This window comes from Chelonia mydas, chromosome 1 (genome assembly GCF_015237465.2).
Source record: "Chelonia mydas isolate rCheMyd1 chromosome 1, rCheMyd1.pri.v2, whole genome shotgun sequence".
Classification (NCBI taxonomy): domain Eukaryota; kingdom Metazoa; phylum Chordata; order Testudines; family Cheloniidae; genus Chelonia; species Chelonia mydas.
In genome coordinates, this window is record NC_057849.1 from 46,902,699 (window position 1) to 47,169,432 (window position 266,734).

The following is a 266,734-nucleotide window of genomic DNA, read 5'->3' on the forward strand; positions in this document are numbered from 1 at the left end:
TCTGGGGCAGCTGAGGAGGCAGTATGTGCTATTCAGCTTCCCGAGTTCATCAGTAATGTCCCTGGACTCCAGAGAGATTATTGATGAACCCTGGAAGTTGAGTAGCAAATACCACCTCCTCAGCTGCCCCAGAACCTGCATGGGGCACAGCAAAAGCTTCTTCTGGAGAAAGCCCAAGATGCTTTTCCCCGTGGTGGGTTTGGGGTCTGGGGAGGGGTCTGTTTGAGGGTGTGGAGGGCGGTGCTCAGTCCTTTGGCCAGCCCAAAGCTCCTCTAGCCGAGGGGGGGGGCACTCTGGCCAGGCCCGGGGGGGGGGGCGCACCCGCAGCTCCTCTGGGCCGGGGGGCTCATGGCTTTCTGACCGCAGGGGGTGGAAGAGACGGAGCAGTGGGCTAGCCTCCCTGAAGGGGGGTTCCACCTGCCACCTATGGGTAGGAGTTGTACCACTTTTACTATATTCATATAGATAAAGCGAAACAATTGTGGGTTGACAAGCCCTAGCTAAAACATTCCCCCAATATCTCCTTATAACACACAGTAATGTGTGTGATCCCCTGCTAACTTAAAGCCCAATCCTGCAAGCTTTCACTACCAGACTAAGTTAGGTCGACACAGGTTGCCTTGCATTGACCAATTTGTGAATGTGTCTACACTAAAATTTGTTGCCAAGCAACTGTAAGCGCTTCATTACAGTGATGCAGTAAAACCAACTCCCCAAACAGTGTTGAGCCAGGGTCAATCTAAGGTCGATGTAGTAGCGCAAGTGTAGACACTGTGTGACCTGTGTCAACCCTAACAGTCCTAGTCCAGCAATTGTCCTGATTTTTAAGCTGACAGTGCCTCCTTAACAAAGCCTACTGTATGTTAAAGAGATAAGGTGGGTGAGGTAATATCTTTTATTGGACCAACTTCTGTTGGTAGGAGAGACAAGCTTTTGAGTTTACACAGAGCAACGGGTATGTCTACACTGGAAACTTCAAAGTCCTGCTGCGGGAATGCTCCCACGGTGGTGCTCTGAAGTGCTAGTGTGGTCGCATGCAAGCGCTGAGAGAGAGCTCTCCCAGCACTCCTGATAATCCACCTCCACGAGGGGACTAGCTCCGAGCGCTGGGAGCGTGGCTCCGAGCACTCGGAGGCTGTCTACACTAGCTCTTTAAAGCGCTCAGACTTGCTGCGCTCAGGGGGGTGATTTTTCACTCCCCTGAGCCAGCAAGTTAGAGCGCTATAAAATGTAAGTGTAGACATACACTTACATACATTTAGCTGTGACACTCCGAGTAAGCTTCCCACACCTGAAGAGCTCTGTATGGCTCGAAAGCTTGTCTCTCTCTCACCAACAGAAGTTGGTCCAATAAAAGATATTACCTTCACCCACCTTGTCTCTCTAACATTCTGGATTGACAAGGCTACACCACTGCATACTGTATGTTAAATATATTAATGTCACCTTTTATATTTTAAGGTTTACCAATTTAGTGTTTAAAGGAACTCCCCCAACCCCCAACCCATGTAGTCCCGTTAATAGATTGAAGGTTCTCCCGCTCTCCCCTTGTGTTTTGGCATGACAAACAGGGTTCCCTGCTGTGAACTTTAGTGTGACATGATAGAAAGGGCCAAATGTCAACAAATCAAGGGTTGGTGCAAGCTGCCCTGAGCCTTTCCCTGTGTACACACGCACAGTACTTAAATATAGCAAAGTCCCTTTCCCTCTCTAAATCTGCACTGGATCCTTACAAAATCTACCAGAACCCTTTTTTGAATAACATCTGATTGACAATGAGAAGATAATGTTATACTGAGGCACTGGTGACTGCATTGATCACAAACCTCTCTGAGATTGGATAGGAACACACCCTTCACTTAACATACCTCTCAGGATGAGTTAATCAGAAGCCTCCCCCGCCCACCTAAAACAAAAGCAGGTTGTAAACTGAGTGGATGAAGGGCTTTTGCTGAGTGAGTGTGTGTGCGCTCACGTACTTGTCTGTCTATGAAGGCAGAACACAAACAAAAACTGAGAACAGACAAGAACAGAGAGAGAGGCAGAGCAGAGGCAAAAGCCAAGACAGCCAAACAGAAGCCTGTGAGCACAGTGTGACCCTTGAAAAAGGGAGAGAGAGGGCTTTGGGGGCTGTAAGCTAAGAAACTGCTCCTCTTGATCAGCCTATTGGATGAAGAAAAGTTATAAAGTTTGCAGAGAGTCCGTAGTGACTTTCCATTATCCACTTGACAACAACAACAATGACAACATCAAAAGCCATTACAGAATCTTTGTATTTTTCAGCTGTTCAGATTTTTTTTTTTTTCAGTTATCCATCAGGGTAAGATGATAACCTTCACTCAGTGCTGCTGTCACGAGTAATTGAGTAACAACAAATGTCATCAGAAGGCTATTGAACATTGATTTGTTGACCTCCCAATATGATTAGTAATGTGAAATTTATTAGGAGTCCTTGTTTGGGACAGCACCAAAGCTTCTCAGAGGCTCACCATCTGGACTTGGGTATTTGAATATTGTTAATCACCTCTCTTGCCATACAAAAGAAGAAGTGCCTTGCATGGTGTCAAGTATCAGGGGGTAGCCGTGTTAGTCTGTATCTGATCACTCCAAGCATCTGAAGAAGTGTTTTTTTACCCACGAAAGCTTATGCCCAAATAAATCTGTTAGTCTTTAAGGTGCCACCGGACTTCTTGTTGTTTTTACAAAAGAAGAAGTTTTCTACCCACGGTAGTTCAATACTATTGTTATTGTTTACTGTTTCCAATACTATAGACCATAGAAACCTTACGAAGGATTGGGATCTTTGAATGTAAGTAAGATCTCAAAGCATTTCCTTGAACCCTAATGCAATGCAATATATTTGGAGTTCTCAGATCAACCCAACTTTGAATTTTGAGTTATGCAATGGTAAAAAAATTTATCAGACTCTTCCAAAAAGGGATATTTGTCACATTTTGGAAGTTGCATAGTTCATAAATAGCTGATCCAAATATTCAAACACTTGGTAAAAATGTTCTCTGACAGGAGAACACATATGCAAAGTGTTTCTTAGAAAAGATTGTGTGTGTGTGTGTAAACTATATAGTGGAGGGATCATATTTTGCTCTTCTATATTAATTTGATTGGAGCATATCAAAGTGCTTTACAAACATCAGTGAATTAGGCCTCTAACTCTGTGGTGAGATAGATAAGTAGTATTATCCCCATTTTATAGCTGAGGAAACTGAAACCTGAAAACAGACAGGTAATTAACTCACAGCTTGTAATGGCAGAGATGGGAATGGAACCCATTCGTCTTGATTTCCAGTTCTCAGGACACAATGCTCCTTCATTATGGATTCAGCGAGGCTTTAGCTGATGAACCATAGAATCGCAAGATAGGAAGGGACCTCAAGAGGTCATCTAGTCCAGTCGCCTGCACTCATAGAAGGACTAAGTATTATCTAGACCAGTGGTTCTCAAACTTTTGTACTGGTGACCCTTTTCACATTGCAAGCCTCTGAATGTGACCCACCCTATAAATTAAAAAAACTTTTAAATATATTTAACACCATTATAAATGCTGGAGGCAAAGCAGGGTTTGGGGTGGAGGCTGACAGCTCACAACCCCCCATGTAATAACCTTGAGACCCCCCTGAGGGGTCCCAACCCCGTTTGAGAACCCCTGATCTAGACCATCCCTGACAGGTTTTTGTCTAACCTGCTCTTAAAAATCTCCAATGTCAGAGATTCCACAATCTCCCTAGGCAATTTATTCCAGTGCTTAACCACCCTGGCAGGAAGTTTATCCCAATGTCCAGTCTAACCTGTCCTTGCTGCAATTTAAGCCCATTGCTTCTTGTTCTATCCTCCCTCCTCCTTGTAACAACCTCTTATTTGAAAACTGTTATCATGTCCCCTCTCAGTCTTCTTTTCTCCCAATTTTTTCAATCTTCCCTCAAAGGTCATGTTTTCTAGGCCTTTAATCATTTTTGTTGCTCTTCTCTGGACTCTCTCAAATTTGTCCACATCTTTCCTGAAATGTGAACACAATATTCCAGATGAGGCCTAATCAGTGCGGAGTAGAGCAGAAGAATTACCTCTCGTGTCTTGCTTACAACACACCTGCTAATACATCCTGGAATTATGTTTGCTTTTTTTTGCAACAGTGTTACACTGTTGACTCATATTTACCTTGTGGTCCACTATGACCCCCAGACAGCGATGAGCTGCCAAAATCTTAACAACCGGTTCCCTCCTCACCCCACGAGGGGGTTGTGGCCCACCCCCACCCCCCAGGACTCCTGCCCCATCCAACCCTCCGCATTCCTTGATGCCCCCCGCAGGACCCTGCCCCATCCACCCCCCTCCCCTGTCTCCTGACTGCCCCCAGAACCGGGCAGGAGGGTCTCGTGGGCCACCGTAGTGGGTGCCCACCCCGCCCCACCCCTAAGAGCCAGAGGACCTGCCGGGGGGCGATGTGGGGAGTCCCAGCAGTGCTTACCTGGGGCGGCTACCAGGAAGCATCCGGCAGGTCCCTCTGGCTCCTAGGGGCGGGGTAGCGTAGCTAGGGGGGGAGCAGGGGGAGTGGCCGCTCCCCCCACTGATCACATCAGAAGTGGTGCCTTAGGTGCCGACTCCCTGGGGGCTCTGGGGCTGGAGCCCCCATGGGGAGAATTTGGTGGGTGCAGAGCCCCCACTGGCAGCTCCCTGCCCCGTGCCCGGCCCCAGCTCCCCTCCGCTCCGCCTCCTCCCCTGAACGCACTACCCCGCTCTGCTTCTCCACGCCCCCTCCCCAGCTTCCCGTGAATCAGCTGTTCATGCGGGAAGCCAGGGTGGGGCTGAGAAGCAAGCAGTGGCTTCGTGCTCAGGCCCAGGGAGGTGGAGGCGGAGTGGAGGGGAGCTGGGGTGGGGTGGCGTGTGGAGGGTAGCCCGCGCTGCGGCAGATAACCCGGGGGTGGGCACAGGGGAACCGCTCCCCGCCCCAACTTACCTCCGCCTCCCTGGGCCTGAGCACGAAGCCACCGCCTGCTTCTCAGCCCTCCGAGGCTTCCCACACGAACAGCTGATTCGCGGGAAGCCGGGGGGGGAGCGGAGAAGCAGAGCGGGGCGGCGCGTTCAGGGGAGGAGGAGGAGATGGAGGCGGAGCGGAGAGGAGCTGGGGCTGGGCGGGGAGCTGCCACCAAATTTTCCCCGTGGGTGCTCCAGCCCCCATGGACTCCGTGCCAAAGGCGCCACTTTTGGCCGGTAGTTAAATTTAAAAGCCCTTTTAGAACCGGTTGTTCTGCGAGGGACAACCGGTTCTAAAAGGACTTCTAAATTTAACAACCAGTTTCAGCGAACCAGTGCTAACTGGCTCCAGCTCACCACTGCCCCCAGATCCTTTTCTACAGTACCTCTTCCTCGGCAGTCATTTCCCATTTTGTATATGTGTGACTGATTGTTCCTTCCTAAGTGGAATACTTTGCATTTGGCCTTACTGAATTTCAGACTATTTACTTCAGACCATTTCTCCAGTTTGTCCAGATCATTTTGAATTTTAATCCTATCCTCCAAAGCACTTGCAACCCCTCCCAACTTGGTGTCATCCGCAAACTTTATAAGTGTACTCTCTATGTCATTATCTAAATAATTGATGCAGATATTGAACAGAATCAGATCCATAACTGATCTCTGTGAGACCCCACTCAATATGCCCTTCCAGCTTGACTGTGAACCTCTGATAACTAGTCTCTGGGAATGGTTTTCCAACCAGTTATGCACCCACCTTATAGTATCTCCATCTAGGTTGTATTTCCCTAGTTTGTTTATGAGAAGGTATGGGAGACAGTATCAAAAGCTTTACTAAAGTCAAGATATGCCACGTCTATCATTTGCCCCCATCCACAAGGCTTGTTACCCTGTCAAAGAAAGCTATTAGGTTGGTTTGACATGATTTGTTCTTGGCAAATCCATGCTGACTGTTACTTATCATCTTATTATTGTCTAGATAGTCACAAACTGGTTGCTTAATTATTTGCTGCATTATCGCTCCTGGTACTGAAGTTAAGCTGACTGGTCTGTAATTCCCCCGGTTGTCTTTATTTCCCTTTTTATAGGTCAGCACTATATTTGCCCTTCTCCAGTTCTCTGGAATGTCTCCCATCTTCCATGATTTTTCAAATCGGTAATGGCTCAGATATCTCCTCAGTCAGCTCCTTGAGTGTTCTAGGATGTATTTCATCAGGCCCCAGTGACTTGAAGACATCTAACTTGTCTAAGTAATTTTTAACTTGTTCTTTCCCTATTTTAGCCTCTAATCCTACCTCATTTTCACTGGCATTCACTATGTTAGATGTCCAATCACCACCGACCTTTTCAGTGAAAATTGAAACAAAAAAGTCATTTAGCACTTCTGCCATTTCCACATTTTATGTTATTGTCTTCCCCGCTCCCAATGAGTAACGGGCCTACCCTGTCCTTGGTCTTCCTCTTTCTTCTAATTTATTTGTAGAATGTTTTCTTGTTACCCTTTATGTCTCTAGCTAGTTTGATCTCGTTTTGTGCCTTGGCCTTTCTAATTTTGTCCCTACATACTTGTGTTTGTTTATATTTATCCTTTGTCATTTGACCTAGTTTCCACTTTTTGTAGGACTCTTTTTTGAATTTCAGATGACTGAAGATCTGAAAGATAAAGTGAGGGGATCAGACAGCACAACAAAACCTCTAAGCCTAATTCTCCTCTCATGCCATTGACTGCACTGGAGATACTTCTGATTCATACACCAGTGTAAGGGACAGGAGAATCAAGCCGTGTACATTTTGGGCAAGGAATTCTGTGGGGAAAAAAAGATACAGATCAAAACTGAATTGCAGCTGGAGGACTAAGGGCCTGATGCTGATCTCCCTTATGCCCGTTTTACACCGGTGTAAATCCATTGATTTTCATAAACGGAGTTACTCTTAATGTATTACTAAGCTTTTTTTATTGTCTGGACCCCTTGTGCCTCGAGACCCCAGCCAAGATCAGGGCTGTGTTGTGTTGGATGCTGTACAAACACACAGTGAGAAAAAGTCAGATTGGAAAGGGAAATAGCAGTCCAGAGAGCTGAGGTGACCTAAAGTCACAGTACATCAGTGGCAGAGCACAGAATGGAACCCAGGTGTCCTGACTTCCAGGCCATTGCCCGACTTACTAGACTGCCTTTCTGCTTACCTCTATCCCAAGTGAGTGAAAACAGAACCAGTCTTTAGGACTAGATAAGGGATCAGATGACAAATACATCAAAATGAGGCGTTTTCTAGACTAAGAGAAACCCTGTATGAGGATACTCAGGTACCTAGGGGGAGATGGGAAATTGCTTTTTCTGCCACTTGATTCCATTGTTAGAACAATCTTTCAGCCCACTATTCTTCTTGGTATGTCCCCCCTTTCCCAGTGCTCCTAGCCTTCCAGCTCCCCCATTTTAGAGAGAGGACAGATTAGATATGCATTCTGGAAAACAGACTGTTCTTTGGTACAATGTACTCTGAACCCACTACTGAGAAAAAGAGAATTACTCCCAGAAGGACTGGAATAGCTACTTACCCACAGTGAGGAACTGGTATTTTGGGGCAAAAGGGAAGCTGTAATGTTTCCTTGGTACTGTAGTTGGCAGTATTTCTCTATATCCAACACTTCTTTTTTAATGGGCTCTTTACTCATTTCTGTAACTGTAATAGAGGGAGACAATTACACAAACCACTGTTGGGATTAAAAGAAAATACAATTAAAATAAGAATGTTTTAAACCCTTGAATTTCAAGCCCTCCAGCAATGGAGCGAGATAGGGACAGAATGAGTCCCCCAAATCAGGGCGGTTGATCAGAGTGGGAGGCAGTGGCTAAGTAGTGGGAAATATTTGTATTTGTATTTAGCATTTTTCAAAGGGCAGGCTGTTTGGAATCGTAACAATGGGGACATTAGCTTGTATCTCTTTCTGGGTTCAGTGAGTGCTCAGCTCAATAAAGTGGAGTGACTGCATGGATGTTGAACAAGCTGGGGAAGTTAGTTGAGGTAATTGCATTGATTGGGCCCATCAAGACAGCTGAGGGTGTGGAGAGGACTTGAGCGATTTATTGCATGTACTTAATAAAGCCAGACAGTGATCAGCCTCTCTTAAAGTGTGATTTTAGGTCCCAGTGCCACAGATCACCTCTTAACCCTGAACTCGCCAATTATCAATTTGTCTCTAATCGTCCTTTTTTCATGGGAGGTTATTGAGAAGGTTGTGTTGAGTTAGCTCTGGCAGTACCTGCCATCACATGTAGCTTGATTTTATGGTGGCTGGGTTAACCAGACATCGGCCACAAATGAATTCTTCATGAAATAAATTAACAGTCCTATACCACAAGAAAAATCACAGAAGGATGGTTGAGTAAGTGATTTAAGTCATCTAGACTTGGCAGAACCTTTCTTCTCTAAAAAGTCAATAGCCCAACTTGTGACATCAGACTGATACAAAGAGAGTACAAACAGCTCTTCCTTTTGAAGATATAGCATCATACAAAGATATGGTAAGTGCTAGAATTAATACATATTTTGCAATGAACACATTTCCAGTGTGGTAACAGAAAGACATAGTGCATTTTGCTTGTTTGATAAGATATTAAAAATCTTTGGCCTAAGTGCTATGTAAAAAAACAGCTCACTTAAATGCATCAGGTCTGTTTGCCCTGTAGCATCATTCCCAAGCAGATGGTTGTCAAACACCCCTAACTGTATTTTCAAAGGGACTAAGGGAGTTCCTGGATAATTACCCAGGGCAAGTTTCCACCCTAAGTGCCAGCAGTTATGCTGGAGGGGGAAGCAACAGCCAGGTGTATCTGGAGCTCACTCAGTCAAAATTGCCCTTGGTTGGTGGCTCCCCAGGAATGATTTAAAGACAAATAAAGTCTGAGACAAATGAAGAAGACACCATAGTGACAGCTCCCCCACCCGTTGAGAGAGTCCAGCATGCTCTGTGCCTGCCATTAGTGAACAGGCATCAGGCAGTGTCCTTTTACATTTAAGTAGCAGCCCTCAATGTCTACTATATTTCCAAAGTCACAAGAACAGCAGTGTGTATATGTAGCCAGGCCTTGCATATTATACGCAGTTATCTAGACCCCAGCATGCCCATGTCTTTCCTTTGTATTATGGATGTTGTGTACACAGCAGAAGACACAACATGGACCACTTCCACAGGACAATGGGGATATGGAAAGGGGACCATGATCCTGCCCCCCTTTCAGGCAGCTAACACCCACTGGGGCACTAGCTGAGCGCAAGCAGCATACGCCCCAAAGAGACTCCTGCCTGCCCCTGTGCAAGGGAGGGGTGGCTCCTGGCACTATCCCTGTCTCTTGTGAATATATGCAGGGAATGGCCTGAAATAAAGTCTGCAAATGACTCAAAAATTGTTCTTCTTTTTATCCCGGAGCATCTTTGCAGACACGAGGAGTAGTACAGCATCACCATTCATTCCTGTTTATGGCTTGTTCCTCCATTAAGCGCAGCCTTGTTATATCCCCACATAAGATGTCCATGTTCCACCATCTAGCTGGTGGTCAGCTTCTAGGTCAGACTGACTTTGGTTGTATTCGCATTATCTTGTTTGCCATCATATCATCTGCTTGTCTTCTACAGTGTCCCCAACATCAGAATATTCCTGATTGCAGCCAATCTCATACCTACTGTCCTTCTAACTTCTTCCTTTGTCTTAAAATCATTCCATTTTACACCTGCCATCTTTTGAAGAAAGAAAAGGAGTACTTGTGGCACCTTAGAGACTAACCAGTTTATTTGAGCATGAGCTTTCGTGAGCTACAGCTCACTGCATCGGATGCATAGCATATGCATCCGATGCAGTGAGCTGTAGCTCACGAAAGCTCATGCTCAAATAAACTGGTTAGTCTCTAAGGTGCCACAAGTACTCCTTTTCTTTTTACGAATACAGACTAACACGGCTGTTACTCTGAAACCTGTCATCTTTTGAAGAACTTTCATCTCTACTGCCGCCAACTTTCTGCTCTCTGTTTCATTTAATGCAGTTGCTTCCAGACCATAGAACAATACTTTTAGTACACTGGTTTGATACATTTTCACTTTGATACCAGACGTAATGTTTTTACCAGTCCATAATTTCATCAATTTCTGCACAGCACTTGTAGCTACGCATATCTTTTAAGCTCATCCTTAATGGACCATCAGTACTGATCACATTTCCTAGGTACACATAAGATTCTACTTGTTCTACAATCTTCACTGCTGCTACATTTCAACACTGACCCTTTTCAAAATGCAACCATTTTGTCTTCTTGGCATTTACAAGTGGACTACACCAGTTTTCCAAAGCAGAGAAAAGTATCATCATTAATATCAAGCACATCTGCCAACAAAGATTGAGAGAGTGGTAAATAATTAAAGGGGAAAGTCACTAATACAGAGTGATTTGGGTCACTTGGTAAGCTGGGCGCAAGCCATGTGTTTTCATATGGCCAGTGTAAAGTCATACATCTAGGAACAAAGAATGGAGGATACACTTGTAGGATGGGGGACTCTGTCCAAGGAAGCAGTGACTCTAAAAAAGACTTGGGGGTCATGGTGGATAATCAGCTGAACATGAGCTCCCAGTGCGATGCTGTGGCCAAAATGGCGAATGTGATCCATGGATGCGTATAGGGGAATCTCAAGAAGGAGTTAGGAAGCTATATTACCTCTGTATGTGGCACTGGTGTGACTGCTGCTGCTGGAACAGTGTATGAGTTCTGGTGCCCACACTCGAGAAGGATGTTGATATATTAGAGAGGTTTCAAACTTCAGAGAAGAGTCATGAGGAAGATTAAGGGACTGGAAAACATTCTTTCTAGCAATAAACTCAAGGAGTTCAATCTATTTAGCTGACCAAAGAGAAGGTTAAAGGGTGACTTGATCACAGTTTCTAAGTGCCTACATGGGGAACAAATATTTAATAATAGGCTCTTCAACCTAGCAGAGAAAGGTATTACACAATCCAATGGCTGGAAGTTGAAGCTAGGCAAACTCATCCTGGAAATAAGGTGTAAATCTTTACCTGTAACAATAATTAACCACTGGAACAACTTACCACGGCTTGTGGCAGATTCTCCATCACTGATCATTTTTAAGTCAAGATTGGATGTTTTTTTCCAAAAATATGCTCTAATTCAAACAGGTGCTGTTTGAGGGAAGTTGTCTGGCCTGTGTTACACAGGAGGTCAGACTAGATGATCACAGTGGTCCCTTCTGATGTTGGAATCTATGCATCTATGAAAATTTAGGCCTGTGTCTTCATGTTGTTAACGTATGTTACAGCAACGCAGAAACTTCAGACCAAATTCAGCCTAACTATAGCTTTCACTTTTTAACTTTCCACTACAATTCATAGTTGTGTGCCACCTACTGATACAACCAAGAATTGCAGTTCACTTATTAAGCTTACAGCAAGCAGCAAACAGAAGAACAAAAGCTTACAATACTGGAGTAGAAGGTGGGTTATTTTTCACATTTCCCAGTGCAAGAGGCTGGCACAAACTTGTGCAAGCTGAGGCACTTGTCTGGGGCACAGTGATTTGATAGAAACCTTTGAAGCAAGCAAGATCTTAGGAAAGAAATTGCTTAGCACGACAAGAAAGGGATACTGAAAACCTCAGAAGTGCTTGTAACGGAGAAAGTAAACATTTTCCTTAAAGGTAGCTATGGTTAGAAAGCAGTGTTGCCAACTCTCATGATTTTGTCATGAGTCTCATGATCATTATAGTTTTCTTAAAGCCCCAGCTCCTGGAGTCAAGTGGATATGTGATGATTTCAGCCTTCATTCTTAAAGAAAAAGTAAGTTTCCAGCCCTCATGGCTGTGGAGAAAGCTTCAAAATGTGACCCCGTGCACCCTAAAGGCTCAAAAAGCACAAGGCAAATAAAAAGAACTCCAAATCTATTAGTTTTACACGAACAAATGTAAAAGGCAGCTCTGTAACCAGCTTTGTCTTATTCCATACTAATTCTCCATCAATGACTTCCAGAACAGAACTGCAAACTTTACAAGTCAAAACTGGATTTCTCTTAACTGACAGCAGTACAATCGCCACTTGGCAGCTGAAAAAGATCCATCTAAATTTCTCCTGTTCTGGTGTACACCATCTGCTCTGTACACGAGCTGAGGATTGTGTTGCTACTGTGGGAGGTACAATTGAATACAGGTTCAGTGCCCTCTTCCTATACTTCATTGACCTTGCCATATTGACAGTAGTAAACCCGTCTCTTTGTCAGTGAACTAAGCAGACAGCATAAGACTCAAAAGACTTATAGGTATAGAACCTCAATGTTCTGTGTTTGGTTTTACCCTCACTCAACTCCTATTTACTTTAATAGGAGTCATGCAGCTAATACTCTGTGCAATGCTTTGAAAATTTACCCCATGGGGAGTGGATAATATGTGAAGTAACAAGGTGCCATTTTCCACAGAATGAGTTTTCTAACCATAACCACCCTGTAATGGTACAATTTAGGGCTGCACTGGATTGATGTATCTATTTACCAATTACGCTAACACTAAATCAGTTAAACTATTCAATCAAGCTATCCCAAAGGGTTCAGTTTGCAGTGGTGCTGCTGTAACCTATTGACCCAAGATGCCTGTTGTTGTATGGTTTGGATATTTCCAGTAATTATGCCACTTTCTTCTGTTTTCATCTCTGCCAAAAAGTCATTTATTCTTTTTATGCACTTTTATTAGCCACTAGTATGTCTGATTAGGTTCTTTCATTATGTTCTAAAATCATTTCCTTGCCGTACCCCTGGTGAGACTCATTTCAAGGAAGAGAAGGAATGTCTAAAAAGGCACATTCTGTTTCTAAATCAAATGGCTCGAGGATGTGCATTCCAAACTAGAAGGTTCAAGTGTGATCTTGCTTAAAAACATCTCCAAAAACACTAGCCACTTGGTAAATGGAGATGATATCTTTAAAATCAAAAGTCAAAGTACACATCAGATTTATTTTTCAGATAGAAAAAGAGAGAGGTATGATACGAAAGTGACAGTGTTATAGTGTGATTTTCCTTTCTGTCCAAAACAAGGACAGAATTTTATGCTGGTGGTGCCAGACTCAAAGGTCCAGTAGATTTATTTTACCAGTTGAATGGTGTTCCGTATAATTAGCTACTGCCATGGGACAAGATAGCTCCAGAGACCACATTATCCATGACATGGCAGAAATCCTGTCTTCTGTGTTGTAGGGAGCTGCATAATGCTATCTAGTCCCCTTTCCTCCCCAGAGTTTTGCCCATTCTGGCATTTGTGTCAGAGGATTGAAATCTAGCCTTTATAACTTCAGGGTGGAACATCAGGAATGGCAGGAGCTAAGTTTTGCCCCAATACCATCTACTCTTTGCTCAACTCCCAAAATGGAAATAGAATGGAAAAATATCACATTAAAAAACCTCCGAACAAGACACACAAGCAACATAGCAAAGCAATTCTCTTGATACATCTCCCTGGAATCCTTGCCATTCCCTTCCCCAGTGGCAGCTACCACTCCACCAACTCTGCTGATGATAGTCACTGTATTGGGGCTGATTCTTCACTGCCTTGCAAATTGGGTAATGTTTTACACCTGTGCAAAGCAAGTGCAAAATGCTACCATCCACTGGCAGTTTGCACCCCTAGTGCACAGGTGTAAATGACTAAGCAGGTAAAAGGAAGTGGAGAATCAAATCCACTCTGTCTGACTCAGGGCCTGAGCCTGCTTTCATTCAAATAAATGGCACCTCTCACCCCCTTGATTTAATAAAACAGGATCAGGCCTTTCACACTGTAGTTCCTCAGGGCAGGGGACTATGTAATGTTTATACAAAGTGCAATGCACAGCTGTGTGACCACATGGATAATAACTGTAATGGAGTCCTTCAGACTCAATGCAGAACTTTAGTGGAGAATCTGCGACAGCATCCATCTAAAGGAAGCAGTTCATTCAGATCATAAATTGGCCTTACACTCAACTTGCCAGCGTTTCTCTGTCTGTCTGTATGCACGTAACAGGATAACTTTTGAACACCACAGCGGATCGATTCCAAAATCTCAGGGAATGTTCTAGGCATCCATGAGCAGAATTCTATTGATCTGGGGGAAAATTAGAATATTGAGGAAAATAAATGGAGGACACATGGATGTTCTGCAGAGACACAGCTTCAATCCCCACCCCCCCAACCCCATGCAATTGTCTGGAGATCAAAGCATCAGTTGATGGCACCCATTAAACGCCTTCATGCATAACAATTACCCCCATTTCAGCTCTGCCCATCCTCCCACTAGTGTTTAACATGTCCACACCCTGAATGATTTATCTTCCAGATGGAAAACAAATAATTATGTTGGGGGAAGGGCAGAATGGAGCTGTACACACATACCCTGGCTTGGGGGGGTGGGGGTGAGGGGAGAGGAAGAAGGGGAGGCTCTGGTACGGAGGGAGATTGGGGGACCCTAATGTGATGAATTGGGGGCACTGGCCATACCACTCCTGAATCGAGAATTATTTTATGATCTTGTATCATGAAATTACTGTGGCATGGACAGCCTATATGGATGTGGCACCACCATGAATTAACAGGGTTGTGTCATGTGTCTGCCAGGTCGGAGACAATGGTGAGTGAAAAAGCAGCAGGTGACCCTATCAGCAGTCTAGAAAGGGACTCAGGGCTGTGGGGGGACAGGGGGAGGAAACACTACAATGTGCGGGGGGGCAGGAGGAGGGAAGAGCCATTTTGAAGCAGATTAAGATGCGGGAGGCTGCTGCAGCAGGGTTGGCAATGGGGCAGAGGGCCTTGCCTGCCTGACAGAACACAGAGGCCGCAAGGGAAGGGTGAGCTAGTGAGGGACATAGCGCTTAGAGTGTTCCATTGTTTTGTGTGATCTGTGCGTTATCTGTTAAGTGTGTATACTGTCAGCTTCACAACTGCTGCATGCCCCTGAGAGAATTAGGCTGGAAACCAGATGCTTCACAAATCACACCTCTGGGAGAAGGGTGTGTTTAGGTGGGTGTGTTGTGGCCAGCGGGTTCTGAAACTCAGCTGGGGGCGCTAGAGAGAAAGTCTGCAGCATCCTGAGAGTGCCTGGGGACCCCAAGATTGGGGCAAGGGCTGGGCCCTGTTCAGCCTCCAGCAGCATAACACACCCCAGCAATCCAGTTTAGATTCCCCTCAAAGCAGTCCTGGGCGGGGGGGGGGGGGGCAGGAAGGGGTGCTCTCTAGGACCTGAGACTGTGTGTGGCGGTAAGGGGCAGACAGAGCCCCTAGTATGGAGGAAGGGAGGAATGGCGGGGGGGCCAGACAGAACCCCTGGCAGGTGGAGATCAGGGGATCCCAGAATGGAGGGCAGGGGGAAATAGGGCACACACAGCCCCTAATGGGAGGGAAATGGTGGTACACAGCACTCCTGCCATGGGGGAGAAGGAATAGGGAATGTGAGGGGGAAGGGAGCTGTACACAGAGCCACTGGCTCGCGGGAGAAGATAGGGGACCTGGCATGTGGTGGAAGGGGTTAGGGGTACACAGAGCCCCTGCCATGGGTGGGGAGGGAGGCATCGGGGACACACAGAGCCCCTGGCATGAAGGAGTTGCTAAGCAGAGTTGCAGAGAGTCTCTGAAACAGAACAGGATGGGAGGTTGGAACACAGGGAGCCTGGGGGGGTGGGGGAAATGAAGGCTGCAAGGGGCCGGCAGTGGATGCAATGAGCTGAGCCCACTGATGCTATGAAGTGCATGGCTCCTCAACAGTGTCCTCAAACCACTAGAGATAATCTCATAGGTTTAGAAAAGTTAATTTTCATGTGGTGCAGCAGGTACCATCCAGGTAAAGGTCTTTATATAGAGCTGAGTGGGTTGTCATCTTTCACCCATTTTGTATCCTCTCTCATCCATTTTGTGGCTGCCAACACAGCAGCAGAAACCTCTCGCTGATGCAACAGCTGAACAGCTGCAGTAAACAGTTGTTGGTTTAGAGGAAGGAATTCTCTCACTTTGAAACCCTCCTGTACAAATATGACAGTGCAGAGGCTCAAAGTGCAGCTTGAGGGAGCTGACAGCACAGACACATCACTTCTTCAGGAACCCAGACCTCTTTCTGTGTACCACAGGGAAGGAGCGGGTTTGGGTTCTTCCACTCAGACATGGCCCCAGAGTTACCACTAAAAACAGATGTCCCTGTAAAAAGGCTTCACACCTGCCAAACCGCCAGCCTCAAGCTTCCTTCCTTGTTTCTTCAGGCCTCAGAATAACGAGAGCATTTGAGCAACGTGCAGCATGCTCTGTGGTTTTCCCTGAACATGCTATCTAATCTGCTCAGAGCAAGAAATCCTACTACAAGCCTTCTAAGATAGGAGAAAAGAGGTCAATTATGCAGCAATGTGCACTTTGTTCAGAGGGTTTCACTTTTCAACGCGAAATGCTTAGAACAAGAGAAGTGTAGGTCAGTGTTACAAATCTTGCAGGAGTGGAACTCAAATTCTACAAAATCAAAATGGTTCTCCTCCTCAGTCTTTTTCTATGAAGTGACCTGCAAACCACAAAGACAGAACAACTGTGCTAACTAAAAGTTGTCAAGAATCAGAATGTTTTAACCGTGATTCTTTTTAAAAACAACGGCATGAATTTTGAATTATAGTGCTGGTTTGCTTTTAGTTCCTGTTTTTGTTAACATTGAGAAATGAGGGGCTGCAGAAAGCCAAGTAATGTGCAACATACAGAATACAAAAGAAGGAAAATGGTATAGCAGGACCGTATTGAGAAAAGATCTTATTTGTACAGTTGTGAGTTGAAGAAAAGCAATCCAGAACAGACTAGAGAGCCAGAGAGAAATGAAAGGAAACAGAATAAAGGAAATAAAACCCAAACTATAGCAAACACTGATTGTGCACAAAAGTCTAATGGGTCACAGTGAAACCTTGTAAAAATATTGCTCATTTTTCTCTTTCTTTATTTCATCTTGATTAACTGGAAAAAAACCACCTTTGGTACTTCTTTGCTTCTGTATAAATGCCCAGTCCTGTAACTGTTGGAAATCTCCCAGTAATTCCAGTGGCAGTTATGTCTGCACTAGACTGACAGACCAGAAACAAAGTTTTTCAAGAATGATTCCTGACTACTTTTTATCCCAAAGACACGGACTTTCAGGGCCTTATTCTAGAAAACCTAGAATTTACAGCTGTGATTATTATTGCAGATATGAAAAAAGCCTTCTTTTATCTTATTTTTCATAGAATAATTACATTTTCAGGAGCTTCAGTTCTTGATTTATATTTGGCCTTTTCCAAAGGTTGCTAAGCTTCATCTCTAATACAGTGAAACTCTTTGCCTGATATATTTGCGCATTCCAGATTATGTACCATTATGTTGGCCTATTTCAAAATGAGTCCATTTTAAATCATCACACACTCTAACCATCTCTAGAATACAATTTTAGTTAAACACAAAAGTTCAGTGTCATATAAAACAACCTTGCAATGAAGTGTCTTGTCTCTGCAATGGGAAAATCATGTACTGCATAATCTGCATGATGTTGCAGAATGGTTGCTTCAGAATTGATTCAAGCGGTTTATGTGCAAATTTAGCGACTATACATATACAGAGGAAGATGCTTGCTGCCAAATACAGGTGCATACAGTTCCTTTTTATTTGTGCATAATGTTCCTCGGTGGGTGTGAGTGAGTGACTGATGTGTAATATCACGACCTGCCTTCCTGGAGCAGTACATCACCAAGTCCCTTCTTAACTGCATTGGTTATTAGACTCAACTATTTATTCGAGTCAAAGAAGGCATGTAATACATGCAGTTCCTTTGTATTCTGGAGTGTAGTATCATGGTGATTATCCCAGATTAATTCGTTAGCTTGCTTCTGCAACTGCTCCAGTGGCCCATTGATTTTAAACAAGTTTGGCGCAAACTTGGACAGGGAGGTAAACATGCCAAGGATTGTATTTAGCAACAGTTTATGGGGTAGTTCCATGTTCTTCACCTGAGTGACTTTAGATGAGCCCATCTACAGCAAGGCATTGTGCAACATATCTTCCCTCTGGACTTATTATTTGTATTATAGTAGCACCCAGAGGTCCCAGCTGAGATCAGAGCCCCATTATGCTAGCCTTTGTGTACATATATGGTAAGAGACAATCCCTGACCCAAAGGATTTCTGATCTAAGTAGACAACACTGACAGGGAAACAGATGCAGTGAAGTGAAGTGACTTTCAGATGATGCCATTCTCTGGTTTCAAACATACCTGTTTTATCATGTGACTTCTGGAGGACAGTAAGAACATTTGCATCATGTTTTTCCTTTGAATAGTCAGAGACAAGGAGATCATCAGCAATGGCTGCAACTCCATTGAGTGCCATATGAAGCACCTACTACCATGGTGATTGGTGCAATATGAACAAATGATAGATATATGTTGGCGCAGTTTCAGAGTAACTCCAGCTGCATCCCACCCATGTGGTCCACTCCTGGTGTGCCCAGTCATGTCTCAGGTCTCCATCTGTCACCTGTCTCGGGGCGAGGACAGTTGTCCCACCCTTGCTCGGACTGGGGGTGTTAATGCTGCACAGGCCCCTGCCATCCACTGTGATAGCCCTAGCAAGCCAGTTTGCCTAAATGTGTCACCCATCAGTTTTATGGGGCCCTACCAGGCCAAAGTCTTTCCAACCCTTCCTCAAGGATGGGGGCCCCCTAGGACCGGAGGTCCCGTCCTTTTGCTGGATTAGAAAGAAGACTCTGTGTCCATCCCAATTCATCCTTTTATACCAAAAGCCCTGATCTCTGGAGAACCCAGCATGATCTATGGTATATGTAAACCTCTCCAGGGGATGGTACCTCTGCAGTTGTTTAGTCTCAGTGAGTCACCTTAATCATCTACTGTTTTGAGTTCCTGAAGAAGCCATTGTGACCCTTCCATGGAGCAGAACACAATCACACATAAACAATCCATCATTCTAATACACAGGTCCCCAAAGATACTGCATGGGGTTGCAATATCTGCCATAGATGTGTCTCATGAATCTGGCGTTGGAATTTCCCTGGTGCTGAGATGTTGCGTTAAAGATGGGCAGGAAGCTGTATCAGCCAAAATCTGTGATGAAAGTTCAAAGGGCTTGTCTACACACAAATCGCTACAGCAGCACTGCTGCAGGGCTTCAGTGAAGAAGCTACCTACATGCATGGTGTCAGCATAGGCAATCAACCTCCTTGAGAGGTGGAATTCTCCCATTGACCTAGTGCTGTCTATACCAGAGGCTAGTTGGGTTTAACTGCATTGCTCAGGGGTGTGTGGATTTTTCACACCCCTGAATGACATAGTTATGATAACCTAATTTCCTAGTATAGACCAGGCCTAAGTTATGATGATATTTCCCACCCCTGAGCAATGTATTTATACAGACATAGGTCTGTAGTATAGACCTGGCCTTACATTCTAATAGGACAAGGAGCCACCTGCAACTGAAAGCCTGCAAAGCACTCTTAACATTAGCAGTATCATCATCCATTAATGGGGTGTGGTTTTCTGGCAAACACTGCCAGCCTGTGATATTTCCTTGCAAGGTTGTTAAGGAATAATAATAAAATGAAATGAGTATGAATGTGTGTTATTGATATGTAGCGGATATGAGATTTGCCAGAACCAAAGTCGCAGATCTGAAGATCCCCAACCTTTGAGAAAATTCAGGTGTGACTCTGAATTTTGCAGTTCAGGCCAATCTGTAAAAAAGACAGCTAGACCTATGAAATACATGAACATGTACATTGCTTCCAAGTATCATTTCAAATGTGGATTCCTAGAGGTTCTTTAGACGTCTCTGTAGTTTTACTCTATGTCTGTTGTATGTTCGTGCTGTCATAGGCGCTGACTTTTACTTTTCCCCAGGAAAAAGGACTTTTACTCCACCCCTGCTCTGCCCAGAGGCCCCACCCTGACTCCAACCCTTCCCCCAAGGCTCCCCCTTCACTCCGCCTTTTCCCACCCCACTCTGCCCCTTCCCCAAGGCCCCCGCTCACCCGCTGCTCTCCGCCCTCCCCCAAGCCACCCAACAGCTGATCAGCAGAGCCAATGAATAGCTGTGGCTAGTGGGTGCTGAGCACCCCTGGAGTCAGCACCAATAAGGGCTATTGTCTCTTGCCCTGTCACTTTGACATATGTATAAAATAGGACATTTTTCTAGGACGTTAATTTTAGATTCAGTGGCAGGGATGTTCCCTGTTTCCCCTTGATAATTAGAGTGATTGGGGAGCTGGGTGAGTGTTCCCCAGAACATGGTGAGAATGAGGGGACAGAGGGATGCTGATATTCAGATCACTCCATAGACCTATGGAGAGAGCAGGCATATCTATCCCACTGGCAGATGGAGAGGGATGGAAAAAACAGGAGCTTCATGTGGCTCTGCTACTGGACCTGTTGCTGTTACGGTAATTCTGTCCTAGCAGCAGGAGAGTTACAGCACTAGAATGGGACTACGGACAACAGAATCTCAATTCATCATTTATATCCCGATGCTCCAGGCTGACCTCTCTTTCCCCAGTATCCTCTGCTGTAATATGGGCCGTTGCATTTCACAGTCTTCAGAAGCTCTCTCTAGCTGATTGGCTGAACCAAGCAACTACATTTAACTTTTATCCTTGTTTAACTTCAAAAACTTTGGATTCAATCAGCTTTTCACATCTGAATCCCATTTCTTGGTGCCAATTCCTCTTGCTCACTCTTTATTTCAATTATGTGGAATTCTCAAGACCTTTTTGAACCTGGTTTATCATTTCCTGCTGTTTTATTGCAAAGTCATATAGGATTCACTGGGCTGACATTTCCAAATCGTGTACACCTTTGATTGTATCAGTGACCAAAATATGCTTTCACATATGCCTTGGCTAGATCATTATAACCGAAGTCCTGTGCACTTTGCAGTTTCACAGCTCCAGGCACCTGTCCTCTGACCCAGCAAGTCTCCCTTCAAATTTGTTAATTATTTATGTTTTTTTCAAAAACATTACCTTTCTGTACTCACAAAACTTGCTCTGAGCAAATGTTCCCTCTTGTAAAATCATATTCATGCTCCCTCCATATGTTTCCTTTTTCCTCTCTCCTTGTCACTTGGCACGTCCACTTCACATGCTGTTTCTCATTTGCTCCTGAAGGGTGGAACAGTTTCATTGAGGCCATCTGTAAAGGTGAGTTTCTCTGCTCAAAACGTGTAAGCTCACAACATGTTTCTATTTTAATTAACGTTAGAGTTTTACTTGTTTTGTAAGGCCAAATCTTCAAAAGTGGGGGGAGGTGCACATTTGCTCACCCCCACTATACACGTATCATTGAGGTATTTGTGCTTCTAAACTGGGTCTGCATAAACGGGCATATATATTTTTTGCACACACTTTTGAAAATCTGGCTCTGAATGTTTTATTGTGCCTCATGTTTAAAGCAATTTTTATGTGTAATGATTTTGTTTATTGCCACATTAGTAGAATATAGTATGACTAAAATTGCGTGATTGAATCCTTAGTGGCAACTTTTTGTGATCTACAATAACTTTCTGATCCCACAAACCTGGGGCTGAACCAGCTCCTGGCATAATTTACAGCAGCTTAAGGACTGCTCTAAATTGTGCCAGGTGGAGTGGTCCCTGGTCTCATAGGTAGGGCCCTACCAAATTCACAGTCTATTTTGGTCAATTTCATGGTCACAGGATTTTAAAAATTGTAAATTTCATGATTTCAGCTATTTAAATCTGTAATTTCCTGGTGACGTAACTGTAGGGGTCCTGACCCAAAAAGGAGTTGTAGGGGGCGGGGGTCACAAGATTATTGTAGGAGGGGGGTGTTACTGCTACCCTTACTTCTGCACTGTTGCTGGTGGCGGCACTGCCTTCAGTGCTGAGAAGCTGGAGAGCGGCAGCTGCTGGCCAGGAGCCCAGCTTTGAAGGCAGAGCTACTGCCAGCAGCAGCGCAGAAGTAAGGAAGGCCTGGTATGGTGTTGCCACCCTTACTTCTGTACTGCTGCCTGCAGAGCTGGGCCCTCAGCGAGCAGCCACTGCTCTCCGGTTGCTCAGCTCTGAAGGCAGCAGCGCAGAAGTAAGGAGGGCATGGTCTGGTATTGCCGCCCTTACTTCTGCACTGCTGCTGGCAGGGCGCTGCCTTCAGAGCTGGACACCTGGCCAACAGTTGCCACTCTCTGGCCGACCAGCTCTGAAGGCAGTGCAGAAGTAAGGGTGGCAATACCGTGACCCCCTAAAATAAGCTTGTGACCCCTTGCAACTCCCTTTTGGGTCAGGACCCCCAATTTGAGAAACGCTGGTCTCCCCTGTGAAATCTGTATAGTATAGGGTAAAAAAACACAAAAGACCAGATTTCACAGTGGGAGACCAGATATTATGGTCCATGACACATTTTTCACAGCCGTGAATTTGGTAGGGCCCTACCCATAGGGATTGCTCCATCCATGGAGGATTGGCTGGAGCACTGTGCACCCTGTGGTCTGGCCTCCAAGACACCCCCAGCATGTAGAAGGTGAATAGAATAGCCAAATCTGAATTCTGCAGCTGGGGCTAAACTTTCCCCCCAGTATCTGGGCTCAGCCCTGGAGACTTCCATGAGATCCCCTCTCCCAGGATGCAGCAGTATCAGAGCTGTCCCACAGTCACTACTTCAGGCTTAGAGCTAGATAGCCAGCAGAGGCTGAACACTCCCAGTCAGTGTAGGGTTATGGCAGGTGGATTTGTCCAGAGGCACATTCAGTGGAGCCATTTCAGAGCTTTCCGAGCAACCCCTGCTGAACCTCTGCAGGGAGACAGTAGTATGCCATGGTAAGTTGTATCAAATGCTGCAACAGGCCTACGAGGACTAGGATCAATGTCCCTCGCATGCACCACCAGTGTTAAACTCTATACCATGACCTGGCCTGAACCCCAGCTGGGAGAAGGGCAGTTGATATGTGTTCTTGGACGTGGTTCTTCACTAGCTTCTCAAGTAACTTGTTCAAAAATTGGAGGCTTGAGACAGGGAGGTGGTTTATGAGGTCTGCTGAGACCACAGAGGTAAAATTGGCTGGGCTATGGCTTCCTTCAGGGGGGATGGTAGGTTTCCCTCTTTAAAGCTGGAGCCAGAGCCCCAGATTCTGCAGAAGTCTGCTCAGTGCACTTCCCTAATCCTGGAGCCATCCATCAGTGCAACTTAGAGGAGCCTCAGGGTTTCTCAGAATTACACTGTGAGTAATGGCCTTTAAGGGATTGTTACACCAACTGAGGAATGTGGGGGGAACACCCAAGATGGTTCCTACACTAAGGTATCTGTGGAGGGGGTCGTGTAGAGCAGTTACACTAGCTTTATGCTACACAGAGATTCCTCTATATCAGAGGAAATCTGCAGCTGGCCTGATACCCTGGCTTTCCAGATGCAGGGGCCAAGGATCTGGCCCATGGTGTTGGTAATCTCTGTCAGTAGGGATACTAAGGGCCCCTGAGTGCCAGGCATGAAGGACATAGGCCCAGTTTCTTTCAGAAGTTCATTAGGATGAAGGTTATTCCCTCTCCAAGGAAAGTGCTTACTCCTCAACAGCTGCTAATTTTAGCATTACATAGTCAACCCTTCCCTGGTCCCATGCCCAGAGCCAAAATCCCCATGCAGCCCAACTGGCATACTCACTATGCAACCAAACTCAGTCTCAACGGAACGAATCAGGACTCCTATAGCTAACTGACAGGCAAGAAACTCTGAAGGTGCTGCATAGCCCTAAGGAAACATCTCCCAGGCTGAAACTTCATTCTGGAGCTCAGCCAGGAGCCCATAAAGCCAAAAATCCCCCCCCCTCCCCCAAATCACATCCTCTTAAGATTGGAGGCAAAGCTCAAGGAGCAAGAGGACCCCATCTGACCCCACCCTCCCCCCTTCCCCCATTCTCCTCCAACACACTGTTCTTCCTAGACACTGGTGGGGGGAACCAGGGTTTCTCCTTTCCCAGAAACAGCAGGGAGGAGAGACCAGGTTTTACTTTACAATGCTTTTACTTGCATTGAAGAATGTGTCATTCTTGGATACTGATGCACTAAGTCCAGCTGCTGACACCATGTATTCAAACTCCCAACCTATTAATTATTTGCTGAATGCCAACAGTGTGCTCACTGTCATGCAATGCATGGGCCGGGCCCAAAGAGTTTCCATTTTAAGAGGGCACATGTAGGCAACAATTAAAGTGTTCAGAGCACAACTGGCTTTGGATTTCGGTTTGGGTTCATACTTTGTGAACCATTCCATCTCTAAGGGTGAGGCCACTGGCAGGCCCCAGGGGAGAAGGGAGGCTTGGGGCGGGATTTGAGAGAGAAGAGGGTAGGGAAGAGCATGTTGTGAAGTAAACTATTCCAGATAAAAATTGGGGTATGGTGGGAACAGATGTGACAATCTTGCTCTAAACAGTTACCCAGGAAAGACCGAGCCTTAGGGGATGTCTGCACTGGAGCTGGTGGTGCCATTTCCAGCTCAGGTAGATGGACATACTCTAGCTTTGATTGAGCCTGCGTGCTAAAAATAGCAGCTTAGCCAGGGCTGCACAGGCAGCAGGAAGAACTAGCCACTTTATGTACATGGGGTTTCAGATGGGGTCCCACCACCTGTGCAGCTGCCCTGAAACTGATATTTTCAGCATGCTCGCTCACTCAGATGTAGCATCCACCCCAGCTGGAAATTACGCCTCCAGCTCCAGCGTAGATATACCCTTAAAGTGACCCATCAGCACAGGACCTCAGGATCCATGCCTTCCCCAGCTGTTGTTTAGATCGATAAAAGCACTGGTGGTTTCTGGAGTCTGAACAGTCACTTGGGGCTGCTCTCTGTCAGATTGTTCAGTGAATGCACGAGAGACTATCTATTCATGCAGGCTGCAGGTCCACTGGCAAAAGAGGTCTTATTTTTATGGACCTTGACCTTTGTTGAAAGTCGCACTGCACTGGCTTTGGATGCACAGTTTAGTACATTATGCCTGGGACTCAATATATTTAGGTTCGATTCCCTGTTCTCCCACAGACTTCCTGTGTGCCTTCAGGCAAGTCACTTGATCCTCTCTGGACCTCATTTCCTCATCTGTCAAAAGGGGATAATAGTTCCTCCCTCCCTACCTCACAGAAGTGTTGTGAGAATCACTACAGTAAGGTTGTGGGGTGCTTAGATACTACCATGAGAGGGGGCCACATAAGTAACTAAAAGATAGAAAAAGAGACATCTTAGATATCTCTAAACGAGCACCCAAATCAGTAGCAAATTTTTAAATTTAACATCTTGTGTTACGTTTTCACAAATTCTGCCCTACACTTTTCTGACTCAAGCCATTCCTCTAAACTGCACCTCTTAAAAGAAAAATTAATCATTACCCATGGGTGATCAGCTGTAGAGGGCCAGTCCCTTCTGCAAGGGGCTCAGCACCTCACAGAATCAAGCCCTAGAAGTCCTGCATCTGAGCTTCCGTCATGTAATTTTATACCCCATACAAATCTTGTTTGAAAAAAAAAAAAAACACACAAGGAAATAATATAGGGGGGAAAAGTGTGCGTGAGATTAAATTTTTTTTCTTTTGTTCAAACAAATATAAATGCTTTAAAGTGTGAAATTTCTCTTGCTTGGTTGGGTTGTTTTTTTCTGTGCTCTGGTTAATCACGAAAGGAAAACGGGACTTAAATGGAGAGATCATACAGTAAACGTCCCCGCAGGGTAGGCAGGAAAGCTACTGTAACTCTCTGAAATAAAGCACAGGGATGCCCTTAGGAAAAGGTTCAGAAAGCGACAGGAATCTGAATGTTTATGAATAAATAAATCTCAACTACTATTTTAAAGGTTGACATTGCCAACTTTTCAAAACCCTCTCTAGGGACGCATCCCAGTTGGGAAGAGACCAAGAACAATTTCAATGGGAAATAAATTGGCAAAGATATTTTCTATGCAAAGCCAGAAGTGGATTAATTCTGATAGGATGACCCCCTTCTCTATCTTCTCTCCCTCCTTTTGCATACCATTGGTCTTCCTTGGGGTATTCCTTCTCCTCTGGGGGATGTTACATGGGATTCACTTTACAGTAGAACCTCAGAGTTAAGAACACCAGAGTTACAAACTGACTGGTCAATTACACACCTCATTTGGAACTGGAAGTACACAATCAGGCGGCAGCAGACACACACAAATACAGTACAGGATTGTGTTAAACTACTAAAAAACCAAAGGGAAAGTTTAAAAAATATATATATGAAAAGGTAAGGAAACTGTTTCTGTGCTTGTTTCATTTAAATTAAGATAGTTAAAAGCGTCCTTTTTCTTCTGCATAGTAAAGTTTCAAAGCTGAATTAAGTCTATGTTCAGTTGTAAACTTTTGAAAGAAAAACCTTAAGTTTTGTTCAGAGTTACGAACAATCTCCATTCCTGAGGTGGTGTTAACTCTGAGGTTCTACTGTACTTTGTTCACTTGGAAGGGCCTTGCGTTCACACACAACTTTTTAAAAAAGAGCATTATTTGGCATGGTGGGTCACAGCTATTGCTGGGCAATTTTTTTTTGTCCAGTGTACAGTCCACTCATCACTCTGTGTCCCCCTTGTGGCCAGGCATGGTGCTGCAGCTCTCTGATGGGGCTAGTGCCCTCTCTTAATGGTAGCTCTAGCAGTGTGGCGGTTTCTCTGCCTGGTAACTCATCCAGTGATTGCTCCTCAGGCCAGGTCACAATTTTTAGTCCACCCCTTTCCAGGCCACAGTTCCAAACTAAAAATCTCCAAAATGTATAACACAAAACAAATCCTTCCATCCTCTGGCTCTTCCTCAGTCAGTCCTCAGTTCAGCCTGCTGTCCCCTTGCTGGGCCCGACAACCATTGGGGAAGACTTATATGCCACCTCTTTGGGGCCAGCAGGGGAACCCAGTCCCACCTTCTACTCTGGGTTCCGTCCCAGGGCCCTTTACCCATAGTGCAGTTTACCCTGGGCCACATCCTACCTAGTCTTTTAACTTCCCCTCTGGATCTCCCAACCTCCTTCCTGTTTGATCAGGGTCTTCCTCAGGTCTTCCTGCTTTGAGAGTTTTTCCTAGTGTCTTCCCTGCTTGATATTTCTACCTGGCTCTCTCTCCAGCTGCGTTTCACCACCACTTAAGCCTGGCTTTTCATGGGGAATAGCCTGATTTCCCCTCAGGTGGAGCTCACTCTGCAAACTGGTTGGCTTAAGCCCTGGCTCTCCAGCCCACTGGGCAACCACCCTGTTATATCCAGCAAATACTGAAGTCACTGAAAAATGTATTTTGGGGGGCACTGAAACTATTCACAAATTCAGATCAAATTCTGTAAATAGTTTTGGCTGAAAAAAACTAAAACCAAAACTTCTGGAAATGTCTAAATGATTCATTCTGAATCTGCTCTCCAAAACAAAATGCCAGTTTGAACAGACATTCCCAAGTAGTTTGCTCAAAGTGAACAAAATATTTTTGGGTTCTCATTTCATCAAGAAAAAAAAGTTTCAGTTCTAAACAAACTGAATTTTCAGTTCGGCTACTGAACCAAAAAAATCAATGATTCATTCAGCTCTAGTGGCAGCAAGTAATGCTCTTTTGAACAGAAGTAACTCCACTTCACAGAGAGTTTGCTTCAAGGTTTGCGTGGATACATACCTAACTAATCTGCTTCTGATAGTCCTCCCAGTACTATTCCACAGTGCATTGCTTCACACCTGAATCAGCCTGTCTGTGTACCCTTCATCACTCCAGGATCATCTTGACCAGATGTCATCTCTTCGCTTAAATGCAAGTAGGAAGCCAGGAGTGTCCCTTTTTGATACCAGCTAACAAGTGAGTTCACACACCCAGAGTCACATACCTCTGCTCATGCTCTCCATTACCTGCCCATACTATCAGAAACTGAACTGTATTTTTGAGAGTGATGCCACCACCGCACCCAACAACAATATAGGGGACAGTTATCCACAAAGCACACCAGACAACGTGGCAAGCACCCAAGAATGCACTGAAAACTCCCTGGACCCTATAACGGGAGGTCTGACCAGGAGATTTTTGTATATGACATGGCAGATCTGAACACGACATAAGAATCTCATGTGGACAGTCAGCTTGAAAATGCTGTGGAGGAGAGTTCTACCAGTAAGTATTAAAAGCTATATTACAATATTACTGTAAGGGGAATTTACACTACTTTTTCTGGGTCGTGGTTGTCCACCGCCATATTGGGTGAAGGTAGGAGCCTCATTCTAGCTGCTCACCTTTTAACTTTCCACCCCCGCATAGCATGCTCAAAATGGCACCTGTGCCAGAGATTTAAAACTATAAAGGTTAGTTTCCCTGCAATATCAAATCCCACAACCACCAGTCTTGTTTGCTGACTCCATACCCTCCCTTCCCAAGCTGCTTCCTCCCTCCTTCTCCATCCACCACAGCCACACTCCTCTCCTACTCAAAATGGCCACACTCCCTAGGTTAAAAAGAAGTCAAACACACTGCAGGCAGGTTTATTGAAGAGGCAGATGCAGAAAGAGAAAAAGCAATAGAAAAAAGTACTTTAGTTCAGATACATTACTGCACTCAGCTTTTAGCTGAGGTGAGACTTTTGTCAAATAAATAGCCCAAATCAGGCTACTGAGATATTTCAAAATGCACAAAGATTTTACAGTGCTATAAGGCATTCATTGACATCTGAACAGCAAAATTCTATTAATTTTGCAGTGTGCTTTATGCTCCTTTGTGGGTATCAGAAGACAACATAAGGCAAAGTCGGTGCACTGTGTAACCTTTCTGCCTGCTGGAGTCAGCAGGAACCAGGGCCAGGTTCAATATCTAGGGGTTCCTTTTCAACAATACAACACAAGCTCGAGCCCCCAGCCCGTAACCTTGCAAAATTGCACACAACGCCTGGGGTGTCTCTGAGAGGCAATACTTCCCCACTTGCAAGCACAGAGTCTGAGTGTAGAAAAGAAACTTTTAATGAAAGGAGGGAAGTCACCCGACATTAATTAGGGAAATGCCATAAGTGGGATTCTTAATCATAAAACTGTGAGTAGGTCACCCACCCCAGAGTGCGTGGGGCAGTGTCTTCTGCCTCATGTTCTTGAGTTTTACAACCAAAAGTTCCTTTTCTGTGGCCTCTCTGCTCCCTCACCATACCCCACTCACAGTGGTTGTCCTGTGTCCCTGAGGACCCAGGGTTCAGAGGTGCATCTGTGTGAGTTCACCTCCCACCCGGGGAAGAAGCCACCTTGCTTGCTCCGCCATCTGAGCACTTGCTCTGGCTGCCCACCTTGCCAGCCATGGTTCCCCTCAGTTGGCTGCCCCGCCAGCCACTCATCCCAGTCCCGCCAAGCAACTGTCAGTTACCTTCTGCTGCCACCTGCCTCTCTGCTGTGACCTCTGCAGGTCAGTCGCATAGTGATTATCAGCTTTTAGTGATTTTCAGCTTTTGGTAGGCTGGGCAGAAACGCTGTCCCACCACAAGTGATTTCAGCACTCATTTAAGCATTTAAAATAACAAAGGCTCCTAATGGAGCCTATTTAGCTCTATCTTTGAACAGTGGGGAGAAACAGGCTAAACCAGACTGGGGACCTATAGGAAGAGTCCACATCTCCTGGCTGGGATACCTGTCCCCACTCCTCTTACTTTCACAGAGGTGTGACATTCAAACCCCTGGGTTAACAAGGTCCTTTCAGCTGAGGGTGATCCCCCTCATTTGGGACAGGTTAAGCACAGTTCTATTCATACAATAAAGACAACAACAACTATAACAACATGTCACTACCCCTGCATTCAGTACTAAAGTGATTTGTAACCCAATACCAGCCAAAGTTGATGACTTTGAACAACACAGCTTCTATCTGCTGGATATCTTGGCAGAGTAGGTGTGTTCAGTGCATGTAAATACAATGTGCTCCTGAAGTCATTCGCCCTCCCAGCTAGCTGTCGGAGGAGAACTCATTCAGACCCTGCTTACATCTATTTTGGTGCACACATTGCAAGGCCATGCAGCTCTCTTGGGACTGTCAATACACTTAGTGGTTCCCTTCCACTCCAGCACCAACTGGGGAGACACCATGCTGGTAAATAGCAGTGCTGTGTATCTTCCTGGTTTGCCCACTGTCTTTGTCACAAGACCTTTCTCTGTCTCCTGGGGGGCCTCAACAAAGGGTAAGATCCTCCAATGTAAAGACAGCCAGCAGAGGTGCACATCAAATTATTAACTTGCCTCTGATGACCTAACCACCTAAAACCAAGTGTCCAGGGAAAGACTTCATAAGCCCAGGAAGCAGAAAGGAAGCTGCGTCTCCCAGAATGAATGGAGGAATTCTCACTTCATTAATGCTCACAGTGGTCTGAGGAATAAAAGTTCCCTTGCTCATTCCACCAAACAGGCCTGAGTTTCTAAAGATCCTGGCACCATGAACCTTTCCAGACCACCCCACATGAATACTGGTGAACATTCCACAGGGATGAGCCAGGCCTTGCAGCAACATGGAGAAATAGTCCTTCCTGTTGATAAAGTCTTTGGCTTGGTGTGGAGGGGAAGAATAGGCATGTGCATCTCACCCACAGCACTTATACAGTTCGGGAACCCCATCCATGCAAAGCCATCAAACTCCTGTGCATTGCCAAGCTTTAGGACACAGCACAGCAGCACCTTCCTTGGAGCATTGCAAACCTGCAGGACAACAGCCCCAACAATGGATCTACCAACACCAAAGCAGTTAGCTACTGCCTGGTAGCCATTGCGGGCAGTTACCTTCCAAGTGGTGATAGCAACATGCGCCTGCACATTGAGGGGAGCTCTCATGTTGGTGTTCTGACGCTGCAGCTCCAGAGTGAGTTCTGCACGGATTTCCAGGAAAGCTGCTTTTGTCGTTTTAAAGTTCTGCCACCATTGCTGGTTGTCTCAATGTTACATTGCTACCGTGTCCCACCAATCCCGGCTAGCTGGCCAAGCTTTGGAAGTGGTGCTTCACTGAGTAACGCTGCTCCAGACACACGCACCAACTTTTCAAAGTGCCGGGGGAGGAAGGAGGTGCTCCAGCCCTGGCTCTGCCCCTGGCCTCGCCCCGCTCCTTCCCCCAAGTCCCCACCCCACCTCTTCCCACCCCATCTCATCCCATCCCATCCCCAAAGCATGCTGCATCCTTGCTCTTCCCCCCTCCCTCCCAGCCTCCTGCATGCCGTGAAACAGCTGATTGCAGCAGGCAAGAGGCACGGGGAAGAAGAGGGAGGCGCTGACCTGGGGGCCCACCAGCGGCGGGAGGCGCTGGGGGAAAGCTGATGGGGGGGCTGATGGTGGGTGCTCAGCACCCTCTGTTTTTTCCCCATGGGTGCTCCAGTCCCAGAGTACCCATAGAGTCAGCACCTATGGCTCCAGATAAATGCTTTGCAGAAGTAATTTCTCAATTTCATCCTCCTGCTCCTCCTCCATTAGCCGTATGACTGTGGGATTCAAAGCCCTACAAAGCCACAGATCCAAATCCATCCACCCACATGACTGCCAATGCACGTGCATTAGCCTGCTCATATTAATAGCTCAGCAGAGGTCCTCCAAGTTGCCAGATAGCAGTTCGAACATGGCTCTGGCAAAATTAATGGATGATAGAAGAGGAATCAAAGGAGACTGCTAGTTCGACCTCCACCCCCACAATTTCTGAAATTCTGAGAAAAGCCACAGACCATAGAACTGGGCAGCAGAATACAGCCCCATGGGATATCTGCCCGAATGCTCAGCAGTTGATTCAAACAAGCGCAGAGCTGTGAGTGCACAGTGATTAACAAGTACCTTAATCTGGTTTAAATGGTGCGGATGCACATCAGTTTGATATTGTTAAATTGGTGCACTTGGAGTGAACTGCTTAATGAGATGTAACATCCCTGTGTAGACAAGCCCCTCAACTGTAAGCGTGTTGGTAGACAAGGGCCCCAATCCTGTGGGGCCTCTGCGCACTACTGGAATATAAGTGTTTACTAACTATAATTAAATCCTGTGAGCACAAGTGTGCCTTTAAATTAGTAGAGAGTGCTCCAGTGGGCCCTTCAGGAGGCACCTGATCTGATTCTCCTCTCATTTCACCAGTGGAGTTACACAAACACAAAAGAGAGGAGGATCAGATCTATTGTGCCTCAAACAGGCAGAATGCCTCCAAGAGCACAGGGGGAGCATGGGTGATGTGCCACCCTTTGATAAGTAAGAGATTCTTCCCAAAGCCCAGTCCAAATCGTGCCTTTGACTCAGTTTCCCTCTCGCCAATAGTCAGTCACCATCTTCCAGTGCTTTTTAAGTTGCTGAGGTGACTAACTCAAGAAAGTCCACCTCTTCCAGAGTAATCAAAGTCCCAAACAAAAACACAAGCACCCCCCCCCCACCCAATCTTCTGTCCACAACTTCATGCAAGACACAACCCTTTCACTTCCCCTCTGTTCCAACAGACCTCTGCCCTTCTCCTGGGCCCAGCTTCTAGCCTCCTGGGCCTCAATCATTCTCTTTGCCTTTTCCATCATTGGTAGAGATGACTGCACTGCCTCACAAGCTGGCAGCATAGCAGGAGCCCGCACCCACCCTCTACTATGAGGATCCTAGGATTCCTAAAGAAGTGGACTGTCTACCCCCATTACCTAACTGCCCTCTCTCTCCTTCCCAGGGCCTCTTCCCTACCTTCCCAGCCTAGGCCTCTTCACTGGTCCTTTCCTGGCTGGTCTTCCACTCTTTCACAGTGCACAGACTCCCAGTCCTGCTCTTCCTGGAGTTTCTCTCGGATTAAGTCACAGGTTGACCCCAGTAAAGTGCCAGTGTAACCCATGTGCCTAGTAGGGAGATCTCTCTCTAAGAGACCCCTGCAGGGAGGTAGGAGTGAGTTGTGTCTGGGTCATTGTTGCTAGGCAGATTAAGCACTCCACAGCCAGAAGCTTCTGGAGTTGGGTGTGGTAGGTTTGGGTCTGCTCCAATAGGTTCCCTATTGCTGGAGTCGGACTCCATGAGGTAAGCAGACAGGGCAGCTGTGTTGCAGAAGGCCATGTGCCCTGTGTGAGTTGGGAGAAGCTGAGCCCAGGAGCAGAAAGCAGGTTGTTGTCCCTAACTCCGAAGCATTTTACAGCAGGGTTTTCTTTTAATCTATACACTTAACTGCATGGTTGGTTAATCAGTCAGTTGACAGGCTAGCAGTGATTTCAGCAGAGGAACAGTCTGCATGGATTCCAACTGAAGATTCCCAGTGGAGGGAAGTTGTTTTAGACTCAGCAGACAGTATAGATTTGGTGATCAAAGTGATCTAACTAAGACTCAGGTGAACAAAAGCTATGCTTCTGGGAACTTTCAGTTTCTTCTCACTGTATTTCTGTGGGGACTGAACTGTTCAGATTTTAATTTGTCTTCTTTATTTATGTTTATGTATAACTGTGAAAGTAATGTCTGTGGATTATAAAATAGCCATATCATGCTGTAAAAATTAGATTTGTTTCTTTATCATAAGATTTTATAAAGTCATTTAATTAAATTCATTTCTTTAGTTCCTTTTGGGACTTGAATGTGGGGAGGTTGACCCTGTGCAATCCTTGCTGAAAATCCTTAGAGGCTGAACTCGGAGTCCAGCTAGTTTCTATGGGAGTTGGGTTTTTGTAAGGCACTGGAGATGGGAAATTAAGTGAACTGTAGGGCACCCAAAGCTTACACCAGCTCATCCTATGACAATACATCTTGCACTCCTACTGTGTGGGGCCAGCTCTGCCATGGCATCTTATTGTAATGGCCAAGGCAGAGACAGGCCAGTAGTGTCCTCTGGGCCAAGGTCAAAGGCAGGAGTCAGGAGCAAGACAGGGCAAAAGACAAGGCCTGTAGCAGTAGCAAGCCAGAGTCTACGTTGTTACTTAGATGGCTCCCTCGGGCAAATTCCTGCTTTAAATAGTTGGTTTGGACCAATCAAATGGCCTCAGGGTTCCATCGGTCTGGCCTCTTTGGGTGGTACTTTCTGTGGTGCCTAACCATCCAGAGATTGGTCAGGTGCTGCTTTGCCTTGCACCTAGTGGTGACATGGAGGCATTGGTCACACAGGACCCCACAACCCCATATAGGGCCATGAATCTAACAGTCCTTATCCACTCTCAGAGTACGCACCAGCACAGGTGCTAGACTTGTGTTCCCTGAAACCAAGAAGTGCATTTGGACCCCACTTGTGCACAAGTGTCATCACAGGGCTGCACAGTAGTAAGCCCTATGTAATGTATGGCATCTCTCTCACCTGTTTTATGATAGAGGGGAAGAGGAAGGAGCTGTATAGAGAAACTTGAGCTGTTCTGTGTTTGTGTGTATGTCTGCTTCAGTCTCATCCTATAAAATATTACCGAACACAGTGCCAGAAAACATAACAGATCTCAGCTAACCGGGCTCTCACAGAATAAATACAAGATTTTCCTGGCAGAAGTAGTAGCTGTGAAGAAACCAGAAATAATAGTGTTGCTCGAAGGCTTTGCCAGGCCCCAGGCAAGAATTCTAAAGCAAACTCTCCATTCAAATAAAAAGAAAAATCAATAAATAGACCGTGGCACGATGGATGGCAGAAGGTTGGGTGTGAAATTCAGAACTGTGTGTGGTTCTTGCAATTGCCATCTTTCAAATGAAATGGAATGTAAAGAATTGTTTTGCCCTGGCCACGTACCGTAAGGCTCCTCCCAGCCCCCAATCATCCCAGGTGGGAAATACTGAAAGCTGTGAATGTGTACACAGCGCGTGGCTCTGAAAAACAAAGACATGAGAGTGAAGACAAGCTGGGGAAATGAACGTGGGTCCCATATTGACCAAATTAGAGGTCAAAGCATGTGAATTCCATGGTGACTGGTGCTGTAGAAAGCCCTGAGAAGTAGGAAGCTAAGAACAGGAAGAGGAATGGTGTTGGCAGGTATACGCACCCAACTAGGCACAGAAGATGTACTGCCTAGATACCACAGGGATGGGCACCCTAGAAATAGAGAGAGTTCAAAGACATTAGGAAAAATGGAAATTCTCTGAATAGTACTCATGTCACAGTCGACTAGATCAATTGTGATAGAGTAGGTACAAGTTTTGTAAACCGGACCTAGGAGACTTTTTGGTAAGACAAGGAAGCCCTTAATTCTAAAAGCTGGGCTCTCTCAGTTCATGTCCAATCCTATTGCCCTGGATCCACTGTGACCACCAATATCAGGAGTAAACAATGGGCTGGCAATCAAGAGGGGAAAAATATATGAACCCTTCCAGAATCAGCCCTCTTTGCATTTTCCAAGCTACAGCTGTGTACATGGTGGGTTTCAGTTCAACAGTCCCCAAATTCAGGATGACAGTGTCATAACCAAGGGCATTCATGTCTCTACACAACATGACAAGGTCTGTCATGACCCTGTCCCAGGAGACTCGATGTTCTGGGATGGAATCCCATGCCTGTATGGGTGTTTTATAGGTCCTGCCCCCTGGGATCCTCCTCAACCTCTGCTGCAAAAGTTGCGCTCTCCACAAGGAAAAAAAAGACACTTCTTTTTAAAAGGAAAACCTAGATTCTCCTTTCCAGTCCGATTCTGCCAAGCTGCGGGGCTTAGGGACATGAACTTTGCATGACCCAAAGGCTACCACCCTGCTACCAGAGATAATACTGGTATAATAACTGTGTCGAGACCAGGCAGCATAACTATTTTAGTTGGAGTTTTCCTTTAACCACTGAGGACAGAACAAGTAGTAACAGGCTTAAATTGCAGCAAGGGAAATTTAGGTTAGACATTAGGAAAAACTTCCTCACTGTCAGGGTAGTTAAGCACTGGAACAAGTTACCTAGGGAGGTTGTAGAATCTCCGTCATTATCTAACCGTTCTTCAAAACCTCCAAATACCTCTCAGGGATGATCCAGATAATATTTAGTCCTGCCACAGTGCAGGGGCCTGAACTAGATGGCCTGTCTAGGTCCTTTCCAGTCCTACATTTCTGTGATTGCTATAACTGTACCAGTAATATGCTTTTTGTGTAGACATGGCCTGAGTGTAACTTGCTAATTTCAGACCACAATGATAAAGGCTACTAAATGGTGGGGTGGGGTGGCATTTTTACACCATTAACCACCACTATTATCTGCTCCTATGAAGGCTAAGTGTTTCCAAAATGAACATCTATAGTTAGACAACTAAATAAGTAGGAGTGACACAATATACCCCTGTATTAACACCCTACACACTATTATAATAATCTTTGTACAAAGTATGCCTTATTTGTTATCATTTGAAAACTCATAATTTGCTGGTCATTATTGTCCTAATAAAATTTATGTGACGGCATTGTATGTGAAGGTATAAGTTCCCCTGTATGTTGTTATAAACACATGTTCCAAAACCCACAGTCCTGCCAAAACTGAGGTCGGCAAACAGGTCTGTTCTAAATAACGGAATGTGTGCTCTGCTTAATTTGCACTTAAGCAGTAAACAGTCATCAAGCAGGAAGGGAAACGAAGCTCAAACAGGTGAGAAAAAGCAATAGAGAGCATCCTTCCCCATAGACTTTTTAATCTCCTGGTGCTCAGCTGGAAATGTTTTTCAAGAGGGGGACTGAAACTATAAAAAGAAGGGACAAACACCCCAAGGCACCCCTCTCTCTCTCTCTCTCTCTGCCCATCACAATCACTGCACCTGAAGCGACATAGGAAGCCTCCACTGGACTCTGGGAGAAAGGGTCCTGACCTACAGGATTTGGTCCATAAGACTGCTGAAAGCATGTGGTGAGAAAACTTTGCTTGGAATTTAACATAGTTTGTTAAGTTAGGCAGCGGTAAGCGTTTTATCTTCATTTTTCTTCTAACCATTTCCGGCTTGTATGGCTCATTACTTGTACTCACTTAAAATCTCTCTTTGTAGTTAGTAAACTTGTTTTATTAATTCAGTGTGTTTAAGTTGAAGTCTGGAAAACTTCATTTGGGGTGACAAGTTGTGTGCATATTATTTTTTAAAGAAATAACAGACTTGATATAACTTGTATTCTCCAAGAGAGAGCTGGGCAGTACAGGACATAAATTTCGGGGGGGGGGAATAAGACTAGGGGTGTGTTTGGGGTCATCCTGCAGTATAACCAAGGCTGGTCAGAGGCAGAGTGTCACCCAAGTGTGGCTGGCAGGCTGCAGTTACATACGGACACTCAGGGTGTAGCTTTCATGTTTGAAGGCTGTCTGTGAATACTCCAGGTGGGAGCTGCTCCAGCAAGGCATTGTAAAGGGCAGCCGAGGTTGCGGGGATTCAGCTGCTCATCAGTCTGGATTATACCCTAGTATGTCATAGTAGGGCTTTTAGAAAAATAGTAAGAATTTCCCATAACAAATATTGAAAGCAACAACACATTTGTTGGTTTTGGTTCCCCCTGCAACTTTCTGACTTTCCACTGGGAAAATGGAGAGAAGGTGAGGAGAGAAGAACCAAAAATTGAAATGAAACATTTCAATTCAAATGGAAACAAAATTCTTCATTCACAAAAAAGGTAAGGTAATAAGATTTTGAAAAGCCATTTTCCTTTGAAAAAGCTTTGACCAAAGAAATGGTGACCACCTGAATGAATACATTACTTATTTTTCCTAGAATTGCTGAGCACCCAGCAGTCTATATCACCTTGGAGGGGGACTGGCTCAGTACTCACAGAGGGAAGAAAGTCAACTAGCAAATCATAAATATCACATCTTGCAGCACCTAGGTATTGGTGGGAGGCCTTTCGTCCAAGCACCAACTCCTCAAGTCTATATTCACAGATGCATTACGGTTAAATTGGACCGTGGTCCCAAAAATTCTGCCTAGGCCAAAAAATCACCTGGTGGCTCTTCTACCTGAACAGACTCTTCCTTCCAACATTCACTCCCAAGATGGACTCTTGCCATCTTCCACTCCTGAGACCTTAATCTTCCTGCCACATAAGGCAGTGTAACGCGCTCCGGCAGGTAGCTGGCTAGCAGCAATCAATTATGTCGTGCACTGCTGCCCACTGTCGTGTCAGGCAATGATCTTGCCTTAATCTTCCCCAGTCCAGCTCAGCTGGTGAAGTCTGACAAGATTATAACCAAAGGAGTTGTAGCTCCAGAGTAACCTCAGGCTTTGTAGGTCCTGAAATGCAGCAGCTCTAATAGAGTTTGAGAAGTCTCAGTGTGCTTCAGAGAAAACGAGAGGAACGCTTATGAAGATGTTATTTTCCCTTCTGGCAAGCAGCAAAGGGCCTCACCCTAAACTCACTCAGTTGTCATCGCTCCCAACTCATATGAAAAAAAACCACTAACATTTGCTACTGTATGTTGTCATTTGTGCCATGTGACCTGAGCTTGGGATTATGATGTTGTTATTTTAGAAGAGAAGGATCAAATTCAGTACGGCTTTAAAAGCTTGTGTAACTTGTCAGTGCAATTCACCGCCCTGACAAGTTACACAATGGGTTGGAGAGCCTGTCACTGCCCCAGGGCATCCTATGTGTATGTACCTTCTCTCTTGCCAACTTTTACAATAGGTTTTAAAAAGCAGTGACTAGGCTCATTTTTCTAAACATGGGGGCAATTCTTTTTAGACACGTAAGATGCACTGCAAGGAGCCTGTGTTAATAAAGTAGCATCTTCTGGCCTTTACTCAGTTTGGCCCTTGTTGCTGCAGTGTACATTGTACAAAAATGACTGGGGACCAAGTTTCAATCCAGTAGTTTCCCCAGCATGGTTAAAAAAAAACTTGGTTTGGTCGTGCAGTGTGCACAGAGCTGAGCCCTGTTTAAATTCTGAATCACATTACATGATTGGGCTTTGCAGGGCTGTATGGTTCGGAGACACTGTTCATTCCCAACTACCCAGAAAGACCATGTTGGCAGCCTGCTGTATTGTAACTGGGTCCCCCCCCCCAGCCCATAATGGCATTTTGTACAGCGTGGATGGGACCTACAGAAGGGTGCCATGGAGCCCTTTTGCAAGAGGACAAAAAAAAAAAAAAAAAAAAACCAACCCAGAATTCTGTTTTACTGGAGATTTAGGTGCCTGCTTTAGATGGTGTCTTGCAATGGTCAGAGTGATCAGAAATGGGCCAGATACGATCCTGACGCTCTCCTCAGGTCCCTTCAGTTCCTCTCAAATTGAAACTTACATTGGACTAGCTTCCTGGGTCCAGCCAATGTGCATTTTATACAAGACCTGGGCAGGAGGGAAAGGTGCCTTTAAACTAATTTTATGATCCTCTAGTCCTGGAGCTGGTCTGGGACTGGTCCAGAATCTGATGTAAGTTAGAGCATTAGGTGGCTTACCCACAGCTGTCCATGGTCCCAAGGGGTTTTTCCAGCAGCTCCGGATCATCCAGGTGTAGCTGCATTCTATGCCTGTTTTGCTTTGGCCTCGTGGTACAGGGATGGGGATGGAAATAGGAACTGCTCTGTCAGCCCTACTACAGGTGAGGATTTCTATACACAAAGGGAATTCTCAGGCAAACAAGCTTTCCAGCTGCTTTAACAACATAAGAAAGGCCATAGTGGGTCAGACCAAAGGTCCATCCAGCCCAGTATCCTGTCTACTGACAATGGCCAATACCAGGTGCCCCTGAGGGAGTGAACCTAACATGTAATGATCAAGTGATCTCTCTGCTGCCATCCATCTCCACCCTCTGACAAACAGAGGCTAGGGACACCATTCCTTACTCATCCTGGCTAATAGCCATTAATGGACTTAAATTCATGGAGGTTATCCAGTTCTCTTTTAAACCCTGTTATAGTCCTAGCCTTCCAAACCTCCTCAGGCAAGGAGTTCCACAGGTTGATTGTGTGCTGAGTGAAGAAGAACTTCCTTTTATTTGTTTTAAACCTGCTACCCATTAATTTCATTTGGTGGCCCCTAGTTCTTGTATTATGGGAACAAGTAAATAACTTTTCCTTATTCACGGTCTCCACACCACTCATGATTTTATATACCTCGATCATATCCCCCCTTAGTCTCCTCTTTTCCAAGCTGAAAAGTCCTAGCCTCTTTAATCTCTCCTCATATGGGACCCATTCCAAACCCCTAAACATTTTAGTTGCCCTTTTCTGAACCTTTTCTAATGCCAGTATATCTTTTTTGAGATGAGGGGACCACATCTGTACGCAGTATTCAAGATGTGGGCTTACCATAAATTTATATAACGGCAATAAGATATTCTCCGTCTTATTCTCTATCCCTTTTTTAAATGATTCCTGACATTCCATTTGCTTTTTTGACTGCCGCTGCACACTGCGTGGACGTCTTCAGAGAACTATCCATGATGACTCCAAGATCTTTCTCCTGATTAGTTGTAGCTAAATTAGCCCCCATCATATTGTATGTAGTTGGGGTTACTTTTTCCAATGTGCATTACTTTACATTTATCCACATTAAATTTCATTTGCCATTTTGTTGCCCAATCACTTAGTCTTGTGAGATCTTTTTGAAGTTCTTCACAGTCTGCTTTGGTCTTAACTATCTTGAGCAGTTTAGTATCATCTGCAAACTTTGCCATTTAACTGTTTACCCCTTTCTCCAGATCATTTATGGTGATCCTGGCAATTACAGACCGGTAAGTCTAACATCAGTACCGGGCAAATTAGTTGAAAGTAAAGAATAAAATTGTCAGACACATAGAAGAACATAAATTGTTGTGCAAAAGTCAACATGGTTTCTGTAAAGGGAGATCGTGTCTAATAGATTAGTAAGAGTTCTTTGAGGGGGTCAAACAAACACGTGGACAAGGGGGATCCAGTGGACATAGTGTACTTAGATTTCCAGAAAGCCTTTGACAAGGTCCCTCACCAAAGGCTCTTAACGGAAATTAAGTTGTCATGGGATAAGAGGGAAGATCCTTTCATGGACTGAGAACTGGTTAAAAGACAGTGAACAAAAGGTAGGAATAAATGGTAAATTTTCGGAATGGAGAGGGGTAACTAGTGGTGTTCCCCAAGGCTCAGTCCTAGGACCAATCCTATTCAACTTATTCATAAATGATCTGGAGAAAGGGGTAAACAGTGAGGTGGCAAAGTTTGCAGATGATACGAAACTGCTCAAGATAGTTAAGACCAAAGCAGACTGTGAAGAACTTCAAAAAGATCTCACAAGACTAAGTGATTGGGCAACAAAATGGCAAATGAAATTTAAAGTGGATAAATGTAAAGCAGGGGTCGGCAACCTGCGGCATGCATGCCAAAGGCAGCACGCGAGCTGAGTTTTACTGGCACGCTGCTGCCAGCCAGGGTCCCAGCCGCTGCCCCCGCTCAGCCCGCTGCAGGCCTGTGTGAATGGAAGCCCAGGCCGGCAGCGGGCTGAGTTGGGCCGGCAGCTGGGACCTCGACTGGCAGGAGCCAGCGGACGGAACCCCAGGCCAGCAGTGGGCTGAGCCGCTCCATACAAATTTCTCCCCGTAGGAATATGTTACTTGCAGAGCACCAGGCCTGGCAGCCGTAAGTAGTACACCGTAAGTAGCACATTCCTACGGGGAGAAATTTAATACACTACACCAGGGTAGGGAAGGCTGTGCCTCCCCAAACAGCCGGCCCTCTTCCTGCCCCTCACTGCCCCCCTCAGAACCCCTGACCCATCCACCTCTGACCACCCCCTCCTGGGACCCCCTGCCCCCTGACTTCCCTGCTCAGAACCCTCCACCCATCCAACCCCCACTGCTCCTTGTCTCCTGACCACCCTCTTCCGGGACCCCCCACCCTATCTGCCCCCCTGGAACCCCACTCCCCCATTCAAGCCCCCCTGCTCCCTGTCGCCTGACAGGCTCCCCAGGACTCCCACACCTATTCAACCACCCCTGTTCCCTATCCCCTTACTCTGCCGCTCAGAGCATCAGGGCTGGCAGCCGTAAGAAGTACATCATAAGTAGCACATTCCTGTGGGGAGCAATTTAATACACTCCACCTGGCCCCGCTCAGCCCGCCGACGGTCTGGAGTTCTCAAAATATGTTCTCTCACCCCTTATCAAAAATTACACTACAATTAGCTTAAAAATTTGTTTATACATTTTTTTAACGATTACTGTAATATACAATGTTAACAAATACATAGGTTTGATGAAACAAAATAGTTGTACTTATGTGCCTGTGCTTAATTTGTGTTTTTGTTGATTTACCTTCTAAAAAATCTCCCATGTCTCGCACCCCCAGAAAGGGCATCTTGCTCCCCAACGGGATGCGTGCACCCCAGGTTAAGAACCACTGCACTAAACTGATAAGATCTTCATTTTAATTTAATTTTAAATGAAGCTTCTTAAACATTTTAAAAACCTTGTTTACTTTACATACAACAATAGTTAAGTTATATAATATAGACTTATAGAGAGAGACCTTCTAAAAATGTACTACTGGCACGCAAAACCTTAAATTAGAGTGAATAAATGAAGACTCGGCACACCACTTCTCAAAGGTTGCTGACCCCTGATGTAAAGTAATGCACACTGGAAAAAATAACCCCAACTATACATACAATATCATGGGGGCTAATTTAGCTACAACTAATCAGGAGAAAGATCTTGGAATCATTGTGGATAGTTCTCTGAAGATGTCCACACAGTGTGCAGCGGCAGTCAAAAAAGCAAATGGGATGTTAGGAATCATTTAAAAAGGGATAGAGAATATCTTATTGCCCTTATATAAAAATCTATGGTATGCCCACATCTTGAATACTGTGTACAGATGTGGTCCCCTCATCTCAAAAAAGATATACTGGCATTAGAAAAGGTTCAGAAAAGGGCAACTAAAAATGATTAGGGGTTTGGAACAGATCCCATATGAGGAGAGATTAAAGAGGCTAGGACTTTTCAGCTTGGAAAAGAGGAGACTAAGGGGGGATATGATAGAAGTATATAAAATCATGAGTGGTGTGGAGACCGTGAGTAAGGAAAAATTATTTACTTGTTCCCATAATATAAGAACTAGTGAAATTAATGGGTAGCACATTTAAAACAAATAAAAGGAAGTTCTTCTTCACTCAGCGCACAGTCAACCTGTGGAACTCCTTGCCTGAGGAGGTTTGGAAGGCTAGGACTATAATAGGGTTTAAAAGAGAACTGGATAAATCCATGGAGGTTAAGTCCATTAATGGCTATTAGCCAGGATGGGTAAGGAATGGTGTCCCTAGCCTCTGTCTGTCAGAGGGTGGAGATGGATGGCAGGAGAGAGATCACTAGAACATTACCTGTTAGGTTCACTCCCTCTGAGGCACCTGACATTGGCCACTGTCGGTAGACAGGATGCTAGGATACTGGGCTGGATGGACCTTTGGTCTGACGCACCAGTCTTATGTTCTTATCCCTGTCTAGCCCTGTCCTACTGACCCATTAGCCCATACTGTCCACAGACTTGTGCAGAATGACTGAAGTCTATAACCTTTTGTAATCCCAGCTCCATGTCACATGACTTTGGCTGGTAAACCAAGATCAGTATTTCTGACTAGAAATATGCTAACATCTTAGGACATTCTGTTTTGTTTCTTTCAAACAAAGCCCTGAGGCAAATAGTTGAGAAAGAGCTTGTGCAGTCATCAGTATGTTTCCAGCTCTCTTACTTTGCTATATGTGCACCTCTATTTCAGATGGTGACTGCTTGACAAGGATATTTATAAACAGGCCAGCATTTAGAGGGGAGCAACTTTTTATTGGTACCAGTGGGATACTCAGGCCACTTATTTATGTACCTAAATACAATTTTAGGTGCCTAACTTTGTGGCCAAAATTTTCAAACTTGTGCCTCAAACGTATACGGTAGAATTGTGAAGTATTACTTCTGCATTCCCCTAGTGTTTAGTTTACTGTATTCCTGCCTCACCTTTTAGTTATGTTCTACGCAAGGAAGAGTCTGCTTCTCTGGGAGAGGGAGGGGGGAAAGGTGGCAAAGTCACACAAAACAATCTATAAATGCTCCTCTGCCTTACACCTGTGCGCTGGAGGTTTGGATCTAGGGGTCTGAAATGCTGTGTACCATGTAAGAGATTAAATTATCTGCAGCCACTAAGCATAATCTTCCTTGGCAGGTCACTCATCTACTTACATCCTCCTACTGGCTCAGCCTTTTACACTGCAGTCACTTGAAACTTCCTGCCTTCACCTTCAAGAGCAGAGCCATACAGAGCCTTTCGTACATCCATGTATCTTATCTCCTTCATCCTACTCCCTCACTAGCTATATTAGTGCCCACACCACACTTGTTTCCAAGTATGGAAACCCCATGTACCCAATTCACCAAGCCACTGACACAAGAGTGCTACATATATATGTAAATAGTTAATAGTAGTCCCTGCTCAAGAATGTGTAGTATAGTTCCTGAGTTTTCTGCAAAGGACTTCCTCTGGCAACTCGGCATATCAGCTTTTAATACCTATCACCCTCTCATTCAAAACTAATGGTACGTTTTTTGGATGAGATTATAAGTTTGGTTGTGTAACAAAGCTCTGTCCTTGCCTCCGTGGGTCCCTCATTTCCTGGCGGATTTTGCTAGCCTTAGAGGCTCACTGTGACCCTCCATGTAACCCTTCTCTCTCTAGAGACAAGGGTCACAGTCTACTGAGCCATTTTCATCATTAGCCAGCAAGGGAGGTGAGGAGAAGTTATCCTTCCTTGCACAGTCTCTGTTGTCTCCCAGTCTCAGTGATTAATCAGGGGGCAAAGGTGTGGGGGGGGGGAGCCCAGGCCCACCCTCTACTCCGGGCTCCAGCCCAGGGACCCTAATAGTATCAGCTATGGTAGCTGACCTTTTAGAAACATGACATGTACAATTCCCTGGGCTACTTCCCCCACAGCAGCCCTCACTTCCTCAAGCTCCACTTCACCCTTACCTCAGGGCCTCCTTTCTTGTGCCTGATATGGTGTGTACTGCTCAGTCTCTCCAACAGCACAACTTCCTCCCACAGCTCCTGACATGCACACCCACCTGACTAACTGGGAGACTTTTAACTAGTTTCAGCCAGCCCCTGATTGGCTTCAGGTGTCCCAATCAACCTAGCATTCTCGCTGCCTTCTGGAAAGTTCTTAATTGGCCCCAGGTGTCTTAATTGACCTGGAGCAGCTGCCATTTCACTTATCCTGGTACCAGGGATTTGTTTAGCCTGGAGCTAATATATCTATCTCCCAGTACTTTTCTATAGCCATCTGGCCTTGCCCCATCACAGTTGATAAAAGGTAATAATGTTGATGTATATTTAGACTGCTGTAAGGCATTTAACTTGGTACCACATGACATTTTGATTAAAAATAACTAGGAAGACATAACACTACCATGGCACATATTAGATGGACTCAAAGCTGGCTAACTGATGGGTCTCAAAATGCATTTGTAAACAGGGAACCATCATTGAGTAGGTGTGTTTCTAGTAGAGTCCTACTGGGATCCGTTCTTGGCCCTATACTATAACATTTTTATCAATAACCTGGAAAAAAAATCACTGACAAAGCACGCAAGTGACTCAAAAATTGGTGAAGTTGTAAATAATGAAGAGAACAGGTCACTCAAATGAAGTTATCTGGATCACTTGGTAAAATGAGCACAAACAAATAATGTACATTTTAATATGGCTAAATAGAAATATATACATCTAGAAACAAGAATGTAGGCCGTACTTACAGGACAGGGGATTCTATCTGGGAAAGCAGCAACTATGAAAAAAAGATTTGGAATCTTGGTGGATAATCAGCTGAACACATGCTCCCAGAGCAACACTGAGGAAGGTCTACACTGCCATAAGACCTCTGCAGCTGGACCACGCCAGCTGACTTGGGCTCACGGTTCTCGGCCTAAAGGGCTATTTGACTCTGGTGTAGACATTTGGGCCAGGGCTGGAGCCCAAACTCTAGGACCCTTTGAGGGGAGGAGTGTCTCAGAGCTCAGGTTCCAGCCCTTGCCCGAACATCTACACCACAATTAAACAGCCCCTTAGCCTGAGCCCAAGTCAACTGGCATAGGCCAGCAATGGGTGTCTAATTGCAGTGTAGACATACCCTAAGTGGCCAAAAGGGCTAATGCAATCCTTGGATGCATAACCAGGGGAATCTAAATCGGAGCAGAGAGGTTATTTTACTTCTATATTTTGCACTGGTATAACTTCTGCTGACATACTGCATTGAGCTGTGATGTCCACAATTCAAGGAGGATGTTGATAAATTGGAGCAAGTTCAGAGAAGATCCACAAGAATGATTAAAGGATTAAAAAACATGCTTTAGAGTGATAGATGCAAGGAGCTCAATCTATTTAGTTTAACAAAGAGAATGTTAATGAGTGAGTTGATTACTGTCTGTAAGAACTTCCATAGGGAACAAATATTTAATAATGGGCTCTTCGATCTAGCAGAGAAAGGAATAACAGTCCAAGGCTAGAAGTTGAAGCTAAACTGGACTGGAAATTAGGTGTAAGTTTTTAACAGTGAGAGTTTGTTCCAGTGATTAATCTTACCCAAGGTAGTGGTGGATTCTCCATCACTGACAAATTTTAAATCACTATTGGATGCTTATCTAAAAGATGTGCTCTAGGAATTACTTTGGGGGAGTTTTGTGTTACACAGGTCAGACTAGAGGATTGCAATAGTCCCTTCTGGCAGTGGAATCTATTAAATCCCTGCTAAGATGCCCTTCCTCTGAGGTGTCCATGACATAGGAGTTTATAATAAGGATAAGCAACAAATATTTACAATAGAGCTGGTTGTCAACATTACAAATTTGTCAACATTACAGATTTCAACACAAAATGATTTGTGAAATCATTTGTGAAACACCTTTTCAACCTTCGCATTCACTCTGTTTCTTAATAGTAGGTTATGCAAACTTCAAAGCAAATGGCGAGACAAAGAATCCAAATCCTTCAAAAGCTGTCCTCTCATGCCTAACTTAAAACGGTTACCAAAGGTTACATTTTCACTATCCCAGAGCCTCACTATGCAGCAGTATCTAGCAATGCTGAGAGGTGCCCATTTAGAACCAAGCATCCAGAGTCTAAATTGCAGTTCTGTTGCTATAGCACAGTTGATCAAATAAAAATTCTGTTAACAGAGCAGAGCCAAAAACACATTTTTGATTACAGCCTCAAGGGGTTTTTCTTGGCTCAGATTTCTGGATGTTTTAAGCAATATACAGCTCTATAAGTCTTTAACAACATTTGAAATATCTCATTTCTTATTATCGGAGGATATGTGGGATGGAGACTGTTTGCCTTCCCTTCATAGCTAATTAGGATTATTAAACCACAGGAATGAAGACATGTACATGAGAATTTAATATATCAAAGCTCTTTGCTTTAACATTATTTCCAAAAGAGCAAAGTATATTTAAACATCTGATTAAGCCCACTTTTTAATCTGTCTTCTCATATAATTGTATTTATGTGCAAAGGTTTCACATAATTTGTGTAATAATTTACTATTCATTAGTCGTAATATAAAGGTTCTCATTGCAATATTATCTGGACACTTAAACAAATCCCTTCACTAGTCTAATTGTCTTAGCTTCAACTTCACTTCCTCACCTTTACATACCTCTGACCCTGCCTGCAGCTCAGCTATCCTCTCTTCCTAAGCTCTTTGCTTTTGTTTCTTCCACCCTCATCTTCTCACTGCCTTCATGCATGGAAACCCCACCCCCTCCCACCCACTTACTTACAGTGCCTTCATCACAGTATTATTTTAGCACCTCACAGTCACTAGTGGAGTTTTAGTTTTACAACATCCCTGTGACGGAGGGAAGGGCAAAACCCATTTTACATATAGGGAACCAATGCCCAGAGTAGATTAAATGATTTGCCCCAGGGCACTAATGAAACTTCTTTCTGAATCAGGAATTGAATCCAGATCCATTGAATCACAGCCAGCACCCAATCCACTGGACCATCATTCCCACATCTATGGGTGCCAAATGAAAACCTCTTAATTCAGCAGTTTCCTCCTCAAAACCTACCAATATTAATCCAACAAAGGCAGCATGTTCACCAGAGCAAAAGGTGTAATTTCCATCTTGGGTAGACATGCACACTAGCTTGGATTGATCTAACACACTAAAAACAGGAGTGTAGTCACAGTAGCTTGGGCAGCAGGATGGGTTAGCTCCCCAACTACATACCTAGGGCCTCGGAGAGGATTGTACACGGGGCAGGTATCCCATTCCACTATCTGTGCTGCTGTGGTTTTTCCTGTTATTTTTAGTGTGCTAGTTCGATCCAAACTAGAAGTAAAAGTGGTGTCTCGCAGGGAACTTGATGACACAGGGGATTGAAAATGAACTGTGGAGTCTTTCATCTCTAGCTCACTGGATTCAGTCTATCCTATGCTGATAATGATTGCTATTGTTTTTCCAACTAAGAGGAAGGGTAATCTCAGGATTCAGTTTCTGGGCCAGGAATCAGGAGGTGTAGGAGCTATTCCTGGCTCTGCCACAGACTGTGTGTGATTTAAGACCAAACACAGTTTCTCCATCTCTGAAATGAGAATACTACTTCCCTACCTCACAGGAGCATTATGCAGCTATTGTTGTTAATGTTCAGATATTAAAGTGATCAGCCTATAAGTATCTACATAACATAAATAAGGGTAAAATTTTCAAGTGTGTATAAGTGATTTAGGCACTGAAAATTTTCAATGAGATTAAGGCTCCAAAGTCCAAGTTTCTTTTGAAAATGAGATTTAGGAACCTAACTCACTTAGGCACTTTTGAAAATTTTACCCAAAGTCTGATGGATTCTACAAGTGCATTGGCTACATCCATCCAATACTTGGAGGACAGGAACCCCACCATCCAGTTGGCACCCCCTGAACGCAGTCTCAGCAGAGATGCCAAAGACGGAATGAGCAGAGATGGCACTACCTTCCACTCCTGCAGGTGGCCCCCTGAATATTAGGTTTGTGAGGTCACCCTGGAGAAACTTGACCTACTGCTGTACTTGTTCTGTAGCTGAAGAGAGGACTTCATTAGCCTAACAGCCTAGGTAATCTCCTTTCATCAGCACTACATTTAAATGCAGTCAAGATGAGATACGCCTTTGCTCCATGTGATATTTTAAATCTTCATTTTCCTACTGAGTGATAAACCAGTGCATGTGGTCACTGCCCACTCTGAAAATGTGCTTATTTGTCTGCTATCCTGCCCTTCCACCAGCTGTGTGCCTATCTTATACACTTAGTGCCTTGTCATAAGTCTACAGTGAGAGCTCTCTGGGCCGGAGACCGCCTTATTACTTATGCATATAGGGCCCAGCAAAGTGGGGCCCTGATCCTTGATTAGGGCCCCAGGTGCTCAATGGTAATATATAATAAAAACTAGTAATCTGGGACCCCTGATCACTGCTGTAATAACCCATTACAGGTGGTATGAAAGCTAGAATACACTCTGGCTCCTAACTCAGTTTAATTCTAAGATAAACATATCCTTCTCCTGGCTGCCAAAAGCACACAATAAAATGTTATATGTAAGGAATAATGCCAGTGGCATAATTAAACTTCAGAAGCATCTCAGTGGCAATCTCTAGGGCGAGACTCAAGAATTTTTCCTTCCCTACAGATGTTTTGTGTTGTTTATATAACGTTGTTGGGTGTTGCGTCACATAGAGGCGAAAGATTTCGCCTCTCTTCATGGCAGTTCAGACATTTTATTTAAAGGACAAAACCTGACTGCCTATTAAGAATGACATTTACATTATTTCCTCTAAAGCCCTTAACAGCAGACTATCAGCACTATTTAGTTACATCATGCTAATAAAAAGTCAGCATGATTAATTAATTGTTATTTGTATTATGGTGGTGCCCGGGAGCCCAAGTCACACACCAGGACCTCACTGTGCAAGGTGCTGTACAATCCCAGAACAAAAAGATGGTGCCTGCCCCAAAGAGCTTTCAATGTAAGAACACAAGAAACAGGAAGAGACAGACAGAGACTGGCATGTAGAGCCAAGTGTAAAACACACCTCCTCACTCTGGCTTTCCCCTAATAGTACCCTCATTCACATACATTAATTCATTAAATGTGCCCTGGGCCTGCTTCCCAGGGGACAGCAAGGAAGAATGAGAGAATGTACATCTTTTAAGTAATAGGAGGTGTTCAGATACTAAGGTATTGCGGACCATTTAAGTGCCTGCCTGCCTGCACTGAGAAAGGAAAAGAAATACTAGTGTGTGATGCTGGCCAAGGCTGTAGGCATTGGCTAAGAACTGACAGACTCATAGCTGGAAACCAAACCAGCTCACCTGTATGTTATTTTGTTCAAAATAGGTATTAGTCTTATAAGAATGTATTTAGTGTTTAGACTCTATGAAATGCTTGTAAGTTGCTGCAGGCATTAATCTTGCTTGTAATGCCTATATCCATGCTATAAGGAAATATGTAAGTTTTGCTTTATAATTTTGAAAATGTTTGCTCTAAATTTCAGAGCCCAGGCATGGGAATCGCCCTACCACCACCATCCAGGTAGGTGGCCTATCAAGATTAAACAGGCCGTTAAGGAACATCACAATACAAAAGGATTAGTGAATGGCGCACCTTGGAAGTGCTACATGCAAGGGAGCTTGTCTCATGGACTGAAAGGCCAAATGTAAAAGATAAAACAGGGTCAAAATAAAATTTTTCATTTCTTTAGTGTCTCTGGCCCTGTGAGAGTTCAAACAAACAAACTAAAGCAGAGATCCCCAGGGTCAACCTGAGTCCGCCCTGAATGGACAGATTACTACATCTCTGTCACCTTTAGGAACCACAGATATCTCATTTGTGTGTATGTTTTTGCTTGCTTTAACCTGCAAATAACTCATTTCTTTTTCCTAGTTAATAAACCTTTGATAGTTTTTTACAGGATTGGCTACAGGTGTTGTCTTTAGTGTAAGATCCAAGTACCAATTGATCTGGGTAAGTGACTGGTCTCTTGGGACTGGAAGCAACCTGAATCTTATGATTTTTGGTGTAAGTGACCATTTATCACTGCGTTCAGCTTGCCTTGGTGGCAAGATAGACAGTCATCTTGGGCTCTCCAATCTATGACTAATACAATGAGCCAGGAGTCCATGTGTGTTACTGGGTTGGTGAAATCTAATTATAGAACATACAACGGTTAGGGATGTCTGCCCTGGTTTTGATGGTTTGGCCTGAGGTAGGCACTCACAGTCATGAGGCATTCCAGACAGTGTGACATAGTGAAAGAAGTTCTCCAGAATGACGACTTGTCTAAAATGTCATGCCTCCAAATGTTGTGTTTCTGTAACATCAGGGGTTTCAGATTATAGGGTCATATCCTCAGCTGGTGTAAAGGGACACAGCTTCATTGAAGTAACCACTGCTGGATTCCTTCTCCCACCATCAGTGTAACAATGCAGGTCAATGTATGTCTTATTTTACATATTAGAATTACTACACTTAGTAAAAAGTTTCAGAATTCAATTTCATAGATGCACAGATTACATTAATCTTTTGTAACAGCTAAACAATTCATTCTGAAGATAAGAACAAGGCACAGGATATTCTCTGGTGGTTCAAAATTACCTAAATCAGACTTAAAATCCTAACTACTGAGCTCCTAGCAATGGAATTGATTGTATCTCTTCAAACAGTAACTCTGAAAAACTTAAGTGAGCTCCTCCTTTTAGAATATCATGTAGTTGTCTGGGCTTGTCTGTTAGGAAGCAAGCACAGACTGACTTTGCCTTCAAACAAATATTTTTAAGAAAGGGAAAAAAGTGATCCGGGTAATTATAGGCCTGTTAGTTTGACATCTGTAGTATGCAAGGTCTTGGAAAAAATTTTGAAGGAGAAGGTAGTTAAGGACATTGAAGTCAATGGTAAATGGGACAAAATACAACATGGTTTTACAAAAGGTAGATCATGCCAAACCAACCTGATCTCCTTCTTTGAGAAAGTAACAGATTTTGTAGACAAAGGAAACGCAGTGGATCTAATTTACCTAGATTTCAGTAAGGCATTTGATACTGTGCCACATGGGGAATTATTAGTTAAATTGGATAAGATGGGGATCAATAGGAAAATTGAAAGGTGGATAAGGACTTGGTTAAAGGGGAGACTACAACGGGTCCTACTGAAAGGTGAACTATCAGGCTGGAGGGAGGTTACCAGTGGAGTTCCTCAAGGATCGGTTTTGGGACCACTCTTATTTAATCTTTTTAGTACTGACCTTGGCACAAAAAGTGGGAGTGTGCTAATAAAGTTTGCGGATGATACAAAGCTGGGAGGTATTGCCAATTTAGAGAAGGACAGGGATATCCTACAGGAGGATCTGGATGACCTTGTAAACTGGAGTAATAGTAATAGGCTGAAATTTAATAGTGAAAAGTGTAAGGTCATGCATTTAGGGATTAATAACAAGAATTTTAGTTATAAGCTAGGGACGCATCAATTAGAAGTAACGGAGGAGGAAAAGGACCTCGGAGTATTGGTTGATCATAGGATGACTATGAGCCGCCAATGTGATATGGCCGTGAAAAAAGCTAATGCGTCTTGGGATGCATCAGGAGAGGTATTTCCAGTAGGGATAAGGAGGTTTTAGTACCGTTATACAAGGCACTGGTGAGACCTTACCTGGAATAGTGTGTGCAGTTCTGGTCTCCCATGTTTAAGAAGGATGAATTCAAACTGGAACAGGTACAGAGAAGAGCTACTAGGATGATCCGAGGAATGGAAAACTTGTCTTATGAAAGGAGACTCAAGAAGCTTGGCTTGTTTAGCCTAACTAAAAGAAGGTTGAGGGGAGATATGATTGCTCTCTATAAATATATCAGAGGGATAAATACCGGAGAGGGAGAGGAATTATTTAAGCTCAGTACCAATGTGGACACAAGAACAAATGGATATAAACTGGCCACCAGGAAATTTAGACTAGAAATTAGACGAAGGTTTCTAACCATCAGAGGAGTGAAGTTTTGGAATAGCCTTCCAAGGGAAGCAGTGGGGGCAAAAGATCTATCTGGCTTTAAGATTAAACTCGATAAGTTTATGGAGGAGATGGTATGATGGGATAACATGGTTTTGGTAATTAAATATTCATGGTAAACTAGGCCCAATGGCCTGTGATGGGATATTAGATGGGGTGGGATCCGAGTTACCCAGGAAAGAATTTTCTGTAGTATCTGGCTGATGAATCTTGCCCATATGCTCAGGGTTTAGCTGATCGCCATATTTGGGGTCGGGAAGGAATTTTCCTCCAGGGCAGATTGGCAGAGGCCCTGGAGGTTTTTCGCCTGCCCCTGTAGCATGAGTCACGGGTCACTTGCTGGAGGATTCTCTGCTCCTTGAAGTCTTTAAACTACGATTTGAGGACTTCAATAGCACAGATATAGGTGTGAGGTTTTTTGCAGGAGTGGTGGGTGAAATTCTGTGGCCTGCGTTGTGCAGGAGGTCAGACTAGATGATCATAATGGTCCCTTCTGACCTAAATATCTATGAATCTAAGAAAAAATACTCCCACATCTCACAAACTGATTTTTGTGGCTTGGGGAACAACAACTCAGGTTATCAAAAACAACTGCAGACTGGCTTCTAGTTTGAAAGCCTCCTTGTATATGGGCCCTTTGCCTTAAGATGGCTGCTGTCTTTGGCCATGTCTTGATGGGTGGAAAGAGTGTGGTTTTTCATTCATGTCCACTCCATTGAGTTAGCATCACGTGATTGAAAAGCCCTCTCAACACTTAAGTCAAGTCTCTGGCTAAGGCCAGTTTGACACTGGAAATTTTTGCAGCAAAATTAACATCAGTTGGGATGGGTGTTATTTGGTGACATTTCTATACCTGCAAAAACCCAGGTGTAGACACAGGTATAGCAACATAAAAGTGGTGTTGCCAATATAACTCATTTCAGTCAATGAACCTATCTGAACTATACCCACATAACCACTTTTACTGGTATAATCCATGTCTACATTAGGAGGGCTTGCCAGCATACCTATACTAGCATAGCTAGCCTGGAAAACCTTTTAAATACAAACTAGACCTAACAAGTTTGAAGTTGTTACTGGCTGTGTTGCAGGTTAGCCTTTCCCCTAGGCTACATGGTCAGCTAATAGGATTTCAAATGTATGAGGAAATCACCCCTCAGATTCCCCCAAGGAATATCATACTGGAGTAGGAGGCCTCCCCAACAGGAACAGAGCCAGCATAGCTGGTGCTATGTCCCCCCTATAAGAGCTTCTGGTATGTGGGCATCAGAAGTGACTAACACGTGGGAGGCATGCCTCAGCCCCTCAAGCCCCTAATCTTGAGTGGTAAGGACCATTGCATGTTGGGTATGTAAGCAGGGTCAGGATGAGCTCCACCCTGACATCTGGTGGTGAGGTGTGGCAAGTTGTGGAAAAGAACATCAGGGGCCGATCTCATTTGCATAGGCACACCCACCCCGCCTAGAATGAGGCCATAGCTGCCCAAATGGTCACTTTGGCTGCTGTGGGATCCCCAGTGTCTCTGTTATTGGGGCAGGAAGAATAAATTGTTATTACCCTGATTATGGGAACTGTGCTTGGAACTGTACTTGGCCTTTTGCTATGATGGAGGGACTCACCATCAACTAAGTAGCACTCGCTAGGCAAGGGTCATGGGTTCCAAAACTCTGTGAATTGAGAGAGGCTGGGGACAAGTATTAATACTTGGTGGCATGGGCCCCTTAGTGAGGGCCTTACATGCTAATTGCACTTCCTCCTCTCTCCACTGTGGAATATCAGAGCTAATTTTGATTTCATTAGAAATCTAGTTACAGGCTGCTGAGCTCACTTTGGGCTAATAGTGCACCAGCACTGAGGCTCCCCTACTACAAGCTGAATTCACCAAAGAGCTGAACTGACTAAGAGCTGAAATCACTGAGCATTGTGTTAAGTAGTGGGGGAGCCTGAAGATATATTATGGAGCAGTTTGCGGGATGGCTAGAGTGCCTTGTGGACAGGCTGGTGGAGCAGTTCATAGGCCAGCGGGAGCTGCTTGTAGGACGCGACGCAGAGCAGTTTGTGGGATGGCGGGAGCTGCGTGTGGGCTTCAGAGCGGAGCTGAGCAAAGCAGTTCGTGGGGCGTCTGGCGGAGCGGAGTGAAGGCCTATGGAGCTGTGGGGCGGTCAGCTTCAGATCATGTAAGGTGCCTCTTACCTCTGCCCCATCTCCACCCAGGTTGGGAGGTAAAGCTCTGTAGATAAACTTTTGAACTCTGGGGCTGCCCTGACCAGGGACAGAGACTTTTGGGTCATTGGACTTTTGGGACTTTGGGTGATTTGGGATTGCTGGACTCAAGAACCAAAGGGAAAGGGCATGCCCCAATTTGCTTGGGGTGGGTTTTTTTGCTCATGGGTTGTGTTAGGAATCCTGTTGGTGGTGTTTCCCCAACATAATGCCACATTGTTTCTCTCTGTTATTAAAAGGCTTTTTGCTACACTCAGACTATGTGCTTGCGAGAGGGGAAGTATTGCCTCTTGGAGGCGCCCAGTGGAGGTGGTATATATTTGTCCCAGGTCACTGGGTGGGGGCTCGAGCCGGTTTGCATTGTGTTATTGGAATGGATCCCCTAGATATTGAACCCGGCCCTTGTTGCTGCCAACTCTGACGGGCAGAAGGGTTACAGGTACAAATTAGGGCAGCCCAAGGAACTGCTCTAACCTGTGACAAGGTCCCCGGGGTAGAAGAGGCACAAACTACACTCCATGGTCTCTGGGCTCAGCGCTGATACAGGGCTGAATCGGCAGCTCTTGATTTCAGTGGAAACAGGACTGGACCTTAAATATACAACCAAAAAGAATAAACCTCGCCTATAAAATTTTCCAGACTATCCTGTTCATATTTAAGATGCTGTTTAATACCTTTTAGAATTCACTTTCGCCTCAGAGCTATAGACAAGTATGTGCTGCTCTGTGCTAAATACTTGCGCAGTAAGTACAAACAGATGTTTGAAGATACGCTTTGCAGCAAAACTTTACCCCCCAGATTCTCTCCCAGGAATTTTTAGAAACAATATACATGAATGTACCCAGGCTAAAAGACTTGAAGAGCTGAAGACCAGCAAAGTCGGTGGAAGGGGATGTGCAGGAGCAGCAACTGATGGAGCAGGAGCACAGGCTCATATCTCCACCACATAAAACTCTTCATAGCAGCGTTTAGGCATCTTGCCATCACTAGTTAATTGGCTTGGCCCATTTCTAAAACGCATCTGCAGTTTGTGTGTAGGTCTTTCTGGGCACCTTTTGAGCACTAACACCTAATGAGCCAGATTCTGCCCCCTTTAACAGTTTAGAGTTATCACCAATACACAAGGAGTTCCGTTAACGTCAATAGACAAGATGCTACTTGTGAAAATGGCTGGTAAAATCTGGTTCATGTGCACAGATGGATCTGACACGTCAGTTCTATTCATTGCATACACAGGTGTTAAATAAGGGTGTTAATTATTTGGATCCCAGACAGCTCTAGAGACCCACAATCAGGGTCCCATTGTGCAAACTTCTGTACATGCATTAAACAGAAGAACAGCTAGTCCCTACCTCAAAGGGCTCAATCTCATGTCAAGATACAATAGGGGACAGAAGGGACTGCAAGAGAAAGATGACGACAAGATAACGGTGGAACAAGCCAATGTTGCACAATCAGCAGTAGTCATCATTTGAAGGCCAGACTGAGGCCTCTTGGACAATCCAATACATTGTAGAAGGGACAAAACCAAAGACCTACTAGTCCCTTCTTTTTGTCCAGTGGCTGGGCATTAACTTAGGACTTGGGAGACCTGGGTTCAAGTCCCAGCTCCTCCACAGATTTCCTGTGTGATCTTGGGCTAGTCACTGAGCCTCAGTTCCCCATTTATAAAGTAGGAATAATAGCACTTCCCTACCTCACAGGTTGTTGAGAGGATAAGTACTTTACAGATTGTGAGGTGCTCAGACACTGTATTAAAGGAGGCCATATAAAGATCTAGATAAATTCACTCTGTTTTATCTTTCTACTGTATACAATGGACTATAAAGTAACTTTTAAACGTTGATTATTCTAAGTGCTCTAAACAGAAAGTGATGCTAGGTCTTAACTATATCACAGTCCTGGTGCACGACTATAAATCTTTCTACCATATACCTTAAAATATTTTCCCCTTCATCTTTTTTTAATTTCCCCTTTCCCTGATATTCCTTGTTCCACGCTTGTGAAAATCCACTTATTTTTAACTCTTAAGACCATTGTTCTTCCCTTTCTCACCCACCACACTTTCTTCTTTCCTGATTCTCCTTTACCCGTTAGTTGCATTCCTTATCTACTTTTCCCTTCAGTAGTCTCTCCCTTTCTCCTTTACTTCTCTTCCTCCAGAGTATTTCTGTGCCTAATTTCCCCTTTCAGTCTCTCCCCATTATGGCAGAAAGGATGGCCTGGTAGATAAAGCACAGGCATGGGCCTCAAGAGACTGGGGCCCGATCACTGTTCAGCCACAGACACCCTGTGTGACTTTCGGTGAGCCACTCAGTCTAATTTGGGCCTTAGTTCCATCTGTTAAGTCAGGGAAAACATGCAGGAGGGTTGTGAGGATCAAACCCATTAATGATTGTGAGACACACTTAGATACACTGGGAGCGAAGGCCATATAAGTACCTAGGTAGAATCCTAATCCAAGCTCATGTCTCCATTTACTCAATCCACACTAATGGAGCTCTAGGGAGGGCATGATGGAGAAGAGCCTTTCCTGTTCTTAGGGTAGCATGTTACTTCTACCTGCTTCTTTGTGAACAGCAGCAAGGCCAGGCACTTGCCACTTCCCCTAAAGCGGTGTCTGCAGAGGGCATCTTCTCTGAAAGCATCCCTCTATTGCTTACATCCGTGCAGCTGGTAGCAACAGTGTGCATGCTTGTGTAGACAAGGCTGCAGGAGTCTGCCCTGTCATCACAACTGCTCAGAAAAACTCTTCGTGGCATGGTGGTGAAAACGCCGATGCCTTGTCCTCTGTTAGCTCCTTATTCTAATACAACAAGGCAGGAATTAAACAGGGAAAGGGGACAGCAGATCATATTCCACCTTGTGTTTATGATTTTCAGTTCAATTCCATTTCTTTGTTAAGCAATAACTCCCTGCTAAAAACAGCTTCCTCCGTCAAGTTGTGATTAGTTTTAGATACTGGCAACTTGAGCTAAGTTCATGGAACTGAGTGTCTGGTATTGTCTTACAGTGTGTGAACATGTCACACAAACACCAGAGCACAGTTTACATTTAGGTCATTTCCTTTTTCAAATTGGGGTGCCTAAAGTCAGACATCTAGATTCATATTTAGGCATCCAAACAACAGTGAACTGATTTTAAGCGGAGCTGAGCACCCACAAAAGACAGGCCACTTTTATTTAGGCCTTATTGAAGCAGCTTAGGTGCCTAACTTTAGGCATCCCAGTTGAAAACTTGGGCCTTATTCTCCACTTAAAGGCATGTTCAGTGATTTCACTGAGTTAAACCAGAAAAGTATGCGATGGATTTGTATATCACCACTTGGGTAATATGCTGGGCATGTTTTGTCCCCCATTGGTTTATGGGTTAATTTAATCTAAAACGGGAGTCCTTCATTTAGCCACACTATCTTTCTAAATAAAGCGTCTTCTCAAACTAGACAGAATCTCTCCTTCAAACAGTGTATTCATAGTTCACTCCCTAGAAATCGAGAGCTCTTCTAATGTGCTTTATTCATGTGTGCTGCACATGACAGCTGCTCTGCATAACTGGAAACCATAGTCTGGTTTTGGGTTGTGACAGGACAGCTTGGACTTTAATTTTTAAACCTCGTAAAATAGTGAATGACCAATTAAGATATAAACAACTGTATTAAAAATTTGGCAACTGCTCCAGGAGCAAATTAATTCATTGGTTGCAGTAAATATCATTTTAAAAGCCTGACAAAAGAAAACGGGAAGCAGCTTTAGAGAAGAAAAAGGATCAGTGAAGTGGCCTTGGAAATGAATTGCGGGCTTCTAGTGGACCATGAGGCCCCAGACTTTAGAGACCAGACAGGGGCAGACTGGTGAAAAGAAATAAAAGTCTGAGAGAGAAGCAGGAACTGCTGGCTATCCCACTGATTGATAGGGGGAACAAACTTTACCATTATGGGGACAAATTCAGATACCACAGCTGTGATATTTAGAGTTGGAAAAGGATGTCTCCCATTTATCCCCAGTCCTGTCAGGAGCACATCATATATTCTCCCTTCATCCTGTTTAATAGGAAATATTCATCAACTGTTCTCCTAATGCCCTCCACAAACACACCAGGGGTTAATTCCTGATCCCAATGAAGTTAATGGCAAAACTTCCACTGACTTCAGTGGGGCCAGCCTTTCACCCAAGGTCTGGGCATGATACCTGTTCTTACCAGTCCTTATTTCATCCTTTCTGGAAACAAACTCCATAGCTGGCATGGCACAGGAGTTTGGGGCAAGTGAGAGAAAGCATCTTGAGCCTGCAGCTTGGGTACCCCAGCTGAACGGCTTTACAGGAAGCCTGAATTTTTCTGAAGTTAAGTTCTGCTAATGAACAAGCAGAAGAGAAATGGAACTAGTTTGTTTTGGCCTATTGAATAAACTATTTCAAGAGTCTTTTCTACCTCCTATGGGACAGGTTCTGATCCCACTTGCAGTGGTTTTAGGAGTAACTCCACTGAAGTGAATGGTGTTACTCCAGATTTACATTGATCAGATGGAGCAGAATGTGACCACATGTAAAAACAGGGCAAGCAAACTAAGCCATGGAATTCAAACTGAGATAATAATGAAAAATTCCCATCCCAGCAACTACCTGGCAAAGTCTACAGGTGGATATTATGAGTTTAGTCACAGTGGTGCAAGTGTGCCGGGGTTGCTGGAGGTGTATTTACAAACACCTCCTTTCAACCAAAGGATTGTTATACTGCCCACTCCCTGCTGCACTAAATCACCACTTCCAGAAATACTGGATCCCAACTGACTGACAGGAGCTGACATGCTTCCAGAAGTGCCAATTATGTGCAGCAGGGAGCAACGGTCAAGCCAGAAAGGAGCCTTTGCTAACTCGTTGGCAAAGCTATGTTAAAGCTACAGAATCATTTGTTTGGGAAAGGACCTACAGCAAATCATCTTGACCCTCTCCCGGCCTCCTGGCAGAATTAGCTTTGGTACCTGTCATCCCTGGTACATTTGGTTCAAGTCTAGCCTTGCACATTTCCAGTGCAGATGATTCAAGACAGCCTTGACAGTTCCAGAGTGCAACTATTCTTATACCGGGGGGAAGGGGGGGAGCTAATTATTTTCCTAATATTTAAGCAGAGTTAAGCACTTATCACCCAGCAATTACACAAATTGTGAAGTGCCGCACCCTGAATTCTTACCCAGTGCTCATGCTGTTCTGTACAGATGGTCTTCCACCATGCCCAGGCCTGTGGTATCTGAGCATCTGAAATCAATGGGCATTTGACCTGCTTAAGGACTGTGTAAAAACTGAGTCAAGACCTCAGCATTTGTCCCATTTAAGAATTGGATCTACAGGTGCTCAAAAAAGATTGCCTAACAAGTTGCTGCTACTGTTGCACCCAGGAAGCCTCTGCAGCAACAGTGACTTCAACCAGTCTGGAGGATGTTATAGGGTAGAAAACAATCAAAGCCAAACAAAGCAAACATACTTTATAACATGCCCTGAAAACAGCCAGGTTAAGCCTCAGGAGAAGAAGCCCAGCTCCTCCACAGAGCAAGCTCAGCCACCAGTCCCTGAAGTGTCACCCTAAGGAAGCGATAAAAATTTTTATGACAAGACATAGGGCAAGAGGTGATCCCTGAAGTAACGGGGTCCCAGACCATTTCAGGCTTTAAGGACTTAGTCAACACCTTCAATTGTACCCAGAAGACAATGAGTAGCCAGCGCTGCTGAACACAGGTGGTTGTGCACCCATAACAAGCAGTCCCATATAGAAGATGAGAAACCTTATCCTTCACTGTCTAAATCTGCTGGGGGTACTCACAGCAAGTCCTAAGACTAGGCTATTGCAATAGCCTAATATTAGTGTATCTGACATTAGCAGTGACTCGGGAAAGATTTGGGGATCACGGTGGATAATCAGCTGAACATGAGCTCCCAGTGCAACTCTGTGGTCAAAAGAGCTAATGCTATCCTTGGATAAACAAACAGAGGAATATCAAGTAGAAGTAGATAGTTATTTTACCTCCGTGTTTGGCCCTAGTGTGACTGCTGATGGAATACTGTGTCCAGTTCTGGTGTCGACTACTCAAGGCAGATGTTGATAAATTGGAGAGGGTTCAGAAAAGAGCCATGAGAGTTACTAAAGGATTAGGAAACATGCCTTATAGTGATACACTCAAGGAGTACAATCTATTTTGCTTAACAGAGAAGGTTAAGAGGTGACTTGATTGCCACCTAAGTGCCCACATGGCAAACATATATTTGATAATGGGCTCTTCAATCTAGCAGAGAAAGGCAATGGCTGGAAGCTGAAGCTAGACAAATTCAGACTGGAAATGAGCATAAAGTCAACAGTGAGAGTAATCATTGGAACAATTTACCAAGGATTGTGCTGGATTCTCCATCAATGACAATTTTTAAATCAAGGTTGGATTTTTTCTAAACGATCTGCTCTAGGAATTTTGGAAAGTTCTATGGCTTATGCTATATAGGAGATCTGACTAAATGATCATGTTGGTCCCTGCTGGCCTTGGAATCTATAAGTTTCTTGTGACAAAAGCTTGACTGACTTCTGGGTGATCTGAATTAGAGGGGAAAGTTTACAACTTCTTGGCTAGTCACAGATGTAAAAAGTCCCTACAGGCTAACCCTACCATCTGATATTTCAGGAGCAGGAGTGGCTCCAATCAGACTGAGTTTGTGGGAACTAATTTGGCCAAATATGGTCACACACTCAATAGATGGTGAAGGCAGCAGGAAAATAAAACTTAGAGGCTTGACTTTCAAAGGGACAAGGCTCTGGCCACTTTGACCTTCACGTAAACAAGAGAACATATCACCCACCTTTTTGATGGCCTCTAGAATTTCCCCCACACACACACAGCCCTTCAAATTCAGCAACATCAGTGGCAAACAATAAAATAGACCCTTGTTTAAAGCATAAAGTGCATAATAAATTTGAAACCTAATCTTAAAAATGCATCACCCAAAACCAGCACCAACACTCAAAATTTAAGACCTAAAGATAGAATGTCAGCCTATTGTCCATCTTGGGGATCCATTCTTTGGCCCTGTCCCCAAAGAACTCCATTCCCTGGATTCAGTGGGGAACAGAGTAGATCTTCTAGTGTCCAGTGGCTCTTTCTTCACAAAAACCCCAGGACAAGAAGGGTGAAGATGTCTCACTGATCACATACAGGCCCCAGCTTCAGACAGGGGGTGGAAAATGGTTATTCTGAAGTTCCCCCTTTTTCTTGGCCCCTTGTGGGGCAGGTGGGGGGAAAATGTTTTTTTACCTTCCCCAGTTTCCCCTCTCTGCAGATGAGGGAAAATTCCCAGATCCCTTCCCTCACATATTCCCACTACCCCTAAAAGGGAGGGGAAAGGGATTTTTCCAGCGTCTCGGAGAGAAGAGTCAATAACTATCCTTGGCTCCATGTGTTGGTACCAATGACGAGGGAACAAAGACCCTTTCTCCCCACACTTAAGACCTTGGTCCTTCCTACAGATGCTAAGTTCCCTTTCCCTTACATGGAGTTATCTTCTAGGGTGCCTGGTGGCCTGCCCCCATTTGCCATTGTTTTCAGGTTCCTCCTTTCCATCTTCTGTCTGGAAAGGAGGGCATGGAAGGCACCCTGTCATCCAATCTCAGTCACAGGAGAAAGGAGTGGCAGGTGGGCACTTGTATGTGGTGCATTTTGAGGGAAAAAGTGAGACACCAGCAGGTGGGGGAAGGAATGGAACATCAATCATTCAGTGAAAGATGAGGAGTACTCTAATGGAGATTCTATGGGACTACTCCTGTGTTAAGCACATGCAAAAATCTTTGCAGGATCTGGGCCTGAGTTAGAAACTGCTGTGCACTTTCTTTCTGTAACTAATTCATAAAGACTTTGTACCTTGGATTTTTACAGTCTTTCCTTTCTGTCATTTATTACTGGACAAGTGTGCATTCCCTGAGCACCCTTAAGGACTAGCAACTAGCATTTGAAGGGCCTGTTGCCAGCTATCTAAAAGGGCTTGTATACAACACACCCAGCAACACCCTCACAAGAGTTAGGAGTCCCCAAATTAATCCATAAAGCAGCAACCCTGTCCACAAATCCATCCTCAAATCTAAATCTACTGAGAGATGCAAGGTAACTTGCCAGTTGATAATGGCTGGACAGGCAGCCAATGAAGACTATGGACGCTATCAACATCTTCTGTTCATTTATAGCTATAAAAAAGAATCTCAGACCTACAAACTGAGCACACAACCTGGTGTTCCTATTGCTTTTACCCTCATCTGCCACCTCACCCCCCCGAATTTGTTTTTGTTACTTCAGCTTATTGTGTCTTAATTTATATTGTAAACTCCTCTGACTAACCAGCCCTTCCACAATGGGATCTCAATCTCTGTTGGGGCCTTTAGGCAATACCATCATTATTCAGTTACATCTCTATAATACAAAGGGGTGGCACCTATCCAAGGCTGCAGATGCCCCTACCATAAATTGCAAAGGCAGATCAAATTCAGCAGCCAGCAGAACACCAAAATCTCCTTCCCACCACAAACTGTATCCCCCTGAGATGGCTACACAACAACTAGACACCCACCACTGGACCGTGCCAACCAACTTGGGCTTGCGGGTAGGGTTGCCAATTTTGGTTGGACGTATTCCTGGAGGTTTCTCACAAGACATAATCTTTAATGAAAGATTCATCTTAAATTCCTGGAGACACCAGGACAATCCTGGAGGGTTAGCAACCCTACTTGTGGGGCGCAGCCTGTGTGGACATCTGGGTTTGGGCTAGAGCTTTGACTCTAGGACCCTGCAAGGTGGGAGGGTCCCAGAGCTTGGGTTCCAGCCCAAGTCTGGAAATCTACACGACAACAAAACCGCCCCACAGCCTGAGCCCCGCGAGCCCAAGTCAGCTGGCATGGGCCAGCCATGGGTTTTTCTTTGCTGTGTAGACATACCCTCAGATAGATGTGCTTTATAGTAGGCTCTGATGGTCAGACCGGAGGGAAAACTTGTTCCAGAGCTGAGGGGTCCCTGACAAAGAGTGGTCTGCCACAAGGCTCTGTTAAGCAGGTCCTCAAGGAATCAATTCTGAAGCACTTAGAGGAGAGGAAAGTGATCAGGAACAGTCAGCATGGATTCACCAAGGGCACATCATGCCTGACTAATATAATTGCCTTCTATGACAAGATAACTGGCTCTGTGGATGAGGGGAAAGCAGTGGATGTGTTATTCCTTGACTTTAGCAAAGCTTTTGACACGGTCTCCCACAGTATTCTTGCCAGCAAGTTAAAGAAGTATGCACTGGATGAATGGACTATAAGGTGGATAGAAAGCTGGCTAGATCGGCAGGCTCAACGGGTAGTGATCAATGGCTCCATGTCTAGTTGGCAGCCGGTATCAAGCGGAGTGCCCCAAGGGTCGGTCCTGGGGCCGGTTTTGTTCAATATCTTCATTAAGTGATCTGGAGGATGGCGTGGATTGCACCCTCAGCAAGTTTGCAGATGACACTAACCCGGGAGGAGTGGTAGATACGCTAGAGGGTAGGGATAGGATACAGAGGGACCTAGACAAACTAGAGGATTGGGCCAAAAGAAATCTGATGAAGTTCAACAAGGACAAGTGCAGAGTCCTGCATTTAGGACGGAAGAGTCCCATGCACCGCTACAGACTAGGGACCAAGTGGCTAGGCATCAGTTCTGCAGAAAATGACCTAGGGGTTACAGTGGACGAGAAGCTGGATATTAGTCAACAGTGTGCCCTTGTTGCCAAGAAGGCCAACGGTATTTTGAGATGTATTAGTAGGGGCATTGCCAGCAGATCTAGGGACATGATCGTTCCCCTCTATTCGGCATTGGTGAGGCCTCATCTGGAGTACTGTGTCCAGTTTTGGCCCCACACTACAAGAAGGATGTGGAAAAATTAGAAAACGTCCAGCGGAGGGCAATAAAAATGATTAGGGGACTGGAACACATGACTTATGAGGAGAGGCTGAGGGAACTGGGATTGTTTAGTCTGCAAAAGAGAAGAATGAGGGGGGATTTGGTAGCTGCTTTCAACTACCTGAAAGGGGGTTCCAAAGAGGATGAATCTAGACTGTTCTCAGTGGTAGCAGATGACAGAACAAGGAGTAATGATCTCAAGTTGCAGCGGGGGAGGTTTAGGTTCGATATTAGGAAACTTTTTCACTAGGAGGGTGGCGAAGCACTGGAATGCGTTACCTAGGGAGGTGGTGGAAGATCCTTCCTTAGAGGCTTTTAAGGTCAGGCTTGACAAAGCCCTGGCTGGGATGATTTAGTTGGGGATTGGTCCTGCTTTGAGCAGGGGGTTGGACTAGATGAGATCCTGAGGTCCCTTCCAACCCTGATATTTTATGAATCTATGATTAAGGGGAGGAGCATCCAGCTCACATGCCTTAGCTGGTTGCAACTATGGTAATATTACTTAAGTAAATAACATTTAAAAAAAACCAAACAATATGGCAAAAATGGCCTTTTACAAAAACAGATGTTCGTATGAAAACTTTTTTTTCCCAATATTTTCCTCTATGTTCTATTTATCTGCGTCTCCAACAGCGTCTTCACACCAACTTCCATGCAGTCACACTCTCATCCATGACACATTGTTCCTGAACTGGTCCATAGGGCCACCCCATTCAAGCCCTCCTGAAGACTCACTTCTTACTGTGACACCTACAAGAAGTTAACCAAGTACAAACGGCTAGATCAAGGGCCAACTAGATAGATTATATAAATTCCATCTATATATGTATGTAATGTATGTAGAACTAGCAGTATGTGTGCCAGTCATCTCCATGAACACTCTGCTTGCCTGTTTCATTCCCTCCTTTCCCGCCCTCCCTCCCTCTGATTCAGGAAAGCATTCCTATCCAGGAAAACACTTAAGCGTGTGCTGAACTTTGAGTATACGTTTAAGTGCTTTCCTGAATCTGGGCCTCAAACTGTAAGCTCTTTGGAAGGACTGAAATTCCTCCTGACTCTTTGTACAGCACCTAGCACTTTTTGCATGCTATGGTAACATGAACAAACAATAATTTCAGAATCATTACTACTAATGATCAAGTGTGAACCAAAAAACACAGCTTGACTGCCAGGTCCTAGGGGAAAGAGTTGGCAATTAGGAAACCAACATCTTTTTACTTGTAAGCTGAGCACATTTGCTATATAGTTACCAGTATATAACATGGAATCCATTAATGCCATATTCATAGAACATGAATAGTGGGTCAGACCAAAGGTCCATCCAGCCCCGTATCCTGTCTTCCGACAATGGCCAATGCCAGGTGCTTCAGAGAGAATGAACAGAACAGGTAATCACCAAGTGATCCATCCTCTGTCGCCCATTCCAAGCTTCTGGCAAACAGGCTAAGGACACTATCCCCACCCATCCTGGCTAATAGCCAGTGATGGACCTATCCTCCATGAACTTTTTTTTTTTTTTTTTAAACCTTGTTATACTCTTGGTCATTCACAGAGCCACTTTTCAGAGGGTAGCTGCACATTAATGTTAATGTAGTTCACATTACATTACAAAGAAAACCAGTGTGTTTTCCTCTTACCCTAACACTTTATGTTCTAGTGGTTAGAGTAAGGGACAGGTAGTAATCGGATCTGAGATCCTAACCCCACCCTCAGTCTTGTCTCCTTGTGGTAGGTGAAGGGGCTGGAGCAAAGTAAAGGAGCTCAAGGAATCCTGGATTCAGCCAGGCAGGATTTCCCTGGCACAGATATTGCAGAAGACAATCACAGGCTATTCTCTGAGGACCCCCTCGCAAATCCAAAATCATGAGGGCAAAGGGGTGGCTTAAAGTCCTGTTAGGCCCCCACTCCTCCTGGGCTGAGAGTTCTGTGCCGCACTGGATATCGTCACTGCAAAATGAAGGTGTGGTTGTAGCACAGGGAGACTAGCTAGCCGGTAAAAATAGCAGTAAAGACGTGGTGGCATGGGCTTGTTCACAGGCTAGCCACCCAACTACAGACTTGGATTCATACTTAGGTTGCCAGCCTCCACTGAAAGCCATGCCACCATATCTTCACCACTGTTACTCATGCTGGCTGGATTAAAGGTAGCATGGGTATGTCTACATGTGCTACAATCATACCATCATCTGCAGTGAAGACATACCCTTAGAAGCACAGAACAGAATCTCACCCCTAGGTTCTGTTCCCAACTCTGACAGACCTGGGTGGGTGATTTTGGACAAAAGCAGCAAGTACGGTACAAAACATACATTATCAAAAAAAAAATAATAAAAAAATCACTCTCCCCCCTGTAAAGGTATTTTTCTGCTTAAAATGACAAGCAAGATCTAGTACAGTGTTACAGGCCCCGGGGAAAATGCAGATCACATGCAATGGTTGAGATAAAGAAAAGGAGGAGAGAATGTTTTGACTTCTGTAAGGGGAGGGGGAAAGGGAAAGAGAAGTCTCTTAACATTACACTTACAAACACTCACTCCTGACCTAACTTTCTTGAACATCAGACCTGAAACGTCAGCACAACTCTCTCTCCAGAGTTTAGAGGAGTGGGCCTTGTTCAATGACAATCTGTCCAAAATAAATTTAATCTATTTCAATTGTGTATACAAGGTTAAAAAAAAAAAAAGACAGACATAAAAAGTAGTTCTCCTGTGTGGAAGTGGTATTTCAGTGATTTGTTATTGCTGTGAAGCTTCTGTAGAATTGCTCACCCTTGACACACCATGTGAGAGCCAGCATTATATTTTCCCCTGTGTTTAAGGGAGAGTTGTAACCCTACTTAACCTTTTTTTCTAGCTGCCAACACTGGGTGGCACTAAATAACTCCTCCTGACATTTACAAAATCAGCTCTAAATACATTGCTTGCAACACAGACTTGGCTTCAGCCTATCCTACCAGCAAATGGTTTTGTATGAGAAACTTTTTGATCATATGGTTGTTACAGTAGAAACATCTGACTCACACAGCATATTTTGTAGTTAGCTGGTTTGTTCAATTGTTCAGCTGCTCCTGAAAAACTCTTGCTTCAGCAGTCTTGCTGGGAATGGCGGGGGGAGGAGGGACGGTGCTGCCTAGGCTTTAAAGTAACATTTCCTGTATTGAGTTGCTGAAATACTTTTAAAAATGGCTTGCTGGATGCTGGAGACAAACAAATCTCTCTAAAATACTTCAAAAAATAAATCAACTTTAAAAAGAACTGAATCAATTGATTTTCCTTCCCAAAGTCAGTGTTTATAGTCCAGATGCTGAAGCTGCCCAATCTTATAGTAGAGTAAGGGCCTGCCGTTCTACTTTGTTACTCAGTCACTCCACTGAGCTGTGCTGATGTGAAACTGGAGGAGCACAGTAGGGAATCAGGTCCCCAGAAGGACATTTTCAATCCAAGTTCAGCTTCTGACTTAAATGCTGCCCTACAGGTTGAAGCCACAGAGTGGCAAACTTGTGAAACTGTTATTTTGTGGTTATAATAAAATGACAGTCATCATTTTGTATGTAAAGCTCCCCTTCTCCCTACCGAGGTGAAGCATGGTTAAAATGTAACAAACTTTTAAAACAAGATAATAGGCTTCAAAGTACTCAATGCTGAAAACAAGTGGAGATGTCTGGGACAATCCTGATGAGGAAATTAACTTCACTAACCAAACCTAGTCTCAAAGGGTCAAATCTTCTGGCTAATATTAGTCTCAGTGGCATCACCACCATCCTCTGCACAAGACTCCCACAACAACCTCTGAAGGATCAGAGATCAGTGGCTGAGGAAGGGTGGGCTAGGACAAGAGAGGCCATTGGGAGATGCACCTCACTCTTACACAGGAAAAACTGGCAGAGGGCTAGTACAGCTTGGAGCTACACTAAAGGCCTGATCCAACTCCCAGTTAAATCCAGGGGAGTCTTTCCATTGATTTCAAAGGGAGTGGGATTAAAAAACTTAAAAATGGGATTGCAAGGACAAATGACTCCAGTAGACTCATGCTATCAAGTAAACAGGGAGAGCTGTAGGGTCAGAGGCACAAGGTCTTCACGAAGAGGATCCTGGCCTCACAGGGACCTGGGGTTCATTGGCAAAACTGCTCCCATTCAGTGGGAGAATGAATCCTGCCTCCCAAAAGGAATAAATCAGGGAGAACTCTGACTGGAATCTTGCAGGTTTCTCCACTCCAAGAATCTTTCCCATCATCCAGCCCACATTGATTAGCTACACACTGGCTTCTTAAAAACAGATTAATGACATCATACTGGAAATAGAAACAGATGTACCATCTGGTCTGTGGTATATAGTTTTGAAGGGTGGGTTTGTTAAAACAAATACTGTTGTTCTAGATGTCGATATTAGACTCTGCTTGACTGTAACATGGAACATCTTCTTGCTGCTTCCCCAGAAACCAAAACCTCCTCCAGAATACAAACCAAAGCAGATGTATTCATTATCACTGATGGTGTACTTCTGGACAATGGCTAGTCTACGGCTTTGTCTATAAAAGACATTTCAGCCACTGATGTCTACACTAGAACTTCACACCAGTGCAGCTGCCCAAGTGGTTAAATCCCAGAGTAGGCAAGACCTATGCTTCAATCTCAACTTACATACGTGCTTCATGGCCTCTTTCTCCAATACACACAGACATTGTTAAAAGAAAAGGAGTACTTGTGGCACCTTAGAGACTAACCAATTTATTTGAGCATAAGCTTTCATGAGCTACAGCTCACTTCATCGGATGCATACTGTGGAAAGTGTAGAAGATCTTTTTATACACACAAAGCATGAAAAAATACCTCCCCCCACCCCACTCTCCTGCTGGTAATAGCTTATCTAAAGTGATCACTCTCCTTACAATGTGTATGATAATCAAGGTGGGCCGTTTTCTCTCTTCCCTCTCCCACCCCCCCCCCCCCCCCACAAACCCACTCTCCTGTTGGTAATAGCTTATCTAAAGTGACTACTCTCCTTACAATGTGTATGATAATCAAGGTGGGCCATTTCCAGCACAAATCCAGGGTTTAACAAGAATGTCTGAGGAGGGGAGAGGGTAGAAAAAAACAAGGGGAAATAGGTTACCTTGCATAATGACTTAGCCACTCCCAGTCTCTATTCAAGCCTAAGTTAATTGTATCCAATTTGCAAATGAATTCCAATTCAGCAGTCTCTCGCTGGAGTCTGGATTTGAAGTTTTTTTGTTCTAATATCGCAACTTTAGAGACTCCACTAGACTCATGTATCATATATCACATTGGTGGATGTGATATATGCCATCATGTGCCAGCAATGCCCCTCTGCCATGTACATTGGTCAAACTGGACAGTCTCTACGTAAAAGAATAAATGCACACAAATCAGATGTCAAGAATTATAACATTCATAAACCAGTCGGAGAACACTTCAATCTCTCTGGTCACCTGATTACAGACATGAAAGTTGTGACATTACAACAAAAAAACTTCAAATCCAGACTCCAGCGAGAGACTGCTGAATTGGAATTCATTTGCAAATTGGATACAGTTAACTTAGGCTTGAATAGAGACTGGGAGTGGCTAAGTCATTATGCAAGGTAACCTATTGCCCCTTGTTTTTTTCTACCCCCGCCCCCTCTTCAGACATTCTTGTTATACCCTGGAATTGTGCTGGAAATGGCCCACCTTGATTATCATACACATTGTAAGGAGAGTAATCACTTTAGATAAGCTATTACCAGCAGGAGAGTGGGGTGGGGGGAGGTATTTTTTCATGCTTTGTGTGTATAAAAAGATCTTCTACAATTTCCACAGTATGCATCCGATGAAGTGAGCTGTAGCTCATGAAAGCTTATGCTCAAATAAATTGGTTAGTCTCTAAGGTGCCACAAGTACTCCTTTTTTTTTTGTGAATACAGACTAACACGGCTGTTACTCTGAAACAGACATTGTTCTTTCTTTGAGTCCCACACTACTTCTTTGAATACTATTGTCAGGATTAATGCTTTCGGCTTCCATTGTGACACAAATACATACTACAGTAACCCCACCTACCATCCATCCGTCACCAGTCAGGCAGCCATGATCATCTCATTTTCTTCATTTCTATTTTCCTATTTTCTCCCCTTACCTTTCCACCTTACCATTTTTCCATGGTCTTACCTTAAAGGACTTTCAGCAGGTTCAGTAACTTTTTATGGAAACATGTCCTTCCCTCGCCCCCATCTCTCAGAGGGTTTGACAGCCTTCTCCTGCTGGTATCTGTCCTGTTATGAGGGTTAGGATATATGATGCCTATTCCTTCCAGCTCATTACCAATTGGTTGGGTGAGAGGGGAGCTTTGCTCCGCCCTCTCTGCGAGGCTCCTTGCCCCAGGCCTTTAAAGGTACAGTGACAGGATTATCATCCCAAACAGCACTCATTCGTAGGAACCCTTCCTCTCTATCTATATCCCCCTTAGTTCCTTATACTGGATTTTTCAAACCCTAAGAGGGCTACGCCAAGTGTTGCGTGTAATGTTTCCCTACGGTGTTATCTGGACTGGTGATCTGCTAGGTCACTCCAATCCTTGACTCTGGGAGCCAGCTTTACCCTGCTCTGCTGTGAGAACCCCCACTCCTGGGCTGTTCATGCACAGCCTCTGGCATGTAAACGGCTCCCAGCTACTTGTAAGCAAATGACACTAGCCAATATCTCTGGTCCCAGACACAACCCTAGGAACTTCTGTCTTGCAGTGTCCAGTTATGCCCTCTGGACACTGCAAGCTTATATGAGTTTGTTAATTTACCTAAGAAATTGATATGTACCAGGCTTGTTATGCCAAGGGGAGTCTCTGACACACTTCAAACCAAACACACTGCTTCAGGTAGAACAAACAGATTTATTAACTAAAGATACATTTTAAGTGATAAGTCAAGATCTTAAAGATTTTAAAGAATCCTTATTAAGGTTGCAGGAACAAACCATCCTGATGTGTAGATAGAATAGTAAATATGGCAGGCGACCAGCTTGGCTTAACAGTGAAATCCTTGCTGATCTTAAACACAGAAAATGCTAACAAGAAGTGGAAGATTGGACAAATGGCCACGGAGGAGTATAAAAATATTGCTCAGGCATGCAGGAGTGAAATCAGGAAGGCCAAATCACACTTGGAGTTGCAGCTAGCAAGAGATGTTAAGAGTAACAAGAAGGGTTTCTTCAGGTATGTTAGCAACAAGAAGGTCAAGGAAAGTATGGGCCCCTTACTGAATGGGGGAGGCAACCTAGTGACAGAGGATGTGGAAAAGCTAATGCACTCAATGCTTTTTTTTTTTGCCCCTTTCTTCACGAACAAGGTCAGCTCCCAGACTACTGCACTGGGCAGCACAGCATGGGGAGGAGGTGACCAGCCCACTGTGGAGAAAGAAGAGGTTCAGGACTATTTAGAAAAGCTGGACAAGCACAAGTCCATGGGGCCAGATGCACTGCATCTGAGGGCTAAAGGAGTTGGCTGCGGTGATTATAGAGCAATAGGCCATTATCTTTGAAAACTCATGGCGATCGGGAGAGGTCCCGGATGACTCAAAAAAGGCTAATGTAGTGCCCATCTTTAAAAAAGGGAAGAAGAAGGATCCTGGGAACTACCAGCCAGTCAGCCTCACCTCAGTCCCTGGAAAATCATGGAGCATGTCCTCAAGGAATCAATTCTGAAGCACTTAGAGGAGAGGAAAGTGATCAGGAACAGTCAGCATGGATTCACCAAGGGCAAGTCATGCCTGACTAATCTAATTGCCTTCTATGACGAGATAACTGGCTCTGTGGATGAGGGGAAAGCAGTGGATGTGTTATTCCTAGACCCCAGATTCCACTTTCGCTTGGGGTGAGACCTGCCCACTTTGCAGTAAGGATGCAGGCTAAACCACTTGAGTGTTGATAGTCCTCCAGTGCCTTCCCACAGTTCTCCCCATGTGCCCAGAAAGACAGACATGTTCTCCCACAATTCACTGGAAAATAATCAGAGTGGCTCAGTTTACTGCATCAAAAAGAACCAGGGAATATGCTCCGCCAAAAGTAATAGTGACACATGCAGGGGAGTGAACTGGATGCATCCGATGAAGTGAGCTGTAGCTCACGAAAGCTTATGCTCAAATAAATTGGTTAGTCTCTAAGGTGCCACAAGTCCTCCTTTTCTTATAGCTAAACAGCCAGTGTGTATAGCTGAGTGCTGCTACAGATGCGTCTTCTGTGAAATGGGCACAGAAAGGAAAGCATGACATGGACTGACCAGTGGGTTACACTTCCACCAGTTCAGTAAATATCCCCAATATACTGAAAGTTATCAAGCACCTGCTGCATATCTAGCCTCCCATCCTGAACGTGGATTGGCTCCATTTCACAGACTTGGGCTAAGGATGTATGACCATGCTCACCTGCTGCTTTTAAAGGTGACCTGCAAAAGGAAAAGAAAAAATTAGGCTTATTGCCCTCTTTTGCTTCTTTATGATGGATAACAGACCTTCATATTTTTGCTTGGGAGAAGAATATTTTTAAGTTTGTTTATTGCTTGTTCTTTAAATTAGAAATTCAAGTCCCGTCTAGTCCGGAAGATTCTATGATGACTGAAGAATGATGCAATAATTTCACTCAAAGTCAAGAAAGTGAAAGTTGAGCAATTGAGAGAAGCAATTTTTAAAATACACTGAAATGGTGTAAACGTCTGTCCAAATGAGTGCAGAAGGAAACTTTAATTGATCTTAGATTTTCTTCAGGATACTGGACTAAAGCAAACTCTTGCTGAATATCTGAGGGGAGGAGTTACACTGCCATCTGCCACCAGACTACCAGCATGCAAGAAGTTCTGAGTTGGAAAAATGATAATCAAGACATTTTCTGGTAGCAGCCATTTGCCCCTAAACCTTTGATAAAAGGAGAAATCAAAATGTAATATTGGTCTGTTTTGAAATGTAGAGCACATGGGAAAAAAACCCAAGAAACTACTGTGTCATTTGTACTGATGAGATAAACGGACATCACTACCAGCCAAGGTACATATGTGGGGCACACTGTGTGACAAAATCCTAAAATGAGGGTGTCATCAAGCCAGGCATCTCCCCAGCTTCAACATAAGCATTGCCATGCCCAGTATCAGTCAAAGAGAATTATTTCTTTAACAGCAAACAGAAAACAGTCTTAACTCTGTCCTTGGATGCAGCATCCAGGGCCACTCCGTCCAGGGGTCTCTAGCACTTCAGGTCTTGACAGCTTCCTAGCCTCAGCCAGTTCTGCTCCCTTCCTAGAACAGCAGTCCCAGGGCTGCTTCTCTTAGCCCCTGGGCCCTTGCTCTAGGAACTCACAATAAGCACTAGCTCCATTCCAGTGTGACTTTCCTTCCCTCAGGGTCAGCCTGTCTCATTCCTTCTTCTCCAGCTGCCTATTAGCAGCCCTTTATAGGCCCAGGTGTAGCCCAGCTCTCTTTAATAGCTGGATTGGACTCACCTGCTCCAGTCCAGGGACACTGGGCTTAATCTATCCACAGGGACCAGCTACCCTGTGACATACAGACAAAAAAAAAAAATATCATTGAGGGAAACTAAAATGCTGTGGAATTTATTCCTTTGTAAATAACTCTTTCTATAACCTCAATTTCATCATTCTTTGTTTTGGATATAAATAATTTTCAACAATACAATCTGAAGGGATGTCAAATTTGCGTGGAATAGGTATGTTTGGGCCTAAACTCAAAATGAGGGACTTTTGAGTTTTACAACAATATTGAAGGCAACTGTACTAAGAACATCTTTTTTTCATGTGTTTATAATACAGCTTTTCCTGTCTTTTAATTCAATAGCTATGGAACTGTCCAAGGAATATACTAACTTCCCTACTGGTTGGGGTTTCTCTGAAATTTGCACTTAGGATGTATAATCAAGTCATGCCAAGGACACCTAGAGAGAATTTTTAAAAATCTAATAAATAAATAGAGTATAGTACATTTTGACATACAGTTTACAAAACAGCTAGCTATTCTAAGCGTAGAACGTAGAATCATAGAAGTATAGGACTGGAAGGTTCTTCAAGAGGTCATCTTGTCCATCCCCCCTGTGCTGAGGACTTATATTTTAAATTGGTTGGACTAAATTACATTATCATCATCAAACTTCAAATCAAGGATCAGTGCACCATGTTTTAAAACTGCAGAATGTAAGCAAAAAACCCTTTACAGTTTTTTTAAATTATCAACCTCATCTGTTTCAGACTACTAAATATTCTCAAAGAAAATTACAAATAGGCCTCTGGTGTTCTTCAACCAAATTAAAACATAGGGGGCCTGAATCTCCACTGATTGACATCTCGTGTAGCCATTCACACCAGTGCAAAGTGGGGAGTAAAACCCTACTACACCAGCATGATAGTACTTTACACCCACTTTGCACTAGTGCAAATAACTGTAGAAGTTGCAGGGCAACAGAGGATCAGATCCACCAGTTTCCATAGGACTAAACAGATATTTGCCAGATTCATTCTGTCAGATTCGCCTTTTGTTTATGCCTTTGTCATTTATTTGACTTCACTGAAATTACACAAGTCTGAACACACAATAACTCCATGGACTCCAGTGGAATTTCTCCCAATTTTCACAAGTATAACTGAGATTAGAATTGGCTCATTTTGTTCAGTGGTAAGACTTGGTATGTTATTTCACTCTATTTAATCTATTCTATAACACTAAATAAAATATTATTATTAACCCTTCCAACAATATTCATTATGTTTTCTGCTGTTTTATCTCCCATCTAATTTAAATAATAAGTGAACCACAAAATCATTAAACATTCTGGACATCAAGATATGCCATTTCATGAATATCTCTGTCACAGCCAGGTTAAAAGCTCAGAGTCTGTGGTTCAATTTGTCAAATGGAATAATTATTAAATATTTTCAATTATCCTGATAATTAATGCTTATTTTGTTGTTCAAAAATATATTATACTACAAAGTATTTATTATACTAATTTACATGTAGGTTTCCACATATAGTTCTACATATTCATAGCAGCAGCAAGATGATATATTTATTCTTTTACGATAGCATAAAGTGTTTTAATTCTGGGTTATAAAGATAAATACTCTCAATCTGTTTTCCCAGACAATCAGCAGCCAGGAAAGTAAGACACCCAGTCATCCATCAGCTAGTCAATGTCATGCTTGTCTTTATCAGTATCAGAAACTATAAACCCAATCCTGCTGTCTTTGATGGAAGTTTTTGGAGCAGGATCTATCTAACTACCTAGGTACTTGTCTGCCCCATCGTTGTAGCATCTATCTAAGCACCTCCTGTCTTAAACATACAGCTAAGGGTAGCATAAAATCCCTTCTTTACCTGTAAAGGGTTAAGAAGCTCAACCTGGTTAGCACCTGACCAAAAGGACCAATAAGGGAAGAAGATACTTTCAAATCTGTGGGGCTAGGTTTTTCTGTGTGCTCTCTTTGTGTTCTCTCTGGGACAGAGGGGGACCAGGGCAGGAAAAATACATCTCCTAAAGCCATATCTGAAATAAGCATCTAAGATTACAAATTGTAAGTAATAGCAAGGAAATGCATTAGGTTATCTTTTGTTTTAGCTTGTGAATTTTCCCTATGCTGTTTTTTGTAACTTTAAAGTTTTGCCTTGAGGGGAATCCTCTGTATTTCAAATCTTATTACCCTGTAAAATTACCTTCCATCCTGATTTTTCAGAGGTGCTTCTTTTACTTTTTTCTTTATAATAAAGTTCTGTTTTTAAGAAACTGATTGGGTTTTTAGTGTCCTAAAAACCCAAGGGTCTGGTCTGTGCTCACCTTGGTTACTCTCAAGCCTCCCCAGGAAAGGGGGTGAAGGGGTTTGGGGGGATATTTTGGGAAAACAAGAACTCCAAGTAGACCTTTTCCTAAATCTTTGTCTAACTCACTAGGTGGTGGCAGAGATATCGTCCAAGGACAAGGAAGAATTTGTGCCTTGGGGAAGTTTTTAACCTAAGCTGGTAGAAATAAGCTTGGGGGTCTTTCATGCAGGTCCCCACATCCGTACCCTAGAGTTCAGAGTGGGGAGGGAACCCTGACACCTCCCAAAGTGTAATTCCAGCCTAGAGCCACCACTGATAGATCCACTGAAGAGAAAGCTGATGGGAGAGCTCAGAAAACAATTTTTATTCTCCTTTTCCCCCTTTATTCCCTTTCATTTTCACCCAAAATATGCTGCCAATGGAATGAATGCTAAATTCAGGCCCTAGTCATGCACTGGAATCCATTATCATGGACACCTGAGCATACACACAGTCTTGTTGTGGGTCACCACATGTACACAGAGGTCTGTATTAGTGCATCCTGATGCTTGATTGGGGTTTAAGTTACCATTCATTGTCCTGTAGCATCTTCTGTATGTAAGGAAATAAAAGGAGAGCAGCGAGAGGAAAAAGGGTTTTGAACTATTTCACCAACTTTCTTTCCAAAGGTTCCAAGAGTGATGGTTCTAGGCTGGAGTTTTAGGTGGGGCACAGGAGCCTTCCTTAACTGTTCTATGCCACCAATGCTGCCTCAGTCTTCCAATGTGAGCACCAGGCAGTAGTGCAGATATCCTTCCAGGTGTCCAGCTGCTGCTGTTTTACGTATGTGCAAACAAAAACACAGAAAAGTTAAAGCCAAAATTTGCAAGTGTGCATTCCTAAAGTCAGTGCTTAAAATGGGGGAAAGGAGGGTCACAAAGGCTTGCATCCCCAGTCAAAAAAAGGTAACAATAAAAAACAAACTGAATCAATGATGGGCACACTTTAAACACAGATCCACAAAGGTACTTGGGCACCTAAACCCCAGACTTAGACGCGTAACTCCAAATTTTAAGGCATGACTGTAACCCACATGAGTCATTGGAGCAGGACCCTGCATCTCCCACATGGGTGCCCTAGCAACCAAGTTATCAAGTCATTTTCACATTTTCTCTGAAAAATTTTGGCCTAAGTGACTTGCTCGTGGTGACCCAGCAAGCCAGTGGCTGAGCGGGAAATAGAACCCAGATCTCCTGACTCTCTGTGCTTAAACACTAGACCAAGATGTGCTGCCGTTTTCCTCTTCTTTACAGCATACTCATGCAAACCCGTTTAAAGCACAAATTAGAGTGTACAGCTTCCCCAGTTCTCCAAAGACTCGATATCATCTTAAAGTTTATCCAGGAGCTTTAGTTTTGGCACATTCCAGTTATCTATAGAAGTGTGTGATTGCTGGAAAGAATAGGCCAGCTTCCCTTCTCCGCTGGACATGTTATTACAACCAGGCTAGTTAATCACATATTGGCAGCTTCCTCTGAGTAACAATTCAGCCTTACAACTCTCTTTTAAGATAGGTAAATAATGCTATCTCCATTTTATAGATCATGAAACTGGGATATGGAAAAATTAAGTAATTTGCCCAGGATTAGAATTCAGGAATTCCTAATTTCCAATCCTGTGCTGAGCCTGCTAGACCATGCTGAAAGGATCAGGACAGAGATATTTTTGCTCACCCTTCAGTATGAGAGATTCCTCTCTCCTGGGCTCATTTTGGCCCTTTAGTTGAATAGTCTCTTTTACAAGATACAGTGCATCTCCATGTTAGACCCACGCCAGCCGTATTTTTGACAGGACATGCCTCCCATTTCCACTGCTGCTGTCAAAGTTTTCTGAAAAAAAGGTGAAGCCCTGAAGACCCTCTCAAGAGGGCATCAGTAGGTCCACATACTCTTTGGCATACAAAATAAGTTCAATTACATTGAACAGTTGGTAACAACTTTTGGTCACTACCGACATGAGCCAGGTTTGAATCAGTGACCTAGAAGTGAAAGGCTCTATATCCTATTACAGATTCCCAAAGGAAGTTGGACATGTTTTTTATTAAATCAAGCCATAGTTCTCAAAGTATTTGTTTTTGGAAAAAGGAACTGAACCTTATGTTTGGTTTCCTGCCAAACACAGGGTAGTACATGAAGGCAAGGAATAGATATTTTTGAACTGCATGTTTGTGAACTGGCTGTTAGATAAAATTAAAGAGAATATTTATAAATAATCCTCTGATGGTGACACAAATGTGGAGGCTGACTTGCTGACAAGACGTATTTTTGATGTTCAGATGTATATTTTTCATTCAGATTTTTATAAGCTATAATAGCCTGTATGTTTCACTAATTGAACTTGGCATAATGCCTAATATCTCATGACAAACCTATTTGTTTACTTAAGCCATAGTAGCTAGAACATTGGATTTAGGTTTTATTACTCCCCTTAACATTACACCTCTATTTAGTGGTGTCGGTATATTGTGGCTGTTTTGTTTAGCTTCACTATTTTGCTGTAAATGTTGTTCATCGTAACAGAAGTAGAGGAAGACTGTAGCTGCTGCAGGACTACTGCTATGTTATGGACAACCATAGACTCCCATGAGGATTTGTTTATTCAAACTACAAGGAATGGTGGGCCAAAATTTGGTTCTTATTTGTAGTGGTGTAAATCTAGAGCAACTTTATAGAAGTTAATGGAATTACTCTTGATTCACACCAGTACCAACTAGTAGCAGAATTTTGTCACATAATACAGTGTTACTGCTTTTGGGTCTATATTCAATATTACCAAAAATATTTTTCTGTGGGTCTGAATGTGACAGTTCCGGTTGTACTGAGTGTGATGTCACACTCAATATCAAATGGTAAATTTTTGCTTTGATGTTATGGTGTAAATAAGCAAAAAATGTCAGCCTTAGCTTAGAATTTCCTGTTTGTTTGTTAATTTGTGTCACACACTGACCATGATTATTTGGGGCCCTTTAAGATGTTATTCATCTTCCAAAAGTAGAAAAGTACAAACTAGACTCAGTTGGCCCTTAAAGCCAAAGCTCCTATAAATTTTCATTTAATGCAAATACATTTCACATATATCAAAACAGAAACCATAAAAAAATTAAAACCAACATGTGTTGCTCACATATTCTGCCTGGATGCTATTTAATAGAGTTACAATATTAGTGGATAAAGGGAAAGAAGTAGCTATAATGTATTGTTATTTTGCTGTGCCATTAGTTAGTTTTTCATGAAATCCTCCTTTCAAAACTCCTGTGAGGATCTGGGTATAGGAAATGGGCCTGTAACATCTCTAAACCATTTCAGAACTAATTCTGGTCTACGTTGTTACATAACAAGTTGGCCCAAGGACAGCTGCCAAGCAAAGTTATGCTGTCCCATGAACCAACCAAGGAATGGACTGTGACTGAGAATCATAATTTGCTCCCTTGTTTCCCCTTGCAGGTTGCTATTTGTCTATACCAGCAGTGGGTTATTTCCCTCCTCACCCTGGCTCAGCTCTGGTGGCTGGTGTTTTGGGGGCAGGTTTAAGGTTGCTAATCATGTTCATTCAAACTTGTCCCTCTTCACAGGATGAGGAGTAGTAGACCATGGATATTCTTCCCACCACCCCATCACATCTCTATTCTTTCCTCTGGACCACCTGCACACCTCGTGTCAGTCTGTCTTCTATTGGGTGTTGACACTCAACCCTCTAATCCAGTTACTACTCAGTCCTATCTCTCTACTACTTTCTACAGACCAATTAGTGGATACATTCAGCGCATACATTTGAGTTTAAATCCATCTTCATTTCTGCTTTGCAGTTCAACTTTAAACCCAGTACTTTATGGGCCTTTTTGCAGTTTTAGAGTCACTGGATTTAAAAGATGAAAGAGGTAGTGGAGTGCACTGTTTAGAAGCCCAGCCTGTAGGGAAGTGGATGGCTTGCAGGACTGGTACTGAGACGTAGAGCCTTTCACCAATAGGTCATTGATTCAAAAATGACCCAGGTTAATAGTGGGTTTAAAAAAAAAAACAGTTACCATTTTAGGTTCAGTGGCCTATGGGAAATTAGGTTAGTATTCTCATCTCAATTCTGAGTGGTAACAAAAATCACTATCTTTGGCACTTGTTGAGTGTTACCAAGTGTCACAATTTTATTGTGACTTTCACACTGTTTGGTGTTTTTCTTAAAGTCCCAGTTCCTGCAGTCATGGCATGATGGGAGAATCTCAGCTTTCTCTGTTTAAAGAAAGCAAGTTTCCAGCATTTATGGTTGGAAAGAAAAGCTTGAACACATGACCTCACCTTCCCCCTAAACATTCAAACGATAGGAGAGGAATAAAAAGAACAAAAATTCCTTCTTTTTAAAAAAATCTTATAATTTTTATGACAGTTTAATGATCTTTGAACACTTTTGCTTAGCCGTGCTGCTTATTGGAAGACTCAGAAGAAAGGCCAATGTTTGAATGGACAATGTGAGGAAGCCTGAACTACTCTCTTGCTCCATTTGGTGGTCTCCCCAGCTCAAGATTGAGATATTGGCATGCCAGTGTGGAGAAACTTGTGCTGATGGAGATCGCATTGCATTTGTTGTGAAGATAAATACAGGACTTCACTCTCCAGGGCCTTCATTCTGGCATCTTAGATGGGCAATTTAGGAAGGAAGTCCCACTCCCTTTACTGAAGAGCTTCAGATATACAAAAAGTGCTTTTGGTCAATAAAGAGGAGGACAGCTGGAAAAAATTGCGTGTTTTACAGTGATTGGCTGCCAAGCAGGCCTGTAAGGCCTCAAGTTTCATTTTTAGAGTGATGGCAAAAGAGACAAAGGGGTTGTTTGCTTCACCTGAAACTAGACAGATGTAGGGATGTAAGCACAGAGGGCAAAAAAAGGAGGAAAGCTTATGACAAAACTAGTGAAAAGTTAATTTTTAGCTAGAAATTGGCAAGTGTATCCCAGGAAAAGGTAAGTGCCATTCAACTATTTTGGTACAAGAATTTAGATTAAGATGACATTTGATTTTTTTAAAAATGAGAAAAAAATCATGGTTCCTGTGGTCCCCACAGCTGAACATAAATTATCTTCTAATGTGTTGTACCTTCTACAAGGTTTAATGAGCAGGAAATCCTGTAAAAAATGAATTACTCTAAGGTGCAGAAGTAATTGGCACCAAGGTTGGCAAAAGACAACTGGGCATTCTCCGTGTCACCCACTATGTAATCAATAGGTTGCAATGTAACTGGAAAAGTTACTGAGAGGAAGGGAACTTGAATGATCAGGAAAATTTAAGATAACTTTGGAGCCCGATGCTTCTCCCCACTTATGCTGAAGTAGGGGAGCAAAAGCTAGAGGCACTGAGCCGTGAGTACAGAAGTGGGGAGTAGCATATTTCCCCTTTTTGCCAGAACTCCCTCTGCTGGTATATTTCCTGTGGGCTCTGTGGACTGGGAAGAGGAGAAAGGATGGAGATGAGGAAGCAATTGAGTCTGGGGGATTTCCAAAAGGAAATTAATTTTTAATTTATGCTATTTCGTTCTAGACCCTGAGAGTCCACGCTGCTCTAAACAGATTTAATTCCTCCTCTGCACTTTCCGCCCACTTCAGAGGGACCTGCAGGCGCTAAGTGGAGAGCCAATGGCAGCATGCTTCTGCAAGAAGAGCTTAGGATTTGGGCGAGTGTCCAGGCATTGCCTCTTCACTCACAGATGAAATTAGAAGCCCTTCCCTCTTGTGAGAGGTTGAGAAGGAAACGGCAAAATGAACCTCATCAAAGGCCCAATCTTGAAAGATAAAGAATACCTCAGTTTCCACCTGATATTTCCCTCACACCAGGTTTTGCTGCATGAGAGACTGATCAAGTCATTTATGAAAATACGAACATGATTATGAATGGCATATTAACATTATATATATATCGTCCTAAAGTTTGTCAGTCACTGCTTAATGTAAACTCATCATTAAATTAAAATGATGTGTATTAAATGGATATTAATCTGGATTAAGTATAGATTGAGAAGAATCATTTATAACACTGAATGCATTATAAAAAGCAGCATTATAACAATTTCATTGAGCAAAGTTTCTGAAAGTGCCCATTTTAACCCACTAGTTCCCATCCGTCATTTACTTTCCAGTACGACATTGGTCTGGGACCTTGGCAAAAGTGCTGAAGGCAAGGGGGGGGGTTCAGTGTAAATGAGGGTTTTAAAATGAGGGTTTTACTATGGCAGAATAAAGGAAATGCAAGATTAAAACTCAAACACCATTCCTAACTTGGGACATTGTGAGTGGAGGTATGTGGAGAGAGGAATAGAAGACAAACAATAAATCCATAATAGCAAGTGTATTTGTGCCATAACTTTATTTAAAGGCAATTTTGTGAAAGTTGGGGGGCTGTATGGGAGAGTTGTTTAAAAATAGACACAAAGCTTTTGTAGAAGGCTATAATATATAGGAATATATTTTTAAATGGCTCAAAAAGCATTTACTTCATTAAATATTTACCTATAGCAGCCAACATTCAAATGTATAGTTTAATACAGGCATCCATATTTTTAAGTTATAACCCCTCAAGTGGTTTTAATGGAACTTGTTATATTGTTAATTAATTTCTTATTATTATTTATTATTTGAAGTGCTGGTAGTGGTCTGTGGACTTAGAAAGGCAGATTGACAGAAATGAGTGATTGAGTAAACGTCACTGCTTGGCTATTTGGGGAATGTGTTAATTCTGTGCTGCTATTCAAACAGCGAGAAGACTGGTGGTTTTGGGTGACAGCCCCTTAATAGGAGAAGGAATAGAATGTAGGAGTCGGAAGGTTCCAAGGCAGGTGGAAATGACAGTTGAGGGTGGGGGGCTGGAACTGAACAAGTAGGCACGGCCATTGACAGGGCTGGTGGGGCAGTTGAAACTGGAGATAAGGGAGGGGCATTTGAAACTGGGCAGGTGGGAATGGCAGTAAGAGGCAGTTGGAATTAGGGACGAGGTGATGGCAGTTGGGAGTGCCAGTTGGGAGAGGCTGTTGAAATTGAGGTTGGAGGGGTAACTTCCTGCCCCCCAGCCTTGACTCCTCTGCCTCACCAACCAGCCTTGTTCTACCTGCTTTCACCACTGCTTGATACACACCCCAGCTTCCTGCACCACCTCGCCTCTCCCCCAACTGCCGAAATAGCCCCATTCATTTCCCATGTCCCGGTACTGCCTGGTCTGCCTCCTTGGCACTTCAACACAGCACTGGGGGGCGGTTCTTGTGCTGAGCAGAGCTAATGAGGCAGGTTGGCAGCACTTAATAATGGAAGCAGCTGGTGGACTTGACATTTCTATTAGCTCAGAGATTCCCAAAATATGGGACATGTCTCACCCTGCCCAGAGACTAGCAGGGTTGTGTATTTAATAAGGCCGTTAACATCATGAGAAGGTTGTGGAAAGATGGGTGTGCAACTAGTGTAATTTTCCTGAGGGAGGTGCAGCTTCAGAAGTTTGGGAAATGCTGCATGCACTTTTTGTGGCAGAGATTAGAGTCTGAATAACTGGTTTGGGGTTTAAGCTTAAAATTTTAAAAGTGGCCCATGTCCAAGGAGTATGGTAAAAAAAAAATTAAGAAAAATACAGAATTTTTGGTAAATTTGAAATGTTTTCATTCTGTTGTTTTTGTAATGGTCCATTTTTAAAATTTACCAAATTTTCCACATTTTTTTCTACACAAAAACATTCAGTTTCAAAATTGGAAATTTTCAAAAGCAAACTGTTCTATTTTGAAGCAATTTAAAAAATATTTATATTTAAAAAAAATCCCATCATGTGAGTCTATTGAGCAATAAAAGTGGCCAATACAAAAACTAACCCAAACCCTAAAAACCATTTCAAACCACCACAATATTTTGTTTTTCCTTTAAAGCTTCTGTTGACAGATTTTGGAAAATAAAAAATTCCTAAGAGAATTAAATAACATTGTAAAAAAATCTGGTTCTGGAAGAAGACCAAATTTAGACCAGCAACATCCACCCACCCACCCACAAATTGTTTGAAAAATTCTCTGTCTCATAGGAATGGCTGAATGTGAGAATTTGGTGTGTATAGGGACTGTGGTGCTAATACTGCAATAAAATCCCTATGGGCAGATCCCTGACAATGGAGCTCTTTAAGGATGCAGAGGTCCGCTCACTTGGCTCTCCTTGTGGGACAGGGACCTGTAATTCTTTAGCTATGAAAGCTTGAAAAAACATTATAATCTCAGGGGAAATTTCAAACAGGACTCTGCAAATGTTTTCTCTTTGAGATTTACTCAATATTTCACCACACAAATATTACTGTAAATTAAACTGTCCCCTGAAGAATGAGTATGTTAAGTGTGGAGGCTAAATTAAATCAATAAAGTGTGCAATAGAGGGAGTTTGGTCATGATTTAAGTGCACATCTCAGTGCAACCTTAATTATGGAGCCACTATGACACCTCCATAATATTGTATCAGTTTGATTTAATATTTGCACAGTTCAGTGCTATGAACAGCTCCCAGTTGAGTCTAAAAGTCAGGTAAACCTGTTTTTAATAGCTTGGATAGACAGTGACTATTTTTCCAAAATGCACAATTTCATATGCACGAGAGTGAAATTATTATTCCTGTGATGTGGCCACCTTGTAGGAATAGAGTGGTTTGATTTTGTTAAAGAAGGGCTTTTCACTGTGACTAAATATTTTATTTTCTTGAAGGACTTTGGTTTACAGGCAAAATAGCTTTTATAAGCAGCAGCATTTACCGCTCTTTGTTTCTACATCTGGTTGGTGTATTATAGCATCCATATAATACCAACAAGATCATAACAAGATTCTCTACCCTATAATGCATTCCATCTCTTTTACTGGCATTATAATGGCTCCTTCTAGTTCATAAAATTGTTGCCTTTTTTTGACTGGATAGCCAAAGTTTGAGGTCCTCAGGATGTTACAATCAGAAGAAATTAGTGATAGTTGGGAATTTTCTTTGATGTAATCTTGTTTATTTACAAGTAATATACGATGTCCTGCTTCTCCGAATGCAGGAAGAACCAAGAACAAGAAGAACAGTTTCTAGCTTACAGACCCATGCCTCTTCAGCCAACAGACCCAAAACTGTCTATCTAGCATCACTCTATGCTCACAGGCTACTGCTTGTCTTTCTTGCTTTTTGCCTCTGCCTCTCTCTCTCTGTTCTCGTCTGTTTCCGATTTTTGAATGTTCTGCCTCTCTCTCTCTCTCTCTCTCTCACACACACACACACCCCTCCAAAGCACATGGGTTACAAGCACGATGCTTTCTTCTCCTTCCTTTCTTTGTGGAAACTCACAGACATTGAGGACTCAAAATGCCTTTTTAATATAGAAAAAGCAGAAAAGCTTCGTGACAAAGTCATCACCTCCTAAGGGAATAACAAAAGGCAGACATGCCAATTTATAGACATACTCCACCAATCCCTTCAGGTATGCCTACACTACAGCTGCTACAAGGGGCACAGGTACCACACTGTGGCTGTTCCACTATAGTGCGATAGCATAGCATAGAAGCTTCCTATATTGACAGATGTGGATTATCCACTAATGGAGTTAAATCCACATGATGGAAGGATTCTTTCATCAACCTAGCTACCAACCTAACTGCATCTACACTAGGGGTTAGGTCTTCTTAACTACAGTGCTCAGATCCCAAAGTTTTTCACCCTCCTAAGCAATGTACATAGGTCAATCTAATTTTTAAGTGTAGACCAGGCCTTACCTTTCCCAGCTGACCTGTTCTGAAAGGAACGGTCCTAGGCCTCACTCGATTTTCACACTGGGACTTGTGGTTTCTCCTTTTCTAGCTAGACATCTGCTACATTGATGTCCTCAGCTGCAAACACATTTTGCCAGCCATTCTAGCATGTGCAGATGACTTTAGAGACTTTTCCACAATATTAAAAAGGAAAAAAAAAAGGGATGTAATATCTCATCTTAGAATTTCTCATTCAGATACCAAGAGATTCCTTAGACAGTCTATCAAACATCCTTTAGAACTACTTCATGAAGTCCTTCTCTTCCTCTCAATTAAGGCACATTCTTAAAGATGTTCTTAAATAATTGTGCCCTCTATTGCTTTATGATGTACAGAGAGCCTGAAAAGATTTTTTCCCCCCTTTTTAAAAAATATATTTGATTGAGGACCTTGGAGAGGTCTGAGGACCATTTCTTGTGAGTTTATTACACACTAATAAACAGTGACTAAAAATACTTTCCCTATTGCTCAACTTTTCATTATTTTAGCTCTTTGTGATGTCACCATTTCACTAGCTCTCTAGTCTTCCATCTGAGACAGAGCCTGAATTTCTAATGTAAAAACAAGTGGACATTTGTATTCCTTTTAAAGTGCAAGATTTGTATCCATCATGAAGCAAAAAGGAGAGCTTCTCCTTTGCAGGTCACTTAATAGCAATCACTTCCACAAGATAAGTTTCTAAATTACGTACTCTTTAAGCGGAACCCAATGTTGTATGGCTCAATGGCACAAATTAGCCTTAAGAACAATCTGATCTTCATCCTTAAAGGAAAATCTATTTTCATAGGAACTAATACTGCCGTCCTTTGCCTAAACCCATGGAATCAAAAGAAAAATTGTGGCATAATCTGTCAGAAAGGCATGAAAATTTATGCTAACTGAACAAAACATTGAAAGTTTTCATTTGTTTGTACTTTGTTACTCAAACATCAGAAGAAAGTTTGATGGCTTGTCTGCACATGAAAATTATTTCATAATTTAAAGTGGAATAGTTGTTATGGAATAACCATGTGTGGACACTTACTCTGAAATAAGAGTGCCCTTTACTAGTTTAGCCTGAAGTGGATTAAGACAATTTGGAAAAAGGCATTTTTATTCCAGAATAAGGGTACACACACGGTGTTGTTATGGAATAGCCCATGTATAGACAAATCCTGAGTTGCCTATTTTCAGGTGGTGTACATCAGCCTACAGAGCAAAATGTCCCCACACTACTTTTCCTTCTTAAGAGCATTTCCTCTAATTATACATACACTCTTATCCATTATAGGAAAGAAATGTGGAGGGATGCCAAGAATACAGCAAAAAGGAGAGACAATAAGTGGGGCTGTTTGAAAACCTATTAGATGAATTTCACTGTTCAGTATGTTTTTATTGGCAAATATTTGACAAATGCAGATGAAAATTCATTGACTAAATATGTTTTTTGTATTGTGACATGCCTTCATTACATTTTAAAGTGAATGTAGAAATAATGTTACAATACAGTAAAATTGTTCTCCAATTTTCAGCATGCATGGCTATGGAGCAAAAGATGGCACAGGTATTTTTATCCTGGCTAGCAGGCTTGGCCCTCAGGATAGTAAGTGTTGGTAAACTGTTCAAGCTCTTTGTCCCCCACAAAAACAGGTTTAATTCTATTTTATATAAAGCTGTCTAGGTTATCCTCGTGTTAGGGGTACTTTGACTGTTATTCCAGATTTCTATGAACTTTATAAGAGAAAGCCAATTTGTGCATAGCCCCTACTTATGTTCCTTATGGGCTTGCTATGCTAATAAAAGCCATTAAAAAGGGTTCAGGCTCAGAGATGTCCTAATTACACTGCAGAAACCTGGAGTCATTTGATATGTTACCTCAAATTTCTAAGGGTTTGTCTACAATCAATTTTGCGTATTTAACTAAATCAGTAGAAAAACTGATTTAGGTAAATTGGTGCAATCCTCTAGCTTGGACATAGTTACACCAATAGAGAGTCATGTTAATTATATATTTTGTTAAAAATCAGTGCAAAAACTGAAGGTGAATTCTCTCTAAAATTAGGGGGAGAGACTTCAGCTTGTTTCAAGATCTATGACAAATCCAAAACTAACCAAAGGTTATTATGAATGAGTCCATAACTGATCTTATATCTCAAGGAAGAGATTATTACTCCTTAGTCAATTTTCATGCAAATTCTTTCCCCAATGCCAAATACCAGAATACATATACCAGCAATGTCCTCTCCCAAAAGCAAGTTCTTATATAAAAGTTTAAAGCCCTTAGAACATGTATCCAGTTGTTTTGACACTAATACACGGCTCTTATAGAGATCCGTACAGTAGAATCTCAAGGAGTTACGAACACTAGAGTTACAAACTGATGTCAACCACACACCCTCATTTGGAATCAGAAATACACAATCAGGCAACAGAGGGGGGGAAATGCAAATACTCCACAGTAAATGCAAACCACTAAATAAAAAAAAGGTAAGAATTTAAATGAAACAAGCACAGAAACAGTTAAGTTAAAATCAGCATTTTTCTTCTGCACAGCAAAAGTTTCAAAGCTGTATTAAGTCAATGTTCAGTTGTAAACTTTTGAAAGAACCACCGTAACTTTTTTTTTCAGTTACAACCTCCATTCCTGAGGTGTTTGTAACTCAGGATGTACTATCGTATCTAAATAGCTGAGACTGCTAAAGAATGAGAGATGCAATCAGGAACATTTATAGATCATATTAAGGCAAATGCAAAGACGACCGCAATAACTGGCCTCAGAACAGTCCTGCAGCATGCAGCTAGATTGACTTATTGCCGTCACAGAACCAGTTTGAGTTTATAATCCCAACTCCCCCGTCTCCTAAGTATATATTTTAAATTTCAGGGCAGTAATAGTTCTCTATGTTGAGATATATAGTAACAAGAATGAAAACTTTATACGTAGAAAGAAAAGATACCTTTCCGCTTCAAAAACTCACTGAATTTGTTGTATATACCTGCAACCAATATTCTTAAACCTAAAATTTGCCTTTACACCACCCCTGAATTGATTTTGAAGTGACATGGTGTGCATACAGAGGCAGAATTTGTCTCTTTAGTATTTCAGAGATCTCTGGAGCTTTAATGGATCTCTAACAGTAGTTAGATTTGAAGAAAATTTACCTCTGTTTCTTTTTCTCAGAAGATAGAAGTTATAATTAGGGTTGGAAGGATTAATTTTCATATGTAAATGTCAATTTCACTGTATACATGCAACCCAGCAAAAAAAATATTTCCATTCATAATCAAAATTTACAGATAAACACTACGAAAAGTACTGCTTACTTTGTATGTTTTGACATGTTGAGAATGTGTTTTAATGGCTATAAAGCTTTAATTTTTTTAATCTCAACATCTACAGTCATTACTGTAATTTCCCCATAACTATTAAAATTCAATTGAAAAAATAAAAAATGCTTAAAAACAAACATTGATATCCAACAAAATTATAAAAGTAATCAAATTCTCCCAAGCCTAATCATTACAGATCCCCCCCCCCCCCCCCCAATCACTTACCTTCATACTTACAGATGCTGGGTTTTTTCCCCCTGCATTTTCACTTTTACTGAAAACAGGCACTGACAATTGTGGCAAAAGAGAACTACTGTCCTTTTCTGGCAACTAGACACTTACCACCCATTTCTTGAGACAGTAATTACTCTGAGTTTTAGTTTTGTCAATCATTAGAACACATATCTCTTGTTTTGAGAACAAAAAATATCTATTTTCTCCAGCATGTCCAAGAGAAACAAACGATTCTACTGTATAAAAAGTGATTATTTCTAGTGAATTATGGTTTAAGGGCAGTGTCCAATTACAAATATTTCAGTAAGTTTATCTGTCCTATATTTCTTGCTCTCCACGAAGAGATGTTTTGATTGGCACTCCCTCTTTTGTTTGAGGCTGAAAGCAAATATGTAAATGTATACAGGATACAAAAGCGAGTCAGTTAACTAAATATTTAAAACCTCTGCAATTATTAGTTTATTAGTATCATCCAGGATCCAGGTGTTCAGTATTTCTCCTGAAGTTATACATAAATGCAAATCGAAATAAGAATCTGAAAGTCAAAATTGTATAACAAAACAATACTCCATCACAAAAGCGTGTAAAATTACAATGCTATTTTTAAACACTGGCACTTGAGAACCATAATTTTAATAACCACAAAATTGCCAAATTGTCCCCCAAACTGGTAAGCAGGTACATGTGAAAATAGTTACAGTTGCCAGCACTTGAAGTTTTACTGAATATGCAAAAAAAAAAACAAACAAAAAAAAAAAAAAAACTTAGCTTTGGTTTTGGAAGAGAATTATATTTGATCAAATTAGACATTGTTGGTATATATCATAGTTAAACATTTCACTTTTTAAATGCAAAAATTTAATAAAATGTACTTTTCCATACAACTATATTTAACTTATAAATGGGCAAATGTGAAGAGTGCGGTATAAAACCTAACGGGAAAAATACATCTTATCTCATTTTAGTTTGAGACAATATACAACTTTGTTTAAAGGGCTAAAACTAGAATTTTAAGATTAAAAATATGAATTTACATAGATTTAACAAATAATGGTACCATTTATAGAAACGTTGGAAAGTAAAATCCTTTCTTGTGGGCTATTTACTACCAGGAGAGTTTCATGGTATAAAGTCCACAGCCATCACTATGTTGTGACAAAAAAATCAATATGGTACTTTTATAATTTTTACCTTCATACATTTTAGGGGCATGTTTATCTCTTAAGTGTTCAGAGATTTACAAATTCAACTTCCATTACATAGTAATGGAGTCACATGTAAATTTCTCACACACCATGATGAGAGTATACCCTTCCTACTGATCCTTCTAGGACAGCATTTTCGAGGTTTTTTCTGAAGTATTTCATGCTGTAAAACTGAATTCTATACTTCTCAACTCTCCAAGTCTGGTAAACTTACGCAACTCAATGTTACATTTCACAAAATCCGAGCAAATATCAGTTGGTTGAGATTTTTTGTTTGTTTCCAGTTACGGAAGAAAGTTCTGTTTTATCATATGCCTGTATATTTCTTTGCCTACCCTCTCATGATTATGAAGGGTATGCAGATCAAAGCTTTGTTTATCAGCTGGTTACATGAAAAGATGAAAACTGTAATAATCACGTGATCCCAAATGGGCATACAATAAAGCAAAGATGAGTTCCCCTCAAAAAAGAAAAATTATGATTTTTCAAGGGCACCTATTAAAAGGACAACAATACTAATAAAAAAAATTGTATTTACTCAGAAGCATTCAGAATGTCAACAAAAACAGCTGCAACTTTTTTTTTGCAATTACAGAGTGGTATTCAGTTAACAGAACAACAATTATTTTTATGATGCATCAGAGACAACTGAAGATGAAAAATGAACTACATCCCCATATATAACTAATTTGTGCTGTGCACCAACAAGAACCTGCTTTAAAACTTCCATGCCAATTTACAACCCCCACACTGTACCAGGCAAGTTTAGTGGCCATTGAAATACCACTAAGGACAGGGCTATCTAAAGACACGTTCGGTAGTGTGTTAACTATACAAAAAAAGAGACACTGTACAGTTTAAAAACAAATCTTACACAGCCTTACATTTCAATTTTTTTTTCTTTAAAAGGAGTGAGTTGTGTACAGGGGGTTTAAATGCTTTATAGACAAGAAATTGCTCTAGAAGAGACTTATTCATCATCATCGTCATCCTCCTCGTCATCCTCATCATCATCTTCATCCTCCTCGTCATCCTCATCATCATCTTCATCCTCTTCCTCCTCCTTCTTTTTCTTGCTCTTCTCAGCCTTGGCAACCACCTTTTTTCCTACATCAGGCTTTCCTTTAGCCCGGTATGCAGCAATATCCTTGACAAGAGAAGAAGTGGGAAAAGGATCTCTTTAAGAGATTTAACCAGAGAAGAGCTCTTGCTAAAACTTTCAAACAACATTTAGGAATTTCGCTGATATGCTGTAACCACTGAGGTATCTCATCTTCACACACACACACACACAAAAAAAAATGCACACAAAATCCTTATCTAGGACATACAACCATAATTAGCCATCCACAACACATCAGAATGACATGGTCTAATATGTACAATGTTATGCCTCAGTGAAATGCAATTATTTGGCATTCTGCTTAACTGAAGTTTAAATCAACAAAAGAGATACAAGAACTTTCAAGAGTAGACAGGGCCACTTTCTGCATGCAGTAAATGTATTCTATAGGCTTACACTACATAAAACTCAAATTCATACTTTTTCAAAACTTCATATAAATCATAAAATGAAGCTAGATGATTGCCAATAAAGATCAAGTCATAAAAATCAGTTTAACTCTGGCTTTATAAAAAAAAAAGTAAGAATATAATTTATCCTAGTATATATTAAACTTTTGACTGGGCAATGCCTTTAGGCAGATGGCCTAAATATTGAAAATGTTCCTCCCATGCAGTATTCTTTAAACTGCTCTCTTTGCAGTTCTTTCAGTATCTCTTAAAATTCGTAATTTATTTCAGAAGAAGTGGCATTCACTAACTAATATCAATGGTCTTTAAATGAAATATTTACCAACTCTAGATTTTCAGACCTCAGACATTAGTTTGCTCTAGAAGGAAACTTTACATACATCAAATCCCAAGCACATGTGCAAGTTTAGTTGACAAATTTGGGTGATATCAGTAAAGGGAGAAACAGCTGCAAGTAAAGGTTAGTGGCTTCAGATTTTTCCCCCTGTAATATTTAAAATAACCCTAAACTAAAATGCGTCAGTCACTTTATAATTTAAACTACTGAGGAAAGTTTACTTGTAGCTCTGAATTTACTCTTTGTTTAAATCATACCAAAATGTAAATTTATATGTGAATAATTAATTTACTAAAGACCAAATCATGCCTTGAGTTGCACACAAAGGGCTAACGCAGGAAGTTTTCTAACCCACAGTGTATCTGCAGGGCATGATTCCTACCTAGTGCTAGAAACCCCCAACGCGCAGTTACTTGCCCATTTCTGTGCCACCATCCCTTAACTGATTTTGTTTGCCAGCAAGGAGACACTATTGAGCAGCATACATGCTAAAGCGTGCAATACATTGCAGCCAGGGGCGTGTACTATTCCTTTACAAAGGAGAACTGGTATGTATCCCATCATACATCCCTCTCTCCCTTAGCTATCTTGTCCTGGGATGGGAATATGGAAATCCAAATGCCATTGCCACTGCTCTATATCCCCAATACTCAAACAGAGTTCCTAACACTGAAGTAGAATTTAGCCTTAATGATACAAGAAAATAAGTTAATAGGTTGACAAGGGTTTCCTAAGTTGCATGAACAACTATGTTACCTGTTTGAAGGGAAATCAAAGTGGGCGTAATAGAATATATGTCTAATACAAACATCTAGTCCTCTAATATTTAACTCTTTAGGTATAAACTAAAAACTGTTCTTTAAGATAATTAATATAAACATATGCTATGACTATTTCTTCAACAGTATGTGGCAAATGCCAATAAGGAAAAATGTTTTCTTTAAATTTGTATTACTTAATAGTGCAAACTGGTTGCAGAAATCAGATGCTGCCATGAACCATTACTTTTAATATTCAAAACAGATACAGGGATATGTACTAAAATATCAAAAAGATAAGATTTGAAGTATGATGAATGAAAGTGTCATAATCCTCACAAGGACATGCTATTAGAGGTATTCTCTAAGGTAATTTGACATTGTCATAATTATACTTGTGACGTACAATGTAAGACTACTCTAGAGGAATTTTCTTTTTAAAAACCAAGTCAATCACCTAGTCCTTTGATATACACAACTCTCATTCATTTATGCACGAGGAGATGTTACATTATTTTGCCATAAGAAGGAGGGATGATCACTTACAATTATTTAATCATTCAAATTTGAATTGGAACAGGGAAGAACTTTTTGCTCACGCTGAATGCCGTTATTTACCTTTTCATACTTCTCCTTCAGTTTAGCAGCCTTCTTTTCATAGGGCTGTTTATCATCTGCAGCGGTGTTATTCCACATCTCTCCAAGTTTCTTTGCAACATCTCCAATGGACAGACCAGGATGTTCTCCTTTGATTTTCGGACGAAATTCAGCGCAGAATAAGAAAAAAGCTGAACTGAAAAGAATAATTGTAATTTTAAGTATAAAGGTTAAACTATTGTACTAGACATAGCAAGTTTTGAGACCTTCACTAACTGATGCGGTGTGCTTTAACATAGTATTACTAAAAAACATTTAGTGTGCACCAGCAGTCTGCACATTAATTGGTCTGTGTAACACATTAGTGCGCTTTAGAAATCACACTCCCATGTTGCGCATAATCCCACCAAGTTTCTCTGATTTTAACAGTTGTGAGAACATGGACTGTGCAAACTGCTTCACAGGAAATATTAAAATAATCTCATGATTACTGTAGAAGGATTTCCAGATGTCAGTACCAGCCACTCTTTCTTAATTTATTTTTTAGTGTTTGCTCCATTTTAAAAATAGAAAGATTTAGCACCATACAAGCTTGGAATCATGATAATTTCACATTTATCTTTCGGTGGTACGGCCTATTTTAAGGACAAAGGCTCAATTCTGCAAACTGTCTCATGCATGCAGTTCCCTGCGCCAGTACAGAGCCCCAGTGACTTCAAAGTGACTCTGTGCGGACACAAGGTTCTGCATTTGCCAGAATGGTTCCAGGATTGGGGCCTAATATTTCTACCACAATTTTAATCTAAAGTTATTTCATCTGGCTGCTAGCAACATTCTATTAATAAAAATGGTCAAAATTGATCATAACAGTGTTGGGTTTATTTTTAACAGATAAATTTATTCCAACAATTTTATGTCAAGTTCCAAGTAAACGATAATTGAAATGGATAAGATTTATAGATCCTAAAGCCAAAAGGGGATCGTTATGATCATCTAGTCTGACATCCTGTACATCACAGGCGTAGAACTTCTCCAAAATAATTCCTAGAGCATATTTTTTAGAAAAACATCCAATTTTGGTTTAAAAATGGTCAGTGATAGAGAATCCACCACAATCCTTGGCAAATTGTTGCAATGGTTCTTTACACTCTGTTAAAAATGCACATCTTGTTTCCAGTCTGATATGATTTTTTTTTTTAATATAACTAAATCCCACTGATTTTTAAATGTGGTTACTGGCAGCACTACATTTTGAAGTTGTGTACTCATCTATACTTCAAATCCCCTAACTCTGATTTTTAAAAGATCATTTTATGGATACATTTCAATGCAATGCTCCTATACAAGACACACTAACTGGAAATCTACTTACGGAGGCCTCTTCGGTGCATTAGGATCCTTGAACTTCTTTTTTGTTTCCCCTTTGGGTGGTATATAATTTTTCATTTCTCTTTCATAACGAACCTTGTCAGCCTTTGCCATATCTTCAAACTTTCCTTTTTCCTTAACAGACATAGTCTATAAAACAATAAATAGGGAGTGAGTGCATGATTCAAAAGTGCATCCGATCCCATTCCGAACTGTAGTGGGAGTAACATTAAAGGCAGGAAATGCATTCACACGTATCTGAACAATGTAAGTAAATATAATCAAGACTGAATTGATATTAATTTAAGGTAATCTATGCTGTAATACTGTAAATTAGTACTGTTTTTTGGTTTATCTTACCTTCCACCGTTCTGAACATTTTTTTGAGAACTCTGAAAAGTTCACTGAAGCATCTGGGTGCTTCTTCTTGTGCTCCTCCCGGCAAGTTTGCACAAAGAAGGCATATGAAGACATTTTACCTCTTGGCTTCTTAGGATCACCTTTGCCCATTTTTGCTGATTTTCTGTAACACAAAAGAAAAACAAACTTTTAAGACTACTTTTGGCCCCCACACAATAGCATAGGAATTTGGGAAGAATGAGTATGTCGACTAAGATCTGTAAAAGCAGCTTTCTGAACTTTTATGAGAGGACCTCTCAGACTAAATACTAGCTACAGCTCTCTCCTAGAAAACTATATATTACTTGCAAAAAAGACTGCTATTACAGAGGGTTTTTTAGCTCACCTGGTCAATACAAATAACCTGGTCTTCAAGATATTTGGCTATTATCAAAAAAAACTTCCTGTTATATTTAAAGAGTCATCAGCAATCAAGAGTGTCTGTTGCTAGTCCATTTGCAGGCAAGTATTGGCATTAGTCTCAAGGGAAGTTGCTTCCCTCCTGGATTGGTAGAGCACAGCAGCCACATGTCATCTAATTAAGGGCTAGAAAGGCTTAAACAGGAATTATTGTGGGGCAGGGGGAAATATTACAATACTCTATCTGGATCAGCCTGTTGGGTTCTTAAGTATTTACTCTTAAGTTTTTTTCACTTTCAAAATGCTTTACAAATATCAGTTTGCATGAAAAAAGTACAGAAATAAAGTAAGCCAAGTTACTTTCCACTTTAATTATACTGCAAAATCTATTCTCCCTACAATGTGCAGCTAGAAATAGTGGAATTAAATACAGCACTGAAACATGTTATGTTCCAACCAATGGCTTTATGACACTTATATATGACATATATAAAACTGTGCTCATTGAGCAGACATCCCCGTATCTTTTAAAGGGTACAGGGGATGGAAAAATATCTTCTCAGCACATTCACACACAAGGTAAATAATTTCTCCATAAGTCTGGGGAAAAAAAACATCTCCAGTCCACTGCGGCATAAACTTTGCTCTTCCAGAGAGGAGTGAAACAAGTGGGTGGTGTGTGCATGTATTGCCACAGAAGCAGCGTTTCCGATCGGTTTGGCGTATGGACAAACAGATTTCTGCTCTGTGACTAAACACATCCGGTTTGAAGTTTCCATTGAGTAAACAAGACTGTAGAACCAGGAGCTATTCCTGCCAGCAATGGAGATGCTTCCAGAGCAACCCCTCCACTCAAGGATAGTTTAGTGACATGGGTGGGATGGGGGGGTTCACTTGTTCCTTTTCATAGAAAAGAAGTGTGAGGAAAATAAAGAAAAAATGAAACGGGAATTCATATTCCACAGCACATTTTATTAATACTGTAAATGTCTTTTCACCTTAAACACCCCAACTAAAACCCTGCAACTCCCATATTAACTTGCATTTAAAAGCAATCTTCCTGCCATCTTGAACATTAAGGGGTGGAGGAAAACTTAAGTTCCCTTAAAAAGTGATTTTCTTAAAATGCTGCAAAAGAAGGGGGCAAAAAAATCAGAGAAAGGACACAGTAGATGGTGTATGTGTTTGCATCAAAAATCTTCCAGATTTATGCATTCTAGAAAGACATGCAGCAATAACTTCAGAGGAGGAAATTCATTTATTTTCTTAAAACTGAAGGCACAGTTGTGGCTCACTTGTGTAACCAATCCCCACGCAGAAGAATTAAATGCACATAATTGTTTTTAATTGTGTTGTTGTGCGCCGCTCTTGCTGGTGGGGGAGGAAGAGGAAGGGGAAAAAAAAGCCTGCGTTTACTAATCATGTCTTCGCAGCTGTAAAGCGTACAGAGGTGACTGCAGGATCTAGAATAAACCCACGGCTGGCGCTGCCACGAGCTCTCAGGCTAAGCTAACCTCACTGCAAAGCCTGCGCGCCTCTGTAGTGCCTAACGGGGAGCGCGTGTCTGATCAGTCTCTAGGCAGAGCTGTGGCGGGTCCCGCTCCTAGGCGAGGGTTTGCAGTGGCGCAGGCTGCTCCTCGGGAAGGGCAGCAGCAGCAGCGCTATTCCTCCCATTTTCTGCGAACAGCCTGACAATGAGAGAAAGTCCCCTTGAAATGTGCGCTAGGGCAGCTCGGGTGCGGCGCGGCGTCCGCGCTTTAAGGAGGGCCCCCGGCTCCCAGTCTACCTACGGCAGCGGCGCGGGTCCCCGCTGCTCTCGCCAGATCAGAGCGCGGCTGCCTCCCGGAATGGCCGCTGCTCGCCGCCGCGCAGAGAACATGGCTCCTTCCTGCCTCCCTTTGTGTGCGCGCCCGGCGCACGCTCAGCCATGACAGCGGTGGGGGGAGGGAGGGGGGCGGCCGCGCGCTCCCAAGCGCGGCCCGAGCCCCCGGCGAGCTGGCCGGGTCCGGCCGCAGCCCCAAAGGGGGCCCCGCATACGGCGGCCGGCCGCTGGCCCCGGTTGGGAAACCCCCTCCGCGGCCCTGGCGGAGGGAGAAAAGGCGGCTGGAAAAGTTCCGCCGAACTGCGCCCCCGCCCTCCCGCGCCTCGCGTCCTCCGCACGGCGCTCGTCAGCCATGTTCCAGCGAGCGCAGCTCCGGCTCGCCCGCCGCCGACACGGCCCCGCGCCCCGGCCGCAGCCCCGCTGGGGAGCGCCCGGCCCCCGGCCTTGCGGCGACAGTTGCCGCAGGGCGCCGGGAGCACGCGGCGCCGCCCGCGTCCTCCCCCACCCCTCGCAAGACCGAGCCCGACGGGGAGATTTTCCCTTCTGTTTCCATCCCCTTCCCGCTTCACGAACTCGCCCGCTTCCCCCCGGCCGGTTCCCGCCCCGCCCGCCGGCGCCCGCCAACAGCCTGCCTCAGATGCAGCCTAATTCGCCTTTGTGTGGCCGGGGCAGAGCGAGCGCTGCGCTGGCCCCGCAGCCGTCGGAGCGCGCAGCCCGCCCGGCCCGGGATACTCACCGCCTCGCTCGCTCGTAGACTCACTCGCTCGCTCACTCAGCAGCGAGCCACAGGCGCTGAGACACTTGCCCGGCTGCTCGCGCTGGCCCCCAGTGCTGCCTGGTCTCGCTGTAGCCCAATGCACCGCAATGGCTGAGAGCGGGATCGATACGCAGCCTCCTCACGCTCTCAGCGCTGGTAACATTACTCTCAACACAGCCTCGCTCCTATTGGCGGCCGCCAAGCCAGCGGCCAACCTGATTGGTGGAGCCCCTTCCATTGTCCTGACCAGAGGGCGCCGCGGATTGGCCGCGGAGCGGGATACGTCACTGAGGTTTGAAAGGGCGCGCAAATATAAAAGTGAGTGGAGGGGTGGCTGGCTGAGGCGGGATGTACAGCTCGGAGAGACTTAGTGCAATGCTGCTGTGCATGAGGAGAGCAGCTCATAGGCAACCACGCACTCCCAGCCTAGCCGAAGGGCGCCTCGCTCCCCCGACCGCACAGCCACTTCTGTCTCCCTAAAGCGTACCTGGAGGCCTACTTTGAGAACCCTTTCCCCACACACCCTACCCCCAGGCTCCTACTGCTACAAGGCAAGGGGACAGCAGGCCATTGTGTTACAGCAGTGGCAAATACTGACCCTTAGTAAATGGTTCATGTTGCTGAGACAGATGCTCCCAGAGCATCCTAATACAGCCACCACATATTTCTATGGTGCCTTCTATCTAAGATATCAGCACACTCTACACACTATGAATTATTTTATGATAAATAACACCATTTTACAGATGAGGAAAGTGAGGCACAGATACATTAGATATCAAGCCATGGCAGGTCTCTAGGAATCAAATCCAGGTCTCCTGCCTCCCCACACATCTTATTTAAACCTCTAGGTCACACTTCCCCATACCGTAATGTCTATAGAGTAGTCCAATCTGAAAACATTATATGCCATGTATGTTTTTACCTATATGGATTACTTTATCTGACATAGCTACGTTTCAGGCACAAAGCATGATCTATTCTACAACTTAAAAGTCAAGAGTAGGAGGCAGTAGATCTGGGTTCTATTTACAGCTTTGCAACAGACTTCCTGAAGGCTGGTCCACACTGGGAATTTACATCAGCATATCTACGTCTCTCAAGAGTGTGAAAAATCCAGCCCCCTGAGAGATGTAGCTATCCCGACCTAGCCCCCAGTGTGGATAATATTAGGTCGACAGAAGAATTCCATTGGAAGTCTCTTGCTGTAATAAAGCTGTTTTTTGAACCAAGATCTACTGCTATACCTAGCTACTGCCTCTCAGGGACGTGGCTTGCTATGCCAAAAGGAGAAACCTTGCCTTTGGCACGGGCAGCAACTACACTGAAGCACTACAACGGTGCATAGGCAGCAATGCAGGTGTCCTGCTATACCGTTTTAACTGTAGACATACCCTTAGTGACTTTGGACCAAAATCCTTAGTCCAGTATTTTCAAAGAACTGTCCACTGATTTTGGGTGCCTCGGATGACTTCAGTTAGACTTGTGGGTGCTCCATATTTCTAAAAATTAGGCCCTATACATCAATTTGGGTGCGCAGAAGCTGAGGCATCCAAAATTAATAAACACTTGAAAATCTAGGCCTTAACTTTTCTAGGCTTGAATCACCTGGTTTCCCTGCAATTTGTGTAGTCATTTACACCAATGCAAAGTGCGTGTAAAAGGCTACCAAATCAAAATAATAACCTTTAGCATCTACTTTGCACGGGTGCAGGTGACTATACCAGGTTCAGGTTAATGATAAGTAAGATAGAAAAAACAACTCCCTTCCTCATAGGGATGTTAGAAGTTTTTTTTATCATTTGTAAAACATTGAGATCCAGGAATAGAAAGCTACACAAGTGTACAAAGAAAAATTTGTTCTTACCTGATCATTTATTTTCTCTAATAACAGGGCTAGCAGTCCTTGGTATCTGGTGATCCATACAGTCTTCAGAGTTTGGAAGCAGTCTAAAAGATGGAAGGAGGACAAATCTCTAAGTAGCTCCATTCCAAGAACATATGCCCTAGGAACACTTCCAAAGCTGTACACTTAGAAAAAGTGAACATCTAAGCATGACAACTAACTAGATATTCAAAGTTAACTATTTACATGTGATAACTCCTGCACAAGAATAATATGAAGTGAAGAAGATAGGCGAAATACCAGTGACCAACTAGGTAAAGTACTGTACTAGGCACTCTGCAGCATAAGTTGTAAACTTATAAAGATGAATTATTTTTCAAATAATAGAATTTTATTCAGTAACAAAACCAGTGAAAAGAAGAATCTGAGCAATTCAAAAGCAAATACATTAAAAACGTAATAAAATTAATGGAACAGAACTTAACAAGGGAAAAAACATTCATGTCAACTTTACCTACACTTACAGCAACCATGGCTTTCCCAGGTCAGTGTATGTTAAGCTGTGGTTGTCCTTAGTGTCCTGAGAGGTGGAGTGGCAGGTGTAGGGATGCAGCCACTGATACAATGTGCAATGTGGAGGTGGGGTGCAAGGAGGTGCTAAAATGGAGTTTTCCGTGGACAGCAAAAGGAGATAACCCTGAACGTCCACAAGAGACTGCAGCATTGGTGTTTGCTGCCAGAAAAGGCCCATTATGTCCTGGTGCATTTCCGTCTCCTTTTCCTACTGAGCTCCTGAACCTTCCACCTATCCACATTTTCCTCCCTCAGGCTGTCTACAATATTCATCCTCCAGGCCCTTTGCTCATAGTCTGAAACAGCAGAAGTTCTCACTGAACAGGTCTTCCCAAGTCCTCTTCTTTCTCCTCCTTACCTGGCTCAGGTGTTCCACACATGTAGAGGGGGAACCCCCTCAAGGCTGCAGTGGCAGCGGCTGCAAATAAAACACACAGATGTACCATTGTCGGTACAGTGAAAAGTGTAAATGTAAAGTGTAAAAGTGTAAAAGTGAATGTAAAGTGAAAATTAAGATTCAGAACTCCCTTCCCTTGCTCCCCTAAAGTTTTGAACAAGACAGGCTTATTGACTCTTCTGCTTCAGTGTGCTTATGCACAGCACCACTCTCAGCACCAGCCATAATGAGTATGGCCTGCCAAGGATGAGGGAAATAAGGAGGGAATTGCTCAATTGCATGAAACAATGAGTACAGGGCACTGGCACTGCATACTGGCACCATTTTCCACAGGCAATGGTGATTTTAGCTGATATCTCACTCCTGAGGATAACAAAGCCACCGAGAGCACAGCTGGTGCTGGTATGCCAAAGTCACTTGGGCTCATATGCTAGCCTGTGTACTGCAATGGTACCTGCCCAAGTTATCACCAATCAGCATGGGAAAATATCCTACCACTGAGGAAGAAATAGAGCCGCCATCCCTAGTAACTTTCTGGAGAGGACTACAGAGTACCTCCATAAAAGTTTCATTGAGATCTCTCGGGAGGATTCAAGGGACATCACTGTGTACATAAACAAACTGCGCCGCATGGCCCTCCCATTGCCTAACTCTGCAGGGGAATGAAAAGCAGATAACAACAGTTCCTCCTGCTACCTCTTCTAGGCCAAGTAAATTAATGAAAAGTTGATAGCTGTGTCCGGTTAAGTGGGGACACCATCAGTACATCACTATAATGGGAAATAAATTTACACACTTACCCGGGGTTCCTTTCCCTGCATTGGGCTTGCCTGTGCTCAACAACAGGGACTGAATGGACTGTGGTAAAGTCTCAAATAGGTCCTGGCTCACGGAATAGCTGGACCCCCAGTCACATGTCCCCCATCCCCTTCTTCTTCATCCACCTCCTCTTTATCCTCACTGTTCATGCCAGGGGCCTGTGACTCAGGTTCTGCAGAGGTATCCATGGTGGTGTGTGGAGGGGCAAGGTGGGATCTCCGCCAAGTATGGTATACAGCTTGTTGTAAAAACAGCAGGGCTGCAGCTTGGCACCAGATCGACTGTTGATCTCTCTGGCCTTCTGACATGCCTGATGCAGTTCCTTCGCTTTTATGTGGCACTGCTGCTGGTCCCTGTTGTACCCGTTCTCCTCCATCCCCCATGCAATCTGCTCACAGATTTCCACATTTCTACAGCCGGTCTGTAACTGTACCAGCACAGCCTCGTCTCCCCATAGGCCCAGGAGATACAGTATCTCCTGCCTACTCCAAGCCAGACCATGTAGCTGGCATGGTCAGCTGGGCAACTACGCACAACAATGGAGAGCTGCTAGGTGTGCTCACCAATCTGGACAATCAGGAAAAAGGTATTTCAAAAATTTGTGGGGCTTTAAAGGGGTGGAGGGCCTTCCAGTCTCCATGTCCCCTGGGCAGTGGAGTTCATAACTGTGACCAGAGCTCAGTGTCAGGCATTGTGGGACAGCTGCTGGAGGCCTGCTAGGGTTGACATAAGTAACACAGTGTCTACACTCATGCTGCATCAATCTCAGTACATCAACCATGGTTCAGTGCCATTCAGGGAGATGGTGTTACTGCATCACTGTAATGGGCACTAAGATCAATGGGAGACAAATTGTAGACACATGAACAACTAGGTTGACACAAGGCAGCTTACATCAACCTAACTATGTAGTGTAGACCAGGACTTAGGCTGTGGTGTATCTAGCACTAGAGCCATCCAACAGCCTTCCGCTTAGCAGGAGAGGAAACTGTGCAGGTGGACTCTCTGAAGAGCACAGCACCAGTGCATTTGGTCACTGAAACCAGCAATCTATTTTGCAGATGAGGACACACACATATAGACCTATTTGTATCCAAAATAATGCCAGGTGCCCACTGTATTGCACCAGAATGGGCAGGGCAGGAAAATTTCTCATAAATACATCCTTCTTAGAGTGGAATACATACCTCCTGTACGCATTTCCTTTAGGTTTCAGAGTAGCAGTCTGTATCCGCAAAAAGAATAGGAGTACTTGTGGCACCTTAGAGACTAACAAATTTATATTAATTCAAGCTCAGCAGTTTTTCATTGGAGTCTGTTTTTGGAGCTTTTCGGTTGCAAAATTGCCACCCTTAAATCTTTTACTGAGTGGCCAGAGAGGTTGAAGTGTTCTCCTACCGGTTTTTGAATGTTATGATTCCTGATGTCAGATTTGGACACAAATCCATTAAATCCATTTGTGTCTATTAAATGGACACAAATCTGACATCAGGAATCATAACATTCAAAAACCGGTAGGAAAACACTTCAACCTCTCTGGCCACTCAGTAAAAGATTTAAGGGTGGCAATTTTGCAACCGAAAAGCTCCAAAAGCAGACGCCAACGAGAAACTGCTGAGCTTGAATTAATATGCAAACTAGATACCATTAACTTGGGTTTGAATAGAGACTGGGAGTGGCTGGGTCATTACACATATTGAATCTATATCCTTAAGTTAAGTATCCTCACACCTTCTTGTCAACTTTCTAAATGGGCCATCTTGATTATCACTACAAAAGTTTTTTTTCTCCTGCTGATAATAGCTCATCTTAACTAATTAGCCTCTCACAGTTTGTAGGGTAACTTCCAACTTATCTGTATGTATATATTTATATATATTTTACTATATGTTCCATTCTATGCATCCGATGAAGTGGGCTGTAGCCCATGAAAACTTATGCTCTAATAAATTTGTTAGTCTCTAAGGTGCCACAAGTACTCCTGTTCTTTTTGCATTTCCTTTAATAATCCTCATCCCCAGAGCAAGAGGAAGGATCAAAAGGAACAAGGCAAATGTCAACTTAATAGCTACCATGTGGGAATGTCAACAGTGCATCTCAGAACTGATTAAATTCTATTTCAAACCCTGCTTGTAGTTAGAATATCATAATCATACTTCAAAAAGTTCTGAATAGAGCTGGCAGGAGAATGGAACTTCTGTTCACAAAGGATTCTGAGATTTCAAAAGCTGACATCATTTCAAATTGAAATGAAACCCCAAAATTTCAAAATTCTTAAAGGAAAAACCCTGGGAAAAAATATTTTTTTAATTTTATATTACAAAATTTTAAAAGATTCAAAACAAAAAGTCACTTCAAATCAAAAAATCAAAATGTTTCATTCCAAAAATGTCAAAACAGGACATTTTGACTTTTTTAGGAGTTTTCGTTTTGTTTTTTCTCCACAATTTTGGGAAAAATTGACACCATTTTACAAAGCATTTCAATTGATGCAACTGCATTTCTTGATGGAAAATCGTTCCATCAAAGTTTTTCTGACCAGTTCTAGTTCTGAACCATATTTATAGTACAGCCTATTTTACTACATTACCTATGCAAACAGTACTTGTACAATAAGGATTGCACATGACCCAGAGAGAAGCATGAAAGGAGAAAGGAGTATAAGGTTTTCTAGAAAACTACCAGTGAGACATCTGATTCTCTGCACCATCCACATGACCAAGGTAAAGTATCAACAAAAACTTGGCCTATTAAATGACACAGCACGAGAACAAAAAAAAGGTGTAATCCAAATCCAATCCTAGAATCTAGCAGCAAAAATAGAGACTAGCTTGCAATTCTTGATATTGCTATTCTGGCAACATTTTGGGTAGACAGCTCACAAACACAGCAAACATCGCATTGACTGGGAAGGAAACTACAGAGGGAGCTGGGAGCAACTCTTATATTTAAGTTGCCTAATATTTCCCATTATAAGAGATATTTGCAATTATTCTTATTATTATTTTTGGTGAAGCTCTAGCATCTAGCATTGTTTGCAAAAGGCCTCATTCAGCAGGGAGAAAGCCAGATGCCAGAGAAGAGCCTTTTATTTGTCTCATGAACTTCTGTTCAGGTTTGACTGAGAAATTTTTGAAAACTGTCATTTCCCTTCTGTTGCTTGCATTGGCATCAAATTTTGGCAACATGCCAAACTAACTGACCATGTACACTAATGTAAGGCTGGTCTATGGAGCAGCACACACTGCACTGGAAACCCCAGGAATAGATACCTCTTAGTGGGAGGGGGAGCGGTGTGCAAGGGAAGCCAGTCCGGGCTTCACCATGACTACTTCCCAGACCTAGAACATGCCCTGACAGCACTCACCACTCCTCCAGCAAGATACTGTCTCTGAGAGATAACCTTACTGCTAGCTACAACAATTAGCCCTATAACTTAAGCTGTGCTCAGGGTTCAGGGGCAAAACTCTACCAACAATGCATGAGGGGGAGAGTGTTGCAACTGCAAAATAGAAGTTGTTTTTACCTTTTCCTTTAAAAAAAATCATAAAAATACATATAACACTTCCCTCCCAACAACATTAAAAACAATGTTATTTAGGTTGCAAAGTCAAGCACTCAGAAGTTGGGAATTGCCATAATTAAGTCTGGCTGTGCAACCCTAGTGTGGCCCCCTGTACATATGCATTATTGTGCAGTCTTTTTCCACAGGACCCCTGCCTCATTTAGTACAAAGGATGGATGGTACTCAGGAAATGAATCATGGCTATGTAATGAATCAGGTTATTTGTAGGTTCCCTGACTCATTTGCTCTAGAACTTGGAAGGTGCGTAGAGAATGAGGCAGAGCACTGCAAGAAGAGAAAGGATGGCCATGTGGTTAAGGTAGTTGAATTGCACACCAGAAAACTCAGTACTGTCCCTGCTTTTTCCAGAGAGTTCTTATGAGCAAGTCACTTAAACCAACATTTTGGCAGATGGTAATCAACTAGGTGTCCAAGCTGAGGCACTTGGGGCCCAGTATGATGAAGTGCTGAGAACTCACAACTGCAATGGAAGTTAATGGGAACAGTAAGGCAATGTGATCTGGAGGAATAAACAGCATTCCAAGTCAGAAGGCCCCAGAATTTAATGCTGGTTCTACCACTGATTCACTGTGTAGCCTCAGACAAGTGTCTATGTCTTAATTTCTCCAGCTGTAAAATGGGACTAATAATGCTCTTATTTCTAGAGGAAATATGGAGTTACATTAACTAAATATATGTGAGGATCTCAGATACTAATGTGATAGGTGTCCTAGGAAAGACTGTGAAGAAACCAAATAATTCTGCACTATCATTGCAGACTAGATAGGTTCAATCTAATCTTATTTTAAATTATTCTGATCATTTTGGAGATCATTTCACCTGTTCAATGTGATCTTTAGAAATGTATGAAATTTGAACATAGCTGGAATGTATGCAGTTTCCTTTCAAAATATATTTTTAATTTTGTGATGAAATTTTCCTCCCTTCCTATTGGCACCATAGCTATTTGATTTAGTACTCAAAAAAAATATAAAGGGCCTCAAACTCAGTAGTTCAGAGACCAGCACTTGTAAACAAAAAGCAAGATATTTTGTGGTTTAGTAAAACAAAAATATTTTCACTCTCAGCCAGGTAATGCAGCATGTGTACATCTCCACAAAAAACAGAAAAGCAACAAGTATGCACTGAAACCTAGCAAATCTCAGTGTCTTATTGTATTTATTTTATTTGGTGTACAACATAGTCTATCATCATACTGGAAGCTTTTAGTAATAATAGACCACAGAAAATAGTACATCATAAAAAGTCCAAAATATAAAAGATGAACTCCATGTACAAAGTATATAAAAACAAATCTATAAACACCCTTATATATGGCATGAGCTAAACAGCTGTACTGATATGGTTACTGTGACTTCAAATCGCGGCTATTAAAAACATAGTAGTCATCTGCCATATCTCAGGTAAGAAGTAGTTAAGCATGAACACACTAACACAATAATCACAGTGATCAAAAGTATCTGGCAACTTAGACAAATCAAATATTTTAACCACAAGTATCCAGAATAAATGACTGAAGATATCATGGAGTATACAGTATAGTGATTATACTAAAGTAGAAGGAGTGGCTAAGATTCATCAGGGCAATGTTGTTTTACAAGATAACCTTGATGGTTTAGGCAAACAGACTCAGAGATGAAACATAACATTTAGTCCCAAATTCTGCACTCAGATCTGCCTAGTAGACTCGTGTGCTTATTTGGAGTCCTATTAATTTGGTTGGGCTCTACATGGGTACAAGGGTCCACTTGCACAGACTCAACGACAGCATTGGGACCTAAATATGTAAATGCAAAAGATGCAGTTGGATAGAAATAATGGTCAAGTATAGATTAAGTGACACCAAACTAATTTATAACAAAGGAAAAGAATGTGGGTTCATTGACAGTTGCAATATTTGTATTCTTGGTCCAGTGTGCTGCAGCAATAAAGAAGAACATGTCTTATCAAGATACTGTAGTTATAGTATACTAACTGATAGTAGTATAACCCCCTTCAAACAAACATGACTACTAGTTTTAGCACCTGTAGTACATTTGCTCACTTTCTATGTGCTCTAGCTTTTTAACATTGAGATATATTTATGATTTAAAGTGTCAGAAAGTGATATAATAAAAACAATTAATTCTTGTGTCCATTTAAAAGTTATGGGTGTTCTGTATTGCAGTGTGCAGGATGAATTCACTTTCTTTGTACTAATGTTTTGCCAGTAACTAATAATAGTAGCCCATGATCAAACACACCCGAGCCTAGTGGAACATGCAACTGCCAATGAGAAAATATACTGTTTTAGACAGCAGCATGTAACATTGCAATCAAAACAATTTCTGTAATCACCTGCTCCATAAATATATTCATGAACATTTTCTTGGATAAAAGTCTGATAAATAGAATCAGTGACCTCAGATTATTGTTACTTTTCCAAACTGGAGGCCTCCAACCCAACAGGACCTTTTCATGAAAGAAATTTGTTTTTTAAAATTGTTACTCCAATTCACACACAAGGGCACCTGAACATCTGAAATCCAATACAAACAGATGATGACTTTTTGTATATCTGATCGAAAGTCAAATTTGAAATCCAGAATTTTTTTCTGTGTGAAAGAAGCTTATGAGTGAATGTACTACACTTCATTTTCAGTTCAAGACAAACATAGACATTAAGGCCCCTGTTCTGTTAACACTGAAACTGGTGTCAGTGGGACTACCTATATATGAGAGTATTGACTAAAATATCATGTAAGAAAGAAGAAGTGGTCTCTAAAATTTGTAAAAGAACTTTAACTCAGAATTTCTAGTATTTTTAGTGTTTGTGTTAGTTCAGAATTGGTATCAGCTGCCTTATCTCCATGTTAATGGAGTTTTTTGTACTGGAATATTAGCTATGTCTCAGAACATTGTGCACTGAACCTGTTAGACCACGTTTGGTGTATAGTGTCCAGTTTTGGTCACCTTATTTGAAGATATATGTCAGTATAAATTCTGGCTGCCCCTGAATAGGCATGTTTGGTGGGAAAAGACGGCAGCTCAGGGGGCCTCTCTCCATCAAGTCCGCACATACGCAGAGGTTACAGGCATAATGCTGACTGAGCACTTGTAGGAAGGAAGCATGGCCAGGGCCTCATCCCCTGCATGGCTGTAAGTATCTGGCAGCAAGTATTTGGGCAGCATAGTGTAAGAATACTATACAATGTGCTTCCTAAGGAATTCTGCATGGGACTGCCCTCCTTGGCTATTGCAGTTCTGTCCCTGAACAACCTGAAATTACTGAACGGCAATAAATATGGAACCCCTTGAAGGTCATTTTCAAAGAGTCACATTCCAGAGAAGAAAACCACTTTCATATTGGTCATGGAATTTTAACTTTGATCCTTTGTGCATGTGTATTATGAATCTGCAGGGCCGGCTCTAGGTTTTTTGCAGCCCCATGCAAAAAAATTTGCCACTTCAAGCTCCGAGAGCGCAACTGCCCAAGCAAAAAAAAAAGGATGGCCGGAACGCCGCCCTAGGAATTGTGCCACCCCAAGCACGTGCTTGCTTTGCTGATGCCTAGAACTGGTCCTGTGAATCTGTCTAATTACACAATCAAATTATTTCTCAGTGTAACATAATAGAATATATCCACAACCATAAATGCACATGTATTTCGTAACTTTTTTTTGTTATTCTTGGACACTCAATTTCTCAGTCCTAATGGTCCAGTTTATCTTGTGAAAAACTTTTGATATAAGCTCTCTTCTCTATAATGGTACTAGGAATTTTACTATTTCAACCTTTGCATATGTACTATAAATTTAAACAGAATTTTTTCACTTTCTTATGATAATTTATTATGAACAAAATTTATACTTGCATACTAGTGATTTGAAAGTTATGAATATTTATTTTAACACTAGTTGTACAAAGCAAATAGAAAACTCTTTTTTTCAGGTTATGACTCCCTGATTTTCAAGTTGCCTCAGCCCCATATCATGTTAAAGAAGCCCATAGACTGTTCTAACTTATACCAGCTGGCTATGGTCCCCCCAAGGAACCGTATGCCATGGGTGGATTGCAGGCACATTTCTCCTGGCTTGACAGATTCCCCCTCAACCCAGATATGGCCCCTATGCCAGAGTGGAGGAACCGTTCTCATAAGGACATGCTAGCCGAGAGCTCCCCCGTGTTGGGGGAATTCCCAGCTGATCAGTTAGGACCAGAATGAGCAAGAGAATTGCATCAATGAAGTATTATGGAGTATGACTTAGTTATTAGAAGAGTTGACTTTGTAATTTAATTGTAAACACACGTTGGTATGTAGCGCTCTTCACTACTGCTGTAAATTGACCACAAACAGCAGCAAAATCCAAGAGCCCCTTCTACAACTTAGCCTTTCTCACTGTGACACCACAAACCAAACAAACTAATCAATAAAAGAGTAAAACAAGTCCAGTGTCCAATGACTGGAGAGAAAAAAGAGCAACATATCTTTGAATATATTTTATAATTTTGGAAGGCACTCACATGCTAGGATGTGTAATAGATCAGATAATTACACTTCAGTATAGTTCTTTAAATATGGTTTTCTATGTACTTTTCATATAAATGACTAATAAACTGTGACATATACAAAGTTGTGCACAATACAAGATGACATATACACATGGTTGTAAAACTATTCTATTATTTGAGAAACAGTATGTGATCTTGTAATTATATTATCATTATTCACATGTACAAGGAGATGCAACTGTATCTGGGCATTCAGCCTTAACTCTGTCACCTCCCAACACACTTAACTGTGTAACCAAAAGTTACATTAGAGACAGTTTTTTGTATTTATTTTCCTAGGTTTTTTTTTAAAGGAAGGCTTCTGCTGGCCTTTGTCTGTGCTTATTTGTATGCAGACTTTTTTAGATTGTAATCTCGTTTTAGACTATTATTCTTACATGTCAGTCAAGCACCTAGTACAGTTTTGGGCACTGTATAAATTAGGAGGTCACACACTTTGTTGCTTTTTTAGGCTGACCTCACTACACACACTAGGGGCTCCTTGCATCCCTCCATTCTCACCCATAAGCTCCCAGTGTTCCACCCTCCCTTCCCCCTCTATTTCAGGAACTTGCTGCAACTCCCCCCTACATCCCATCACTCATGCCAGGGGCTATGCTCACTCCCCATTTTTCCCTTCCCCTGCATATCACGGTTACCCAGTCTCCACCCTGCCTGGGGTTCTCTACAATCCCTTCTTTTCCTCTTCCCCATACAAGGGTCCTCCATTCTCCCCACCATGCCATGGGGCTGTATGTGCCTCCTTTCCCCCACCATTCTTGTTTCTCTTTGTTCTGCATGGGAGCCAGGTCTTTGATCTATAGACAACTGCAGAGGTGGTTGAAGCCCTGGTTCTGCTAAACAGGTGGCAAGGTATCACATTACATTCAGACATCCAGACAGACACAAAGCAATCCCATCAAGTTGAATGCAGGGACTCAGAAGCTTGGCCAATAATTTTGCACACTTTTGGAGGTGGTAACCAACTGGCATATTTGTGGTAGCTTTGCTTTGCAGGGCACTACCCTAAGGAGAAGCTGTATTTAAAGATGAGAGATTTAAAAAAAAGTAATTTGTGACAATCCAATGTGACACAGAATTAAATTAAAGAAACTCATTGCTGATTTTTAACTTTTGATATTTTTAATCAAATAATGATACAATAAACCCTGATTAAATAATAACAGCTAGAAAATAATTTGTAGCAGAACATTCAATGGAGAATCAAAAATCAATACTGGAATTTTCCCAACCTATGTTAAGTCCCAATATTTTAATAAACATCTCTAAGTGGAAGCAGTCTCCTGTGTGGCAGGAGTACTCCAACACTGCTTAAAACTCATTACACAGTTATTAGTCAATTTAGGCCAGCTACTTTGCAATAGACCTGGGCTTATAATTTGCCAGAAACTGGGAATGAGCGACAGGGAATGGATCACTTGATGATTACCTGTTCTGTTCATCCCTCTGGGGCACCTGGCATTGGCCACTGTCAGAAGATAGGATACTGGGCTAGATGGACCTTTGATCTGACCCAGTATGGCTGTTCTTGCATACTTACAGAGGTGGTAACCAGCTGGCATATGTTCCTATAACATGGCTTCTTGTGCCTTGCTCCCTAAACTAACAGGAGCTGGGAAAGTTGTGGAGGAGGCAAAACACCCATTTCACCCACATGCAGATGGCCATTCCAAGGCCTATCCACCACATCAGCCTTCTTGCTAGGCACCATTAAACACCATTTAAATGTTGCCTAGCAAGAGGGCTTAAGTGGGACTTCATTGGTGCATAACACCTTGTGCTGACCCGCTGCACAATGGTGAATTTCATCCTCTGTCCCTAGAAGGGAATGAGTTGCTCATGTCAACTCATAGGAACAGCCCTAATTGGCTCCAAAGAGAATTGCATCTAGCCCTTCTCACAAGGGAAGCTGGTATGAAAAGAGCCTTGTGCAACACAGGGAAAAACACAGAGAATCTTCAGGGGCCCCCAACCAGCATGGAGAGGACCCTGGTGAGGAATAACTAACAAAATAACATGAGGGAAAGCTGACATATGCAGCGTTCTTCACATGCGCACACACACACACACACAGAGAGGAGAGAGACACAAATAACAGGGATTGCAAGAAATCCAAGTTGCTCGTCAATAGCGAAGAGACCCTATGCCACCAAAGAAAAGCTTAACATGGCTTCAGTACTTTTCAATATCCCTAGAACAGCAAAGGTAGGGGTGGGGAGAACTCAGGCCATAATCTCAGAGAGATTTGAGATTTCTGCAAAAGTGACCAGCAGTTTAATAGTTCACGCTGACATTTTCATTGCTACTAAGCTTCAGTTAGTAACCCATTAAAATTAACTGGGGAGGAGGGGGTCAGTTTCCACCTCTCTTAGGGTTGTTCTTTCAATCTGTATCTGCAGACTCAAGAAAACAGCACTACATGTATTCACATTTTGAAGCTTATCTTTTCATCAATAAGAGCTAGAATTTTTTTTTTTTTAAATGAAAGGTTAAAACCTCTGGGGCCACCACAGAAGTGCCAGTACAGCATGCCACTGAGTTCTGGCTCACTTCAAAACCTACTATATCCAGAAGAGAATTCCCTTCTTTGTAATAAACCCAGTAAGACAACAGCATGGAGAGGAAGCTACTGTGTGGGTTTCCCAATTAAATAAAAGTCTATAAACTTATTTTCATTATATTTAATTAATTGGCCAAGCTTGCATGCCTTACATTCATCTTGATGGCATTTCTCTGTGTGGATGCAAAACAGTAACTTTTGAACGCCACAATTTCAACATTTCAGAGAGCGTTCTAGGCATCAATGGGTAGAACCTTATTGATTACGGGGGACAATGGTATGGGAGGAGGGTAACTTGGGGGACCCTGGCACCTGGCAAAGGGAGAAATGGGGGACCCAGAGAGCCCTGGCATGGAGGGAAAGGTGGGGAATGAGGAGACACAGAACTTCTGGCATGGGAGAAGGGCATGGGGGGAAAGGAATAAACAATTATTTACTGAGAATATTGGGGAGATTCCTATCTCGAACCTGATCTTTCCTAATAAAGATGAGATACTCTCAGAAACTGAAATTGAACTAGTAGTGCTGGAGCAACCTGCTAGCCCAGGATCCTGTCTTCAAACAGTGGCCAATGTCAGGTGCTTCAGAAGGAATGAACAGAACAGGGAATCATCAACTGATCCATTCCATTGCCCATTCCCAGCTTCTGGCAAACGGAGGCTGGGGACGCCATCCCTGCCCATCCTGTCTGTCATAAATATAAAGGGAAGGCTAACCACCTTTAAATCCTTCCTGGCCAGAGGAAAAACCCTTTCACCTGTAAAGGGTTAAGAAGCTAAGATAACCTTGCTGGCACCTGACCAAAATGACAAATGAGGAGGCAAGATACTTTCAAAGCTGGAGGGGGGGGGGGGGGGTTAGAAACAAAGGGTCCTCTCTCTGTGTCTGATGCTTTTGCCGGGACCAGAACAGGAATGCAGGTCAGAACTCCTGTAAAGAGTTAGTTTAGTAAGCAATCTAGTTAGATATGCATTAGATTCTGTTTTGTTTAAATGGCTGATACAATAAGTTGTGCTGAATGGAATGTATATTCCTGTTTTTGTGTCTTTTTGTAAGTAGAGGGATTCTCTATGTTTTGAATCTGATTACCCTGGAAGGTATTTACCATCCTGATTTTACAGAGGTGATTCTTTTACTTTTTCTTTAATTAAAATTCTTCTTTTAAGAACCTGATTGCTTTTTTGTTGTTCTTAAGATCCAAGAGGTTTGGGTCTGTGTTCACCTATGTAAATTGGTGAGGATTTTTATCAAGCCTTCCCCAGAAAAGGCGGTGTAGTGCTTGGGGGGATATTTTGGGGGGGAGACGTTTCCAGGTGGGCACTTCCCCTGTTATTTTTGTTAGACTCTTTGGTGGTGGCAGCATAAAGGTTCAAGGACAAAAGGTAAAAGTTTGTACCTTGGGGAAGTTTTAACCTAAGCTGGTAACAATAAGCTTAGGGGGTCTTTCATGCAGGTCCCCACATCTGTACTCTAGAGTTCAGTGTGGGGAAGGAACCTTGACACTGTCTAATAGCCGTTAATGGACCTATCCTCCATGTCTAGTTCTTTTTTTCTTTTTCTTTTTTTTTAATTTTTGGGTCTTTCTTAGAGATCCAACCAAGATGAAGAGGGAAAGCTGGACAGGTGGGAACTCATACTTCAACAAACCCTGGATATCAACATCTCTGGACTGGGCAATAACTGTCCACTTGCTCAATATCTGGCAATCAACAGTTATTGCTTGTGCTGTCTGCTTCTTTTGTTTGATTGAGTTATTGAGATTAGCAAATGATTTGACATGATACATTTTTATGGGATCAAAGAGGTCTACCTCACCCCTTTGGAGCAGCCTGGTTACAGACTGCTTCATTTCTTGTGTGCCATTCTCTCTTATGCACAAACTTTCTGCAATTTCAGGTGGGGCCCCAGTAGATGTTGCAATGTACACAAGTGGCTCGCTGTTGTCTGGGCTTGATCCAGGTTCAATGCTAAAAGTATTTGCCATTCTTTCAGTCACAATTTTTTTAATAACTTCAACAGCAGTTTCATCTGCAACCCTGCGCTTTGTGGTAGCTTCTTTGTGGAGATCTGTGCTCAAGGATGCACTCTACACATTTATTTTGTCATAGCTGTTACAGCTGCCTTAAAATGTGCAGTCAGGAAATGCTTGGTCAGAGCCTTATCTTTTGTGTAAAGATGCTGATGCTTCACACAGTCCTTGTTGAGAAATTGCTCAATGGCTGTCATGTCGTACGCCACTGAAGGGTCTGGCAGTATGGTATACTGCTCCCTGACTATCAATTAGGGCATGTTATATTACACGGTTTCTCCTCTAGAAGTCTGGCTTCTGCTACATGCACACAACCCCGTCTAGCATAATTCACATAACCACACTGGAACATGGTACAAACGAGCTCAGACTGTCACGTGACTACAGACTTTTGCTTTAACTGAAGGCAAAAAATGTACCGGAGAAAGCATATAATATCGCCTGCGGCTAAGTATTTCCCAAACACGCCTATTCTGAGCATTATCAATTGTGTTGAGGAGCTTTCTGCCAATTTTGGTGAAAATTAGACTATGTATCTTTGAGTTATAGTCTTTTTTGTGATTTTATGATTTTTTTCAGATTGGCTGCCCTATAACGTTTAAACATTACGTGACATTTAAAAATTGCACCACTTCCTGCATCTACATCCACCAGGTAATAATGACCACCAGCCTAATATGTTGTAGCAAGACATTTTTTCTAGCTGATGGGTTGCCCTAACTCATTAATAAGACCCCTTTTTAAATCTGTCTGTTAGACTAATACTGCAGCCATCACAGGGGTGTCTGAAATTCATCCAGTAGCCTGGAACAGGAGTTCCCAGCATTTCATATTTGTAAATTCACTTTTAAAAACTGAAGAATGTCATTGCTTTCTGGTAATTATTGATATTACAGTAAGTGCCCCAAAAGTGCTAGGCCCTATATAGACATATAGGAATACACCATCTGTGCTGCAAAAAGCTTGCAGTCTAAACAGGTATATCTGATATAATGGTAGCTTGTGTAAGAAACATTTTAGAAATGTAAATTCTGGACCAGTAACTTGTTTTGAGCCTGTTTCTTGCAGTGCTGCAACATGGTTGTATGTACTGTATATTATACGAAAGCAAAATTGTTTACATAAAGTATTCTAAATAGGTGAACTTGTTTTACACCTTTGAGATCAAGATTTTTATTTAGAAAAACTAGAAGAAATTAAATCAGCAAGCAAGAAAAGCAGAGCTTAATAAGAACTAAGGTAACTAGTAAGATATGGATGGTATCAAGTGTTTCCACATTAAAAGTATCTTTAGGTCTGGGCTGCCAACTTGCCAAATAAAGGTATTTACATCAGTCAGCATTATTATAAAGATACAGGTTACAAGAAATAAAAATTAATATTTAATTTTATAAATACACATGAAATAGCCTTTAAAAGGAGTAGGGGAAGGAAACTGCTGCTGCTTTAGCTTCAGGCCTTGCTACACTAACAAGTTTTGTTGCCAAAAACTGGCCTTTGGCGACAAAACAGCAAGAGCGTACACACTACAATGGGACTTTTGTTGCGAAAAACGCCCAGTTTTGGCGACAAAAAAATCTTCCACCCCATGAGAGACTTTTGTCTTTCCCCCCCCTTTATTGTCGACAAAGAGCCAGTGTAGACACTGCTGATTGTTTTGTCGACAGAACTGGCTTCCGCCAGTATCCCACAACGCCTGCCCTGATTGCTCTGCTCAGTGTTTTGATCTCTGCTGCCCTGCAGGCATGCGCCCCTCCCCTTTCAAAGCTCCAGGAAGTATCTGTGTGCTGCTCCGTTTGGGGAGCATACAAAGAGCAAATAATTGGAATCCTCCTGTTCTGCCCTGCACTAGGAACACAGCAGCAGGCAGACGGCTGCTGCAAGGGGAGGAGGACAGATTGCTGTGCTGCTTTGCCCTTACTCAGCACGGAGAGCTCACAGAGCTAGTCATGATGCTGCTCTTGGCAGCTGAGAGGGCTGTGGGAGAACTCGGAGAGAATCCCAAGATACGCAGCAGTCAGCTCTTCCTTCCCACAACACTGTTCTGTGGGATACATAACAACAGTGCATTGCTCACCCTGTCGATGATGTGTCTCCAATGTGGACATGATCTGTCGACAGAGGGAGCAAGTGTGAACACCCTTTGGCGATTTTTGTTTTGTCGACTTTTGGGTGTCAACATAAGTTTTATCAACAAAATTTGGTAGTGTAGACAAGCCCTCAGAAATGCTGGTACATTCTGTATGTCTACACTTAAAATGCTAAAGCTGCACAGCTGCAGTGACAACACTACCTATGCCAATGGAAGGGGTTTGCCCGTCAGGGTAGGTAATCCACCTCCCTGACAGGCGGTAGTTAGGTCAATGGGAGAATTCTCCCATCGATCTAGCGCTGTCTACACCAGGGATTAAATTGGTTTAAGCTACATAGTTCAAGGGTGTGGATTTTTCACACCCCTGAGCAACATAATTATACCAAACTAATTTCCTAGTGTACACCAGGCCCTAACACTGTCTACACCTGGGTTTACATCGGCATAGCTACGTCTCTCAGGATCGTTGATTTTTTACTCCTCTGAGAGACGCAGCTATGCAGATGTAAATTTTCAGTGTAGCCCAGGCCTCAGTTCGAAATTATGCACTCAAAAGAGCTGTAGAACTTAAACCGAACAATAAGGGGTATAGTACAATAAAGGGGGGAGAAAAGGAGGCCAATCCATTATTGTAAAACACTACATATTTCAGAAAAATCTTATAAAAACACAGCACATTTAAGTAACCTACGGCATGCACATTTCCAGTGGGCAAGTACTTCATCAAGTAATAGCACAAGTATGAACAACTGCCATGCTTTTATGTAATGGCATCAGGTTTCGCTATAGGCTGCACTATTAGGCTGGCATATTTATTTAGCTTATGAGTCATGCATTGTGTAAACATCATAACAGAGATACCTACAAACTAAGGAATTGTGAAAGAACTATAACATTTCCCACTTCAGGCTTCCACCAGAGTATCACAAAATAATGTAAATATCACAAAAGCTAGTTAGCCAAAGAGGGATTATGCACTAGCCAGTAGTCAAGCCTTTGTCTTTTACAAGTCAGCCAGTAGCATTTCATAACTTTTATTTGAAACAACACCATTCACCATAATCATGCTGCAGAACACTAACAAGAAAAGGTAACATCTGAGATAGAAATTATCACTTTTATTTCAGAGACGTGGCTTTTATGACCATCACTACAAACAATACACATCCGTGCCATGGAAATAGCAAATTTGAGGTCTTTCATAGATTTTTGCTATTCTTCAGAATCTGAGCTTTCTTGCAGAGGAGGGAACGGGGGTGGGAGGTGGGGTGGAAATAACAGTGTATATAGCCCTTTGTTTTCTAAAGACAGCTTTAAAAAAAAAAAACCAACAACAACAACAACAAAAACCCAGAGACATTGCCATCATGTCCAGTCTGCAGCCAAACAGAATGAAAGACTAGCATTGAGAAAAGAAGGGTGTTGTTCAGCTACAGACCTACAGCAACTTAAAAGACTAAGGCCACGTCTACACTACAAACTTTGGTTACCTCATATCATTGGTGTTGTCAGGAATCGTCTGCAGCAGAACCAGTCTCCGGGCAACATAAGGAATGCAGCTGGCATGCAGTAGGCTGCCCAGTGGCCACACTGCCTGATTGGTGGGAAGAGTCACCAGATCAACCCTTAAGACCAGCAGCAGCAGCATTTTGGCAGCTGCTCAAAGCACTCTCCCATGGCTGCGGTAGCTCCTGCTCCTGCCTTGTGCCCAGCCTTGCCCCTCTCTTGCCTCACTCCAGGTAACTCAGTTCTGACCCTTGGCTCCAATTCCTAACTTCGGACTCCAGCTCTGGCATTTGGCCTCTGACTCCAGCTCTGACCCTGGGCTCCTATTCCTGACTACCAACTCCTGCTCTAACCACTAGGCTTGATATTTCTGCCCATCTGAGTGCACAAATGTAGTCTGTTGTGGCTACAGGTACACCAGCCGTGGTTCTCATGGGTCAGTGCATGTGTGAAGCTGTGCTTTTCCTTGCTGTGTCCCCCTGTGGAGTGGTAAGGGTAGGGATGCAGCCCGGGATGCCATGTGGTATGTTGTGGGGACGGAGGTACAGGGAGATACCATGGAGTTCTCCAAGGTCTGCAAAGGTGAGTCTGGGATATTTGGACCTGTTGGTAAACCAGAGTCTGCAGCATTTTAATTTGCTCCCTGAAGAGACCCATTAAGTCTTGGTGTATCTCCCCCTCTCCCTGCTGGCATTCCTGGGCTTTCTTCTGTCCACTTTTTCCCTCTCCATGCCATCAGCCCTCCAGGCCCTTTGTTCACAGTCCAATGCAGGACCAGCTTGCAGGACCTCACTCGATATATCCTCCCTAGTCCTCTTCTTTCTCCTCATCAGGGTCAAGTGATCTGTGGGTGTGGAGGGGGGACCCCTCAAGGCCCCATAACAGCAACAGCTCCTGATTAAAAAACAGATCTATCATTGGGCTGACAGTCACAACAGAGAACAGGTTAGTTTCAAAACTCCCTTCCCTTACTCCCATAAAACTTTTAATACAAGACATGCTTATTGACACTTCAGCTTTGGAGCACCTCCGCACATCACCACTCTCCAGCCCATCAGGGTGAGTATGGCCTGCTGGAAGGCAGGGAATTTAAGTTGTATGAAACAATAACATACTGGTCCCTATTCCATGGGTACACATACAGGGCACTGGCACTGAATATTGGCATTATTTTCCCCAGGCAGTGGTGATTTTAGCTGCTCTCTTACTCCCGAGGGTAACAAAAGGCACAGAGATGACAGCTGCTACTGGTGTCCTGAAGCCGCATGGGCCCGTGTGTCGCTAGCTTGTTTACTGCAACAGAGACAGCACAACTCATCACAGGATGGCATGGGAGAGTGTCTAACTGCAGGGGAAGAAATAAGGCACCCAATTCCTAGAAACCCTCAGGAGAGGACTGCAGAGTATTTCCATGAAAGTTGCATTGAGATCTCTCAGGAGGATGCAAGGGGCATCAATCGCCATGTACATAAACTGCTCTGCCCCCTCCAGCCTAGGCTAACAGGGGAATGAAAAGCAGATACCAACCCTACCTCTGTTTGTTATACTGCTACCTCTTCTAGTACGAGTAAAACAATGAAAAGTCGATACCTGGGTCTTGTTAACTTGGGGATGGGCCATTTTTACATTTAAAACACTGTAAGGGAAAAATACAGGCATATACTTACCTGAGGTCCCTTCCCCTTCAACAGGCAAGTCCATGCTCAGCTGGCAGGACTGGCTAGACAGTGCAGGTGTCTCAGGCAGGTCCTGGCTCCTCGTGTCATCTCTCTCCCGCTCCTCCTCCTTCCAGTTCATGGCAGGGGCCTGTGGCTTGGGCTCCTCGGAGACATCCACAGTAGCGTGCAGGGTAGCGGTGGGGTCTCCGCCAAGTACAGCCTGCAGCTTGTCATGACCTATGAGAAAAGATTGAAAAAATTGGGTTTGTTTAGTCTGGAGAAGAGAAGACAGAGGGAACATGATAACAGTTTTCAAGTACGTAAAAGGTTGTTACAAGGACGAGGGAGAAAAGTTGTTTTTCTTAACCTCTGAGGATAGGACAAGAAGCAATGGGCTTAAATTGCAGCAAGGGAAATTTAGGTTGGACATTAGGAAAAACTTCCTGTCAGTGTGGTTAGGCACTGGAATAAATTGCCTAGGGAGGTTGTGGAATCTCCATCATTGGAGATTTTTAAGAGCAAGTTAGACAAACACCTGTCAGGGATGGTTTAGATAACACTTCGTCCTTCCATGAGTGCAGGGGACTGGACTAGATGGCCTCTCGAGGTCCCTTCCAGTTCTATAATTCTATAAAAGCAGCAGGTCTGCGGCTCAGCACCAGTTTGATTGTTGGCCTCTGTGGCCTCGTGGTATGCCTGCCGCAGTTCATTTGCTTTCATGCAACACTGCTGCTGAGCCGTCATACTCCTTTGCTTGCATCCCCGGACAATCTTTTCATAGATGTTGACGCTTCTACGGCTTGTCCATAGCTGTGCCTGCACAGCCTCTTCTCCCCACAGGCCCAGGAGATCCAATATCTCCTGTCTACTCCAGGCAGGAGTGTGTCTAGTATGTAGAGCTGTTATGGTTGGTTGGGCAGTTGCACACAAGGGAGAGCTGCTAGGTATGCATGCCAAGATGGGCAATCAGGAAAGGTATTTCAGAAATATGCAGTGGGCTTTAAAAGGGGGGATTGCTGCCAGTCTCCATGACCCCTGGACAGTGGTGTTTACAATTGTGACAGAAAGGTCAGCGTCCAGGGAATGGGGCATTTTGGGACAGCCGCTAGAGGACTGTTAGAGTCGACACAGGTTGTACAGTGTCTTCACTCCCCCTACATCAAGCTCAGTAAGTTACCACAGCACCACACTTTGGGGAAGGTGATTTTACTGTGTCACCATTTCAGGGTGCTTATATCAGCCAGACACAAACTGGAACGTAGACACATATGCACAGATAGGTTGACACAAGGAGACTTATTTTGGCCTAACTTTGTAATGTAGACCAGGCCTCACAGCGTTAACAGTTTCACAACATATCACATAAATTCAGCAAATGCATTTGTCCAGTGTAGCTAGATGTACCTGGTATGCTGGCTGACGTTTCACACCTTTGAATGAATGTTCCTTAGAAAGTTACTGACGGATCATCTTCATTTTTTATTTTTAAGCAGTGGAAGTACTTAAACAACTAGATGGGATCCAGGCTGTCTTGTTCTCCTCTGTAGGAAAAGGGGCAGAATGAAACTAAGGGCTTGTTTGCATGGCGGGGTAATGCACTGTGTGAGGGTGTGGTTTCTAAAGCAGGGGTTCTCAACCTTTTTCTTTTTGAGGCCCCCCTCAACATGCTATAAAAGCTCCAGGGCCCAGTGGGAAAGAGCAGGGGACTTGGGGCTCCGGGACGGGCCCTCAGGCATAGGTATAGTTTGACTTCTATTTTGGGGGGGGGGGGGGCAGGGACCAGCAGGAATTGAGCCAGCTCCACACAGCAGGGTCCAGGAAGGCAGTGCCACCTCCACCCCCTGACTCACCTCAGCAGGCCACCCAGCCTGTCTGGGTTGTGTGTGGTGGGAGCTCAGCTCAAACAATTTGAAAACTGCTCAGGGTGCAGGCACGGGGTAGCTAGGGGCTATGTGCAGGCACAGGGGTAGCTCAGGCAGGGGGTATCTAGGGGCTGTGTGCAGGCAGGGGGGTAGCTCAGGATGCAAGGAGGGGATAGTGAGGGGCTGTGTGCATCCAAGGGATAGCTCAGGATGTAGAGAAGGGGGTAGCTAGGGGCTGTGTGCAGGCAGGGGGGTAGCTCTGGGTGCAGGGAGGGGGTAGCTAGAGGCTAGAGGGGGATGCGCCAGGCGGCAGCGCTCCCAACCCGGGTGCTCCGGGCAGCGTGGCCAGCCCCAGTGCTCCCAGCCACCTTGCCTCCCTGAGGGAGGCGGGGCCGCCAGTCCTGGTGCTCCTGGCAGCGCGGCACCAGCACCCGTTGCCCTGCCTCCAGCAACCAGCTTGAGCCGGCAAAGCACTGGAATGCAGGGGGGTGCCTGGCCTGGGGGCAGAGCATGGGCAGGGCCATGCTAGGTTGGTTAGGAAGGCACAGACTACGCCTGTCTATGATATCCGCCACCCATGCCTGCTGTAGAAGAGGGCGAGACTCACTGCCAAAACAGAAACCTCAATATCTGCATTAAAAAAACCAACTGTATCCTGTCACAGCAGAGTCTTTGAGAAATAAATCTTCCTCTGAGGATACTGATTCCTTCAATAAAAAAACTTCCACATCATTCTGTGAACTGCAGCAAACCAGTCTTGTCTTTCTGAGACCTTCTTGATGCATTATACAGAAATAATAAAGGTCAAGTACATTTTCTTTGCTTTTCAGCTCACTGAAGTCACTTTGATCTTCTTCCTAAGACAATGTAATAGCAGAAACGCACCTTCTCATCCTTTCAGAGGTGCAGTTTTGTTAATGAGGGGCCCCAATTTTGCCCCCCATACTTGAGACTGTGTTAGGAGCAATGATGGTTCAGCTGGAGAATTCTGAGCAAGGACAACTATCTCAAAATACCTGCTCCAAGCAGGCTTTGACCACAATTTCTGAAGCGGTATTGAATATATAGTTTGTCCTTTTCTACAGTTTGACATAAAATTGTGTTTAATGCCAGTTCAGCTACACCCATAACTGGCACCCATTTTCAGCAACAAGTAATTTTGCTAGGTTTAGGAGTATTCTACTGCAGGCCTTTAAAATAATCTAAAGTCAATTATGTTATATCTGGTTCTACTGCATTTACAAACAAGCATTTTATACTGATTTTGGTAGGAAGCTGTCATTAAAATCACATCAGAAAATCCACGTGTAAAACTGAAGTATTTCATTCTCCCCCACCCCGGACTGGAGTTCTATTCTGTGACCATTTATTAAAAACTATTTTAAATCTGATAAACCCGACTGGGGAGAGAAACTCATTTTCAAAGCGACTTGGCTGTATTCATGGCAGTTTACTCGCAATCTGAAAGCCTCTCTCCTTTAGACTACCATCTTTAAATTATAAGCTTTTTACATGTAAGAAAGGGGGTATTTGTGAAACCAAGTTGACAATTTCCTCTTAAAATAAGAGTCTAAAGTTAAGGGTATTTTAACCAACAAGTGGAAGTGAGTACTAGTCTCTCTAAGGTTCTGATTGTGCAAACACTTGCACACCTGCTTAACAGTATTCACATGAGTAATATCATTGAAGTCAATGGGACTATAGACACAAGTAAAGCTAAGTATCTCATAAACGTTTGATGAATTGGAGCCCACATTTACAAAGAGACTGGAAAGAAATGCAAAGGATGTTAATGTATTAAAATTACAAATACTTCTTATTCAACAGTAGAATTCTCAGAGAAACTTCTACTACTTTCAAGATTTTTCATGTTTAAGATACAGAAACATGCGTGTGTCCACAAATATATTTTTATATACATAACTGACCCAATGTTCTAGTGACAAAGCAGACTGCTACCACACAGGGTTCCAAATCTGGGTGCCCCATTGAACAGGTTAACAGGCAACAGTAGCAACATTACGTCAACTCTTCTGAAAGGAGTTCATTCTCTTTACTCTTAAGTAAGCCCCTATTTGACTGATGCTCAGAGCACTCAACCTGGGTTGGCAAGACAGAAAATTCCCACAATGCAGGGGGCTGGGAGGGGGAGTTAAAGTGTGAATGGAAGCAAAGGAAAGTAAAATACTTAAAGTACCTGATTAAACATTGTGTTTTAAATAAGAAGACTTAGTAATAGAAGAGTAAAATAACATTTATTTGTACAGATTTAAACTAGGTACAGTACCCACATAGTTTAATGGCAATATTTGCAGTGTAAAAGCAAAAGCAACGAGGAGTCCTTGTGGCACCTTAGAGATTAACACATTTATTTGGGCATAAGCTTTGGTGGGCTAAAACCCACTTCATCAGATGCATTACCGAGTGGGGGGTCAGTGCTAATGAGCCAATTCAATTAAGAGGGAAGTGGCCTATTCTCAACAGTTTACAAGAAGGAGTGAATACCAAGGGCGGAAAAATCACTTTTGTAGTGCTAATGAGGCCAATGTAATCAAGGTGGCCCATTTCAACCAGTTGACAAGAAGGTGTGAGTATCAGCAGGGGGAAAGTTTTTGTAGTGACCCATCCACTCCCGGTCTTTATTCAGGCCTAATTTGATGGTGTCCAGTTTGCAAATTAATTCCAGTTTTGCAGTTTCTCATTGGAGTCTGTTTTTGAAGTTTTTTCAAAGTTTTTTTGTTGAAGAATTGAATTGGAACCTTAATTGAATTAGCTCGTTAGCACTGACCCCCCTCTTCCCCATTCGGTTGCATATGATGTCTTGTTCTATGACTCATGATACTTTGACTGAAGTATTTCACAGGGTGCACTACTCTTTTCATCCAAATGCAGAGAGTCCGAGTCAGGCCTTGTACACACCTAAGCACTTGCACAGCGAAAATAGCTGTAAAAATGAAACCTTTTTGATGCTACAGATCTGCGTCAGGAGTATAATCAGAATATTTTAGTACCAAAAGTAAGTTTGTAATTTTTTTCTCCTTGCTGTTAACCTGCAGGGCAAGCACAGCTAAGCACAGCAATGGTCACATAAACACCACCCTATACCGGAAACCTACTGACCAGTATACTTACCTACATGCCTCCAGCTTTCACCAGACCACATCATATGACCCATTGTCTACAGCCAAGCTATTAGATACAACCGTATTTGCTCCAATCCCTCAGACAGAGACAAATACCTACAGGATCTCTATCAAGCATTCTTAAAACTACAATATCCACCTGGTTAAGTGAAGAAACAGATTGACAGAGCCAGAAGAGTACCCAGAAGTCACCTACTACTAGATAGGCCCAACAAGGAAAGTAACAGAACACCACTAGCCATCACCTACAGCCCCCAACTAAAACTTCTCCAGTGCATCATCAAGGATCTACAACCTATCCTGAAGGACGATCCCTCACTCTCACAGACCTTGGGAGACAGACCAGTCCTTACTTACAGACAGCCCCCCAGCCCGAAGCAAATACTCACCAGCAACTACGCACCACACAACAAAAACACTAACCCAGGAACCAATCCCTGCAACAAACCCCATAGCCAACTCTATCCACATATCTATTCAAGGGACATCATCATAGGACCTAACCACACCAGCCACACCATCAGGAGCTCATTCACCTGCACATCTACCAATGTATATATGCCATCATGTGCCAGCAATGCTCCTCTGCCATGTACATTGGCCAAACCGGACAGTCTCTACGCAAAAGAATAAATGGACACAAATCAGATGTCAAGAATTATAATTTTTTTCGCAGGAGTGGGTGGGTGAAATTCTGTGGCCTGCGCTGTGCAGGAGGTCAGACTAGATGATCATAATGGTCCCTTCTGACCTTAATATCTATGAACATTCAAAAACCAGTAGGAGAACACTTCAAACTCCCTGGTCATTCAATAACAGACCTAAAAGTGGCAATTCTTCAACAAAAAAACTTCAAAAACAGGCTCCAATAACTATAATAACTCCAATAACTATAATTAATTTGCAAACTGGACATCAGCAAATTAGGCCTGAATAAAGACTGGGTCATTGCAAAACCTAAAACTAATTTCCCCCATACTAATTTTCCCCTGCTGTTATTCACACCTTCTTGTCAACTGTTTGAAATCAGCCACTCTCATTACCATTACAAAAGTGATTTTTTCCTCCCTAGGTATCCTACCGCTAATTGAATTGTCTCGTTAGACTGACCTCCCACTTGGTAAGGCAACTCCCATCCTTTCATGTGCTGTGTATTTATACCTGCTCCTGTATTTTCACCTCCATGCATCTGATGAAGTGGGTTCTAGCCCATGAAAGCTTATGCCCAAATAAATGTGTTAGTCTCTAAGGTGCCAAAAGGTCTCCTCGTTGTTTTCATCAAATCAAGATTACTATTATGGAAATATAGTTTCACTGGATGTACAGAAAATTCCACACATAACGCATAACCCTCGTTCAACTTTAAAAGAATAGACCTAATAGTATTATCTAAAAATTTAAGGATCCTGTTAAGCACAAACCCTGTCTGGCTTCCATGTCACAGAAAGATGCAGAAGCAGATTTTTTCTCAGGGCTTCTGCAGCTTTCCAAATTATGGAAACTTTATGTTCATTTTTTTAAAAACAGAATTGAGTCCTAATGACTCAGAAAGACAGATGCATAAGAGCTGCTGCAGTAAAGCAAAAATATTAGCACCGAACAGAGAAATGAAATAAGCTGATAGGAAAACACTGAATAGACTTACCAAAAAGCAGAACTGTCTCCTTACAAAAAAATAATAAACTCCATCTCTTTCAAAAAGTGTGACGGCTTGAAGTGTCGCAGAACTAATTTTCTGATGCTACAGTTTCCTCCCCAAATGTTCAGCAACTATGCATTCTACTGACAAAATGTGAGTGGCACTTCATTTGAAGAATAGTTGGTGTTCGACTAACCAGCACAAAGCCCAAAAAGTCACACTAACTCATTTTAAACTTTAATATGCTAAAAAACATAATAAATCTAATCAGGATCTAGTATTTATCTGAACTGACCAAGGACCTCTGGGTTGTGTTCTGACTGTTTCACAAGTGAAGACTCTTCTTTGCCTGATAACTTCAGCTCATCATTCTGTGGCACAGGCTCCTCCGAATGGTAGAGTCAATGAATTGCAATTAGGGAAACAGGTTTCAGAGTAGCAGCCGTGTTAGTCTGTATCCGCAAAAAGAAAAGGAGGACTTGTGGCACCTTAGAGACTAACAAATTTATTAAACAGCTCATCATACAGCTCATCTAAAGAAAACAGAACCGAAAGTAAAAACGGCTGATCTGTTTTTAGCTATGTTTGTACTTTAAAAACCGCTAAGTATTTCAAAAAAAGAAAAGAAGTACTTGTGGCACCTTAGAGACTAACCAATTTATTTGAGCATAAGCGAAGTGAGCTGTAGCTCACGAAAGCTTGTGCTCAAATAAATTGGTTAGTCTCTAAGGTGCCACAAGTACTCCTTTTCTTTTTGCGAATACAGATTAACACGGCTGTTACTCTGAAACCTAAGTATTTCAAATAGGTCTTTATTACTTTATAAGGACATTTTAAATCTTATAAAAGGAAACTTTTTAATCTTGCTTGATAAAGTGGTTCCAAATTATTTTGTCAGTTAAAACTGGTGGTTGCTTAATGCGATTTTGGCCAGAAAATAAAATTTAGCACACTTTCCCTTTTGCTGCCTTTCAGTACTACTAAGAAAAAACTTAGCATTGGAGGGAGAGGGGTTTAATCACTGCACATTGAGAGGAGGTTTTCAATGAGCTATCCACAATGACATTAATATCTTTTTCATGAGTGATTACAGTTAATTTAAAACTCAGAAATATATCTAAGTAGTTCAAAGTCATTTCTTGCAACTAACTTTACCTTCCATTTGTCAATACTGAATTACATCTGCCATCATGTTGCCCATTCACCTGATTTATTAGGTCCCTTTGGAGTTCCTCACAATCTTCACTAATCTTGAAAAACATAAATAATCTTTCTCACCTATAAATTTAGACTCCTTACTTTCATTTACAGATCATTTATTAATGCATTAAAACCAGCCCCAGAGCAGATTTTTAGGAACCCTAATATTAGCCGCTCACAATACTGAAAATTGACCATTTATTGATACTCTGTTTTCTTTCTCTTACCAGTTACTAATCTATGGCAAAACTTTACCTCCAAACCCATGATTTCTTAGTTTTCCTAATAGCATCTTGTTAGGAACTTTTTCAAAAGCTCATGGAAAGTCCAAATAAATTATGTCTTCTCCTTCTTCCACTATTTTGTTGACATTGTCAAAAAAAATGTAGTAGACTAGAGAGATTTTCTTTTACAGAGCCATGCTGGTATGTCCTTTTTGAAAATCTAATTATTTCTTCAACCAATTTCTCTTTTACTGAAGTATGGATCATGGGTCTGTAAGTGCCAGGATCACTCCTAGTGACTTTTGGAAATCGTGTGGCATATAGAAGGGTGCAGGTAAGCTGGTATGGGCCAGTATGGTGTACCGGTAAAAAGTGGCCACCGGTATCAGCCCGTAGTCAGCTGTACTGTGGCCGCACTTTAAGGACCCTGCTTAATGCGCTGCCATGGCAGCGCTTTAACATCGTTGCCCCTTTTGCCCCCCTCCCTGGGCGGCCGACGGGGTGGGGGCAAAAGGAGCAGCTGCCCTGCGGCTGGCGATTTAAAAGGGCCCCAGAGCCCCAGGCCCTTTAAATTCCTGCTGGAGCCCTGGACAGCGCGGGCCAGGCAGCGCAGATGGGCTAGCTGGGGGATGCTGACTGGAGCCAGCCCCCGTATCGGTAAGTGTTGAATGTTACTTTCACCCCTGGGCATATACAATATTTACTAGCTTCCAATCTTTTGGTATAGTAGCTGATTTTAATGAGATTTCATATTTTTGTTAGCTGCTCAGCCAATTAATTCCTCAGAATTCTCAAATTAATACCATCAGGTCCTAGTGACTTGTTGATCTTTATTACTTTATTCTTGCACCTAATTTTTGATTAGTGCCTAATCTGTATTTCTTAAAAAGATTATTAATCTCCCCAACATCCTTTGCAGTGAAAACCCAATACAAAGAAATCATTTAGTTTCTTTTCAATATCCTTATTCTCACTGTGAAGGAGTGGACTCACGGCTGTAGTGCCTCCTGATGGCCAGAGGTGGTGTAGCAACTCTGTCCCCTTCCAACAGCACCCCATTCTGATGGCTGCTCTGGTCTTCCAGTGGTCTACCATGCTGTGAGTTGGCCCTCTGGCCAGGTCACAATTTAATCCGCTCTTCTCAGGGTAACAAGAATTCCAATGAAACAATGTCTAATACCTTCTATCAGATCTTTGGCCATGACTCTGGGCCTCATGGTCCTGACTCCCTTTTCTGAGGGCTGCCATCCTTGTGCCCTTCTCCAGCCTCACACCACCATACCACTGCTGGTAGGGAAACCCGGGCCCTCTCACTACAACCAGGTTTCAGTCCAGTGACCCTGTAACCAGCAGCAAAGGTATGCTCAGTTCAACTTGTTGCTGCTGCTTCCCTGGGTTTCTTCCTACTCAGTCTCTCACTCCTTCCCCTCACAGCCTCTCTAAGCTCTCTCTTCTCTCAGGGTTGGGACTCTCAAGACCCTCCCCTGGAATCGGCTAACAAAATCCCAGCATAAAAGTATAAACAAAAGCCCACTTCTGACTTCCTTGGGCCTGCCTTTACATCCCTCTCACTTAAATGCCTCTCAGGCTCCCTCCCTGGGAATCCAGCTCCTGCCCTTTTGCCATGTGTTGGAATTATTAATAATATTTGAAATTACTAACACTAATTTAACCATAAATTCCTTTATTAAATCCCAGTGTACTTATATAGTTGCTCCTAACATGCCTAAGAAGCCTCAGTAATAAGCAATTTACTACATCCGAACAATAACAAAACATTTATAAGCATTTGATCAAGATACTTACAAACAGGCTAATCTCAGGGATGCTTAGATCCATGTTGATTGACTCCAACATGGTCAGGCAGGTATTAGCAATGAACTCTAACAGAGTTTACTTTTTATAACCATCAAGAAGCAAGTGATGTCATTGCCAAGTACTGATGTCAGCTACAAACCAATTTGAGACAGTTCACCCTTATTTCCAGTCTTCATCCAGATAAGATTTACAACCTCCTTTCTTCCCAAGGCCTTTCCTTCCCTCCTTCTCACTAGCCAAGATTTTCCATTGCACCTGAATTCACACAGGAGATAACAGTGGTATGTGGGGTGGGAAGGTCCATGGCTCATTTTAAGACACATTCTCTTTGTCTTATTTAAAACCATCTTCAGACACCCCTATTGGTCAGAGGCCTTCTTTTTAGAAACTTTCCCTTATCTCATTAGTTATTCTTTGAGCCAGACAACCTCCCTACTTCATTCCTTCTGGCTTTAGAACTTCTTATTTTCAAGGCCTTCCTTCTACCTGCTAGTCAAGGCCTTTCTTTATAACACATATTTCCTTAAGATAAATATGAAATTAAAGAATTAGAGTTATCCTACTTTCCCCACCTTAAAACCCTACATATTACATCAGGTTTACTACATTAAGCATTTTAACATATTTTTTTTGATTTTGCAATATTTTGTACAACTACTAAACTTGACAATACAAAATCAAAATTACAATGATCACAATTGTATTGACAACCACCAAAGCTTTGAATGACCATTTTAACCGCAGATATAATCCCATGCATATTCCCATCAGGAGGGCTAGTTAACTCCTGAATTCCCTCTTCCTGCCTCTTCAGCTTTTAAGATCCAGGGTCAAGGGGAAAATACTAGGCCCCAACTTCAGTACTGCTTTTGCAGCCTCCTCCTGTAATCTGAATTCAGCCTGTAATTCAGTTAAATTACAGAAAAACGGGCATGGCATATAAAGTCTTTCCATTTATCACTACAGTAAATTTTAGTATGAAATACAATCAGAATAAGAGTCTTTGGATCCATACCAAAAATGGTTACTTCTAGCCACCACACAATATTTACCATTCCCAGCATAAGCAGTTTTTACTTCACCAGTTCCCTAGCATCTCAACCAGACTGTGCAGTTTGGAGACTGCTCCCCCAAAGTGAACCTGCAGCCAGCAACTCGGTCTGTAAAACATTACACCTGCACATGTAGATGTCCCTTAGGTGCGAGCAACAGGACAAATCCGGGGTTTTCCAGACCTTGTAATTATCTTGCCTCTGTATTTGAAGAGGAAAAACAAACTGTTTTCAAACCTTATGAGTTGCAATGTCTTCCAGTACTCTTACTGGTAGTGCTTTAACAATGGTTTGAATGACCTGGTGTTCTGTAATTACTGGGATTGACAGCATGAGTGGGATAAGGAGTTCCATATCCTTTTCACAGTTTACCACACGGTATTGGACCCTTGTGAGGTTTTTTTTTTGTTTTACACCAATCAATATTCTCTTTGCCATACCAAGTTTTCAGTTTCTCTGTAGTGATAAAAGAGGGCAATTTACCTTGCTCTGAATCAGAGAGAGTGGCTTTGATTTTGTCTGCTGCATACCTTCCATACACAGCACATCATGGCCCTGGCTATTGTCCCTCTTTTATGAGCCTCATTGGTCTGGTTGATTATTTCATTCACTTTAGGCTGTACTTTCTTAAACAAATTAACTATTTCATGAGTATTAGATACATTCAAAAGTTCTTGATTAATGGAGTTCATTGCTTTGCTCATATATTGGGCTTAATATGTCCATAGCCAGCTTGTGCTGGAAGACTCATTCATGTCCCACATGGTCTTAATCACCACCTGGTTTCAGAGTGATGCTCCGTCTCCAAACCACATTGCCACATCACTGGAGAACAGGCTCCGTTGGCTTCACCTTTGAATTGATCCGGATGCCTTTACTTTTGCATTTCTAACCAAGTCATTCCGTAGTCCTTTATCATTTTGCCATACAATTGGCCAAGCTCTGGTAGACATAAAATCCATTTGGTAAATGCAATGAAATCAAATTAAGCAACAGATACATGTTTAAATAGATCATTGTACAGCACTTCTTTAAGGGGCCTTAATACCAGTCCATTACTGGGTCCTGCCTCCAGCTTGGGGCGTTCTGTGTTTTTCTTTTCACTGTCTGGTATTTGTGCCATGCTCATTTCTACTTTTCCTGATTCCCAAAACGTTCATACTGCTAAGCCCTGTTTGATTAAATTTTACAGGGAATACAAAACCTGTGTACTGTCCCTCATGGCTAGCATACAAATATGGAAAAGGTACCATTCCCCTAAACAGGGATTGATGCTATGATTAGCAATCATTATACAATCACCATGCTTTTTGCCTGTCCTCCGGCCATTTGTAGAATTGTATGAGATATCCAATGGCATTATCTATTTTGCCCCATAACTGAATTGGGCTTCCAGCTATCACTTCAATAACGGAGGCTTCCTCTTATCCCCAAACTCAAATTATTTCTGCATTTATTGAGTCACATCCTCCACGCACAATCAGACCCGCCTTTCTGTACACTACCAACAGTCTGAAAAATAAAACAGTTTCTGGTGCTCCCTCAGTGGGAGCATCTGAACAGTTTTAACAGAATAGCAGGTAGCCATCAATCCTTGCTTTAAGATCCTGCTTCAGACCAAATAAACTGCACGGCTGGCCTTTTTGTAGTATATAATAGGGGCCTCCCCACGCTAGTGCTAGAAATGGGTTTTTTCCCCAGGGTTAACTGCACCATCACTCTACCCCACACTTGCCAATTTAAAGTATGTCCTCATTTTGGCATGATCATCATGCCCCTGCTGCTGCGCACTAGACACATACACATCTTGTAACTTTTCCCCCAACTATCTTACCCATTGTTCTGTGACCAACTTTCCTTCATTAGGTTTGGCGTGGGAACAGCAAACCAATGTTCTGGGAGTCATTTCCCTGCCTGTCATGGCAGTAAAGGAAAAGATCCCCTTTATTTTGGACTCCCCCCCCCCCCCTTAAAGCCATAAGAATAAGCAATTTTTCATCCCAGTCTTTGCCTGAATCACACACACCACTTTTTTCACCATTGTTTTGATTTTTCTGTTTGTCTTTAATTCCCCCAAGACAGAAACCTGAGGGTAATATGCTTTGTAGTCAATCTGCAATCTCCCTCTCAAGGATCCCTGAAGTGTTGGGCCTGGATAAATCCATGGTTTGTTCTTCCTGGTGGATTGTTTTTAGCACAAACCAGGCAATTGTTAAGAATTTTTACTTAAAACACACACACACACTTGGGCCACCAGGCTATCAATAATTGATAAATGGCATCAGCATTTTGGTGGGCCCCTGTGGCACGTGAAGCACCAGTCTTAACATTTCCCTTTTAAGGGGCTGTGGTGGAATCCAGATCAGGTAAGGTAAATCATCCCTACACTGAGCAACCAATTTTCTGATTTACCATTTAGCTGGTTTAAGTCCCCATGCATTATTTTTTGTTTAAGAGAAGATGCCTCTGGATCATATTCTTGTAATGTCAGTGTTTTCTGTTGGTGCTCAAGTGGTGACAGCAAGGACTGGATAAACAGAGGGAGGGACCCACACCAGATCCCCTGTCAGCCTCAGCTTCTTTTGCAGCTTCATCCACTCCACTGTTTTCCTTGCTTACTTCCCCATGTCTGGAGTGAGTTTTTACCTTAACCACATATATATCACTGAGACACCCAATTTACTTGCTAGTTCCCATACACAGGGCAGAAGGGCTTGAGAGCATAAAGGCTTGTGATCTACACTGCAAAATAAATCCATACTCCACCAAGGGAGATATGGAGTCAAGGCATCACGGACCCACTGAGAGTCTGAACATTTTAGAGCAGCTGGCGTTTGTCCTTTTACAGTGATGATGCCTCTGCTACAGCAGCCAATTCAGCATACAGGGCTGAGTGTGTACTACATCTGTACTGCACAGGTTCAGCCTGAACGGAGGGAGGCCAAATGGAAAATCCTATGATTGGGGTTTTTGGTGACAAGAGGACCCATTACAATATACTGTCAGACCCTCACACTGCAGCCCATCAGAATTTAAAATATGTATTGCACATGAGATAAAAGGGTTGGGGGGCCCCTCTTGAAAAGCAATTTCTTGAGAACACTCAGAGTACCATCAATTAATAACCTTGCTGCAAAGGTGAGGGTTGTTTAAGAGGACAGATTGCAATTTGGTGTTCTTCCAGCAGCCAGACCTCTAGGTCAATCTAAGACTAGTCACTGTGCCATCTTTAATTTTACCAGACAAAAAATTCTTTACAGGAGTATGAGCAGTGTACAGTTTTATGCATCCCAACTCCACCAGATATCTGAAATGTGTCATGGCCCATCACACAGCCAATAAAGGTTTTGCATAGTACATTTTAACTCCTTTCAGTATGCTGGAAGCATAAGCACTAGGTTTTTCTCCGTCAGGATAGCCCTGAGTTAACACATCTGAGATGGTTACAAACAATCCAAAAGGTTCTGTACTATCTGGGGGGCTAGATACTGAAGCTTGCGCCAAAACCTCGTTTAAATTATACACTGCCTATATTCCCGCTCTACCTTTTTCTGCAAGAGCTGGTAGAGGGGTGCAGCAGTGGCTATGTAGTCACGGACAAAATTCTGACACGGCCCTTCGTGCCCAGCAGTGATCACAGTGCTGTTTCTGAAGTAGTGACAGACAGCACCAAAAGTCATGTTAACGTTTTCTTTGTCTGAAGCTCGCTGGCCAGATTCACTAACTGGGTCTTCATTTGGGGTTTGGCTTCAGTCCAGCTTTCATCAAAACCTCACACTGGGCTTCCAACACTTTTAAATGGCTTTCCTTGTCCCCAGGATATCATCTACATATTGCACAATATTTAACAGGTTTAATGCTAAGTCATTAGTTGGATGTATTTCCAGGTTAGGGCTTTTCAATCTTTTTATACAATTACTTGAAGTTTCAATTATTCTTTTTTATTTACAAAACACCATATAGATTTTAACTCACTAATAACATTTACTTTACACCACAGTTAACCATAACTTTCGGATACGATTTTTAATGGTTAAGCACTTTTTCTTTTTTTAACGTATTCACTTATCTTTCTTCTGGGTTGTTTTCTGCTTCCCAAGTACACAGCTATCTGAAAAAAAATACAACCTATTGTGGCTCCTCTTTGGAGTCCTTATTGAATTTTAATTAAATAGTATGTTTTGTTTACATTTCATTTACCCTTTTTACAGTATACACTGCATAGTCCAAAACACACAGTGGTAATAGTAGCTACCCCCTTATCTGTTGTATAATTTGTTTGACTATGAGGATTCCACCCAGTGTCACTGTACCAAGTTGTACTGCCATAACTGGGTTTTATCATCGAACCAAGCATTCTCTTCTTTAACACCAACATTTCCACAGCCCATGACGGCTTAATTCCTTCTCAACCCTGCAGTATTAATTTATGTAAAAGTTCCTTTTAACTCCTCACTCTCTTTCCTTAAATCACTTATCTCCCAAAGTAACACATTCATCAGCCGATTCCTCTCACTGGCACTGGCTTTATCTTTGTGGTTTTTTGCACTCATTTACCGTTCTCTCCAGGGTCGCTCATGGGTCTTATTCTTTAAGCTGTAAGTGGCACTCAACGTTCCTCCGCCGTGCTCTGCCATGCACTCTTTTAAATAGGTATCTGAAGTACCTCCTTCTATTCCTCTTATGTTACTGAATTTCTCTTTAGGAGAGGAATTATAGTAGCCCCAGAGGATGTCACTACTTCTTTAGGCTGGGGATTTACAGCAACTGAACTTAAGGTAGGATCCCTTTGTGGGTTGCCAAAATGTGGGAATTACTAATATTTGGAATTATTAATATGGAAAACCAAACACTAATGAAAAATTCCTTTATTAAATCCAAATGATACTTATATAATTTCTCTAAACATGCCTAAAAAGCCTCAATAATAAGCACTGGCATGTGGGGTAGGTAGGGCCATGATGGCTCATTTCTCTTTGTCTTATTTAAAACCATCTGCAGTCACCCCAATTGGTCAGAAGCCTTCTTTTGAGAAACTTTCCCTTATCTCATTACTTATTCTTTGAACTAGACATCCTCCCTACTTACTTACTTCTGGCCTTATTATTTTCATGGCCTTCTTTCCACCTGCTAGTCAAGGCCTTTCTTTACAACACACATATTTCCTTAATCAAACTTAAACTAACTCTAATTCTTTAATGTCATATTTATCCTACACCAGGGCTTCACACCTGAGCCTGCTCCACCCCAGTGACTGTTCTCTGTCGCTCCTGGCCACTTGCCAGACTCAAGGTAGGGTTCCCAGCTTTCTACTTGCACAAAACCAAACACCCTTGCCCCGCCCCTTCTCCAAGGCCCTGCTCCACCCCTTCTCTGAGGCTCTGCCCCTGCTCACTCTACCTCCATCTGTCGCTCGCTCTCCCCACCTTCACTCACTCACTTTTAACCGGGTTGGCTTGGGGGTTGGGGTGCAGGAGGGGGTGAGGGCTCCGGCTGGAGATACGGGCTCCAGCGTGGAACCAGAAATGTGGAGTTCAAGGTGCCGGAGGGGGCTCCAGGCTGAGGCGGTGGGTTGGGATGTGGGAAGGGGTGATGGTTTTGGCCGGGGGTGCAGGCTCTGGGGTGGGGTCAGGGATGAGGGGTTTTGGCTGCAGGAGGGGGCTCTGGGCTGGGGGGTGGAGCTAAGGAGTTTGGAGTATGTGAGGGGGCTCCAGGCTGAGGCAGGGGGTTGTTGGGGTGTGGGAGGGGGTATGGGCTCTGGGCTGGGGGTGCTGGTTCTGGGGTGGGATCAGAAATGAGGGTGCAGGACAGGGCTCCAGGATGGGGCAGGGGTGCTGGGGGGGGGTTATTCATAAATGGAAAAAGATAGAGTTGAGAGCTAGAATTGGTTAAATGGAATCAATTACATACAGTAATGGCAAAGTTCTTGGTTCAGGCTTGTAGCAGTGATGGAATAAACTGCAGGTTCAAATCAAGTCTCTGGAGTACATCCACAGCTGGGATGGGTCATTCCATCCTTTGCGTAGAGCTTCAGTTTGTAGGAAAGTTCCTCCAGAGGCAAGAAGCAGGACTGAAGACAAGATGGAGGAGCTGCAGCAGTCTTTTATAGTCTCTTGCCAGGTGGACTTTGCTTTCTTTGTCCCAAAGACATGCTATCCAGCACATGGCATAGAAAAACCTTAGAGTTCTGTTCAAAGGCAGGTCCCTGCTTACCTCGCTGAGTCACAAGGTGTATCTGCCTTCTCTCAATGGGACAATTGTATAGCTAATAGTCCTTAATGGGCCATCAAGCAGTGCGGATACCAAATTGTCTGGGGTGTCACCCAGAAGCATAGCATAAGTTTGAAATACAGACAGTATAGAGCCAATATTCATAACTTCAACTAAAAAAATAGTACACATATACAGATAGCATAATCATAACCAGCAAACCATAACCTTGCCTTAGACACCTTATTTGACCCCCTTTATACAAGATTTGGTGCCACTACAGGACCTTGGTTGCACCAATGATCTATAGGGTCCCAGTTCATGTCAATAATGTCACAAGGGAGTCAATGGTGCAAGCTCTGGACAGTGCTTACCTGAAGCAGCTCCCAGAAGCAGCGGCACGTCCCCACTCCAGCTCCTACACAGAGGCACAGCCAGACGGCTTTGTGTGCTGCCCCGTCCACAGGCGCCACCCCGCAGCTCCCACTGCCCGCAGTTCCCAGCCAATGGGAGCTGCGGAACTGGCGTTTGGGGCGGGGCAGCGTGCGGAGCCCCCTGGCTGCCCCACGCATAGGAGCTGGAAGGGGGACATGTTGCTGCTTCTGAGAGCTGAGCGGAGCCACAGCAGGCAGGGAGCCTGCCTTAGCCCCGTTGCCCCTGCCAACTGGACTTTTAACAGCACTGCTGACCGGAGCCACCAGGGTTCCTTTTCGACCAGGTGTTCCGGTCGAAAACCGGACACCTGGCAACCCTACTCTACTCAGGTAAGAATCCCAGGGCCTTCTCTCGATAATCTCAGAGACATCAGACTCTCTCCCTACCTCCTTCTGTGCTAAACTTCCTGCCTTTATAGTCACTACCCAGCTCCTCCACAACTGGGTTTCATCCCTAAGCTTGGCCTACTTCCAGATGCAGCCAGATAACATTACTGGCCTCTCAGGCCCTCATTAACCTTTTCAGGGCCGGGGGTGGGTGGGTGGTACACAACCCTTAATTGCCCCTTACCCTCCCTGGGAGTCCAGAATACCTACTTGTTTCTGATATACTTGTAGTTTAAAAATATATCAGAATGAACAGATGAACCAAAACCATAACTTTTGATTCACAATTTAAAAGTTAAATAGTCTTAATCATAATTTTTCACATTACAAAACATCCATTATTTTGAAGCCGCTCCCTAGACACCTCAAAAGATTGATTAAAATGTAAATTTACATAACTGAATGTTTGGAAGTTGTCAGAAATGCATTCACAGAGAGCCTTCAGAGGACTTATTTCAATGGCTGTTTACACAGGTGAACCTTGCCACAGACAGCAGGTGGCCTTAAGAATAAGTTTTGCAACAGTAACAGATGGATTTCCACTTAAAATTCTTCACGTAACCATGTTGCTAACTGAAAACTATCAAAAATTATAGCAAATTGGTATAGCTATTACATCAAAATCAATCAGTTTAAATACATTGTTTTAAAAATAGAGACAGCAGTTTTAAAAGTATGTAATTTGCAAATGCTGATAAAACTATAAACTAGTCTTATCAAACTATATTAACAGCAAAATCTTTGAGGAGCTATTCATTAAGAGTACAGCACAGTCAGTTTTCAGAGGTACGCGCAAAACAAAAGTACACAACATGAAGACTATGCCTATCAGCTACTATTTTGGTGAGTTTGTATACTTAGAAGGATGAAAAGTAAAGATTATTGTCTGTACTTATTTGAAAATGGCTGACATCTTACAGTCAATAATTCGTGGCTTTTTTCTCCTTTCAACTGTTACTTAAAAGGAAATAATTATCACTAGTAATATTAACAGAAGATAATTAAACATGTATAGAAGGTATATATTCTCATCCAAATAGGGGAAGGAAATGCAGAGAAATCTCTTACACCTCGACAAGTATAGCCATGCCATTGTTGCAGAAAATTTATCTTTAAAAGAATATTTTAAAATGTTTATTCATTTTCATATTCATTTGTTCATTAATCTGATCTGGTTGTGACAACACGTATGTGTACACAGCCCATAAAGTGTAGTGGTTTAGAGATCTTATTTAACAGAAATTCTCTCTCCTCCACCCTGCGGTATTGTTTTGGGAAGTCTGTCTGGATGCATGTATAAGAAACATTTTCCATTTTTCAAGCTATTCAGGAGTCTAAAATTGGGTTTTCTGATAAACCCCCGTAATTATGGTGCTTAGTGTATTGTTGACATCATCCAGGATTATCTCATTTAATAACTGAAATGTTCATCAAGGCAGAAAAGAGTTCTGGGATGGAAGAATACCAAGGACCTTCTAAATAACAGTACTGTATGGTTAGTATTTCAAAGTATTCAACCGAATTAAAAACAGCTGATCTGTACAGGAAAAGTAAACATTTAAATTAGATTAAATTGAAGAAGGATTCTTTTGCATCTTCTTTATTTACTTTACCATACTGGGTATTTCTCCACTGAGAAATATGTGATAAGGTCATAGCCTTGGATTTGGGGGGAGATTTTCCAATTTGATAACTGGTTCAGATATATCTAAATTTAGTGAAAAAAGAAGTCTAGTCACACGACAGGCGCAGTTTTCTCTCATAACTAAAACGAGGCATTCATGTTTTTAAACAAAATTCTCTCACGAAGAAAAAGAGTCCTCTGTAACTGGACAGTGGGTTAACTGAACACAAAGGCCACAGAAGGCAGCTGAAATTCTCAGTTTTAGTGCCTAAACTTTCTTTCTCTCTAATAGCAGTCTATACACACACTGTGGCCTGCAGGGTTTGTAATGCAGACAAACCCTGTGCCCCAAACACAAACAGGGTCACACCACAATAGGGCTGCCAACTTTCTACTCACACAAAACTGAACACCCTTGCCCCGCCCCTGCCCCTCCTCTGAGAGCCTGCCCATGCCCCACCCCTTCTCTGAAGCCCCACCCCCCACTCACTCCATCCCCTCTTCCCTCTGTCGCTCGCTCTCCCCACCCTCACTCACTCGCTCATTTTCACCGGGCTGGCTGGGGTGCAGGAGGGGGTGCGGGCTCTGGCTGGTGGTGCAGGCTCTGGGGTGGGGCCAGAAATGAGGTGTTCAGAGTGCACAAGGGGGCTCTGGGCTGAGGCTGAGGGGTTAGGAGTGCGGGAGGGGGCTCTGGGCTGGGGCAGGGAGTTGGGGTGCGGGGGTGTGTGTGTGAGGGCTCTGGCTTGGGGTGCGGGCTCCATAGGCACCAACTCCATGGGTGCGCCAGGGCTGGAGCACCCACAGAGAAAAATTAGAGGGTGCTTAGCACCCACTGGCAGTCAAGCTCCCCTCTCTTCCTCGCAGTGCATCTCACCTGCTGGTGGCCCCGCTAACCAACTTCTCCTCCTCCCTCCCAGTGCCTCCCACCAACCATGAACAGCTGTTTGGCAGCATATAGGAAGCTCCGGGAGGGAGAGGAGGAGGAGGAGCAGGAACAGGACATGCTTGGGGGAGGAGGCAGGACGGGGGCGGATCAGGGGCGGGAAGAGGTAGGGTGGAGACTTGGGGGAAGGGATGGAGTGGGGGCAGGGCGGTTGAGCATCCCCCAGCTAGACGGGAAATCGGCACCTACGGCAGGCTCTGTTGTGGGTCCAGGGATGAGGGATTTGGGGTGCAGGAGGGGGCTCCAGACTGGGGCTGAGGGGTTTGTAGTGCAGGATGGGGGTTTGGAGTGCAGGAGGGGGCTCTGGGCTGGGGCAGGAGGTTGGGGTGCTGGGGTGGCCTACATCTGGGGGTGCAGGCTCTGGGGTGGGGCTAGAGATGAGGGGCTTGGGGTGTAAGAGGGTGCTCTGGGCTAGGCCTGAGGGGTTCAGAGGGCAGGAAGGGGATCAGGGCTGGGGTGGGGGGGAGTGAGGGCTCCAACTTTAGGTGCAGGCTCTGAGGTGGGGCTGAAGATGAGGGGTTTGCGGTGCAGGAGGGTGCTCTGGGCTGGGATCCAGCTTTGCCCGTTACTTTAGAGTATGCTCATTTATTAGGGTTACTCTTCTGGGTGGGAAGGGGTTTCTGTACTTCTATCAATGTATTGCTTGTGTCACTTGTGTTCTCATACGGAGCTCTACTTCTCCTTGGTGCAAGTTCCCTCCCAATGGAGCTATCTTGCAGGACCTAGGTTCCCCAGGACTGGGTTCTTCCAGCCCCAGAATCAGATGAACACACTGTGACAGGTTCGGTCACAGAGACCCCCCCCCCCCATTGGGACTGTCACCTGATGTGCTGAAATTACCTCCAAGTCTGTTTTTCTTGCCAGCTTGGGACTCCAGAACCCTGCCTTGTTGAGTCAGACATGCTAGCCTGCTGCAACACAGACCCAGATCTGATCCACACCCCCAAAGCTGCAGACTTTAACAAATATTGCTCAGCAGGTCACCACTCTCTATTGCCCAGACACCAGCTCCCGATGGGATCCAAACCCCAAATAAATCCATTTTACTCTGTATAAAGCTTATACAGGGTAAACTAATAAATTTTTTGCCCTCTATATCACTGATAGAGAGATATGCACAACTGTTTGCTTCCCCAGGTATTAATCACTTATTCTGGGTTCAATAATAAACAAAAGTGATTTTATTAAGAATAAAAGGTAGGATTTAAGTCGGGGTGGGCAAACTTTTTGGCCTGAGGTCCACATCTGGGTAGGGAAATTGCATGCAGGGCCATGAATGTAGGGCTGGGGCAGGGGGTTGGGGTGCGGGAGGGAGTGCGGGGTGTGGGAGGGGGTACATTGTGCAGGAAGGGGCTCAGGGCAAGGGGTTGGGGCACTGGAGGGGTTTGGTGTGTACAAGGAGGCTCAGGGCAGGGGGTTGGGGTGTTGAAGGTGTGTGGGGTGCAGCAGGGGGCTCAGGGCAGGGGGCTGGGGTCCAGGAGAGGAGTGGGGTGTGGCAGGTGGCTCAGGGCAGGGTGTGTAGGGGCAGCCAGGGGGCTCTACATGCTGCTCCTGCCCCAAGCGCCACCCCCACAGCTCCCACTGGCCGGGAACTGCAGCCAATGGGAGCTGGGGGTTGGGGGAGCGCCTGCAGACAGGGCAGCACACAGAGCTATCTGGCCGTGCCTCCACATAAGAGCCAGGGGGAGGAGGGAACATGCCGGCTGCTTCTGGGAGCTGCTTGAGATAAGCGCCGCCTGGAGCATGCACCCTGACTCCCTCCTGGGCCCCAATCCCCTGCCCCAGCCCCAGCTCTGATCCCCTTCGTGTGTTACCTAGCAGCTCTGTGTTCTTGGGGAACCAGGGCACAGTACCCAGCCTGTCTGACTCATGAAAGACCTTCTCTTCCCCCCCCACCCCCTGCTTGAACCAAAACCGATCAGAAGAAAGACTTACAAAAAGCAATGAAAAGGCAGTGGGAGACACACCTAAACCCCTGGGATAACGGTGACAGGATTAAAGAAACTCTGCTAGCCTCATTTGCATCGAAGATGGGACAAGGTGGCATCTCCATTAGCATACAGAATGGAGAAAAGAAATTCCAAGGCAAGTAATGTCAAATGTGAATATAATTGAAAGATTAAAGAAAAACATTTAGCGGGCTTAGTGCATTTGGCAGCAGCACTCTGTTTATAGCCCAAAACTGTTTTGCAGGGCTTGCCCAGGCTCTGCAAAAGGTTGTTTAACAATAACAGTAGCAGCAAAACTGAAACAGCAACAAGCTAGAGCGTGCACAGAAAGAAAAGGGAGACCTGAGCATGTTTGATAGAGTTGCTCTTTTGAGCCTAACAGATTTTTTTAAGATTAGAAGACATTCTACTTTACAGGGTGTGTTCTCAGAAAATCGATTTAAAAGAAAGGTACATTGAACTTAATTATTTACAGTGCCTCTTCAACAGCAAAATTTCAATCTTAACCCTAGATTTCTTTCCTTTATAATTGCATCAGTTTTCTCTACCAGATTTCTGATGACCAAAATTCGATGGACTCTCCTACTAAATATTTTAGTTACTTTTTAATATCCAACTGGATTGTTCTATCATTTTAGAAACTGATAATCTATTAAATTGTACCTATGCGTGCTCCTGTTTACCGCACGTGACAGGCCCTATCCAGGATTACCCACAGGCTTCAAAATTTCTTACACACTGAAATGCATGCTAGTTGAAAATGAAGGCCAATAAATGAAACCAGAGCAAGAATCACAGAAATCAGTTACTGCCCTTTCACACAAAAAAGCAATAGTTTTGAGTAACAAAATATACAGCACTACAGAGGATACAACAGTAGTGCACTTCAGTACGTTTTCCTTAAAACACCGCAGGTTATATAGAACTATGGAAAAATTACTGACTTAAGAGGACAATTATAGCTATTCCCTTCTGTTATAAAGACAAAGGTAGAAACGTATACTTAATGTAGCACAATTACTAGAAATCATCACAGCTTCAGAACATATTGTTTGCAGTTTTAAATTACAGAGAAAGATCGAGACTGACAGCGAAGAGGACAGACAATTAAAGGCAGTGAACTGGCCAACATGTTGCAACAGCCAGGGAAAGAATAAGGGCTAGTCTACATTAAAAGTGCTACAGAGGCACAGCTGCGCCACCGTGACGCATTTGGTGAAGACGCTCTATGCTGACAGGAGACGTTGGCATAATAAAACCACCTCCGCGAGAGGCGGTTGCTATGTTGGCGGGAGTGCTTCAGCGCATAGGTCGGTGTAACTTACATCACTCAGGAGGGTGGCTTATTCACACCTCTTAGTGACATAAATTATACAGACATAACTGGTAGCGTGTACAAGCCCTTAGATGCGTGACCAGTTTATGTTGGCAACTGGGATAGGGGATAAAGAAGGGAGTTGAAATGTTGCTGCAATTAAAAGCTGAACAATTGATACTATGGGCTCCAGTAAGATCTTGTATCTTAAAATGGTAAAGATATTTCTCTGTCTCCAAATGGAGGCCTAAAAATTCCCCCCCACCCCCCCAATTTTTCCTCTGAAAAAGTCCTTGGTTCTGTTCAATCTATATTGAGACCCCCAGACATACCATTAGATTTTTTTTTTTTTAAGTGTGGGAATTCTTGGTAAAATAAATAAATGGTTAAATAGTAAACCCAGAAGTAATCCTGAAAAAGTTATGCCATCTTTCACATTGAAGGAGAACTCAAACAGCCCAATAGCTAAAGGAAGGTTAATGTGCCAGACCATAAGTTGGTGGCCAACTATGAAATCTTATTATGGAAAAAATCTGGAGAAGCAGCTCAGTTTACCAGATGAATAAAAATAACGAAGGATATGTTAATATGAAAACCAAGCATTTGTTTTTGCTCAGTTCAAGCCTTTTCAGTTGAACAGTTGTAAATAAAAAGTTAGCAACTGTCCAGTCAATATATGAATGACCAGAATTAAACAAGATACTTCTGATTTGTACCATTAAACATAGTAACACAAGCTCTAGAACATAATTCCATAATATTTTGCTATTCTAAATTTATCATTTGTATGTAATATTACCATAAATGACCTTCATATAGCTCTTTATAAATAGAATATAACTTAGCACTTAATTATTTACCTTCTTTAAAATATGTAAGATTTTCAGCAGTTGCACATGCATTCACAAGTCAAGTTTGCTGGCCAGAAAAAGCACTGTCTATTGAAATTAAAACGTTTTACAATAATTAAACATTCAAATAAATTAAAGAGATGATCCTATGTGAATGTTGCACACAAGTTAAAGTACAGTTTTGCTTTAAAAACAAGGTTTCTCAGCAAATTCTGGATTAGCAAAAGACTGGTAGGTTGGTTTTTGGTCTGCCAGCTCTGCAAGCATCCTGGAATTAAGAGTCAAATTGGGCTCTCTCCTGTTTGTGTGTATAGGCCCCCTGAGTTTGGATATCCTGACTTGTTTCTTAAATTTCCTTAAAGAAAAACTCTGATAGTTAGTTGGATATATGTTAGGGATACATTGTATTATATGTTTCAGAGTAACAGCCGTGTTAGTCTGTATTCGCAAAAAGAAAAGGAGTACTTGTGGCACCTTAGAGACTAACCAATTTATTTGACCATAAGCTTTCATGAGCTACAGCTCACTTCATTCTGCAGTTTCCACAGTATGCATCCGATGAAGTGAGCTGTAGCTCACGAAAGCTTATGCTCAAATAAATTGGTTAGTCTCAAAGGTGCCACAAGTACTCCTTTTCTTATTGTATTATATGTACACAAAGAAGTTTTCAAACGTTTTAAAGATACCTGTCACTATTTTAGTATCTTCATTATTCACTATCATTGCTGCCCTCTCTGTATGTCTGCCATTTTAATAATGCAGCATTTTATCTACTCACAGAAGTTCCCTTCCCTTTGAAAATACTGGAAACTAGAACATCTGAAAATGTTATACAGCAAGTTCTAGGTCTAGGATTTAAAAAGAAAGTGATTTGTCAGTTGGCTAGTAAATTGTTTAACATTCTGGGCACTGATAATATCTGAGTTTGGCTCTATCGACAAAATATGTAGAAACTCTTTGCAAGAGTCACAAAAGTTCTGCATTTATTTACATATTTGACAGGTGGTCTTCAAAATACCTTCCAAAATACCATAGAACAAGTAGTAGCTGTTTTTTAAGAGTCACATATTATGTCAGACATTGCACTTGTCCAGACATATCATTTTAGGCTGATTTCATGTATTTAAAAACACATACAAACAGATGAAGCTCTAATCTCTTATAGGCCTGATTTTCCTAAGTGCTTAAACCACTGACTTTAGCTAGTATAGTGCAGGCTCACTACCCGCCAAAAAACAAGCTTTGTGACCATCTTCATTTAAATTCTGCAGAAGGCTGGTATCTTTAATCACATCTGAGGGAAAGCCTCAGGAAAGTCTTAGACATTTATAGAGAATGACAGAAATTCAGTTGGAAGGTCACCTAAGGATGGGGGGGAATTAAATCAAAATATGGACTAGCTTGCAGTTTAAATAGCAACACTGGCAACTATCTTTTCTTTTCTGCTAAGTCTGCAGCATCCTGACATGAAACACTTGCAAAGTGAAGGACCACTTATAGTCAGTTAAATTCTGACAGGATTTACTATAGCAGGTGTAAATTTTGAGGTGCTGATTGGGTGGCAGAGTTGCTAATTAAAGGGAAGTCTGTGAGCACAGAAGTATATTATTGAAGAGTCTGAAAAGTGTAGTGGGAAAGTTTGAGGGCAATTTAACCTGTAAATTAGATTTCTATGGGGAAATAAACTTCATAGAAGTGCTAGTTTACTCTAGATTCCCTATTGAACAAGCTACAGACATTAAAGTAGAATCAGGGCTGGAAACTCCAGGCAATTAAAGAAATAATATTGGTTTGTTTAGGACCTCATACAAAGCTTATTGAAACCAAAGGAAAGACTCCTATTGACTTTAATAAGCTTTGAAGCATGTCCTTAGCAGGCCACCCTCTTCCCTCTGAATCAGTATTGACTCAAGTGCACAGCATTGCATTATGTGGCAATGTGCTATTCACAGGGTATCTTGAGATCCTGCCCACTTGTAGACAGCAAATATTCCACATCAGGTCTCCCAAAAGTAAGAGTGTTAGACTTCGACCAGGATGTACACCAACTGTGCAGCTATACTGTTAACCTAAAATTACCTCTGCAGTTCAATTATTTTTTTAGTACAAATAATTTATACGATGAACTTTGCATATATTTTATGCCAAGAAAAGCGTCAAACACACTTTTCAGTATTTCACCAGCTCTACAATGGTAAAATAAAATCTGAATGATATATTCAACCTTTCTTCCTTCCACTACTGAATAAATTATTATTGAATAATATATTTTTCATTATTCAGTCAGGTCCACATTTATTTTGATGTTTACAAACTATAATGAAAGAGCTTCCATCTAGTGCTCTGGGTGCCCTTGACAATCTTTTCAACATACACCAAATACATGGACATGATTACACCACATATGAGAGCAGATATGTTAGACTGGGTTAATATAATGCAAGAGGACATGCATGGTGTGACCAAAATAAAGGTTAATAAAAACAGAGTGTGTCCTCTTGACAAAAACATCTGCCTGTCACCTGCTGAAGCAGTAAAAAGATTTCCTTTCCATACTACAGGAGCAATACAAGTGACAAGATTATAGAAACATTTAAAAATATGTAAGTTAGGAGAAAAGTAACAATTTATTTTTGCAAGTGAGGAAAATAGGTCTGCCAAGCTGCTCAGCAATACAATGTGGGAGATTTAAAGGTATCCTAAATAAAGTTCGAAACGTCTCATTGAAAAGACAAAATCAATCCTCTATCCGCAGAAGAAAAAGTTTAGACACAGTATTTCACCGGGTAAGGAAAATAAATCTGACATGAACTGTTGTGTTATCACACTTTTTAGCTAGTGATTTTTGCTTCTGTTTGGTGTAACAATGTTTCAAATTTATGACATATTCTCCTTTTCTTTGGACGAAACATTGTGTGATACTTTATACAAAGGACATTGTATATACAAATTAAATGAAAAAAATCCTCAAGTGTTCATGCAACACTCAAAGTTGTACAGTTAAAATTACAGTCAAGAAATGCAATAAAGAATGCACCCACAGCACTATAGACTGTCATATATTTTATGGGATATATTTAACAACATAAGTCATAGATACATCACTGACTTTATGCAGAACATAACTTACTAACTGGAATCCTGTTTGTGCATTTCCAGCTAGACTTTCTGTGATTTTAACTTTGGACCCCAGGCACTGTCTGAATGTATTATTTTAAAAAATTAAGGTTTTTTAAGAGAAAAAAATAACAATGGTACAGAAAGTGTCCCCTGAGAGATGAAACATTAAGAGTCAGGCTTGTCAGATGGTGTCTGCTCTTCATATTCAACCTGTCAGAGTACACCATGCAATGGCCATTTAGCTCAGCATTTCTCAAATGCAACCACCGTGGCCACCAGGAGCTTTTCTTGCAGCTACAGCCTCCTGGACTGTTATGGGCGGGAGGAGAGCAAAGCAGCGGCTCCTTCCCCTCCCTAGTGCTCCTGGATGCACCGCCTTGGTGTTGGTTGCTGGGGCTGCCAGCAGAGGTCCTCCTCCTCCTCTCTCCCAAGACACTTGGGACACAACACTGGAGAAGCAGGCAGCCGGTGAGTTCCCCACCTTTCCGGGAGCGGTTTGGACTTCAGCCCTGAGGTTTCAGGGGGGCAGGCTCTGGCTGCGGGGCTTCGGGCTCCAGCACTGGGCTCCTGGCTGCACAGCTTCAGGTTCTGTCCTCCAGCCACAGGGCTTCAGTCTGCAGCCCCCTACCGCCTCCCGCGGCCCTCCTCTCCCCCCAGTCCAGGGCTTAATTTGTCCCCAGGCTTGCCGGGGGCTGAGTAAGTCTGCTGTGAAAAGGGATACTTGCATGTTTGTTAAGATCACTTTTCACAATAGGCTTATTAGCTAGCAATAAATATTACAATGATTTGGACGTGTATATGTGCATATTTATTTTTTTTCCTAAAGACAGGTTTCAGAGTAGCAGCCGTGTTAGTCTGTATTCCGATGAAGTGAGCTGTAGCTCAAGAAAGCTTATGCTCAAATAAATTTTTTAGTCTCTAAGGTGCCACAAGTCCTCCTTTTCTTTTTTCCTAAAGCTAATTAAGTATTTTAGGGAAAAGTGTGAGAGTGGCCACCAGCAAGAGTTGGTGGCCGCCCTCTGAGGACACCAAAAATTCTATCCTGAGAACCCCTGAGGCTAGGTAGGAGGCACCAGCCAATGACTATTTAACTTCATTGAAGGGTGCATACTTGTGAAAGGCACAAATTAACAGCGCATACTCTCAGTTTGCGTGAAATTTTTTTTAAACTGCATGCCCAGTATGCTATTTCCAAACATTTGTTACTATTTTCAAGCCAATTCTTTTCCAACTTGGTCGTGAACATGCTTCTCTCCAAGGACTATTTACAAACCAAGCTTCAAGTTCCAGTCATTTTAGAGTTCTCTGTGTGTTTATTAAAAAAAAAAAAAAAAAAAAGCGTGACAATGTTTTCCTCATACTTGCAAAGAAAAGAAAAGAAAAGGATGAGAGGGAGTTTTCTCAAATATCTCACATGCACAAAACGTTCACCTTTGATTATACTTCAGGCATGGAAAGTTTCAGCCCAAAAGTGGAAACAGAGTTTTACTGAAACTGAACTATAGTTGTAATTATTGAGTGACTAGAACACACTTTAAAAGAAGGTGGAATAGAGGCCTGTGTCTTGAAATTAAATTAGATATGTAAAAATTAGCCTGAAATGAATACACTTCACAATCACATCAGACAACCTCCTCTTTCTCTTCCTGTGTGCATGCACATGTGTAAGGGGGAACAACGGAAAGTAACGTCTCAGGCTTTGTGCCTATTTAATAAAATTGTTTTTTAAAAGTTACTGATGCAAGCTAAACTAATATGGCCAGTTGTAGACCGGAGTGCATGTATGAGGGTTGCACTGTTTAACTAAACCAAACTGGTTAAATCAATTTTAGTTAAACCGGCACAACCTCTGTGTTTCGCCTCCAACCCAGTCGCAATGCCACTCACTCAGATTTGGCCTGGAGACAGGAGCCATCCTAACGGAAGAGTGGCTGGCTTACATTAAAGTGGTGCTACAACCTCATTCACTAGGCATGGGGGTCACAATGCCACACACTCAAATTTGACCCGGCAACCCCTCCATGATGCCAGTAGGGACCTGTTTAAAAAAAGGGGGGAGGGCAATGGCCCCCATCTCTGGCCTGTGCTCCCACCATGCATATAGAAGGGTCTACCTCTCACAATAACTTTCCCTCTGGAGGACGGGGCAAGAGTTCTCTCTCCATATATGTATGTGCAATGTGAAGTCTACCTCCTTCTAACCCAAACTTTCGCTTATCTCCCACCTATGTGTTTTGGAGAAGGGGAGAGAATTTCTTCCCAAACATTCCCCTCTCTCCCAGCTCTTGTTTTCCCTCCTCTTCTAACATACCTACCTGGGGAGGGAGTGTCTCTAGTCACTCGCTATTTACTTTAATGCACAAAAGCTAAGATTTTTTTCAAGCCAAAACAAACAGAGGCATCTGTGTAAGAACATCTAAAAAATTATCCAGTGACATCTCCAATAAAAGAATGTGACAGATACCTGAGCAACACCACAAAGACAGATTGGATTCCTCGCTGAGAAACAAGTTGCTGATTACATCTTCAACAGATAGAAGACCATAAACCTACAAGTAAAAAACTGAGAGTAGAGGGATATGTACCTGCTTTATAGACTTTAAAATAGTACCCAGCCATGAGCTGTAAATGGTTACAAAATTGAAATGATTGGAAAAGATATGATAACCAAATCCATGTACCAATCTACAAAACGTAAATTAAAACAACAACATCCTGCAAACAGGCTTTCAGACAAGAAAGAAGGCTAAAAAAGGATGCAATCTTAATCCTACTTTTTGTCATTATAAATATCAATGACCTACGAAAGGCCTCTACTAAAGCATTTCTTAAACAAAGCCACAATAACTGAAAAAAAATGCCTATCTATGTTATGTCCTAGGAAGGTGGCACATAATGTCTATTGTATGACTTCTCACTCAGAAAGTCCCTGAAAAAAAGAGTTTACACTTGCTAGAAACTTAAAGCAAAAACATGGGCTCCATTGGTCACTCTGGAAAAGATTAAAAGCTCAAACCATAATCATAACTAAATTTTTTATTACAGAGATAAAGAAACTGAATACACCTTAAATTGTACATATCTAAACCTCACAATAAAGTTACAAGGCAGCATCCCATATAGGCTAAAGAAGCATTAAAATAACGTAATAGCACTACATAAATAACAGCGAAACTATTCAACAAAGTTATTCAAATCATTCTACATATGGGGCTGAACTTCAACATCCAACTACACCAACTGAAACAAAACACAGATACAAACCCTGTATCTAAAGCTCTGCAAACAAGTCCTCTATGCACACTGAAACGCCAACATAAATAGCTTCAGAGCAGAACTGAGTCATTTCCCTCTCTTAATCTATTTACAGGAACATGCATTGAGCTCTGGTGCCAACATATTGTCCATCCCTCCACCAAAAAGCACCAGAGCTCAAAAATCAAATCCAAATAAAAAGCTAATGCTATATAACATTACTACCAAGTCTCAACACTACCCTTCTGACAAACGAAGCATACAACCTCCTTTGAAACAGAACACAGACTAGGACACCAGACCAAACTTTAAAAAACACTAATACGAGTTACTGAGAAGAACAAATACAAACTTTTTAAAAAAAAAAAAAAACCCACAACCTATAAATCCACACCCAGAATAATCACAGTAGTAAATTATCTCACCACAAACTGAGAGAAAAAATTCTGTGCACAGTGACACTGGGACAGCTCTCTAAACCCCTCCAAACACCAATGCCAGAGGCCAGATTGAGACTGAGCAGCATTTCCTCCTGCAGTCTCCAAAATGTGAAGTGGAGAGAGAGAGAGATTTCCTTAAAATATCTGCTAGGATGCACACTTTCAGTTAAACCGAGATGAAGAAGAACTGCAGAAGCCTGGGAGACGGAGGACTGGCAGAAGCAACCTGTCACCGGCCACTAAATCCGTACTGGGAAGGAACGACAAAGAATACAAGGTATTAAAACCAAGAGGGAAGCTGTCCCTGTCCCGGGGGCTGTCCCACGCAGGTGTTCAGTGGGTCGGGGGTTAAACCCGAAACGCACGGTCCCCGGGGCAAATGCTGATGTATTCCCCCCTGCCCCCCGCAGAGACCAGAGCTTCCCAGCCTCTGTCCATCCGCAGTTTGCCAGGCCAGTAACGCGCTACTGACCTGACCTGGGCGGGCCGGGGGGGGGGAGGGAGAGCTGCATCCCGGGGTGGGGGGGAAGGGGAGGCTGCATCCCCGGGGGGGGGAGGGAGAGCTGCATCCCGGGGTGGGGGGGAAGGGGAGGCTGCATCCCCGGGGGGGGGAGGGAGAGCTGCATCCCGGGGTGGGGGGGAAGGGGAGGCTGCATCCCCGGGGGGGGGGGGGAAGGGGAGTCTCCTCGTGCCGGGACCGGCCCGGGAGCAGGATCTGTCCCCCGTGGGGGGGGTGTCGGTCCGTGTCTCGGTCGCTCCCCGGGAAGGGAGGGGGGGGCTTTCCCAGAAGAGGAGGACCAGGGAACCTCCGCTCCCTTCCCTGCCGCTGCGGGGGGGGGAGGCCGCCGCTGCCCGGGGAGGGGCGGGGTTTGCGACGTCACGCCCTCGGAGCTGCACGTGACCGTGCCCCACGCAATCGCCCAGCTAAACTGCGCCTGACCTTGACCGCTCGCTCCAGTGGCCGCCGCTTGCCACGTGCCGGCGGCGGGCGGAACTGACGCGCCGGAAGCTGGGCAGGCGCATGGGCCGGCCAGGGCCGGGGACGCGACTGGGACGTTGCAGGGGGCGGGGGCGCCGGGGCCTCGCGCTGCAGCGGCCGGTACGTAAGGGGCCGCTTGGGTCCCGCGAGCCTGCAGTGCCCGGGCCCACGTGCGCCTGGTGCCGGTGCGCGAGGAGGGGGACGTGGCTGAGGGGCCGGGCCCGCGCCGGCTGCGGCCGGGCTCCGCACAGCCTGTGTGAGCCGCGTCTGCCCGGCCCCGCGCTCCCCGTCTCGGCTCAGGGCAGCGTTTGTCTTTGGTTGCAGACACCATGGGCGCCCGCGGCGACGCGGAGTGCGGGGCGGGCCGCGCCCGCTGAAGGGGAGAAGCCGGGACCCGCTGTGCAGGCGTGAGCAGGTGAGGTGGAGCCGCTGCCGGGCCTCCCCGCCTTGCACAGCCCCCTGTGGTGGGGAGGCCGCGGGGAGATCAGCTGCTAGGTTGGGACCTGCCCCAAATACCGACCGTGTCTAGTGCGCCTCATCCGGTAAAGCTGCCCCGGCCGGAGCGCGTGGGAACTCTGCCTTGGGTTGCAGCCTGGTGCGAGGGTAAACTCCTTTCGGCTCCTTAGCACGCCGAGCTCCAGGAGACTAGTGCTGTATAGGGTGGTGCTGAAATGTGACTACTTACTTCTGTGTAATTTCAAATGCCGACTGCATATTTCCTGTCAATCGCCATGTCCCATTCAAGGTCTTGCTTTTACTGTTCAAATTGTGTCAGCTGAACTGTGTCAGTGTTTTAATCCTGGTGCTACTACAGTTCCCATCATCAATGTGTAAAGGCTCCGTTATGTTCCCATCAGTGTACAGCATTGTGCTTCTCTCCTAGAATCCTTCGCTGGTCTCTGGACAAGTCTATAGTGGGCTAGAAGTCAAGTCAGGGAATTTGTTCAACATAATCCCATCTAAATCCGTTTCTAAAGACAGGTCTGCACTTAGAATCTAGGCCAACCTAGCTATGTTGCTCAAGGGTGTGAAAAATTCACATCCCCTGAGAGACAGTTAAGCTGACCTCAGCCACAGTATTGATGCCACTGTGTTAATAAAAGAATTTTTCCATCAATCTAACTACTGTCTCTCAAGGGCGTGGATTTACAACAGCAACAGAATAACCCCTTCTGTTGCTATAGCAAGTATCTGTGCTGTAGTGGTGGTGCTGTAGTGCTTGCAGTGCAGACACAGCCTAACACACTCTCACTGGCTGTTGCAGATGGGGTAGAGTCTAGAATACCTTGACCGTGACAGTTTTGCCATAAAACGTATTAGATACCTCACTAGCTAGAATTATGTCCAGATGCTCTTTCTTAACCTCATGGATTGGGGTAATAAAATGTGGGCATACCTGCACTAAACCTTTTTCCAAAATCACCCACCTTTGTTCGCTCCAGCTGCAGTTGAGTACACTAGTATAAACTGGGCTGTTTTTACCACTGTGAACTAATCCTACTTGGACCAGGTCTAGATGACATGGCAATAAAATGCTTAATCCCTGCCTGTCCTAGCAGTCCCATAATTTCCCATGCTTACAAGCAATTTAGCAGTGTAGATGGAGCTTCTGGGCACACTTAAAGCTTATCTACACTACCAAATGTTGTTGACAAAACTTATATCATCACCCAAAAGTCGACAAAACAAAAATCGCCACAGGGTGAGCAATGCACTGTGGGTATGTATCCCACAGAGGAGTGTTGTGGGAAGGAAGAGCTGACCACTGTGTATCTTGGGATTCTCTCTGAGTTCTCCCACAGCCCCCTCAGCTGCCGAGAGCAGCATCATGACGAGCTAGAGCTCTCCGTGCTGAGGAAGGGCAAAGCAGCACAGCAGTCTGTCCCGCTCCCCCTGCAGCAGCCGTCTGCCTGCTGCTGTGTTCCTAGCGCAGGGCAGAACAGGAGTGTGCAGATGATTTGCTCTTTGTATGCTGCTCCATTTGGGGAACAAACAGATACTTCCTGGAGTTTGAAAGGGGAGGGGTGCATGCCTGCAGGCTGCAGAGATCAAAACACTGAGCAGAGTGATCAAGGCAGATATTGTGGGATACTGACGTGGAAGCCAGTTCTGTCCACAAAACAATCAGCAGTGTCTACACTGGCTTTTTGTTGACAAGGGAGGGGAAAATACAAAAGTCTCTCGTGGGGTGGAAGTTTTTTATTGCCAAAACTGTGCGTTTTTTGCAACAGAAATGCGTACACTCTTGCTGTTTTATCGCCAAAAGGCAGTTTTTGGTGACAAAACTTGCTAGTGTAGACAAGCCCTTAGACTATTGCATGGTGTTGTGAACCAGTTTATACTGCAGTTCATTACAGTTTCCCAACCCCCAAATCTGTGTGAATCTACAATATATCTTGCAGGATCAAGACCTGAGTTTGTCTTTTCCGAGAAAGAATCTTGATTCTGGCAGGCTGTTTGAACTGTAGTGTAGACAGGATAGGACAGGTCCTGTGTTATACCTTATGCAATAGCAACAATAACAGTGTCATTCATTTTGCGCTTAAAGTAGATTGTGGTTATGTTCCTGAAGTTGCCATGTTTTAAAATATATTGTGATTAGAATAAACAATGTTAGCTGATGTCTGACTTCTTGTGTTCCAAGCAAAGAGAAAAAAAATTGAATTATCCGGTTTCCTTTTGCAAAAAAAATGAATATATAACTACTAATACGGTCAGCGTAAGTGTTGCAGTTTTTCCATTGGGGCTTTAATTGTAGTTTTACTTTCTGTATCCTCTCCTTTCACCAATACCTTCTGATAGAGATTACTTTAAAAATAAAGTGGGGGTAGGGGCAGGAAGAATAACGATCATTTGCAGGAAATTTATTCTTGGTATTCTTTTAACCTTGAGACGGTAGAGAGAAGAATGTCACAGATATTCGATGAACTGGTCATTGGGATCTTTGATGGAGATTCTTAGCCTAGGATTGGTACTTTGCCTGCAAGGGACTCTTAATTTGTAGATCTGGGGCTGAAACCTGCCAACTTAAGGACTTGTCTACACTACAAAATTAAGTCAACTTGAGTCGACATAAAGCCACTGCGGTAATTAAAGCGGTGGTTTATGTCCACACTTGTTCCTTCTGTTGGTGGTGCATGTCCTCACCAGGAGTGCTTCCTCTGATTGAAGTGGGGCATTGTGGGACACAGACAGCTGGAGCCAGGCAGCCCTGGGGCTGACAACCTCAGCTGTAGGCATGGGGCTCACAGCTGTGAGCTGCCCCCATGCAGACAGCTGAAATTGAGCCAGCCCTAGGCTCAGTTTCACAGCAGGGAGCCTACCAGCAGTGAAATTGACATTTTTGTCAGTTTCACGGCTGCTGTTGTTACAGGCTTGGGCTCTGGCTCCAGCTGTGAGCCTGTGGGGGGCTCGCAAAAGGAGCCCCCCTTCACCGTAGGGCTGACATCCCGAGCTGTTAGATCCATGTGGGGTTGACAGCTGGAGCGCGCTCCTTCCTTTCCAGGACTGACAGCCAGAACCAAAATGTGAAATAATAGCAGCCATGAAACTGAGAAGAATGTCCCTTTCACAGCTGGTAGGCTCCCTGCTGTGAAATTGAGCTCCAGCCAGGAGCCCTGCTGCTGCCTCCCAGTGAGGGATTGGGTCAGGGGAGGGAGAGAAGAGCCCAGATGGTGGCCATGAGTGGGCTCGCCTCCTGCCCAGCCTGTCAGTGGGAGGAGGCAGTGGGGCTTCAGGCTGTCATTGCTGGGGGGAGAACTCCCGCTGCTGGGGTTGACACCAGGAGCCCTGCTGCCACCTCCCAGTCAAGAGATTGCCTGTGGGTCTAAATCCCAAGACTGACACCTCCTGGTGAGGGATTGGTGCGGAGGAGAGCTTGGGTGGTGGTAGGGCTCAGGCTGTTCTCCTCCCCCAGCTCCCATCAGTCAGCTGTGGGGGAGGGAGGGCTCCAGCTGTCAGCCCCTTGGGACTGACCGCCAACAGCTGATGTAAGTAATGCATTGTCTACACAGACATTGCATCAGCCTAACAACATCGACTTAAGCACTACGCCTCTCATGGAGGTGGAGTTATTTTGGCGTAATGGGTTACTTCTGTGGAAGCAGCATTGTAGTGTAGACACTGACCTTATTAGGTTGACATAAGCTGCCTTAGGTCAGCCTAACTCTGTAGTATAGACTAAGCTTCAGTATCCTACATTGCAGAATAAACTCCTCTTGCTTCTAAAACAAAGAAACTGAGGTAATAGTTTTAAAATGCAAACAGTATATTTGTTAATTTTTTCAGCTTACAATGGTTGTGTTACCATTTGCAGATATATTTGATATATATTGAGACATAAACTATGACTTAAGAATTTGTGTTTTTTAAAAAAACAGTCTTTAAAGTGTGTTAGTCTTCTTGTGGTGTGTGTGTGTGTTTTTTGTTGTTTTTTTTTAAATGCAGGGTCTGCTTATATCAGTGTAGAAAGAGCTAGGTTTAGCTCAAGTACCATGTTTGGCAAGTGGTGTGTGCCGGTGCTGAGCAGGAAAGAAAAGAGAACAGGGGATTAAAAATGAGGCCTCATGAGTCTGAAAATACATCATGTAGGTGCCCTCTAGTTTTGTCTTTGTGATATTGAGGTGATGGTGAGACTGGGACAACACAGTTTACAACATTAAAGTATAACCGTTTCTAAGTAGTCTTTTCCACTGTGCATCATGTCAGCAGCCGCCAATTTTTATCCAGTACACCAGCCTCTCACATGGAATTGCCAGTGTCTTGTGAGGAAGCCACTCCAACATCACTGCACAGATTTAAATGCATGGGCAGCTCAGCTGATGTTACTCTGTTTTATTTGGTTTTGCATGCTTTGAAGGGGGGGGGGGGGGAATTGCAGAGCTCACTCTGTTAGTTCTGCCTGCCCCATCCTAAAAAGATATTTACAGTTAAAATATATTGTACTCACTCTTAAATGTGTAATAAATAGCATGGGCACACACATTTGATTTGCCTGAGTGATATACATTACAAAATAGCATTTCAGTATTTTGGGGTTTTTTTTAAAAAGGAGGTGATGGTACAGGATGAGGAGGTACACAAGAAGCTTTTGAACCTGAAGTTTCTTTTTGAGAAAAGTGGAACACTGATTAGATAAGGACTTCCACTGAGGTAGACGTCAACATTTTTTAAGCTAAGAGGTAAATATTGATGAAAACAAAATAGGTAATATTATGTATTTTTTTTGAATTATTAATCAGAAATATCTAGATGTCTGCAAGTCTGGTCAAGAATTTCTTAAGAATTACAGGGTTTAGAGGGTTTTTTAAGATGAAGTTCTAGAAAGATAATGCTATCAGTCGGGGAGCGTGACTAAATTATAGATCTCTGAGCCAGTCAGGAAGCTTTTATTGGTATATATGCTCTGGTTAACATTTTTCCAGGCTTTAATATTGATCTTGGGAGGTAAACAGTTGAAAATTACTGACATGTGACTTTTTTTCCCCTGTATGTAACAATGATAAATCCATGAAAGCATGTACCTTGGTAGTAATATGCCAATGGATGGAGAGTTGGAGAGCTGGGCTTGCTGTGTAGTCCAGCAGAGCTGCTCTCTTCTTAATTCATTAAGATATTACCTTGAGTGAGTCCAGCAATGTGTTGTTTCTTATACTTTTCTGATCATAGTTCATTTTTGAGCCCAACGTTCTCCACAACATGTATATGCTTCAATTTCATATAACCGATGCTTGTGTTCTTCAGAACTGCTGTTATGGAGTTGAAATAGAGAATAAATGCTTTTATGGCCTGTAGTTGTACTTTCTAAGTGATGGTCCTGACAGCTCTCACCTCACAAGCTAAATGATTTTTGGTCTGGATTGGTATTTGGATGAAACTCCAAAGAACCCTTAGGTGCTGCAGGAAGTGGAGTTGGTGATTCAGTAGATAGCACCTTTTCCTCCGAGTCAGAAATAACGAGTGCCCCAGCGTGGTAGCTGGGGGGGGCACTGTGCTGTTGGAATGTCATGTTTCAGATGTGACATTGAAGAATAAAAATAGCTCTGGAATGAGAGAGGGTGTTAACCTCCTTGACCTGGACAAAATCCAATGTAGGTAGTTATTTCACCTACCTGAAGTTTTAGGGAAAGTTTAAAGGGATATGATATTTTGTTTACATTTGGTCTAGTCCTGCACCTACTGAACTCAGGGAATTTTCAGTTAACTTTTGTGGGCACAGTACTGGGCCCTTGTTTAAATTGCTGTGTTCTGCTACCTTTCATCATAGACATGGCTGAATTTCACTGTTGGATGAAGTGATTTCCGCATAAATATGTCAACGTAAGGGCTAAATTATGCTTTCTCATGTGTGTATGTGGCTTATACTGAACTCTGCCCACAGAAAGTTCTTCTGTGGGAGATTGCCTACATGTATGAAAAAGGCAAAATTTGGCCTTACGCTTGTAAAGTTATTTGAGATGAAAGGTGCTGTATCAATAGTAAAATCTTACTCCCTGTTGTAAGATAGTATTATTGTAGCAGTGTTGTTGAATTACTGTGTCAGAAAAATCCAGGTTTTGGCAACATTCAGAGTTGCTTTCTGCAGTTAGGAGGCAAACAGTCACATTTGGAGGAACAACTTCTTATAGTTTATTATGAACCCAAATTAAATTTAGCATTTGGAAAGCCCATAGCAGATCTTTGATGCTCCTCGCTTGGTGAGCGACAACAATGTGAATTCTTTACATCTGCTAATTCTGATGTCAGTCTGCACATTTAGCATAGTCTTTTCCCACTTAGGATCTGATCCTGCAAATTGCTCTCCCCAGGCAGACCCTTATGTTTGGGCAGAGCACTGCACTTTTGAAGTAAGTAGGGCACTGCATGGGTCCCAGGGTTAGCCACATGGAGAAGTGTGCAGGAGCAGGGCCTAAAATTATTCATCTATTTTGCAATTAATATGAACATCACATTTAGGTGCTGTTTTATTTTCCAGTTTCAGTTATAAACCCATAACTTTTCATCTTAAAAAGGAAAAGCACCATGATTTCTCAAAGAAAATATAAAATATGCTTTAATCTTAATTCAGATTTTAAATCAAAATTAATACAATTTTCATTTAACTGTTTGTATTCGCTTCTTATTTTTCAGAGTTCTTTGAAAAATCCTTAGTGGTCTTGACAATGTTACAAGTGACATAAATTAGCCTGTGGCACAGAATGATGGATTCCCAGAAGACTGGAAATGGTTTGCAAGTGATTGGACAAGGGACTGGTATAGGGATATCTGCACTCCACATGGTGGGGTATTTGGGAAAAGTCAGTTGAAACTTATTTTTCATGTGTGCAAAGTTCATTTTTTCTCTATTTTTGAGAGATTTTAAATTGGTCTTAATTTTACAAAAATAACTTTTTATAAATTATTTTTCCACGGAAATCTTATAGCAATGGCGAAAGATTGTTCTATTTTAAATAAATTTCTCTTTGAATTTGTTTACTGGCATTCTTTTCAAAAGCATTTGATCTAGTCCTTTGAAAATCTGATTTGTCTTTGAGAGTTCAGAGTTTATATTCACTGGCCGTGAATAACTTTGTTCAGTGCAAATAAAATGAATACCATTTCAATACATAAGGTATTTTGTGTAAAAAGCTTATGAAAATTCTTATTTAAAATGATAGCTGGGGACAAATTAATTTAGAACTCTCCATTTCCTATGTATATTTTATTTGCTATGATCAAATCCTAAAGTGTCAAGTTTAACTTTTGAATTACATAGCTCCTGCATTATGAAAAAATACAATTGTTTTTCAGTGCTGTCATTTATACCTTACTGTTTAGGAACAGCGTATCATTGTATGCACTTTATTTTTTAGAACTGTAATTCTGCTGTAGTAACGTCAGATGAGTGCTGCCCAGCCTGCAAAGAGAAGGGCCAGATACAAGCTTTACGGACTTACCGCATTAGTTTTCAAGAGTCTGTTTTCCTTTGTGAAAATCCACAGGTATTATATCCTTTTTCTATGTTGTTGGATTGCATATAGACCTTTATCTTTTAGCAACCCCATCCTCTAAATCTGAGCATTTGATATCTGTCAATGGTGCCCACAGCCCAACACATCTCAGAATCAGGCCCCTATGAGTTCATATGCTAGACAGTTATCCACATGTGATTAGACAGAGCTAGCATGTCTTTATGTACTAACTGTCTAGGCACAATTCTTGAAACTACAGGAATTACATGAAAAGAGCAAAGGGTAGTTTGTGAGACAAGGCATCCTATTTAGTACTAAATACATATGTATGAAACAAATTACAAAAGCTATTGTTTTGTGTTCCACATTTCCAGTATTCCAACACAAAGGAGGGAAGATGGGAGGCTTATATCTGCAGGGGGTGAATTGCAAATAATTTGGTAACAACTGTAGATATCCACACTTCCAAGTATTTTTGTTTAGCTGAATTTCCTTTTTTTTTTTTTTTTTTTAAATAGTCGGGTATGGTTGGAGTTGTTGGTGCGGGAGTTGTTCTTGTTTCTTTACAAGCTACAGTGGTCTTGTGAGGATTGTTACCCATAAGTTAACTGCATGTACCCTCAAATGTAATTTCTCGTTAAAGTTGTAAATTCAGGCTTTCTTTTTAAATAGTCGTAAGATGAGACTGGAAGAGCAAAGAGCTCGAGTCATTTTCCAGCTTCTGAAGGTCTGCAGGAATAGAGTTCTTCTCCTTACAATATAGGAGATGGGATTCTTTCCTGGGAATATTATGTGGTCTGTGGGGAAGAAGGTGAAATGAAGAGAACTAGGAATATAGAGAGAGTATTATATTGGTTATTGACATTAATCAAGGTACCTTCTGTTAGTACGCAATCACTTTATAAGAGAACTATCAGAATGTACTTCCAGTCCTCATGCATATGTTGATTTCTATGATAACATGTCAATGTACAAATGTTTTGTGTTCATTTGAACTGCATTGTTTGTATTAATTACTAAATTTTTTCACCCAAAAATGCTTTATAGATATCACTGTAATCTTCTTTCCTCCCTTCAGTGCATCTACCCTCTGGGCTATAAACCATTAAACAGCATAATAATTCCTGCTGATTCAGAAAATCATCAAACTCAGTGTACTCAGAGAAAAAGGAAGATTTTTGAAATCAGTCCTACAGCTTCCCCCATTGAATCATGTTCAAAACAAGCTAGGACTAACAACAATTTGATAGATGCTGAGCACACTTTAAATACTGATCTTGTTCTCAAGTATAATGGATATAATTTATGTATGACCCAGCCATGCCTACCTGATTTATCACAGGATGATCAGCAGAAACCTAATAGGACGGCTGAGTCTCTGGAGCATAATGTGGACGTGGCAGCTGTTATCACTGTTTGTGGTGCACAAGAAAGTCCTGACTCTAATTCCAAAACACAACTTTTGCCAGATTCTGAACTTTGTTCAATAAAATCTGAAATCTTGCATGCAGACAGCAAACCTTCATTGTTCATGGGGCATTTGTGTCTTCAGTGGAGGAACGTCTATGCTCTGTGTTGGTTAGATTGTATTCTGTCAGCATTGGTACACTTAAAAACTTTAAGGATTGCTGTGACTGAAGCGTGCACTGAAGAATCTGTAATCCAGAGGCTGTTTACAAAATATAACCAAGCGACTGCACTCTTGAATGCCTGCCAAACAAATAAGCTAAAAGGTGAGTAACCTTGTATCAATATTCCTTTACATTCAAACTATTTTGAAATAAAAAGACAAGTCTACAGAGGAATTTGTGTGTATGCAGAAGTTTTCATTCCCTTCTATTTCAAGGTTGCCAAGGGGTAGCTGCAATTTGTTGTTATGGAATTCAAGATAAAGATGTAATTTTCCCAGCAGGTCCTCGGTAACTAGCAAAACTATGCAAAGGCATCTCTGCACATTATGTAAGGGTGAATATGCACCCTCTCTAAAAGCAGATATTTGAGGGCAGGTCTGCACTTCAAAGCTAGGTCATCTTAGGGTATGTCTTCACTACCAACATTAAAGCGCTGCCACACTCTCCCAGCTCTGTGGGGGAAAAAAAACCACCCCACGAGGGGAGTAGCTACCAGTGCTGGTGCACTGTCTACACTGCCACTAAAAATTGCAACCCTCAGGGGTGTGTTTTTTCACACCCCTGAGCGAGAAAGTTTCAGCACTGTAAAGTGGCAGTGTAGACAAGGCCTTAGCTACATCGCTCAGGGCTGTGAATAATTTCATGGCCTGTGTGATTTAGTTAAGTTGATCTGTCTCCTCACTCACTCAGTCAATGCAGCTAGGTAGATGGAGGAATTCTTCCATAAACCTAGCTGTGATGCTGTATGGAATCTGGGGGACAATTTAGGATATTATGAACACAAATATTATAAAATTGCCATGAGTTATGCCAGATATGCCATGTAAGATATCTGCAAAAATGTTATAATTTGCCAGATACGATGATCTTGTTAAAGTTTGTATCACCTTTGTATTATGAGCTATAGATATATATGTATGTATTTTAAACTTGTGCTGTGCTTCTGGGTGACACCCCCAGACAGTTTGGCATCAGCACTGCCTATCCTGCTTGATTGTCCATTAAGGACCATTAGCTACACAATTGATCCATTTAAGAGAAGGCAAGGGAAAGACCTCCATGACTTAGCAAGGCATGCATGGGCATGCCTATAGACAGAAAAGACTTCCAAGCCATGTGCTGGGCAACTTGTGTTTGAAACGAAGCTCAAGCCCCATGGCAGAAGACTATAAAAGGCAGCTGCATCTTCTCCAATCTAATGTCTTCAATCCTACTTCTTACCTATGGAGAAATTTTGCTACAAATTGAAGCACTGAACAAAGGACTGAATGACCCATCCAAGCTGTGGATGTAGTCCAGAGGGACTTCCAAGCTAGCAAACTCACCAATACTGCTAGGAACCTGATATATGGACTTTGAAGTCTTTGTATGTATGAGACTGCCTTAGCATTTAACATCTTTCTTTTTATTTCTTTTTTCTTTATAATAAACGTTTTACTTTTAGACACTAAAGGATTGGCTGGCAGCATGGTATTTTGGGTAAGATCCAAACCTATACTGACCTAGCAATGTGGCTGACCCTTTGGGGTCAGAAGAACATTTTTGTGTATGTGAGCAGAGTTTAAAATAACTTCTCACTATACTGGACCAAGGTGCTGATTTGGGAGCCAGAGAACTGGAATGCAATAAGTGTGCTGTATGATTTCTTTTCCTGCTTCTTGGTAACCGGTGTGGGTGATCAGAGCGCAGTTTGTGACTAGTGGGGGAGTTTAACTTCAGTGTTACCCATTAGTCTTGAGTGTCCACTCTCCCTTTTGCAGCCTGCGCTGACTTTTGGCATTTCCAATGCGGGCTGCCCCCGGGCACCATCAGGTCACATTGGCATGGTCTGGCCAGGATCCACAGAACCAGATCATTTGGGTTTTGGATCAGAACCCCACACTATTCCAGATTTGAAATTTAAAACTCAGAGTGATAAAGGTTAAAGTTAGTCACAATGAGTGATCCACAATCAAAACTGTGAGCCCTGAGAGCCAGCATCTCCAGCATGAGAGAGAAATGGTGGAACTTTGGGCGCAAGAGAAGCAAGCCTTGGCCCAGCTGGAAGAAGCTGAGGAGAGAGCCAGGCAAGCTGAAGAGAGAGAATCTCACGGGAGGTGAATGGAGCTGCTGCAAGCGGAGACTGAATTTGCCAGACTTAAACTCCAAATTGAAGTGAAAAAACAGCAGAAACTGTATCATTCTGAAAGTCCAGTTTCTAATGATGTTGGTATATTTAATAATGATGTGGTAACTGTTTAATCAGAGTAATGTCCTATCCCAATTTAGGAAAAGTATGAAGGTAAATCCACTGATCATCTGTAACTAACGGAGATTTGTGAGGGGGCGGGTATATGATGCTAAATAGTTGTATTAACTAGGTATGCTATAACAAGGAAGAGTGTATCTAGCCTTGAGATTGAAAAATAGCGGTTTGTCCAGTCAGAAAACTAGTTTACATGGTGAAGAAATTTCTGAATGTCTGTCTCAGAAGTGAGTTTTGGGATTAGATGAAGAGCAGAAAGAAGCTCAGGAAAACATATCTTTAGAGCAGATTAATGTTGATGATCAGTTTGAAGTCCTGACTGAGGAAGGTAAGGGTAGGTTTTTGGTGGTTGATGGATTGCTGGCAACTGAACCAAATAGACGTGTTTCGCTTAAAGTAGCTAAGTATGCTGAGCCACTGCTTGTGGAAAACAGCAGTTTATCTGTTAAGGGAGAAACGGTCTCCAATTTTCTGTCCATTGGGAGTGGCAACCAGCCTGTTAAGGAAGCCACCCCACTCTCCCAGTAGTTATCTGGAAACAGCCATGGGTGCTGAGATAAGGGAGAGGAAGGCAAAGTTTAGATGAGCATAGGGCAGCCTTTTAAGCTGCTGGCTTTGTCTAATCAGCAGTTTGGGAAGGCAAGGTTATTGGAACATGAGTATCCCTATACCTTACCTGTTATCAGTGTGGAGAATAGTGATATTGCAAATAGTGTACCTAATGAAGGCGAATGTACCTCCAGTCCTTCATTTCAGGAGCAGACAGAAGAAGCCTCTCAGCCTATGATGGAGGATATTTCAGTTGTCCCAGAGGTGGTTCTGGACTTAACTGAAACCCAAAAAGGAAGTGTGCCTAAGCTTGTGTGTGGTAACCTGCATATTTCTAGTGAGGAAAGCTGCAGAGGGAAAGAGTGCCTCCAACCCTTTAACCATGAAGTTTAGCAGCTTGCCTGAAAGGGGGTTATGTGACAATCCTCTAATGTGCCAGAGTTGATTCTGGGTGTAAGCAAAACTCAGAAGGATTTTGTTGTGGCTCCACAGAGCAATGCTTTTGTTAAGCAGAAAAAAGATGGATTATTGCTTAGAAAGATTCCTGAAGAGAAAAATCTTTGCAAGCAGTTTTTTGTAACTGATGGATGTGGAAGTGATTTGATTTGAGTTAACTCAGGGTGAATCACTGTATAGGGAAAGCAACAGTTTGGGAGACTTGTTTCAGTTCCTTACTGCCAGAGTTTTTCTGAGGTATATAAATCCACTGACCTTGCTTTAGAAAGATTCAGTGTGGATAGCCTAGAGAAGGTTTCAGATGGGAAAAACTGTTAGAGAAATTTAACAGCCCTGTGGCCAAGTGGCTGGGCTTGGCCAGCATGTTCTCCATGCTGATTCTTTGAGTTAAGCAGTCTGTAACTCGGGGTCTGAGGAAAGATTGGGTTACTGGTTTTTTCAGAGCAGAACAGCCTTATAACTGAACGATAAGGATGCAGGGGACCGCAGGCAAACTCTCACCCTTAGACACTTTGGACTGTTTGAACGAGATACCAAACAAATCCCCTCTCTAAGCTGGTGGTGGATCCACAAGCAAGCATGCAGGAGAGTCTGTGTAGATGTTCATAGCACAGAGGGGCTGCAGTTGGTGAACACACCTAGCCAGCAAAGGATGTCTGTAAGCAGGGAGGTTCAGTTTTCAACCCTCTAGGAGAAAGGCAGGACCCAATCCTGCTGAGGGGAAGAATGAGTGTCCAGCCTTGAAATTGGTGGTAGATGAGAATTTGAAAGTGTCTGGGTTGATACAATCTACCTGGCTAACCAGGGAGGGGGAAGATTTGCCCCGTAGCTGTTAAAACAGAGAATACACCTGGCCAGCCAAGAGATTCAGTGGAAAAAAGAGGCATGGTATGACCAAGATGCTTATAAACATTCACTTGTAACAAATTTGGTGTTAATGTATTTGATTTTGATGTCAGTCCTGGTAAAAAGGTACAAATGTGCATGTGAAAAACCTGTAAACATATTGGAAATGATACCTGAAAACACTGTATGCTAAAAAGCCTTAATTGTAAAATGGTATGACTGATGATACATGTAAGCATTCTTGAAACTTGGCACAGCAGAGACCTTAACAAATCTCCCCCTCCCTCCCGATGCTTCCTGCCTGCCGCGATCAGTTATTTCTTGGCATGCAGGAGGCTCGGGGGAGAGGAGAGGACATGGAGCACTTGGGGGAGAAGGCAGAATCGGGTGGGAAGTGGTGGGGTGGGGCCTGGGCCTTAGGGCAGGTCAATCCCTGGCACATTGGAAAGTTGGCACCTGTGGTCGCTGTAGTAAGTGTCTACAGTGGCAAAGCTGCTGCTGTAGCACTTGTAGTATAGACATACCCGAAGCAGGTCTACACTACGGGGCTAAGTCGACCTAAGTTATGCAACTCCAGCTACCTTAAGTCGACGGTTGCGTTGTCTACACCATGCTGGGTCAACGGGAGAAACCCTCCTGTCGACTTACCTTACGCTTCTCATTCTGGTGGAGTACTGGAGTTGACCACTAGACTAGACCCGCTAAATCAACCCCTGGTGGATTGATCACCATGTGTTGATCCCCTAGTAAGTGAAGACAAGCCCTTAGTGTTAAGATTTCACTTGTGGATTTCTTCATCATAGTAAGAGCAGAAAGCAAACTGTGCAAAGCTGGGTTACAAAGATTGATGTAAATCTGAGTCTTGTTTTTTCCTGGTTAGCATATTGAGCTCAGGTACTAGCTCTTCACCTCTGAACAGTTGGATTCTAACATGGCTTATGTCGCAGTATAAATGAACAGTTGGCCCATCATGCCAATACTAGAAATATGGCCTTAAGCATTTTGTGAATTCTTGATTCAGTTTAAGAAGTTGTAAATTAGCAGGGACTTTCTTTCCTACCCCTGATGAGCAACTAATGGAAAAAGTCATGAGCTAGTGGGGGAACGATCAAAGGCAGTCTGCACCAAAGAAAGAGATGTTCCTGCAGGGAACTGATGCAGATTTGTAACTGGCCAAAATCTGCTTTTTGATAGGTGGTCCTGAGAAAGATTGTAATTTCGGATTATTTCTAATCAGGCCAGAAATAACTTAAAGAGCCTGTCAACCCTTTCACAGACCCTGTGTTTAAAATGGACAACAGTTTTTGATACTTCCTCAAAAAGACGACCCAGGAAAAATGTAGTTTTGAGAGAAATTGCTTAAAAGAATGAAACAAAAGTAATGATTTTATTTTAACACTTGTTTAACTGAGATGAGAAATCATACACTAATTGCACTGAAATAATCAGGATTACGTTGATTGCTTATTTGTTTCTGGGTGGACATCTTAAGTGTTGGTGGTGGTAACCTATAAAGTCTGATAACATGGGGCCTGCCTACTAGAGATACTACTGCATTTGCAGGGAAGTATTAGAGTAGGAGCCCCCTTGGTTTAAAAGGGAAGGAATGTCCAGCCAACATCCTTTCCTCTCCCCCTCCCCTCCCTCCTCTCCCCCCCTTTGCCCCCCGGAAGGGTTCCTGGGCTCTGAATTTAGTGTCTGCCCCCTGCTCCCATGTCTGTAATAATTTGAACCTGTTGGTTTCCGGGGAACACTGCAAAACCCATCAATTTACTTTGAGCTTCCCTTTTCCACCAAAGCCCATCTATTACTTTTTATTGATAGTGTTTTTAAAAATCTGTCAGAAGTACCTGGAGCATGGGGGAGGATTTTAGCTATATTTCAGTTTAGCTATATATTTATCTATATAAAGATTTTAATGAAGAAATAGTTTCCAAGACTGTTTGAAGTCCTTACTTTAATTATGGAGGCTCTGGTCTTGACTCCAAAGTTAAGTTCTGTTTTGCACTTAAAGCAACATTTGTTCTGTATGACAAATATAGCATGCCCTTCTCATATTTTACAGCACTTGGAGTACAGAATTAATTTTGAGACCCTACAAGAAAATCTGTTTTGAGTTTAGAAAAAATAATTTGAAAACTATCACTTAATCTGAGGCCACGAGCATTAAAATGTCTTCATTGTTTTATGGTATTGCATGGCATCGCTACAGCACAGAGCTAAGCTTGTTTGGGTACTCTAACTGTATGTTTTTCACTTTAACGTCTGGATTTTTAAGTGTGGCCTTAACTCTGAATTTTCCGGGATTATAATGCTTGGTTTGGGAATATTTACAACATCCCTATAATAATTTTTTACCCTTAAATTACGGATACATACTCTCAACCTTCACTTAGGCCATGTCTATGCTAGCGAGCTTCCAGCGGCACAAATGTACTGATGCAGCTGCACCACTGTACGTTCGCTCATGGAGCCACTGTATGCTCTCATCAGCATAATTAAGACACCTGCACCAAGCAGTGATAGCTATGTCGGCAGGAGAGCATCTCCTGTCGACGTAGCACTGTCCACACCGCTGCTTCTGCTGGTGTAACTTATGTTGCTCAGAGGGGTGTGTTTTTCACACCCTGAGCAATGTAAATTATACCGACAAAAGTACTAGTGTAGACATAGCCTTAATCTAACAATGTTTTTTGCTTGACTATTTATTTAGATTACACATGAATAAACATATTTACACATGCTATAGACAAGATTCATTTAAAATATTCCATTGAGTAGATCATAGTAGAAATTTGATTCCTTTAAGTAGTTAGATAGCTTTTACATCTTCTAATGTAATCTTTTTCAAATCACCTAAGTAAAAGAACTTTAACTATTAAGTGTCATCCAAATGTTGTAGGTAAACAAATGTTAATAGAAAATGCATTGGTTTGCAGTGAATTGATTTGTGTATGTGGTGTATATAATATGAATTAGATTTGATTTTTTTTTCCTGGCTGAATCTTTTTTCTTTAGATGTTCTTCCAAAAGCTGAGTTGCATCTAAATGAAATCAGAAATGTGATATTTGCTCAACTTCAACCTCAGCTTAAATGTGAATTGGGTAAGTAATTTTCCAGTTCTGTGAATGCAGAGATTGCTGTTGTCAGTACTTAAAATGCATTCCATAAGAAAGTGAATACAAACAACTTGTCTCCTGGGGGGGGGACATCAGGGGGGCAAGAAGCATGGGAGGCGGGGGGCCAGGCCACTCTTGGCTGTTTGGGGAGGCTTATGCCCAAATAAATTGGTTAGTCTCTAAGGTGCCACAAGTACTCCTTTTCTTTTTGCTGATGTAGTTAATTGTTAGTATCTTTCACGCTCCATCACTCAGTGAGCAGCTGTTTGATATCTTGTCTCTGTTCCCTTCTTTCCTGTAGTGCCTATACCTACAGGCCCACAAGAATCTTTCTGCTAAGTGCATGCAGAGATGAAAAACACTTGTGGTTGTGCAAAGGGCAGCAGAAATTTAATTTGCAAAAGGCAAAACCTGTTTCTTGTATGAATAGAACACTTATGCAACTTTGGGGAGTGGGGAAGATCTTTGTGTAAACACTTAAGTTCCTACAATTGTAATTTTTAGGCAGTGGGAAGAACGGAGAATAGTATATAACATACATACTTGTATATATGTAGAAGAAGAGTATAGCTTCAAGATCTTAAGAATCCTTTTACATTTGGGGGGGGGAAGGGGCTGTCATTCTGCTATGTACTCTGCTTAAGTGGGATGTCCTCCAGGGACTTGATGTAGGGTTAATAACACTTAATGACAATGACTGCCACTAATTGGGAATGGTAATTCCATTAATGCTTGAGACAAAGTGCAGCAGACTATCAAAAAAGCATTGAAACTGACTATACATAGTACTGTCAAATGCACGAAGTAACCACACTGAGAAGCAAAGAAATCTTTTTCCTCTAATATTTTAGTCAGTCATTTTAGAGCTTTTGACTGGAAAAACCCACCACTGAAAACAAATGGGGTGGGGAAGAAGTGTAGTGAGGATGACTAATACAGGTGACGTGATACAAAATGGGCACATAAACTTAAACAAGCAGATTAAAATATAACAGATACTTGATTAACCTAGGGTCCCTGGGAGATCTGGCGGTAGAGCATGGAACTCTTTATAAGACATGGAAATATAGTACAAGTAATTTACTGTCCCAAAAAAAAAGCTGCAATGGTTTTATGAAAGCTTATGTTTTATGAGATCCAAAGCTACAGCAGAACAGCATGTGCATAGAGCAGAGGTGGGCAAACTACAGCCTGCGGGCCCCTCCTGCCCGGCCCCTGAGCTCCTGGCCTGGGAGGCTAGACCCCGGCCCATTCCCTGCTGTTCCCCACCCCTTTCCCCTGCAGCCTCAGCTCACTGCGCCGCTGGCGCAATGCTCTGGGCAGCGGGGCTGTGAGCTCCTGGGGCAGCGCAGTGGCAGAGCCTGGCCTGACCCGGTTCTCTGCGCTGCGTGGTAGCGTGGCTGGCTCCAGCCGGGTGGCGCAGCTGTGGTGCCGCCAGCCACTGGTGCTCCAGGCAGCACAGTAAGGGAGCAGGGGGGGTTGGATAGAGGGCACAGGAGTTCAGGGGGAGGGGCGGGGGTGTGGATAGGGGTTGGGGCGGTCAGAGCAGGGAACGGAGGGTTGAATGGGGGCAGGGGTCCCGGGGGGCAGTCAGGAAGGAGGGGGGGTTGGATGGGTTGGCGGGGGGTAGTCAGGGGCAGGGGGTTGGATGGGACAGGAGTCCCTGGGGGGGGACATCATGGGGGCAAGAAGCATGGGAGGCGGGGGCCAGGCCACTCTTGGCTGTTCGGGGAGGCACAGCCTCCCCTAACTGGCCCTCCATACAATTTCCGAAACTTGATGCAGCCCTCAGGCCAAAAAGTTTGCCCGCCCCGGCACCGAGGCTGCTAGATCCTCTTCCCTGACTCCCCAGTTATACAGAACTCTGGATGAATGCCCTTAAGGATGCTCTGCAGCAGAAAGCTGGCAGAGCAGCAAAGTTCTCCCCATTCTATAGGCTTTGTGTGGCTTGACATCCTCCTATCCTCTGGAAAGTGCTCGCAGCAACTTGGCTTAAATTAGCAAATTGTTAACAGTTGCACATGTTCATTTATTTTTCATAATATTAGAAATAAAATTCAGAGTTAAGGCTGCATGTCGCATGTGAAGAGCATAATTCAGACTTGTGCAGATGCTAATTTTTTTCCATTCAGCTGATCTCCATTTTCTTCAGACCTTAAAGTTTAAGGGGGTGTATTATTCTTTTGGTAACCATAGCTGTACCCATGAAGTTATTCCAGTCATATCTCATTTACGGTGGGGATCAGATTATAGCCTTGCAAATTGACATAGCATTCTAAGGTATAATCCTGTCTTCCCTCTTTCTTTTTTTTTTTTCCTTTGAAGGTAAGAAGGAAAGTCCAGTATTTGCATTCCCTCTGCTTTTACAAAAGGATCCCCAAGTCGAGACACTTTTCCTGCATTCTTTTTCATGGATGTTTGAATGTTTACATTGTGGCTACAGCCACCAAGACAGGTTAGGTTTTTACCTAAGCCACATTTATTTACATGTATTATTGTACTTTCAGTCTTCACTTAATAAATATTTTTCTTCAAACCAGCCTTGTGCACAAAGTGTATACATTTGGTAGGAAAGGAAGAATTGTGATAGTGAAGTTATCTAGTCACCATTTTCAAAGGTCAGCATTTGCAAACGGTTTCCAGGTGGTGTATGGTATAATAGCTACTGACACAATCATATCCTATGTAAAAAAGAGAAATAACTGGTGATTCTGTTCTCAAATGCTGACTTTTTGGTGTTGACTGCTGTAAATCTCACATTGCTGCTGCTCTAACGAATAGCATGCCAGACATGATCAATAAATAGGTATGTCTTTCACGGTTAAATAGAATTAATTCATCTAAATTGCATAAAGTCAGAAATGTAAATCTGATCCTTAGTCACATAATTGAACATTTGAAAGTGTCCTCTACTCCTTTTGGTGTTTTAAAATGTTAGATGTGATGAGGTTCCTCAAGGTCATCTAAGTGGCAGTTGTATTTAGTGTAACACATGAGTGTCCTGAATGGTTATGCACTCTGTAAAAACATTCAGGAATTTCTTTAAAGCCATGTTTCATTAGAGTATAAAAAATTGACATTCGAAGTGGCGAAAAAATGAGTCGCAGAAAATACATTGTTCCATTTTATTATAGTCTGTATAAAGGATTACTGATTGATATTGATGGGCAGATTGAGGCAAATTGAGTTTATATTTATCCCACTGGCAGTGCCAGGGATGTCAGTGGGATTGTGCCAGGTGTAAGTCGACACTGCATGTAGCTTGTTAATTTGTGACCTCTCTTTCTGGTAAATGCTAGTATTTTTTTTTTGAGTATCTCAGGTAGACAACTGATCGAATTTTATTTTTCTTCTGTCCAGGTGTAGGAAGACACTAACAACATTTACAAATATAATCCCTGACTGGCACCCACTTAATGCTATTCATATTTCTCCATGTAATAATTGTAATGATAAATCTCAAAGAAGAAAAATGATTTTGGAAAAGTAAGTTTGAATCACTTGAGATCTTGAATATAAAATCTTAATGTTTAAATCTACACATGATGAACTTAATGTCAGTGTTCTGTCACCTTTATGACATGTTGAGAGACACTGAAGAGCAAGTTTCCATTAAATGTTCAGTTACCCAGGTTTGAGATCATTCTGAAAATTCTCACAGATGTTGTTGTTAGAAATCTTTAATATATGTGGAGCATTTTTGTTCAATTTAACACATTAAGCAGACCTTTCATTTGAGCCAAGTTGTAAAGCCCAACACTGAATATCAGTCTTTCCAGAGCATCTGGTATTGAGGGATGATAAAACTACCACCTTATAACGTTCAGTGTTTTCGTCTGACTTGTGGTTGTCAGCCTTCCAGGTTTGGCAGAACTCTTATTATTTTGTCTTTGTCTCAAAACATTTTCTTTAGGTTTTTTTTTTTTCCCCCCCCAAAGCAAATTAAGCTGTAAGATGACACCTCTATTTCACTAAAAGCTTATTATGTATTAAAATTGGAGTGCCCTGTTCCTATGAGCTCCCAGCCATTTGTGTGTAATTTGTAAAGCAATCTTAAATTAATAAACAGCAGTAGAACAGTAATGCACTGAGCGAACTACCATTCTCAAAATGCTTTGCTTGTGATTTCATTAATAGCTTGAGCCACTGTTTTATTCCAATAAAATGCTTTGTATCTTTACCAGAGTACCCTCAATATTTATGATACATTTCGTAGAAGGTTTGCCACATAACGAGCTGAAGAACTATTCGTTTCAATTTGAAGGAGATTTCTACCAAATAACAGCTGTTATTCAGTATCAACAAGATCCAAAACACTTCAAAACCTGGGTTTTGAATCCTGATGGTAACTATTACAACTTTATTATCACCATAGATAAAGCTGCCTCTGTTACTAATTTTGGGGTTATCATAATCACTGTACTATCTTAATAGATAATTTAAAGGTTTTCTTTTGTGTATAATCTAAATTAGGTATTAAATATTTGCAAATATGTTTACATTCTTTGGGGGTTTTTTAACTCTGATTTGACTGACTCAGTAATTTGCTGCTATACTTACTGTTAACTTCATTGGAAAAAGTCAATTGGATGTGATCATTTTCTCATCAAACTTTGGTAAAATTACAAGAAACATAATCTGGGCACACTGTTAGTTCTTTCGGGTGTTCAGATTACATGGATATTACATAGTAGTGTAGTAGGGTCAGCCGCCTCCTGAATGCCCCCTTGTGACAAGAGCTTGCTGTGCAGGTGCCCGGACTTAATTTCTCTCATTGTTTCCTCAAACTCAAAACACAACCCAAACACTTCCCTTCTGGGGGTAAAATGTATTCAGTCCTCTGAGTGCACACCGGTCCTCCAGGCCCATCCTAGTTGAGTGTCTCTCTCTCTCTCCCCCCCTCCTAGGTAGGGAGTCCACAGCTCTCCTTTCCAGAGGCAGATCCTCAGTCAGCAGTCATTCCCAGGCTTTACCTGGCTAGAGTTCAGCTTCCTGGCTGTGACTTCTCAACTTCCCTAGTGTTAGGGTCTTCAGTGCCAAAGCCTTTTTCACTTGCTATAGTTCGATACAGCTTCCTGAGCTTCCCCTTCTGCTTTTTGTAGGGCAGTCACATGATCTCGCCCAGGTGTGGCTCTTTCAGTAACGAAGGTTGGCTGACCCTAGGCCTCCAGCCCTTAAGGGGAAAGCTACCCTGTTACAGATACCAGATGTGTCTCTTCGTGGGAAAAGCAAGTTCCCATGGGACTCGCAATGCTGTCAATGCTCAGTTTCTTCCTCCTGAATTTTGCATTTCTTTTAAGAGTAACTAGTAAGTTGCTGTTTTGATTTGTTGAACTATAGAGTACAACCCAGAAGGAACTCCCAAAATTCAAAGAGAAAAAATAGTTGATTATTTTGGTCCTCATGGAAACCTGCTTCTACAGAGGGAGGAGAGAGAAGAGATCATTTTAATCAAAACATCCTTGTCAGCTGAAAAGTTGTCCATCTAAATTGAACTCTTTTTTTCTTCATGTAACTCTGGCAGAGGATGAGAAACATCCCACTAACCGTCAATAAATTTAGGATATGTCTGCACAACAAAAGCTGTCCACAGGCTAGCCTACCTAATGAGATCCAAGCTAGTATGGGTAACCGTAACAATGAAGGCAGCTCAGTGTGCACTTCAGTGTAGGTTGTACAAGCCTGGCATAGCCCCTGGGTACGTACTCTGCTTGCTAGCCCACTCTGAAGCTCATGGTGTGCTGTCTCCAGTGCTGCCATTATCCACACTAGCTGGATTCAAACTAGCTAGCCTGTGCACAGTTTTTGCTGTTCACACTACGCAATGCGTACACACTTAAGGTATCTCGCTTTAGAATCCTTACAAAGTTTATATGTTTTTAGTAACTGTTGGGAGGGAATTATCTATATGATCAGTTTCTCCCTTAAGCCCCTTCCCCACATCTTTATGAAAAATAATTCCCCAAATTAACGTTTAAAGAGAGAGGTCTGTATGTCAGGTCTGTCCATATATTCTCAAACAGTATGTCAGTATCACTATCTTGGCCAGGAGCATCAGTGTGGCTAAGGAAAAAGTTACTTTCCATCTTGGTCATGTTACTAGGAATTCTGTTGCTTCAAGTGGCCTAGTTAGAGTGGAAGACCCCCAACTTTTCTTTGGGGAAAGTGAGGGAACAAAGAAATCCACTTCATTCACCAGGGTGTATGTAGCATTGTCAGGGAAAGAGTTAAAAATGGGTGTTTTGAGACCCAAAAAGAATAATGATCTGAGTTTCAATGGCCATTGTGTATCTTTGAGCCTTTAAACTATTCATTTTTTATTTTTCAGAAACTTGGCTTGAATGCGATGACATAAAAGGTACATATTGTGAAAGACGTGAGAGATTTGAAGTTCCTCTTTCAGAGATTCACATTGTCATCTGGGAAAGGAAAGCATCCCAAGTGCCAGATAAAATGAGCTATCAGGTCCAAAGTGTAAAATCTGAAAATCTTCCTCTTAACGATGCACAGTCAAGTTCTTCTCTAGTGTTGCATCGTGATGGTGATAATGCCGTAGACGAAATAACTACAGTATTTCACAAAAAGGAGATTGTGAGCATTCCTGTTAATGAACAACAAAAAGTGGCCAGAAATGATGATGATGAAAATAGCTTGCTTTCTGGCTTAGAAAATTTGGCAGCTGATGATGTTATAACGCTGACACTTGTAGAAATTCAAGTTGATTCTGAAGGTAAACCACTGGACAATGGACAGATGGTGGGAAATCACCTAATTGCTGAAACAGGCTTGCTGAAAGAGCAGGAGTCAGCTTGTTCCGATCACACTCCATGTACAGAAGATGTTTGTAGTCCAACTACCTCCACCAACATGTGCACACCACCTGAAAATGCCTGTATTTCCTTACATCTTGAACAGTTGAACCTAGCAAATATTGCATCTGCTGTTCCCACCACAAACCATTGTAGTGACTTGTCCGCGCCATCACAATCTCAAGAGGCAGAGGCCAAGGCTAACCCAGTCAACACTGAGAATATCGCATTAAATCCAGAACTCTTGCAGAATAAGAAATTAGCATTAATGGAGAATGTTATGCAGAAATCATCTAACACCAGAAACACAAGCAAAATTGTAGCAGACTCTCAGGCTGCAGCTTTGTCTGCTACAAATAATTCCACCCAGTCTTTGCATAAAGATCAAAAGAGAGGATTTGTAGGAAGTTGGGTAAAGGGGTTCTTAAGCAAGCATAATACCTTTATGCCTTCAAGTGCCTCAATTCATCATAATAAGAAAAGTTACAAAAATCCTTCTTTACTAAGAGCTGCTGACTTGCACCTCCCTACTAAGGGGGCAGCTAATTTTGGTGGCTTTCAAGCCAAAGGTACAAGCAAAACAACTGAGGAGGTGCCTAAATCAGCTGTTTGTCAAGGTGCAAATATTCCTCCTTTGTTAACAAACATCACTGGTCCTTCTGTACATGCTCGTCTCCCTGCAGTAAACCCTGTAGTTGATGGTCCACCTTTGAATAAGTCTGGAATTTCATTGGGCACCTGGAGTGAAGTAATTCAACCCAACACCCCCATCTTTAGTTCCAAACCTCGCCATGGTGAAAATGGAAATCACAAATCTGATGTGAAGGATAAAGAATCGGATGCCAAAACTCACAAGCTTCGTTTAAAACTGCTTAAAAAACTGAAGGCTAAAAAGAACAAGTTGGCTTCACTTGATAGGCTGGCAAAGACTCAGATGTGTAATGGAAGCTCTCCAAACAGAGATGTAGAAGATCTGTTACAATTTGGATCTCATCATGAAAGTGAATCAGTACAGAACTTATTGAATGAACTGCAGTATCAGATTGATGTTGCAGACAGTGAATCTGTATATAGTACAAACTCCAACATGTCACTATGCAGTAGCCAGAGTAATGCAGCGTTTTTAGCAGACTTATTATCTCCTCCTTCTATTGTTGCTTCTTCAGAGCTTCCAAAAGATGAAGATGAGTGTAGATATTTGGAAATGGTGGATAGCAACACTGCAGTACCAGTGCATAGTGCGAGAACCAACCTCACATGCATCACTGTGACAAACGAAGACCATAATTATTACAGTCCTGTAAAAGAAAGCAAGTATGAAGGTCATACAGACTCAGTAATGAACAAATCCTGCTTGAAAAGACTTTCCTTTGAAAGTCCCACAAAGGAAGATTTCCTTGAAGACCTGTTCTCCTCCGCAGTGTTGAACTCAATAGCAGGAGACATAGACTTACCTCATTTTGATGAAACTCTATTTGAAACTTGTTGAATTGTTGTAATATTTGTTTTTAACATTTGAGAATTTTGTATATCAGCTTTCATGCAAAGTACTATTAAATTATTTTCAAACTAGTTTATTTGCTCACTGGCTGTACTTGAACATTTAATCTGAAGTATTTGCCTCTTACGTTTCATTGTGGCTTTTGAATAAGATTTTTAGTCTTTAACTTTCTCAGTTATTTAATTGGAAGAGTTAAGGATCTTTTACAGAATCTTTTAATGAACGTTAATCTTAATTTTTTTCCCCTGCTTCAATGTGCATTTGTGTTAATTTAGAAAGGTGAAAATAACACACATTCAGTTTTCTGGACCACAGGAGTAATACCTATAAATTACTGGATTTATAACTATAATTTCAAACTATCCAGATTCCTGATGTCTGTTTTACATTATTTTGCCTACTATTTAACATTTCAGGGGTGTTCTGCAGAGTTCCTTTACCATTGTCACAGCTGCTGTTTTACAAGATCTACCTGTGTAAATGCTACTCAAATTCAGCTTGAAAGAGGGATTTGAAAGCATCACCTTATATGATGGTGCATCTTAGGGCTTACCTTCTGGGTAAACAAGAGCATAACAGTGCACACCTTACTTAGGGTTTGGCCATGAATTTGCAGCACCAAATAACATTTAACATATGGCATCAAATTTTAATGGTTGTATATAACACTTAAAATATCCTTGTAAGTTAATATTAAAAAAAAAAAAAAAATTCACTTCTGCAAATCTACTTACCAGATAATTATGCTGCCTAAGGAATTATCTTTTAAATGAGGAATCATTTCTCTCATCATTGACTTTTCGCAGCTGGATCTCGTGAGTGAGTTTGTTGCCACTGATGGGAGTCATACATTCTCTCTCTCTCACTGAACTGAGGCTATTCCATTCCCTAATTTGGTCAACTGTATGTTTTTCAGACATGAAAAATAAAAAATATTTAATACTGCCTTTTTAGTAGTGTGACAAAGTGAGGCTGTTAATGTTTCCTCTGAATATTGTAGGGGTGCCTCAGTTTCCCCTATGCATTTCTTAAGTCTCTCAGTGGTGGGATAAGGGGGTGTCATTGTTGCAAAGCAAAGGGCCAGTGTACATAAATGGCTGACACACTGTCTCCTGGCAACTGATGGCTTGGGCCCTTCCCCCCTGCAAGGTAATAGCTAAAGGGTTGGAGAACAAAGGAATCAGGTGACCTCCTGGCCTGGGAAAGGGACAAAGTCGAGAGGAGGAGGGGCTGGAGGATGAGTCAGGTTGGGGCTGGCCGGGGATGTGGAGTGAAGTGCAGACGTGGTTGTCTGGCTCACTGCCCCCCAAAATGGACCCAGCTGAGGGGTCTTGTTCTCTGTACCTACAAGCTCTGTTTTAGATTATGTTCCTGTCCTCTGATAAACCTTCTGTTTTACTGGCTGGCTAAGAGTCACGTCTGACTGCGAAGTTGGGGTGCAGGACCCTTTGGCTTCCCCAGGACCCCGCCTGGGCAGACTCGCTGCTATGGGAAGCGCACGGAGGGGCAGAGGATGCTGAAGGCTCCAAGGTCAAACACAGGAAGGTGGAAACTGTGAGCTTTTTGCCCTGAAGACAGTCTGCTCACAGAGAGGAGACTTCACCAAAGTCCTGACTGGCTTCGTAAGGAGCAGTTCCAGAGCATCGCCCAGGGACTCCGTGACAAGTAGTACCCTAAATACTACATTCATTGTATTCCTGAACCCAGGTTCATAGCATTTAAGGCAAGAAGGGACCATTTGGTATACAGGAGCTCAGACTAGAGTATCTCAGGCCCTTAAATTTTACCAAGTTACCCCTGTATTGAGCCCAGTAACTTGTTTGACTAAAGAATAACCTGTTTGGCTAAAGTATGTTTTCCAGAAAGGCATCCAGTTTCTAACAAGAGAGATAATCTATCCCTACTTCCCATGGCATGTTGTTCCAATGTTCATCACCCTCACTGTTATGTTGTGTCTAATGTGAATTTGCTGACTTCAGCTTTCAGCCACTGGTTCTTGTTTTGCCTTTCTCCACTAGATTAAGGAGCCCTTTAGTACCTGATATTTTCCCCCCATCAGGGTACTTATAAAGGAAAAAGATTGAGAGGTGATTTGAATGCCAAGCTAAACACTGAGCTCTTTTAAGTCTCCTTAGTGTAAAGCATTTTCTCCAGTCCTCAAATCTTTTTTTGTGGCTCTTTGATGCACCCCCCAAGTTTTCAGTGTACTTGTTGAAATGCTGACACCAGAACTGTTTGCATTCTTACAGTATCATCTGTAAATATCTTGCCAGTGCTGTATACAGAGGTAGAATCACCTCATACTCCTACACCTCACTACTCCTATTTATACATCCTAGCATTGTGTTAGCACTTTTTGCATTACAGTGGCAGCTTACATTGAGTTCCTTGTCTGCTATGACCCCTAAATCCTTTTCATGTTTCTCAGTGAGCAGGTATGGCCTGCTTTCCTTGTTCCTAAATGTATAACTTTTCATTTGGCTGTACTAAAATACAAAAAGGTTTTGTTTCAATGGCTTCAGACTATTCTGTTTCACTGCCTTTTCTATTAGATCTAGAGATATTACTCATTCTACTCTAAAAAAGGAAGATGAATGAACACAGTATACTAAAATTACAAACATTAATGGTCTGCACAGGTTTTATAGTGGTAGAGCTTTTCTTTCAAAAAAAAAAAAAAAAATCCTATCCCTCACCAAAATAATTACACTGTGGACAGTTATTAGTATAAGGCAACTTTATAACAGTATGTGACATATTAGGGTACAATCCAGACCAGTGAGTAGCTGGGTCACCCCTGCCATGTAACCTGGGCTGCCCTTTACAATGCCTTGCTGCTGTAGCCTCCAAACTGGGCTGCTCACAAACAGCCTCCAGCATGTAAGTCACTTGTGTGTGTGCTGCAGCCCCACCTTTGCTCTTACCAACCTTAAAGACCAATCCACTCCCAGATTTCCCCCCATAAATGTATGTCCTGCATTGCTAATACAACGCCCTATTTACTAACCACTCCAGCGGTGGTTAGTACCATTTTTCTCAACAGTGCAAGTCACAGACAGATGGACGCTGCACATGAATAAGGCCATTATTCATTTCAGGGAATAATATGCACATGATTTGTTACTCCAAATGGAGTTACCCAGACACTTCAACTTGAACACACTGGATTAGATATAGTTAATAAACTTGTTTTATTGTTTTGAGAGATTTTAAGTGAATAGAAGCAATGCGGCATAAAAATTAGAAATGGTCATAAGAAAAATAAAGATGAAAATGCTTACTGGTGCCTAACTTAACAATATTAGATTCAAAGTAAAGTTTTCTCACCACATGCTTTCAGCAGTCTTACTGACCAGACTCTTCAGGCCAGGACCCATTGCCCCCAGAGTCCAGCAGCTGCTTCCTTTGTCTCTTCAGGTGCAGAGACTGAGAAGGGCAGGGGTAGAGAGAGGAGTACCTTGGGGTGTTTGTCCCTCCGTTTTATAGCCCCCTCTTGAAAACACATTTCCAGCTGAGATCCTGGAGACAAAGAGTCTATGGGGAAAAATATTCCCTGCTGGATTGTTGTTTTTTTCTCACCTGTTTGAACTTCCTTTGTTTTCTCTTCCTGCTTAATAATTCTGCTTACATACAAATTAAGGCAAGCACACGTTGCTTCCATGGTTTAGGACAGACCGGACTTCTGCCTGGGCTGGGCTGCGAGGCTTGGAATGTGTGTTAACATCGTGTGAGGGAATCTTAAACTCCACATATAATATTGCCACACGCATTTTACCAGTACAGTACTGACCAGCAAACTGAGTTTTCAAATGATAACTTACAAGGCATACCTTGTACAAAGATTATTACAATAGTGTGTAAGGTGTGAACATGGGTGTATTTTGTCACAAGTATAACTTATTTCCTTTCCCTTCCTTTTTAGAATAGGCTATGCTGCTCTAAGCAGTATTACAGTTGTATAACTGCATCTATAATAGGGGGTTGTACCACTTTACCAGAGTACAGTTAAAGCAGTAAAACTGTGTGTGTAGTCAAGCCCTTAAAGCAGAAGCGAAAGAAATGAGGATTATTTGATTTCATTATTGTTGTTCTTATGAATTTAGTCATTTTTAATGAGGAAAAACTTGACTTTTTTCCGCAGTTATCCCTTGGTACTCCATTTCTATCTATCCACCCAGCTTCTCATGGCCTCTCCCCCAAGTAAAAGGCCATAATGATATTTCTCTTTCCACACTCTTAAAAGGCTGATGTGGTTGGTTTTGGATATATAAGAATGACCATGAGGGTACTGTTGTGCAAAAGCCTGTGTGACGGTGAGTTGTGCTGTGACATTAACGGCCATTCATATTTCAACTGCCAGAGTTGCATATTCTGCATCTGTCTCCTGTTATTTCAAGCCTCGCTGTAGTTACAGTGGAATGTAACTCTCGTTACAAGACATGGCTACAAAAAGAGAGATGGTCTTGGATAGCTTGGGCCAGTTCTATGCAGCCTTTGAAAAATCAGTCCAGCAACCTTGAACAGACTCTGTGTCAGACTGGTTCTGTAACAAATATGGCTATGTACATCAAAGTAGCACTCCATGCAGGGGCTGTTTCTTTTAACCAAAAGTCAGTTCTTGCCAAGGACCTGAGCTTCTCCTTGGTTTTATGTATCTTTACTAATGTGTTGGGATAAGGAAAAAACAAGCACCAATGACTTTAAATGTAAAGTAGCATGAATATACCTGGTGCAGTGTTCATCTGTCTGAGATTTGCACTGTTAAGAAAAATGGTACTAACCACCACTGGAGTGGTTAGTAAAGAGGGTGTGGTATTAGTAAATAAGGTGTAGTTTCTCTAAAAGACAATGCAGAGGTATAACTGTCTATGTGCAAGGGTGTAAACAATACAGCTGGAAAGGAATTATGAAGGGTATAAAAGAATAATTAAAAGTAGCAGGATTAAATACAGAAACATATAAAACTAAATTATAGTCAAGGGGCAAAGTCAAGTTCATAGAGCCATTTTAACCTCATCTTCCCAAAAGTGTTGGCCAACATTATAATAGACAATTTTTCCTAAACCGAAGCATGGGTAAGCTGCCTTAACAAACCTGTTCTATGTATTTATTTTACTCCCTGCAGCCAGATTTTCCACTAGAGGATGAGAACTTATTCTCTTCCCTACCTTCCCCTCTACCCCCGAACCCCATCCCCTTAGTGTCCAGTCGTGGCTGCATTCCTTTTTGTTTCAGATTAGTTTTAAAATACAGACAAAACAAAGAGTTCTAGTTTTCTGCAGTTGAGGGCCATTTGATTATTAGCGCAGGCACCACGTTCTTCCAAAGCAGCTTCAACTGTATTAGGTGGGCATAAAACAATCCCTGTGAAGCTGAGATGACTAGCCATCTTTTGTACAGAAGCACTTAATGCTCTATGTGGAACAATGAATAATGTTCATGGTTGGGGAATTTGGAGCAAATGTGGTTCTCCCCATATGACACCCTTCAGGACCAACATTTTCTGTCTGGGAATTGTCAGGCCCAGATCCACAAAGGGACCTCGGCCGTGCTAGGGTGAGCATTGCATTGCTTAAAAGTTAGGCTCCTAGAAACTCACAGGAGCAACAGTGCAGTCCCCACAGCCTGAAGGGGGGGGGAGAGAGGTGCTTTAGAACGCACTGCACAAAAGCCAACAGGCTAGGTGGGGAGCCACCTAACCTACTCACGGGAGATGGTGCTGAGAGTGAGAGGGGGTGTACTTTAAGACCTGCCTCTCTCATGGAGTTAAGTGCCTAAGCCGGGGTGGGCAATAATTTTTGCAGAGGGGTCACTCCATGAATTTTGGTAAGTCGTCATGGGCTGCACATTTCTACTCTATTAATGGGGGTTGGGTGCAGGAGGGAGTTCCAGGCTGGTGCAAAGTGTTAGGGTGCAGGAGAGGGTGAAGGGTGTGGGCTCTGGGAGGGAGTTTGGTGCAGGAGGGGGCTCCGGGCTGAGGCAGAGGATTAGGGTGCAGGGTCTGGGAGGGAGTTTGGGTGTAGGAGGGGGTTCTAACCTGGGGCAGGGGGTTTGAGTGGAGGAGGAGGTGCGAGGTGCAGGCTCTGGCTGGGAGGCACTGACCACAGGCGGCTCACGGGCGGCAGCTCAGCAGGGCTCAGGCAGGCTGCCTGCATGACATGGCCCCATGCCACTCCTGCAAGTGGTTGTGGATGGTTGCTGCTGGCACGGAAACCGGCCAGTGGGAGCTGTGAGGATGGTGCTGGGGATGGGGGCAGCGCAAGGAGCCGCCTCCCCTGCCAGGGGCGCGCAGAGACGTGCCAGCAGCAGCTGGCTGCTTCCGGGAGCGGCATGTGGCCACAGCAGGCATGCAGCCTGCCTGAGCGGCGGCCCTGAGATCACAAGCGGCAGCCAAAAAGCCTGCCGGGCTGGACAGAAATGATTGATAGATGGGCCGGATCTGGCCCACGGGCTGTATTTTGCCCACTCCTGGCCTAAGCCCAGACTACTTGTGATCCACAGCTGGCAATCCCTCTCAAAGAGGTGGTTTAGGCACCCATAAGTTGTTTCTTGTGAGAACGAGGAAAGCACCTGCCTCATTCCACACTAAACCACTCCTAGCACTTCCAGCCTTATGTTTTTAGCCCAATGGTTAGAGCACTCACCTGGGATGTGGGAGACGCAGGTTCAATTTCACCCTCTGCCCGGGGGGAAAAGGAGTTGAACAGCTGTCTCCCCACTCTCAAGAGAGTGCTCTAACCACTGGGATATTGTGATGTGGGACTGTCTCAATCTCTTCTGGGGAAGCTGATCAACTGGGTATAAATAATTAAATAAGGGAGCAGGGGGACTGGATCTGGGATCCCCCACTTCCCAGCTATGTACCCTAACTCACAGACTATAAAGTCATTTTCTCTCTGGCCCTATTCTCTTAGCCACTATTCCTAATGTAAATCAGTTTGCCAGAAGGGCACAGCAGGTTACCTTCCAAGCAGATTATTACGTATACAGTTCCATAAATTCTACAGTGCTTAATTTTTGCCAGGGCTGAGCCCTGGTACCTCTGGGCTTGCTGCATCCGTTATGAATGTAAAAAAAATTGCTTGAGACCCAGCACCTCTTTCATTACAAATTAAACACTGCAAAAGCATACAAGGGGTTTTAAAGTCAACTAAGACTCAGTCCCTGCTCCGAAGAGTTTACAAGTTATGTTTGAACATGAGATACAACACGCTAAGAGAGGACATGTTTAACAAGATCATAAGGTTGCTTAAGTCTGCAGTGTGTGTAACAAGCTCATTCCATGGTTTTCATACACATTTAACTTTTTTAAACTATCCAGTGTGGGGTACGGAGACTGGTCAATACATGTGCATATAGCAGGTTCCAAGGGGTGGTCATGAGGAGGAGGGGTGATAGGGAGGGAACATAAAAGAGCAGGAGTTTACTCACTGGCTTTGATGAAGGCAGGTGACCCCCAATTTACCCCCTTGCCTTGATGGCTTGAGACAGGCTGGATGTTATTCTAGGTGCACTGGGTTATACCCAGAAGGCTAGTGCGAGTAGTGCAAGTGGGGCTGCTTTGAATAACTGCCCCAGTGTAATTCCCTTCCTGCTCTAGTGAGAGGCCCAGGATAAATTTACTAATCCCACTTCTCCTTAGGGAATGGCTTAATGGTTGTGAAAATTCTGAGGCAATAGGCCTTGCACGGTGCCCCAGGGTAGGGTGAGGAGAGGGATAGAATCCTGCCCCCATCTTAGCAGTGTAAGAAGAATGGGAGAGGGGAGCAAAACATAAATTTAACACTATATAGGAACATACATCATGTTGCCATCTCTTGCAGTTTTATTGTGAGAGTGGGTGTTTTTCTTAAAGCACTGGTTTGTGGAATCATGGGGTTTGGGGAGACTATCAGTTTTCATCTTTTAAGAAAGTGCCTTTCCAGTGCTCATGCTTTCAGAGAAAGCTGGAAAATGTGACCCAAATGTAACCTAAAGGATCAAATGTCAGAAGACTGAAAGAACCCAACATTGAAAATATCTACTTAAGCCAATCTCATGATGTTGGGGGACCCACCTGACTCATAATTGTAGAATCTGTGTGGTTGTCAATACTGTGTGTATCAATTCTTCCTACTACTCTACTTTTCTTCTCCCCTAGCCAGTACAGCATCCTTTTGTGTGTGTTTTTGTATTAAATTCAACTTATTTTTTATTATCTCCAAATTTTCAATTTTTCAATTCTCTGTTCAGGTAACCAGTGCTGTGGGTTTGGGGAAGAGGAAGGAGAGAACAATTGGGGTTCTCAGTACGCAAAATAAATGGAAGTAAACTGTGGATTTTGGCACCCTGGAAATAGCTAACGTTTTTGGTTCTCTGTCTCTTCCTCCTGCAGCAATGACTTTAAATTTAAGAAAAAGTTTTCGTTTTTCATATCCCACCCCAGTACACTGTAATACAGTAGCAACAATCTTTCCCTTTGTCCTCAGTTCCAGTATCTTTCACTACACCCAGCCAGAATTAAGTTAATTAGCTGGGAATCTGGTGAAATAATCACCATAAAATGGTCAGTGCTGACATTAGGCTTTGAAGTAAAAACACACTTGCTGCTAGGGAGACAATTTCTCTCTCTGAAGGCTCTTATCCCAAAATGTCTGCTGAGTCAGGCGGACATCACTACTTAAGTTTACACTAATTTCTTCTTGTGAGTTTCAGAGTAACAGCCGTGTTAGTCTGTATTCGCAAAAAGAAAAGGAGTACTTGTGGCACCTTAGAGACTAACCAATTTATTTGAGCATAAGCTTTCGTGAGCTACAGCTCACTTCATCGGATGCATTTCCACAGTATGCATCCGATGAAGTGAGCTGTAGCTCACGAAAGCTTATGCTCAAATAAATTGGTTAGTCTCTAAGGTGCCACAAGTACTCCTTTTCTTCTTGTGAGTGTTATCTTCCTAATGATAAGAGCAGAGATTTAATTTTTTTAAGTGAAAGTTCACAGCCTGGAGGCAGGCAAATTCAAAATATGCAAGAGCAATTATCTGGTTAGGTAATTCCATTATATTGGGCTCCTGGGATGTAGCTGAGCAGCATTGCCTCCACTGCAGAGATTAATCAACTGGAGAAAATTATGCCAAGCACCGTGGTCGGACTGTAAAGCTGGTATTTGCCTTGTCTTTTTAAAAAGGATACCCATACTAGTACCATTTCAACCTCAGCTGTTTTTAAAACGACTTTTAACAAAGTAATTCAAAAGAACATTTTTCTGCCCTATTTTAACCATGGTCATCTACGGGGAAAGTTACATGTTTTGGATTCCAGCAAAGCTAGTTGTGCAACTGATACACTATGCTGCATGTCAACATTTTGCTTAAACAAAATCTGCGATTGTCCAAGTAACAACAAAGAAAGCCAATGCCTATAAACGCTGAGTGGCCTATGCCACTGTTATGGGCTGATCTACAACACTGGGCCACGGGCACTGGGAAAACTTGATGCACGACCTGGTCAGTTTTGTGCTAAAGTCTCTTTGCTGCTTGATGCCATTTGGAAAAACCCTACAATTCATACTAAAAAACTCGACTTCATTCTTTTTAAAATCGGGTTCACACTGCCTGGTTTTTGTGTGACAGCTTGTGGAATGACAAATCCGGAACAAAGGATTGCTCTCTATGGGCCACCTTCACATTATTTTAGAGTAGTAGATAACCTTTAGCCCCTATAAAAGGCTTCATGAACACTTTCCCCACGCCTAACAAAAATGTTAATTTATCAGAGCAGCTGACAGGGTAAGGAACTGGGGGCTATAACTTAGACAGAGCTTCTGTATTATTTAACTCATCATTGACAGAACTCAAAGCAGAATTTCAGGGTGTGGTCTGTTCTAAGACTAAAACTGCAGGAAGGGAATTAGAAAAATAAAGGGCGGTTTGTTTCCGCCCGGTTTCGAACCGGGGACCTTTCGCGTGTTAGGCGAACGTGATAACCACTACACTACGGAAACCCGACTTGTTTTTATTAGTCGGGTGGTCTCTATTATAGGTTACACAGGATTGGGTGTCTATTATTCACCGTGCGGCGTCTAGGTTCGTTCCGTGCCGGATGCAGAAGCTACGTGGTGTCCCGGGGCTTCTTTTCCTTTGCCACAGAGTTTGCGGGGTGCCAGGAATAGCTTCTCCAGCTTCACACCTAACGCAATGGCCGCATCTATGGCCTTCCTGCTCCCCGAGCGGCCCCGCCGCGCCCGTGCGGGTGGCGCGTGACCAGCGAGCGGGCGCGGGCCGCGTGGCGAGCCGCACCGGCAGCTTTGGCTGTTAAGCGAACTCTGCCCCGCGGCTGCTCAGGGGGCGCGCGAGGGCCGAGGCGCGAGGCGGGGGGGGGGCCGCGGTTCGGGTTTGCACCCGGGGCCTGCCCCAGCTGCGCACTGATCGCGCGGCCCCCGCGGCCCGGAGCCAGGGCGACGCGTGCGGGGAGCGCAGGAGAGAGGCCGCCGGCAGCGGGGCAATGTCCGGCCTGTGCTCTGCGGGCCCCCAGAGCACTTGGCTGCAATCCCAGCCTCTGCAGTAAAAAGTGTCCCGGCGGGAGCAGAAGCCCCCGGCCCTTGCAACCCGCTGCGCAGGGTCCGACCCCCGATTCCATCGTCTCAGCACCCCCCCCCCCCGGGAGTAAAACACGTGTCGTCCCTGGGTGGGCTCGAACCACCAACCTTTCGGTTAACAGCCGAACGCGCTAACCGATTGCGCCACAGAGACTTGCGTGGATAAATGCTCTGCGCGAGGGATAATAAGAGGCGCCCCGGCTGGGAGAGCCGCGCCAGCGCTGAGCGATGCTGGGAGCTGGCGCCGGCTGGGCGCGGGGCAGCGCTGGAAGTGCTCCTGCGGGGAGCGGGGAGCCCCAGGGAAGGGAGAAGCAGGGGGCGCCAAGGCAACAGAACGGGGCCCACGGGGGGAGAACGGGGCCCGGCAAGACAATGGGGCGCAGGGCCAGGAGCGCGCAATGGTCTGGGGGAGCGGAGCAGCCGGAGGGGGGGACTCCAAGCGACACTCCGCTGCCGGTGGCGACAGCCCCGGGTACTGCGGGGAAACTCCCCTGCCCCGAGAGCTGCTCGCACAGTGCGGGCCCCGCTGCAGCTCGTTACCGGCAGGCGGGGAAATACCGAGCCCTGCGGGGTACGCGTGTCTCAGCCAGCCACCCCCGGGCCATTAGCGGCTTCTGTGCAGCTTTCCGGCAGCGCCGGTCACTTGCAGGGAAAGTCAGGAAATTCCCTCCTCTCTCCACTGTATCACACCGCCTCAGGGCCCTGGGCGATCCGCATTGTTGTTTGCTCACTCTGTGGCAATTACACTCTTCGCCTGGGTCTTTGAAACCCTGCTGAGGCTTTGTGTCTCGCACACACCCAGTCAGGAATTTAAGAAATAAATGACTACTTCCTTAGGCAAGGAATTTGTCCTTTATAGATATGAAGCATTTAACACGCCTTCTCTCCAATCTGATTTATCCATACTGCAGTGTGGATACACATTTCAAAATCGTGGAGACATGCTGAATAAGGAGAGACAGGCTGTATGGAAACTGAGGACTGTCCAATCCTACAGGAAGTGTTTAGCAAACGATGGCAATGCAGAAATATTGCTTTGCAGTTATGTAGCATTTTTCATCCAGAGGTGCCAGCATGCTTTAAAAAAAGTTTATGAATCAGTATCCTTATTTCACAGATGGGTAAACTGAGGCAGAGAGTAAATCAGTGACATAATCCCAAACAGAGACCAACTGTCATGTCCTGTCTCCTAATCCTGTGCTCTAATTCCTCCTGTTGACAGTTTTCATTCTGAGTTTTTTCTTTCCAAAGATGGCCATGAGATTTGTGTATTCAGTACGGATCTGCATTGCTGTTTGGAAGAGAAAATTGATGTCCTTGTTTTTTTCTTTTGTGCATGCCGGAAGCATAGTAACAATACACTGTCCATGTCCCTGTCCTTTCCCTCACATCTGAGGCACACAGCATTACAGCAACTGTGACTTGGGATAAGTGAATGGATGGTTTTAGAGATAGCAGAATGCTTTACAACTCTTTAGAAATGTAAAAATTGAGATGTTTTTAAAAGTACATACATACTGGTCCAGAAAATAGTGAGGTGGGTGTTCATTCAGATGAAATGATTAGTGAGTGAGTCACAATACTCCAGAAGGACAGAGAGGGAGGACAGGCCGCAGGTAATTGGATTCTGGCACAGCTGTGGTTACAAGTGTGGCTCTGAAGGGGCAACCAGTACACAAGGTTTTAGCACTACATGTGGCTACACTGGAACTCAGCTTGTGCAGAAGCTTTCTTATAAAAAAGAAAAGCACCTTTCTAGGCCCCTAGGGCTGCAGGGTGACTCTATCAAGCATGGAGAACATGCACACTAATGTCATGGTGTCTGCTGGAGTCCAGACCACCTGAAGCAGTGATTCAGAGGGGTAAACCACCCTTACCCTCTTGAACTCAGTCTTGAGGCAACTCTAAAGGACAGTGAGGACACTTCATTATTACCAGTATCATTTCTGATCATTTTGGGGAATGGAACAGGCACAGGGGTGGGAATTGGAAGTTGCTGCAGGGAAGCAAATATAAAGGGAAGGCCTGAAGAGATTCACGAAGATAGAAAAAGGAGAGAAAGGAAGATGGGGAAGGAAGAGAAACAAAAGGCAGAAATAGCAGAGGCCTATGTTTACACAGAGTATTAAGCATGACAATAAGAGACTGAATAAATAATAAATAAAAGAGTAGTCACTACATAATGGCTGTATTCACCTATTAATCCCTGTGCAAACCTCCCAGTGACATGACTGAGAAATCTGGTAAGGATTGAGACGAGCATGAAGTCCTGAATTTATATCCCAGCCCACAGAGCATTCTTGCAGCAGCGCTTTAATGTTGCCAGCGTAGACTAGCCCTTATTGATGGTCTTCAACCCTCTCCTCTGAATGAGTTAAGGCTAGTCTACACTGTGGCAGTGCTTTAACGTGGCTTGTATGGTCTCCCAGCGCTCTAAAAAAACCCACCTCCATGAGGGGCGTAGCTCCCAGTGCTGGGAGCATGGCTCCCAGCGCTGGTGCACTGTCTACACTGGCGGTTTACAGCACTGAAACTTGCTGCGCTCAGGGGTGTGTTTTTTCACACCCCTGAGTGAGAAAGTTGCAGCGCTGCAAAGTGCCAGTGTAGACCAAGCCCCATGATGTAAAATGCATCACAAAAACCCTGGAAAGAAAGGTAACAACTGAAAGGAGGGAAATTCTTTAAAGTCTTTTTAGAATGATTAATTTAAATACTTGATGCTTGTTTCATTAGTTAGGCCAAGAAAACATTCTGTGAACAATCTGCTTGGTAAAAGTAAATGCAGGAGAAGTCTTTAGAGCACTGTGATTAGTGGAAAGAGACACAATCAACTTGAAATCTAGTCCATAAAAAAACAATTAGTTTAAAGTAATTTCAGTTACCTGACTATGAGCAACCCTACCAATTGTTGTGGTTTTGAAACCACATTTTTCTAATTTTTTAACCTGTTTTTCTCTCGCTGTTGCGGTTTAAAAAGCCACACAAACAGCAGGAGAAACGAAGACCTCAATCTTGCAAATATTTTACAGTTTGGGGCATTGGAACAAATCCAGCAAGTAAATAGTTGAAGTCAATAGGACTACTCTGGCGATGAGTAAAGCTACATATTGCTTAAGTATTTTCTGGAGCAGGGCCTAACAAAATATATAGAGAAAACAATGAAACTGACTATACACAAAGGTCTGTCAAATACACTACTGAAATAAAGAGAGGGACTATTTTTTCTCTAATGTCCTTCCTTTAGTTGTAGGAATCTTAGGTGTCACTAGTAACAATAGTACGTTAGCCTAAAAAATTACACGGCTCTCTGATCGGATTTTATTTTTTGACAGTGTCTCAGGCTTGGTCTACACTGGGAGGTGAAGCGATCGATCTAAGTTACGCAACTTCAGCTATGTGAATAACATAGCTGAAGTCAGCATACCTAGATCTACTTACCGTGGTGTCTTCACTGCGGTAAATGGATGGCTGACGCTTTCCTGTCGACTCCGCCTGTGTCTCTCACCCAGGTGGAGTACCTGAGTCGAGGGGAGAGTGCTCGGCGGTCGATTTATCACGTCTAGACTAGATGCAATAAATCGACCCCCACTGGATCGATCACTGCCCGTCAATCCCGCAGGTAATGTAGACAAGCCCTCAGAAAACACCAGCCACATATTCCCTTGTTGCTGCTTTGTGGATGGTTTAAATGACATCCAGGGTTTAGGAACCCCACTGTGAAAAGCTGCTATGGGGATGGGCTGAACCAGTGCATCTTGGCTGGCCTACATATGATCCCTCCCTGCCCAGCACCACTCATGTTTAGCAGGAGAGGGGAAGTGGAGCAGCTTTGTCAAAAAACTGCCCCTTAGAGGATTCTTTGCTGCTGGGGCCCCTGGATTAATTTAGCCCTGTAGTTTCACCTCTTCTCCGACATCTCTTTTTGTACCCAGATATTAATTCTTTCCTTCTTTTTCCTGGGGTGACCCTCCCATGGCTGGCTGCATGACAGGAGCATGGAATGTGGCCCCAGATCTACTCAGTAAGAAGGTGCCATTTTACATAGTCTACATTCTGACTATAACCACAGATTCCAAGCATCTATTTTTGGCATTGCTACATTTTAACCACAGCTTTGGGTACTTTTTGGAAGGGAGGTAGGGCCATCCCTCACAGCTGTTCCCCAATATAACAGATCGATCTCAAGTGAGACTCAGATTTCCTGCTATGCCACACAAGACCTCGTTTTCAATACTGTGCAACATATTGACACATTTCAGAGTAACAGCCATGTTAGTCTGTATTCACAAAAAGAAAAGGAGGACTTGTGGCACCTTAGAGACTAACCAATTTATTTGAGCATAAGCTTTCGTGAGCTACAGCTCACTTCATCGGATGGATATTGCAGCCACTAAAGACTTTATGGGTAAAGAAATAGCCCCACCTATTATTTCATGTTACACTACAGCTGTTTTTCTCATGTTCCTCATTCTGGGTGTGCGTCATACATTGTAAAGGCCTAAGTTATTATTGATGATTTGGGTAGTGTCAAGCTAGGCTATCAGGGGAGAGTGTGTTTATGTACTTGGCCCTTCCATGTTGATTTATGTTTTCAAAGCACTATGCAAACATAAACAAATTAGTCAGGGGTCCATTGCATTATATTTGCGATATAACATGATGCCTGCAAACTATCTGAAATTATAATAAATTCAACTGAGCATATTTTAATGTCATACACCAGCATCTTATCTGAGTCCTTGAAGCTAATTATCAAGTAGTAGCACATGAAAGCAGAGAGGGATGAATACCTCCAGGAGGCATTTTAGGTCTGTGTGTCCATATTCTGTGTTACTATTAGATATGAAAGTACTTACATTAAAGGATTATTTTGAATTGCTCTTAAAGATGTCCAAAGAGGGGGATTAATGTGTTGGAAATCCTACAGCACAACTGGAAAAGCTTTCCAGCATTATACATTTCCATAGGCTCCACTCCCTACACTGCCAAATTTATCTCCCTCAAACAGGAAAAAGTGGATTTCAAATAGCAGCTGAGGCATCCATAGGAGTTGGGTTCTAGCTATAATGAACAAAGCATCAAACTACCTTAGAGTGATTCTGCAACGGCAGGAGCAAGGGCTATTGATTGGCATGAGTAGCACAGATGCAGTCAGAGGCAGAGTAGGGGTTTGTGGGGCCCAGGGCCAGAGTAAGTGGGGGCCCCCCCCACCCCTTCCGCTTGCAGTCCCCCTCTAGACCCCACCCCCATGGCGCTCCTGCCTGCGAGCTGGGTTGGGGCATGGGGGCTTGCCCTGCCCCGCTTGCCCAGCGCTCCTGCCGGGGAGCAGGGTCGGGGGCTTTAAGGAAGGTCCTTGGGCTGTGCAGGGGCCGGTACCGGTTGCCACTTCTTACCGGTATGCTGTACCGGCCTGTACCGACCCACTTTCACCTCTGATTACACCACTTTTAGGCGAGCATAACTCCATTGAGGTAATGGTGTGGAGAATTAGAACCGTTCTCTGGCCCTGTTGCTCCTCACCATCTTGTGAGGATCAGTGTAAGCAGAACCTCCACCAACAGAGGGTGCTGTATCATTACCTTAGTGTTAAACTGGCTTCTTTGTTAGTTTTCAGAGTAACAGCCGTGTTAGTCTGTATTCGCAAAAAGAAAAGGAGTACTTGTGGCACCTTAGAGACTAACCAATTGATTTGAGCATAAGCTTTCGTGAGCTACAGCATCCGATGAAGTGAGCTGTAGCTCACGAAAGCTTATGCTCAAATAAATTGGTTAGTCTCTAAGGTGCCACAAGTACTCCTTTTCTTTCTTTGTTAGTATGTCCTTGTACCAGATCTGGGCCGCAGGGTGGTGGTAGGAGGTTTGAGTCCTGCCTGTGTGTGCTGGAGTTGTTGTTTGCAGCATCCCAATAAATCTTTAGGTTCTCTATGTCAGTATTACAGTCTTTCACACCATCTTGTTTTCTTCTATTGTGTGAGTGTCTTTGGAAATTGTCAGTTTATTGTTAAGCTCCTTTGGAAATAATGCAGAATTAGGGCGAAACTCTGCTCTCAAATCTCCCTGGCTGATCCTGACTTAAATGTTTTGCTGTCTCTTGGTGCAGGCGAGCCCCCATCCACACAGGGAATGAATCTCAGCCATTCTCCCTGTATGCATAGGAATCCATTCAGGCAGTTCCAGAATAGAAACTGTGTTTTCTCTAGGTCTGTTGTCTTTCATCTTGTGTTTGAGTGTCAGCATTTTTAGTATTTTCTTTGGACCTAACCCTGCTGTCATCGAATAGAGTCAGAGGATATTTGCCATTGACTTAAATGGAAACAGGATCCAAGGCCTGCTGTGTGGAAAGGGTGCTGCAAGATCTTCCACATCCATGGAGCAGCATGTGCTTCTGAGTCTGAAAGAATGGATGTGGGGTTCTCTCTAGAACCACTCAGCTCTGCCCCTGGAATGGCTAACTAGAGAGCAACGCTAGGCGCTGCAACCTCTCTCAAGACTTGCTAGCAAATCTAGATCCACTTGATTCTGGTTGCATAGCCCCACATTTTTCTTCGTTATAGAAGTCACTTCTGAAAGCACAACACACCCACTTCTGAATCAAACCCAGCGAGTGTCATTGCTGAGAATCCATTTGCAGCAGAGCCTTCATTAGGTACCAGGCTTCTCTAGAGAAGCAGCAATTCCTAGCCCAGCAAGGCTCAATGCCTGGTTCTAAAATGGAAAATCATATAGCTGCAAGGGGGAAAGAATGAGTATTCTCATGGCTCCTCGCTGGTTTAGCTTCCTCGGTGAGTATTTCTGGCATTAACAGCACAGTCTCTTTCTGTCACACCAATGAGTGTCAGCCACGGAATGTATGTAGCCCTGCTTCCTGTCCTAGTGCTGAACAGGCAGTTTGGAAAGCCCCGTTTCCTTTGTGTGTACGTGACTCATGATTTCAAGTGAAACCTCAATAAGAGGAAGTGAGTGGTCTGGTTTCCAAGCTGGCAGAAAAAGGAAGAGCAACTGTATCACAGTGGCTGCTCCTTGTTAAGGGCCCAATCCTGCAAGGTGCTGACAGCTTCCTCCTGTCACACTGAGCTTGCAGGGAGAGCTGGGGTGTTCACTAGTTTGCAGGAAGTGCTGAGCACCTTGAAAGATCAGACCCTTAAAGTAAACCAAGGGAATAAGAGGAGGAAGGAAGGAAACAGGGAAAGAGTGAAAGGGTAAAAAAAGAAAGTAGTGAGAGAAAACCCAGGGGTAGGAGAAAGTGATGGGGGAAAGGGTGTGAAATGAGCAAACAGGGAGCAGTGAGAGAAAGGAGAAAATACACAAAGAGATCTGGACATATAGATGTTGGCTCCGTCCTTGGCCATGCATAAAACCTAGTTCAGCCCCTTTGGTAAATTAGAGCAGCCTCGAGCCCAAATCCCTGACATCTTAACAGGCCGACTCCCCTTTACTGGGAATATCCTGCCAAAAATTAAGCCCTGTGCAACTCTTTGAAAGCAGCAGGGGGTGTGAGTTTCTGGTGCATGAGGTTTACAGTCCCTAAATCAGTCTGATCCTACTTTCATTTACACCCATGTAAATCAGGAGTAACTGCACTGAAATCAGTGGAGCTACACTGTCCAACTGGCAGAAGTGAGAGGAGAGTCAGGCCCTCTGGCTGTAGGAAGGGCTGCCTCAAGGTCATACTAGGGTCACACCCTCCTCCAGACTGTGAAAGCTATACCTGCCTCAAGCCCTGCTCTCAGGTCCTGAAGATAAAGCTGCTACAGGTGAGCAGATTGGCAGGTTGTAACTTGGGATATGTCTATACTTTGAGCTGGCAGTGTAACGTCCAGCTCAAGTAGACACACCCATGCTACCTCTGATCAAGCTAGCATGCTAAAAATAGAAGTGCAGTCAGGGCTGGGGGAGGGGCTCGCTGCCCCAGCACTTAGCTAGAATCTCGGACAGGATCGTACCCGAGTGGCTAGCCCCTGCTGCAGGTTGTGAGGCTGGAGCTGCACTTCTCTTGTTAGTGTGCTAGCTCAATTCAAGGTATGTTTATTCCTGCTGGAAATTACACCTCCAGCTCAACGTGTGGCATTCCTCTGGTTAGTGAAATCCCCAGTGAAGTGAAATCATAGGGAGCACAGAAAGGGGGCTGAGGGCTGCTGGGGATGGTGAAAGAGCACTGCCAATGCTGAGCTCTGTGATCTGAAGTAAAGACAGGCTGAGCTGCAGTCTGCTACAAAGACAACATTTGACTTGATTCTGCGGAACGGGCCCCTCCCTTTGCCAGACACTGTCCATGCCTCTGAGAATCATCCATAATATTTGTAAAGAAGCTCATGCCCTTCAGTGAAAATATTAGGGACTAAGAATCTGCTTGATGCCCATCCCACAAACCAAACACTTCTTGAATTTCAGAAAGGGTTTGTTAAGTCCCCTTCTCAGCACCACATTTACCATAGTCCAAAATCTTCGCAGGGAGCAGCTAACTGGCCCACTCCCTCATCTCCTGGAAAATGCACTAGGCTTCTCCATTTTGGGACTCCATGGTGTGGGAACCCTCACCTGAAGGAGCTTCTTGGTTGTGGAGGCAGCTGCTTCTATCCCCTCCCATCATGCCCTCACACATGCAGGTGGTCAGATGGTTCACTCCCCGGCCCCATCCCAATATTCTATACTGATCTATGTAGCTTTTTATGCCAAGTTCATCACTGTAGTATCTGAGCGCCTTCCGGTAGGGCATTAAGAAACATGACTGCACACCTGCCACATGTTGGCTGTTCTCTCAGCCTCTTGTTTGGAAGGGGTTTAGGATTTTTTTTTTAATATGCATGTTGCTATGTGCGAGTTCAAAGGAATGTGCCCAGTACGTAGAGCAGAAGGTGGTGAGGTTTGTGATGGTCTTTAGTTCCCGGAGGAGTTTATTCCCTAGTCTCAGACCAGCCACTGAGAAACTTCTGTCTCCAACACATGAGCTTTACCCTTATTATTGAGAGTTCTCTTGTGCCAGAGGAGGGACGTTGTTGAACACGGTCTTAATCTCAGAGCTTCAGTCCATCCTTTAGATACCCTGGGCCCTGGCCATGGAGCACCTTGAAGATAAGAACCACGACCTGAAACTTGATTTGAAATTCTATGGGAAGCCAGTGGCAGAACGTGGAGCAGTGAGACGTAACCCTCTCCCAGGTCCCATAGCTGTGACTCCATTAAGTCTTTCCTGCACTCTGGGGCTTCTCTTGTCTTTGCATCCCAAGGTACATCCTTCTCACATCAGATGGCCACATATGGTAAAAACATAGGTGAGTTTCTTGTTATGCTGTTCTGTTCACTGAATAACTAAATGCACTCTAATGCACGTTTGCTGTATGCCATGGAATGTGTTCTGTAGCTATTGTAACTCTATTTGCTTCCTCCCCTGATAAGGATCTGTAGCTACTTCCTAGGGTGTTTGTTTAACAATTCTGAGGAATCTCTATATACACTTCTTGCCTCCTGTTCGTTGCACTGGTTTCCTCTTAGGCAATATATTGGTTACAAAACTATCCTTTTGACTTAATCTCATACCCATTTTAAGCAATGAGTTTGTTTGTTCACTCTAAGATAAAAGGATGCTTAACAAACTTGTTCCGTCCCTAAATACCATCTGCAGTCTGGGAGTCTATAGGCTACAAATGATAACCACTGAGGCCTAATGTAGCTGATAATATTTCCTGGGAAAAATAAAGAATTTTAGCCTGAAAAAAACCCCTCTCAAATTGCTATTGTTATTTCACCTGATTTTTTTAAAACCGAAATTTACCAAGAGATAAAACCTGAAAAAAACCAGATGGCCAGTTAGATATGAAATACTTTTATGCACCAGCTGCTTACACTAGCACACGTATCTAGACTTAGCTCCCTGTCTGCATTGAAGGCCATCCGAAAATGTCACCGTCCCATGGTAAATTTGTTCTGGGCCACAACTTTATGCACAGACCAACATCAAGGCTGATTCTAGGGTCCCATTATTAGGGGGGAAGTGGGTATTTTGGGGGCCCTGGATGTTTCTATTTAAAAAACAAACAACCTTCCAGAAGTCCAGGGGCTAGTTAGACCCTTAAAAAATCTTGGATTTTTAGGCATTTTAAAAAGTAAAATTTGGCTATTGTCTATTTTCCTGTGATTTATCATTTATAATAAGGATGAAGACTCTCCAATCTGCTGCTGTTTAATTTTCCTTGTCAGGCTTGCCAAAAAAAAAAAAAAAATCCCAAATGAAAATAGATTTCAATGAAATATTGACAGTGTTGTAACACTGCTTTCTATTATGGCTGTCACAGTAAACGGCAAGGGAGATACGGTTTATACATTGCACCTAATCTTATTAATTATTTCTGCTGATAACCCCAAATGCAAATGCACGGTTTAAAGCAAGTTAACAAAATGATGCTAAATTGTAGTGTTCTTATGTGAAGATCCTCCAAGTGGAATCTGCTTATATAGCAAACAAAACACCCGTATTTTAATTTCAGCCAGCGCTATACAACATTTGAAGCAGTAAAACGTATACTAAGAACTACTCAGCAATTAGGAAGACACATTCACAAAATAAGTCACTCACTAAAATAACATACGGTACTTCAGAAACAACGGTGGATTGACAGGGCACAAAGCGCCATACAGTTTTCTCTTTTCTGTTGGCATCATCACAAATTGACATGATGGTTCTAATAAGTACAAGGAAAGGAAGCTGTATTTAAAGCTAAATCCCTCCCAATACAATACAATAACTTCACCTCCAAGCCTATGAATCAGAACCAGTTCACCTGTCCTGAAAAATAAGATGATCTGATGGATACTTCAGGTGATAAGGGATGTAACTTGAAATCTAAAAGTCAAATTTACTTTGACATCTTTTCAACATATTTGGCCCCTTTTTATGATTCCCTGGTAGAATAGATGTGATCAATCCATGTTATTTCAGTAATGTTTACCTCTTTTCTTATTCCAAAGGCTGATTAGCCTGGGTCTGTTTCCTGGCTGTAGTGCACATGCACCTCAGACTGCTATATTACCAGCTGTGAGTGCTTAGAGAGTGTCACTCTACTTCCCTCTCCCTGATCTGCCAGTGTTTGCAACTGAACCAGTTCCTGCTCTTCCCTGAAGCAACTTTATATTGGGGGGGGAGGGGGACTTAAGGGGAAGGCAAGGGGAACACCTTCCCACCTCCATACTTCTCCCTGGTCCCCAACTCTCCACACAGAAGGCGAATACTTCCCATTCTGCACCATCAGTGAAATGGGGAGTGGGAGAGAATCCATTCGGGAGGGGACAAAACTAAAGTTTTAAAGCAGGTAGAGATAAAACTCCACACCTGCTAATAACTATCTTGGTCTCTAATCCCAATCGTAGCACCACAGTGGTTTTTGAACTCTTCCCTACCAGTAGAATTTAAAGGCGTCTCTGCTCCATTTTACTAGGACAAAGGTCTGTCAACATGGTGGGCCAGGAGCATGAGCGGTAGGAGCAAGAATCTAGCATGGAGAACCACAGCATAGTATCATGGCCTCCCCATGATCTTAGTCCCTGCTGTTATTTTGTATCAGCAATTCGATTCTGACTCTGCTGGGGCCCCTGCCTCCCTCCACCATCACTAGCCCGACTCTCCCAGAGCATGTCCCTCCCCCCAGCCCCCAACTCCTTACCTTACTGTCACCTTAAGAGCATCCCAGTGCCAGAGGGCAAGGGGGTAACTGGTATCAGGTAATGCAATTCAGCTGTCCTGACCAGCTCAGGGTACCCCAATTCACTGCTGTCATAATCTGTATTTAATCCGTGCCATGTAATGTATCATTGGAAAACTAATAATTCACCAATCATTAATATTCTTGTGTGATGTATGTACAGGGTGTGTACTAAGAGTTATGGATATATGCTGGAATTAAGACTAAAATGTGTTTAAGCAAGGCCTGTCGGGGGAGTTGATGTATTTATCCCAGTTAAGTTAATAAGCTGTGATGGGCTTTTGTCTCTTTAAAGTAGCAAACAAACCTTATTATTTCTTTGAGTGATCCAAAAGAGAGCTGGACACTTCAGGGCACACGGTTCTGGGAAAATTCAGGAGTGGGAGCGTGTTGGAGTAGTAACCAAGCCTGTGGTGCCCTTGTGCTATTGGCAGGCTGCTGGAGCCAGAGTTGCTGATCTCAGGGAGTACAGCACACAGACACTCAGGGTGTGACCGGCATGCCTGTCTGCTGGTGTCCGGTCTGTGAGCTACAGCAGCAGAGCATTTCAGGCTCCCAGAGTTACAGGGCAGGCAGTGACAACCCCTCACTGCTCTGCGCTGCGCCCCAGAATGTGACACGTCACCTTCCTGCTGGTGAGATCTTGGCCCTCAGCTGATGGATCCATCTTGCTTCCCAGGCCCAGCTGTCCCCGACACCACGAGGAGCCACGGCCTTGGTTCCAGCCGCCGGTGGCAGAGGAGGGCCCAGCAGCGTGCTGCACACAGAACAGGAGCCAGCTGGCACGGTGCTCATGGCACAGAGCACAGTACAGCGGAGCCCGGCTGGCATGCTGCCCACTGAACAAGGAGCAGCGGAGAGAGACATGGTCGATATGCTGCATGCACAGCACAACACAGAGCAGGACACAAGTGCCAGCCAGGCTGCAGCGTGCTCCCTGCCCAGCCGTGTTCAGGAGTTGGGACCTGGTTTTAAAAAGTTTCAAAACTTTCTTCAAAAAAGTCTTTCCACCATATCAAAAAATATACTCACAACACTGATACTGCCCCCACCAACACACACACACCCCTGTAACAAACAGATAAATCAAAGAAGGGAATCAAACTCCACACCCAAGTCCTTTGTAATGCACTTGCCACAGGGCAGTGTTCACTGGCCAGAAAAAATGGTCACAGACAAAAAACTCAGATGAAATGAGGGTAACAAACCCCAGAGGCTTTCACTGCCGAAAGTAGGGGAAGAGGATACACCCTCATCTATAACCCCTTTTAACTCAGCTTCCTCTTTCTTATATACCCTTCTCCACTAAGCCATGTGACAGGCAGCAACATAGTAACCCTTCACAGGCTGCAGTGCATTTACCATGGCATGTACATATTCCCCACCCACTGGAAGATGGCCCTGACAGTCTTCAATCAGCAAGCCTCCCTCATCCTGGGAAACGTAGTCTGTACTCCTGTGGGTTGTGCCTGTTGTATGGTGCACTGAGAAAGCATAGGGCTGCAGAGCCATATACCACCATGTCAGCTGGGGTTGGTCTCCATCATTTACAGCCAGAGGCCCATGGTTGGTGATCAAGGTAAATGGTGCTCCAGGAAGTACCTCAAGGCCTTGACCACCTATGTTACTGTGTAACCTATACCAACTCAGCGTGGCACCCTGTCCCCTTCTGAGTCATGTAAAGAGGTCACTGAATCTGCAGAGCTCTTGGCTAACACAGAGATGTCTTTTTGCTCAGCCAATAGAGGCCTGTGGCTTTAGATCCAGAGATCCCAGGTTCAATGCCTGCTGGCGATGATCCACTCGGACATGGTGTTACAGGATCTAGCACTCCTTCTGTCTGCGGGAAAGAGTTTCCTGCTTAGGTATAATGCAGGATGCTCCCCATCAACCAGGTCCTGGGAGAGTGGCCCATCTGTTGGCAAGATCCATTCCTTCTGCACAGCACCAGTTCACTGCAGAGAATCGGTCTGATTTCCAAAGGTACCCACACAAGCCAGGGATCAGTGGACATTCTGGGGTGCTTTACTGTGCAGGACAGTTAATGGGGCTGTTGTCGTGGAAAACTGGGGTGCAAACATCAGTCATCCTCATGCTGCACCTCTATAAAGAAGTGCAAAAGCACTGTTCACAGAAGTGGTGTGACTGCCTCAGGGTGGGTAGTGTACAATTCTTCCCTCTCTACCACAGCTCTGGCTGCAAGAACCACAGCAGAGCTGATCATTTGCATACCTGACCATTCTGGGGCTCTCTGTGGTGCTTTGTATGAGGGATGCTATTGAAGCGCCCGTTCATACTTTGCATTTGAGCAACCAGTCTGGATAAAAACACCTAGCTAGACTTTGGATCCTATAATTCTACTGTCAGAGTAGAGCAAAAGTATTTGAGGGCATGTCTACACTACAAACCTAAGTCGACCTATATTAGGTTGGCTTACAGACACAGCAGTAATTACTGTGGTGGTGCATGTCCACACTACCCTCCCTGGGTGGGTGGTGTGTGTCCTCATAAGCGGCAGTGTGAGAAGCTGAGCCAGGTCTCTCAGCTCCACCAGCAGCTCCTGCCAGGAGCCTGGCTGCCCTTGGGCTTCTCGCCCTCCCTCCCCCCCCGCCACTTTCCCGCCAGGAGCTTGGGGAAGCTGTGGGCTGGATCCGGCCCGTCAGGGCTCTGGATCTGGCCCGCGGGACTGCCACCCCCGTGGCACCGCGGGTCCTGCACCGCTGCTGGAAGTGGCACCACGTCTCTGCGGCTCCTGGGGGAGGGGGGTCAGAGGGCTCTGTGCACTGTCCTCACCTCCAGGCACCGGCCCCAACAGCTCCCATTGGCTGGGAACGGGGAACCGCGGCTAATGGGAGCTTCGGGGGAGGTACCTGCAGGGAAGGGCAGCGCGGAGCCCTCTGCTCCCCCTCCCCCAGAGGCCGCAGGGGTGTAGTGCCAGCTGCTTCCGGGAGTGGTGCGGTGCGGGGCCAGGGCAGGCAGGGAACCTGTCTTAGCCCCGCCTCGCGCCGCTGCCACCCTGGAGCCGCTCCAGGTAAGTGGCGCCGGGCTGGAGCCCGCACTCTGAACCCCTCCTGCACCCACACCCCAACCCCCTGCTGCACCCCTCCTGCACCCCAACCCCATGCCCTGAGTCCCCTGCTGCACCCTGAACCCCCCTGCACTCCAACCTCTTGCCCTGAGTCCCCTGCCACACCCCTCCTGCACCCCAAACCCCTGCCCTAAGCCTCCTGTTGCACTCCACACCCCCTCCTGCAACCCAACCCCCCCGAGCCGCCTCTTACACCTCGCACTCCTCCTGTGCTCCACCCCCTTCCTGCACACCGCACCCCCTCCCACACCCCGCACCCCATACCACAACCTCCTGTTCCAGCCCCACATTTATGGCCCTGCATGCAATTTCCCCACCCAGATGTGGCCCTCAGGCCAAAAAGTTTGCCCACCCCTGCTTTATACAGTGACACAGAATATCTGACTCTATTGCATAATTGCTTAAGTGTCCATTGTTCAGATTGTTTCTTCTGACACTTTAGCTGCCAAGAATCTCTCTCTTTCTGAGAACAACTGTAGTTCATTTCTCACACCTGTGCTTGCCACACCTTTCTCCTTTCTGGTTGGGCATGTGGATGGAAAAAATCCAACTTGCTCTTGGTTTATGACTCTGAGGTCTATATGTTATTCCCATGAAGGTCCCTGCAGTAGTGAGAGATTCATAACACCACTGCTGGATTTGTATTCAAGGCTGGTGAGGTGGGTATATGGGAAAATGAAGTAATGACTGGGTCTGACTGTTCAATAATACACTTTTTCTCCTAATATCTCTTATAGTACTGGGACACCTGAAGACACTGACATGGCAACTGCGGCTGCTTTCTTGCAGCCTAGAGCTCCATTTGCTTTCGACTGGATTTCCTAGAATTGTCACAGCTAATCAAACAGATGACCTTAGGTATCCTGGCTACCCTGCTTTTCGAAGGAGGAGATGTCTCTCTACAGTATTTATCCTCATGGATCAGTGGACAAATTGCCTTAGGTTGCTATGGGCAATATCTGTAGATAAATTTAATCCACACATGGAGGAAAAGGCAGCCAAAGAGCTAGTGAAATATGGTCGGCAGCCATGCTGCCCTGATATACTTCTAAATAAGAGGGGCTGTGGTGTCGAGCTGTGAAGCCATCAGAAAGATTTCATGATGCAAGATAAGATAGACCGTCACTTCCTCTTCTTGTGCTTTCTGGGGCTGTGCTGCTGAAGAGGCTACGGAGTCCACTCTGACAAGCCTGCTGCCAAAATGGACCATGAAGTGCTGGGGAGCATTGTCCTCCTAGCAATAGTCAGCCTTATCAGTGTTCTCCAAAACGGTAAGAAAAGATAACCATTTATTTTAGGGGAAAGAGGAAGCTGAGAAAAAGGATAGAGAATTCCTAGTATCTATTATGCATTGAATATGAAATGTAAATTGACCTATTTTTAATACATTTTTTTCTCCTGTTGTATATGGCTCTGTGGGTATATATGAGTGTGTATATATGAGCAAGCTTGGTTTCAGAGCTTCCCTTTTTAGCAGACTGTTTTTTGTACTAGTGGCTGGCTATATTAGCAGTGACATGATACCGATCTTTGGTTTACTATAGTAAGTTTATTAAATATATATCAGTATTAGCAGCCACTATCTGCACCTCTGTAAATATGTCCAAGAGCAGGGACCTGGTTTTGGATGTGGAAGAGGTTGTGCAATTGAGCGACTGACATGAAACATGGATCAGATCCTCAGTGGGTGTAAATGAGTATGATCAATGGTACTGAACTGAATTATACTAGCAAAAGTTCTAGCCTGGTTACTTTTTCAGGTTAACTAGTTATCCTACTTTCCTGAAACTCATTCTTCAGTCTTTCAGTTTGCTAGTTTTAAGCTTTTCATGGCTGAGAATGTTCTAAATGTCCTTCATCAGAGGAATCTGATATTTCAGAGCTTATCTTATTCTATCTCTTTAGCTCAGTTTTTTTTTAAGGTTCCTTAGGCAAACTAAATGTTTTTCTTCTGCAAACTTTTTACTTAGCACTCATGTCTTATATCTATTCGATCCCCTAAAACTTGACCCAGGATACACACAGATGCGTGACTTTTTACAATAACGATTTCATTTATGTTGCCCCACGTTCAGGGAGAATTGTGAGGTGGCAACCTGAGACGTGGATACCTGGACTCCTCATTATGGGCCTGATCCAAAGCCCTCTGACGTCAGTAGGAAGACAACCCTGGTGCTCAATAGACTTTGGATCAGGCACCGCGTGCAGCTTTAGGAACTGGATTCATGTCGGGGTAGCTCATTCTTGGGCTGCGGGGGCAGGTGCAGCAAAAGCAGGGGGTGGAACAGTCGGAGGAAAATGCAGCTGAGCAGCCCTACAGGGAGCTCTTATCTCTCACAAAAGCAAAGTGTTTGTGGGTTAGACCCAAATACTGCCTTCAGAGGAAGGCACTAAGCGTTTGCAGGAACAGGCTCTCAGATGATGATCTTGGAGCAGGGACGGGGCCTTGCTCTGTTTTGTACAGCACTGGCAAGTAAATTACCATCATTAAGTGTGGTTGTGCATTCACATTTCATGGCCGAATTTGGCACATCCATTAATAGATGTGCCCAGCTATGTTTCCAGTTATTTTACCAGAGGAGTTTGGGGAGCCAGAGTCAAATGACCTATATTTCCAATACAATTCCTTTACTTAATCCATCCAGGAAACTTGTCTGTTCTTGTTCCACTCCATGCACATTTTATATAGCATTGAAATCTGACCATCAAATTATTGATCCAAATCCTTGGGTCTGGCAAGAACTATGCTTGGCACCGGATCTAGGGTAAGACAAGTTACGGGGCGGGAGGGGGAAATGTGGTTGGAAAGCCATCTTTCCCCTCCCCTGCTCCTGGGGGCAGCAGGGTTTAATTTGGCTCCTGGTGCAAATTAGAATTGTGTGAAGGATGCTATGGTCACACCTTGGCACACCCCGGCACAGCCATATGACAAGTGGTGAGGGGATGTGCAGTAGATCTCTACCGGTGAGTCTTCCCCTGTATCCTCTTTGCTTCACAAAGTGTCACAAAGGAGACGGAGCAGGAACCAAGGTGTGTAACCCCTGTGTGTGTGTAAAAATAAATGCATAATCATAAAAGTGATAAAGTGAGCTGAATTTGCATTTCATACCCAGAACCACCACTACCCCATAGTTACCTACGAGGTCACACAAAGGAAAATGGGATTCCTTGGAACGTGTTCAGATATTATTAGCACACACTCAGGGCACGCAGCACACTGTACTTGACCCCTGTGTGTAACTCCCAATGGTTCCGTCTCTGTGTTCTGTTGCAGCTCTCTGCCACCAATCAAGGGCTGTGTAAGGGCAGACTTGCACATCTTCCTCCTCCCCCAAAGTCTTTTATCTATGGGGTTTTTTGAACCTGGATTGATAGCCTTAAAACGAAAGTGATGATAAATGTAGTAAAAATAGATAATAGGAATATGAGATAAAAAAAACAAGCAACACCCATGGGAGAAGTTATGTTAATGTTCCAGTCCAGCAAAGTTCTTAGGCATGTTTGCGTGGTTCCATTTGGATGATAAATCAGTTTCACACAGAAATATACATAGAAAAGTCCTGTTTCCCTGACCAGCAGTAGAAACATACATTACACAAGCTGTTCCAGAAATCCCAAGCCAGCTACTCCAGCCAGCACTGTGCCCAAGCAGAGGCAGTCTCTCTGCCTCTGCTTCTTAACAAGGTCATATGGCAACTGTGTCTATCTTAGAGTTTTCTATTGCCACTCATCACCACAGCACCTGAATACCTTCCATGTAAAATAGATAGCAATAATGAAGTCCCAAGTGGACTTCAATGGAGACTCTATGGCATTTCTGCCTTTACAGGGTCAGAATTTTAATTGGGGTAGGCTGGGCTGGGACTTTTTGGGAAGGAGAGGGAGGGGGTTCAATGGGTTGTTAAGGGTGTTTGTATTGTGAATGTCACTTGTGGTGGACAGGCTGTCTCAAAGAGAGAGGTTTTGCAGTATTTCCTAAAGATGATCAGACTCTGGATTCATCTGATCTCCTCTGTAAGTGTTTCATAGATGAATCCCCTCAACAGAGAGAGCTTTGTCCCCAGCTCTCCCATGCTTCATCCTGGGCTTTGAGATCTGCCGTGTCCCAGAAGGATGCATCAGTCACAGAGGTTCAAGACTGAAATTAATTCTTTGATGTGTCTGGGGTTTGATCCATTAATTGCTTGGAAAATTGGGACCACAGCCTTAAACTGTCATTGGAAGCTAACTGGGCACCAGTGGACAAATGTGGGCACAGGCCTGAAGTTCTCACAGTGGCCTGTGCCATGTAGGGGGGCAGCCACATTCGGCACCAGCTGGAGCCTATAAATTGTCTTCATATTCAACTTCATGTACAGTGAGTTACAGAAATCCAGCCTGGAGATGACAAATGCACAGATCATTGTGGCCTGGTTCATGAGGAAGGGGTGAAGTTTCCCAGCAAGCTGGAGATGAAAGAAAGTATTCTTGGCAACTGATGCTACCTGGTCGTCCACGCTTAGCGAGGAGTTGGCCAGGACCCAGAGGCTTCACACCACTTTCATGAATAGGAGCTGCATGCCTTCAGTGGAGACAATGTCTGGGCCAAGTGTTTCACCTTTCCAGCCAGCATCACTTCATTCTGGCCTGGGAACCCCCATTAGCACCATACCCTCCCCTTGGCCACATGGACCTAGCTCCCTCCTTTGTGTCCAGATGTTGTGCACTGCTCCAGGGTTTCAGATGTACCTAATGTTGGGAACAAAGGAAAGTGCTTTAGCGCACCCATTTATTTTAAGAAGTCTGTGATTCCATACCAGGCCCCTGATGGCAGGCCAGCCAGCACCTTTTTGGCATAACACTACATCCATCTGTCATTGCTGAATTTCTCTTATGACTCATGTCAAAGTGTGGTAGTGGATGGCCTCCCAGGATGTACAAGCGTCAGCATTTAAAAACCAGTTGGATCTTTGATCCTCATGGAAAGCAGGCTTTTCAGGCAGGTAGATACCTGATATTGCAAAAAGCTAGATGTGACTCTAGTGTCTAGTAGTAAATTTAAATCTGTGTCCGTTTATAAATTAGCAAAATTTTTAGGGTGGGACAAGTGAGGACGTGTAAAAGAAAAATCTGTTCCACTTTTTTGGAAGGGTTCATGGTAGAGGTCCTTTGAGATCCAACAAAAGCCCAAAACCATTCAGGGATGTGTGTTTGAGATCTCTGTACCATAGCTGTAGAACACAGATTACTGATACCTAAGAGCCAAATCCTCAGGTTCCTTCTCAGCTTTTCTTCACCCCTTACTGAGAGGAACTTTCACTTATTTACGTGGAAATTTCCCAGATTAAGGGCTAAGTAAAAGCTGAGTATAGCTGCTACCCAGACCCCTGTTTCCACCCAAATGAATGGAAATGAGAATCTACCACACATTGGTCACTGTGATATAGCTAAGCTTTGATCTTCGCTCCATCAGTTATGGCCATTTCCTCTGCAGGTGCCTGCCTTAGCGAAACCAGCTCAAATCAGCTGTGTTGTTAATCCAGCCTTGAGACAGTGCAGTGACTAGTAATCCCATATGGAAGCCAATGAGATAAAGGGCAAAAAACCCTCCATATTGCCGGGGAGGGGACGGATTCTCAGATCTCGGTAAAATCTGATGTCTCTTCCAATGAGAGGTGAGAGTTGGGCTTTACAGAACATGTCAGGAATGTGAAAGGTAACTCAGGGAAGGGTTTGATGCATGTTCCTCCAGTTTGGATATGAAGCTGTGTGATGTGGACACAAAATAGCAAATAAACTTTTTCCTTTGTGAGCACCGGGCTCAGAAGTGAGGCCCTCCAGAAAAACATGTAGGCACTTCAGAAGGGACTCCATGTCACATTTATGAACTAAAGCACTTGGTTAAACCTAGATGAGAATGTGTTGGCCCGAATTCTGCTCCCGTTTACACCAGCACAACCTTGTGGTGCCAAGAGGGATACAGGGCTGTCGAGTGAAGAACGCAGCCCGTTATACTGAGCATGCACAACGTGTCCAGTTTAACCCTCAAACCAAACCCTGCCTTTCTTTAACAGCCTTTTTTGCAACCAAAGTGGAGCATGAAAGCAAGAACTATAACGGCAAGAGTTTCCAGCGGGTTGGATCTTCTGCCTTTGACCGTGTCTTCACTGCCAAGTGAGTATGCAAACCACATAGGAGGGGCAGGGAAGAGAGCAAGACCTTTGCTGTTGAGTTTAATATTTGCCTTCGCTTGTGGCCTGATTCAAAGTCCACTGAAAGTCAATGGAAAGGCCTCACTGATGTCGGATCAGGCCCTTGTCCTTTATTATCATTATTATTTATTTTATAATTGTGCTTCAGGGCGCCAACCAAGATCAGGAATCTATTGTAGTAGGTATTGCACAAGCACATAGTGAGAAAGAGTCCCTGCCACAAAGAGTCTACAGGCTAAACAGTCCAGATAGAGGTGAACTGACCAACAGGAGGTCAGTAGCAGAGTGGGGAATAGAATTCTGGTCTCTCGAGTCCCTGACCCGTGATCTAGCCACTAGGTGAGCCTGCTTTGTTCTTGCGGTCACTTGTGATCGTTTTTGAAAAGGGGAATTTCACTACCACCCAAGAAAGAAAAGAAAATTAAATAATTATTTATTATTTGTTAAGCACTGGCAATGTGCTCTGTACTTTACAATGCATAAATATACACCCCACGTGGGTGTGTATCCCAGAACCTAGAAAGGAATATTTTCCTCTACAGTGACATTCCCTTATGAACAAAGTGGCATAAATAATTCCTTTTTACTAAGCTATAGAAAAAACCACAGGCAGATTTCACAAGAGCCTCGTCTTTGCTGTGATTCCCGTTCTCTCTTTTGCCTTATTATTGAGTTTTGAGTGTCAGTAATTTGATTAATATGGACCGGGACTACAAGAGTTGCCCAAGCTGATACAGTGCATCAGGCATTGAATATATGAGACATGATTAACCATGGCAGTTCAGGAGATGGATTTCACACACGCCATCCATTTTGCACTGCTGTCTATTTCTAACGTGGTGGATGGATGCCACCCCTCGTTGTCCCGATGTAACAGGGAGGTAAATCTCCAGATGCTTCATATGTAAGCTGGTAGCTGTGTTTCTGAGGCAGAAGGATATTTTTCCTGTTCTCAGTATGTTTTTAACTCCCCCTTTTTAATTCCTTCCTAGCCAAAACTGCAGAGATGCATACCCAACGTTTCTTGTTGTGCTTTGGTGTGCTGGGCTGCTTTGTAGCCAAGGTAACATGTACTTCAGCTCTCTCTCTCTATATATATATATAAACATATATAATTTGTGTGTCTTCTGAGGCTCAGTTTAATATTGTCACTTCAAAAGGCTCGTGACCTGACCCCTCCTCCCCACACTTCAGCAAGGGACAGACTGAGGTTTTGCAGAGATTGCAGAGAGGAAAGGCCTGCAGCCTCAAGTTGTTAACGTATTAGCTGTTCACTCTCCTGTGAGTTACGTTACAGACAGGGATGTCTCACGGTGAAACATGGCCCAGATTGGTCAGGAACCTGGGGTCCCAGTTCCTAGCTGTGGGGTGGACAAGGCAGTGAGGGTTCCTAATGGAAGCATGGTTATTTTGGGAGACCCCTTTCAGAGCACAGGGCCCAGAGTAGCCAATCCATTCAATCTTCTATAATCCACCACTGGGGGCAGATTGGAAGGACACTGCCAGAGGAGATTAGTGATGTCAGACTGCTGCAGGGAAATGGTGCCCAGCATGAAGGGGTGTTTGCAAAAGCTGCATTGCTCATTGCTGCCTTCTAGACTAGCCTTCATTTCTGAGTGCCCAGTTCAGCAAGGGGCTTTCTCATGTGCCTAACTTTAAGCATGTGAGTAGCAATCCCATTGAATTCCGTAGGAGTATTCATATGCTTAAAGTCAAGCACGCACTTGAGTGCCTTGCTGAACCCGGGAGTAAGTCATTGTTTCTGGGTGACAGAAGTCTCTTGGCTGGGGTCAGGTAGGGGCTTGGCCTGCTGGCCTGGGAAAAGCCAGTGTTAAAACACAAAGAAAACCCTTTTTGTGCTGAAAACTCAATTTCGGACCATACGGTGCCTGGCCTGCTGCTGGGGTAGTGCAGTGACCTGCTGCCCCATATTCAGGGCTTCCGGGGAAACCAGAACATATGGCAGATTGTGCTCTTGGGCACGTGCAGTGCAGCGCTCATTGACGAGCAGAGCATGGCCCTGCGTGTGGGCCCAGCACTGGTCCTCATGCAGGAGCACTCCTATTGACTTTAGTGGGCATAACTGAGGGCAGAATTTGGCCCACAATATTTTCTGCAAAGATGGCGGGAAATATCATGCAATTCTCCACAGAATTTATTTTCTTCAATTTCTGGGTCCCATTGCTCGTCCAGCTTCTCAGAATACAGGCTTTCCCCAGTTTTCCTATCCAGCATGAACAGCAATATGGACCTCTATGGATAATGAGGCCTACATGGGAGACTTGGATGGTAGTTTGTAATATGTGTTGCTTTATCTTCCTTTCAGCTGCTGCTGCCTTTGCTGGAATGATGTACTTGTTCGTGAGACAAAAGTACTTTGTTGGCTATCTGGGAGAGAGGACACAAAGGTAAGAATTCACTGGAGCTTTTTACAAGTGTTTTGGGTGATAAACATTTTCATGGGTAGGGCATCTTGACACCGTTCTTGTTCAATATGTATGTGGGTACATTTTCACTCCAGAGTTAACTTGAGTTATCTACAGTTGAGTTATTCCTCTCCAGTTAGTCTAGCTCAAGTGATAGCGGCCACACTGTGAAATAACACTGGAGTTGCTGTGTCCACACGAGCACTACATTCGCTCATTTATGACACTAAGACTTCTGGGGGCCCATCCCATGGTTCTTAGCGCTGTAGAAAGATGAAACACTCTATGAATTCTTGTCTGAACTTGTCTGTCCTTTCTGGGCACACAGGGGTACTTGTGAGAAGGCATTGGAGGACGAGCAGCACTCAAGCGGCCCGCATCCACACTGCAGAGTGGTTGTGTTAGCAGCAGATGAGTTGTGCTAACTCCAGCTTTATACTGTACTCCCTGGCAGGCCAGCCAACTCAAGTTAAAAACACCGCTGTGCTCAAATTAAGGGTTTGTGCGTGTGGATGGAAGTAGTTAGAGGCAACGCTCGAGCTATCACTTGAGTTAGCTTTGTGGTGAAGATTACCCCACCTGGTGTGTTTGAATGTCTTACCCAGTGTCTGGTTGAGACTGAGCTTGGATGAGGGCAAAATGGCTGAAGCTCAACCCAGACAAGATCAGGGATAAGCCTATTTTGAATGACTTAAGATGGAGTAGAATATGTTTGCCTGCTTCTTAAGCAGTGTTTCATGTTAGGAGCACCCTAGAGCTCTGTAATCAGGCCTGGAGATTAAGGTGGTGTTTTGATCGATGAAATCCTAAATGGCCTGGAACCTGCCTAACTGAGATGCCGCCTCTCTCTCCCTGTGTTGCACTTGGTAGAGGTGCTAGAGCTAATGGGCCCCTGGTTTGAGAGGGCTGTTTCAAAACATTTTCCATGTGGGGTTCTTGACTCTGCAACACATACCCCTGCCCTGGTGCTAAAATAGCCTGGATTTGTTAACCTTCAGGTCATGTCCATCTATTCTGGAGCCAGTCTGGATCGGTAGCAGTAGGTTATTGCATTTTTGATCAATTGTGTATAAGTGCCCAGAGTTTACAACTAAAGGAATAAATAAAACGAAGTACAGGGTCCACTTTTCCATCGCTATCTCCCATTAGTTTTACATACCTGCATTGACAGTCTGATCCCACTAGTAGTTTAAAGAAAGAAGAGGTTTGTTTACTGGATTATCTCACATACTTAAAGTAAATAAAACCAAAAAAACAGATGCTCAAGTACATATTGGAATAGAAGAATTACACAGAGCAGCACTTGGGCTGGGCAGAGCCCCACGATGCTGGAGTGGAGTAAGGGAGCTGATTTTTCTATCATCTTACTATTCTTTTCTTTGTTAATAAAGCAAAACTCTGGGAACAGGGGAGTTTGGAGTTGACACACAGTGTGGACTGTGTTTGCAGAGCAGGTGGGAGGAAGACTTCTGCTCACAGTGCTATTTCAATATATGCCTGTGAGATTATCTCTCTCCATTTGCAAAGTGAAAGAATAGGGGTCTATTCTCCCGTTGATGTCTACACAGCTCCTATTAGGGTTAATGTGAGTAATATCCAGGTGTACAAAATTGACCCCCGTAAATTTTACATCCCATTAAAATACAAGGTTATTGAATTAGGTTTTAAATATGATCAGAAATGACCATCTTTAATGGCTAAAACGTGTCTCTTAAATGGAGCACTCATTAGTATGAAGAAGCATGAATTCAGCACTGGGGGCCTGACTTGATTTATACCTGTGCATCTCTGCTGAAATTAAAGGGGTTGAAAGGGTGCAAGTCAATGTGGAATTTGTCCCGTGGATTTGAGCTTCTGAGGTCTATTTAAAGTGGTTTGAATGACAGTTATAGAGGTTGAGCACTTTTCAAGGAAGGTGATAAATCTTGGTATATTACTTTTCTCTCTCTTTTTCTCCCCAGCACTCCTGGTTACATATTTGGAAAACGCATCATATCATTCCTGTTCTTTATGTCTGTTGCTGGGATCCTCAACTATTATCTTGTCCTCATTTTTGGAAGTGACTTTGAAGTGTATATAAAAACTGTAACCAACACCATCTCCCCACTGCTACTCATTCCTTAATTCTTTGCAGCATTAGCTGTTCAGTGTGTTTTACAGAATAATATCCAAAAACAGATATAATTCAGCTGTTTACGAAATGAACCTACAAACCCTTTTAGACTGCTGTAAATCTCAGGCTCTATGGGCTTTGTGGTTTGATTTTAACCTTTTTCCTACAACTAAAATGATTTATTGTGAACAGTCACTGTGCCCCAGGAAGGGTAATAACTTCCAATTAAATCTTCAGATTAAAAAGGTTTTAAAAAATGAAACAACCAAAAAACCATTTCAGGTTGAACAAAACATTCCATTCTGATTTTAAGCACATTTTAAATGTTTTAAAATTAAAATTGAAGGCAATCTCTAAATGAAAAGTCATTTTGAATAGAAAAATCAACCTGTTTCATTTCAGAACTGTTGAGACAAAACTCATCAACTTTTTTGGAATTTTTTCTTTTCTTTTTTTTTTTACACAAAAAAATTGGGGAAATTGACATCAATTTGCAAAATGTTTTGGTGTCACTGAATCGTCATTTTCCAGCCAAAAAATGTTTTGGCCGAATTTCATTCATCTTCAGTTGCCATGAAAACCCGGAGCTCAATCCTGCAATCCTCACTTATATACAATGTTCATTGCACTCAGTGGGACCCAAACCCCTAGTAGTGCATGACTGCAGATTGGACCGGAATCTGATTTACCTGAAAGCCTCTGTACAGTGCCAGAGCAGGGCAAATTGCCAGAGGAATGCAAAGGGGCGTTAGTGTAAATGAGACTCCATTATCTCTGAGATTGTTTTGTTTTTGTTTTTAATAAAGCAATCTAAAAAGATCAAAGTGGTTTGTCATGTTGTCTTCATTTAGTGCTTGATCCATCAATGGCAAAACTCCCAGTGAAGTGAAGGGCGGGAGCAGGACTGAGCCCACACTGCAAGCTAATAGCTATGAACACAATCTAAAGAAGGCATATTGAACAACTCCTGCCCTATTAGTGGGTTTAATTCCCTGCTTACAACACTAATAACATGCCCCTACAAGTCAATATCAAGGGATGGTTTGATAAGATGCCAATGTAGGAAACAGACAAAACTCTCACTTTTTAAAGACTGCTACCATATGAATGCTTAAGCTTTTAAAGCTGTCTGATGACGGCATGCAGGGTGAGTAGAGCTCTATTTATAACTCCACTGGGAAAGGCAGAGACTACTTGCTGTGGAGAGAGAGAGAGAGGGAGAATGAGTTGAGCTGTTTTACAAATGAAATCCCCAGAAAGCAGCTCTCTCTAATGCATATTAGCTTAGGGCTTTTATTCTCATCAAATTGCTTGGCTTAGTAGCTTCCAAAGGACTGTTCTACAAATGTAATATTTTCCTTGTTTATGGGGGAAAGATCTTTCATGTTAAACATTTAACATGATTTTACTTATAAAATATGTTATGATCTCTTTAAAGTCAATCAGAGGCATCTGTGTAGCTAACCATTTGCGGCATTATGACACTACATAATTTTTTTCTCCCACTCAGTGCAGGAATTTTAAATGTTAAGCGACTGATTTATTGTCTCTCTCTCCCCCCTCTCTCCTCACACACACACACACACACACATTGACAAAACAGAACAGCGTGTATAATATTGATCATACATAACCTAAACACTTTGAGCTTACAGCTCTAGAAAATTTACCTCCTGGTATAGTGCAAATGTTTCTTTCCCTTCCTTAGTTTCAAAACTTCATGACACTCTTCAGATAATTGCTTCACAGTCAGCTTTTCTGCTGCCCCATACCACATTACCTCAGCTGCAGTCACATCATTAGGGTACTCCTGGGGGCATTCTGCTCCAAAAAATAAAAATTCTGCACATAATATTTTAAAATTCTTCAAATATAATTTTCAAAATAACACTACACAATCACATCCATTTCAATTATTTTGGTAATTTATTTCAAAATACCTGTCAGTAAGTATGACTGTAACAATACAGACACACACAAAAATTCTCCCGGCAGTAGAGAGTTAAAGAAACCCCTATGACAACCCAGTTCCTCTTTCTCTGCCCCCTTCTTCCCTCCAGAGCCCAGCTCCAGGGGGGCCAGACACCCACAACCCCTCCCCCCAGAGCCCACTTGCGCCCCCCCCCCCCCCCCCAGCCAATAAACCCAAACCCTCTCCTCCCCAGAGCCCAACAGCGCTCCTCCCCCAGCCCAGGTACCCGCATCCTCCCCCCAGCCCCCCAGAGCCCAGCTGTTGGCCTACCCCCTTGCCCAGACACCCATCCCACTCCCAGAGCCCAGGGATCCAGAGGGAGAAACAGACTGATGCTTGGTCCCAGGCTTGCACAGAGTTTCCTGCACACCGCCTTCTCCATCCCTCAGGGCATGCGGGGACCTGCAGCTTCCAGGAACCCTCTAGCTCCCTCCCTGTCCCACCAGCAGTGTCTTCTGTGTGCAAGCTGAGCTCTGCCGAGTCCAGCAGCCCCTAGTGGTGGCTAGCAGCACTGCAGCCCATTTCTGTGGGGGAAAGGAAATTCTGCATGCACATTAATTTCTGCAAAATTCTGCATTGTGCAGTGGTGCAGAATTCCCCCAGGAGTACACAGTGTTAGGTAGTTAACTGGGACTGGGATTTAACCAGCAAAGGCAAGGATAAGGCAAGGATAAGATGGAGCATGCCAGTTCAGAAATATTTATTTAACTATTTCTAGAGGTGGACTTAGAAACCTTGGGCTTCCCATATAACCACTCCACCACTGCTGGCAATACTGATATAGAACATGAACATGCTTTCACTAAAATCAGAGGCAGAACAGATTGTCTTCACTGAGACTGAAGTGAGGTACATCAGGCCTGGTCTACACTACAAACTTAGATTGACATAAGCCGTGTTAAGTCAATGTAGTAATGTATGTGTCTACACTACCAAGTCCCTTCCACTGACCTAGGTGGCCTGTAAAGTCAACTTCTGTACTCCACCTCCACAAGAGGCATAGCGCTTGATTCGACATCCATGAGTCAACATAGGAATAGTGTAGACACTGCCTTGTGTAATTTGTATGAATTAGCCTCCAGGCGGTGTCCCACAGTGCTCCGCTGTAACCACTCTGGAGAGCACTTTCAGCTCCACTGCACCTCAGCCAGGAAACAGCTGCTCCCCTGTTAAAGCCCAGGGAACTTTTGAATTTTCATTTCCTGTTTGATCAACATAAAGAGCTTGCCAGCACAGCTGATCATGGAGACTCAAGGCCGCAAACGCACTCCAGCAAGGAGTACACAGGAGGTGGTGGATCTTATTGCTGTGTGGGGAGAGGAGTCTGTGCAGGCAGAGCTCCAATCCAGCAGAAGAAATGCTGACATCTATGCCAAGATCACACAGGGCAGCAGTGCCATGTGAAAATAAAGGAACTTCGCCAAGCATACCAGAAGACAAGGGAGGTGAACAGTTGTTCTGGATACTCTGTGGATACCTCCCAGGAGCCACAGGCGACCGCAAGCAACAACAAGGGAGACATTGTTGACCAGGAGGAGTAGGAGAATGTGAGGCAGGCAAGCAGAGGATCCATTCTCCCCGATAGCCAAGAACTATTTTTAACCCTGGAGCCCATCCCTTCACAGAACCAGTTGGCGGTGGAGCGTGATGCCGGGGAAGGCACCTCTGGTGAGTGCACATTTCCAGTCAAACCCTAGGGGCTACATGTTATTATTTTTTATGTTTAATCTGAACAAAAAAGTAGGTGCAGTGGGTATCGGAGGCCACTCCAGCTATGCAGAGGGTGTTCTCTGGAAAAGACTGTTTATGTGCAGGGGGATGGCCCAGGAATCCCCCATGGAGATCTCTAGGAAGCTTTCATGGAGGTACTCTGCAATCCTTTGCAGAAGGTTTCTGGGAAAGGCTGCCTTATTTTGTCCACCACGGTAGGACACTTTCCCGCACCACTCCAGTATTAACTCTGCTGGCCTCACTGCAGCACACATCATTGCAGCATAAGGACCAAGTCTGTACCCAGTGTGACGGGGCAAGGCCGGATGGCTATAGAAAAGTAGTGGGAGATAGATATATTAGCTCCAGGCTAAACAAATCCCTGGTACCAGGTTCAGTGAAATGGCAGCTGCTCCAGGTCAGTTAAGACACCTGGGGCCAGTTAGGAACTTTCCAGAAGGCAGGGAGAATGCTAGGTTGATTGGGACACCTGAAGCCAATCAGGGGCTGGCTGAAACTAGTTAAAAGCCTCCCAGTCAGTCAGGTGGGTGTGCATGTCAGGAGCTGTGGGAGGAAGTTGTGCTGTTGGAGAGACTGAGTAGTACACACCATATCAGACACAAGAAAGGAGGCCCTGAGATAAGGGTGAAGTGGAGCCTGAGGAAGTGGGGGCTGCTGTGGGGGAAGTAGCCCAGAGAATTGTACATGTCATGTTTCTAAAAGGTCAGCTACCATAGCCGATACTATTAGGGTCCCTGGGCTGGAGCCCGGAGTAAAGGGTGGGCCGGGCTCACCACCACCACCTTTGCCCCCTGATTAATCACTGGTACTGGGAGACAACAGAGACTCTGCAAGGAAGGATAACTTCTCCTCACCTCCCTTGCTGGCTTATGATGAAAATGGCTCAGTAGACTGTGACCCTTGTCTCTAGAGAGAGAAGGGTTACGTGGAGGGTCACAGTGAGCCTCTGAGGCTAGCGAAATCCGTCAAGAAACGCGGGACCCACGGAGGCAAGGACAGAGCTTTGTCACACCAGACACTTGCAGCATCTGCTCCTTTGCCACCTCTGTTACCCTCAGGAGAGTGATTTCGCATAGGATCCCCTAGAGGAAATGGGGGAAGTTTTCAATGCTAGCCCTTAAAGCGCAAACAGTTCAACAAGTAATCCCTCCACTGTTTGGTGAAATCTGGGTCACACAACCACGCTTTCCCAAACGTGCCGTGGCTGTGGTTGGAAGGGAATCACTGAGCATTGCCAGCAGCGTTGAAAAAAAAAAGGGGTGAGAGGGAGGCGGTTTCCTGTTTGTCTCCCTTTCCCCCCCGAACCCCAACCACTTTTGTAAAATAAACAAACTATTTGGGGGGCTTTACACTGTCCTCAAGCACCATCCAGGTTTCTAGGGGAAAAGGGCTTTTCTCAAATTCCAACCTGTGCTCCCAAGGATGTCTTCACAAAAGCAGCAGCACAAGACCTCTCGCCCATGCCTCGTGGCCTTACTCACCATGGCTGGAGCAGCAAACCAACTCTTGCAATAGCCAGCGGCTGTGATTACGTTGTGGCTTGCAGTGAAGTGTACTGAGAGGTGTTTTTTTGTTAAAAAAATTAACCTTGCACCAGAAACAATGCATGCACTGTCAGTGCTACCCTTGTGCTTTGCATTCCTTGCAGCTGAAACCTTGGATGCTACAGTCCCCTCTGCAGCCTATGCTGAACCTGCTGCCGTCATCGCCCAGTGCTACATCCTCCTCCCCACAATGTCCTATGAGGCCGGGGAGAGGGGGAGGGGGAGGTGTTCGGTACCCCTTGCACTCAGTAACAGGGGAGGGTACAAGGACCAGAAGGCGCCCATTTCCACACCTTTGATTGTTATTGCAGTGCATCTCTAAGCAAGCGTTCCTCGTTTCTCCCCCCACAGTGTTATCAGCCCTATTGCCCCAGGTTATCTTACTTTTCTTTGCTGTCTCTGGGTGTTTGTGTGCATAATAAAACTAAACAGACTGAGGAGAAAGGGCTCTTTATTCATTCAACACACGGTGATTGGTGGGAGTGGAATTTACAGGGGAGAAGATGCAATGGAGGGGACAGTTTGGTAAGGAACAACACAGATAAGTGTCCCATTACTCTGGCTCATTGCTGAAACTAGTTTTCAAAGTCTCACCGAGATGCAGAGCTCCTTGATGTGCTCTTCTTATTGCCCTGGTGTCTGGCTGCTCAAAATTGGCTGCCAGGTGATCTGCCTCAACCCTCCACCACGGTGGAAAGTTTTCTCCCTTCGTTTCACAGATATTATGGAGCACACAGCAGGCAGGGGATATTGCTTTCACTGAAGTCTAACCTAGTAAGCAAACAATGCCAGCGACCTTTTAAATGTTCAAAGGCACATTCCATCACCATTCTGCACTTGCTACCAGGCCTTACTGCTGTCCAGGCTGCCCGTATACGGCTTCATGAGCAGGGTGACCAGACGTCCCGATAAAATCGGGACTATCCCGATATTGAGCATTTTGTCCCGCGTTCCAACCGAAGTACGGTCGGGACGCCATTTGTCCCGATATTTTGTTTCTGGCGCGTCTTTTTTTTTTTGCTTACGCGGCGGTGTCAGACAGGAGGAGCGCCTTTTCAATTGTTACACTCACCCAGCACGTCCGGGTCTTCGGTGGCACTTCAGCGGCAGGTACTTCAGTGGCGGACAGGCTTTGGCGGTATTTCGGCGGCGGGTACTTCTTTCTTCATCAGCAACTTTTATTTCCCGCCACCGAACGTGCCAGCTGAGTGTAACAATTGAAAAGGCATTCCCCCTGCAGCAGTCCTGATATTTTGGATTTAGCATCTGGTCACCCTATTCATGAGCCATGCAAGCAAGAGGTAGGCTGGGTCTACCAGGATCACAATTGGCGTTTCAACATGACCAATGGTTATTTTGAAGTCTGGAAAGAGAGTCCTGGCTTGCAGCTTTCTGAACAGACCTGTGTTCCTAAAGATGTGTGTGTCATGCACCTTTCCCAACCATGATGTCAGTGAAACTTCCCCTGTGATTCACCAGCACTTTCAATACCATTGAGAAGTCCTCTTTTGGTTTATGTACTCTTTGGCAAGGTGGTCTGGTGCCAAGATAGGGATATGCATTCCGTCTATTGCCCCACTGCAGTTAGGGAACCCTGCTGAGGCAAAACCATCCACTATGTCCTGCACGTTGCTCAGAGTCACTACGCTTCTTAGCAGAAGTTTGTTGATGGCCCTGCAAACTTCCATCACAACAGATCTCACAGTAGATTTACCCACTCCAAATTGATGCCCCACTGACAGGTAGCAGTCCGGCGTTGCAAGCTTCCACACAGCGATCACCACTCGCTTCTCCACTGTCAGAGCAGCTCTCATTTTAGTATTGCTGCACTTCAGGGCTGGGGAAAGCTCTTCACACTGATCCTGGAAAGTGGCCTTATGCATTCAAAAGCTCTGCAGCCACTGCTGGTCAGTGCTTGTTTCCCAGGCCCAGAAACGGCACTCAACCGTGTCAAGGTGATGCGTGGTGGTCGCCAGCAACTGCGAACTGCTCCGCTCTATGTCTTCCAGCAGGGCTTCTTACGTGGTATCACATTGTTCCGCGTGGCAGCTCCTGTATCAGCTGTGTAAATACCGCAGGATACGGCGCACGGTGTTTGTAATGCTCACAACAACAGTGTACAGCTGAGCGGTGTCCATGCTTTTAGTGCTATGGCGTCCATGCAGGTAACCCAGGCTTATGAAGAAAGGCTTGGTTTGTTTGCTGTTCATTTCAGGGAGTGGGGGAGATAAGTGCATCATGGGAGGCTAACACCATGTTCCCATAACCACCCATGCCAATGTTTTGGTCCCATAAGGCATTGCAAGCCCAACCCAAAATTCTACTCGTCTGTGTCTACATGCACTGTGGGATAGCTACCCACAGTGCAGTGCTCCATGCATCAATGCAAGCCCTGTTCGTCAGGATGCACTCTGCCGACACAATGAGCATAATGTGGACACGCAAGATCAACTTGCTTAAATCAGAGGCTCGATGTTGACTTGCATGAAGCTGACTTAACTTTGTAGTGTAGACATGGCCAGACAATTATTTCTCTTATACTAGTGAATATTTAGTAAATCAGCACCTTTTTGAGAGCAAAAGAACTTAACTGTGGGAGAGACCTAGCACCCACAAAGAAGGATTCTGACAATGGTCACAAACACATAAGAGGCTCCTGAGCTCATTATGTAAATTCTGCTCTGAGTGGTGCATTGTGTTTTACATTTCAGGGCGTGCCTTTGATTGGTTTTGCCTTTTTCCTCTTTCTGTGAAAAAAAATCAAATACCATTGTTACTCAGACTCGCCTTGCCTAACTAGAGGGATCTGCAGGTTTTTTCCCCCACAGCCAAACAAACCATCCTTTTGCAGAGTGTGCACTGTAGCATCTACTGTACCAGGTTCTTAGCAAGCCTGAAGCACCAGGCCACATACAGAAATGCAAATAGAACTATCTGTTTGCACATACACTTATCAAAATAGTCTGTGTACATCCTTTTTTATTGTAGTAAATATCAAACCATCTCGGGGCTCTCTCTGAATCCTTCACTGTACTAGGAAGAAGCCAAATAGTTCACTGTCAAGTCACAAAGAAAACCATTTACAATGGTAGAAATTGGGGCTATAGGAAGCTGGTTTTGTTCTGATGAGAAGCTGAAGCACAAAACAGTGAAGAGATTATAGTAGGAAACTCTGGCCCTGTAGAACAAAACTCCTTTGAGAACTCCTAAGGGAGTAAAGACCTGTCCACCCTGGTGCTAAGCCAACCTGAAGTTCAGAATGTTTTTCACTAACAGTGTAGCCAAGTTCAGTGTATTTGCTTCCAAGGGCAGTTTCAGACGTCCACATGAGCCTTCCAGGAGCTACTGAAGCAACTCACTGAGATTCCTATACATTCTTCCATTTGTGGGACATAGTTAGTCCCCTGTCCCAGTTGTCAAAGAAACCAAGGGTCTCAGCTTCTTATCCCATAGATCTCAAGCCATCCATGCCCCTCTTCTCTCCTCGGAGCTCTGATGCACCTGAAGATGTTGAACCTCTGGTCTGTTACAAAGATCTAAATCCTGGGTAACTCAATTGATTTCAGTGGAGTTACCTGGGATCAGGGCTGGATTTATACCTTACGCATCTGTTGGCACAGCATCTTCAGCACCCCCCTGCCTCCCCATGTGGCCCTGCCTGGAGCTCCCCTCCCCGTGTGGCCCTGCCTGCAACCCCCCTCCTGTGTCCCCACGTGGCCCTGTGACCCCCCCACAGCCCTGTGTGGCCCACTCTGCCTCCTAACTTGGCTCCAAGAAGGCTGCTGTGACTTTTCACTTGAGGAAAAAATGCACCTGCCACCCGCCTGCTAGCTGTTTGCTGCCACCACCAGACCAGTCAGCCTCAATCCATGCTGGTTCTGGTGCCACAGCGGCCTCCGATGGGTGAAAGGCGTATCTTCAGCACATTTTCTGGAGAAAAAAAATTCTGCCTCCCTTAGACAAGAGTTCTGCGCATGCTGCAAATGTCACCTTAGGGGAGGGGGCACGACATGAGACAAGCAGTGTGTGGGGCATGTCAGCAGGGGATGGGGCAGATCAGGAGGCTCCCTCCTTCCTGAGAACTCCCCAGTGTGGCCAGCCGCAACAGGGCAGCAAAATAGCCCAAAATACCACAATTTGCAACTGCTAAAAACTCGGGCAACTGACAGCTAAAAATAGCCCAGAATGGGCTTCAGATAATTACCCAGGATTCCAGGCAGCCGTGTATGGCTCATGCTGATAAGCAGGCACTGCCATGATTTTATTAGTACGGGTACCCGAGCTAGCAAGATTAAAGGTTGCTCAGGTATGTCTCCACGAGCTGCAATCCCACCCTGTGGTTGCAGTGTACACATACCCTAAATGTCAAAGGACTTTCAAGAAAGTGAGGAAAGAAGGTGGCTCAGAAGGAGACTGGCAATAGCTGGTGTACCACATGGCACTTGTGATTGTCCAGCAAAGGCCTGGCCCCACACACAGTTTTTGAACCGCTTTAGCGATATCCTTTTAGAAAGAGCAGTACAATCCCCACTGTGGATGCATTTATACTGGTATCTAGGTGCTTCTATCAGTATAGTATAAATATTCTCCTAACTTTAAGCACCTTCATATCAGCGTTGTGGCAACCGTCCATCTCAAGAAACAATGGTGTAAGCACCAAAGCAGCTCAGTTACGATGTGTCTTGGTGCAGCATTGCAAGCAGCTAAAAAGTCCAATTCTCGAGTGACTATCCTTGCCACAGATAATGCAAGTGCAAAGCGCAGGGCCAGAGGAAGCCAGCCAGTATAACTGTGGTCACAGTTTAACTATGTCATACTGGTTTTCTAAACAGACTATCATTGTTTGTATTGTGGTGGTGCCCGGCGCTCTAGGCCTGGACCAGGACCTCATTGTGCTGGGCGCTGTATAAACACAGAACAAAACGACAATCCCTGCCCCAACGTTTAGCTTACAGTCTACATAAACAGTTATAGTTACATTGGTACAAAAAACAGCATGTTGACCAGCCACTATGATTTCCTACCTTGTTTGCCAGATTCCTAGCCTCCCAATCCTCTGCAAATCAACCTTTGCACTATCCAGTGAGTTGACTTCATGTCTCAACTAAGTTTCTCAAGTCTCTGAAGCCTGGTGAAGCAGTATAGCACACAAATTGGAACTTGGACATTTGGTTTGTTATTTTTTACCTGTTCAGACTTGTTTTTCACCATGGAGCCAGAAAAAATTTAACAAAACAGTGGCCTTAAAAAAATCACCCTCTTCAGGGTGGGATTTGCAAAAGTGCTCAGTGTTGGCCTCGCTCTGTTCCTGTTGAAGTTAATAGTAAAACTCCCATTGACTTCAGTGGGATCAAGGTTAGACCAATGCTGAGGGCTTTGAAAGTAGATGAAAGGATGATACAGAATGTGAATAAAAGTAAAATGATTCCCTGGATGATTGTAAAGCTTCTGACTTAGTCCCATGTTCCAGCCAAAGTACTGGCTGGACAGCAGTACTAAAATTCCCCTGGAAAACCATCAGCACTGCGTGTTTACACTAGCAGGGGCCAGAGTGTGCAAAATGCACATGGCGCTCAGTAAGGACCCAGTGGGAGCTCCTCAGAGGGCACAATCCCTCGCCCAGCTTCCCAGTAAAAAGGAAGAAGCGTGCGTGCTGCACCATTGCTTTGGATAACGCAGCCTCTGCTTCTCCCATTGCCGTCAGATGGTTCCATAGGCCAGTGAGGGCGGGAAATAGACATGGCATTGGCTCCTTTCTGTCTCTTTTAAGAGTGATGTGGGTCCCCATGAGGTGCTAGGAGGAAGCAGTCCCTGCACTGCTCCAAGCGCTGGCACTATTAATGGCTATGGCCATTGCACAGGGATAGAGCGGAGGAAAGATGTCTTGGGCTCACCTTTCTTTAGTACATGGGGCTAGGGCCAGGCACAGTGTGCAATTAACTGCGGACTTCGCCCAGCCTCTTGCCCGTACGCTAGCCCCTTGTAACAGGAGTGGATGCTGAGGAGAGCTGGGGTGTCTTGTATCATGTGAGAACATGGCAGTGCTGGTATCTATTTGAATACATTTTTCTATAAGTTTGTTATATCAAATTGGGGTTGGATGGGGGTAACTGAGGTCACAAATTGGCTTCTTCCATTGATCGTATTATTTGCATTACTGTAGCTGAGACCCCAGTCAGAGATCAAGGCCCCATGAAGCTAGCCACATATATTGAAAAGATGGTCTCTGTCCCAATGGCCTTACAACCTTATTCTTGTTTTTAATGTGTAGAGGAGAAATAAATAACCCACTTTCAATTATAAAGGTCTTCCCATCTTGAGGGTACCTTTAGAACTGCCTCTTTGTGCAGTTAAGAAGAATTTCAACATACACGCTCCTTGCTTCTTATTGGCTACCAGAAGTGTGCAGGTGCCATCTAGTGGGTGTCTGTGATATGCCTCGTAGACACCAACGAAGGAGGCATGATCACCAGAGAGCTCAACGTGAGCAGTTGTGGTCGGTGGTGTGTAGAGGGTAGGTTATTTTTCATACGTTTCATTACAAAGAGTGGTTTCAGAGTAACAGCCGTGTTAGTCTGTATTCGCAAAAGAAAAGGAGTACTTGTGGCACCTTAGAGACTAACCAATTTTTTTGAGCATAAGCCGATGAAGTGAGCTGTAGCTCATGAAAGCTTATGCTCAAATAAATTGGTTAGTCCCTAAGGTGCCACAAGTACTCCTTTTCTTATTACAAAGAGTGAAAGTTTTGTTTTAGCTAATTTCAATAAGAACCTTGTAGCTTTACACTGAACTGTTTCTGCAATTTGCGAATAGTAAAAATTGTTTGTATGAACGTCTTTCATGGGCCTACAGACTCCGTGGGTTGCATTCCACCACACCTATTCTGTTATTTATTTGTATTGCAGTCACATCTAGAGGCCCCATTGGCCTAGGCATTTTACCAACATATTATAAAGAGACAGTCCCTGTGGCATCTTGATTTCTTTCTGGTTGCCTTGACACTCTGTCACTCCTTGGCAGGCTACTAGTAGTGTGAGAATCAGGTTACGCTGGCTTGTGGCCCACTTACATCTGCTCCTCACCCACGTGCACTACAAATCTTATCGGTGTCTAGGCCTACAGAAATGTTCTGGGTTCAGTAAAGTTATTGTTTGACTTACAGTATGTGTGGGCTAACTAGCAGCCAGCCAGCTGTCTAGCCTCAATAGCCTCATTTACACTGGTGCAAGTCTGTAAGGATTACACTGCTCGTGATTCATACTATGTAGGGCTCAGGGTGCTTTGCATTTGCTTACTCTTCATGAAATTCAGGAAAAATTAAGCTAGATAATTGCATGCAGCCCTAATCCACTACAGATTTGCCAGGTGCTGCATAATGAATAGGGCTTGTTTCTCATTTACACTAAGACCTCTTGGCACTGCTTTGAAAATTCAAAGCAGCCTTAAAGTGATGTAAATGGGGTCCTGATCCTGATCAGGGTTTCTGAGTACTATTATATGACAAATAAAAAATTGCAAGAAATGCTAGGAAATGTCCAACTTACAGTTGCATGTGTCACACGCTAACATTTTGTTCAGCTTTGGTGTTCCAGTCAAAATTAATTAGCAAAACATGGACTGGCTATCCAGCAGAATGGTAAAAGCAGACTCTCAGGAGAACTGGAACTGAAGCTGTTGTGCAGCACATGCTACAACATCACACCTGCTATGGCAGTGCCACAACATTATACGAGTAGGCCAGAATTAACGCCGGGCTACACTGTGGCTGGTAGGAGAGTGAAGAGAACATCCACCCCAGCTGGAGTGCCAGAGTCATTCTTGCGGTCTCAGCCAGAATTCCTTCAGGGTAACTGGGGGGAGCTCATCTGAACAATGTCAGTGACATCCTTTACCAGAGTGCAGTCCGTTCTGCACTACAGAATGCACTGCAGTCTGGGAAAGGATGTCACCCCCCTGCACTGGCTCAGCTCCATAGGGGAAGGAGGTGTGACCCGGGCTTTTGGAAAGTTTAATGATGTCATCAGACCTGTATTCTTCTGCTCCTTATGTTCAAGGACAGGAACGGAGAGTGTGGCTGGCCCATACACTTTGTGCTCTATCCGCCTCCTCTCACTCACTCTTGCACTTTACCTTTGACACGTATCGCGCTTCAGAGACATTCATATATGATCATATAGGGACTGTAAGGGCCATTCCGACGCTAAGAAAACATTCATTTCAAGGGCATTTCTTACTGCAGAGACAGAGTTTGCAAAAAATGGAAAATCACTGCAGTTTTGGTCATAACACACTGGTGGAAGGGTATAACTCAATCGGCCTCTCTAGAAATAACTTCTCATGCAATGACAGTTAAGGAATTGCCCAAGGCACCTAGTCAGCTGTTTTGGAGATGTATGATCAATAACTGCATATCCGAATGAATAATTAGCTACTGAGGTTTTGGTCTGAGTGTTTATACTTGCCATTTCATTATAAATAAGTTCTTTGTTCTCAAGGAACTGTTGTCAGAACGGTAATATGTTTCAGATTTGTGATTTGCTTTCTTTCTGCCTGTACATATTAATTTTTTCTCGTGTGTATTATTTTATCTATGTAATTATCAGACCTGTTCTTTAGCAGAAAAAATATAAATTCACACAGGGAATTAGGTGTCAGGGTAAGGCAGACGCTCCTGAGAAAATGATGAATCTATTCTGAATTGCTCCTGATTGTCCTGAATAAATGACGGCCTCATAATGAAACAAGTCATTGAGCAAGACCCCTTGAAAGAGCACTTCTTCTGATTAATTATGACCCCCTCATAACAAATACTTATTCGGCAGAGGAACAATTACTTAATTTCTATTCAACTATTTGGAAATCCAATCACTGTAAGAATGGGAAGATCAAGATGGACACACACAGACATTGCACCACTATTACAAATGAACTTTGCCAGGTATTAAAGTCGTCAGGCATTTATCTTAGCCAAAAGAAAAGGAAAAGAAAGAAAAGAGAAAAAGAGTCGTAAGCATATGTTGTCCTCCCAGATGTGCACGTAACTCCGATTGACACAAATAGGAATGGGACAAACACACATGGCGAGCTCTCTAGCATTCCTTTCTTCTCCCACATCCCACAGTGTGAATTATAAATCAGATGGAGGTGGGGCGGGGTGTGTGGAGAAAAACACTGAAGGCTTGTCTACAGTGCAAAGTGAAGGCGACATAAGGAAGCTTACGTTGACCCAAATATGGAGGTGTGCACACTGCAATGCTTCTCCCTCCGCTTTAACTCTCCTGCTACCTGTGCTTAATTTGTAATGAAAGAGGTGCCAGAGCTCAAGCAATTAGGTGCCAGGGCAGCAGGGCTCAAGCAATTATTTTATTTTCATAACTGATGCAGCAAACTGAGAGGTGTCGGGGCTCTGAGCTGCCAAGCCTAGAGGTGCCAAGGGTCAACCCTGGCAAGCCCTGGCACAAATTAAGCACTGCCTGCTACACTGGTATAATAAAACCACCTCGACAAGAGATATTGCATTGCTTTTAATTCACCCTAAGTGGCTTCCAGGTGGTGTCCCACAACGTCCACCATGATTGCCTTGGTCACTGGTTTGAACTCCAGTGCCCTGCAGCCAGGTACACAGGTATGCACTCCTCCCCTTTCAACGCCCCAGGAACTTTCGGAATTGCTCTTCCTGTTTGCGATGTGGAGAGCTCACATAGCACCTGCCCAACCGAGCATCCTTGCAGCACTCCACGCTCCTGCCTGGAGTACATGGGAGGTGGTGGATTTCCTGGGTCTGTGGGGAGAGGAGGCTCTGCAGCAAGGGAGGTGGGTACCATAGGCTGGGGGAGGCTCTGCCTCCCCAAACAGCCAGGTGTGGTCCCGCCCATGCTCCACCCCCAGCCCTCCCTTCCTGCTTCCACTTGGAACAGTCGCTTCAGTCTAGCCTGGGGTGGGGGCCGGCAGCAATGTGGGGAGGGTTCTGGGCTGGGGTGGAGGGCGCAGAAGAGGCAGGGTCTCAGGCTGAAGGGGCAGGGGGCTAGGGCCTAGCCTCCCACCGCCCGCGGTTGACACGCCGCCCATGCTCTGCAGGCACAGCTCCACTCCAATTGCAGGAACTGGCTCGGGGTACGGAGGAGAAGGGCTATGATAGGGACATGCAGCAGCGCTGTGGAAAAAATCAAAGAGCTGCACAGCTGCTGGCGGATTTAGAGTTAGTGGAGCCCTGTGCACGGCTTCATTTTCCGGTCCCCGTCGGGACCCAGATAAGAAAAATAACATTCTTATCTCCCCAAATTTTTCATTCTTTTTTTCTTCCTCCTCCTCCTATATTACAAGTAATAGGAAGTAAATGCAAATAAAGTGAGGTACCTTGATTGTTTTTGTAGTCAAACTTTTTTTTCACAGATCACTTGTAAATTGCTGAGGGTCTCTGCCCACTTCTCTGGGCCGGCCAGCGGCAGGGCGGCAGCCGGGACCCCGGGCACCCTGGAGGCAGTGCATGAACGGAGCCGCCATGGGGCTGGGGAAGGAGACAGGAGACACCAAGATCTTCATGTCCAAAGACAGCTTCGGATGCCCCGACGGCCCCGCGCTGGCCGGCCTGGAGAAGCAGGCAGAGACCCACGTGGGCTGAAGACCCACCTGAAGGTGAAGGGGGGGCATGGCTCCATCGATGGCCACCTGAGTGCTCCGCTGCCTCCGTGTACTGATCTCTGCTCGCCTCCCCTGGCTGCTGGGTCCTTGCAAAGCAGGCGGCTGCGATCCCCCTTAGCCGCCGTGGCCGTGCTGCAGCCCCAGGGGCTGGGCTCGGGCACCTCCCTGTCTCCCCAGGAGCCCCGGCAGTTCTGTGCTCCTAACAATATGTTGTAAGAGAAGTGGCGTGGGGCAGGAGCTGGGACCCGGGCATGGGGCAGCAGTGGAGCCCCACATAAAATGTGGGGGGTGCTGCAGCACCCCCACACACACCCCTAATTCCCACACCTATGTTTTGGGGCCCCCTGTCGTTGAGGGATCAAGGCATGGTATGTTTTGGGGTAAATCCATTCCTGGAGCTGCAGCAGATGTAATAGAAGGCAAGGGAGGCAAATAGTCACCCTGGTGCAGAGCCACAGACCTGCCACTTGGACAAGGGTCAGGGTGGTGATATATGGGTATGTAGCTATCCTGGGGGTATACAGGTGTGACGTACACTCCATATTCTTTATGGAAATATGTTTATGATATGGATATGACATAACTGAGACGTATTTTATGCAAGATGGCTCATGAAGGATCTCATTGGAAAGGTCATGATTTACTAAATGTGAGGTTTCAGAGTAACAGCCGTGTTAGTCTGTATTCGCAAAAAGAAAAGGAGGACTTGTGGCATGGATGCATCCGATGAAGTGAGCTGTAGCTCACGAAAGCTTATGCTCAAATAAATTGGTTAGTCTCTAAGGCGCCTTTTCCGTCAGATTTGATGGGCCATTAGGAAGAAACAACAAGACTGTGAGGATACTAATCTCCTGGGAGACGTCCTGGGACGTAACTGTGACACTACTAGGCCAGGTGTTCTGGTCACCTGAAACTAAACATTATCTGGGACTTCTTGTGACTTTCCACTAAAATGGAAGCGGGGGGGGGGGGGGGGGTCAAGTTTGGGAAACAAAGGATTCCTGCCTTATGTAAACCTTATTTAAGGGTGGGGGAGGAAGGCAAATGGGACTCCTCTCCATGGCCTGTCTGCCCAAGAAGAAAGACTACTAAAGACACCTGAAAGGAAGGCAAGGGGGGAGACCAGACTGAGACAGGGGTCCAGTCTGAAAAGTAATTTAACTGGAACTCTAAGCTACAGAAACTTTGCAACCTGCCTAAAATAATATTTAGGGTAAGAAATTTTGTAACCTGTTTCTTAAGTATATTGAGCTTAGTGTGACTATTTTGTTATATTTGCTCAGTAATCTGCCTTGTTCTGTCTGTTATCTCTTATATTCACTTAAAATTCACTTTTTGCAGTTAATAAACTTATTTCTTGTTTATAATATAACCCAGTTTGTACAATTCATAATGCGGGGGAGGGAAAGGGGGTAGAGGCTGTGTGTATCTTCTTCCACATTGAGGGAGGAGATGGATTTCATAATATACCTTTGGGTCTGCATCCCAAAGGAAGTGGACACCTGAGTGCTGGGGCAAGTCCCTTAAGCTGTCTTCCCAGAACTGATCTCAGTGTCTGTGTTGTTCTGCAGTTGGGTGTGGCCCTGCCTGTGTGTGTGCTGGAGGAGGCTTAATAGCCTGGCTCACCAGGACAGGTAAAAAGGGTGCCCAGGCTGGCATAACAGGCAGGCTCAGTGGTATCTCAGCACATCAGGTGGCATCCTAAGGGGGGCAACCTGTCACAATGGGTATATATACTACACTGGCAAAACTGCACTTTCCCCCTCATAGCTTATTCCAGCCCCACTGAGCTAAATAAGCTATACCGGCAACGGTGCTTGAGTTTTGCTGGTGTAACTATGTCTACATTAGGTACTTTTACCAGCACGGCTCCATCAGTCAGGGACCACACTTCTTCCCATCCCTGACCAACATTGTTATACCAGCAAATAGTGAAGACCTGGCCTAAAGCATTGTCTATACAGAAAGTTGTACCACTTTATACCGGAATAGTTAACATGGTACTCTAGTGTGGACACAATTATTTTGGTATAAAGGTGTTTTATACCAAGATAACATATTCCCATATGGGAAAGGGAGTATACCAGCAAAAGTCATCTTTACATTAGAACACTATAGAATACCACAGTAGGGCTCTTACCAGTGTAACTATTTAGGTACAAAAATCACACATACACACACCCCAACTGAAATATAAGAGTATAAGAGTGGCAGGGTCTGGTGCTTCATTTGAAATAGCCTCCAGATCTTATATCCCGTCATCCCCATTCCTATGTAAGAGATGCCTGCGCTCATCAGATATGGAGAAATCTTGCTTTTCTCTGCTGAGTGATCCTGCCAAGGAAAGGGAAAATGCAACTTTGCTTGGACATTTCTTGTAAAAACTATTGCAAAATAGAGGTGTAAGGTGCATTCCTTCTTGCAACTAAGTCAAAATGGGGGGAGGGGGTTGCTATTAACATCGTTGGGATCAATATTTGCTTTATACTAATGAGTAGTCCTGTAAATAAAGAAAAAAAAATAAAAACAAGTTTTTAAAACTCCTTTTCATCAGGTCTAATCAAGCTTAAAAATGTGTATGCTTTTGAGGTGGCAATGGTGGAAGGTAGAGCAACAGATAGAATGGTAATTAATGAGAGCCTATAATTAAATTCAGAGATAGTATAGATCAAAGTGGACAGCTAACCAAATCAAAATGGGGTTAGAGTTCCTCTCCTTCATAGCTCCCTCTGGATTACAGTGACAAAGGGCTCTGTAGAGCCTTTGGTTTTTTATAATATTTTTGATTGACAGAGCCTCTGGTCATTTGTAATCCAGACAGAGCATTTGAGAAGAGGAATTCCAATCCATGCCTTGTACCTTTCTCCCCTCCCATCCTTTCCTTTGATCTTTGAATTTAATTATGAATTAAATCCCTGCATTATACATAATGTCACCCTACACAACTCTTTTGCGAAGGCCTGATGAAGAGCATGGTTCCTGAAAGCTTACTCCTATTCAACTGTGGTTAGTTATCAAGATATGAAAGGGACACTGAAGTCAAATTTGGCCCAGGATTTAGGTATTGTAAAACAAAGGTATTTATAAAAGGTATTTATAAATTTAGGTATTTTTATATATATATATATATATATATATATATATATATTTAGGTATTTATAAAACTTTAGACCAATGGAACCACTTAAATATTTTTTAAAAAATCATTAAAAACAATTTACAAAATATTCCCCTGCAGCGTTTGCAAATGTTACAGTGTTGTATCAGTGCATGCAAATCTACATGGAAATGGGGCTACTCATGGCAACAAAGGTCTGCAGAGCCAGGTGTGAGGGATTATGGGACTGTGGGTCCCCAAGCAGTCCTCAGACTGCAGCCCCACCCGGCAGCTCACTGGTACCAGAAGAGAGTGTGGACTGGTGACCTCTAGCTCACCAAAGGCACCATCCACAAAGTTTTTGATTGGAAGAGATGTCCGGCCTCTACAATTGGCTCAGGCTTGCTATTTAAGCCAGAAGTAGGCTCAAACATTGTCTGAGCAACTAGGTGAATTTCTGTATGATTGCTGCAATGGACGCTGTCTTTTTGCCCAACTCCTGAGCCCTGCCTTCCTCCCTTGTTCCAGATCCATTGGCTTGTCTCCTGACTCTTTCTCTGGTTCTGAGTCCCAGCTCTGGATCATGGCTCCCAACTCCTGCTCTGACCAGTAGGCCTAATCCCCACTGCTCTGACCAGGTCTGACTGCCTTTGTCCTGGTCCCTGACACCAGGCTTCTTCTCGGCTTCTTCACAAAGAGCAGAAGGAAGGGAGAGTGGGAGGAGCAGAAGAGAGAGGGTTGAGGAGGCTGTGCAGAAGGGAGAGCTAGAAGGAAAGGGAGAGTAAAGAAGAGAAGGATGGGAGGGGTTTTCCCGTCAGCACAGGTAATCCACCTCCCTGAGAGGCGGTAGCTAAGTCGACTGAAGAATTCTTCCATCGACCTAGTGTTGTTTACCCTGGGGGTTAGGTTGGTATTGCTACATCTCTCAGCGGTAGGTATACTAATGGAAGTCCCTTATGTAGACCAGCCCTTTGTCTACAATACAGAGCCTAAATCAAGAGCACTGGAACCTGGGTAGAAGGGGGGGCACAAGGGGCACACCCCTGCTCTTCCTCTTCCCCCTGAGGCCCCGGCCCCGGCCAGGCCGGAAGCCAGAGCTGAGCAGTGGTAAGAGCCGCCCAGGGAGCCCAGGCCGCTGTGGGGAGCTCCGGATGCTCCACCTGCCCTGGGAAGCGGGGGGTGGGGGAGTGTCGGGTGCCCAAGAGCAGCCCCCAGCCCGTGTCCCCACCCCCCAAGGTGTAGAATTTGGCCTCCATGCCCTTCCCATTCTTCTTAGAAATGCTACTGTGATAGTATGATATGATGTGTCTTTTGATGTGTAAGGAGCTTCTTAGAAATAGGTTCATGTCTTCTGCCAGCTGGGCTAGGCGTTGCCTGTACTGCTTGACAATGTTTTGTACTCCCTGCTGTGTTTATCCTTCGTAAATGAACGGCTTAAACAGACCCCTTAAGTACTTGCACAATATTGGTTTATCTTTTTGTTTTTGCTGGCTCCCAGAAGGTTTGTTTGGCTTTGGCACTCACCTGACTGCATTACTGAATAATCCGTTGCCTGAAGACCAGTCAAAGAAAGCACTGTGAAACTGAATACACTAGATGGTGATAGTTGCTGGCATGAGTCCAGTCCAGTTTCAGTAAGAACATTAGTCATGCTTTTTACCAGAAATGCCTTCAGTAACCACCAAGCATTTGAGAGGGTGTTTTTTTTTTTCATTTCCTCTGCATGTTGTTTTTTGACTTTAACCATTATTTATTCTCAGGTGAACATCAGCTTTTAGTAACTGAACCTGTCCTTTGCTTCACAGATACATGCTCAACAAATGTAATGCAAGACATTTAGCTCTAACAAAAATGTTCACAGAGCTGGGTCCCAAGGTCTCTGTTCATCCATCAACAATGATATAGATGCTCCTGTTACTTTCTCATCAGTCATCCTTCTTAAAGGGATAATTTCATGATTAAAAAAAAATAAATACAAAAAATTCTTTGTGCTACTAGCGAAATTTCAGATGATTAAAATTTAATACCTTTTTAAAATCTCATTTCACTCAGTCTGGATAATGGAACTAGACTGGTCAGTTTAACCTATGTTCAGTCAGGTTCACTTCCTGGTTCTCCTACACTTACAGGGGTCCTCAAACTATGGTCCAGTGTGGCCTACAGAGTCCTTACATGCAGTAAAACGTATTTTGAGACTCAAGCAATGGGGGAAGAGAGTGATTGGAGCTTTGGGAGGGGTGAAACTGTCTTTTAAGAAGTGGTCAGTAGAATGAAAATCTGGAGAAACCACAAGGCCTTGTTTAGAATGGATGACATATATTGTATAATCCATACAAAAACGTGCTCATACCAACATTACCTCATTTTCCCTCCCTCCCATTCTGACTCTTTTGTTTCCCACACCTGTTGCATGTTGTCATCAACCAAGACGGTAAGCTTTTGAGGGCAGGAATTGTCTTTTTGCTACATGTTTGTAAAGCACCTAGCATAACGAAGCCCTATTTCTTGCTTGGATCTCCATGCACTAGTACTACTGTAATGCAAATAACTAATAACAACTGGAGAGGAATATTTAAATTAAAAAAATATTTTAAAATAACACATTGGAAAACATTTATAATCATATCAGATTTTGTTTTTAAAAACTCCCCCCTTTAACTAAACCTACATTTTAGGCCTAAACTAGTTGGCAGTGTTCCTTTAAACCTTCCTTTTAATGTAATTTCCTGTTCCCCATGTGATTTTAACCAACAGATGGCAGCAATCCTTCTGCTAATAACACTATAACCATGACATCCCTCCCTCCCCCATTCAAAGCATATGGTTTCCAGCTTTTGTTTGAATGATTCAGAACTCACTAGTGAGTCAATAGTCAAAAAGGCTGGAGATTGTTATGTCAGAAACCTCCCAATAACAAAGACTAGACAACTGTAAAATGTCTCCATTTGAACATAATATTTTAGGAGTTCCTTTTATTCATTGTCAAGATGTGACAGTTTAGGTAAGCGAGGTTGTAAATGTCTCATTGAAACATACTGTAGATCTTTCATCACAAGAAGAAAATACTGTTGCCCTTGGGCTGAGTGGTTACCGAAATTCAGGGCCTTGCAGGGTGGCTACCATTTGCATGAAAACACAGTGACATAGACTCAGGGTAGTTTCTTTGCATAATTTGTTTATTTACAAAATATACATAAATGTTGTTTCCCTGAACAGCAGTAAGAACACACTGCATGCTGTAAAAATCCCTGGTCAGGCACCCCAGCCCTGTCCCAAAAAGCAACTGTCCTGTCTTTTTTTCCTCTGCTTTTCTCATGGCCTCACCAGACTCACTGGCAAATGTAAATTATTGCTTCTTTCCAGGAGGGCTTGTCTATACCGTGTCGACACAGCCTTGTCGCTAAAAGTCAGCGTGTGTAAACACTCTTTGTCAGTACTTTGTCGGCCCCAGCAAGTCTAAGCCAGCCCTGGCAACCCCATTAAAACGGGGTCGCGACCCACTTTGGGGTCCCAAACCACAGTTTGAGAACCACTGTCCTAGATTGTGGGTGGTCTGGGACATGGACTGCCGTTGTTTTACTTGTTTGTACACCACCTAGCACAATGAGGCCCTGATCCCCCACAGGGGCCTCTGGATGTTCACACAATATAAATAGCAGACCAATTGCAGTCTCCATCTGGCTGACATGATACCTCGGGGACTATTTTAAAGTGACTGGGCTAGACTGTTCTTGCCTCTTGAATGGGTGCTTTAGGGGGCAGCGTGCAAGGAAACTTACTCCCTCAACTCCCTACACAAGGACCAAGCACAGCCACCATTCCTATGTTCAGGGGAGGGCAAGCGACTGCTTCCTCCTAGTGCCTCAGGTTCAAACCACTTCAAAAAGGGCAGGGAAGAGGCAGGGTCATGGCCCTGGTCCCTGTGCAGAAAAGGAAGCACACAGCACAATCACATCATCTGCGCTTCCTCTGCTGAGCAAATAGAGCAAACGATCATTTACAATAAATATTGCCATTTCTACAGGCATCTTTCAGGTTCTTTTTTTAAAAAAATGAAGACAACAAAATATCATGAATAATAATGAGCATTACAGAGGATCGGAGAATCTGGTAACTACCATACGCTTCATTTTAACCTTTTGTACACTAACCAGATGAGGGCACAGCAACCACAGATGCAAGAAAATTCCTCCTCTGTTTCTTGCCATTGGTTTGGAGCACTTAGGCATGGTGAGAGTTGGTTTCAAAATCAGTCACTTGTCATTTTGTGAATACATGGTGAGCAACTAGCTTGCAGCCCTCCAACTATTTGTAGTCAACTCTGGATTCTTCCTGCTTTTTATAAAGCAGACTGATCATTTCAGGTCAGATTTCTGATGTTAGGGGGCTTATTCTTTCCCCCACTTACTTCCCTGGTCCTTCTCGCATGAACAGAGAGCAACAATAACCGAAGTCCAAAGGTGCAAACAATTCAATGTTTATTGGGGTGAACTTCCAGCAAGCATGATTCCAGTTTCCTTCCTTAGTGTCCCCCTTCCCAGCTCTGACACCACAGAGCCTTACAGCTGTGTCCCTGTTCCCATTCCTGCCCTTAGCCAAACATGATTCCAATTTCCCCACCCACCCACTTCCTGACTGACTGCAGACTATATAGTAAAACTTGAGTTCTGCTTAGCTATACCTTAACCAATCATTTTACTGAAATTTAACTAACCAATCCTAACATATTGTAACATGATTATTTAACCAATTATATCCCACCACCTTAATTAGTTTACACCCAGCAAAATTAATTATACAGCTGACAGAAACAATCACAGAACCAGACAGAGATTATACAGACAAACAATGGGGAAATGGGGACTACAGTGATAGAACAAACACAGAAATGAGGATTTCACATCCCAGCTATTGATAAGAGAGTGCTTGCCAGATAGGATGCTATCAAACTAAGTTTCCTTTTACATCTTCTAGGCACTTCCCTTTCTCTGGAGGCGATAGGCATTATCAGGACAGGATTGTATTCCTAACAGCCCAATAGCACCTTATTTCAATGTGACTAGGTTGGAATGTGAGGATGTGACCGTTCATAGAATCATAGAATCATAGAATCATAGAATATCAGGGTTGGAAGGGACCCCAGAAGGTCATCTAGTCCAACCCCCTGCTCAAAGCAGGACCAAGTCCCAGTTAAATCATCCCAGCCAGGGCTTTGTCAAGCCTGACCTTAAAAACCTCTAAGGAAGGAGATTCTACCACCTCCCTAGGTAACGCATTCCAGTGTTTCACCACCCTCTTAGTGAAAAAGTTTTTCCTAATATCCAATCTAAACCTCCCCCATTGCAACTTGAGACCATTACTCCTCGTTCTGTCATCTGCTACCATTGAGAACAGTCTAGAGCCATCCTCTTTGGAACCCCCTTTCAGGTAGTTGAAAGCAGCTATCAAATCCCCCCTCATTCTTCTCTTCTGCAGACTAAACAATCCCAGCTCCCTCAGCCTCTCCTCATAAGTCATGTGCTCTAGACCCCTAATCATTTTTGTTGCCCTTCGCTGGACTCTTTCCAATTTATCCACATCCTTCTTGTAGTGTGGGGCCCAAAACTGGACACAGTACTCCAGATGAGGCCTCACCAGTGTCGAATAGAGGGGAACGATCACGTCCCTCGATCTGCTCGCTATGCCCCTACTTATACATCCCAAAATGCCATTGGCCTTCTTGGCAACAAGGGCACACTGCTGACTCATATCCAGCTTCTCGTCCACTGTCACCCCTAGGTCCTTTTCCGCAGAACTGCTGCCTAGCCATTCGGTCCCTAGTCTGTAGCGGTGCATTGGATTCTTCCATCCTAAGTGCAGGACCCTGCACTTATCCTTATTGAACCTCATCAGATTTCTTTTGGCCCAATCCTCCAATTTGTCTAGGTCCTTCTGTATCCTATCCCTCCCCTCCAGCGTATCTACCACTCCTCCCAGTTTAGTATCATCCGCAAATTTGCTCAGAGTGCAATCCACACCATCCTCCAGATCATTTATGAAGATATTGAACAAAACGGGCCCCAGGACCAACCCCTGGGGCACTCCACTTGACACCGGCTGCCAACTAGACATGGAGCCATTGATCACTACCCGTTGTGCCCGACAATCTAGCCAGCTTTCTACCCACCTTATAGTGCATTCATCCAGCCCATACGTCCTTAACTTGCTGACAAGAATGCTGTGGGAGACCGTGTCAAAAGCTTTGCTAAAGTCAAGAAACAATACATCCACTGCTTTCCCTTCATCCACAGAACCAGTAATCTCATCATAAAAGGCGATTAGATTAGTCAGGCATGACCTTCCCTTGGTGAATCCATGCTGACTGTTCCTGATCACTTTCCTCTCCTCTAAGTGCTTCAGGATTGATTCTTTGAGGACCTGCTCCATGATTTTTCCAGGGACTGAGGTGAGGCTGACTGGCCTGTAGTTCCCAGGATCCTCCTTCTTCCCTTTTTTAAAGATGGGCACTACATTAGCCTTTTTCCAGTCATCCGGGACTTCCCCCGTTCGCCACGAGTTTTCAAAGATAATGGCCAAGGGCTCTGCAATCACAGCCGCCAATTCCTTCAGCACTCTCGGATGCAATTCGTCCGGCCCCATGGACTTGTGCACGTCCAGCTTTTCTAAATAGTCCCTAACCACCTCTATCTCTACAGAGGGCTGGCCATCTCTTCCCCATTTTGTGATGCCCAGCGCAGCAGTCTGGGAGCTGACCTTGTTAGTGAAAACAGAGGCAAAAAAAGCATTGAGTACATTAGCTTTTTCCACATCCTCTGTCACTAGGTTGCCTCCCTCATTCAGTAAGGGGCCCACACTTTCCTTGGCTTTCTTCTTGTTGCCAACATACCTGAAGAAACCCTTCTTGTTACTCTTGACATCTCTTGCTAGCTGCAGCTCCAGGTGCGATTTGGCCCTCCTGATATCTTTCCTACATGCCCGAGCAATATTTTTATACTCTTCCCTGGTCATATGTCCAACCTTCCACTCCTTGTAAGCTTCTTTTTTATGTTTAAGATCCGCTAGGATTTCACCATTAAGCCAAGCTGGTCGCCTGCCATATTTACTATTCTTTCGACTCATCGGGATGGTTTGTCCCTGTAACCTCAACAGGGATTCCTTGAAATACAGCCAGCTCTCCTGGACTCCCTTCCCCTTCATGTTAGTCCCCCAGGGGATCCTGGCCATCTGTTCCCTGAGGGAGTCAAAGTCTGCTTTCCTGAAGTCCAGGGTCCGTATCCTGCTGCTTACCTTTCTTCCCTGCGTCAGGATCCTGAACTCAACCAACTCATGGTCACTGCCTCCCAGATTCCCATCCACTTTTGCTTCCCCCACTAATTCTACCCGGTTTGTGAGCAGCAGGTCAAGAAAAGCGCCCCCCCTAGTTGGCTCCCCTAGCACTTGCACCAGGAAATTGTCCCCTACGCTTTCCAAAAACTTCCTGGATTGTCTATGCACCGCTGTATTGCTCTCCCAGCAGATATCAGGAAAATTAAAGTCACCCATGAGAATCAGGGCATGCGATCTAGTAGCTTCCGTGAGTTGCCGGAAGAAAGCCTCATCCACCTCATCCCCCTGGTCCGGTGGTCTATAGCAGACTCCCACCACTACATCACTCTTGTTGCACACGCTTCTAAACTTAATCCAGAGACACTCAGGTTTTTCCACAGTTTCGTACCGGAGCTCTGAGCAGTCATACTGCTCCCTTACATACAGTGCTACTCCCCCACCTTTTCTGCCCTGCCTGTCCTTCCTGAACAGTTTATAACCATCCATGACTGTACTCCAGTCATGTGAGTTATCCCACCAAGTCTCTGTTATTCCAATCACGTCATAGTTCCTTGACATCACCAGGACCTCCAGTTCTCCCTGCTTGTTTCCAAGGCTTTGTGCATTTGTATATAAGCACTTGAGATAACCTGGGAACCTGTTCGCTTCCCAGCTTATGGCTGCCTCTGCTGCTTAGCCAAAGGCCTTAGCCTAAGCACAGGGCCTCAGACTGTCACAGTAAGAGAAGGCCCTTACACCGGCAGACAGTGATTTTGTTTCTTTCTTTTATACCTCTATAACTAGCTAAGTGATAAGAATACACCTAAATTCTTAGAGTATAGGCCTTTACAGACAGGCCTGAATATCTATATCCTAACATCTATCAAGACATATTTTAAATCTCTGCAGATTATATTTACAATATGGGCATTTTAAATATGCAAGTAATTAAATGTCATCAGGGCTTCTTCAAAAACAGCTGGTTTAACACATCTGCATTTTAAAAATGAGTGTGCATAGTATGAAAACAAAGAGCTAAATTACTTTTTTTTACATAGGTGGGCTATTCCATTATTTTCTGTTTAATGATGCTTCGTATCTTAGTTAGTCTTTGAAAACTCCTATGAGTACGCTGTTGGATTATCCTCATCTCTATTATTTTCCTATGTCTGTGTTCTAGATTGTAAAGCTCTTTGGGACAAGGACTACTGGTATTTTGTGACTTGTACAGGGCTGAGCATATTGCTGGTGGTCAACAATGTTATTGCTATTTATTAGTAATAATCGTAATGTTTTACATGTGGTTTTGAACACACATGCCAGAGAAAAATAGAAGCGAGCCCTAGTAGACACACACTTTCACCACTGGCAGCCACTTTTAAACAGGAGAGGGAGGTAGCAGAGATATGCGTAAACGGAGAATGGAGATAATAAAAGAACAAAGTAAAACATTTTGCACACCCATTTTCATCAAATTTTGTTCCCATTCTTTGCTGAAATTTTGAAATGATTTGTATTTTCTGCCTCGCTCTAGCACGTGTGCATACAAACAGACCACTAGATGTCACTGTTGCCCACCATAAACTGAACTGAAAGAGCATCTGTCGGCAGAAATATGGTCATGTCGTGCACATGAAAGATTATGTTCTTCAAGTATCTGAGCACCTTTGCCTTCTGTAAGATGCTGAGTCATCCCAACTCGGTGCCTTGCAGGATGGGACGCCAGACTTCTTGCGGTTTTTAATCTTCCTGTGAATATGAGGGTTTATGACCACTCAGGCATGCAGACATACAAGCATTCTACAGGAAGGCTGTTGATTCTTTGATGTCACAGTATCTGAGCAACCACCCTGAGCATTGTGGGGTGTGTGTGCACTGAACAGGAATGTGAGGGAGCAGAGATATGGAAGGAGCATGGGAGGGAAAATGGTGATGTGGGGAACAGGAGGATGTGCCTGAGGGCATGCGGAGCTGGTGGGGGGTAGAGATGCTGGAGGATAGGGAGGTGAGTGGCCATGTTGGGGGTAGCTCACAAAAGCTTATGCTCAGATAAATTTGTTAGTCTCTAAGGTGCCACAAGTACTCCTTTTCTTTTTGCGAATACAGACTAACATGGCTGCTACTCTGAAACATGCTGGGGGTGAAAGTGAATGCAGCAGAAGAAGGGAAAAGCAGAAGAACATTGGTGTTTCTCTGCCTTCTCCACCAGACAGATCTGCCCAGTCTAGCCAGGGAGAGGAGTCACACTGCTCTGAGCCACGAGAGTGCTAAAATGGCTGCCCTTCTCCATAGTCACACAGGTTCCTCACACCAGCCAGCTGAGAGACCAGGCTTCAGCCTCCAGTTAGTGGCTGGTAATCACATTAATTATGATTTTTTTAATCTTAGGTAGAAACTACTGCCTCTTTTTGGTTTATTCATTTCACAAATTATCTTTACTTCCCTCCACCACTAGCTAGCAGATTGATGGTCCCAATTAGGAACAGCTGGGACTGGCCAGAGTCGCATTGCCCCAGGGGAACACCAGAGACATTCTGTCTCAGAGGGTATGTCTACACTGCAATTAGACACCAGCAGTTGGCCAGTGCCAGCTGACTTGGGCTCATGGGGTTTGGGCTAAGGGGCTATTTAATTGCAGGGCAGACGTTTGGGCTCAGACTGAAGCCAGGGCTCTAGGACCCTGAGAGGTGGGAAGGTCCCAGAGCTCAGGCTGCAGTCCTAGCCCTTCTACACCACAATTAAACAGCCCCTTACCCCAGGTCAGATGGCATAGGCCTGTCAGAGGTATCTAGCTGCAGCGTAGACATACCCAGAGAGGCTAGGCTGCCTCCTGGACATTCCTGGTGTGTGGGTGAAATGCACAAACTGCTACAACATTTTGAAGGGTGCACAGGCTCTCCTACCCCTCCAAAGGTGGCAAGACCAGCTCCAATAACTAAGGAATATTGGGATCAGAGCCTGATCCCTGCCCTTTTCCACTTCACTGGGGGCAACACACACCCCTTGGAAAGGTTTCAGAGTAGTAGCCGTGTTAGTCTGTATTCGCAAAAAGAAAAGGAGTACTTGTGGCACCTTAGAGACTAACAAATTTATTTGAACATAAGCTTTCGTGAGCTGAAGTGAGCTGTAGCTCACGAAAGCTTATGCTCAAATAAATTTGTTAGTCTCTAAGGTGCCACAAGTACTCCTTTTCTTTTTACCCCTTGGAAAGTATCCCATTAGCAGCCCTGGGTTCCCACTTGTGCATTCTAGCCTTGCAGGGGACGAAACACTCCTTCCTTCACTCTCAACTGTGCTCCCACACAAGAGCGAACCAGAATCTAGCATGAAGGACCTGACTCTGCTGCCCTGACACACCATGAGAAGTCCCTTACTCCGTGAGCAGTCCCACTGAAATTAGCATGAATTGAACCCCGTAGTGGTAGTCTCAGCAAGAGAGTTGGCGAGTTTGGCGGCTGAATTACCCTCTGCTCTGTAGAGGGAGTCAGAAAGTGAGGCACGGTAGAAAAGCAGTGTGGGGAAGCATGCGCAGCAGCTGTCAGGAATCAGGGCAGAGCCGTGAGCACAGATGTGTACCTGGCACAGTTCATCCCCCTCCCCAACACTTGCCCCTTCTGCGTGGTGAGGGAGACCGTAGCACACATCTACCTCAACTGCGCCAGGTTGTAGACCGTTTTTCAGCTCCTCCACAACCTTCTCCTCAGGTTCTGGCTGCACTTCTCCCCGTGCCTCCTGATCTACGCACACCCCATCCATGGCCCCACGAAGTCACAAGACCTCCTCATTAGCCTCCTCCTGGCACTGACCAAGGTGGCCATCCACCATACCAGGAGGAGGAAGCTGGAAGGCGAGGTGCTCTATGACTCTGGGGCAATTTCTGCTCCTCTCTTAGGTCACGTCTCTGGGCAGAGTTCCTGTGGGCCATGTCCACTGGCTCCCCCTGGATGCCTTTGAGGAGCAGTGGGCGCTGTCCAGGGTTCTCTGCTCAGTATCCCTGTAAGGTCTGGGGCCTTTTTTCTGCAGTAAAAACAGCAGCCATGAGCTAAGTTGCAGAGTCACATCTTCACGTTCCATCTAAATTGCACCAAAACAATGTAATATCGGTCTGTCAAGAAGGCACTCCTGTCCTAATAGCACCCACCATCCCCAGATAAAGAAACAGATCTTAAGATGTTTTAAAGAAAATGTTGATAACATTCTGTGTGGCAAGAAACCACTTATCAACAGTTGTGATTGTGAAATCTATACTTTTCAATTGTTTTGCCTTTATGGTCCCTGTGTCTCTATTGTTTATCTGTATGGTCTCTGTTTGATTCTTTAATTGTTTCTGTCTGTTGCATAACTCATTTTGCAAGATTTGAATCAACTAAGGTAATGGGGTATGATTGGTTAAAGAATTGTTTCATAATGTGCTAGGATTGGTTAAAATATTGTTTCATAATACTTTAGTTTAAAATTATCGGTTAAGGTATAGTTAAGTAGGACCAAGTTTTAACTATATAAACTGCGCTCCAAAAGGAAGTTCTTTGGAACCTAACTCCAGGACAGCCCAAGATCAAAGCTGCCAGACCTCAACAAGCTGCCAACCATACTGTACAGAAGCCAGAGTCCCCAGATGATCTAATCTTGACTGGCCATCATGAAAAGTCATCTGCATTATTGGGAGTGGTGAGCATTGTATGCTTAGCATGTGTATTCTGTTGATCAATTGTTAATAAATAGAGGTTAAGGATATGTGACGTTCCCCTCTGGTGTTATCTGGACATCAGTGGTCTGGTAGGCCACTCCAATCCTTGACTTTGGGAGCCAGCCTTACCCTGCTTTGCTGCGAGAACCCCCACTCCTGGGCTGTTCACGCACAGCCTCTGGCATGTAAACTGCTCCCAGCTACTTGCAAGCGAATGACACTAGCCAATATTTCCAGTCCCAGACACAACCCTAGGAACCTCCATCTTGCATGTCCAGTTATGCTCGCTGGACACTGCAAGCTTATATGAGTTCATCAATTTAACAAATAAATTGATATGTACCAGGCTTGTTATTCCAAGGCGAGCCTCTGACACACTTCAAACTAAACGCACTGCTTCAGGTAGATTAAACAAACAAATTTATTAACTATAAAGGTAGATTTTAAGTGATTATAAGTCAAAGCATAACAAGTCAGAGGGGTTACCAAAATAAAATAAAATATAAGCACGCAGTCTAAACTCTCAACCCTATTAGATTGGGCAGCAACTAGATTAAGCAATTTTTCTCACCCCACTAGATATTGCAGTCCTTAATATACAGGTTTGTCCTTTAAACCTGGGCCAATCTCTTGTGTTGGAGTCTTGTCTTCTTCTCAGTGTCTTGGTTGCTTGCAGCATAGGTGGGGTCAGGAGAAGGGCCCAGTATGTGTTCCTCTGTCTGTTTCATACCCTCAGTCCATATGCTTGTAAAACACAAGTCCAGACATGTTTGTGGGACATTGCTAAGTCTCTCCAAGCAAGGTTGAGCAATTCCCCTGGTGTGGTCTCATGCAGGTGAGTCATTGCAATGTAGCTCCCTTGCTGGACAATGGCTGTTGATGGGTTGTTTGACACCCCGCCCAGACGTTGGTTACTTTCCTTGCTGTTGCCTTTGGGGAGCTATATCTGGCTGATTCCCCATTTACAGCATGCTTTAGTGACCACCATACAACACAATTCTCATAACTTCATATGCATTAATGATACACATGTATGGATAGAGAAATGACTTTCAGCAGATCATAACCTTTTCCCCTGATACCTTACAAGGCATGCTTTATATGTAAGATCATGATTATATGAAAATAAGAAATATGGGGGTTACAGTACGCTCCCCCAAGGTATAGAATGTCACAGGATATTACTGTGTAAGGCTCTTTTGCTGGGAAATGGCCCCACAGACCCATAGAGCCCTGAGTCCACCGGGAATGGGTGTTAGCCTGAGTCCACGGAGGGGGTAGAGTTGGATCCCTTACTCTCTGAGTGCCAATGAGAAAGAGTGGGGGGGAGCCTTAAATTGTGCAGGTAACATACCCTCTGGTTCCCTGATTTTGACCCTATGACCTCACTCCTAACCGTTTTCTCATTTGTTGCCCCCCAAATTCTTTTGACGCCTCATTCCAGTGGCTTCTCCCCTTAGGCTTGGGGGGGGAGGTTTAGATGTGGGCTGGCTTGCACCTGCCCATCCCTGGTGATTCAATAGGTGTCAGGAATCAGGGCCCGCAGCAGAAAGAGTCTCCAAGCAACCTAACGAGTGCGGCTGGCCTATAGAAAGCTGCCTAATTGCCTCCCTGCCTGACTGGTTGCCAAAGTCAGCAGAGTGGCTCTTAAGCCTAGCAGCAGCAGCCTTTCAGTGGCTACTTGAAGCATTCATTCTTGACTGTGCTTGCTTGTACCCAGTTTGGCCTCTGTCTAGCCTCACTCCAGATAACCTGGTCCTGACCTTTGGCTCTGATTCTTTTCTCTGATATCTGGCCTCTGGCTCTGATTCCTGATTCCTGTTCTAACCACAGGGTGTGACGGTCCATGTCCCGATCACTGATAGCAATTGCCCATGCTGTGTCAGTCTGGAGAGAGGACTTCAGTCTCCTGTGAAGTCGGTGGAGCAATTTTCACACTTAAGCTCATTCTTATATGCACGGAGCACATATAGTTTTCTGTTTCTTTGCTGTTGGCTCAGTCCCACACTCACTCTGGTTTTCTCCAGATTGAAACTAACACATGTAATTTGTGTTATGTCCACAATTTTATTAGACTCTTAAGTTTCAGAGGGTTTCAGCTGTATGACTTCCTGAAAGTCAGAGACATGCAGCTCCAGCTTCATAAAACACTTTAAAGCTATACTTCAGTGTATATAGATCCAGTCAACTGAAGGCACAAAAACTTTAGCTACAGTACTGTATCTGTGTTTCTTAAAATCCACTTTACAGTACAGTCTAACATAGAAATGAAAATGTCATTGACCTTACATCAGAAAATAAAAGCTCTTCAGAGAAGAAAGGATCCTAGTTGCAAGACTCGTGTAAAATTTCCTTTCTCTGTGTGTTGGTCAGTGCTCAAACACTTATTTTTAAAATGTTTTTCTGTGAATTCCTCATGATGTTGTTTTGCTTCCATTGCATATTTCCCACCAGTGAAGCTTGTGAGTCATCCTTGAAAACAGGAGTCTCCATGGTGACTAATTCCTGTGGGATGAAAATAAACGAGTAATGCCAACATTTTCTCCACTTCCAAACATTTTTCTTCTGTGATTTCTGGCAGAGTTGAGTTTAGGATGATAGTAAACATATGGGAATGTCCCCACAATGCCCCACTCTTTTTTTTCTCTTCAGTGTAAACAGAATCCTCCTGACTGTGGAAAGAGACTTTCTGCTTCACGGTACATCTGCAATAAGCTGCTCAGCATGTTCTCATTTAATGAAAACTCTCCAAGAAGGATAAATTGACATAATCTGAAGCAGACACACCCTTACAAGAATTTCTAAACATGAATCTCGGCTTAGATTTCCTTCATGAAGAATCTGCACAGAATCAACTTTCTTATATCCTGCCAAATTCAATTTGACAATGTTGCATATGTTTACATAATCTTATTTTCTCTGCAAATCTGCAGTAAGGGCCTGGGCTGCATCCAAGTTCAATGTAACTCAGGAGAGGTACAGGTGCAAAGTTGTCACCTTTGTGACCCCTGATCCTGGGGCAGCCTGACTGTTGGTCTGGTCCCCAGAGCACAGAAACACAGACTCAGGGCTACTCTACTTCATGTTCAGCTGCTCATGGCCCCAAAGGGCCATTCTGGTAGGTGTAAATCACCAAAGCCAAGGCACCTTTCCCCAGGCACATACCCTATGTAAAGGATCAGGAGGGAAGGTGGCTTTGGAGCCAATAGGATGGACCTACTGTAATGGATCTGCTAACCAGGAGACTATGATTCCCAATCACGCCCACGCACCCCGCCACACACATCCCCTTCCTCCTAGCCAGGTAGGAGGAGGGGACAGAAACTCAATGAACTTGCAATTGGAAGTGACCGGGCACATTTGGGAAGCAGCAGCAGCAGCATGGCTAGGCAGGAGCTGCACGGAAGATAGATGCGGAGAGAAACCAATGAAAGGAGTCGTATGCAGCAGAAACCAGGGAACCACTGTGGAGCAGGGTGCGATTGTTGGACATGCAGCTGGGACTGACTTACGGGGAAGAGCAGAGGCTGGGCAGGGAGCTGATGCAGAGGGGGCCCAGGGAGAGAGACACCACTAACTGACCCTGTCCTTGAAACCTACAAACTCCTATTTGCTGGGAATAGAGACTGGGTTGGAGAGGGCATCCCAGGCACTAGGCCTGAAGAATCCTAACCCTCAATTGGACTGCCCCCAAAGGCCAAAGCAAGAACTGTATCTGTTTAAGCCTTTACGCCTAGGATATCTGCAACCTTCCCTCTCTTGCCAGCCCTAGTCAAATATCCTTTCATGTGTCTGAGTGTTACTGGGTGGAACTCACCAGGGCTAGCACCTACAAAAGCCATCAGCACTTGCCTCCAAGCCAGGGTACACCTGTCACACTGCCTTTAAGGCTGCTTAGCACGGTCACCGTAGAACAAAGCTGCTTCAGAGGTGCCAATGCTCTAGCCCCTAGTGCTTTATTACTTATTTATTTTACCATAGCACCCAGAGGCCTCAGTCAAGATGGGAGTCCTGTTGTGCTAAGTTCTGTACAAATACACAGAAAGAGACCTTTCGCCAGACGAGTTTATATTCTCAGGAGTACAAAGTGAGCCATTTCAGTACCATTTTGAATGGGAGTAATATCTCAAAACAAGTTAGAAAAAGAGCATTACCGTTACTGTATACAGGACTGAAATGGATGTTGCACTGAAAATACTATGCACCTGTAACTGAAACTGTATTATTTTGCACAGACCTAGTTGCTCTAACGTCCTATGAACGAGATAATTTTAAATAGGTGCGCTGATGGAGAAATTTAGAATAAAAATGTGGAAATTATTCTGCCTTACTTGGGGGAGGATGAAGGTGAGGGAAAAGAAGCAAAACACACAGACGCAGTCAAGTAGCTCTGATTAGCTTTGCATTTTGCCCTCACATTGACCTTGGTGTAAACAAGTCAAACACTTTTTGAACTTTTAAAACCCTTATGTTTGATTTGATCACTAGGAAGGAAGTCAAGTGAACATTATTATTTTTTCTAATTCAACTTGATCATTTAACCAGCTAACCGTTTATAATACAGCTTGTCACCCATTCCGGATACTGTTTTAATGATTAAACTGTTTCTGATCTGGATTTTTTTAAGTAGCTATAATTATAACATGCCTGTGAAACTAGTTCTCAGAGATAGTGGGACTGAATCTTCACTCCCTTGCTCCAGTGTCATGCTAGAGTAATTCCACTGATTCATTGGAGTTACTCCTGATTCTTACTGGTTATGAGAGGATCCTATCCTACGTGCTGCTATTGTCAGCGGCGAGGGCTGGTTACACTAATTCCTCTCTGTCCCTAAGTAATGGCACAAGGAACTAGGGTCAAATCCTGGAGGTGCTGAGCACTGCAACTGTCATTGACTTTCATGGGAGTTATGGTGCTCAGCTCCTTTCAGGTTTTGGGACTCCCATTGACTTCAGTGAGAGCTGGTTAAGGCACTACACAGCCCTACAGGTCCACTCTCCAGCCATTGAAGCCAGTAGCTTTGCCTTTGACTTCAATGGGATCAGATCCCTGGGGTTCAATTGTCGTGCTGAGTGACTCCTTACTCCGTAAGTAGTCCTACTGAAATCAAAAAGAGAGCAAGATCATATCGTTTGATCTACACATATTTTACATCAGTAATTAAAAAAAAAATGTTAAAATAAAATTAGTTCTCACTTCACTCAGGAGAACTGCCTTTGGTTTGACCTGGGTTAATTTGCTTGCCCATCATGCACATAACCAGTTCTGGGGAACCAGATGTTTGAGTGGGGTGAGGCAGATGATGTCTTCCCCCATCCCAGGAACAGCTATGGTTGATGGCAGATAAGTTTGTGAGGCAGTATGCCCTCCCATACAGCAATACATGCATACTTTGGTTACCAGCAGTATGTACTAGTATCACTGACAGTGAGAATTATTTACATTATGTTAGTTTTGGGGTCCCACTGTGATTTATAGATTATAATTACCTCTTCTTATAGTGCTTTTCATCCTAGATTTCCAAGCACTTTACAAAGGAGGATGAGTGTCATTTCCGTTTTCCAGATGCAGAAATTGAGGCACAGAGAGGTGAAGTGACTTCTCCAAGGTCACACTGCAAGCCAGTGCAGAACTGGCAAGAAAAATCTGGTCATCTGACTCTCTGTGCAGTGCCCTATCCAGTAAATCATGTTACTGCCCATACATACTTGTGGGCTTTTTAAAATTGCAAGTTAAATGTTCTTGCTCTGACTTTAAATTCTACAGCATTTGCACTAAAATTCTATGTGCTACAAATCAAGGGAAATGAAGTGATACATTGCAGAAAGAACAGAATTATTAACCTACTGCTTACTGATTAAAAATACTGTTACAAACCTGCCCTACTTTTTAGGGCTTCTCATAGTCAGATACTTTACTCTAAAAATGTTTGGATCGCGTTATCTTAAGTGGAAAATTTTATAGTACTTCCTTGACCAGCCCTTCCCCCGTTCTTTGCATGCAATTAGATAATATTTTGTAAATGTTTGATCCACAAATGGAACAGAGTCAGACAAGAAGAGGCCAGTACTGCTGTCATCCTTAAAGCATTCATGCTCATTAAAGAGAATGGCAGGAGAAGAGTGCACAAATGTAGGCTGCCAGCCAATCAAAATATAATGGAGAATACTGAGAAGTTCAAAGTGGGGTATTACATTATAAATCACAGAATGTATGAAGCTGTACAATCAAGCCACCTCATTCCCATCTGAAAATTTCCCATCTTTACACAACTTACTGAGACCTCGCTAAAATAAAAGAGCCCTCTCTCCTACACTGTACCCCACAGAGAATTTCTAAATTGTGTTGTTTACTTATAGTGCTGTTCTAATCTGAAAAGTGACTCTGCAAAAATAGCATTGGGGGTTCCATGTTTATTGTTTCCCAATGACTTCGATATCAGTTGTGCTCAGTGTACGAGTAAAATGATTGTTTTTTTCTAACTGCTGGCCCTGCAAATTAAACCTGAGATCTGAGAGACCAGTCGGGTTCTGTCCTTCTCCCATACCATCACCAGTTCTGAACAAACTGTTCAGAACAAAAAGTTCTGCAAACCAAAGTAGATCCAGTTACACCTGAGCAACCCCACTGTCTTCCAATTATGATCATAGCAACATCTGTGCAGACTCATGATCTTCAGTACAGTTGCATAAGTGAAGCTGACTGGAACTTCATAAATAATTCTGATGATGATGATGCAGAACCAACTTCCTCTCTTTCTTATGTATTGGTTCTGCAGAACTAATTGAAATGAAAAAGCAACACAACCCTATGCAATACAAACATTCAAATTAACATCAAGTTGATTGAGCCCCTGTTAAAAAGAAATACTGTGCAGTTGGATTCTTCTTATTTACCTTCTTATCTTTAAGGCTTTAGGGTTCATACGGGGAGAGGTGATACACGCACACTCCTGTACACCTCTCTTACATGGCGGGGGCGGGGGGATGACCGACCAATCCAACCCTCCCTGCCCAGCGCTCTACACCCTCCATGCGTGGCTGGGCCCCCAAGACAGACCCGCCTCTCCTGGTACCTGGCGCCATGTCTTCCCAAGGCAACACGTGGGGGGGCATGCAGGGTCACATGCCCCCCTCCCCAGATTTCTGGCAGGGTTCACACCAGAATGTTGCCAGCAGCAACCTTTCCACACAGTGTGGGAGGGAAGGGAAGGGAGCTGATTCCAGATGCAGCGCAAGGGGGGTGGGGGGAGGGAGCAGGAGGGGGAGGAGGAATGACCTGACCAGTGTCTTTGCAGAGCTCATCTTTTCCCCGCTACCCGCCCCGTGGCTGGAAGCAGCTTGTCCCTTCCTGACCGCACAGTGTTGAAAGGCAGCTAACACCTCCAGACTGCTGCTGGCCACTGACATAACCCAGCTGCCTCTGGCTACAGCGCGGGCAGGAAGGGGTTAAGCCCTAAGGATGCATTGTGCACCAGGGCTCAGGGAAGCAGACTGCAGGGGCTTCAGTGAACCCAGCCAGAAAGGTGACTCAGCAGCAGAGGGTGCCTAGGGGACGGAGCAGCCCCGTGTTCCCTGGGGACAGGACCCAGGGCGGGGGGAGGCAGGTGAAGAGGGTGCTAAGACCCTGTCCGAGGGGGCTGCTGTGGAGCCTGCAGGGTCAGGACATGAAGAAGCTGTAAATCACTCCCCCCGCCCACCACTCCAGAGCTTAGCTGAGGGGCGAAGAGCTTCCCCGTGCCAGCGCTGCATGGGCTTTGGCATACGCAGGGCTTTGATTCTCCTGGCCAGCGCCCTGGGCTGGAGGGTCCTGGGCTTTCCCAAGGTGCCAGCCCAGCCAGAGGCAGTGGGGGGAAGGAAGGAGCGGGCTGGCCAGACTCTTGGTGAGCTGAGCGCTCAGACCAGGGGCTGGTTCTCCGCACAGTGCTGGGAATGGGACGCAGCCTGCTGGGGGGTGGGAGGGCAGAATATGGGGGAGCAGTGGGGCTGGGGGAGTGAAGGGGCAAAGCAGGGAGAGGACAGCAAGAGGGGGAGCACGTAAAGGGCCGGTGGGTGGGCAGCAGAGGCAACACGGAATCGGCCACTGCCTGGCACCTGCCCACACTCACTGGCCGCTGCAGCGCGCAGCACGCAGCCAGTGCTGGCTGGAAACGGGTTGGGGGCGAGGCCCTGCTGGCCCTGCTGCTGCACTGATAGACCAGCAGGGGGAGTGACTGGCCCTGCACTCTACAGCTTTGACCCGCCACCAGCCTTGCACACTCACCCCCATCATCAGCAACTGGACCCTCCCTGGCAAGCAGGGATCTGGCCAGCAGCAGGACCTGTCAGTACTGATGGGGGGAGACAAAAAATATGGGACAATTTGCCAATTTTTAAGAAAAAGTCGGGAAACCTGCAGGAGGGCTTAAATATGGGACTGTCCCTTTAAAACCGGGACGTCTGGGCAGCCTACATTAATGCTCTGCCAGGTATGGCTAAGGTTAGCTTAAATAAATTATCTTAAAGAGCTCCACCTAGTGGCTGAACACTATAATACAGTTTAGTTTTCCATTATATCTCCCCCTTTAAGTTTTACATTTCTACCATTTACAAAATATAAGCTATTGTGCTATTTTTGACGTTCGGTACATATCAGTCTATTAAATGTCTCTGAATTGAACTGTTTTACTAATTACATGACCCAGACACATAACAACGTGGTCATCTGGCTGTCCATTAGTTACAATGACTGGCTGTGGTCATTTCTGAATCTCAGAGTTCCCTTCTTCTTGTTCTGCACCTACCATCCGTAGCATTTGCCATGTTGATTGCTCTTACTGAGGAACAAACTACAGATGTCGACAGTTTCTGCTGATCTCTCCACTGGTGGTTTCGACCATATATGACCTGGGCACTGAATTCCTTTTCTTTACAACAGCTGGAGTTTTCCATCCTTTTTCTCCATCCAGTTTGACATGAACAGTCACCAGTCTAGACCCGGCAGTTCTCTAACTGAGTGACATCTGTTTAGCATTCCACTACAGGGCATTTCCATATAAATGTAAAATAATTTAGTTTTGTTTCATAATCATGCCACTATAGTACAGGATTATTACTCGCTGACTGAGCCCTGGTCTACACTACGAGTTTACGTCAAATTTAGCAGCTTTAGATTTATTTAACCCTTCACCCGTCCACACGACAAAGCCTTTTTTTCGTCTTAAAGAGCTCTTAAAATCGATTTCCTTACTCCACCCCCGACAAAGGGATTAGCACGGATATCGGCCTTGCCGGGTCGAATTTAGGGTACTGTGGACTCAATTAGACGATATTGGTCTCCGGGAGCTATCCCAGAGTGCTCCATTGTGACCGCTCTGGACAGCACTCTCAACTCAGATGCACTGGCCAGGTAGACAGGAAAAGAACTGCGAACTTTTTAATCTCATTTCCTGTTTGGTCAGCGTGGCAAGCTGCAGGTGACCATGCAGAGCTCATCAGCAGAGGTGACCGTGATGGAGTCCCAGAATCGCAAAAGAGCTCCAGCATGGACCGAACGGGAGGAACGGGATGTGATCGCTGTGTGGGGAGAGGAATCCGTGCTATCAGAACTCCGTTCCAGTTTTCGAAATGCCAAAACATTTGTCAAAATCTCCAAGGGCATGAAGGACAGAGGCCATAACAGGGACCCAAAGCAGTGCTGCGTGAAACTTAAGGAGCTGAGGCAAGCCTACCAGAAAACCAGAGAGGCAAATGGCCGCTCCGGGTCAGAGCCCAAAATATGCCGCTTCTATGATGAGCTGCATGCCATTTTAGGGGGTTCAGCCACCACTACCCCAGCCGTGTTCTTTGACTCCTTCAGTGGAGATGGAGGCAACACGGAAGCAGGTTTTGAGGACGAGGAAGATGATGATGATGAGGTTGTAGATAGCTCACAGCAAGCAAGTGGAGAAACTGGCTTTCCCGACAGCCAGGAACTGTTTCTCACCCTGGCCCTGGAGCCAGTACCCCCCGAACCCACCCAAGGTTGCCTCCTGGACCCGCCAGGTGGAGAAGGGACCTCTGGTATATGTACCTTTTAAAATACTATACATAGTTTAAAAGCAAACATGTTTAATGATTAAATAGCCCTGGCATTTGCGGCTCTCCTGGATGTACTCCCAAAGCCTTTGCAAAAGGTTTCTGGGGAGGGCAGCCTTATTCCATCCACCATGGTAGGACACTTTACCACTCCAGGCCAGTAGCACATACTCGGGAATCATTGTAGAATAAAACATTGCAGTGTATGTTTGCTGTCATTCAAACAACATCCGTTCTTTACCTCTCTGTGTTATCCTCAGGAGAGTGATATCATTCATGGTCACCTGGTTGAAATAGGATGCTTTTCTTAAGGGGACATTCAGAGGTGCCCATTCCTGCTGGGCTGTTTGCCTGTGGCTAAACAGAAATGTTCCCCACTGTTAGCCATGGGGAGGGGGGAGGCAAAATGAGTGTACCTATTGTTCTATAAAATGTGTCTTTTTAAATACCACTGTCTCTTTTTTCCCCTCCACCAGCTGCATGTGTTTCAAGGATCACAGGATCTTCTCCTTCCCAGAGGCTAGTGAAGTTTAGAAGGTGAAAAAAACGCACACACGATTAAATGTTCTCTGGGCTCATGCTGTCCTCCCACACTGACAGAGCACAAACGAATGCGTGGAGGCAGACAATGTTAGAGTGCAGGAAAGCACAAAATGACTGGGAGGAGAGGTGGCGGGCTGAAGAGAGTAAGTGGTGGGCTGAAGAGAGGGCTCAAGCTGAAAGGTGGCAGCAGCGTAATGAGAGGAGGCAGGATTCAATGCTGAGACTGCTGGAGGATCAAACTAATATCCTCCAGCATATGGTTGAGCTGCAGGAAAGGCAGCTGGAGCACAGACCGCTGCTACAGCCTCTGTGTAACCAAGCGCTCTCCTCCCCAAGTTCCATAGCCTCCTCACCCAGACACCCAAGAACGCGGTGGGGGGGCCTCCGGCCACCCAGCCACTCCACCCCAGAGGATTGTCCAAGCAATAGAAGGCTGGCATTCAATAAGTTTTAAAGTTTTAAACTTTTAAAGTGCTGTGTGGCCTTGTCCTTCCCTCCTCCACCACCCCTCCTGGTGCTTCTCTCCTCCACCACCCCTCCCAGACTACCTTGGCAGTTATCCCCCTATGTGTGTGATGAATTAATAAAGAATGCATGAATATGAAGCAACAATGACTTTATTGCCTCTGGAAGTGGTGATTGAAGGGAGGAGGGGAGGGTGGTTAGCTTACAGGGAAGTAGAGTGAACCAAGGGGCGGGGAGTTTCATCAAGGAGAAACAAACAGAACGTTCACACCATAGCCTGGCCAGTCATGAAACTGGTTTTCAAAGCTTCTCTGATGCGCACCGTGCCCTCCTGTGCTCTTCTAACCGCCCTGGTGTCTGGCTGCACGTAATCAGTGGCCAGGAGATTTGCCTCAACCTCCCAACCCACCATAAACGTCTCCTCCTTACTCTCACAGATATTATGGAGCGCACAGCAAGCAGTAATAACAGTGGGAATAACCGAGTCAGTAAACTGCACCAGTGCGCTTTTAAACGTCCATATGCACATTCTACCACCATTCTGCACTTGCTCAGCCTGTAGTTGAACAGCTCCTGACTACTGTCCAGGCTGCCTGTGTACGGCTTCATGAGCCATGGCAGTAAGGGGTAGGCTGGGTCCCCAAGGATAACTATAGGCATTTCAACATCCCCAACGGTTATTTTCTGGTCTGGGAATAAAGTCCCTTCCTGCAGCTTTTGAAACACACCAGAGTTCCTGAAGATGCGAGCATCATGTACCTTTCCCAGCCATCCCATGTTGATGTTGGTGAAACGTCCCTTGTGATCCACCAGTGCTTGCAGCACTATTGAAAATTACCCCTTGCGGTTTATGTACTGGCCGGCTGGGTGCTCCGGTGCCAAGATAGAGATATGGGTTCCGTCTATGGCCCCACCACAGTTAGGGAATCCCATTGCAGCAAAGCCATCCACTATGACCTGCACATTTCCCAGGGTCACTACCCTTGATATCAGCAGATCTTTGATTGCGTTGGCTACTTGCATCACAGCAGCCCCCACAGTAGTTTTGCCCACTCCAGATTGATTCCTGACTGACCGGTAGCTGTCTGGCAAGCTTCCAGAGGGCTATTGCCACTCACTTGTGAACTGTGAGGGCTGCTCTCATCTTGGTATTCATGCGCTTCAGTGCAGGGGAAAGCAAGTCACAAAGTTCCATGAAAGTGCCCTTACGCATGCGAAAGTTTTGCAGCCACTGGGAATCGTCCCAGACCTGCAACATTATGCAGTCCCACCAGTCTGTGCTTGTCTCCCGGGCCCAGAATCGGCGTTCTACTGCATGAACCTGCCCCATTAGCACCATGATGCCCGCATTGCCAGTGCCCGTGCTTTGAGAGAAGTCTGTGTCCATGTTGTCATCACTCTCGTCACCGTGCTGACGTCGCCTACTCGCCCGGTTTCGCTTTGCCAGGTTCTGGTGCTGCATATACTGCTGGATAATGCACATGGTGTTTAATGTGCTCCTAATTGCCAAAGTGATCTGAGCAGGCTCCATGCTTGCCATGATATGGCATCTGCACAGAAAAAAGGCGCGGAACAATTGTCTGCCGTTGCTCTGACGGAGGGAGGGGCGACTGATGACATGGCTTACAGATTTGGCTTACAGGAAATTAAAATCAACAAAGGGGGTGGCTTTACATCAAGGAGAAACAAAAACAACTGTCACACAGAATAGCCCCCTCAAGGATTGAACTCAAAACCCTGGGTTTAGCAGGCTAATGCTTAACCCACTAAGCTATCCCTCCCTCTGCTATTTCAGATAGGACTGAATCTCCATTAAAGTTTTCAAGGTGCCCCTGACAGACCTCACCAAAACGATTGTCGGCTGTTGATTTCACGGAGGGAAGGAGGGGAGAGCAAATGAATACAAAACAAATCTGGTCTATTTCTTGTTTTGATCCACTCCATCTATCTTTTACATCTTTGGCTGGCAGCAGATGGTGCAATAGGACTGCTAGCCACCCTCATCTCCTGCTTGCTCACCATAAGATGGTACAATAGGACTGCCTGCAGGACTGAAGAGAATGACCTGGTCGAGTCACTCCTAATTTAGTCCCTACACCCATATCTGCCTAGGCGCTCCTGATCGACCTTACCGCGGTGGCCAGGAGCACCTCGGACACAATGAGGATGGTTTTCAGGCCTATTGCACCATCTCCTTCCACAAGGCAATGGGTTGCTACTGCTGTGTAGCAATGCAGTACCTCGTCTGCCAGCACCAGGAGACATACGGTGACAGTGAGCTGAGCGGGCTCCAGGCTTGCTGTGGTATGGCGTCTGCACAGGTAACTCAGGAAAAAAGGCATGAAACGATTGTCTGCCGTTGCTTTCACAGAGGGAGGGAGGGAAGGAGGGCCTGATGACATGTACTCAGAACCACCCGCGACAATGTTTTTTGCCCCATCAGGCATCGGGATCAACCCAGAATTCCAATGGGCAGCAGAGTCTGCGGGAACTGTGGGATAGCTACCCACAGTGTAGCACTCCGGAAGTCGACGCTAGCCTCGGTACTGTGGAAGCACTCCACCGAGTTAATGGATTTAGAATGGAATGCACTTAGAGCATTTTGTCTGGGGACACACACAATTGACTATATAAAAACAATTTCTAAAAAACCGGACTTCTATAAATTTGACCTAATTTCATAGTGTAGACATACCTGACTCAAGCCTATTCCTAGTTACTTGGGCTGTCCAGTGGGAAAAGATTTTAGCCATTAAACATGATCTGTGAGGAAAGGTTGAAAGAACTGGGCATTTTTAGTATAGCAAAGAGAAGACTGAGTCAGGACATAAGTCTTCAAGTATGTAAAAAGTTGTTATAAAGAAGATAATGATCAATTGTTCTTCATATCCACTGAGAGTAGGACAAGAAATAATTTGTATAGTTTGCAACAAGGAACATTTAATTTAAATATTAGGAAAAACTTTCTAACTAGGCACTGGAACATATTACCTTGAAAGATTGTGGACTCCCCATCACTGGTGGTCTTTAAGAGAAGGTTAGACCAATCTGTCAGGGATGGTCTAGGTATACTTATTCCTGTATCTGCACACGGGCACGGACTGGATGACCTCTTGAGGTCCCTTCCCGCCCTATGTTTCTTTGATTTCTATAATTAATAAGATGAACAGAAAATAGAGAACACTCCACTTATGCCATTTGACAGAGTTAATGTTGTTGTGCAATCCTAAACTTTTGAAGTTGTTGACTTTTTTATTTTTAATTGTTTGCATCCTTAACATTACATGAACATAGTCAGGTCCTCACCTAGTGTAAAGCATTGTATCTCCATTGTATAGCTCCGCTAAAAACAATGGAATTATAACAAATTACATTAGTTGAGGATTTGGCTCAGTGTTTTATTCATTTAATTTCCCATGGTTTTTTTAATGGAAAGATAGAGATGGATGAATAAACATTGCCTGCCTGCCTGTGGTGCCCCTGTGAAGTACACACTTTTTTATCTATACCATGAATACTCAAGATATAAATTACAAAGTATGATATTGACAGACTGGTCAACTTGGGCATGACCCCTAACAACCTAACAAGAGGCACTGAAATGTAATCATACAATCTACTTGTATGTGAATTTCAGAGAGATGTCCTAGACCAGCAAACCTAACTCATTTATTTGTAGGAATAGAAATCAAGGGTAGATGCTCAGTGAATTTGTCTGTGTTTACTTGTATCTTGTTAGAAGTTTAACAAGATTATCTAATAAGCTTGTCAATGCTAATCCTGTTTCTGTCTCATAATGCTTCATTAATGTATTCTATTGATTCAGAGATCAAAAGGGGACATTATCATTTAGATGGGTCTTGTGGTGTTGTCAGAGTTCCTTCCCCACTCTGAACTCTAGGGTACAGATGTGGGGACCCGCATGAAAGACCCCCTAAGCTTATTCTTACCATCTTAGGTTAAAAACTTCCCCAAGGTACAAACTTTGCCTTGGCCTTGAACAGTATGCTGCCACCACCAAGCGTTTTAAACAAAGAACAGGGAAAGAGCCCACTTGGAGACGTCTTCCCCCAAAACATCCCCCCAAGCCCTACACTTCCTTTCCTGGGGAAGGCTTGATAATAACCCTCACCAATTTGTACAGGTGAGCACAGACCCAAACCCTTGGATCTTAAGAACAATGAAAAATCAATCAGGTTCTTAAAAGAAGAATTTTAATTAAAGAAAAGGTAAAAGAATCACCTCTGTAAAATCAGGATGGAAAATACTTTACAGGGTATTCAGATTCAAAACACAGAGGATCCCCCTCTGGGCAAAACCTTAAAGTTACAGAAAACAGGAATAAACCTCCTTCTTAACACAGGGAAAATTCACATAAAACAAAAGATAAACTAATCTGCCTTGCCTGGCTTACCTATACTGGTTGCAATATTGGAGACTTGGATTAGGATGGGTTGGAGAAGATGGATTTCTGTCTGGCCTCTCTCAGTCCTAAGAGAGAACAAACACGTAAACAAAGAGCACAAACAAAAGCCTTCCCCTCCTCCCCCCAAGATTTGAAAGTATCTTGTTCCCTTATTGGTCCTTTGGGTCAGGTGCCAGCCAAGTTAGCTGAGCTTCTTAACCCTTTACGGGTAACAGGATGTTGCCTCTGGCCAGGAGGGATTTTATAGCACGGTATACAGAAAGGTGGTTACCCTTCCCTTTATATTTATTACAAGTGTAATAATATTATTGTCCTGTTAGCTCCTCAAAACTTGTAATTCCACATAGTAAATCACTTGTGAACTGTCGTGATAGTTTGAATGGCTAATTGCCTTATGTAAATGAATGCAACTAGTTTACCTGTGTATGCATAGGAAATAGAAGTTTAGCTTCAAGGCAAAAATCTGCACTGCCTATTCTTTGTCAGGGGAAGGTCCTGATGTGACAACTGCTGTCGAGAGGCTTATCAGCTGGCTAGAAAACTATAAAGAAAGCTTCAGGCCTGATCCTTTTTTCCCCAGGTCTGCTTAAACTTTAACAGGGAAGGTCTAAGACAGAAGACTGAGATCTCCGGATTTACTCTGGATTACCCTGGAATTCTCATGGAAGAACTTGAACAAACTCTACACCTGGGCTGCCTTTTAAATTGATTCCAGAAAGAGTTTTACAAATCAGCAGCCTCATCGTCTCTGCTATGAAACTGACCTAAGGACTTTTCACATATCTGTATGTATATTGATCTTTTAACCACAGCAACTCTCTTCTTTCTTTTTCTTTTTCTTATTAAACCTTTACTCTTTTAGTTAATAAAGGATTGGCATCTAAGTATCGGGTAAGATCTGAGACTCATATTGTATCAGGCCCTTTGGGACTGGTCAACCCCACATATGGTGAATCAGGTATTCAATAACCTCTCACTATATTAGTCTTGGCTCTCTAGGGACTGTATTCGGCTTCTTGGTAACCACTGTGGTATTACAGAAGCCGTTTTGTTACTGTCTTAGTGAATCTAAATTTAGAATAAACCACCAGTTTGGGGATTGTCTGCCCTCTTCCTTGCAGTTTGCCCTGAGTATATCATTCTCAGTGTGGCCCATCCAGGCACCCGTCACACAAGGAGTGTACACTTAGTAAAGACCCAGATGCAGTGGTACCTTAAGGGATGCTTGGTGAGCCGCTTCTCAGGCAGGGACTAGTTTGGGAAGCAACTTTCTGATCATGTATCTATTTCATGGTCATTGGAAGCTTCAGTGCATTCTGGAATGCAAAGCAGACACCCCAGGAAATTTTAATTGAAGGTGTGATCCAAAGATTATTTTAAAAAAATACCTATTGTGAATAAAGAGTAAGATGGCTGGATAGGGGCAAAGATATCCATCAGATGCCAGGGGAGCATGCTATGGAAGAGCATGGTTCCTTGGGTCCAACCCCTGTGCCTTGAAACACTCCATTCCAAAACCACAGAGCCCTGACCACATGGCTGTTAAAGTGGATAGAACTGTCCAGTCTCAGAAGGAGGAGAGCACAACACCATGTGGTCTCTCCTCCCTTTGACATTATTATGCCATATCGCTGTATTTTCCATTCCTTTCATCTCATTCATGCCATGCAGTGGGGGGATGATGTGGCCCTTAATTTTCTTCTTTTAGTAATATTTCCTACTTTTTCCTTTTGCAAACTCCTGTTTTTCTGGGGCAAGTGCATTGAATTGAGCATTACTCCTTTTCATTTTATTATGGCCTTCTGGTGCAAATTATTCACAATTTTCATTCTCCTTTATATAAACAATCTATCTTGGCTTTTAAAACAGTAGAAAAACTACAATGAATGATTTTGAGAATCTTCTCTGTCAGCCATACTTTTATCTTTTTTTAGCAAACTGCACTCAATGGGAAAGAGGGAGAATACACTGATCTTCACTCAGTTTTCCCCTTTTCTTGAGTGGCTTCTCAGCCAAGCTTATGAACTTTATTTCAAGAGTGTACTTTCCAATTAAGAGGGAAAACAAAAGTAGTTACAAACTGATCTGAACACTAAAGGGACCTGATTGATAGAGAACCATAGGTCATGGCCACTTTTTGTCATTTCTATATACCCATGAACATTACAAAAGGAGCAGGAACAAAGTTCAATTCTGCTGTAAAACACATGCTCAAATCCCATTAAAGTCAGTTGGAGTTGAATGTGCATGTATCTGAGGACAGAATTTGGAACAAAATCACTGATTTCCCCTCCCCCCGCGATTTTCTTTTATCTTAAATTAATTTGAAGCCCTACTTGCTCTAGGACCCCGCAGAGTCTCTGCTGCAGGAGATTTCATTTTTCTCTCTGGTTACACTCATACAGCTGTCATTTTCCCAAAGGCTGTTTTGAAGTTGGTTACACCATACTTCATGCCCAGCCATGTCTAATAGCTCAATTAGTTTATCAGTCTGTAAAAGTTGAAGTGGCTGAGCATGATTAATTTGTAATTCCAATAACAACTGGAGCCACCATACCTGAATAAATGTAATCACAGCTTAATTTTCTTGGAGCTAAAAATCTCCAGTTGTTTTTATTACATATGAAAACACAGAGAAACTTTCTGAGATTAAAAACAAATCTCAGGCTAGCAGACAAGTGTCTCATTCAAATTGTCAAGGTAAGCACAAGAGTTCCTATGTACAATATGGCACGGAAGGGAGCAAACCAGGAATAAAGGAAATGTCCAAAAAGCAGAAGTATGGATGTTGTGAAAACAGTGGCTCTGTAGCATGCTCCTCTTCTTCATGGGAGCCAGAGAACCTCTGCTGATTCAACTTTGCATAGCGTCAAATGCCAAAGAGAGATATGAGCATGAATGGAGGAGATCATCATTAGTGTTATTAGGGCAGTCTGTGTCTCATGTAATCTAACTCAGATTAGAAAATACAATAGAATAGGGGGACCAGATGTCCCATTTTTAAGGGACAGTCCCGTATTTAAGCCCTCTTGCAGGTGCCCCCAGGTCCTACTGCTGGCCAGATCCCTGCTCACCAGCTGCCCGCCCACCGGCGGTGAGTGGGAGGGTCCAGTGGCCAAAGATGGGGGTGGGTGTGCAAGGCTAGTGAGGGGGAAAGCTGCAGCGTTCCCTTGCTGGTCCTTCAGCATAGCCCCCGCTGCATGCCAGCTCTCAGTCAGCAGGGTCTCACCCCCTGTCCTGTTTCCGGCCAGCACTGGCTGCGCACTGCAAGCTGTGGTGGCCAGTGAGTGCGGGCAGGCGCCAGGCAGTGGCTGGTTATGTGTCGCCTCTGCTGCCCACCCATTGGCCCTTTACGTGTTCCCCCTCTTCCTGTCCTCTCCCTGCTTTGCCCCTTCACACCCCACTGCTCCCCCATATCCATCCCGGCAGGCCGCATCCCATTCCCAGTGCTGTGCAGAGAACCAGCCCCTGGTCAGAGTGCTCAGCTCACCAACAGTGTGGCCAGCAGGCTCCTTCCTTTCCCTACTACTTCTGGCTGGGCCGGCACCCTGGGAAAGCCCAAGACCCTCCAGCTCGGGGCGCTGGCCAGGAGAAGCCAAGCCCTGCATGTGCCACAGCCCCACACAGCACTGGCACGGGGAACCCTCTCCGCCCCTCAGCTAAGCTCTGGAAGGGGGAAATCGATTTCCAGTCTGTTCACATCCCAACCCTGCAGGCTCCACAGCAGCCCCATGGGCAGGGGCTTAGCGTCCTCTTCACTTACCCACCCTCCAACCTGGGTCTTGCCCCCAGGGCATGCAAGGCTGCTCTGTCCCCTAGACACCCTCCACTGCTGAGCCACCTCTCTGGCGGGTTCGCTGAAGCCCCTGGAGGCAGGTTCTCCCTGGGCCCTGGTGCACAATGCATCTTTAGTTAACCTCTTCCTGCCCACGCTGTAGGCGGCGGGGACAGGAAGTGGCTGGGTTATGTTGGTGTCCAGCAGCAGCCTGGAAGTGTTAGCTGCCTTTGACACTGTATGGGCAGGAAGGGACAAGCTGCTTCCAGCGACCAGGGCGGTGGGGCGGGGGGTAAGAGATGAGCTCTGCAAAGATAGGAGCCAGGTCATCCCTTCCCCACCGCTCCCCTGGGGCAGGAAGCAGCTCCTGTCCCTTCCCTCCCACACAGTGTGGAAAGGCTGCTGCTGGTCACGTTCTGGTGTGAACCCTGGTAGAAATCTGGGGGTAAGGGGGATGTGACACTGCATGTTCCCCCACGTGTTGCCTCAAAAAGATGCGGCGCCAGGTACCAGAAGAGGCAGGTCCATCCTGGGGGCCCAGCCAGGCATGGAGGACAGAGAGCGCCAGGCAGGAAGGGTCAGGTTGATCACTCACCCCCAGTGTGTGAGAGAGGTGTATGGGAGTGTGTGTGTATCACCTCTCCCCGTGTGAACCCTAAAGGCTTAAAGATAAGAAGGTAAATAAAAAGAATCCAACTAGACAGTATTTCTTTTTAACAGGGGCTCAGCCCTGGTCTACACTAAGACTTTAGGTCGAATTTAGCAGCGTTAAATCGATGTAAACCTGCGCCTGTCCACACGATGAAGCCCTTTATTTTGACTTAAAGGGCTCTTAAAATTGATTTCCTTACTCCACCCCTGACAAGTGGATTAGCGCTTAAATCGGCCTTGCCGGGTCGAATTTGGTGTACTGTGGACACAATTCGATGGTATTGGCCTCCGGGAGCTATCCCAGAGTGCTCCATTGTGACTGCTCTGGACAGCACTCTCAACTCAGATGCACGATTGTTTGCCATTGCTCTGACGCAGGGAGAGGCGACTGACAACACGGCTTACAGGGTTGGCTTACAGGGAGCTAAAATCAACAAAGGGGGTGGCTTTACATCAAAGAGTATTTCAGGCAGGACTTCACGGAGGGTTCCAATAAGAAATGGTGCACCTAAGTTATTTTCTTATTGGAACAAGGAGGTTAGTCTGGCCTCTGATTGATACATGGCTAGATTTACCTCGCTGCACCTTCTCTGTGAGTGACCTAGAAGAATGAGTCCCCTAGACGGGGGGGCGAGGGGGTTTGCAAATGAGTACAAAACAAATCTGGTCTATTTCTTGTTTTGATACACTCCATCTATCTTTTACATCTTTGGCTGGCAGCAGACGGTGCAGAAGGACTGCATGCCATCCACATCTCATGGCTGCTCGGCAGAAGATGGTACAATAGGACTGCTAGCCATCCTCATCTCTTGCCTGCCCGGCAGAAGATGATGCAATAGGACTGCTAGCAATCCGTATCACCTGCCTGCTCACCATAAGATGGTTCAATAGGACTGACGGCAGGACTAAAGAGAATGACTTGATCAAGTCACTCCAAATTTAGTCCCTGCGCCCATGTCTGCCCAGGCGCTCCTGATCGACCTCACACAGGCGACCAGGAGCACCTCGGACATGACGATGACGGCTACCAGTCCTATTGCAGCGTCTGCTGCCACAAGGCAATGGGTTGCTGCTGCTGTGTAGCAATGCAGTACCGCGTCTGCCAGCACCCAGGAGACATACGGTGACAGTGAGCTGAGCGGGCTCCATGCTTGCCGTGGTATGGCGTCTGCACAGGTAACTCAGGAAAAAAGGCGCGAAACGATTGTCTGCCCTTGCTTTCACGGAGGGAGGGGGGGAACGGGGGCCTGACAATATGTACCCAGAAC

The 266,734-nt window shown here is 44.0% G+C and overlaps 4 protein-coding genes, 1 long non-coding RNA gene and 2 other non-coding genes across 15 annotated transcripts; 2 read left to right on the plus strand and 5 right to left on the minus strand.

Annotated features, from left to right (window-relative positions):
- Window positions 1-13,979: 13,979 nt before the first annotated feature.
- Window positions 13,980-71,315, minus strand: LOC122463223. The gene is made up of 3 exons (XR_006286389.1): window positions 71,195-71,315; window positions 21,020-21,188; window positions 13,980-14,111 (listed from the first exon to the last, which is right to left on the minus strand). It is a non-coding gene; the product is annotated as an uncharacterized LOC122463223 (long non-coding RNA).
- Window positions 71,316-90,617: 19,302 nt separating this feature from the next.
- On the minus strand, window positions 90,618-99,480 carry HMGB1 (high mobility group box 1). Of its 2 annotated transcripts, none has more exons than XM_037891842.2 (5): window positions 99,298-99,480; window positions 96,341-96,503; window positions 95,985-96,130; window positions 94,634-94,808; window positions 90,618-92,534 (listed from the first exon to the last, which is right to left on the minus strand). In XM_037891842.2, the coding sequence occupies exons 2-5, from the start codon at window positions 96,488-96,490 to the stop codon at window positions 92,358-92,360; spliced, it is 648 nt and encodes a 215-aa protein (XP_037747770.1). In that variant the 5' UTR covers window positions 96,491-96,503; window positions 99,298-99,480; the 3' UTR covers window positions 90,618-92,357. The 2 variants fall into 2 exon arrangements, with proteins under 2 accessions (XP_037747770.1, XP_037747761.1); XM_037891833.2 differs by lacking the exon at window positions 99,298-99,480 and adding an exon at window positions 98,530-98,814.
- Window positions 99,481-99,856: 376 nt separating this feature from the next.
- LOC114020591 lies at window positions 99,857-153,711 on the minus strand. Its single transcript, XM_043545650.1, has 5 exons — window positions 153,342-153,711; window positions 120,945-121,172; window positions 102,096-102,155; window positions 101,186-101,268; window positions 99,857-99,862 (listed from the first exon to the last, which is right to left on the minus strand). The coding sequence occupies exons 1-5, from the start codon at window positions 153,709-153,711 to the stop codon at window positions 99,857-99,859; spliced, it is 747 nt and encodes a 248-aa protein (XP_043401585.1).
- USPL1 (ubiquitin specific peptidase like 1) lies at window positions 146,967-178,557 on the plus strand. Of its 8 annotated transcripts, none has more exons than XM_037891866.2 (10): window positions 153,381-153,500; window positions 153,705-153,795; window positions 160,509-160,675; window positions 161,231-161,359; window positions 162,408-163,062; window positions 170,075-170,161; window positions 172,502-172,631; window positions 173,537-173,662; window positions 174,361-174,521; window positions 176,505-178,557. In XM_037891866.2, the coding sequence occupies exons 3-10, from the start codon at window positions 160,577-160,579 to the stop codon at window positions 178,472-178,474; spliced, it is 3,357 nt and encodes a 1,118-aa protein (XP_037747794.1). In that variant the 5' UTR covers window positions 153,381-153,500; window positions 153,705-153,795; window positions 160,509-160,576; the 3' UTR covers window positions 178,475-178,557. The 8 variants fall into 8 exon arrangements, with proteins under 8 accessions (XP_037747786.1, XP_037747794.1, XP_037747817.1 ...); XM_037891872.2 differs by lacking the exon at window positions 153,381-153,500 and adding an exon at window positions 158,431-158,560 and having other exon boundaries at window positions 153,509-153,795; XM_037891858.2 differs by lacking the exons at window positions 153,381-153,500; window positions 160,509-160,675 and adding an exon at window positions 146,967-152,678.
- Window positions 178,558-188,394: 9,837 nt separating this feature from the next.
- Window positions 188,395-188,467, minus strand: TRNAV-AAC. The gene has a single exon. It is a non-coding gene; the product is annotated as a tRNA-Val (tRNA).
- A 674-nt stretch (window positions 188,468-189,141) lies between these two features.
- TRNAN-GUU lies at window positions 189,142-189,215 on the minus strand. Its single transcript has one exon. It is a non-coding gene; the product is annotated as a tRNA-Asn (tRNA).
- A 15,366-nt stretch (window positions 189,216-204,581) lies between these two features.
- On the plus strand, window positions 204,582-215,398 carry LOC102934713 (arachidonate 5-lipoxygenase activating protein). The gene is made up of 5 exons (XM_007064776.3): window positions 204,582-205,115; window positions 209,898-209,997; window positions 211,028-211,098; window positions 212,362-212,443; window positions 214,423-215,398. The coding sequence occupies exons 1-5, from the start codon at window positions 205,046-205,048 to the stop codon at window positions 214,583-214,585; spliced, it is 486 nt and encodes a 161-aa protein (XP_007064838.1). The 5' UTR covers window positions 204,582-205,045; the 3' UTR covers window positions 214,586-215,398.
- Window positions 215,399-266,734: the final 51,336 nt, after the last annotated feature.

Bases quoted from the DNA above. Each gene is read 5' to 3' on its own strand.
- LOC114020591 (XM_043545650.1), bottom strand. From the start codon at position 153,711: ATGGTGTCTGCAACCAAAGACAAACGCTGCCCTGAGCCGAGACGGGGA. The intron at 102,156-120,944 runs GTAAGTATATGC...TTTTATTTGCAG, and splicing joins TGAAGGGGAAGGGACCTCAG to CCGCTGCCACTGCAGCCTTG. The intron at 101,269-102,095 runs GTAAGGAGGAGA...TCCATCTTTTAG, and splicing joins GTGTGGAACACCTGAGCCAG to ACTGCTTCCAAACTCTGAAG.
- USPL1 (XM_037891858.2), top strand. From the start codon at position 152,578: ATGAAGAAGAACTGCAGAAGCCTGGGAGACGGAGGACTGGCAGAAGCA. The intron at 161,360-162,407 runs GTATTATATCCT...TCCTCCCTTCAG, and splicing joins TCCTTTGTGAAAATCCACAG to TGCATCTACCCTCTGGGCTA. The intron at 174,522-176,504 runs GTAACTATTACA...TTTATTTTTCAG, and splicing joins CTGGGTTTTGAATCCTGATG to AAACTTGGCTTGAATGCGAT.
- HMGB1 (XM_037891833.2), bottom strand. From the start codon at position 98,618: ATGTTCTCTGCGCGGCGGCGAGCAGCGGCCATTCCGGGAGGCAGCCGC. The intron at 96,504-98,529 runs GTAGGTAGACTG...TTTGTGTTACAG, and splicing joins CGGGGACCCGCGCCGCTGCC to AAAATCAGCAAAAATGGGCA. The intron at 94,809-95,984 runs GTAAGTAGATTT...TATTCTTTTCAG, and splicing joins AATGCACCGAAGAGGCCTCC to TTCAGCTTTTTTCTTATTCT.
- LOC102934713 (XM_007064776.3), top strand. From the start codon at position 205,046: ATGGACCATGAAGTGCTGGGGAGCATTGTCCTCCTAGCAATAGTCAGC. The intron at 209,998-211,027 runs GTGAGTATGCAA...ATTCCTTCCTAG, and splicing joins GACCGTGTCTTCACTGCCAA to CCAAAACTGCAGAGATGCAT. The intron at 212,444-214,422 runs GTAAGAATTCAC...TTTTCTCCCCAG, and splicing joins CTGGGAGAGAGGACACAAAG to CACTCCTGGTTACATATTTG.